A 268,823-nucleotide genomic window follows, 5' to 3' on the forward strand; every position below is an offset into this window, starting at 1 on the left:
TTTACTAACCAGTCTCTCTTTTGTATCCTACTCCTGTGCAAAAAGAGGATAAAAAGTGCAGAACCATAAAGATAGTAAAGATCTGTTTGAGTTAAAAAGCCAATGACTTGCAAGACAAATTTAGATTGCAGAATTGCTGAAATAAATACCAGGCATTTCGTATTCTCTGTGTGTGTTATACAAAAAGAGCAAGAAAGTTTATATTCATGTATTTATATTCAGATTGATAGGCCACTTTTCTGCCACATGACCCTGAAAGCAGCTTACAATGAAAATAACAAAGTCAGCATAAAAACAAGTCTGAGACACACACAAAAAGTTTCAGAAGCATCAGCATTCCTCCCCACTGCCCTATTTTTTAAAGATGCATTTCACTGATTGAAGAAGGTCTGGTGGAACAAGTACATTTTTACTGACTTCCTGAAGATCTCAGTGGAATAGGATGCCTGGACTTCTATTCTCTTAGCACTCCTTTACAAGCAAATGTGAATTCACTCACTTTGTAACTGTTGGGGCTCCTCCGTGAACAGCCCTGCGGACTCACCCGTCCTTGGGCTGGCTCTGGCAGTGGGTCCCTCCCTTTTCCAGCACTCCTTTGGGGCAGGTGGCAGCAGCAGTCACACCTTTTGAAGGTACCTGGCCTCTGTGCGGCCCTGGGGGGCAGGGCCTGGATGGTGTAGCATGGCACCCGGAATCAGGGCCAATGGAACCAGAGGTGGGACCTCCAGAAGAGGGGAGGCCATGTACTGCTTGTTTAGGGCTGCTTAGGGAGGCCAGTTTAATGAAGATGGCAGTCCTTGGTAGAGATGGGAGAAATAGTTGAGGTCCTCCAGGGAGAGGCTCAACAGAGGGACTGAACTAGCCAGAGGAGGAGTTGGATGAAGTAAACTCCCTCCCCGGCAATCTCTGAGATCTCAGGGGAGGGCAACGGAAGGCTGGAGCATGGCTTCCCGGAGGATTTTTATGGGACCGGACTAAGGAGTTGCAGAATTTATGAATCAAAATTATTATGATTATACTATTCTGAGTCTGGTGCATATGGAGGCTGTAATCCAGTATCCCAAGTCACTTTCTGTAAAGAGTATCAACATTGATAGCACTGTCTTGGTTATAGGCCAAGACTGGAAAGTTGTAGCTTTTTGCTAGAGCTGTGTGAATCTGGGGACCACTTCAGCACTTTGGAGGGGTTCCCCTATTCAATTCAGACCTGCTGGGTGGTTCTGCTTTGCTTTAGACCAAACCCTTCAGCCCTCTTAAGCTTTGCTGTCTTTGCTACAGCCTCAGAAAAGACACAGTTCTCAGAAGCACCCACATAAAAAGTGGTATATTCATCGTATTCATATCATTCCCAGGACTCTAGGAAACTGAAGAAAAAAAAGGCATTTAAAAACTTGAGTCACAGAAGATACTCCCTTGGTGCTGGAAACATTGATCCAGGAAAGCCTGTCTCCTGCCCAGTCCTGGAAGTACTTTTAGAGGTGGGGCTGTAAGGGGCCAAAGGGTTTGGTCTGGTTTGCTTCATTTTGTCCCCAAGCAGGCAGCACTTTAATTCAGGGCCATTGCTGATCCCTGAAGCTTTAAACAGCCCTACTTTTTGCATTGTGTTCCATCTCTTCCCTTGGGCTGGGGGGGGGGGGGGCGAACCCCAGGGGGAAAGTAAGAGTTGGAGGGGTAAGGAATAGGGTTGCTATATTATCCAGATGGCCAGGATTTCCCTGGATTCTGGGCATGGCATCTAGTGCCCATTTAGTCCATTTGCTAGCTCTGGATCATTAAAACAAAACAAAACAGAAAGTCCTAGCTGTTCTGGACATCAGAGCCAAACCTACTTCACAGGGTTGTTGTGAGAAGAAACTTAACCATGTTGCTCCTTGGAGGAAGAGTGGAATATAAATGTAATTAACTAAATAAAATGCATTGGCAGTATTCTACCCGATTGTACCATGAACAGGAGTCTATTCCCACTTTCTTTTCTTCTTGCCTCTGAGGGAAGATAGAGCTAAGATTGACATGTAAGTGAGGCAGTGGTGGACAGCTCATTGAAAGTGTCGACTATTAAATTAGGGTAGTTATAGTGGAATTTATGCCTAAAATTAAGTTTTAAAAATTCCTTTTTATTGACTCTTGTCAGCTGTTACTGGGGTAAGCTGTAATAATGTCATAGTAACTTTTGATATCATTATAATGGCTATATTGGTATAGTGATAACAATTCAGACACAAAATATAGAGTTTGGGTTTAGTATTCCCCAAAATAATAGCCTCTTACCAGGCTTAAAGTAGGGAAATCATTCTGAAATAGTGATAAGTATAATTCATTAAGCATAGTATTTAACTTCTGAGTCCCAAAGAAATTAATAGCCTTTTAACTATGGAGTTTAAATTAGGGACATTATTATGAAAAACTTACTCATATAAATCCCAAGAAAATAATGGCTAAGGCAAAAGGAAAGGGTTTGCCAACTGATGAAGCTGCAGCGATGAAATTTAACCCACAAGAATGGATGATCTCTTTCTCTAAATTTCAAAACTGCAGAACTCAGAACAACTTTTATCCGAATTGAAAGGAAATTGGATTTTCTGCAAACAGCATTTATACCAAGACTGTATGTCATTGAAAGGAAACCAATCGACTATGATCAACCGACTCAAAGGATTTCTGAAATTCAGATGGAATCAGCAGAAGACAAAATAGCACAAGATGTTGATCGCCAACCTAACCTGAAGATCCATTAAGCGGGAGAAGAATTGAGAATGGCAAATCTGGGAAAAGAGATACAACCCCTTTCCCTAAAGATTCCAGAATATAATCTAAAGGACTCTTTAGACATTCAAGAAGTCTACAGAATGAACCTTGATTACACCAGAGATAAGAATCTCCTAAGAGATACTAAGACAGAACTCCAAAATGGAACGACCAAAGAAGTAAGCCTTCTTGCTCAAAGATTTCCTCCTCTGGAATGCGGGAAGCGGATTGAAGGTTCACCAGATTTTCCGGCTTTGAAGAAATGCCGAGAGGCAAAGTTTTAAATTGTTATTCTCCAGGAAAGGAGAATCAAGTACAGATGGGTGATCCCTTTCTGGCTGGAAGTTCTTTTGGGAGTGTGTAGATACATAATTCTTCTGATGTAAAACGCTTCCTGGAATTTTTAAAGGCAACAGACCCCACGCTAATATTGGACAAACTCATGGATGAGGATCAATCAGCAGAATGAACTGAAGAGGAAGAACTAGATGTTACCTGTTTTCAGTACAAGATGCCGAAGCAAAATTACGGATTAGGGTTATAGCTTGAATTAGATTGGGGTTATTTCTTCTTTTCTGACCCGGGAATCTCTCACAAACTTTATAACCCACGGATGAGGATCAATCAAAACTGAAGAAGAAGAACTAGATGTTATTTGTTTTTAATACAAGATGTTGAAGCAAAATTACGGATTAGGGTTATAGCTTGAAATAGTTTAGAGTTCTTTCTTTCTTTCTTTCTTTCTTTCTTTCTTTCTTTCTGATCCAGGAATCTTTGACAAATTTTATATATTCTATAGAGTAGTTATCTATATCCAAAGCTTGGTTTATTAATGATGCTTAATATTTAGATTTCTAGGCTGAATCAAGTATAAATAGGTGATCTTTCTCTGGCTAGAAGCTCTTTTGGGGAGTGAGTAGATACACAAATCTTACTTATATCTTGATTACCGTTTATTATGCTTATTATGTTACATTATACCATTATTATGTTACATTATACCTTTCTATTATAGATTGTTCAGCTATGTTTCAATTTCTCAGTGCGATAATGGTTGGAGAAGGGATGGAAGAGGCTTTTTTTCGGATTGTTATTTTCAATATTTTACATACATATTTTGTAAGTTGGAAGTTCAAGAGATGTAACCATGCTTTTCTGTTCTTTTTCTATTTTTTCAATAAATAAATGTTCAGAAAAAGAAAAGAAAAAAGAAAGTGTTGACTCAGTGTGCAGCAGCTGTGAAATAGGCAAATTCCATGCTCGGGATCATTAGGAAAGGGATTGGAAATAAAACTGCAAATATTATAATGCCTTTATACTAATCCATGGCGTGGCCACTTTTGCAGTATTATCATTTTATTTATTTAAAATATTTCGATACCACCCAAAACTTGCATCACTGGGTGGTTTATAATGAAAATCATTTAAAACATTAAATCAATTAACAATTAAAATTATTTAAAAGATTAAAAACATTTAAAACCCAGTATTAAAATTATTTAAAACTATAAATCTAATTAAAAGGCTGGGTGAATAAATGCGTCTTCTGTGCCTTTTTAAAAGTTGCCAGAGATGGGGAGGCTCTTATTTCAACAGGGGGCACATTCCAAAGTCCAGGAGAAGGCCCGTTCCCGAGCAGCCATGAGACGAGTTGGCAGCAGCTGCAGGCGAACCTCTCCAAATGATTTTAGCAGGTGGTGGGGCTCATGGCAAAGAAGACATTCCCTTAAATACCCAGAGTCTAAGCTGTTTAGGGCTTTACAGGTAATGATCAGCACCTTGTATTTTGCCCGGAAACGTATTGGTAGCCAGGGCAATTCCTCCAACACAGGAGTAATATGGTCTCTCCTAGATGACCCAGAGACCAACCTGGCTGCCATGCTCTGAACCAGTTGCAGTTTCCAGACTATGTACAAAGGCAGCCCTACTTAGAGAGCATTGCAGTAATCCAGCCTAGAGGTTACCAACAGATGTACCAGTTTTTAGGTTGTCCATCTCTGTGTACAGTACTGTGTAGACCATATTTGCAAAGATTAAGTATCAAAACTTCAGACATATTTAGGACATTGACCACTTGGTTCTCCAGGAAGTCATCCAGACTGATCAAAACTTAGTTCCTCTCAACATATTTCAAAAAGGTCATTACAGAACTGGAAAAGGTGTACAGGAGGGCAAGCAAGATTATCAGGGGCCTGGAGCACGTTCCTTCTGAGGCAAGTCTACAGCATTTGGGGCTTTTAAGCTTAGAAATGAGACAAATAAGGGGGAGACATGATAGAGACTTAGAAAATTATGCATAGAATGGGGAGAGAGAAACATTTCTTCCTCTCACATAACACTAGACTAGAGCTGGGGGTCATTTCATGAAATTGATTGCCAGGAAATTTAGGACCAACAAAAAGAACTACCTTTTCACACAGTGCTTAATCAATCTATGGAATTCTTTGCCACAGGATGTGGTGATGGCCACCAGCCTGGATGACTTTGAGATGAAAGGTCTATAAATGAGGAAAGGTCTATCAATGCTACTAGTCAGGTTGCTATAGGCCACCTCTAGCCTCAGAGGCAAGATGCCTCTGAATACCAGATGCAACATTTATATACCGCTTTTCAACAAAAGTTTCCAAAGCAGTATACATAAAGAAATAATAAATAAATAAGATGTCTCCCTGACCCCAAAGGGCTCACAATCTAAAAACAACAACCATAAGATAGACACCAGCAACAGTCACTGGAAGTACTGTGCTGGGGGTGGATAGGACCAGTTACTCTCCCCCACTAAATAAAGAGAATCACCATGTTTTAAAAGTGCCCCTTTGCCCAGTTAGCAGGGGAGAGCAACAGCAGGGAGAGCAACAGCAGGAGCGAGGACACATTTTCATCTCTTGCCTGTGCGTTTCCCAGAGGCAACTGCTGGGCCACTGTGTGGAACAGGGTGCTGGACTAGATCGGTTTCGGTCTGATCCAGCAGGGCTGTTCTTATGTTCTAGTGATATTGTGCTTGTTCTCTATAACCCATAAAGATAGGAAAAAATGAGAGTCACAGTCTGTAGATGGACTTGCTAATTCCATTTTAAAGCTATTTTGTTTTCTCCTCTGGGATAGAAATGGGACCTGCCCATAGAAAACAACAGAGAAATCCAGGATTTTAGTTTATTTTTGCCTGGGGAGCAGTGTCTGTCCCCACTCACCCAGAAAGCAGTGAAGACAGGAGTTCATGCCCTTTCCAATTCAGAACTTATATCATTTTTCAAAAAACTAGATTTTTAAAGCACAAGGCAGCTTCATAAGTGCCTCCCATTCCAGGCAAGCTCCACTTGGAGCCTAGGTGGAATTGATTAATTGCTCCTGGCTTCTCATTGCCATATAACAATAATGTATCCAGGGTGGATAAAACAGGCATGCCTCACACCACTAGAGGACGACATTCCCGGTCCACCCCAAACCTACTAGCTTTGTGAGGCTGGTCTGGGAATTCCCCCTTTACTCTCAGTTGATGTCTCAGGGTGCTCACCAGTCTCCTATATTTCTAAACCCCTTTCCACTCACAATTAAATTAATTAACTCATTCATCATGCTAGGTAATGTCAACCTTTAAGTTCAGAATCATTTTTCCCACTTTAAAAAAATGGGGCTGGGAGGGGGGACCTGCCCAGCCCTAGTTAATCCTGGTCAAAGGAAAGTAGATGTTGAGATGAAAAACCCTGGAGGGCAAAGGGGGGCTTCTGCTGTTAAGTATCTGGTCATGCCTCCCTTCACCATTGACTATGTTGCATGGGGTTGCACAGCCCATGACTGACATTATTACCTGCCCCCTCCCACCCTACCTGCACACCTGCTGCACAGGGGAGGTGAATCAGAACCATCTTTATTATGGTCTCTAACCAGAAAAAACCCCAAAGCAAACTAAGTACAAAACAGCAAATAAATCAAGAAGTAAAGAGATAAATGTGATTACAATAGTATAAGTACCGTTTGGGTAGGAGTCTTCATTAGATAACACAGAACTATCCTAACCAGATGAAAACCCACTAGCATACATGTATCTGTACGTACTGAAGTGTGCTGACTACAAAGAGAAGAAAGAAAAAGAAAGTGTCAGCTAATTCATGATTGTGTGATCAAAAAAACCTTAGCTACATTGCTTGAAATTTCATCATTCTGATCAGATAAGAGAGAACTGGCATTTAAAAAGGTCTAGATGGCCTAGAAAACTGGTTAAAAAAAGGCAATATATATATTTACTACAGATGTCTTTATAAAAATGACAATAAAGTAAAACATGGGCTGTTGTTTCTATGCTTCCCATATTACAAAGGCAAAGTTGTTCAGCAAATGGTACTTCCCTGAATCACTCCTCCAAAACTGCCATGCGTAGTGCATTGAGGAGAGCTGCACTGTAGTGCATTGAGAGGAGAGCTGGTCTTGTGGTAGCAAGCATGACTTGTCCCCTTAGCTAAGCAGGATCTGCCCTGGTTGCATATGAATGGGAGACTTGATGTGTGAGCCCTGTAAGATACAGTATTCCCCTTAGGAGATGGAGCCACTCTTGGAAGAGCAGAAGGTTCCAAGTTCCCTCCCTGGAGGTTTTTCACACATGGCTTTATGCCTCAGGGTATCTGAAGAGTGAATCCACTCCGCAGCTGATTCCCAAGATGTTTACATTGGGGATTAAATTGACAGTTTACATAGCTGTGGGCTCCTCCTGCGATTCCTGCGATCATTCTCCTATGTGTGTCACCACTGTTGTTTCATTTTTTCCTCTCCAACCAATCACATCCCAGGAGGAGGCGTGAGACACCTCCCTTCAGTATTACTTTTTTTTAGTTTGACACCCAGCCGGATGTCTGCAAAAGTGACAGGTCGAAGCAACAGAACTTAACCCCAACCTGTAGTCTCCATTGTTAAGTTTCCAAACATCTACATATCCAAACATCTGCATATGTAAGCTGTGTTGCTGTGGTGACCAAACTTTGAAGATATACATTTTGCTTGTGCTGGCGTTTAACTCAAGAATTCCTCCCTCAACCCACTTCTGGACTCCATAGAAATGCATCAGCCACAACCCCTCCCCCCCTGCCCCCAGCACTTGAAATTGCAAATCACTCAAAGAACACACCAGACTGAGCTGTCAAACTCTTCTTTGCTGATACTTGGGTGGATTTACGGAAATCCACCCAGCAGACATTGAAAAACAAACAAACACGAAAGTGTGAGTAAGCCAGATTGTCAGCAATAGCCCCTCCGCACATCAAAGGAAAATGTCAATTTTTCTTTTAAAACTGCTGGAAATACAGGATTTTTAAAAAGCTGGATGTACTTCAGGCTAAGCCAGAATGAACAGCCTTGCTTGGGGGGGAAACAGAGTCATGTCTGTACTGGTTCATGATATGTTGGGGTAAATATAACTAATATGTGGACTGGCACACTCCAATCCAGAGTGGATTTGAATTAAAAGCCATGTGCAGGAGCGTAACTATAATAGGGCAAGAGCAGACAGTTGTCTGGGGGCCCACTGCCTTGGGGGGCCCCCAGATCCAAGTCACATGACTGACTCCCCCAGCCACACACCCGCTCGGGCTTCCTTCAGTTGTATTCATCCTCCGAAATTGATGTGAGTGTTAAGACCTGGAGCTACCAGAACAGCATGTCTTTCTCTAGTACCATTAAATGACTTGCACTGTCCACAATTTACAAAACCTTTTAAAACATAATTTAGGATGATGTTCTATTGTGGCACATTGGTGTTATATATATATATATATATATATATATATATATATATATATATATATATATATATATAACTGTGCTTTTTGTTACCACTATTCAGCCTCATTTAGCTTAGCTTCGGCGGCGGGGGGGGGGATTTTAAAATCTTGTCTCTGGGCCCACTCCAACCTTGCTATGCCCCTGGCCATGTGTGTAAAGCCTCCTGGCAACTCCAAAATAGGGCTGAGAGAGATTCCTGCCTGCAACCTTGAAGAAGCCGCTGCCAGTCTGTAAAGACAGTACTGAGCTAGATGGACCTATGGTCTGACTCAGTATTTGGCAAATTCCTATGTTCCAATAGAAACATGTCAACATCAGTGCTCTATAATACTTTGAAACCATAATCAAGCTAACTGATTTTACCCCTGCTAACTTGGCAAAGAGGCACCTTTTAATGTAGTGATTATCTTTATTTAGCAGGGGGAGAATAACTGGCCCTATCCACCCCCAGCACAGTACTTCCAATGGCTGTTGCTGGTGTCTATCTTATGTTTCTTTTTAGATTGCGAGCCCTTTGAGGACAGGGATCCATCTTATTTATTTGTTATTTCTCTGTTTGAACCGCCCTGAGCCATTTTCGGAAGGGCGGTATAGAAATCAAATGAATGAATGAATCTGGCTGGCCTAGTGTTAATAGGTGGATTACCTAAACAGACCCTCCTAGGAATGCGATTCTGAACATTTTGGCATTCCATATCATTTATTTGCTGCCTGGGGGCTGATTTGGCACTCTCATAGCCCACTGATAATAGTAAATCAGGGGTAAATCCATAGACACACAGCTTCTCCCCTAGTGATAGTTTCCATCTTGAAAAGAATCTGTCAGTAACAGCAGAGGCACTAGACCTGAAGAAGGATGGAAGTTTAGCTTTATCCATAACTCAAATATGCTAGACCATAGTTTGGCTTCTACCTTAGGTGTACCTGCTTCTAAGCGAACGACTGCACTGGGCACACAGTGAGATACTTGAAACAAGTTCCTCAAGAATTTTGATTGTAAGGATTCTAGTCTCACAAGGTTTGTTAAATGGGCTGAGCTGTGCTCCATACAGGAGTTGTGCTCGGGACTTGGACAAGTATAGCTTAATACCAGCAGAAATAAATTGGGGGGCCCTTGTGTGGTAAAAGGACTGGATGGCTGTTGTTGACCTTTGGGCATTCTGCACTGACTCTGACCATCTGATGCTTGGAAGATTATCTCAAGGTATTTAAAACATTTGATCTGTTCTAGCTTATGCTAATTCACCTTCCATTTTCGCAATTTAGGTCTCTTTGCAAAAGTTACCATCTTTGTGATAGAATAATTAATTTCCAATGACTGATCATTACAATACGAAGCAAGGAACCGCAACACTCTTTGGTGGATGGTAATCCTTAATATCTAAATGGGAAACAAGTGAGTTGATATAAAAATCGAATAGTAGTGGTGCTAAAATACAGCTCTGCTTTTCACCCCTGAAAGTTGGAATTTCATTGTGAAATGCTCCACCCCACTACACCGTACCTTTTAGGTGGGAATTATCATATATCTTATTTATTAAGAGAAGCAGGCGATGATCAATTGTTGAAGCCATAAGCTTACGCTATAATTTTTGTCTAGAAATTAAACTGAACATGAACCTAAAGTCAACAAATGCAGCATACAAGGCAGTGTTTGGCTTAGTAGAATATTTTTCCACCAGGTACTGAAATATTAAGGCCTCGTCTATTGGGGAGCAACCAGCTTCTAAAGCCAGCCTGCTCTTCTGCTAATATATTTTGAGAGTCAAACCAATCCAATAAACTGTTATACAAATGCCTAGTGTACATCTTACTTACTATACTTAGAAGGCTAATAGGGCAATCATTTACAGGTAGATCTTGTTTACCTTTTTTTCCTAAATCACATGGAAGGTGATATTGTGGAGATTACAATCCTGGGGCTTGTAAGAGAGGCTTTCATCTCCAGTCATTTTTCTGCTGAAATGTGTGTTCCCCATGTTTCCTCTGCCAAGGGAAACTATATGTTTGCAGGGTGAAAATCAGTAAATGCCCACACAGAAATTCCTCAGGTCCACAATGTCTCTTCAGTCACTTGCTGCAGATGCAACTGATGAATTTTGGTTTGATACACTATGAATCCATGGCATTCCATAAATGGGATGCTAAGAGAATATGCCATCAATAAAATGTCGTGGATCTGCATTCTCACAGCATCCAGCTGTGGCTCTCAACCTGCATTGGATACTAGAGGAACTTTCAGCTGCAGAAGGCTGCCCAGTTTGACACCAACTACCTTAACCTCAGCCAAAAGTAGTATCAGCAGTTGGAGGAATTGCAGAGAGATGGATCAAGCCTTTCATTCTTCCAAACCATTTTAAGAGGAACTTCTTTTAAACCTGAAAAACTATATATTAATAACATGTCTGCAAAATGAAAGAGACCCAACCATTTATTTTGCCAAGTAATCTGTGGAACTCAATGTTACCAGATACAATAATGACATAAATTCTGATTACATTCAAGAACAAAGCAAATTCAGGTGGTATCTCTGACTGAAAGCATAGGAACATAGGAAGTTGCCTTGTATCAGGTCAGACTGTTGGTCAGTATTGTCAACTGACCAGCAGCAGCTCTCCAAGGTTACAGGCAGGAATCTCTCCCAGCCCTACCAGGAGATGTCAGGAAGTGAACTTGGGATCTTCCCCATGCAAGCATGCAGGTGCTCTTCCACTGGGCTACGGTCCAACCTGTTGCCATCCTCTCCAAGCCAGATGCTAAGAGGGTAGAACCAACCTTGACCCCCATCCTGGATCCTGCTAGTTTAGTGGAGTGCATAGAGATGGAGCTAGTATGGACCCCCCTGCTAACTGCACCAAAAGGCACCTTTTAAAATGGTGGTTCTCTTATATTTAGCAGGGGGAGAACAACTGTTCCTATCTAGCCTCAGCACAGCAACCCTCCAGTGGTGGTTGCTAGCGTCTACCTTATGTTTCTTTTTAGATTATGCGCCCTTTTGGACAGGGAGCCATCCTTAGTTATTACTGTTTTTCTATGTAAACCTCTTTGAAAACCGTTGTCGAAAAGCAGTATATAAATATTTGTTGTTGTAGTAATAGCAGTAGAGCTGGCCAAGCTGTAGACCATGCCACTGAACCACAAGGAAACTCTGGGGCTGGAGCTATATGAACTGTATATGTTAACATTTTATAGCACTTGAGGCTGTTTCAGCCATTTCACTATATTATCTTGTTAGACATGCACAGGAATGTGTTCTACAACATAACTTTAGCAGGAGCTTGTCAAACATAAACGGAAAAGTGGGTCAATTCCACTTATCTATAAGGAAATGGAAACTAATCCTAGAGAAATTCATGAAGCAACAACTATAAGCTAAATGAAACTTCCTTGTTCAGAGACAGCATACTTCTCAATTGAATATCTGATGTTGGAGACATGCACTCAAGGCCAGTGTTCCCTCTAGGCGTGTGCATGTGCGCACGCTCACAAGGTTTTTTTTAATGTCCACTCAGTTAGTTTTAAATCCCGCTCAGATTGAATCAGGAAGGCCCCACTCTGAATGCATGTGTGTACACACTGCCTTGATATTGCTGCCCAGAACCAAATTCCTTCCGCACACAGATGAAAAAAATTAGAGAGAACATTGGTCAAGGCCCAAGTTCTAAATTAGTTTTGTGGAGCTGGCACACTGGCACTGTTCCTTAGATCCAGTACCTGGAAGTTCTCCATTGTCTTTCAACATTTTCTCATCTCTGGAGCTTAGCAGAAGAACAAACCATATAAAACTTTTAGTGGGACTTCCGTTTGGCTCAAGTCTTGTCATGGGAGCTTGGTGTCACACGATGCCTTCTACTGCCTTAAGAGCTTGTCCAAATGAGCGCCTGCCTGTGTGCTCAAACTCCTTCCCCTAAGTTGAATCACTGGATTACCAAGTCCAATTGGAACACTGTACTGTGAGGTCCAGAACCACTGAGCTGAAATCACTTTCCTTAAGTGTTCCTTGCATAAGCTTGATGTGGGGAAACCTGCACCGGACTGCCCTAGATACCCTTGGAACCCAGAGTCCTTGGGTCACTCTCTGTGTAGGCCTGTCACAGATGGATCCCTGTGCTTGACTGCCTGAGAACTATAGAATGAAATCCTTCAGCCACTGAGGCTGGGCCATTCCCTATCTGGGCTTGGCGCAAGCTAATCCTGTTACACCCGACAGCCTGGGAAACCCAGTACTCCCCTTTACTAGCTGTGGGCATGCAGAGTGCCACAGATTATGATATTCGGTGCCAATCCAACACCTCACTGCCTCTCCTTGCTCTGTGCTTTGGGAAAACATGATGACTGGGACCTTCCAGATATTCCCTGCTGGAAATAATCTCTTTTGGCATCACACGTGACGCAAGTGGTTAGAGTGTTGGGCTAGGACTGGGGAGACCCGAGTTCAAATCCCCATTCAGCCATGGAACGAACTCCCTGGGTGACTCTGGGCCAGTCACTTAACTCTCAGCCTAACCTACCTCACAGGGTTGTTGTGAGGAGAAACATGACCATGTACACCATTCTGGGCTCTTTGGAGGAAGAGCGGGATATAAATGTAATAAAATAAATAAAATCAGCAGCTGTAGGGCCAGTATTAATGAGCTCTTACTTCTCACTTTTATCTCTTTCTCCCTCTCCTGTCTCTCCCCTTCCTTCTGTCCACATTCCAAAGCCCACTAGCCATCAGGACCTTCACTCTCTCACTCCCCCTCACTCCTTTTCTTGTCCAGGGAGCTGCCTTTACTCCCTGTGCAACCATGTTGCACCAAATATCACTGCTTGCATTGTACTTCTGCAGTTTAAAAATTAACTTTATTTCTTGTTTTAAAAAGTCTTGCCTCTGAGACTTGCTCCTCTGGCATACCCTAATATTGTTTTGCCAATTCCAATCTACAGTCTGTTGCTATTCACACATGCAAATGCAGTTCTGAACAAAATTCAGAAATACAGAAATACAGAAATATAATGTGCGTGTATATGAGCAAGAATGCCAACACAGGGTTCTAAAAGGCTACTATTTACTGGTGTCTAAAAACGGTATAGAATTATTTTAAAAGCCACAAAGAATTATATTGTAAAAGCAGTATGCAGAGGGCACAACCTTTGAGAACACATAGAGCAAATTTCTCTCCTTCAAACAACAGAATTCTACTTAATGGTTACTCCATGACGTAGCAAGCTCTGAAGGGGCCTGTGTCAAAAATTGAACATGGGCCCCATCAGATAATTTCCTCATAAGGATCAATGGGAAACTGGAAAAGGTTAATAACTGGGCATAAAGCTCTGAAATTTGAGATGTTATTAAGTTAAATTAAACATTTAATGATATCACATTAAATGTGTGGACTTTCAAAGATATTGGTTCACTCACTGATTTTTAATGATTTTTTAAAAAACAGTTTCTAAAATTGTTTAAAAGTATCAAAACTGTTTTATTTCCAGGCAGAAAGTTACAGAAAGTTCTGGAACGGAATCCACCACTCTGTCATTCAAGCCTGGTTTGGAGGAAACTGCCCCTTGTCTTCATATAAAAAGAGTACCCCCATTTTTTGCACCCATGCTATCATCCCAGAATGGCTGGTCAGAAAGTTCTCAAAATTCATATGGCGGTAGAACATGATGGTAGCATCAAATGTGTGGAAGTTCAAGAAGATTTATTTCCTTCATTTATTTTAAATGAATTCTTTTCAAAGTTTTTTAAAATTAAAAATCAATAGATGAACCAAATTCCTTGAATGTCCACACATTTAATACTATAATAATGTAGGAAATCATGTGAAATTTCAGATATTTTTACCCAGCAATTCATGATTTATTTATTTATTTATTTTTGTTTCCCATTGATTCCAATGGGAAAATTATAATTTATGTATGAAATACGGGCACAGCGCCCCCTAGGAGTAGCCTGTACACACTTGCTCAATTGTAGCACCACCCCCACCCCCCACGGTTACTATCTCTTTCTTGCTATAAAGCAAGAGAGGAGGTATTTATGGCTTTATTTCTTAAAAATATACAAACAGACCCCATCCTCCATAGCAAGGATTCTCAACGTTGGGTCCCCAGATGTTATTGGACTTCAACTCCCATAATTCCCAGCCCCAGTGACCTTTGGTTGGGGATTATGGGAGTTGAAGTCCAATAACATCTGGGGACCCAACGTTGAGAATCCCTGCTCCATAGGATGCTGTCGATAATGTCAGAGTTATATGAGCCCAGTGTGTGTGCTGTATGGGGGTGGGTTTTTTAAACCTTTTTAAAGGTTTTAAATAACCTCTTTTAAATAACCTTTTAAAATAAAACCTGTAGAAGATTGCCGGTTTGAATCCCCGCTGGTACTATATCGGGCAGCAGCGATATAGGAAGATGCTGAAAGGCATCATCTCATACTGCATGGGAGGAGGCAATGGTAAACCCCTCCTGTATTCTACCAAAGAAAACCACAGGGCTCTGTGGGCACCAGAAGTTGAAATCAACTTGGCGGCACACTTTACCTTAAAATCATTTAGCAAGCTTTGTTCCATTATTCCCTCTCCCTGTCTTTAAAAAATATTTTTGCATTGTTCCCTCCCCATGTTTTAAAATACATATTTGCATATTCCTGCCATGTTTTTACAAAGAGTCTTTCCATTATTTTCTTCCTATTTTAAAGTCCACCCCCCTCAATTCTCCCCCTACAGGGATTTTTTTTTATTACTTCCTTCCAGTAGCAGTAAGACAACAACAAATGCATTCTGCTCTATGGATCTGAATTTTGGAATACATTTAAAAAGACAAGAAAAACATTAAGAAAGGTGGGTTACTCTAGGCAGAATATAAATTGCTTACTTAAAAAAAACAGATTCTTAGGAGTCCATTTTTAAACTACTATATCTTGGTAATTTTTCAATGGATCTGTACCATATTTTGATAGATGGTGGTGCTTCTCATCTAGTTGCTCTGTGCCAAATTTCAGGCACATTGGACTTGGATTGTATGACAAATAGAATGTTCAAGGTTTATTATAACACAATGCAGCTCCTACACTCCACCTTAATTATACAAAGGCACTACCATGCATAAACAATTTCAGATGACAAAAATGGCAAATCTGCCACCAACTGGAAGGCTGAAGTTTTAACAAAAGATACAAGGGAAGGATCAAAAGATACACTCTCACTCTAAAGAGTTGTGCTTCCAACCTGAATTTTCTCTTTTTCATTGAAAAGAGCCAGACTGAGCAGGGGGCCCAATTTCAATTACGATTGCAGGGGAAATTCAGTTAATTATTTCTCCTTGTGCCTTTTTCACACTTAAACTCACTCTCTCCCTTCATTATTTACTCTTGAAATGTCTATTTCACTTTAGAGGAAAATTGCCCTTTGAGGAAGATTTTCAAGAAGGGAGATTTTCAAGAAGGGAGAAAGATTTAATTTCCCCCTCCCAGGTAGAGATGTGAAGGCCTGGAATACGACTGGGGGGAAACCATCCCCCCTCCGCCAGAAAAAATGAAAACCTGGGGTTCCAGGTAGGAACCTTTTAGAACAAGTTACTTTGAATGTGTGTTTTGAACCTAATTAATGTTCTTTCAGAAAGAAAAGGTGTACAGTCTTTCTATCTTTCCTTTCCCAAAATCAGGGAATCAAAACATTAAAAACATGGGTTTGGTTTAGGTTCATCAGTTCGTTTGTTTTTTAAACTTCGGTTCTGGTTCAGTCACAGACTTTAAAAAGTGGTTTGATAACCAATTCAGACAAATTGAACTGGCTTTGAACTAGATTTGAAGCACCCAGATATTTTAGGGCTCAGTTCTAGTTCACTGAAGGAAAACACTCTTCTCTGAACCAGTTTTGGGGTTCAGCTTTAGTTCAGACTTTCTGCTCAGAATTCATCTATATGGCCATAACTTGGCAATGCTACCTAACCCTCTAAACCAGGGATGTTCAACTCTGGCCCTCCCGCAGATGTTGGCCTACAACTCCCATAATCCCTGACTACTGGCCATTGTGGCTGGGGATTTTGGGAGCTGTAGTCCAAAAACAGCTGGAGGGCCAAAGTTGAGCAGCCCTGCACTAAATGTATACACATTTTGTGGGCACTTAAGCCCCACGAAAATTAATGGAATTTCTGAGTACTTTCCCTTCAACCTTAACAACCCTAGACTGGTTTCTAATCTCCCCTTTTGGTACAAGAGTGCGTGACGGTATCTCAACTTCAGAGGGTCTTGTCTGTTACAGATTATCTTGACCCATTTCAACCTGGCTTCTACCAGGGACTAGGAATGAAACTGACTTGATAGCCCTGATAGACAATCCACACCAGGAAACAGACAGGGGGAGCACTTCCCTGTGGTTCTTTTGAACCTCTCAGCAGTATTAACACAAGAACATAAGAACAACCCTGATGGATCAGGCCGAAGGCTTATGTCCAACATCCTGTTTCACACAGTGGCCCACCAGATGCCTCTGAGAAGCTCACATGCAAAAGATTAGGGCATGCCCTCTCTCCTGCTGTTGCTCCCCTGCAACTGGTATTTAGAGGCATCTTGCCTCTGAGGCTGGAGGTGAACTATAGCCACCAGACTAACAGCAATTGAGCGATCTGTCCTCTATTAATTTGCCTAAGCCCCTATTATAGCCATCCAAACTAGTGGCCATCACCAAATCCCATGGTATAGATTAATTATGCACTGTGTGAAAAAGTACTTCCTTTTTGTTGGTTTTAAATTTCCTGGTCTTCAGTTTCATGGGATGACCCTTGGTTGTAGTTTTTTTCTGTCCTCTCTCTCTACTCCATGCATAATTGTATACATCTCTATCATGTCTCCCAATAGTTGCCTCTTCCCCAAAGTAAAGAGCCTCAGATGCTGCTGAGACTCTGCTGCTGGGAACAGCAGAGGATACAGTGGCTTGCCCTCGCACCAGTGGCAACCCAGCAGTTGGGGGGGGGGCTGGCATGACCAGAGCCATGCCAACCAGAGGCATGACAAGAGGCAACTGACCGGATGAGCATGGTGGAGGGAGCAGCAAGCGGCCATTGTGCCCAGCAGCAACCCAGCTTTCCGGTTCAGTGGAGGAGGTGGTGAGTGGTTCTTACAACCAGCAGCAACCCTACTGCATGACTCAGTGGAAGAATTAATGGTGATACTCCAATAGTAGGAGGTGCGTAGCCTCCCCCACAAGTACTGTTTATCACCACCACCACCCCGTTTTTAAAAATTGTGTGGTGGCAAAGCTGGTACAGAAGAACCAAAAATCAAGGTTGAGGGGTGAGATACTAATGCACATAAATAATTCCCCCATCTCCAAAATTTCATTTGGTGGCAAGGCCACTGCAAGAAAGTAATTGCAAAAGGGAGGTAAATTTGAAAATAAAGCAAGTACTGTGGACCAAAACACACCAGCTGTAACAAGGATGCCCTGATGAACAGGGAAAATTCTCATTCCTTTCGAGAGAATGAAAAAGGTTAATGATCAAAACAGAGGCAGTAGGGGAGCTGTGGGCCTGAGGCAAGCCTGGTGGGCCCAGGCCCTGGATCTTTTAAATAACTTCCAAGGCCTCTGCTCATGTGCACATGCTCAAGCATTACCCATGCATGATTGTAGACACTCACTGTTCACAACCTTAACATGTGGTTTTGTAGAATGTTATCTAGAAAGTCTCCAGATCTTATGTCTGGACACTTAAGTATGTGTGTGAGCAATGTCTGGGCATGTGAACAGATGAGGCAACTCAATGGAGCAATTTAATGGTGTTACTCACTAAAGTTTTATAATGGAAGATTTATTTTCTGATAATTGTGATAAATTCTGATAAAAGCATGGCACTGGCAGAAAATCTTTTAGGTTCAAGGAAATGTGTAGAACTTTGTTCTGCAGAGGGACTTACTACAAATGAGCTGCTATATTTGTTAACAGAATGTAAAGAAAGAAGGGGAGCACCAGGTTGGGGTGGGATATCCCTCTTCTAAATGCTCTTCTGATTTAGCAGATGGGCAAGGGAGGGCTGTGCAAGAGAGTCTCCCTCAGAATTTGTGAGGGGCCCAGAAATGTCAGGGACAGGGGTGGATTGTGTCAGGGAGCAGAGCTTTGGCTGTTAGGGCTGCCCACCCTTTCACTTAGATTGTTATTTGGATTTGGTTTGTTTAGAAATTGAGATACTGCTTCAATTAGCCAAAGTCAGCTGACATTACAATGTTTTTAAAAGAGTAGAGGGCCAAGAGTAGCAGCTACAACGGAACTCAAATAATTAGACTTCCACATTATAAGTTCCAAATTTGATCCAGTCCAATTATGCTACATGTCTGAAAGTTATTGCACAATAGTTAAATGCTCCTTTGAGCACCCTGTGGGTAGTGATAAAACAGAAGGATGTTATGATTTCTTTTGCAGTCCTGGCTTTGTTCTGTGTAAAAACAAAAACAAAAAAGTAAAAAAGCTAGGAATTAATTCTTAATGAATCCCAATCCATGTATCACAGATACCTAAGCCCTGCCAGCATCTGATTTGGCTTGATAAGCCTCTTCCCCCATCTCTATACTGAAGGCATGCCACAGAGGAATTTCCCTTCCCTCATCCCCACTCACATGTATCCTCCATCTCATTCCCTCCACCTCTTCCCCCCACTTGGACCTTTCTCCCCAACTCTACCTTACCCCCTCTGATGGCAACAGCAGCAGTACCACCACTGATCCTTGGTCACTCACTTGCTCTCCCTGCCGGGAACGCAGGGAACTCAGCAACAGGAAGTGTTCATTCACGCTTCCTGTTGCTCCATTCCCCAGCAGAAATAGAATTTTCATTATCACCTGACATTGCTTCAGAGGCCATGCTTTTCCATGAAGTCTATTCACACACAGAGGCCTGGTCTACACATTTAGCAGAATCAGGAGACAGAATCCATCCAGAGATGGCAGAGTGGACTGTAAGCACTTCATTCAAGTGGAGGATGCTATTTTTAAACATTCCTCCACATTTAAAAAACAAACAAACAAACCTGCCAGTAAAACAATAGCACATCAGACAGAAAGGTTCTAGTTCAACCCACTCCCTGCATGCTACTTTTTTGTTTAACTTTCAAGGAGTCTTTTGCTTGAGGATTCAAAAGGATAATCCTCACCCACAGTCTGAAGTGGTGCAGACTATTCTACCACCTTACTCTTTGCATGTGCAGACCAGGACTAAACTGTAGATTGTCATATGCTGAAGAACAGCAACAGAAAAATTCTCACAGCGATTTGTAATTCGTAAAACTGACATAAGATTCCGCGCCCCCCCCCCCGCCATTTTTCATGGTCAACTTCTCTCTTGAATGTGCCCCCTTGTGGAAAGGTGTGGTATTCCCTATTACATGGCTAAATGCCAGATATATACATCTAAATAAGCAAAGTTTTAATCCCATGTTATTCCAGGGTGGGTTACAGTTATATAATTAAGAATGCTTCACTGTTCCAACTGCTAACAATCTACTTTATACAAACCACATCCACTTAACTGGTTTGAACCAAATTTGCTACAGCTGTAGTGAGTGACACATAGGGACACCTCAGTGGTGTAGTTTGTAATGATGTCATCCACCCTGGTCCAAGATGGTGGACATGTGAATGCAAGAGCGCTAACTTGTAGACTGACTAACGGATTTGAACCAAATTTGGTACATTTGTAGTGAGTGACACACACAGAGACACTTCAACAGTGTGGTTTGTGATGTCATCTACCCCATTCAAGATGGCAGACACATGAACATTTAAAGTGCATTTTGGCTTACTTGTAGACTGAGCCTAACCAATGTGAACCAAATTTTGCTACAGGTGTAGGAACTCATACGGATGGCTCAAGGGCATAGCTTGTGGTGATGTCATCCACCTCAATACAAGATGGAGGATGCATGAACATTTGAGGTGCAAGTGGGCTAACTTGTGAACTGCCTAACTGATTTGGACCAAGTTTAGTCCAGTTGTAGGGATAGTGAAAGGAAAGTAGGCAGATTAGTTCTGTGATACTTGTTAAAATCTAGATGAGCGGACAAATAGCCATTATGGATATCTTTTTCCCCAGAGAAAAGAAAAGCAAACAATTACATTCACAAAAATGGCACGGCCTGGGTGTTGCATAGGGTTCTGCCATACCAGTACAACCATATTCCATGGCAATTGCAATATCAAGGGATGTGATATTGGGATGTATTTTCATACGTTCAATGTTGAGTGCATGTGTCATGTAAGCTGACCCCATCAAATAGTTTGTTGCAATTCACTACTTTACAGTTGGCAGGCAGCAATGAATTATTCCTCTCTCCAACTCAAGACAAACTATAAAGTTGAAAGGCAAAGGGACAACTTTGGTATAGGTCTAAAAGGGCTTCCCTGGCTGCCCCTATGGACCTCCATCACTGAGAATCAAACCTGTTCCCTTCTGCACAGCCCTGTCCTCTTCATCAGCAGTGCTCCATCCTAGGTTCTGTTTCTTGGTCTCTCTAGAGCAGGAATTCTCAATGTTGGGTCCCCAGATGTTTTTGGACTTCAGCTCCTATAATCCCCAGCCCCAGTGTCCTTTGGTTGGGGATTATGGGAGTTGAAGTCCAATAATATCTAAGGACCCAGTGTTGAGAATCCATGCTCTAGAGCATTGGTCTTCAATCAGTAGATTGGGACCTGCCCCAAAGTGGGTCCCACTGTGGCACCACCTTTGCTTTAAAAAAACAGTACTACATTACACTACACATGTATGCTCTATTGTGTATCTGTCACCTACCACCCCAAATTTTGGGGGTTGTTGTTTAGTTTGGGTGCTAAGAATTCTGTTTAGAGATCTCTACTCTTTCCTAAAAATGGAAGGAATCATTTAAATCAATTGATAATTTATTTCAGTTGGTAGACATGTCTTAAGAAAGGCAACAGAATAAAAACAGAGAATGGGAGAAGAAAAAGAAGAAAAAGCATTCAAACATTTAAAATGGGTCCTATGTAGCAGATTGGGAGGTTAAAGTGAGTCCCAGAGCTGTACATATTGAAGATTACTGTTGAGTGTAGTGGGATGTTGGAAAACTCTCTCTGTCTCTGTGTGTGTATACTATATCCCATCACATTGTAGTGTGACCAAAAAAAGAACCCAGAGGGAGGCTGGACAGATTCTTACTTCAGAGAAGAAATGGTTAAATGGTTAGGAAGAACTACATTGTTTAAGGTTCTGCTTTTGGACAACATTCAGAACCTGCTGCCACCTAGTGGACAAAATGGTTAGAAATAAATCAATTGCCTTTATTGGAATAAGCTATGTTTATTTGGATGAGTTGTTAATGCTTGCAAAGGTGATGACAAAAGTGACATGCATTAGATCAAAAGTGTGTGTCGTAAATACAGTTGTGTCAGTGCTAAAGAGGTTAAAGCAGCATCGATTTAAGCCAGCTCCTAATATCTTACTCTCTCACTGGTATCTGTGCAAGACATGCTAAATTGGGTGACATTTGTCTTGGTATCTCTGAAACATGAAAACCTTTCTCTCCCCTCATCACTCCATCCCAATCCCTCATCTGTCTCCCCAACTCACCCCATCTCTTTTGAAAAATTGACAAGAAGGACCTTCACTGACTGGAAAAAACTAGAGGATTGCTTGGTATCCTTTAGTTTCTTTTAGTTGTATCAGTTAAGCTCCTTAGATTTCTGGCTGCCTGATTTGTGTTTATAGCCAGATATGGCAGTGTGGCATGTATATACAAGGGATAATTGTCCCTTGTTCCTTGGCTCTGGGTTCTAGTGTCAGTTTTTCTATGTACTCTGGAGCTCAAAGGCCTAACCCATTTGCTCATATATGTTCTGGGGCCTGTAAATCCTATGCCACAATGTCTCCTGTAGTGGTCAGCCTCCCCTCCCTCTAAAGAGTTAACAGGGAGTGAACCCTTGTCTCGATTGACAGGCTGGTGAACTCCAGGGCAGCCAATCAGTACACCAGGTGGGTGGGACCTAGAGCACGGTTGCTGGTAATTCTGGCAACAAGAAGGGCGGTCTTTGTTGGAGAGAAGTGCATACGGAAAGGCTTTAGTAAGGGGCATGGAGTTTGTGCCCTCATGGCAGAGACCAGCAAGAAGATTTCTCTCACAGAATAAATCTGCAGACTCTTGAAAGAAGGAAAGTAGCTTGATTCTCATCAGGTGTTGGGTGAGTTCTCGAGGAAAAGGGGATTCAGCATAGGGAACAGTTTGTTAGTCAGTTTTTGTGTTAGAAACTTATATTTCTTTGTGTGTATGCTTTGCATATTCCTGATACTGTTCTATTAATGTTTACCTGCAACGTAATTAAAATAACATACACTAGCCTATGCTCAACCCACCTAAGGCACTGCAAAAGACTCTGTAAACTTTTAAGCATGCCTAAATGCCATCTGAAACTGAAGCCTAAGCCAACCTATTTTTGTAACCTACTAAGTATTTTTGAGTGTATTTAAAACCTAAAAGCCTCAGGTGGAAGCAGTCTGTAGTAACTGAATAAAAAACTGTAGTAGTTTTTTATTTTCTTTTACAAGCCTCTCAGAGTTGGCTTTTAACTCAAGAAAAAGGCAGAAAGGGGATTTCTCTGGTACAAAAGGCACTCTGCACCTATCAGTGTTCTCATCCTGTGTAGGCCTACACATGGAAGATTTTTGTACTTACCCAATAGCAAAATAGAGTTTTCCCTGGGATTCCATCCCAAGCCCAGGAAGATAAGAGGAGGGTGGGGGTGGCAGCATTTTAATTCTACCGGAAATATAGGTTAGTTTTATGAGCAGCCCAGCCAGGCAGCTCTCCAGGGATGATTCAGCATTTTTTTCACTTCATGTGAGCTGCTCTGAAACAAGGTTTTAATCTGCTACAGCTCCCAATGTCTCTGAGATCTCAGTGTCCCAAATTACTACTGTACTTGTCCCTCCCTCTTGCTTCCATAACCTGTTGCCTCCTCCTAACCCTCCACGGGAAATGCCAACAGGAACTGAGGCAGGCTGGGACTTCTAGTTCTTGGGAGAGCATGTCACAGAGGTTGGCACATTTCTCAAACTACAAATTCTAGGTTAGCACACATGTCTCTGTCTCTCAAACTGCAAGTCTTACATTATGCAAGCATGGGAATATAAAGCATGGGGAAATAACCATTCATCCCATCCATTTAAAAAATGTATTTAACTTTTCACAATTAAAATACATGTAAAAGATAATTGCAAGGAAATTTACAAAATATTAAAAAGGCATGTCCCAAGAGATGCCCATAATTTACTGCCATAATAAGTCATAATACTTCACAATATCCAGCAAATCTTTCTAAATCTTATTCCCTTTCCCTTACACACCTTATATACAAGACATTTTTCCCATCTCAGCATTCAGCATACTTTGAACAAGAATTATTTCTGTTTTTTCCTGGTACTACATATAATTTTTCACTGTCTGGCATACACAACCACTGATGCATTCCACAAATTCATTATAAATAGTCTTTCTCCTATATTTGTGTCCTGTGCTTACCCCAACAAGATTATCTTTACTTCCAGCCTCAGAGTCAAGATGCCTCTAAATACCAGTTGCACGGGAGTAACAGCAGGAGAGAGGGCATGCCCTCACCTCTTGCCTGTGGGCTTCCCAGAGGCATCTGGTGGGCCACCATGTGAAACAGGATGCTGGACTAGATAGGCCATGGGCCTGATCCAGCAGGTCTGTTGTTATGTTCTTACCTGATAAATAATTTCTGTAACCATATATATTTAATTTATAGCCTTCCTTTCTTCCATCATGGAAATCAAGATGCTATAAATAAGGTTCCCAGGCAATCACCCATCCAAGACCTAGACCTGCTTGACTTCAGCAAAGTGGATGTATCATGTGTCCTCAGACATACCCTGCTGACACCAGGATCTTACTGCTTTAGGACACCTTCACCACATATGTAGAGCTTAAATCTACATCAGCGATTGCACATCTAAGCACCCAACATGCTCACAATAAATAGAGATGATGTAATTATCAGAGATGGGGTGCTTGAAAACGTGAGTCACTTCCCCTTACTTACAGGGGCCCACATCCGAGGTAGCCACAGCTTGAGGGGGGCAGCAAGCAGGTCAGCCTTGAACTCGGGCTCATTCCCTGCCTTCCCTGCTCTTTCTTCAAGCATTGGCTTTAGACATGTTACCTTGGGGAGAGGGGGTGGGGAGAGGGGGAGAGATAGCAGGCAGTGGAGTACTTCCATCTATAACTCCCATGATCCCTGATAGAAACGATATTCTGCATGTCATTTGCACTCGCTAAGAGGCCATGTGAAGCTTCTCCTTTGTAGACAGAAGCCCTTGACTACCTGCTACCCCAACCTATAACACCCCTAGGTAAGTTTGTTTTTGGCTTGAGTAAACAGGAAGGAAGAAGTGAAATTTTCTAAAGTTCATATCAAACTCTTAGAAAGCCCTGAAAGGCTTTTTAAGTGATCGGTATGAATGCTTGAAAATATTTGTGATTTGTGATCAGGAGGGGTGAGTAACTTGTCTCTACAAATTTATTTAACTTTTGTGGCATGATATACCACCTACAGATAACTGTAACATTAAGCATTAAAATAACTTCTATCCTGTTCATAATATTGGCTTCTACTCCAATTGGCATAATGCACTGATGGTTAAAATTATCTATTCATTATGAGTTGTTTCCAATAATGCATCATACATTATTTCAACTACCTTCTTACAACCAATGTTCAATCTTAAACATTTATTTCGGGCCACTGTTTAGCTGCAAACAGCAGTGAGCCGGCATGAAAGAGGCAAGCACTGTGTCCTTAGAACTAAAAATGTCCTCTCTAAAATATTTGGCACAACCCAACTTCTAACTTCTTTATCATGTTATTTGGCAAAATGACTCTGAAGACTGTCTGTGTGGAGAGTTCTTACCCTCACATACCCTCTTTTAGGATGTTTCAGTGGAACACAATGCATTGAGGTAGGGGAGAGTTGTTCAGGAGATATGAGGAGGATATGCTTGTAGAAAATAATTGTCACAGATGTTTTTAAAAGTTCAAGAATAAAACATTTGCCAGATCACAAAGTAATTTATTTAGCACATTGCTTTGTTAAATGGAAAAGAAGGCACTGGAATGGCATTTTGCCCATATGAAGAGAGCTAAAGGATATACCACTAAAGATAAAAGAAATGTGTTACAATCTCTGGAAAATGCACAGAAACACTTGCATACATACAAAACCCAAGCAATCCTGCAAAAGTGATAAGCAATATCATATTAGGGGCAGTGTTCCCTCTAAGGTGTGCATGTATGTGTGCGCTCACATGTCTTTTGATGTCCACTCAGTTAATTTTAGATCCTGCTCAGGTTGAATCAGGAAGGCCCCACTCTGAATGCATGTGTGCACACACTGCCTTGATACTGCCGCCCAGAACAAAACTCATTCTGCACACAGATGAAAAAAATTAGAGGCAACACTGATTGGGGGTAATCGAGGCCTCAAAATCTTCCATATAATTAAATAGTAAGTCTTGGGAAGAATTAGTCTGCTGTGGATTTCCTGAATTCTACAGGCTTATTGAGACTATTTCAGTAGGAGCACAAAAGGATCAAATAGTAGCCCTATTTGGATGTTATATGAAAGAGGTTGTAGCATTGTAGAACTGCCACTACTGCTGCATCTGCATAGGCTCAGGGAGGAGCAGAAGCAGGATTGGGTGGGGAGGTCTCTAGGGTTAGGGGGCTGCTGCTTGGCCAATCAGCACCGGCAATGCTGCAGCCATGGCCAAGAGTGGTGAGGGGGATGGAGCAACAGGATAGAGGAGCAACCAAGAGAGATGAGAGGATGAGGGGGATGGAAGCACTGGGATGGAGGAGGAGGAGGAGGAGGAGTGCAGCTCAGGTGAGGGTGGAGAGAACTCTGAGGTGAGGGGGCTGTGGGGGGGAGGGGGAGGGGAACAATCAAGTATGAGTGCGCAAATGCTCTGTGCGGGTTAAGCTAGTATTTATTTATTTTTTAAATATAGGCAGCTTTCCTACAAGTTCAAAGTGCTTACAGTGGATACAATACCACCCAAATTTATTTATTTATTTAATTTATATACCACCTGACTCCAAAGGCTCTAGGTGGTTCACAAAAATAAACACAACAAAAACATAGTAAGATAAAGTGTTAAAACAATTTAAAACATTCCAAGATTACTAAAAGCCTGGCCAAAAATTGCATCCTAGGACTTCCTAGAGACAGCTCAGGACTTCCTAGAGGCCTCTAGACATGTGATAGGGGCTGCAGTCTTCTAACACAATGGTGTTCCTCCTCACCACCCTGTGCCAAGAGGAGTGTGATGTTTGGAGCAATTTCTAAAATAAAAGTGTTGCACCTTTATTGTATATTTAAAGGACATGTTGATACGTAAGGTGTGCGCATGCATATGCACAAAGCAGCTAGCAGAGAGATGGAGACATGTTTTGTTCTGTTTGTTCATTCTTCAGCGTTCTTGTTTTATATATTATTTGGTCCCCAAATCAAGTTAATCAAAGAACTCATGATGTTTATTTTGTCAAGTCTATATAGAACAAAGGACACAGGAACTGCAGCATGTTGTGCATCTTGGAGCTCATGGTATGGATTTGACCCTTCTGCTACTCATCCCCAAGGAAGTGTACTTACCAGAACTGGAGAGTGCCAGAGATGGCCTAGTCAGAGATGACTGGGAGGAGAATGGAATACAAAAAGATTTTGGATCCTCTTGATGAATACTGCAGTGTGTCAAGAGTGAATCAACACCTTAACTTCTTTTATCTGGCCTGCCTTTTAGCAGCTAGGTAAAGCCACTATAGAGAAAGTTCAGTTTACAATATGACATATGTCTGTAATGCGTTTTAGAATTATATTGGTTTCATTTGGATTTTTAAAATAATGTTGTTACTTGTGATACAGTTGAATTAGAAATCTAAATCTATAACTATTTGCAGAAATCATCTGAAGGATTCCAAAGGGTTAGCAATGTGTTATTCTGCTGTAGCAAAAGCAACCAAGAAACTACAACTATAAGAAGTAGGAGCAACCAAATTCACTGGCATCTTAGAGACCAAATGTATTATGGCAAGTGTTCCCAACCTGTGGTGCTCCAAACATTGCTGAACTACCATGCCCATCATCGCCAGCCACAATAAATTGTAGTTGGGGATAATGTGAATTGCAGTTCAACAACATCTGCAGTACCACAGATTGAGAAGCCCTGTATTATGGCATATACTTCTGTGGGCCAGAACCCACTTCCATCAGATGCATCTGAAGAATGTCAGCCTAATAGTAATAGTCTGAAATTTCTGAAAGAGTTATGATTGAACTGTTCATTCAAAATTAGAGAAAGAAAGCTATCCCAATTTTCTCTCAGTATAAAGCAAGAATTCCATTAGGCTGTTTTTATTAAAGAATTGATATAGCTCTCGATTCATCACCATTACTTACCGATCTGAGCTGAGGAAGCCACTAGGATCCAAAAAGTAATGAGGAAAGGTACATGCACAGACAGCCAATCGATGGTGATTATCTGGAAGCCTCTGTTGTTATTTGCGACATCTTTTTCAAATGTCCCGTTTGCAGTGCCATTGCTAAGGTCAACTCTTTCAGTAAGTTCTCCTGGACTGCATATAAATAATGCTAGCAAAATGAATAAACACAATACTAGTGTCCTTTCTCCCATTATTAGATGTGTATACTTTATAGGACTGTCTCCTTAGCTTTATGTTTGCTTACCTAACTAATTGCTTAACTTAGAAATCTAGGTGGGCTTCCTCCTCCTCCTCGGATGTCCTGTTAAGAACTCATTGTTTTTACAAATAATAAAAATGTCAGGTTCTTTCTTTTTTGCTGCACACTCTTCCTGCTAGCAGAAGGCACTGTCCCTCAGACAGTTTACTTGTAACAATCCTGACCCCCTTTTTGGTATATGCCGCACTGGACACAAGTACACTACCTAGTCTAAGTGGGTCTATCAACTTCTGTTTCTGATTTTGAAAGGAGTGCTTATTATATAAAGTGAGAGTAGCTAAGTGAAAGGAGGGTTCTGATAAGTTGCTTCTAGACAGGTTTATGACAACCAGTTTCTCCCTTGGTTCATACCTGTGGTAAATAAGAGCAAAAGATTAATGACATCTCTTTTGAATAATTATTTAGAGGGAGGAGTTCGAGGTCCTTTTGAAGAAAGGAAATTGCATGGACTTTGCTCTCACTTGAACAAAGTGCATCCTAAAGTGAGATTAAAATGAAGCAACAAATTCAAGCAAAGAGGAAACTTTGAAGGCAACAACATTCAGCCTTCTGGATGGGCAATCAATGGATTGAGTCCAATTCATCCCTCCAATATGTAGTTTCAGGTTTGATCCATCCCAACAGTGATATTGTCAAGCAGGGGCGTAACTACAATTAGGCAGGGGGAGGCCGTTGTCTCGGGGCCCCCCGCCTTGGGGGGGGCCCTCAGAGGCTCTCCCTCACCCAGCACCTATCCGATCTTCCTTGTGAATTCATTTTAAAAAAAATTTCTCCTCCTTGTTCTGGCGCCTGCAAGTAAGTTTATCGAACACAGTGGAGTTTACTTTTAAGTAAATCTCTGCACAGGTATTGCGTTGCCGGTTTAAGAGTGCAGCCTGAATTCGACTGTGTTTTAGAAAAAGACACGCACTGATAATCTTTGTGGATTCAAGGATAGGAAGCCGCAAAATGACGGTCTGCGGGTACTTAGCCATATACACCGGAGCGCCCACTTAAACCTGCTCCTACCACTCCTCTGCAAGCACTCTGGATTAGGTGGCGGGTTGGTTGTATTTTTCTTTAATTTTATTGCGGTGGGTTTTTCTCGTTTGCACGGGAAAACCCGGCAGCGTCTCCAGGATGCTGATCCATGGGGGAGAAGTGAGGAAGTGGGGAGCCAGAGGCATTTCCCAGTCCAAGGAGGAGAAAGAGTCTCCGGGTGTGTGATGACTCCACCCAAGTCTCAAAGTGGGGGCTCCAACTGCTGGCTTTCAGTGCCCTCCTTACAAAACAAAAGCAAAAACCCCGACGTTCGGCAGCAGCCGCAGCCGCAGTGGTGTCACAGCTAGAAACACCCCAGTCCGAGGAATGACAGAGTTGGCCGAAAGGTGGCTGGTGTAGAAAAAGGAGAGGCGTTTTGTTGCTTTGCGTGTATGACAAAAGCATTTCCGGGCCATCGGGATTTCTAGGCTTCCTGCGAGGAAAGTCCTCCTCAGAGGTCGGACACGCTTTAGTAGCTCGTTCACTCGCTGTCCACCCACCGGCTGGCCCCCATCTGCCAACAGCAACCCATGCCCGCGTGCCGCCGGGGCACCAAGTGAAAGAAACGGGGGTTGGGGCGCGATCCTCCAACAGGCAGTATCAGTCCCTCTGAGCAGCACCTTTTCGCTCTTCCTGGGAATTTCATCCTGGCCTCCCCCCCACCAACCTCATATATTTTTTTGTTTGGAAGATAAACTTAGTTAATTACATCATTTAAATTAATGCGGTTTTACCGCTTGCTTACAACTACTCCCTTCTTTCAGTTTCTAATACGAAATACTTACACACTGAAACTTTATTTAGACATCAGGCCAGAGGAAGGAGAGGTAAGCGGTGACGGTGGGGGGGAGGCCCATTTAAGAATCTTGTCTCAGGGCCCTCTCCAACCTAGTTACGCCCCTGTTGTCAAGAGTGGCCATGTTGCCTCCTCCCAACTGTTGCGCCATGTATGTCAGGATGGAGCTAGCTGGAGATCCAATAAGACATGCCCACCCCCCACGCACCATCCCCTTGCCTTGCCTTGCCCTCTCCTTTGCCCCCTCCTTCATCTTGCCTACTAGGGGCAAGAGATGAGCTGTACAATGTCCTCCGTTCCATGTAGGGAGCACTAAACCAGCCCCTTTGCCTTCTGGTGCAGCTTCCTTAAGAAAGCCTTTTCTTGGTCCTCTAAATTACTTTCTTAGGTCCTCAAGTGGCACGACTGGCTCCAGAACTCATAGTTTTGTCTGATGCTGCAGCCATGTACTGCCTCCGACAATACCCAACAGAGGACATATCAGTCTGACACATCGATCACACTGACACAGCAGCACAGCCTTATTATTTCAGACACAGGGTATCCTTGAACCATTTCTATGTCTCAGTACCGTGTGCAAACTATGTGTGTGGCCTGCAACATCTAAAAGTTGTTCTGCAAAGAAAAAGCCCATGAATTACAAGGCAATAGGATGCCATTCACAGGATTCATGAGGCATTTGCATGTAGGGTTGCTACTGTTTTTACCAACTCCTGCTCCTGCAAAGTAAAGGTAAAGTGTGCTGTCTAGTCTATTTCGATTCCTGGCACCCACAGAGCCCTGTGGTTTTCTTTGGTAGAATACAGGAGGGGTTTACCATTGCGTCCTCCCAAGCAGTATGAGATGATGGCCTTTCAGCATCAGCGGGGATTTGAACCCGGCAACCTTCTGCTTGCTAGTCAAGCATTTCCCTGCTGTGCCACTTGCCTGTTCCTATACAGGAGTTTGTAACAGAGACTTGATCTGCAGACATCAGTAGGTGGTTATTTTATGATTCCGTGGAGATTCCTGCACTGAATTCTAGAAGACTTCCAAGGTCCCTTCCAAGTTCCAACTCTGACATTCTATGATTCTATGTCCATGCCATGAAAAGCTTCACCAGCTGATTTCTACAGTTCATGCTTCTGTTAAAAAGCAGCATATGCTCATTTTTCTGGTTGGTTGGCAACCCCATTAATTAATTAATAATAATGATGATGATGATCATTGAGGATGATGAATATTTACATTCCACTTTTTAACAAAAAAGTTATTAAAATTGTTTACCTAGAAAAAGGAATAAGATAATTCCCTATCCCAAAAGGGGCTCACACACTAACAGGTAAATTACATTAAGCACTGGAAAAATGCTGTGCTGGTGTTGGAGAGGAGCAGTTCCCTCACCGCTAAAAATAATCCTATCTGTGGGAATAGCCCTGTCACATAAAGTGTGTGTCTAAACACAGGTATCATTTGCCAGAATCACCCCATAGAAACATAGGAAGTTGCCATATACTGAATCAGACTCATATAGATAAAGCTATAAAACATATATCTGTTTTTAGGGGGGCTCTTTTTGTTCACTAGCCAACATAAGCAAACCTACAGAAACACCTGGACTGCAAGGGAGATGGCTTGAGAAAATAGTGCGGAAGCTTTAAAAACCCTGCACTTTATTGTGCCATCTAGAAAAGGCCTATACCACCAGCATTCCCCTTTGCAAAACAATTCTGTCTTAATGCGTCATTCAATTGAGAAAAGGCTCTGAGCCAGCAGGATATCTGAAATCTTTCACATGGACAATACCAGGCTTAATAGAATATTTATTCTGTTAGCAGATACTGTACTTTGGAACCACATACTCAGCACCAATTTGCAGCGTGATGAATGGTTTTAAAATGACATTGAATTGCATAAAAATCAATTGTGACACGCATAACCTAACTGAAAATTAGAACATGTGATAAAAAGCAGATAGAGATGAAGAAAAGCAACATCCCGGTCAAACAGACTTGTCAGCATAAAAATAATTATTCTGCACAAGGCCATCCATATACAGTGTCAAGAAAAACTAAAGCTATGCTTAATGTAATGGCTGTCCCCGCTTCCAGATTCCTCTCCATCAATAGTGATTCAAATTGCCTGTTAACTTGTTCTCAGACCTGGTAAGTGTTACAGATGTGGTGGTGCTGTGAGTTTGACCCTTATTATCCATGATTTAATCATGAATGAGGGTATCAATCTGGGTTGTATTATCAAGACTTGAGTGGTACATACCAGCACAGGCTGGCAGTTTGGAAGTTGTGTGATTAGTGTAGTCAACAAGAATTTAATATCCTACAGATATTAGATATAAGAATTTAATATCCTGTCAAGATGGATTCCATTGTTGAGTGGAATTCTAGTGAATTTCTGACCATTTATTTCAATTGAACTTAAGTAGAAGTAACTTTCTCTGTACCAGAGGGAATAGTGTTTGTGACTAAAGTGAAATATTTTGAAATTGTAAATTAACGCCAATAGATGCTAAGACACCACCTCAATACCCAAAGGTATAGATATAGATATAGGTATAGATATTAATGTCTGAAAGCAAATATGACCCAAATGATACAGAATATTAGAGGAAAATCCAGAAGGTCATTAATTCTCCTTCTTCAGGTTAGGAAAGGAGGTTTTTGACTTTGCATAACGTGTTTCATACACTCTAGATTCTCAAATTTTTATTCCCAAATACAATTTGATAATTGTTATATTTATGTACTTCATTCACATACAAATCTGAACTGATAAATGATATCTTATAAAGACTAAAACATATTAAGAAGCCAAAGACAAGATCTGAAATATGTGCATGATTAGAAAAATATATTTTAAAAAAGGTCTTGCACTAAGTCAAACTTAGGCAAAGAACACATTCGTGAGATTGCAGCATAGAAACCCAAGAAACAGTGAGATAAGCACAGCATTTTAATGCAAATTTCCTACATAGTTGTGCTAGATAAAAGCTTGCAGGGGTACCATCTCAGTCAGCAGCATACCTTGAAGTCTTGGCTCCTCTTTCGTTGTCAATTGGACAGAAGACTTTAGGTCATGTAAGGTTATCTAGAATAACAAAGCCATTGTAGAGCTACATGAAATTTCATATCACAGTGAAGAGAACTTGGAAAAGAACCTGGGTCACAAAATTGCAAGAAACAAAAATACAGTAATAAAGCCTTAAGAGGTTATATGAGGCTCTGGAAAGCGTTATTAAGGGGAAATTATGCAAAGAGTATTATTTCTATTTTTTTTTGTTCATGTAAGAATGTGCCAACTATTGAATCACACAATAATTCTCCATCAGACTGATCAAGAGATATTGTAAGTTGTTTGCATTCTCTTATGTGGTCAAAGCTAATGAAAATAAGGCTTTAGTTATTTATATGTCCTGGGGAAAACACTACAACTATCTGTTTGTAAAAGCAGCATTTGTTTGATCAGAGTGCCAAACTGTGTACGGAAGAAATAAGATATCCCCCTTTCTCCTGTTTTTAATATGTCTGGACTTCTTATAACCTGGTCTTCTTGCTGGTTAAGCCTTTATCGGTATGAAGTGAAGGTTTAATTATCTGGCTGTAGTCAGACATCTGCTATGAAAATTTCCTACACACACACACCCTGGCTGTTACGCTGCAATCACAGGTACGACTCAAGACCCTGCTTTTCTGGAACTGGTCTAAAAGTTATCTTCCTGCTAAATTAGCTTCAGTGTGATGATCTAAAAGCTGGTTAAGATATTAACTTTATAAAAAGGATATGAGAAACCAAGAATTCCAGTGTTTCTTTCCTGTGCATGGTTCTGGAGGTTTATTTTCCTATTCTTTTTGTGATGTCCATGTTGGATTAGACCCCTGCACAACACAAGACCACATCCAGCTCGCAGGGACTTTTTTTGCTGGCCCCAGGGGTGGCCCAAAGTATTGTGGTGCCTGAGGTGAGGTGCAAAATGCCACCTTGCCCCATGGATTTGGTGGGGGTCAGCCCCCTTTCAAAACTGACCTTTGCAAGCATTGAAAGTGCATGGGGGACAGGGAAGAGGAAAGGTGTTAGGAGCCTCCTCTTACCTTCTCATGCTGTGGGTAACTAATAATTGCTTTCATTAATATTTTTAATAATTAATTTTAAAGTAATCATTAATGTGCTGAAAATTTACCTTGGCCCCTGCATACCAAGTCATGGTTGGTTCTGGCCCACCAAAGTTTTTGACTTGTGCACCCATTAGAGGGTTATTCCTGTAGTATGCTACAGGTACACAACTGCATACGAGGATCTCTGCAATGCATGCTAACTTGTGGAACATATGCCTGGTCCCAGATTCTGGGGGAGCAGAAACAAAAGTAGGTTTAAAAGGGTTTAAACTGAGAAATGTGGTCCTAGGGAGAATATATCGGGCTCCCTTAGATTATTCAAAAGTGGGTGTGATAAACTGAGCGGTGGTGCTCTTTGGACTGGACTTCCAGTCCAAAGTCTGGTCCTTGCAGGTCTGGGAGGCCTCCAAATGGGGAGTATGGGGCCTCCTCAAGACAGGCAAGGGAGGAAGGGGAGAGTAGCAGGCCTGTCCATGCAAAATTCAGTATGTGCAAGTTAGTGGGAAGTATCTTTATGCAGAATCTACTCTAAAAATACCAAAAAAAAAAAAAAAGTTTCCAGCTTTCCCTGAGCATGTTCTGGTGTAAAAAATGGTGCATTCAGCTAATATAAGTAGCACGACCGTCCATGCAAATTGTAGTGTGTGCAAGTCAGTGGGAAGTATCTTATTCAGAATTTCTTCAAAAAACTGCATCATATTGTGGTGGGGGTTGGGCAGGGCAAAAGGCCTTTAGGTCCAGGCTCGAAAATTATCTAGGTGCACCTCTGAAACCAAGATAAGAGCAATATAACTCTGAAGGAACTAATTTAATCCAAAAGTATAGGTGTCATTTCAAATTTCAGCAGGGAAAGGGGCAAAGAGATTTTGGATTGGGGCAGAAATGACAAGATTCAGAACAATCCAAAGGTCTACTCTTAGGCATCTTGTATCTCCAGAGTTAAAAGATGCTTATTTTCACAATGTAAAAGCATCTGATGGGATTTTAAAACCATATAAGAATTATATCAATCTTAATACAGCCCCTCCCCCCGTTTCTGCAGGAAAAGGGATTTGTGCTTTTGACATGCATACCTAAGCTCATTTAAAGCAACAAAATTGAGATGGCCAGGGCTATGATGCTGCTGAGGAATAATCACATCTGGTTTGGAAATATGGGGTGTGGCTTGTCCCCCCCCCCCTTCAAATTACTTCCAGGCCCGGAGGATTATCTTCTGAAAATGATGGGTAATACCTGGGAATTAAATATATACCTACAGTCATCTATGTGGTGGGAGTGAGCCCTGCCTCTTCTTCATCTTTCAAAAATATTGAAATCTAGTTTCAGAGGTGCTGTTAGGCCCGGGCTTTGGGGCACAGGTCCATGGCCTCAGCGGCCTCTCTTTCCTGGAGGGCCCCAGTACACCTGCCTCCCTGCCCCGCAGCCAGCACGGGCTCTGCAAGGCCTACTCAGCAGCAGCATGGGGCTGGCCATAATTGGGAGGCTTGTCTGGCCATTGGAAAGCTCCCAGAACTGGAGCAGACTACCTGCTACAGCTCCCCGCCACCTGACTATCAGCTGTTCAGCGAGTGAGTGGGGATTCCAGAGGCCTCTCTGTTGGCCTCCACTGAAGTTCCCCAGCACAGGCTGGCAGTCTGCCTGCAAGCAGCCCCTAGAGATAGAGGCAGAGAGGCCAGCGCTGACTGCCCACCAGAGCACTGTGTGCACCCTCTGCCCTGCCCTGCTGCTGCCTACAGGCATGCTGCCTGTGCCTGCCTCCTCCTCAGACCTAGTAATGGCAGGTATGTTTTCTTTTTGTGGTTATTCCCCAATTGGAAACTGTATGGAATGGTTTGCCATAGGGCTTAGATATCAGGCACAGATGTAGGGCAGGGTGCGAGGGCTCTGTAGATATTATTTAAAGTGGATTGGACAATTTATTGATTTTTAATATTATTTATTTATTTATTTATTTAATCAAAAAAGTCCTGTAACTGGCTTGTTTCATGAATACATGGAGTCGATTCTCACATTATGAATACGGCAAATATTTACATAGCACTTTTCAACAAAAGTTCCCAAAGTACAGAAAATTACAAAAACGTCTGCAACTGAAGCCCACCCATCCCCTTGGACCATCATTCCACCCAATGTGGAGGAATCTGCCCCTTGCCTTAATGAAAAAGGGTAAAGCACCCCCCCCTTTTGCCCCACCCTTTAGTTTTCCTGGAATGGCTTGGCATAGGGCTTTGATATTGAGCCCAGATGTAGGGCAGGGTGGGAGAGCTCTGAGTATTTAGTATGAAGCGAAATTAGAAACCAGCTCAACCCACTGATTTTTAATCATTTCCCCCTATTGCAGTAAAGCAGCCAAAAAAAGTTATCTCTCTCCACAGAGTACTTCACAACTAGTGAAAGTGGAGCTAAATGTTAACATCTGGATAAACAATTTTTAAAAAATAAATTCACTATGCTCAAGCTGGTTTGCAGTCCATAAGGTCTGAGTGAGAACTGTGAAGCAGGGGGCACATGTTGTGGTTTTAAGTTTTTTCCTTACAAATGCACTATATGTCCAAGCTGGTTTGTGATCCAGATGTGTGTTTGAACTGTGGAGCAAGGGACACAGTGCCTGCCTGCCCGCACCAATGGAAAGCTGTGTGAAACCATGGGGCTAGTGTGGGGAGGGGGGAGAGGATGTTTATTTTGCAAGACCCCCCCCCCTCACCGTAACCCCCTAGGTCCAGGCTCCAAGATTACCTAGCTGCACCTCTGTCCATTTTAACCCATATGCTAAGCCTTCTCATGACTGTACAAAATGCCAAGGATGTAAATAAAACTTAATCAAAAATTAATTGATTTAGAATTTTCTGCTTCAGACACTGTTGAAGCCCATCATTAGATAAACTAATGAACTACAAATAGTCACTCTGTTGTATATTGAGCAACAAGTGGGCTCTAGACTGAGAACAGAAGAACTCATAAACTCCAGTTCACAGGAAAAAATGTCCTTCCTTTTTTGGCAATCACATATATTAGTTCTTCTAATGTTTTAGAGCCATGTGGTGTTTATCATTCACTATGTTCTCTGGTGGAAGCTATTTTTAGGCTCCCTTAATCCTTCAGTCTTCTTACCCTTGCCCCCTTTTCAGTCTTGACTGATAACTTTGCTTCCAGGAATACTGGGTGGCACAATTCCAAATCTCAAATATGTATTATCTTTAGTGCCCCCCTGAAATTCAAGGCAGATATTTTTAGCTATTTATCTCTTTTGGACCTTGTTTTAGCTTGCTTAATGCAGCCAAATTCCTCTATCTGAACTTTCCTTCCAAGCAATCATACCTTTAATGACATCTCCGTTGTTTCCTCACAGCTCAAATGGTAGTGTGGCAATTCTGTGAAGCGGTACACAGATGTATGATTTTGCTCACCATACAAGCATTCTTTCGCTGCAGTAGTGAGGAATGATTGCTTGCTCGTGAAGCTTCTCTTCAGGGGGTGTAGCTATAATTGAGCGGATGGGTTCAAAGAACCTAGGGCCCCCCAGCTCCTCCCCTCCCTATTTTCTTCATTATCTCCATCAGTCCAAGGGGCCTCCGGGGAAAGGGGCAAACACAGGCCCCCCTCTCCCCCAGCTATGCTCCTGCTTTTATATATATATCTTTCCAATATATATTTAATATTTAAATATATTGAAGTGGCCCTATCCACCACTACATAAGCACTCTCAGGGCAGTTCGCAATGTTAAAAGTCAAGATACAGAATGGTTGTCCATCTGCATTCAGTGTGTCAGAACATTCCCATATATGCGAAAACCCTAGCCATACAGCCACTGCTCTTCCCAGGCCAAATATGTTCCTTTATCACAGGGTGAGTGCCAGGAGAATATACAACATCTCTTGCCTATGTGCAGAGTGGGAAAGGGAATTAGAAACGTGGGTACACCTGTCTCAACAGAAGGCAGCCCTGTCAGCTACTAGAGGTTTGTGATGAGCCCCTAGTAGCTCTAGACTGAGAACAAAAGAACTTATAAACTCCAGTTCACAAGAAGCAGGAAAAATGCCCTTCCTTTTTTGCAATCATATAAATTAGTGGTATCCTGCTCACCACTCTGAGTCACTGTGAAAGAGTAGGATCTGTTCCCAAAACTAGGGAGGTTAATAATTATATGACTTGGGAGACCAGTTTTATAGAGAATGGTGTCTTCTCTCTTTCTCCCTTTTAAGCTTCAGCTGCCACCACTAAGCTTTTCTTGCTTAGGTTTGTGTCCTGACAACTTCTTGACAGTATAACTGAGGGCTGCCTGGGGAGAAGCATTATTCACAGGACACTGAGTGAATTTTGAAATAAAACAAAGTTGTTTTTGTTTTGGGGTGGGTTTTTTTACATTTATATCCCGCTCTTCCCCGAGCGGTGTATTACATACTTGCGTTTCTCCTCACAACAACCCTGTGGAGTAGATTAGGCTGAGAGAGAAGTGACTGGCCCAGAGTCAACCAGCAAGTATGAGGGCTGAATGGGGATTTGAACTCGGGTCTCCCTGGTCCTAGTCTAGGTCCTAGCCCCTCCCTCAGGAATCCTACCTGGAGGGCAGTTCCTTGGACTTCAAAAGATGATTGACAGCACTGCTGCTGCTGCCAACCATCACAGGACTCCACCCTTGATCTCATATTGCAATTAATACAGGAGAAATTATTGTTTTGTACATACTGGATGGGTGCACCTTAAGTGGCGCAGTGCGGAAATGCTTGACTAACAAGCAGAAGGTTGCCAGTTCAAATCCCCACTGGTACTATATTGGGCAGCAGCAATATAGGAAGATACTGAAATGCTTCATCTCATACTGCACATATGAGAAAGCAATGGTAAACCCTCCTGTATTCTACCAAAGACAACCACAAGGCTCTGTGAGTGCCAGGAGTCAAAATCGACTTGACAACACACTTTACCTTTACTTTATATACTGGATGACCTTATAGCTATTCCAAAATTTAATAATAATAGTATTCCTTATGTTGACACTGTAATGTGCTGAGAGTCTCTGTTACCTGAAGTAGCAATGATGTGTTGCCACCTATCTTAGCTAGAGGTTGTTTCTCACATTAATCTGGTGTTAGAAATGGATCTTAAATTTTCTAACAAGACAGCTCTTTGGGCTACATACCTAAATTATGGAACATTTCTTCTGAGTAAGGGAGTGGATATATAGGACCTTAGTAGTTGCCAAACTACTAAGTAGTTGCCTAATTGTTTGGCAGATCTGGAAGAACAAATAATAATGTTTATTAATTTACCAGTTGACTAGAACACAAACTCTGGCAAAAGAAATGCAAGGTGACAATAAAGGAGGAGAAAAGAGAGTTTGAGGAACATCTAGCTAAAAACATCAAGGGGAATAACAAAAAACTTCTTTAAATACATCAGATGCAGGAAACCTGCCAGGGAGGTGATTGGACCATTAGACAATGAGGGTGTGAAAGAGATTATTAAGGAGGATATGGAGGTTGCAGAGAAGCTAAATGAGTTCTTTGCATCAGTTTTCATGGCAGAGGATACTAAGCAAATATACCTGTTCCTGAACCAGGCTTTCCGGAGATGAAGGCTAAAGAACTGAGTCACATAGAAGTGACAAGAGATGATGTTTTAAACTGTCTGGAAAAACTGAAAACTAGCAAATTGCTAGGGCCAGATGGCATCCATCAAGAGTCCTCAAAGAACTCAAATGTGGAATTGGCAACCTCCTTGAAAAAATATATAACTTATCCCTACAATCAGGCTCTGTACCAGAGGACTGGAAAGTAGCAAATGTAACACCAATTTTCAAAAAGGGATCCAGGGGTGATCCAGGAAATTACAGGCCAGTTAGCTTAACGTCCGTTCCAGGCAAATTGATGGAAAGCATCCTCAAGGATCTATATATTTAATCCTCCTGGGTGCGACTTTAGAATGTGCGTCCTGGCGCCCAGCTGATTGGCTGGGCGGCGGAGGCACCTGATAGGCTGAGCCGGCGGTGAGGCCAGGCCAGGCCAGGCCATGGCATGGCAAGAAACAAGGAACATGGTCGCAGCGAGCCCATGGGTCGCGGTGGCAATGCAGCAGTGGGCCCGGTTGCGGCGGTGAGGCCTGTGTGCGGTCATGGCGGCGGCACCACTAGCCATGCCCCCGCTTCTGATGTCAGATGCAGTGGGCATGGTCTGGCTCCCGAACGGAGCCTCAAGTTTAACTCCCGAAGGGGCCGTGCAGCTTTCGCAGTGCCAGTCTTTTAACTCCTGAAGGGGCCGCGTGGCCACTTCAGGAGCTACTTTGGGTTCGCAGCGCCAGCCTTAGTTTAACTCCCGAAGGGGCCACCCCCAACTTCAACTATATCTTGATGGGATCTGAGCTGTCGGTGACTGACCAGGAGAGGGATCTTGGGGTCATGATGTAAAGCTCGTTGAAAGTGTCTACTTAATGTTTGGCAGCTGTGAAAAAGGCCAATGCCATGCTAGGAATCATTACGAAAGGGATTGAAAATAAAACTGCTAATATTACAATACCCTTATACAAAACTATGGTGCGGCCTCACCTGGAGTACTGCGTACAATTTTGGTCACCACATCTAAAAAAGGACATTGTAGAACTGGAAAAGGTGCAGAAGAGGGCAACTAAGATGATCGGGGGCCTAGAGCACCTTTCTTATGAGGCAAGGCTACAACTGGGGCTTTTTAGTTTAGAAAAAAGACGACTGCGGGGAGACATGACAGAGGTCTATAAAATCATGTATGGAGTGGAGAAAGTGGATAGAGAGACATTCTTCTCCCTCTCCCATAACACTAGAACCAGGGGTCATCCCATGAAATTGATTGCCAGGAAATGTAGGACCAACAAACAGAGGTACTTTTTCACACAACTCATAATCAACTTGTGGAATTCTCTACCACAAGATGTGGTGACAGCCAACAATCTGGATGGCTTTAAGAGGGGTTTGGATAACTTCATGGAGGAGAGGTCTATCAACGGTTACTAGTCAGAGGGCTGTAGACCACCTCCAGCAGGGGAGTAACAGCAGGAGAGAGGGCATGCCCTCAACTCCTGCCTATAGGCTTCCAGTGGCATCTGGTTGGCCACTGTGTAAAATAGAATGCTAGACTAGATGGGCCTTGTGCCTGATCCAGCAGGGCTATTCTTATGTTCTTATGACTGATGATTTATCTTCTCTGGCACTATTTCTATTTTTTTGTATTTTTTACATTTATATCCCGCTCTTCCTCCAAGGAGCCCAGAGCGGTGTACTACATACTTGAGTTTCTCTTTCACAACAACCCTGTGAAGTAGGTTAGGCTGAGAGAGAAGTGACTGGCCCAGAGTCACCCAGCTAGTTTTATGGCTGAATGGGGATTTGAACTCAGGTCTCCCCGGTCCTAGTCCAGCACTCTAACCACTGCGAGGAGAGCAGGGCTTTCCTTAGGGCATGGCAAGCAGGGCGACCGCCCTGGACCCCAGTCTTTTAACCCTCATTAATTGGAAGGGGGTCCCACACTGGCTGATTTGTCCTGGGCCCTGCACCCGACCAGGGCTCTCTAAGGACAGCCCTGGAGGAGATCTGGTCTTGTGGTAGTAAGCATTAGGGATGTGCATTGATGATGTGCATGTATTGCTTTGGTGCACATCCAAGGGTGGCGAGGGGTTCCCTTAAGAGGAGGTCCTACTTCCCCGTCCTCTAAGCCTTCACCACCCCGCACTGCCCCTCCACAGCGCTGTACACATGGAAATACCTCCTGCAAGTGGCAGCTTGTGCCTCTTGCCCCTTTAAAATGCCATGTTGCGGTGATGGGATGCACCCCCTGTGGTGGCATGCAAATGGTGTTGATGCATGTGCTGATGCCATTTACGTGCTTCCGCCATGCGAGGGATGCTGGGGGATGCATCCCATCGCCACAGCATGGCATTTTAAAGGGGCAAGCAGCACAAACTGCTGCTTGCAGGAGGTATTTCCATGTGAACAGTGCCACAACAGGGCGGCATGGGGTGGCAGGGGCTTGGAGAGTGGGCAGGTAGGACCTGCCCACCTCCTCTTAAGGGAATCTCTCACCCTGTGCTGAAACGTTTTGGTTCCAGGGAGCCAAAGTGTTTCGGCGCCTCTCCAAAGAGAAATATATCTCGGAGAGATTGTGACCTTGGAATTTGGGCTTCTCACTCCTCACTTCTGTATCCCTGGTGAGACTGTTAAACCTGTCTATTTAGCAATAAAACTGAAACCTGAGCTACTGGCTATCGTATAATATATCTCTGGCCAGCGTCTTCTGTCAAGTGAGCTTGTGACACTACCTTCTGCTGTGTTTGAGGGTAGGATTAAAAAGTCCCTTATGCAGAGCGGTTCTGGCCTCACAAGGCAGGTGCTATCAAGACACTATCTCATGTGCTACTATACTGTAGTTTCTATGAATTAATAGTGCCCCTTCTAGCAAATTACCCTGGCCGCCCGGATGAATTCTGTATTAGTTTTCTTTTATCTGACAGCAATGACAAAATCACTTATGCAGTTGCTAAGCTTTGCCTTGTTGCCATTAACATTTGTAGTAAGAGAGAACCTATATAGTTAGATTTCATGAGGTTTATGAATACCTGTACTCATTATTGTTACTGTTTGGACTGTATGTATATATTTTTCTGGTCAGCGACCACAAATAATCTGAACTGAATAGTTCCCCTGTTCCCTGTTCCTTCTGGATGGGCAAACAGATTGCTCGCCTAGATGTTCACTGGCTGCTACTGACCCCAGAACTCCCTTAATGCACTGCATGAGTGCCGCACAGCATTGACACACGATCATTTAGGCCGCTTTCTGAGCACCCTTGCACCCCAAACCCAGGCTAAATGGTGGGCTCCCTAAGTGGGTTTGCCAATGTGCTGCCACTGGGAGCTGTGCAGCTCCCAGCAGTACACACACGCAACCAAAACTGGGCTGGGCTTCCTCAGCCCAGTTTTAGTTGCGTGTGTGAATAGTTTCACTGTCTTTTAAAAAGAAGGAAGAAAGGCAGCAGCGATATAGAAAGATGCTGAAAGGCATCATCACATACTGCGCAGGAGCTGGCAATGGTAAACCCCTCCTGTATTCTACCAAAGACAACCACAGGGCTCTGTGGGCGCCAGGAGTTGATACTGACTCAACAGCACACTTTACCTTTAGGGCTAAGTTTGGCATTTAGAAAACAGGTGGGAGCTTTTTAGAATAAGTATATAAACTGGGAAGTTGGAGTTGTTTTAACAGACAGGCAGGTTATCTATCTTTTAGCAGTTGGAGTGCCCACATGGTAAGCTTATATTTTACAAGTCATTTGGCTAAAAAAACCCACTTGTGTAATCTTTTTCACATTAGGAATCAAAGTTGTTTGTTATAGAAGAGGTGTTAGCAAGAAGCCTCCAGTTAATTAGCAGTGAGAATTTCTAAGAAAACTCTCTCCTCAAGAGGTGTAAGGTGTGGACTTAATCTATAAGGAAGGATGTATAATAAATGTGCTTTATTGACCACAGAAAAGCCTTTGATTGTGTCAACTATGGCAAGCTGTGGAATATCCTTAGGAAAATGGGCACCCCAGAACATCTCATTGTTCTCATGAGAAACCGATACACAGGACAGGAAGCCACAGTCCAGATGGAACATGGTGAAAGAGACTGGTTCCAGACTGGCAAATGAGCAAGAAAAGGCTGTCAACCTTCTCTTTCTTTATTCAATTTATATGCTAAACATATAATGAGAGAAGCTGGATTGGAAGAAGATGAGCGTGGTTTTAAAGTTGGAGGAAGAAACATTAATAACCTGCGCTACGCTGATGGCACCACCTTGATAGCTGAGAATGTGGATGATCTGCAAGCTCTAGTAATTAACATCAAGGAGCACAGTGAAAAAATGGGACTACGACTAAATGTAAAGACTAAACTAATGACAACAGGTACAGCAACTAGCCCCAGAATTGACAATGAAAACACTGAAGTGGTGGATAGCTTCTGCCTTTTAGGATCAACTGTCAACAGTAAAGGATCCAGCAGTCAAGAAATATGCCGCAGACAAGCACTTGGTAGGGTTGCAATGAAGGCCTTGGAAAGGATATTTAGATGCTGTGACATGTCTACACCTACAAAGATTAGAATAGTTCGGACAATGGTTTTTCCTGTGACACTCTATGGATGTGAAAACTGAACTTTAAAGAAGCAAAAGCTGGACTTTGAAGAAGCAAGATAGAAAAAGCATTGACGCTTTTGAATTTTGGTGCTGGAGAAGACTTTTGAGGATACCATGGACAGCCAGGAAAACAAACCAATGGATCATAGAACAAATCAATCCAGAATTTTCACTTGGGCACAAATGACCAAGCTCAAACTATCATACTTCGGACACATTATGTGAAGATCCAGCTCCCTTGAGAAGTCCATAATGCTGGGAAAAGTTGAAGTAAAGAGAAGAAGAGGACGACCAGCAGCAAGGTGTATGGACTCGATTACAACAGCAATGAATGCACCACTGAGAGACCTCAAAGGCTATGTTGAAGACAGATCATCCTGGAGAGAATCTATCTATGTAGTCGCTAAGAGTCGACACCGACTTGATGGCACTTAAATCAATCAATCAATAATAAATGTAGGGGCTATGGATCTGATTTAACAATGCATGACACACACTTTGTACCTTTAGAAAAATTGGTCCTCGCCATAATCCTTTGTATGCATGAGTAGCTAGTAACAGGAAGACAGTGATGAAGACCATGTTTTGAAATGAGTTTGGCTCTCCCTGTAAGCTTTTGAAAAACAAAGAATCTACAAGCCAGTTGAGAGAACCTGAGAGTATGGCTACATTTTGGAATTTATGCGATACTTTATTCATGCCTGCATTATGTATCGATGAATTGGACTTTTGGATTTGGTATTAATGGTATTTGGTATTAATGTGGTTGCTAAGAGTCGACACTGACTTGATGGCACTAACTCAATCAATCAATATTTTGAAGATATCTGTGAATGAACATTTAGTGGATCTGAATTTATCAGGATAGCAATATTTATAAAACAACATTATGAGTTAATTTCTAGCTACTAAGTACATTGTTTGTAAATTCCTGATCTTCCTCATTATATTTGGTCTTTGTTCAGATCAGGTATACATCCTGTGTGTTGTTTGTTTCCCCAGCTCCACCCTTAGGGGTTACAGTCCATTCTGTTTTAGGATTGCACCATTTCATTCTGCTGCATGGTCATACCAAGCCAATAATCAAGCAGTCAAGTGTTCACTCTGTGTGCGTGTAATCCAGCCCTTCGATTTCTGCATGCTGGGTTCTTCTTTCCTTCGATTTATCCACAGTTTGCTGCTTATTTTTAACACTATGGAGGGAAAAGATCGATTTTGGACTATTATCTTTAGCATTACACAATATTTCCCAACTCCTGGTACTAAGAACTTTTGCCATCATTTGAAGACAATTTATTGTCTTGATTGCAACATGCATGACTTAAGTATATTAACATTTTGTTCTAAGAGCCAAGGAAAGTTCTGACATCACAGCTCCACCCAAGAAGAATCAGTTTATAAGTAGCCTCACTCTATTCCTTTCATAGCACATGAAATTAAAATTTTGTACAGGAACAACTTAAGAATACTAATAATATAATGGATAAATGTTCTCACAGCAAAAACTGAACATCCTGCTTTCCCCAAAAGGTCTTGGCAGAGAAACAACCTATGCTCTATGAAGAAGTTGTTTCCTTGTCATTATTTTGAAAGCTTTTCTAATATGCTCCCATAAATAATCCCACTGTTAATCAACTAGGCAAGGAGTGACCAGCTCCTATATTCTGCAGACAGAATCCAACCTCACCATGGATGATCAGGCTCTAGAGTAAAGTTGGTATCTCGTAGGCTAGCAGTAAGGGCTACATATAGATGAGGACATGTTCCTGGAATATGCATGGAGATCTGCTGCTTCTTTCCCTTACAAGTGAAACTATGACAAGACTCTTCTTTTTTGGCCATACTTGGCTTAAATTTGGTAGGGCACAGAGTCAGATTAGGGTGCTTCAGAACCTGGATTTGTTCCACAGTTGGCCTAGATCCTTCAACTTTCCATCATACTTCCTATTACTGTTAGGAAGTTCAGTAAGCAATCACATACAATGTAGGCTGCAATCATTTGTACACTTGAGAGTTAGTCCCACTGAACTCGGGACCAAGTGAGTAAACTTGGATAGGATTGGACAACATGTTTTTAAAACAGGGCATCCAATTTTTTGTGTTGTGTATTGTCTCAGCTAGAACTGTTGCACCTAAATCTCAAACATTTTTACTTAGAAGACCAACTATTGTCAATAAGACATTTGTCCAGGTAAGTGGGCTCAGAATCACAGCCTTGCAGCCTGTTTCTAACCATATTTACTCAGAAGTAAGCCTTATGTATTTCATTGTTCAAGTGAGTATGTTTAAGGATAGCATCTGTGGAGCCTGATCTGATGCATATTTGGGAAGAGTCTCACTGAGTTCCATGGGATTCATTCCCAAATGTGAAAAGGACTGAAGCCTTAATAGTCCATATTTCAAATAAAGCAGAATGGAATTCTCTGCATAGTGATTAAAACGTTGGGAATAAGTCATGGTGGACACCACACTGGTCTAAAATGAGATAAGATAATTCTCTTTCTGACACTGCCCAAATGATGCTATGATAGCAGGAAAGAGGGCATGCAAAAATGTTCTATGTTTTAAGTTGCTGGATCCTGCAGTCCTAGCTGTGAGCTTCCATTTTTGTCTTGACATACAATGAAAATGTCAAAAATCTAAGCTACCAAATTACCTTTGGCCCCAAACAACATCCAAAGTGCATCATACCTAAAATATCAATCCAAGCAGAGTTCAGCATTCCCATGCACTTGGAGGCGGGGGGGGGGGGCGGGGAGAGCTGATTAACCATCTTCTTCTTGGTGTTAAGAATCCATACAGTCCAAAGTTAAAATATGCCTTTCTCAAGTCATGACTTATGATTCATCATTTTTATGAAGAGCAGATACCTTATCTTGCTATTATGTGAAGATATGCTGCATGTGAGGCTGTTACATAAATTAATGAACAAAACTTCCTACAAAAAGAAGGTAGCAAAAAGAAAAGCTTTAAAGCACCCAGAACAATATCATAGATATAGTTTCTGCATATTGGATGATGGGAATCGGAGAAGAACCTACTTGAAGATATATCATAGCAAATGTAAAGCACTATTGGTCAAATGTCTTAGCAAAACTTCCATGGTTAAGAGGGTAAATCTGATAACTTAGATGTGTGTGTCAAATTTCTATACCAAAGAAATACATATAATTATTTTATGAGATAATACAAATAATCACTTTACTATGTGGCAGGATTTTTTTACCATGTGATTGCTTGATCATATGTATCATTACCAAGATTAACAATGCAATTGTTTGCTACCACACGTTCTCTGTGGTAAAGATCTTTACTAATTGTTAAGGTGTTCCCACATAGTTGAATGGCTGTCTGAATTAGTAATCTATGATGGGTGATATAGAGTTGGGAAGTTATTCCCCTGAACTATGGAGTGTTAGTGGACAGTCTTCTACCTCGCCCCACCCCTTGACGCTTTCCTTTTGTCTGTGCTGGGAAACTATTTTTCTCTGGAAGCACAAGCAGGCATTTGATGCCACAGAGGGGTCTGGCCTTGCAATAGATCAGATGGAGGTTTTTCACACATGGCTCTATGCTGTGGGGTATCTGAAGTGTGAATCTGCTTCGCAGCAGATTAGAGACATTTTAATTCAAGTGATTAGATGGACCATTCACATAACCATCAGTACCTCCTTCACATAGCCATCAGCACCTCCATCAATGCGTTTGAAGAAAACAGAAGCCCCATAGGTTTTTTTTCCCAAACGCTGCTAGAAATAGAGGATTTTTTAAACCCTGGACATAACTCGGGCTAAGCCAGAATTCGCAGCTTCCATTCGTGGAGAATCAAAGTCCTGTCTGTCCTGATCCCTGATAGCCCACAGGGAGTTTAGATTAAATCCAGTGAATATGTGGACTGGCATACTCCAGTCAGGATTGGATTCGGGGCGGGGCGGGGGTGGAAGCCCTGTCTGTAAAACCTCATGGTGATGTTGTGCAAAGCTAGACCAGTGGAAGAGGCGCCTGGAAACGAAAAGGAATGTCTCTGCTGGTGAGTTATGTGCATCATTGAGAGAGCCTGAGTTTTGACAGACAAAATACATGATAATGTGCTAAGAAGCATGTCAGGCTGGTGTGGCCTTCAACTGGAATAAGATCAAAGTCAAGAACCTAAAGCTATGTATGTATGTATGTGTACTTATTCTTTATTTATTCTATTTATATACCGCCCTTCCAAAATTACAACAGAATAAAAACAAAACAATTAAAATCAAAACTATAAAAACAGAATAAAAACCAATTAAACATTTAAACAGTTAAAAACCCTAGAAAACCAGGGCAAACATTTAAAACAATTTAAAACAGTTTACAACAGTTTAAAAACCCTGGAAGGCCAGGACAAACAGATAGGTTTTTAAGGGCTCTCCAGAAAGAAAGTAATGAACTCAAATTATGGATTTCTGCTGGGAGTGCATTCCATAGCCCAGGAGCAGCTACAGAGAAGGCCCGCCTGTGAGTCGCCACCAGACGAACCGGTGGTAACTGGAGACGGACCTCCTCAAATGACCTTAATGTGCAGTGGGGATCATACAGAAGAAGTCGCTCTCTAAGATAACTCGGACCTAATCCGTTCAGGGCTTTAAAAGTCATAACCAGCACTTTGTATTTTGCCCAGAAACTTATTGGCAGCTAGTGTAACTGTTTCAAGACAGGCATAATATGGTGTCTCCGGGTTGCCCCAGAGACCAATCTGGCTGCCGCATTTTGAACTAACTGAAGTTTCCGAACTACGTACAAAGGCAGCCACGTAGAGCACATTGCAATAGTCAAGCCTGGAGGTTACCAGCTGATGCACCACTGTTTTGAGGTCATCATCTTCAAGGAATTGGTGCAGCTGTCGATTCAGCCATAGCTGATAGAAAACACTCTTGGCCATGACCTCCACCTGAGACACTAGGGTGAGGCTTGGGTCCAGGAGTACTCCCAAGCTGCACACCTGCTCCTTCTGGGGGAGTGTAATCCCATCCAGCACAGGAAGATCTAACTCACCCTTCAGAGTCTTAGAACCCACAATGAGCACCTCCGTCTTGCTTGGATTCAGCTTCAATTTGTTATCACTCATCCAGCCCATAACTGCCTGTAGGCAGGCTTTTAGAGAATGAGTGCCATCTCCTGAAGATGAAAAGGGGAAGTAGATTTGGGTGTCATCAGCATACTGATAACACCCAGCACCAAATCTCCTGATGACCTAACCCAGAAGTTTCAAGAAGATATTGAAAATCATTGGTGACAGAATGGAACCCTGAGGGACTCCATATAACAGCTCCTGTTTTGAGGAGCAACTGTCACCAATCGCTACAATCTCAAATCTACCAGAGAGATAGGAGCGGAACCATTGCAAAGCAGTGCCCCCTATTCCCAACTCCCCCCAGTGATCCAGAAGGATACCATGGTTGATGGTATCAAACACCGCTGAGAGATCCAGAAGAACCAGCAGAGTCACACTCTCTCTGTCAGTTGCCCCGTAAAACTCATCCATCAGGCTGACCAAGGCTGTCTCAACTCCATAGCCAGCTCTAAAGCCAGTTTGAAATGGGTCTAGATAATCAGTTTCCTCCAAAACTGCCTGGAGCTGGTTGGCCACAACCCTCTCAATCACCTTGCCCAACCAAGGGAGATTGGAGAGTGGCCTGTAACTATCCATCGCTAAGGGGTCCAGGGAAAGCTTCTTAAGGAGTGGTCCAACCATTGCCTCCTTCAGACAAGGAAGCACCCTACCCTCCCTCAGTGATGCATTTATGATATTAACTAGGCCACCTCCAGCAATCTCCCTGCTAGATAGAAGCAGCCAAGACAGACAAGGATCCATAGAACAAGTGGTAGGCTGCACCGCCCCAAGCAGCTTGCCCACATCCTCAGGAGTCATAGACTGAAACTGATCCAACCTAATACTGCAAGAAGGATTGCTGGACACCTCCTCCATAAACCTTGCAGAAATAGTGGAGTCCAAGTCGGCCCGAATATAGGAGATCTGGTTCGCAAAGAACCCATTAAAAGCAGCACAGCAGAACGACACCAGAGACTGATTTGAAGTAGAAGGAGCAGAGACTAAACTCCTCACAACCCGGGATAGCTCTGCTGAGCGCGAACCTGCAGTCGCAACGCACGCAGACCAAAATCTCTTTTTCGCTGCACGTACCGCTATCACATAAGTCTTCAAATGGGTCAAATGCTGCATCCTGTCAGATTCGAAACAAGTTCTAGTCACTTGTGTTCTAGTCACCTACCCAACCACTTCAGCCCCCTCAACTCATAGGAGGCATTTTTGAAGAAGCCCAGAAGGGACACTTAGGAGCAATCATGTCTACTGCCCTGTTCCAGGTTCCCTGTTCCAGGTTCCCACCAGGGCATCAACAGAATCACTGGCTGCATCAACATCAAAATCCTCCAAGGCCTTTTGAAATCCTACTGGATTCAGCAGCCTTTTTGGATGGACCATCCTAATAGGTCCACCACCCCTGCAGGGGTGGGTTGTGACTGTGAAACCAACCTTAACCAGGTAGTGGTCCGTCTATAACAATGAGGAAACCACCAGATCCCCCACCAATGGAACACTCCCTTGATCCAAACAAAAGACCAAATTGAGGTTGTGGCCGGCAACGTGAGTTGGTTCAGAAACTAATTGGGATAGGCCCATAGCTGTCATGCCCACTATGAACTCCTGAGCTGCACCAGACAAGCCAGCCCCAAAGTGGATGTTGAAGTCCCCCAGCACCAAAAGTCTAGGAGACTCCAACACCAACTCCGCGAACAGCTCCAACAGCTCAGTTAGAGAGTCAGTTGGGCAGCGGGGTGGATGGTACACCAACAGAATCCCCAATTTACCCCTAGTTCCCAGCTTCAAAAATATGCACTCAATATAAATCAGCTGTCTCACAGGGGCCCTGGTAAGGGAGATGGTATTTTTATGGACCACAGCCACTCCACCCAGAGGTGCACCTACGTAATTTTGGATCCTGGACCTAAAGACCTTTGGAGAGACCCCCCTGCTGCAAGTTAAGCATCATTAGGTTCTTGAGGGCACAAACCACTCCACCCAGGACAGACTAAAGAGGATTTGTGGTCCCCCAGGAGGTGTGGAGGCCCTGGACGTCAGCCCTGAAATCTAGGAGTAAAAGTGCCTCTGGCTTCCCCACGTGCCCACTTCCCCTAGCCTGCTCCATGACAGAATAACCTGGAGGGAGAAGCTGAGCCCATACTGGACCACGCATCTCCCCCAACCAGGTCTCAGTTATTTATGCTAGGTCAGCTCCCTCATCAACGATCAAATCATGGACAATTTCGGTCTTATTCTGAACTGACCTGGCATTGCAGAGGAACAAGGCCAGACTCTGTGGGTAGTTAGAGCTGCTCCCCGAGGCCTGAGAGTTGACAAAGCAGTTGGAAGTGGAAACAGTAAATTACTGATTCCCCTTCCCCTGTAACAGCCAGCTGCTCTGCCAGTGCCAATTCTTCTATTCCCCACCACTACAGTAATAGCTGCCCGTGAACTGCTGGGTGCACCCCCAGGACCATCCCACTCAAAAGAGCCCAGACACATACCTGCAAAAAGGCCTGGCACAACCCAACCCCCAGCCCTCAGTCCCACTCTCGAAGGCCCAGCCCCAAAGGCCAGTCAGCTTTGGCAGCCGCCTACAGGCAGACCAATGGCCATGCCAACAGCTACGCCTTTGGCTAGCCTCCTTGTGTTTAAGCCTGCAAGGCACGAAAGTCACTCCTCCCACAAGCAGCTCCCAGGACAAGCAGCAGGTAGTGCAGTTCAACCATCTGGGAGGCTGGCAGGCAGCCAGCTGGAACCAGGCAACAGACGAGCAGGCAAGCTGACTGTTTCCTGTCTGGGCTTGAATTTCCACAGGAGGCAGAGGGGCCAGTTGGTAAGTCCCGGAAAGGCAGGTAGAATAGCCTTGCACCCCCCCCCCACTTACCTTCCCCCTAGGTATACAGATTATAGACAACAGAACCCACTTGTTCTTGTTTTCCTCTCTAAATGGACACAGGCACACCCACACCCTTTCAAAGCACCATTACTTGACATGGAGAATTCCCCCCTCTTCAAGGCTCCCCTCTCTGCAAGGAATAATCTGTCTATTCCTAGTAGAGCTTCCCCCTCCAAGCAGTGTCAGAAAAAGTGCTTAGGAAATTGGGCAAGGCCCCTTTTAGCATCACAGCCTTCCCTAGAGAAGAGGGGGAGCCAATTCACTTTTCCTGGGCATCAACCATAAAAATTGGCAGTCTGCTACAAGCACCCACCAAAACAATATAACTCCTGTGTTGCTAGTCCCAGCTTTTAAGAACATAAGAACAGCTCTGCTGGATCAGGCCCAAGGCCCATCTAGTCCAGCATCCCATTTCGCACAGTGGCCCACCAAATGCTGCTGGAAGCCACAGGCAGGAGTTGAGGGCATGCCTCTCTCCTGCTGTTACTCCCACGCAACTGGTACCCAGAGGCACCCTGCCCCCGAGGCTAGAGGTGGTCTACAGCCCTCCGACTACTAGCCGTCAATAGACCTCTCCACCAAGAAGTTATCCAAACCCCTCTTAAAGCCATCCAGGTTGTTGGATGTCACCACATCTCATGGCAGAGAATTCCATAAGTTGATTATATGTTGTGTGAAAAAGTACCTCCGTTTGTTGGTTCTAGATTTCCCGGCAATCAATTTCATGGGATGACCCCTGGTTCTAGTGTTATGGGAGAGGGAGAAGAATCTCTCTATCCACTTTCTCCACCCCATGCATGATTTTGTAGACCTCTATCATGTATCCCCGCAGTCGTCTTTTTTCTAAACTAAGTAGCCCCAGATGTTGTAGCCTAGCCTCATAAGAAAGGTGCTCTAGGCCCTTGATCATCTTGGTTGCCCTCTTCTGCACCTTTTCCAGTTCTAAAATGTCCTTTTTTTGGATGTGATGACCAGAATTGTACGCAGTAATCCCAGTGTGGCCGCACCATAGTTTTGTATAAGGGCATTATAATATTAGCAGTTTTATTTCCAATCCCCTTTCTAATGATCCCTAGCATGGAATTGGCCTTTTTCACAGCTGCCGCATATTGAGTTGACACTTTCAATGAGCTGTCCACCACGACCCCAAGATCCCTCTCCTGGTCAGTCACCGACAGCTCAGATCCCATCAGCATATACTGGAAGTTGGGGTTCTTCGTCCCAATGTGCATCACTTTATACTTGCCAACATTGAACCGCATTTGCCACTTTGTCACCCACTCACCCAGTTTGGAGAGATCCTTTTGGAGCTCTTCACAATCAGTTATGGATTTCACTACCCAAAAGAGTTTGGTATCATCTGCACATTTGGCCACCTCGCTGCTTACCCCTGCTTCTAGATCATTTATGAATAAATTAAAAAGCACTGGTCCCAGTACAGATCCCTGGTGGACCTCACTTCTTACTTCCCTCCATTGCAAAAAATCTCCATTTATACTTACCCTCTGTTTACTGTCTTTCAACCAGTTAACAATCCACACATGTACTTGTCCCCTTATCCCACGACCGCTAAGTTTCCTCAGGAGTCGTCGATGAGGAACTTTGTCAAAAGCTTTTTGGAAGTCCAGGTATACTATGTCAACTGGATCACCTTGATCCACACACTTGTTGACACTCTCAAAGAACTCCAACAGGCTGGTCAGGCAAAATTTACCTTTATGGAACCCCTGCTGGTTCACTCCCAGCAGGGCCTGTTCTTCTATGTGCTTTACAGTTTTATCCTTGAGGATGCTTTCCATCAATTTGCCTGGAACGGATGTTAAGCTAACTGGCCCGTAATTTCCAGGATCACCCCTGGATCCCTTCTTGAAAATCAGTGTTACATTTGTTACTCTCCAGTCCTCTGGTACAGAACCTGATTGCAGGGATAAGTTATATATTTTAGCAAGGAGGTTGCCAATTCCACATTCGAGTTCTTTGAGCTCTTGGATGGATGCCATCTGGCCCTGGTGATTTGTTAGTTTTCAGTTTTTCCAGACAGTTTAGAACATCATCTCTCGTCAATTCTATCTGACTCAGTTCTTTAGCTGCCATCCCCGAAAAGCCTGGTTCAGGAACAGGTATATACTCAGTATCCTCTGCCATGAAGACGGACCCAAAGAACTCATTTAGCTTCTCTGCAACCTCCATATCCTCTTTAATAATCTCTTTCACTCTCTCATTGTCTAATGGTCCAACCACCTCCTGGCAGGTTTCCTGCTTCTGATGTATTTAAAGAAGTTTTTGTTATTCCCCTTGATGCTTTTAGCTAAATGTTCCTCAAACTCTCTTTTCGCCTCCCTTATTGTTGCCTTGCATTTCTTTTGCCAGAATTTGTGTCCCTTTCTGTTCTCTTCATTTGGGCAGGCCTTCCAATTTCGGAAGGAAGTCTTCTTCCCTTTTATGGCTTCCTTGACAGTACCCGTTAGCCATGCTGGCATCTTCCTGCACTTAGTGGTACCTTTCCTCTTCCTGGGTGCCACTCAAAATTATGTCCAATGTCACCTTCTCTCTGGTCGGTTCCAAGACCAACTCTTCTAGGGCACAGTCATTTAACGTATCTAGAAATTTGACCTCTTTGTCATGACCTGACTGTGAATTTACCCAGTCTATGTGTGGTAATTTAAGTCACCCATGATTACAGCCCTGCCTCTCCTTGACGCCTCCCTGATTTCCTGCTGCAACTCCCAGTCACTCTCAGCGTTTTGATCAGGAGGGCGATAGCACATCCCCAGTAGCACGTTCCCTTTCAGGCCTTGTATTATCACCCACAGGGTTTCTGTGGAAGACTCCAGTCCACCCAGGTTTTCTAGCTTGTTAGATTCTATGCCTTCTTTAACATACAGTGCTACTCCACCTCCAAGGCGCCCCTCCCTGTCCTTTCTATAGAGTTTATATCCAGGGATAACAGTGTCCCACTGGTTATTACTGTTCCACCATGTTTCTGTTATGCCCACTATATCTATTTCTGCATTAGCCACCAAGCACTCCAGCTCACCCATTTTGGCTCAGAGGCTTCTGGCATTGGCATATAAGCACCTATACACTGAATCTCTCACCTGATGTACGCTATCTTTCTTTTGACTCTTTGACCAGCTGGCACAGTCTCCCGACTGCTCTTTATGCGGTACTGCTCTGTCCCCTTCTGTTTTATCTGAATCCTTTGCACCCTTGCACTTTAAAGGATGGTTTTTGCTGAACGGGATACTGCCCAGCTCCCATCGGCTGTTCCCCAGGTGTCATTTTAAAAGCTGCTCTGTAACCTTTTTGATTTTAAGCACCAGCAGTCTGGTTCCATTTTGGTTCAAGTGCAGCCCGTATCCCAGTGTATGTATCATTTGTATGTACAAAATGTATCCCAGTGCCTAACAAATCTAAACCCCTCCTCCTGGCACCAACATCTCATCCACGCATTGAAACCCCTCTGCTCTGCCTGTCTCACTGTACCTGTGCGTGGAACAGGTAGCATTTCTGAGAATGCTACCTCGTGGGTCCTGGACTTCAATACACTACCTATCAGCCTAAATTTGGCTTCCAGGACCTCCCGACTACATTTCCCCACATCGTTGGTGCCGACATGCATCACGACAGCTGTCTCCTCCCAGCACTGTAAGAGCCTATCTAGATGCTGCGTGATGTCCGCAACCTTCGCACCAGGCAGGCAAGTCACCACGTGGTCAACACGCGGGTCACAAACTCATCTCTCTATACCTCTAATGATCGAATCACCCACTACAAGGAGGCCCCCACCCCTCAGAGAAATATCCCTTGTGCGAGAGGATATGGGCCCATCATCCATGGAAGGAGTCCCTTCTAAAGGAGCATTTCCCTCTTCCTCAAACCGATGTCCTCCTTGCCCAAGACCCTCATTCTCCCTGACAGCAGAGGAGCTATCAGCCCTGGAGTGGGATGTCTCTATCACATCTCTGAAAGTCTCGTCCACATGTCTCTCTGAGTTTCTCCAGATCTGCCAACTTGGTCTCAAGGGAACAAACTTGCTCTCTGAGAGCCAGGAGCTCCTTGCACCAAGCACACAACCATGACTTCTGCCCATGGGGCAAATAGCCATACATGTGGCACTCTGTGCAATACACTGGGAAGTGCCCCCTCCCCTGCTGGCCTTCTATCTTCATACTGTTTTTGTTGGCTGTTTACAGTATTTAGAGGTAGCTTATTAGAAGGATAGGTCCCAGCTCTAATGGTCAGGTATTTACTGTCCAAGCAGCCATTCCCAAGAATATGATGAAGGGATTTGTACTTATGTTCTCTTCTCCACCAGTCTCCTTGTGGTCACTGGGGCTTGTTCCAGGCTCCCCCATACACTTTCTGCTAAACTCCTGCAAAACTCCTATGTCCTGTTTGCTATCCCTGTTCACTATGCTCTGTTCGCTATGCTCTCGGCCCTACACCTCTTATGCAGAGAGTAGTCTTCCAACTGACACAGGATGTGAGTCAAAGGAATGTGGGGCCTCCCACAGCCCTATCTGACTCCACCCCCTCCAGGCAGGAGGGTGTTACAAACAACAAACACTGGTGTTAGCTAACCCTTGCAAATTCTAACCCTTGCAGGGACAAACACCAAACACCGGAGTTAGCTAACCCTTGCGAATTCTAACCCTTGCAGGGACAAACAACAAACACTGGAGTTATCTAACCCTTTCAAATTCTAACCTTTGCAATTACAAACCCACACACAAAGACTAGGACTTATTCCTTAAAGAGAAAGCAGCCCCTGAAAATCTCCCCTGTTAGTTGGTTTGAAGGGGGGGAAGGGCTAGATGCTTAGAAAAGCTTGCTCACCTCCCCAAGATGTGTCTGCTCTTCACAGAGTAGTCTTCCAACTCTTCCAACTCTTTTGGACAGAGCTAGCCAATCTCCTTCTTCTTGGAGCTGTCCATGGTTTGTGTAGCTCCCAAATGCCTGCCACAGCTAACAGAGCAAAAGGCACCTTTTAACATGGTGATTCTCTTACTTTTAGCAGGGAGAGCAACTGGCCCTATTCAACCTCAGCACGGCATCCCTCCAGTGGCTGATGCTGGTGTCTGCCTTATATTTCTGTTTAGATTGTGAGCCTTTTTGGGACAGGGAACCATCTTATTATTTTTCTGTGTGAACTGCTTTTGGAATGTATGTTGAAAAGCAGTATATAAGTAGTAGCAGCAGCAACTGCTGCTACAGCTATAGACTCAAATCCATAAATTTCACCAGCTACTATAACTTATTTTAAAAGACCCCATTGTTCACATGAACTTATGTTCTATTTGTTGTAAAAAGATCTGCTGGTTTAAGACCAAAGCTAAGGGTCAAGCTTCACAAAGCTTCACAAAGCTGGGCAAATGGAGTTAACAGATCAGTAATGATGTTGAGCAATGTCACAAATTGTGCTTGCTTACAACTTGCTTTTGCTGCAAGCACTTGGACAATGGGGGCATCTTGCCAGGCACTCCATCCTTTCTATCTTGAGTTGAGTCTCAACCAAGCAGAAGTGTGGGAAGCATTTCTGATATTGAATTCAATGGGACATGCAGCCCAATCTTATGCATGTTTTCTCAGAAGATTGTTTATGAAATGTATATGCTGCTTTTCCACACACAAAAACTGGGCATTTAAGGTAGTTTACAAGAAAATCGGGTACAACATACCTGATCACGACCAAATACAATGGATAAAAACCAGGCACAACGGTTTAAAAAAATCAAAAACATTTCCAGAAGAAAGTCACATCATAGTCAGGCAAAATGCCTGCTTGAATAAATTCTGCTTGTTAAGTTTTAAGAAGATTAAAAGTCTTCCCTTCCAGGTGCTGGCCACTCCCTCTACATTGACCTGTGTCTGATAGGCAGGCATTTGGGCAGCAGTTGGCCGGGTGTGGGCATCAGCCCATCCCTGGGCCACTGACAAGCCTCCAACACCCCTGGCTATCTATGCAACTAACAGGGCTGAACATTCCAGTCTTAAGTATGGCCACGGAAAAAGCTTTTCCTTGTTAGACCAGCAGCAGGGCGTGCAGGTGGGCCTTTTCAGTTGACTACAAGGGAAAGGCATTTTCATTTTGGGGTCGATTGTCCTTAAGATATGTTGGCCCCAAGCTGTTTAAGATACCACTGAATTCAATGGGACTTACTCCCTGATGAGTGTGCATATATAGGATGAAAAGTGCACGACTGTGGCTGAATCGAACCCTGTACTGATTTGGTTAAATACATGAGGCAATGAGGGTATATTTAATGTACAGTTGTTAATCTAAATTAGCACATGCATATTAATATTGGAGCAGTGTAATGTAATGTAATTTTATTTACAGTCATTGACCAAAGAGAGAGTAAATATTGGAGCAGTAATTTTACTCTCTGGTCCAGTTTCATTCTCGCTCTAATTTCTGGCCCTGAACGACATGGAGATCAGCTACCGAGAAGCAGACTGACTGTTTACAAGCCCTGGCCGAGCGACCTCTAAGTAGGCGGCACGCCCATTGCCTAGCAACTACAAACGCGAGTGGAGAGGCTTCCAAAACTGAGTGACAGCATTTCTTCTGGACGGCTCAGCCCCAGGAAGATTCTGATTGGCTTATCTGGGCTACTGAGAGTAGCGGGCTTCGGCGCACGCGCACTCTGTTTGTGCGAGAAAGCCGCAGCAGTAGCATTACCTTCCCCATCACAACCGTCTCCTCGACGGGTTTTTCTCAAACTTGGTGTCTAAAGTAGGGCGCCGCGCACGCGCACTATTTGAACCGATGGCTGCGGACGGGGCGCCGCTGACGGAAGAAGATGTTCGAGAGCGAGTCAACCTGCAGCACCAGAATCTCGGTGACCGACTGGCTGCTGGCGAAGGGGAAAGAAGCGGGGCGGGGCAGGGAAAGGAGGAAGGCGCGGCTGCACCTTTTAAGCCTTATTCCGAGGCCGGCTGTTCAAGCCGTTAGTCGGGCTGCAAAGACGCGCGGTTGAGTCGGGGCTTGAAACGGGAGGCGCGCGGACCAATCGGGGAGGCAGGGAGAAATTACCTGACTGGCGGGCCGCTTCCCTCTTTTTTTGCCGCCGGGACAGACGGGGTGGCGCTTGGAAGGAGCGGGGCTCCTCCGCCCACCGAGCCCAAGGAGACCGCTTGGGGGCGGGGAAGCAATTTTAGCCTCTCCGCTTGGGGACTAGCGCCGTTGTGCTCGTTTGCTAGTTGAAGATGACGCTCGCTCCCAAAAGTGAGGTAACATGCAAGTCAATTCTCGCCGGTAACTTGCCGCTAGCCTGACGTCCATCTTTCAGCTTAGTGCCATCGTGTTAACCTCTAGGAAAAGTCACGGGGTGATTTGGGGGCTTTGCTGACGATTAGGCTTAATAGTATCTCATATGGTACTGCACAGTACTTTATGCACACTATCTTGCCATCTTTGAAATAACCCTGCAAATATGTTATCTCCATACAGGGATGCACCTAGGTAATTTTGGAGTCTTATCCTAAAGGCCTTTGGAGGCTCTGGCCCCCCTCCCTTGCAGATTAAGCATAATTATGCTCCACTGGGCAACCAAAGCACCCAGGACAGACTAAAGAGGATTTGGGGGTTCCAGGGGCTGTCAGGCCCTGGACTTCGGCTCTGAAGTCCAGGGGTAAGAGCACCTTTATCCCCATATGGGGGAAGCCCCCTCAGTTGTGAGTTGAGGTTGAGAGTGGCTTACCCATGGTCCCACAGAGAGTTCATCATAGCAGAGGCAAGACTTCCTGGTTTGCAGATACATCTATATACTTGTTGTGGTGGAGTGGATATTACCCCGTGAACTTGCACACCTGTGATGAGAACTGCACTCAGCATTTTGTGAGATACATCACTTGTGCAACTACTCTGTTAAATGTGGTTGCATAAGCATTGCAGGTGTGTGGGTGATATGAATGAGTGACATAATTCCACCATCACTCTAGGTGACATAATTCCACCATCACAAAAGGGATCAGCTGGGGTGGGGTGGCTTTGAGGCCCAGCCACGGCATTCACTGGCCAGCGTAGCGTTGTACAGTATTGTGCCCCCACCCCCAAAGGCAGAAAAGTGCTACTCCGTTTGGGAACAGAGACATATGGAATACAGCAGGTTAATCTCAAAGCATCCTTTAATAGGCTATACAGAGTACAGATCTGTACACTTGTATGAGTGTTGAACATGACATGTGAATGAGCCTAGTATTTCCCAGACTTTTGATTGCTAAAGCACACTTTGTTTTTCTTCTGAATTAAAACTGGAGGCATGCTTCGTTCTTGCACCTAAAAAGCTTTTCTTTTAAGTATGTGGCAATAAGAATTGTTTGCACATATTCCTCAAAGGAGCCCATTCCCTGATTCACACGTTCTTTTTGTGTGACTTCCTATTCTGGACATGCCTTTTGACTGGAAGGAGGCAAAATCAGAGTTGTGATGCATGCAGAGACTCAGCAGGAAGCCTCCTGTGAGAATGGACAATTTTGCTGCTTCTTAGTTTTGGGAGTGCTTCAGTGTTCTGGTTTGATAATCCTTACAGAGACTGGGGAGCCTTGCCCACTCCTAGTATAGCTGACTGAAAGGAGTGGAGGCCAAAGCAGTAATTCATACAAAGATGCAGTGAGCAGCCTCCTCTCTTGATGGATACTTCAGGCTTACAGGACCTATTAATTATATTTATGGTTTATTTCTGGTGACATATTAGCTTGCTCCAGCACACAGTTTAGGTATTACCAAAGTAAGAATCTTTTATTTATCTTTTATTGAGTTTATCTGTGACTGTTGGCTAGCAATTCTAACTGCTGTGCTGACAGTCTAGAGTGCAAGTCCCACCCTGGGGCACTCTGTTGCCAGGAGGGTGGGAGGCTGTACCTGAAGGAGGCCCATAGCTCAGTGGAAGACCATCTGCTTTGCATGCAGAAGGTCCCTGGTTCAATCGCTGGCATCTCCACGTAGGGCTGGGGAAATATCCCTATCCCAGAATGGCCACTACCAGTCAGTGTAGACAATACTGAACTAGATGGACTTATCTAGCTCCGTATAAAACAGCTAATGTAACCTGTAGGTCTGATTTTTGTAGATTAAGGAGTGTGCACAGAATTATTCATCAGTTAAAATGGAAAGAGGTTGCTAACTCTTAGCTACAAAGTAAGAGAGGTTGATTTAGAGAGGAGTCACCCTTGTCCCATATTTTGCTCATGCCAAATGACCCACTGTGAGTCTTTGCCAAATATGAGCAGGTGAAGAGTTCATGATCCCATGAACTCGAGGTATCAAAAATGGAGACTGAGCCCATCGTTCCAATTGCATAGAGGGGTGCTTTTTGTGTCACTGTCTAATAGAGCTGTTCTGGCAACCCCATCAAACTCCATTTGATCTATACCACAATGGTGCCCCACTAGTTGATTGATTTTCTTCTGGCATACTAGGTGTCCTAGCACATAGTTTAGGTGAACACTTAACTTGCGTGTATGTGTAGGTTAATTTGTTGTATTAAACTTACAAATATTTTCATTCTAGCGGATGTCCGGTCATTATCTCTTCCTGGAACTTATCATGAGAAGATTACTCACTTAGGAAACTCCCTGAAACATTTTATTAATCTAAAGTCTCTTGATCTTTCACGCAATGCATTGACTGTCCTGGAGGTAAGATATCTTCAATTTTTGAATGTTTTCCAATAAACATTGGTTACATTAGGTAGTGCTTAGAAGAAGAAAAACAGTGGTCCTGGCTTGCTCTTTAGGAGTGGTTATCCTAAATGCTTTCCTTTTAAAAATTAGAATTCTCATAATAAATATCAAATCTAACAGCTGCGTCCTTTTCTTGAGATGAACGACCTCAGAACGGTGGTACATATGCTGGTAACCTCTAGGCTGGATTACTGCAGTGTGCTCTGTGTGGGGTAGGGACGTGCATGGAACTGATGGGAGGTGGTTTGAAGGTTGGGGGAAACACCGTTAAGGATGGGAGAGGGTGCACTCCCCCCCCCATGTTTTCCCCACCGGCACTCCCTTGAAAACCAGACCGGCGGGGCGGCAGAGTACCTCCCTGCCACCCTGTCCCCTCTTTGGTCCAGAAGTAGCGTGTGCATGCACATCATGCTTGCTCATGTGCAAGCACCAATGTGCGCATGCGCACACGTTACTTCCAGTCACTTCCAGACCGAAGAGGGGATGGGGCAGCAGGGAGGTATTCTGCCGCCCCTCTGGTCCGGTTTTCAAGGTAGTGCCAGTGGGGAAAACACGTCGGGGGAGGGGGTAAGTGCACCCTCCCTCTTCCTTAAATGTGTTCCTGCCCCCACGTTCAAACTGGCCTTCTAGGAACAGAACACCGAACAGGTTCATGCACATCCCTAATGTGGGGCTGCCTTTGTACGTATTTCAGAAACTGCAGTTGGTTCAAAATATGGCAGCCAGGTTGGTCTCTTGGTCATCTAAGAGAGACCATATTACTCCTGTGTTGAAGGAACTACACTGGCTGCTGATACGTTTCTGGGCAAAATACAAGGTGCTGGTTATTACCTATAAAGCCCTAAACAGTTTAGGCCTTGGGTATTTAAGAGAACATCTTCTTTGCCATGAGCCCCACTGCCTGTTAAGCCCCACTGCCTGTTAAGCCCCATGAGTCCCACCACCTATCTGCGGTTGCCGCCAGCTCGTCTGGCAGCTACTTGGGAACGGGCCTTCTCCATTGCTGCCCCTGGGCTTTGGAATGCAGTCCCTGTTGAAATAAGAGCCTCCCCATCTCTGGCAACATTTAAAAAGGCACTGAAGAAACATTTATTCACCCAGGCTTTTAATTAGATTTATAGTTTTAATATTTTTAATATTGGGTTTTTAATGTTTTCCATTTTTAAAATTATTTTAATTGTTAATTGATTTAACGTGCCCAGAGATGCATGTTTTGGTCAGTGTAGAAATGTTTTAAATAAAATAAATATTTTAAATAAATTATAATGTGTAAAAGGATAGAACCCACCCAAGACATTAAAACTCTATGTGGAATGGCCACAGTTCACTGATAAAGCATGTGCTTTGAACGTAGAAGTCTAGATTCAATCTCCAGCATCTCTAATTAAAGGATCTTGGAATACAGGACTGGGGGAAACACTGCTACAAGTTGGGCATACTGGGCAAGAGGAATCAATTATACTTATTCAGTATAAGGTAGCTTCATATGTTCTGTTATCCTTAATCCCATTGTGCCCTCAAAATCTAGTTACCAATTTATGGTAAAGCACAGAGGCTTCTCTTCCCTATGTGGCCACTAGTGTTAACTTACCTGGTAGAGGCTAAAAGATTCTGACCTGTTTACTAGCTGTCCTTGCAGGGAAAGAAATATTGAAGAAGATATGTGGATGGCACAGTTTGATTGTTTCTTATTCCTCTTCCTGAAGTCAGCTGTGAGGAGGCTTACTAAATGAAGAGCTAAAGTGAGAATTGGATCATGTGGTAGCCTTTGTGGGCTGGATATGCCTCACATGTGATCAGTTGCCGACCACTGCAATAGAGAAAGCCAGTTATGCCTGGTGTAATGGTCTTGCAGTGACCCACTTTCTCTCTCAAGGGGGCAGATTGTTGTACTCTGCCCTGAGTGACATCTCTAGAAATCTTGAAGGGCAGCCTTGCAGAATGCATTACATTGTAGTATGCCTTTGGGATCATAAGAATGTAAGTGACAGTCATTTAACCTGAATCTAAAAGGATATGTTGGTTAAACCAGAGAATTGGCAAAAAGCACTCTTAGCCACCCACCCTGTCTAAGGTTGTAGTCATGGGTCAAAGAGGTATGAACTGGAGTGTCCCAAAGAGGTTGGATCCCAATGATGATGTGTGTAATACTTACATCCCCATGCCTGACCACAGTGGCCTTAGTTGGCTTACTTGCTCACCCTACCACTGTGGTCAGGCATGCAGACGTAAGCGTTACAGTACCAGCGACAAGAGCTTGGCATCCTCAGACAGTTGGGCCCAGTCCCAACTGCCAGTCCCTGTGCTCTTGCCGCCTCTTTTCCATCCCATCCACAAATGGGAGTTTTCCCTCAGAGGTCCCTGTATTATCACAGGAACTTCTGGAGAAAGCTCTCATTTGTTGATAAGTGGGAGAAGGATGCCTGGAGGTGACAGCAAGAGAGCTGTTGCCACCCCAGAACACACCAACTCCCCCTAACCTGCAATAATACAAAGGAAAGCTTTGAAGGTTACTCAAGTCTGAAAGAGTATTTTGCTGAGGACCCTTTCAAACCTGGAGCCAGGCCTGGTAGCAGTTGTCCAATGTATCCTATTCAGATTAAACACAGCTGAATGGAGTTGTAAAGTGTGGGAGTAAGCAGACAATTCCTTTCTAACCTTTTATTTGTTTACAGGGTCTTCAGCATCTCACGTGCTTAGAAAAACTCAATCTCTACTTCAATTGCATTTCCTCACTATCGGAAGTGTTTCGACTCCACAGCTTGATGACACTCAAGGATGTAGACCTTAGACTAAATCCTGTTGTTAAAAATGAATCAGATTATCGTCTTTTTGTTGTGCACATGCTCCCTAATCTCAGACAACTGGGTAAGTAGGATAGCTGTGCAATTTTGTGGATAGGTTAAGGGAAATTATTTATTTATTATTTTATTAATTACACTTTTATACTTCCCCAACTCTTGTGTCTCTGGGTGGTTCACAATGATAAAACAGTTAAAAACACATAAAAACAATTAAAAACTAACAATTTAAAAATCAATCACAGAATTAAAAACCTATACATTATAAGAAGCTGAAAAAGCCTGAGTAAAAAGATGGTTTTTTAAATTTTTTTTTTAAATTGTCAGAGATGGGAAGGATCGTATCTCAATAGGGAGTGCATTCCATAGTCCCAGGGCAGCCAGAAATGAGGCACAAGGCCAGACTAAACTGGAACCCTGGTCTCTAGGATGGTAATCTTGTAACATGGCACAGCTGTACCAATATATAGTCCAAACATTTTGTGATCTGAAGAATTTTTTATTCAGTGACTTGGTTGGTTTACATTTGTAGTCAATCCTGTGCAAAGGGGTCAAGGCAATACATTGCTGTATGATATAAAAAAGTGATTAGGCCCCCTCATAGCTTCTTCACAGTTATTTTCTTTAAGCATGCCGCCCCCACCCGAGTGTTCAGTTCAGTTTTGTTTATTTACGGTCACTGACCAGAAATATATATACATACAGGTGGACCTTGATATTCGCAGGAATTCCATTTTCCACCGTAATCGGAGCCCATCCGTTAGCTAGGGTATTTCCTTCATGCTCTCAGAATCAACAGGAAGTTATCACAGCAGAGTTTTCCTGGAGGCTAGGTTGATCGCTAATCCCCGGTTCCTTTCCTGTTGCCTTCAGGATCGGCAGCAGAGAGAGAGCTCTCCAAACTTTACTTCTTTAGTTTCTTTGTTCTCTTTGTTTCTTTCTTTGGTCGATACCTGCTGGGTCGTTTTCAGTCTCTCTCTTTCAGTCTAAGCTCTCCCAACCATTCTGTCTTTCTTCAGCAGCTGCTAAGCTTCTTTCCCTCTCAACTTTGAATCTTCTGCTCCTCCCCAATCTTATCTTCCTAAACTCAGCAATGGAGCGCACTCATGCCGCCGCCGCTGCCATCAGACTTCAATGTTGGAAGGGGAGACAAGAACCTCAAGCGCCACCCTTACAACGGGAGCGGTTTGGAGTGCGGGGCAACAGAGCATAGCTCAAAGTGCCACCCTTTCTATGGGGGCCGCCGCCGTCATGACTTCAACGTTGGAAGGGGAGACAACGACCGCAAGCGCCACCCTTACAACGGGGGCGTTTTCCAGCGCGGGGCAACAGAGTATAGCGCAAAGTGCCACCCTTTCTACGGGGGCCGAGGCCATGCAGAGAAAAAAGACCAAAAAAGCCCCAAAGGCAAAGAAACGAGAGCGGGGGGCGGCGGAGCAGCTGAAGGCTGCTGGAAGCCGCCGGAAAATTACAAAGCCCCCGGTCGCGAAGTGAGCGAACGCCTGCATTTGCGGGCAGTCTGCAAGCAGCGGCAGCCCCGGCAGATTACTTCCCCAAGGCTACTAGACCACCAGGGAGCGGACCAGCTGGGGAAGGCGGCGGAAGCAGCGACGGGCGCCACGATACCGCCCGTGAACGCGCCTGTGGAAAACCAGGGCAAGGGAGCCATGGAAGGAACCACAACGGCTGCCGCCACAGAAGCCTCACCTGCGGATGCCCAGGGGCCCAACTCGCTGTTACGCGTGAGTAATCCCCTGTTCAGGGAGGTGCGGAACCACCCATATCAGAGGAGGTGGCCGCAGGGCTGAGGGGTTCAATAGCCAGGGAGTTTTAAAACACCTTTCCCTGCCCTGGCTTTGGAAGCGGGGACGTCCCCACCCCCAGTTGGAGTGGGGCATAGGTATGACTCCTTGAGGCCGTTCTGAAAATCAGAAAGAGGAGGCGATACCGTTCTCCCTCAACACCCTCCTCAGAGACTGAGGGTGCCTCTCCAAAGAAACCATCTAGAAAGCTCCCACCTATAGTGCCAACAATCCCAATCCCCTATCCCCAACCCCGCAGGGACCAAGGGGCCACCCTGAGGTATCCCCCACCTCCCGGGAGGCCAGACACCCCGGACCACTCCTCTTCTGGGACTGAGGAGGGAGAGTCTACTCCCTCAGGCAGGCAGCAAGTTTAACCTGCTTGGGTAGAGAACCCAACACAGCAGACTTAGTTGGGCATGCGTGTATGCTGAGAGTAAAGTAACTTGGAGCCAGTTCATAGTTTCAAATCAATATATAAGGCATTTATTAGAGAACTTCATTCTAGATAGGAAAGTGAGGAGTGGGATCTGCTGGCTGGATGCAGATGGATTCTGCATCTCTGCACACATGGTGCAGGGAAAAGAGCTTACTTCCATGTTGCAAGGTAGAGGAACAGGAAGAGAAGAGAGAGAGGAAGGAGGAAGTGTCCCTGTGATCGGCAACCTACATTCCATAGGGATAGTGTCAGAGCAGTAGAGAAGGGATCACCAATGTCTTGACCCTCTAGCCCTCTGACTCACTAGTCTGTCCTCCTATGTTACGGAGACAAGAGACAGTGCAAAGCCCTTCACTTCTAACACCCCCTCTCAATGTCTCGTGGATCAGTTCACTAGATTCTTTTTCTCTCTCAGCTTTTCGAAGCAAGGTCTTGGTAGTGGCTTAGTGAGTAGATCTGCAAGCATTTCATCTGTTGGGCAGTAGATCAGCCGGATTAGTCCATCCTTTTGCAGATTTCTCACTAAATGATACTTCACTTCAATATACGTCTGCTTGTCTGGAGAGTTGAATGCAACTTTGGTTGGCTTCAGACACTGGTATGGGCTGTGGTACACCCATAACTAGATCTCTCAGTAGTTGACACAGCCATTGTATCTCGTGATTGCCCTGTGCAGCTGATACATATTCTGCTTCATTAGTCGATGAGGCTGTTAAGTCTTGCTTGGTGCTTGACCGGCTTATGGCTCCATCTCCATAGAAAATTATGTGACCACTGGTGGATTTCCTTTCTGTTAGGTCTCCACCCCTGTCTGCATCTACATACCCTTCTAGTTTTTGGTTAAACTGTTAGCTGGTAGCTTGAGCTCAAGGTGTGCAGTACCCTTTAGGTGCCTAACAATTCTCTTAATTGCATTCCCGTCCTTGACTGTTGGTGATGCAGTTTTTTCTGAAAAGTAAGCCTACTGCTGTACTAAAATTGCATTCCAGTCCTTGACTGTTGGTTCCGCAGTTTTGTCTGAAAAGTAAGCCAACTGCTGTACTAATATCTGGCCTAGTGAGCATACTAATGTATAAAGCTTACCCAATGCTTCACGATATCAGTGGTGGTCAAGTGGCTCAGTTTGAGCTTCTTGCTTTATGTAGTTCACTTCCATTGGAGTTGGAGGGATTCACGTCTTCCAGCCATAGCAGGTTTATTAAGTCTTTAAGTTTTCTGTTCTTGGGTGATGAGGAAACTTCCATCTTTCTCTCTTTGTACTTGAATGCCCATGTGCTGTGCAACGTTGCCAGGTTGCTTGACTTCCACATCTCTGTTCAGATGATGCTTTATTCCCTTAATATCTTCTGGATTCTCATAGGCAAGAATCAAATCATCAGGATACGCCAAAAATGTAACTCCATTGCCATCTATGAATGTCGTGTACAGGTAGGGATCCGCGTCACTTCTTTTGAAGTTTGCGTGAAGTAGCATATCATTTAGTTTTATGTTCCATGCTCTGGCAGCCTGTCATAAACCGTAAATACTCCTTTGCAGTTTGCATACATAGTCCTCTTTGCCTTTCCCCAAGAAACCTGGTGGTTGTTGCATGTAAATGTCCTCTTCTTGTTTGCCAGGCAAGAATGCAGTTTTACGGCTAGGTGTTATGGCTAGGTGTTCAACAACATGCATTCCTTTGCTAGCAGCAATACTTAACAGAGTCCTTACTGTGGTATGTTTAACCACTGGTGCAAAGGTTTCATCTTAAGCTTCTCCATTTTCCCAACAAATATCTTTTTGCTACTGATCTGACTTTGTAGCACCGAATCTCACCATCAGCATCGTGTTTGAGTTTGAGGACCCATTTTCAACCTATAACTTTTCTCCCTTGAGGTAACTTAGTAAGAGTCCAGGTTTTTTATTTTTTCTCTGTAGAGCCTCAAGCTCTTCAGTTGCAGCTTGTTTCCAATTCTGGACTTCTGGTTGTGATAGCTGGAATACTTCCTCCCAGGATGAGGGTTCTGGCTGTTCCGCCGTTCTTGTGAGGTGAATGGTTGGATCTGGATCTGCTGTCTCCTCCTCCTCAATTCTGCCGAGATCAGGAAGCATAATCCAGTCGTCAGGGTTTTTTGGTCTGGCTGCTGGCTTCGCTGAAGAAAGAGCTCTTTCATTCTCATCAGAAGACACCAATCTGCCTCTGGCTATCCGGTTGGTGTCAGGAGCCAGAATTCTATAGCCTCTGGATTGTGCTGAGAGCCTACAAAAATCCCTGTTGTGGTCCTAGCCGCTAACTTAGTCCTTTTCTCCTTTGGGGTGTATGAGTGAGCCATGCTTCCAAAGACACACAAATGTATCATGGACGGCTTATGACATGGATGGCTTATGACCATGCCAAAGTTCATATGGTGTTGTGCCTATAGGCTTTGTGTGCATTCTGTTTTGTATGTATGTAGCAGTCATGATGCCTTCCCCCCAGAGTTTCCTGTGGGAAGTGTGCGTCAGCAAGCATGCATCTTATCAGGTCCAGGAGGCTTCTGTTTTTTCTTCTGAGACTCCATTTGGGACAGATTGTAAGCTACCGTGGTTTGATGCACGATTCCATGTTCTCTCAGGAACCGTGGGGTGGCGCTGGGCATAAACTCTTCTCCATTGTCTGTGCGCAGGATCTTTGGCTTCCATCCAGATTTGTTGCTTGCCATGGCACGTAGTCCTGGAGTTACTCGAGCAGTTGCTAGCAGTTTTCATGCAAGCACGACTTAGCGAGGTTCACTTCATTGGACTGGTATGCCTCAGTGTTGAACCAGGCTGGTCTTTCTTTGGCTGTCTTTGATACAGGTTGCTTCTGCACACGGTACAGGCCTTTGCATTCAGAGCCTACAAGGCAAACTTATCCATTCTGGGTAACAACGCATTGTCCATTTCTAATATACAGCTCAAAGCCTTGTTTTCTCTAGCTTGGATGTTGAAAGCAAGGAGCCTGAGAAGTCAGGGATATACAAAAAACTCATTAATTGATCCATCCTAGGAATTGCAACACAAAATTCCTTCGCCTCTCTTCCTTGCTTTAATTGTAGTATTATTGCCCAAATGGACAATCTCTTCGGGAATATCAAGCATTTCAGTATAGAAATCCAAATTTTTTGAGAGATGAACTGAGGACCCACCGTCTAATATGAATCTTCCATTTCCATGAAACAGTGAGGCACTAAAATTCTTATTGGAATTTGCACGCTTAAAGTTCTTAGTTAAATTCCTCTCAGTAAAATCGACTCTGCTTGTCTGATTCCTGGGACAGCTCGCCACCTTGGGTCCAGATTGGCTACACAGAAAACATCTAATGGGCATTTGTCCCAGTTGCCCTCATTCCAGGAGCAGTCTCCCTGGTCATGTGACCTCTCTATCTAGATTGAGTATCCTTGGCATAAAACTCTACAAGATCTCAGCCTTCCATGGGGAGCAGGCGGCCTTCGAACAAACTGTCCCTCAGCAAGTTGTCTAGCACACTTCCGCGACCCACCCAGGCATTCCTTACTGTTCATCCGGCTTAGGTATGTCCCTAGCTAAAGGATGGGCTCCGATTACGGTGGAAAAAGGAACATTGGGTCTTACCTGTGAAGGGTCCTTTTTCACCGTAATCGGAGCCCATCCGCCCCGACCTGCGGAAGCAAACTTAATATTGGATGATAATAACCATAGTTGGGGCCGACACTGAAACTATGATCACCGGGGCTAGTTCGTGTGTATATATGTGTACTATATAGAGGCGTTGGTGTGACAATGGTTAGTAAATATTAGTAGATATTACCGCTCACGTGGATGGTCAAGGGCTAATCTAATCCATTTCCAACCTTAGAAAAGATCATTCCTTTTTTGGCTAAGCTAACCTCAAAACAGAGCTCTCTCTCTCTAGTAGTTTTTCACAGCGTCCTTCAGCATGACAGTTGGAACTGGGGATTAGCGATCAACCTAGCCTCCAGGAAAACTCTGCTGTGATAACTTCCTGTCGATTCTGATAGCATGAAGGAAATACCCTAGCTAAAGGATGGGCTCTGATTACGGTGAAAAAGGACCCTTCACAGGTAAGACCCAATGTTCCTTTCTGCGGCTGGATCCCTAAGGGATTGCGGGGGTTTCGTTCCCAATCGGCCATTTTTGGCTGAAAATCAGCAGCGGTGTGAGGGGGAAGAAGCTTCTTACCTTGTTCTGCTGCTCATGCGTGTCTCCAAATTGGCAGGAAATGGCCAAAAATCGTGTGTGGGGGGGTGTTTTTACAGGAGCTATTTTGTGGCTACAGTTCCTCAAATGGTGGCTGGAAATGACCTCCACAGTCATTTCCAGCCACCCCCGACCCATGGATACGCGAGGTTGCCTCCACCCCAGCTTATGCTGAGGCCAGGTGTCATTTTCCCAGCTGCCAATATGCGAAACCACAGATAATGAATCCACAAATAAGGAGGTCCACCTGTACAACTCAAATAGTAATAATAAACTAATCCAGGTATTTGTAAACCTTATTAAATCTAACTATACAGATACACTCTTACTTCAAATTCTAATGGCAACAAGACAGAACGTAGCAACTGGATAGGTACATAAGAACAGCCCTGCTGGATAACGCCCAAGGCCCATCTAGTCCAGCATCCTGTTTCACAAAGTAGCCCACCAGATGCCACTGGGAGCCTACAGGCAGTAGTTGAGAGTATGCCGTCTCTCTTGCTGTTATTTCCCTGCAACTGGTATTCAGAAGAATCTTGCCTCTGAGGCTGGAGGTGGCCATTAATAGATCTCTCCTCCATGAAGTTATCCAAACCCCTCTTAAAGCCATCAAGGTTATTGGCTGTGACCACATCTTGTGGCAGAGAATTCCACAAGCTGATTATACGTTGTGTGAAAAAATACTTCCATTTGTTGGTCCTAAACTTCCTGGCAATCAATTTCATAGGATGACCCCTGGTTCTAGTGTTATGTGAGAGGGAGAAGAATTTCTGTCTATCCAATTTCTCCACACCATGCATGATTTTATAGACCTCTATCATGTCTCTCCGCAGTCACCTTTTTTCTAAAATAAATAGCCCCAGGTGTTGTAGGCTAGCCCCATAAGAGAGGTGCTCTAGGCCCCTGATCATCTTGGTTGCCCTCTTCTGCACCTTTTCCAGTTCTACAATATGCTTCTTTAGATGTGACCAGAATTGTACACAGTACTCCCAAGTGTGGCCGCACCATAGATTTGCATAAGGGCATTATAAGATTAGCAGTTTTATTTTCAACCCCCTTCCTAATGATCCCTAGCATGGAATTGGCCTTTTTCACAGCTGCCGCACATTGAGTCGACACTTTCAATGAGCTGTCCACCACAATCCCAAGATCCCTCTCCTGGTCAATCACCGACAGCTCAGATCCCATCAGTGTATATGTGAAGTAGGGGGTTTTCGTCCCAATGTGCATCACTTTACACTTGCCAACATTGAACCGCATTTGCCATTTTGTCGCTCACTCACCCAGTTTGGAAAAGTCCTTTTGGAGCTCCTCACAATCTGTTTTGGATTTCACTACCCGAAAGAGTTTGGTATCATCTGCAAATCTGACCACCTTGCTGCTTACCCCTACTTCTACATCATTTATGAATAAATTTAAAAGCACTGGTCAGAGTACAGATCCCTGGGGGACCCCACCTCTTACTTCCCTCCATTGTGAAAACTCTCCATTTATCCCTACCCTCTGTTTCCTGACCTTCAACCAGCTAGCAATCTGCACATGTACTTGTCCCCTTATCCCATGACTGCTAAGTTTTTGTCATCGCTGTCAGTTAAAATATCTAACATAAAATTCATCCAGGTGGCCAGGGTAATTTGCTAGGAGGGGCACTATTAATTCATAACAAGTGTCCCTGTAGAAATTACAGTATTACACATAGGACAATGTCTTGATAGCTTCTGAGTGTGAACATGGCAAGCATGTTTGAAAACCCATATATTAACACTCACCTGAGAAGGGATGTGCAAAACATTTCAACTTGAAACAGGCTGTTTCCGTTGTGTCGAGCTCGAAACAAAACAACCCTGTTCCGATGGAAATATTTCAACATTTCGAGCACCATTTTGGAGGCCTTTCTCCTCCTTGCAGATTGGTTTTCTGGTAATGTCTTCTGACTGGCTTGTGATCTCCTTGCTTCTTGGTTGGCTTGTTATCATACAAATCAACCTGTCATGGGCAACTGTCTCCCCATTGGCTGGGAGGAGAGAGGAGGGGGAACACAAAAGGATGGAGTTTCAAAACAAAAAAGGGACTGGGAGGCAGAGAGAGCCCTTATGGTGTGCCTCTTTTGAAGAGGATACATCAGGATGGAATCAAGGAAGGTTTGAATTTGTGGTTTTCTCAGCACCAAGTAAAATATGCTGTGTTATTGCTGCTATAACTATCTGGTTTTGCTGGATCTTAGATTGACAAAGGCAGAACTTGGGTGCTTATCTTCCTTGAGTCATGGTTTATTTTGTTTGTGAGATAGTGTTGTGGTGAGAAATGGACATTGGCAGGTGTGTGTGTGTGTGTGTGTGATATTTCTTGGTAATTGCTGTGTTGAGCTCTGTGTCTGACCTTGAGAATAACTCAGTACTCTGGTATGCTCTGCAATCTGTATTGCAAGGTGCTCCGTAAAAATGTGTTTGAAGTTGCTCTAATTAAACATACAGTATGCCTATGCTTGCTGCTAAGGGTGCTGCTGTGGCAATGCTAGGAATGTAAGGAGTCATAATTGTGTGAGTGTGAGTTTGAGGGAGTTTGATTTCTATACTATTTTTCATTAAAATAATCCCAAAGTGGTTTACAATATACTGTAATAAAACAGTGCACAATTAAAATACAATTAAAATACAAAAAGTGTAGATATTAAATATAAATATAATATCTATTTAAAAGTTTAAAATACTGTATAAAACAGTAACACGCAGAGCAGCAGTGGTAAAATCTGTACCTCATATAAATGCCTCGGTGAAGAGCTATGTTACTTGTTTTCTAAAAACTGATGGAGGTTGAGGAGCAGATGCCAGCTGGGAGAGCATACCAAACCCTTGGGGCAATGACTAAGCAGGCCCTATCCCGTGTGCTTGACAGCTGAGCCTTTCTCACCATTGGCACACAGAGCAAAACCCTCTCTAATGATGTTGTCAAGTGGGCAGAAACCCTTGGGAGCAGGCGGTCCTTCAGGTATCCAGGGCTCATGTGCTTTAAAGGTCAAAACTAGCACTTTGAATTGGATCCAGAAACAATCTGGTAGCCAGTGCAGCTCTAAAAATGGGTGTAATACGATCCCAACAGGCAGCTCTGGATAAAAGCTGAGTTGCCACATTTTGCACTAGCTGCAGTTTCCAAATATTCTCCAAGGGCAGCTCCATGTAGAGCACATTACCGTAATCCAATTGTGAAATTGGAGTGGGTAACAGTGGGTAACTGTGGGCAGATCTGCATTCTTGAGAAAGAGATGCAGCTGGTGCACTAGCTGAAGCTGTGCAAAAGCACCTCTGACTACCGCCTCCACCTGAGCATCCAAAAGCAGCGTCGGGTCCAGCAGTACTCCCAAGATGTGCTCTTGCTCTTTCAAGGGGAGTGCAACCCCATCCAGAACCAGTTTAATCCCTTCATCCCAATTGGCTCTCCTACTGACCAACAGCACCTCCATTTTCTCTGGATTCAATCTTGCCTTACTAGCCCTCCTCCAGCCCTTGTTTCAGGTCATCTACTGCCTCCCTAGGATCAGGTGATAAGGAGATATAAAGCTGAGTGTCATCTGCATATTGCTGACAACCCGGTCCAAGTCCCCAGATGACCTCTCCTGGTGGTTTCATGTAGATGTTAAGCAAGGGTCTAGAGCACACAAAGTTACCCGCACACTGCCCAAGATCTTGTCTACCTCCTTAGGCCGCATCAGCTTTTGCCAGTGATGCTACTGCAGCTCAGGCGCTGTGGCTGGCAGTGGATTCTGGGTCAGTGATTCTTTTTTTGCCATTTTTGGACTGTGTTTGAAATGTGTGTTCTGTGTTGGGAGGGAAAGATTCCCTTTTGCTGTGTGCTTCTGCAGTGTTTTTCAGGCAGGGTTGCAAAATGCATTGCAAATTGGAATGCAAAACTGGTGTCTGTGAGTGCAGCTTGTTCCAGCCACAGCGAACAATGGGAAAACTGGAAACAGCTCATTGTTCCCCATGGGTAGCTCATAGGAACACTAAAGTGGGTTGGGTGATACAGCATGATGGGTGCTACCTACCACCCATCCCACAAAAGAAATGGGCAAGTGGGCAATTTAAAGCAAATTTTTAATCTTTCCCCCAAACCCCCATTGGATCCTATGGGGAGACACCAGGAACAACCACTGGAGAAATGCTGTGCAGGGGTTAAGTAGGGCCAGTTGCTCTCCGACTGCTAAAAATAAGAGAATAATCCCTTTGAAAGGTGCCTCTTAAGCCTAGTTAGCAGGGGATGCTCGATCTCTCAATCCCAGTGCAACAAGCTGATAACAATTACCAATCACCCTCTGCATCATTAGCACAATGAGAGAATAACCAGCATTGGCCCAAGGCAGAGCCCTAGATAAGACCTCCCATCCAATCAGTCTGTACCATTTTTGGTTCTTTAGAGGGGTGTTCTTAAACTGTAACCAGATTTATTGATTGATTATTAAACTTGTATACTGCCTTTCATTAAAACAATCCCAAGGCAGTTCTTTTGTACAAAATTCTTTTGTGCATTCTCAAAGGGGCCATTCCTGTTTCTCAGCCTCTTATTCACTGACTTCTCTTGTCCTATCTCACAAGTGCTTCAGTGTTTTTTAACCAATCGGGCACTTTTGTCAATTGAAGGTGGATTTGGCAACCACCAACTATGAAATGGAATGGAGCTGGTTGAGAAGGAGCAATTGAACTCCAAGTGGTAAGAGACAACCTTGATGGCTGGTGACTCTTAGTGTAGAACCTGCTTCCTTTTTTCTTGCAGGCGGAACAATGTAAAAAAAAAAAAAAATTAAAGGTCAAGAATTTGAGGTTGGCTTTCTATGTTGTGAATGTGAACATTCATAAAACAACTTTGAGTTGCGGGTGGGTGGGGGGTGAGGAAGGAGGTGTATTGATTGTTGCATTCCTATCAAAGTCCCTGAGAGTTCTACCATTAACTTAAAAGAGGCTAATGTAACTTGACTGTCAGAGATTGGAAAACAAGGAGGGAAGGGAAAGACTTCAGTTGACAAAGTCTGATTGCAGATGATTAAAGAGCCAGACCTTGCCCATAAAACAACTCTGTACGATTTCACAGTAATAGTTGGTATATGAAAGGGAGCTCTGTTCTTTTTGGCAGCTGTATTTTAGTATTTTCTGCAAATGTAATTTCATTAGATCTGTAGATAACATACACACACGGCTATACGTGGTGACTATGTACATAAAATATTTTTTTAATTTTAATTGAGTTTCTCTTGACAGGATACTGTACACATACACTGACTTATTCAGTTCTTGGCAACATTGCAACTAGTTGCTCAGAAATAGTCCCCTGGCTTCCTTCTGCAATTGCTGCTTCTCTTGAGCTCAGGAAAATCACACTTCTAAGGCAAGAGATCAAGTCCTGTCCTAAAGTTTCTTCTGCAGTTGCAGATGTAGCACAGGAGTGCGTTTTTCTGAAGTTGAGCCTTTGGACCTGGCACTGTCTCTGGATACCCAGATGGTCAGGAGGGCCATTTACCAATTTCAGCTGATGTGCCAGCTGTATCCCTCTCTGCAGAAATTGATTTGGCTGGAGTTACCTGTACACTAGTTGCATCCAAATCTGACTAATGTAATGCACTGCACTGGGGTTTATCTTTGAAGATAGGTTGGAAGCTTCAGTTGATCCAGAATGTCACTACAAGGCTGCTAGTTAAGTCAACTTGGCAGAAATATATAAAATTTATTTGCTTCAGTTATATTGGCTACAATATGCTTCAGGGCCCAACAAAGTGCTGTTGTTTTAAAGCCCTTTATTACCTGGAACCAAGATTGCCTTCTCCCATATCAACCTGCCCAGCTTTTAAGCTCTGCTGTAGAGACCCTGCTCTCTGATCCACCATTAGCTCAGATTTGATTGGCAGGGACTTGGATGAGGTGTTTTGGTGGTGGCCCCATGACTGTGATATCCACCATGATATCCTTCTGGGCTGTCTAGCTGGGATGGACTTTAGGAGATACTGAAGCTATTCTGACAATCAGTGGATGAGACTCACCGGGCTCGCAGCTGAGTCCGGTTCAGTTGAAGCGGGTCACCCGCTTAAGTAGCCCTCCCCTAAGTCTGGGTTAGCAGAGCGAGCGCTCCGCTAACCCAGGCTTTCTGATAGTGAGTTGCTGCGGTGCGGCTCTGCGCTGTGGCAACTCACAAGTAGACTCCGACCAGGGAGCTGAAAAGCAGCCTCCAGGCTCGGGGGTCTAGCCAGCATGCCCTGCGCGCTTGTGCAGGGCATGCTGGAGATTCCAAGGGCCGTGCGGCCCCCGATCCTCCTAGCCCCTGCCAGCTCCGTAACGGAGCTGGCAGTTGTGTGGGCGGCCACTTCGGCCACCTGGAGCAGACTGCTCGGTCGTCTGTGAGAAGAGCGGGCTAAGCCCGCTCTCTCCGCTAACCCTTCCCAGGCGGCTCCCACTGATCGTGGCAACCGCCTCACCATGTTGTCATGGCTCGGGTCCTGTTTAGTAGGACCCAGAAAGTGATGCTTGGAGACTACTTCTCAAACCTGTGACCATTGGCTTATGAGAGACTTAATGCTTATAAAAATGGCATCTTGTCCCTGCCCCCACCCACTGTTCTCCATGAAACTACTGGGAGAGGTGATTTGGGATACTGTATAGTGTTCTCATTATGTTCCTTTTCAGCACATTCCTGGAAAGCAGGAGGGGTCTTGAACCAGTGCTTGAAATCAGATGTCAGCTAATGAGCTGAGACTTAATCTAAGCAAGAGAGAGATGCTTCTGGTCAGTAGGAAAACCAGTCTGGTATTAGAGTTATAGTCTATTTTGGAAGGGGTAGCACTCTCCTCGAAGAACCAAAGAATCAGCTTGGACATCTGTTATTTAATCCAGCTTTGCTCCTGGATGAAATAATAGTGATTGTAACCAGGGGTGTTTTTGCACAGCTGTGGTGAGTTCACCAGCTGTATTCCTTCTTGGAGAAGAACAGATCTGTCTACTCTTGCTCATACCTTGGTCCCATCCAGGTTAGATGACTTCAGTCCATTCTTAGGAGAGGAGAGCTGATCTTGTGGTAGCAAGTATGACTTGTCCCCCTAGCTAAACAGGGTCTACCCTGGCTGCATATGAATGGGAGACTTGATGTGTGAGCACTGTAAGATATTCCCCTTAGGGTATGAAGCTGCTCTGGGAAGAGCAGAAGGTTCCAAGTTCCCTCCCTGGCTTCTCCAAGATAGGGCTGAGAGAGATTCCTGCCTACAACCTTGAAGAAGCTGCTGCCAGTCTGTGAAGACAATACTGAGCTAGATAGACCAATGGTCTGATTCAGTATATGGCAGCTTCCATGTTTAAATGAGGCTGCCTTCTGAGAAGTGTTCAGAAACTTCAGCTGGTTCAAAATGACCATACAATCAATATAACAACCCACTACAATAACAACCCACTACAACAAACTACCCAGTACAATAAAACAGTTGGGTTGTTACAAATAACAATCCAATACAATAAAACAATACAAATAACAACCCAACCAACCGATGATTCCTCCCCCTACTTACTTACTTATTTAACTTATTTTTATACTGCCCAAAATTTATGTCTGAGTGGTTTACAACAAAAACAGAAAAGTAAAAACATTAGTTAAAACAGATAAATGGCGACAAAGAAATTAAAACATTGGTTAAAATAAATGACAGCAAAAACATTCCCCTATGTTTAAATCTTGGTTTGTTTGTTTTTTGTATTGTTTTATTGATTGAGTTGGGCTTACTTTAACTTTGTTTCCTGGTGTCCCTTATGGAACCAAATTAGGGTGTAAAAATAAAATATGTACAGTATTCAGGAATTTTCCAAATACTGTTTTGACACTAATTTATTGTGGAATTTTTCTTTTTAAAGATAATCGTCCTGTGAGAGACAGTGAGCGGAAAGCATCTCTTTTGCATTTCACCACAGATCATGCTTATGAATTAAAGAATTCTTCAGTTATACCAAAAGGGACTGAAACGGGAAGGTAGGAAAATAATAAGGGTTCAAAGTGTTTGAAAATACTGGCTGGAGTCCAGTGGGCTCCATGTCAGGAATTTGTGCTCCTGTCACATCCCGTGCTACTCAAAAAGCCACTCCTCAGAAAGGAGTTTGTTAACGATGCGATGAGCTGTATTTGGAAGACAAAATGGGGCTTTTGTGGTCTCATTTTCTGACTGCAGCATCGTATCCTATGTTGCATGCAGCTCTGTCTTTGGATCTCCCAGTAGTTGGCCTTGTACATTTGAAAGACTGGATCATGCCTCTCGAGTTGCCTGTATGTTTAACACTGTTCAGGGTTATGTATAGAACCATAGAGTTTTAGAGTTGGAAGGAACCTTGGAGATCTTCTAGTCCAGAGTTGTGCTCAGAGCAGGGAATTGCTCTAGCACCCAGTCTCAATTTGAAACTTGTAGCAAAGGAGAGCCCACTACTGCGTGAGACGGACCACTCCACTGAACAACTCTTACAGTTAGGAGATTCTTCCTAATGTCTAGCCTGAATCTGCTTCCTTGAAACCTCAACCCTTTGGCTCTAGTCTTGCCCTCAGGAGCAGAGAATAAGTCTGCTCCTTCTTCCAGTGTCAGCCCTTCAAGACATTTGAAGACAACATCCTATCTCTCCTTAGTCTTCTCTTCTCCTGGCTAAGCACACTTGGCTCCTTCAACTGTTTCTCATAAGACTTGGTTTCTGAATCCTTCACCATATTTGATGCCCTCCTTTGAACCTGTTTCAGTTTATTAAATTCTTTTTAAAATGTGCAGCCCAGAATTGGATGCAGTAAGGTCATTTGACCATTTTCTGAACATTTTGGGGGCTCTCTCTCTCTCTTTTACAGATTTGCGGTATTCATGAGTACCTGAGTACCACTTATGTGAATCCCTGTTTATATAAACGTTGAACAACACCAGGCCCTTGTGGCACTCCACTTGATTAATATCTTCCTGTAGGATGACGTGGAGCCATTAATGAGTATGTGTTGGGTATGGTTGTTCAACCAACTGTGACTCCATCAACCAGCATCTATCACATTTTGCCATCTTGTCAACAAAGACATTATGGGAGACTTGGTCAGATGTTTGGCTGAAATCAAAACACACTATGAGGCTGTTCTCTTGACCAGCCTAACCCTGCCTGGGGCAGCCTAGCTGGGGTTAAACCGGTCATGAGAAGCAATGGGATCCTCACGGATCCCTCCACTGCCACCCTGCCTAACCCTCTTAAGGAGCCCAGCTTGCACACTTACCATGGCTACTGGGTATAGTGTATAGAGCACCTATCTGATAGGGGAATCTCTAATGCAATGCATGTACCAGGATCCAGCCCTGGATCCCTCTGCCCTGCTCTGTGCCTCAAGGAGCTGCACAGAGCAAGGCTGCCCATGTAGGTGCATGGAAGGCATGCCAACGATGGACGGTTTGGTTGTCTAGAGGGAAGGTAGATTAAGAGCGGCCTTTCCCCTGCACCTTCCCATCCCATCCCTGGCAATCGTGAGAATCGCCTCTATATCTACAACTTTCTCATGATCTAGTGAGCTAGTAACTATTGAAATTTGAGATAAGTTTAATCTGGCATGACTTGTTCTTGACAAACCCATGCTGGCTCCTAGTAATCACTGTATTCTTTTTTTTTTTTTTAAGTGCTCACAGACTAATTGCCTAAGATAATATTTGCCATAAACTGGCTTTGCCAGGTCTCTCCTCAAAAACTGCCAAACTATGGTTTATGAAGGGCTGCCAAACCAGAAAGTCAAGCCATGGTTTGAATCTGGTTTGCAGACAACAGTTTGCAGAAACTGTGTTTTACCATTAGGTTTGAATTGACAAGCTGTAGTTATGGCCATTACTCTGCCTCCACAGTATTTTAAGTGAAGTTATGAACTTTGTTATCTGTATGCTGAACAAATGGAATAAGAAAGAAGATGAGCATCTCTGTATTGTGTTTGGAAGCTGAAACCATGACTTAGTATCATCTCTGAACTGAAGCGGCCACACTACAGTGTATCAAATTGAAGCCCTGTGTTTTGAATTTGAAAAACTCTGCTCTAGAATCCCAAGGACTCTATGGGAAGAGATATATGTGCAGTGGAACTTCTGAGATCCACTTCCTACAAGCAGCATCTCACCCCGTGCTAGCCAACAGATTGCTTCCTAATCTCAGGCAAGTGAGTAGAACCACCTCTGACATGAGCTGTAACTGGAAAGAGACTCTAGCCAAGCATTTGGAAGCATTTGCCTGTGCTCAAGGGCTCTTTGGATTCTAGCAAAGGGTTTTGGTGTTTAGCCCTCATGATAAAGAGGTTCATGAGCTTTTTAGCTAGCCTGGCTCCTACAGCAGTGCCTGACAAGGACAGGTATCCTCAGTCATTTGGTATCACTTTCCCACTATGTTAGCATTATAGTTACATTACTGAAGATGTTCCAGAATTGTGGCTTAGTCTGAATCCAGCAGCTCATAAGGCCAATTATAAACCCAACAACTCCTACAGTAAATCCCACACAATAATTCTGACACAATAGAGGCACTTTGCTGTTGTCTGATTAGATCCAACATAGGATCATGACACACAGCCCTAGCAAACCAACATTGTATCTCATCAAGTGCATTAATTAAGAATAATCAACTCTTTCCCTATATCTTTAGTTTTTTAAAGATGTTTTGCTACTACCAAACAGATTGAATTAAAACAGGTTGACTGATACAATGATTTTTTGCTACAGATGCATCCAGCCAAGGGCTGAGTATATTAACTCCATGTCAAGGAAGTGCTCAGTGATGGATGAAGATGATGAATCAGTCCTAAATCTCATTGCAAAGTGTGAATGGGACTTAAGGAATCCTCTAGGAGTAACTGGATCAACTAAAAGGGACCCTGCTGTTGAATTTCACAATTTAAGTCGTATGTTGGTTTTGAATTTTCAGCTTTCTCTCTGTTGCTGCTGCTGTTCACTATCTTCAGTTGTGGGGTTGGTTCATGCTAAAGTGGACAGCTACCGTAAACGTCTAGGCTATATAGCAGTCTTAAATGCTGACCATGTCCATAGCATATATTGGGCATATAAGATTATGACTTGTTGGATAGACAACGCTGTCTTCAGTATGCATTATGATGTCATCGTGTGATGATATTGCATTATAAGCTCAGAGGTTTAATTTGCATCTCACAAGATGCTGTGAGATGAACTGGGCATGGCATGGCAGACTGCAAAAAAAGAGGAAAGGTTTGTGTATGTGTTGCTGATCTGAAGTTGCCATTGAGAACAGAAGAATATCTTTATTGGGTCAGACCAAGGGTCCATCTAATCCATCATCCTGTTTCTAACAGTGGCTAACCAGATGCTTCCAGTAAGCCCACAATCACAGCATGAAGGCAACAGTCCTGCTTTTTGTCCCCAGCAATGGTTCAGGAGGCTGTGTTCAGTTATGGCTGATAGGTGCTGGTAGATGCAACCCTCATTTAATTTCTCGTATCCTCTAGAGTCTGAGGTTGAGGTATAAACCTTCCCTCCTTTGAGGCACATTACCGAAGCACATTATCGAAGAATGCTTGTGAATATTATCTGTGAAAGGTAGCATTTGCAAGAGGCTCAGAGGACTTCTTTAGATGATCTTTCCCTCCACATTTGTTAAAGACATGAGTAGCAAAAGAGGAAGGAGGAACTGGTCAGAAGCACACAGTGACATCATGTCAGATTGTTCAGACAAATGGAACTTGCAAAACCTTGAAGGGATCTGGGTGGGGACTTTCTGTTGCCATAGTAAGAGAGACCCCTTTTCACTCTTTAATATGTGATTCCTCCTCATGGATACCATCCCAGTTCTCCTTCCTTTAGCTATACCTGCCAATCTTCCTGAGACATGTTCTTCTTTCCCCTCTTCTGTTAATTATAATCAAGTACCTAAAACTAGTACATGATCCTGTTTTGATTTTGGTTTTAGTTTTGAGGTTAGCTGTTTCACTTTCTGGTTAGTTACCAGTAGTTTTCTGGTAACATTTGGTGACATTTGCAGAACATTCTCATCATAGTAAACTCCTCAAATTTAGCTTTTGGTTTTTCATTTGCACTAAATCAAGGCTTTTGATTGAAAACTGGAGTAATGGGGAGATTATTTTGCTTTGCTTTTCAGGACAACCATACCAGTACAGAGAACATTTAAAACAGTCCTATGTGAATTAAGAACTGGGGTTTTGTATTTTTTAAAAGAGAAAGCAGCCAAATATCGAGATGGGAAACTTGTAACACTGCTGTACTTAATGTGTCTTACAGAACAATCTTATATTTAAACCTTTTTTTCCCTGAGGTACTTGCAAAATGGAAGATAATCCTGGCAGGTGTAGAAAGCTAGAGACACAGTTTGCCGCCTTGCAGAAATTGAAACAAGAAAATTTGTCCAAGGTAAACAATATAAAGATCCTGTATTGTATGTCCTTCCCACTCTAAGGCCCCTCTCTGAGTCTTTATGTAGTTCTCAAGGGGAAAAAAAGATCATACAGCATTGGGCTTCCGGCCTCTGTAATGTTTCTTAATGTCAAAAACTCTTCTTTGACCATTCTTATCTTTTAGTTTTATAAGGTAGTGCTGGCTTAATATGGAAATTGGAAGATCTATACTTTGTATCTGACATGCATTGCACAAGCAACCAGTAATCTGTGGGTCCAATCCAGCCTGCAGGTAATCAAACTGTCCACCACTATCTTATGCCCTACTGACTAAAAGGAGCCTTTTAATCCCAGCGAACCAGCCCTCCTACAGAGAATTTCAAGAGGGAGAGAGAAAAACCATAAACCCAGACTTTCTTCCCACATCCTACTTGCACTTTCTTCCCCTATCACAAGATGGTCTGGAGTGTTATGAGAGGGGAAGGAGGTCATTCTGTGCTCATCTATAGATTAGCTCTCCATTTAATCTAGTTGCCTAACACTTAATCTAAAAAGAATCTTTTATTATTTGCATAGTGCCATGCGTGTACATGGTGTTTTACAAAAAATGACAGGTCCCGCCTTGCTATTCTAGATAGTGACATAGGGAGACAACAGAGGAAAGCAAAGAAAATGGATGGAGGGGTAAGGAGGAGAATATTTATGTGATTGTTTCAGTTACCTGTATTTAAGCTTAGTTATAGTACAGAAAGGGGCTAAGGAGTCGTGCCAAAGCCTTCATGGAAAAGGTGGCTCTTAAGAGTTTTGAAAGAAGTGAGGGAGGAGGCATTGTGCAGGTGTTCTAGGAGGCAGTTCCAGGCATAAGGGGGAGAAAGGGAGGAGTTATCTGAGGGAGCAGGAGATCTTTGGATGGTTGAGCATCTTGGCATTCGAGAAGCCAAAGTAATGGGCAGGAGAAGGGATCTGAGAGGAGGGAGGGGCAAGGCTGTACATTGCATTCATGTACAAACATATATCCTTCAGAATAAAAGATAAACATTTACATGGGCACCTTCTGCTCTTCCCAGAGTGGCTCCATCCCCTAAAGGGAATATCTTGCAGTGATCACACTTTTAGTCTCCCTTTCAAATGCAACCAGGGTAGGCCCTGCTTAGCTAAGGGGACAAGTCATGCTTGCTACCACAAGACCAATTCTCCTCTACCTTTAGGCTTTAGTCCTAACCCTGATACATTGCTTTTGATTTCAGTGGGGTAGAAATGAATTCAAGAATGTGGACTACAGTGCAGTATTTGAGCCCTCTCCCTTTACTGAACCATAAACATCTGAGGTCAGGATTCAACTACTCATTTAACTCCTAAAGGGAGAATAAGGAACCCTGTAATTATATATTTGTGAAACCTGCCTTCCACCTGCCCTTCCATCAATGAGCTCATTAGAGGCTCTGTAGTTAAGGAAAAAACACTGGTTTTCCTTAGTTCAACACTTCTCTCTCTGCCAGCTGGTTCTGATGTCATATTTGGTGGTCACAGGATGCCTTCTTGAAGTGATCACCTGTGTGTGTAGATTTAGGGGAAACTATATGGGAATTGTTCATCCAGTTTTCCAGGGATGATCCTAAAACCGGGGCCCACATTCCTGTTGGATTACATGTATGACTTCACAGGATTGCTTCAGAGATAAAACCACCTAAGCTGCCAGACAATGCAGTGCAATTGATTCTGTAACTAGGAAGTACATTATCTAATAACTTTTACTGCAAACCAGAATAGCAGCTGTAAGATCACTTAATTTTATTGTAAAAAAGAGAATCAAGCTTGCATTCCCTATATTGGTCATTATCTAGTTAGTACTCTGAAAGCTGCCTTACAAATCTGTTGTTTTCTTTTCATATTTTTTTAAAATTCAGGATGCTTGTGCAGATACATACCTGTTGTTGAAAGCCCCAGAAACTGATAAAGGTATGTTATATTAACTTTGGTGCATTTCTCTTCTAGTTTTAATGTGCAGCAAAATGCAAATAGATGATGTCCTAATTATCTGATTTCAGTCCAGTTATGTAATGCCATAGCCTTGTGGCTTTTCATAGGCTGAGGTTCACAAGTATAGAGATGTCCTGTACTAATTCTAGCTATAACTTTCTGTATTGACTGGTTTTACTGACAAACAGTGAGGTTCAAATGACTTAAATGAACATGTATCATTTGGCAAATGCACAGTTGCCACAACCTCAATTGCACTCTCTTATTTTATTATTTCCTATGTTCCTGTCTGTTCCCCACCCTCCTTTTAAAAAGGAGAGGAGAGCTGGTCTTGTGGTAGCAAGCATGATTTATCTGCTTAGCTAAGCAGGGTCTGCCCTGGTTGCATTTGAATGGGAGACTAGAAACGTGAGCACTGTAAGATATCCCGCTCAGGGGATGGAGCTGCTCTGGGAAGAGCAGAAGGTTTCAAGCCCTGGCTTCTCCAAGATAGGGCTGAGAGAGATTCCTGCCTGCAACCTTGGAGAAGCCGCTGCCAGTCTGTGTAGACAATGCTGAGCTAGATAGACCAATGGTCTGACTCAGTATATGGCAGCCTCCTATGTTCCTATGTTCATGGCTAATGGCGACAGCCTGATGCAGAGTTATGCAAAGCATGTTGGGAATTAATGGGCTTTAACTTGCCTGTCTCTGATTTGATGGCTTCATTTGTATTTGATGACCTCCCTATTCTGTCTGCTGTGTATTGTTTTGTGGAGAAATACAAGACTCTAAAACTGTGGATTTTAAATAGAAATTCAGGTCCAAGATTCTGCTATAACATATTCTGCTATGTATGTATTGATAGTTTTCAAAGAAATTGCCGGTGAAAAATGTATGTAACTTGCATCAGCTTAAGCATAAATACCAAGATTTACACTTAGGTTAACCCTTGTTTGTGCTTTGTGTGGCAAATGTGTGTTCATAGACACAATTGCATGTGCAGTGGTAAACGTCCTTAAGTGTGAAATGAATACTGTATGTGTTTGTAAGCATGCAGAGTATGTGCCATAGAGTCCCGATTGACCATAACTTTGTGGTACATGTTTAGTGCATTCTTTCAAGCATGTATCTCTACCTAATACATGGCCACTGCCACTGCCAAGGTATGTGATAGTCATGCTCAGTCAAGGCAAATAGTATGAATCTGCTGTCTTAGAGCCAGTGTGAATCTTTTTTCCCCTTGGAGTTTTTATATAATTGGTAAAAATGTGTCTTAAAGTTTATTCTATACGTTGTAAAGAAAAGTACATGTTTGAAGGATCTCCTGCAAGAAAAATCCTCGCATATAAAATTGACTGGCCAAACGCTTCTCTGTGACATGCTAGTTTATATATGTAAGGATTTTGTTGTTTGTGCTGAGCCCTGCCATTAGCTGCCCAAAGTGGTTCAATACTGGAGTAACTTTACCACATAATTCTACTTATTTATCTAAACTGGTTTCTTGACATCATTGTGACTTCAGGGACCTAAATTAATTTCACATTCACCAGTCTTTTGCCTAGTATGTTCATGATTTTTACAAACAAATAAGACTTGTTATTCCTGAGTAGTCCCATTGGTTACATTGGTTGCCCCCCAACTTTCGTAGGCCACCGAATCCACAATAATTTAACATTACACTCAAGGGGAGTGCAGCGGTGACCCCACATCCTAAGCATGGCACCCTGTGTGACTGCACGACTCACTGAGAATGTGAGTTTTCAGCTAAGAAAAATGAATACCTCAAACCCCCCATTGATGAGGATCCATACAGCAACAACTCAGTTCTCAGAATTTCAGCTGAAAAGACACGCTGTGACTGACCTAAATGTAATCTGGGAGCTGGTCAAGTGCATTCTACTGGCAAGGCACCATCAATCAATATATCTTTTGCTTGGTTTTTTGTCAGCTGTCCTGGGCACAAACCTCCTGAGTACACACAATACCAACGTCTTCTGTCCATCCAAGTCAAACACAGATGATAGTGCTTCCCTTTGTGAATGTGGTTGCATCTCTGGGAGTATGTCTGGCTTGTTGTGTTTCATAGTGCCTAAACAAGTCAATTGTATCCTCAGGATAACCTCTGCTGGCTATACACAGGGTGGGGTGGGGAGAGTTGTCCCTCACCACAATTCTCTGAGGACAGGTTCAAATGAACATTTCCCTGCACACGTGAGAATATCAGGTTTCTGACAAAAACACACCTGCCCTGATGTCAGTGGTGGATGCACCAATTGGTACAATTCTTTGTGTGAGAGAGATGTCATCTGAATCTTCATTACTCTTCAGAACGGTTTTGGAGTGCAGGTAGAGGGACGATTCACCGGAAGCAGCCCCAAGAGTTGTTCCATGGCTGTACTCATTGCTGCACAACTTGCAAGCCTATTTGGCTTTGTTGTAGTCCTCCAGCTTGCTTCCCAAGGTCAACATACCCTGTCAGTGGGTAGGATGTTTCTACATCACAGCAGCATCGTATTTTCAAACCATACTTCTTTGGCTAGCTTGGCATGTGTTGTCAGAAGGACAGTGCCTTGGAAACGTAACATCTGCTGGTCAGACCCTTTTTCATCAAACCTTAAATTACTTGTGATGTTCTCAAATAATCTCAGCTGCATTGTGACACAGAAATATGATGACCCCACATGTACTACCCACAGTCCCCGCAGCACTTCATGATTGGCATGAAACACACCAGCCAGGACTAGCAGGACTAAGATACACTTTCAGTTCAGTTAGGTCAAGGTGCTTCCATCAGAACATAGGAAGCTGCTGCTTACTGACTCAGACAGTTGGTCCATCTAGAGCAGCATTGTCTGCTCTGACTGGCAGTGGCTCTCCAGGATTTAAGGCAGTACTTTGATTCCTTCCTCAACGTTCATAATGGTGTGTTATTTCCCCCTCTCTCTGATTGTAGGGGAGGGAGTTGTTTCACTTACTGCCTTCTGCTGGACTAAACTTATCTTGGTCTGGCCTTTCAACAGAGGACCCTGACCCCACCTCACCACTGTGCAGACTAGTTTTAGACCACCTTTTGTTATTTCTGCTTGTCATGTAACACATTGTCTCGGTACCTTCACTGGCACATGAGTGAGGTTCAGCAGACTTTTCAGTGCCACACATCTCACCTTTAGATCTTCTTGCTTTCTCCACCTGGAACCAGGCTGCAACCTACCCTCACACTTCTGGGCTGTATCCCACTAGGAGAAATGGAAGAAGACCAGAGATATATTGTGGATGATTGATCCACTGATGCAAGGCTTACTGAAGCTGACATCTTGTTATGGTTACTGCTGTTGTGATCCTTTTGACTTTGTTCTGCTAGTTAAAATCCCTGCTTTTGTGAGGTCAGATGCTTCCAAATGCTTTATTTATTCCAAACACTAGGATTGGCATTATGGGAGGGATTTGTTGTATCTGCCCTACCTCAAGAGCACAGAACTATGCATTGCCTCAAACTACTTTTGAGACACTAGGGAAACAAAACTGAAGTTTCCAAAGAGAAGCATGGTCATTCCCATTCCAAATGGCTTAAAATGGGCATGAGATAGAAACCACCCCACCATAGAAAGCCCATTCATTTTGGGGGAGTTTTCTACCCTGCGTCATATTTTTATTAATAACATAAATATCACAAGTGATGAGGGACCATACTTGTGGATACATTGTGTACCAGAATGCAGGTAAGACAACAAGAGGATAGCTGGGAGTGCAGTGGTTTGCTTGTTTCCACATTTTTACGCAGCTGCAGGTGGAAATCCACCCCAAATCTGGATGAGGGTTAATGTTCTGTTTTCCTTAGCACATAACAAAGCTGAATTTCAGAATATGCTGTAGTAATTTGTTTTGGTTTCCCCCCACTCCAGAATGTAAGAACTTTCCTAAATCACCAGCTTTACTAGTCGTTCACCATGGCATTGGCCAAGGGCGTGAGAAAAGGAAGAGCGACATCAAAATTAAATTTTTAGACCCTAAAATGCAAGAACTGTCCAAGAGAGACCCTAATTTGATGTTCCATGATGAGGCTGAAGCATATGAAAAAATTGCAACCAGTGCTCATTTTACACCCCATCCAGGTAAAATGGTTTGGTAGAATTGCCATGGCCAAGTTAGATGTGAAGCTAAACATGCAGCTACCACCAAACACAACAGCCACACATCTATTGCCCCCTCTTGTCTTATAGAACTTCTGCTTTGATGTTGCAATGTTTTGCCCTCCCTATGAGGCAGCCAGTTTTTCGTGATGTCAGAACACTGATATGTTCCTCTGGATGATATGGAGAAGTTGGGTGAGCTAGATGTGTGGTTGCTATTTTTTGTGGCTGCCACCCATTTAGCATTGCATCTAGTTTAGTCTAAAGTTGATTCATATATGCAATTCTTCACTGTGCATAAATACGTACATGTGATTGTAGCAGTTCTACTATATCTATCTAAAAAGAGTTCCTTATTTTTCCTAATTAGTTACAGTGCTTGAAACTGCAATTATTTCTCCTGTTCCTTCTGCAAAGAGCTGTTGTCTTGCTTAATAGAAAGTTGAGGTGTTCTGTAATACATAGTGTAACTATATGCCCCAGAATTGCTTGAAATGTTTTATGCTGAATTTTGTTCAGAGGTTCTCTGATCAGGGTTGGGGTTTTTTTTTTTGCTGATGGTACCATCTTCTGCATTCTAATGTGCCATTTGTTGTTTATGGTACTTTATGTAACCAATTAACTCAACTTTTTTCTAGCAATTTCTGTCTCTCTTCTTCAGTAGAGAAGGCCAGGGTTGCAAACTTCAAAATGAGGCAAACAGTTGCTGCAGTGAGCAGTGGTGACAACCACCACCTCTCCCCTGACAGCCTTTCCACCACTGCTGCCTTATCTCAAACATAAGAGGAGGAGAGCAAAGTGGGAGCAACAATTAGCTAGGCTCCTTCCATGACAGGCAGGGCAGGCAATGCATGTGTGCAGAGGGTAAAGTTGGTGGGTTCCAGAGTCTCTGAGGCATTAGTGCTGTGTGCACTTGGATGCAGCAGCAGCAACGTGCATAAGGACTGGCGCAAGCTATGCTGGTGCCTGAAATGGCTTGATGAGCTGCTCTCCCCATCTCCATGCTTGTAGAACGCAGTGTTCCATGGAGGAATTTTCCTTCCCCTCCCAGTCACGAGCACCTGTTTCCCATAGCACATAAAGCATGCCAAGGAGGAATTTTCCTTTCCCCACCTAACATGGACCTTGCTCCTCCTCCTGCCTCCTCCCCCACAACTTGGACCTCCCTCCTCATCCCCTCCAACAAACAGCCCCTTCCCTCCTTCTCTTTGCCTGTATCTTTCTTCCCCACACTCCCTTTCCCTCCTTACCTTGACACTCATTGGCCGCTGGTTTCCCCATATTTCCTGTCTCTTTAAAAGAATGCTGCTCCTTTCCACACCCGCCCTTTCAGGGCAGGGAGATTAGCAGCAGCAGGGCAGGCAGGGTGAAGGGAGGTGCAGTGGGGTGCCTGTGGCCAAGGTGCTGCCCTCCATCCTGTCCAATCCACCATCTCACAGTGGCTCATTGGTGGGCTGACCCTGGCTGCTCCTGCGTTTGGGCAGCCTGGCATTGAGGTTGCATAGCAATAGCAATAGCACTTACATTTATATACCGTTCTATAAGCTCTCTAAGCGGTTTACAATGATTTAGCATATTGCCCCCAACATTCTGGGTGCTCATTTTACCAACCTCGGAAGGATGGAAGGCTGAGTCAACCTTGAGCCCCTGGTCAGGATCGAACTTGTAACCTTCTGGTTACAGGGCGGCAGTTTTACCACTGCACCACCAGGGGCTTGGCATACATTGTGCCAAGGAATGAATGTACTTCTCACAGGATCCCTTCAAGAGACCAATTGCTTTTAACTATACTTGTGTACTAAAAGATGGGCTGAATGAGGTCAAAATAAAATTGTTTCTAGTCTATAAGTTGTTGAGATAACCTTCAGGTTCTATCAAGTCCTACTGATAACACTGTCAGAAAATATTGAAATGTTATCTGACTCAAATGGCAGATGTGCCAAAGTAAAATTGTTTCAAAATCTGGAAAAGCAAATGATTGTTTTCTGAAACTATTCCAAAAACAGTGTGTTTATAACATTTCAATCTGATATGAAGAAAATCTTTCTAGTTTAGCTTACATTGAGATTATCTGATTAGTGTCAATGTTGATGTGGCCTTTTTATGAAGCTTCACAATGTGGCCTTTTTATGAAGGAGACTATGTAATAGATTCTATGATTAGAGGTTTTTCTCATCTACAATGAAGCCATTATGTTGAAGTAGTTATATATTTCTCCTTTTGTAGCCTCACCAGTGGATAAACCATTGGTGCCTTCTGTGAAGACAATGGGACATGATCAGAAGGGACATGGACCTGAAAAGCAGAGGCTAAGTAGCAAAGATGTAGGTTATCGTCCTAAATAGTGATTGTGCTACATTTGTATAGTGGATCAGTTGTATATTCAAGACTCCTATAGTTCTATATCTGCACGGATTCATTTTTACAGTCTGTCACTAATAATAGCTTAAATTGGTGCAATTCTTCCCTTATTGGCATTCCACTTCCTAATTTCTTGACATGAAAATTAGTACCTCATTAAAGAGGCACTGACTTTCCTTGCAGTATCTCTATCCTGACCCTTTCTCCACCCTTCTTCCTTTGTAATCAAATCCTTTTTTCTTAAAGAGTGTGCGTGCATGTGCGCACAAATATCTACTCTCTCAGTTCTCCTCATTTAGTGGAATCCCGTTTTTCCTAACTGCTTCTGTTCCCCAAAAAGTTATGTTTCACACTTCTCAGAACTTCCATAATGTCTCTGCCTCTCTCTGTTATACTCATTCCCTCTCTCCGAGAAGTTTCAAAAACTTTAAAATAAAAGATCAACTTTACTTCCTGCTGCCAGATGCTTTCTGCTCCCCTGCTAACTGAGCAAAGAGGCACCTTTTGAAGTGGTGATCTCTCATCTTTAGTAGGGGGAGAGCAACTGGTCCTATCCTACCCCAGCACAGCATCCCTCCAGTGGCTGCTGCTGGTGTCTGTTTCTTTTTAGATTGTGAGCCCTTTAGGGACAGGGAAACATCTTATTTATTTACTTTTTCTATATAAACCATTTTGAGAACTTTGTTGAAAAGTGGTATATAAATAGTAGTAGTTGTTTCTCACTGAATAGGAATACATAATTCTTGCTGTACAATTTCTCCTACATGCCCTTGGTATTTTATTTGATTTCTCCTCTTCACATCACAGCACTGCATCTTATTGTTTTCTTTCTTTTTCTATACCACAATCTCAAACTATTTCTCAACATTTCTGTCCAAACACTGGTCCTACATTCTCTGTTTTCCATTACCCCCTTTGCCACAACTCCTCCTCCCTCAGTGGAGAAGTGTATCCATAAGTCAGGTTGCTCCTCCTACCAGCTCCTGAGATGTGGCCAGTAGCAAAGCATCTCATGGAGGAGGGGCATACCCACTGCCTTCCAGCTTCCACCCTGTCTAGCTCCAGAGCAGGAGCCTCAGTGCCTTGTCTGTCCCTGAGTCTCTAGGAGAGAAAAGAAGGGACATGGCAGCATCTAGGGTTGCCAACATTTCATTGCCAGAATGAGGGGCACAAGTTTGTGGGGGAGAGCTGGGAGGTGTATGTAGTGGTAATCAAGAGCCTGAGTATCATTGACGTATATGTAATTGAATTATATGCTATTGAGGGACAAATGCTGTCCCCATAGGGACCAACATTTCATCCCTGAAATGAGGGACATCCTGTGTAATGAGGGACAGTTGGCAACCCTAGCTGCATCACCCAGCTGGATTTTTGCTTTCAGCCCACCAAACCTTGTTTAATTGCTGGAATGGTGGAGTGTGAGCGAAGCGGTGAGCGAGAGTCTTCCCTTTTCGATGAGTCTGTCTCTTACACACACTGTGAGCTGTGTAAACCTTAGGCAAACTCTTTAAGTCCCAACTGAAGAAGTGGTGGGACTCTTAAGGTGCAGCCATGGTCTCCCAAATGGAGAGGACCCGACTTGTCCTTTCAGCTCAGCAGCAGCCCAGTGCTGCCCAATGGTGGAGAATTGGTTGCTGAATATATAATCCCTGAATATATTGAAGTTTGACTCAAGAAGCTGGGCCTAGAAGTGGTTAAGAAGTGAGGAAATAGTCTTCTTACCAGCTCAGGAGAGTCTTCTAAAAGGCAGGAATAACCTCTATGACAGGAGCTCCCTGACTGCAGTGTTGCTCTCTACAGATAGAGGGTGACCACCACTGGAGATGCAAGAGGCCTCTGTTCACTCTAGTAAGGGCTCTGATCAGGAGTCTAGGCCACCCAGGTGATCTGGGAGTGGGTGGGGGAAGCCGGAGGCACCCATATTCCCTCTTCAAACTTCTCCAGCCCCCTCTCTTTGAACTTGGGAGTTCATTCTGCTTCTCTCAGGATTTTATTCCAGGGAGATTTTCCTGGGTTACTGCACATGGCCCACAGGAATCTCAGTCTACACTAAGATTCCTGTGGGCCATGTGCAGGCCTTATCCACCCATAGAACTGTAGGGTAACCATGAGGTCTTTTCACCTTCCCTGCCCACTGAGGATACTATCCCATGCCCACAGCTTTTTACACAAATCATCCATTCATAGTGGCCTAACCTGGACAAGGGCAGGGGCCCTTCAGGTACCATGAAATGTTTGTATCTGTCCCCTAAGGTGATCATGGACATGCTGAGGGTTATTTTGGTCTAGGTGCCTGTGGCTACCTTGGTTAAAGGCCAGGTACTGCCCTAGGAGAGGGACAAACTGTGGAAAAATTCAGACGATAAAAGGTGCAGTGCCATTTGGCCAGATCCCCTCTTGGCATTGTTAGGTATTTCTTCAGGAGAACTAGAGACATTAAAATCTAAAGATGTACTATCCTTTATGTTGATAGCAGCTAGATGGATCATAGTCTAAAATTGGAAAGAGTGATTATTATCCCTAGAAGAATAGTATAACAACCTTTGGTATATTGCAATGGCCGAAAAACTGATTTGTTCCTTAAATATCTGAAAAGGTATAATTCCATCTCAATCTTGTTATGATTTGGCAGGATTTATTATTATTATTGAATTATAAAGATTATGGTAAATTTGAGACAACCCAATTAATCCAAGTTTGGAAAGATGTTTTTATTTAAGAATGAACTCTATGTTGTGGAGTGTTATGTGTCTAATGTTTTGTAGTCACAGGTTTTGGCTTGTTTTTCTTCTTTTTTCTTTTTAAAATGATGGTTGTTATAAATGTAATGGTATCTGGTGATTAAAATTTTTTTTTTTACAAGTGCCATGCAATTTTGAGGCAAGAGGCCTCAGCCCTGGACCTGAGAGCCTCCAAGGCCTCATCCATATTTACCTACCTGGGCATCCATGTTTTGGTTAAGGAACCTTTGCAATGGGTTCTTCCAGGCCACTCCAAACTGAGGCAGGGGTTGAACAAACTGGGCCAAAAGCTACTGCCTTCACAGCAGATGCTGTGCTGGATGGCATGCAGATTTCTGCCAGAGCCCTGGCATGCGATGTGACTGTGGGGAAACACTTAAGCCTCAAGAGTTGGAAACTTGATCTGAAGTCTCATTGGCTACCATACCCTTCAATGATGGCAAGTTATTTGGTGAAAGTTTGGACATGGTTCTGCTTGAGACTAAAGTCAGAGGCCATGCCATCTCCTTTTAAAGCAGATAAGAACACCAACACAATATCCAATTCTTCCTTTCAGACACCCAGATCCCCCTTTTTCACAACCATCCCAGGCAGGAGCAAAGTCAGTGGAATGGGCCCAAACTGCCCTTCTAGGGAATCCAAAACTCTCAGCCCAATAGGGGGTTCAAGCTACAGATCTCTCAATGACTATTAAACTGTGACCCCACTGGAGGGCAGGCTTCAAAAGTTTTGCCACTGGAACCTCTCACCCTCTGACCAATGGGTGCAGCAGACAATCAGTCAGGGGTACTCCCTAGTACAGTATTCAGCCTCTAAATAGATTCCTTCTCTACCTGAGATCCCACAAGAGGGAGGGGGGAAAGGCTTCTATTTCAGGCAATTCATCATCTCCTCCTGATACAGGCAACTGTTCCCCTTACAGAGCAGTGCCAGGGAGTGTACACCATCCTGTTTATTGCCCAGAGAAGAACTGATATTAAAATCCCGTATCAAGTTCATCAGGAACAGGGATTTTTTCGGATTGAGACTCCGCTTCATCTTAGTATCTCTCCGGAAGGGGGACATTTTGGCCTCCTTTGTCTTCAAGGAGTCATATCTCCTCATTCCTATTCACCCTGCCAACAGGAGGTTTCTCAGGTTCATGTACAACAATCAGCTACCAACATTGTGCACTTCCCTTCAGTCTGAGCCCTGCACCATGGTCATGGTGGTACTTGTGGTGCATTTGTGGGCCAAGGGCCTATATTTACATCCTTAGCTATATGAGCTATTGATCCAATCACACACACCCCCAGAAAGCAAAGTCTCAAGAATGTCCAACAGACACTAGAGTGCTTGGATTTGTCGTGAACAGGCAAAAGGGTTTCCTGTCTTCAAGCACCCAATTCCAGCACCTTGGTGCTGTTATAGATAGGAGCAGCGGCCTGGCAACCCTGCGTGCCAGCTGAAGGGACAAGATCATAAAGATCTGCAAGTCTCTAAGGAGCAACCATTTCAGCCCTGTGCTCAGCTCAGAGACAGTAGTCCAGGGAGAAGAGGCAACATAGCATCGACAGGTTGGAACTCAAGGCTATTAAAAATGCCCTTCCAGAGTTCCAGCCAGTTTTGATGCATTATCATATGCTCATCAGAACTGACAACTTTACCACCAAGATTCATGTCAACTGCCTTTTGGAAGGGCGGTATAAAAGTTTTAATAATAAATAAATAAATAAACTGGTAGGGCAGCATGAGGTCCAGGTCACTGATGTTAGAAGCACAACTGATTTTTAATATAGGCAGAGGCCACTGTGGCTTTTCTCACATCCAATCTGCAGGAGAAATTGAGTGTTAAACAGTCTGGTTAAGCCATAGAGAGACTGACCAGGCGGAATGGGTTTTCAGTGATCAGGCCTTTGCATGCATAGTGCGCAGGTTCAGTCAGCTGGTAGTGGATTTATTTGCCACACTGGAGAATGCAAAGCTGCCCTGCTTCCTGTCCAGGTGTGTGCAGGAGGAGTGGAAGCAAGAGATGCCTTGACCACCAGAATCACAGCCAGCTCTACTAGGTGCACTGCCACATCTGCTGCACTCTCCACTCAGGCCCCACTTATCGATATTTGCAGGACAGCCACTTGGACATCTTTGTCTTTTGCTTGGCACTTTAAGCTGCAGTCCTTAATTTCCCCTGAGAAGAGTCTTTCAGAAGGTGGCTCCTCAGTGAGGGCCTGACCTTGGGAAAAAACAACCCCATTAATTGGGAGAGGTTTTTGCGTGTTCAGACCTATGGTTACACTCCTCCACTGAGGGAGAATGAATAGTTAGCTCTTACCTGAAAGGTCATTCTCTTCAGTGGTCAGGAGTGTATCCAGCCCGCCCAATTCAGTGTCAGGTCTGTCTAAGTCTTTTCTTTCTGCTGCTGGTCAGTTTCCCTTTCTGGGGAGGGCCTGTCATCTTTGAGGTATTGTGCTAGTCATAACCCATTTCTTGGGAGTCCTCTCTTCCTTTGGTTATATTGTTTGGGTTGCCAGTGTTTGTTATGTTGTTGCATGTTGGCACCAGAGCAATTCAGTGGCTTGTAACCTGGAAGGCAGTGGATATGCCCCTCCTACATGGGTTATGTGAGCTGCTTTGCTATTGGCCCTGTCCCAGGAGCAAGTAAGAGGAGTAGCCCAACCTATGGGTATACTCCTAACCGTTGAGGAAAATGACCTTTTAGGTAAGTGCCAACAATTCATTCTACCTCTCCCTACCAAATTTCACATACCATTGCTACTACTTATTCTCACAATTTTTCAGTTCCACTTCCTCATCCCTTTGCAATATTTATCTGAACTGTTTATACCTTGTCCACTTTTTCTTCTCATGGTACATAATATTCTTAAATTGTCATCCAGTTAGGAATATAGGAAACTGCTTTATACCGAGTCAGACCATTGGTCCATCTAGCTCAATATTGTCTAGCACAGACTGGCAACAGCTATCGAAAGTTGCAGGCAGGAGTCTCTCAGCCCTATCTTGGAGATGGGAGGGATCTTGGAACCTCAGATGCTCTTCCCAGAGTGGCCCCCTTCTCCTAAGGGGAATTTCTTGTAGTGCTCACATGTAGTCTCCCATTCAAATGCAACCAGGGCAGACCCTGCTTAACAAAGGGGACAATTCATGCTTGCTACCACAAGACCAGCTCTCCTCCCAGGGGAGTTTCTGCTTTCCAAACAGCTGCAACCTTGACCTATAAATCTGTTACTCAAATTGGTGAATGTGCCTAGAACAAAAGTCCAAGCCTTATCAGAAATAGTTTATCATGAGGCTTGCAAAGAGGTACACTGAGTTCTGCTCTGCATAAATTAAAGAGCACAGGGTGGTGGTAATGATGATCGTGTTGTTTCCACAATCATGGAAAACTGCACTTGGAATCTTCCAAATCTTTGACATCCCAGCCTTTTGAGACAACTTTTTTATTGCTTCTGGTAAGAATATACTTTTCCACAAGCATGCTTACTCTTGCCTCACCATTTGAGACACTAATTTACAATCTTCTGCTATTTCCCTTAATTTGGGGTGTCAGTGCAAGCACTCACAATTTGCTAACTGCTGGACGTTGCTTCATACTGAAGTCTAATCTTCCCATTTACCAAATACTTGCATCCTGTCTGTATTTTGGGGTGTTTTGTTGTTGTTCCTCCCATTATAGTAGCTCACATAATCTGCTTACTGCCACAGTAATTCAAAGGGCATATTTCCATTTTTAAGACTTCTTTTCAAGCATGTTTTTTTCCTAAGGGCTTCTATGGGCATAAGCCATTCTAATACTTTTCCTTCCCAAAATTGACAACACTCTGTAGGCCTAACTTATACATGCTACAAAGACAACCTGTAACCCTTCTATTTTCCTAAACTAGGTACATCTCTCAATCAATCTTAAATCCCCAAAATGATTTTTTGGGCCCATCCGTTCGCAGCATAAAATGTAGGCTGCTTCTCAGAAGGTTCCACTGAATCTATTTCTTTCCCACTCTTTACTTTTAGCTCCCTTTCAGCTCACTTCCAGGTAGCTGATTCACATCCCTGTATCTTATAATCCATTACTCACGGTTCTGAGTTTCTTCCCAGCTAAATTCAGTTTTCTTTTTCCCCTCTCCCCACACCCCACACCCATTTTCCTTTCTGCATCCATCCACTTCCCCATTACTCTTACACATTCTATTTTAGTACTTCCCCTGCATGGTGTTAGTTTAGCACAGGGCTGCACAACTTCAGTCCAAGTACAGGCGTGGTCCGTGAATGTGCCTCTGCGGCGGGCGGCTTCTTTATGTGTAAACGGAGTTGGTGCTCCGTGCCGCCCAGCAGCTCCCGCAGTGGGGAATCGCCTCTGCCACTCACCTGGCCACTGGCGGGGGCTCGCCTCCATGGGAGCCAGGTGAGTAGCAGAGGGGATTCCCCGCCGTGGGGGCTGCTGGGCAGCACGGAGCACCGACTCCGTTTACACTTAAGGAAGCCTCCCACCCCACCCCTGGAAGTGCGTTCATGGCCCGCACCTACCCAGGTGTACTGTTCAAAGAACCACAAGGCATTTAGGCTTAGTTCTTTCAGCTCCCTTGTTTGCCCAGGTTATGATCCCAACAAAAGATCATTTAGGAGGAGGTGAGAGCTGTAACCAGCCAATCACTAACAAACCACCACTCTCCCATGCCTATTGCCTTTTTTCATCATATGCCTTTTTTCATCATATGGTGTCCCTGTTGCCTGCATTCTTCACAATGTTGCTGTCAGGTGTGGTCCCCATATGATATCCCTTGCTTATTTCCCCATTTATGCTGGATCATCAGTTGGAAGTCATTGTTTACTGAATAGCATACCAAGCCAAATTAATTTGATATATCAATCAAGGGCTTCCCTAGCTTTGTATTTTTCAGTGTCTTGGTGTTTATTTTTTTTCCATGGTGGCATTTAGTGCACCAAGAAACAGACAGTTTTATTAACTTGGCATGGCTAATTGTTTCTGTTCATATATTCCTAAAAGCCCTTGTCTGTCTGTAGCAGAGGTAGGCAACATGTGGTTCTCCAGATGTTGCTTAATTACAGCTCCCTTCACCTCAACCACAATTTATTACAGCTGAGGATGATGGGAGCTGTAGTGCAGCAACATCTGGAGAGCCACACATTGAGGCGATTCTCACAACCTCCAAAAAGCAGGCTAAAGAAGCCTAGCCCTCTTTTCGGCGATCATGTGCTGCCATAGGAATCGAGTGGCTCCCGGTAGCAAACCGCCCTAACTACCCCTCCCCTTAGCCCAGGTTAGCAGAGCGAGCGCTCCGCTAACTGGGGTTAATGGATCGTGTGTTGCCATGGCAACTCGCGAGAAGACCCCCCAACCGGGAGGCGAAAAACAGCCTCCTGGCTCAGGGGTCTCTCCAGCATCTCTGTGCGCTCGCGCAGAGCATTCTGGAACTTCCAGGGGCCGCGCTGCTCCCGAACTCGCAAGCCCCGCTGGCTCTGTAACGGAGCCAACAGTCATATGGGTGGCCAATCTGGCCACCCAGGGCAGACTGCAGGATTGTCTGTGGGGAGAGTGGACTAAGCTCGCTCTCCCCGCTTAACCCCATCTGGCGGTTCCCACTGATTGTGGGAACCGCCTCATTGCCTACCCCTGGTTTGGAGATGGGCCCATTATACATTACATAGCTGTCTAAGCCCTTGAAACTTTCATGGGGAACTGATATCTGATCAGGGGCCCTGATGTGTGTTCTAATTTTTAGTCTTAATCTTGAAATGGGGGTCCGAGGTAACTGGGTACTTACTTATCCATGCCATTATACAAGCTGGAGAGCATAGGGTACCCTCTTTCCACCACCCCCGGCCATGCTAGGCAGCTGTATGCTGGGAATGAAGGTGCATCCTTTCTTTTATTGTAAAACAGCGTATTCTCTGCTGATGTAGGAGGTCACCCAAGCTTGGGATTACATCCCCCTGCATACTCCAAAAGGCAGAAAGTAGTCACACTTGAAGATCCTTAACCCAGTGCATGTGGGCAGATCTCCTACTTCCTGCCTTTGCTCCAGAAGGCTCGCATTACAGCTCACTGGTTCTGGCCTTGTTTACTAGGCCTCTTCTTCGCTTCTGCTTATATTCCTATTATTTTTGACTATTTCCAATCTCTTCTTCACCTGGTATTCTACAACTCTTATTTTCAACTAGTTACTAAAGAAAAAAAAATTAACAACAACAACAACCCCCAGTGAGGCACTACCTTGGCGTGGTTGTGGGGCTTGTGTGCTCTGATGAAGGTGAGAGCTATGCCAGAGGTCCAACCATACTGGACAGGTCTCACCAGAGGAGCCAGACAAAGAGTGCCTCTCCCATCAACACTATGGTGAGACGTAACTTTAATAAATCTATACCGGATCGGTCGTCGCCCGGGTCAACAAGGACCGCGCCAGGTGCTATAGTCCCTGGACATCTGGTGGCAAGTGGGCTGCAGGACTCAGGATCTTCGGTTGAGCAACCAGGGCTGGAGACAGCAAAGCTACTGGAAGAAACGTCGCTTAACCGAAAAAAATATACAAAAAATGCCAACAAGGAAATAATGATCTGCTATTACAAGTCTAGTCCAACTAGAAGAAGTTATTTAAAAAGAATGTACCAAATTTGGAAAGAGAAGCATCCAGAAACAGAAATAACAGAACAAAGGCTAGCAGACCAGATAAGATACATAATAAGAAATAAAATATTCACAGGAGTTGAGCTGGAAGAACTGCAAAGAGCAACACAGGCTCAAGACATGGAAGAAGAATTACCACCAACTGAAGCAGTTGCTCAGGCGCAGATGGAGGAGGTGTTGGAAATAGAAGATACCACCATTGCTGAACTGTTTCAAAATCAAAACCAGGCAACCTCCCCTTTGCCTTCACCTCAAAAACCCAAATGCCATTTAACAGAAAAGCAACAAGAACTAAAGCAAAAAATAACTGAGCACATGAACCAAACAACCACCAGGGTTCGACTTCCCGCTCTAAAAACAGTTGCCAAAAAACAACTTGCTCAGGCATTAAAAGATGTCAATGCTGCACTTGCAGAAATAACAACCAATAATTTGCAAGAAACAAACCAACTAATGTACAGTGCAGCAACAATAACAACACAAGAGCTCGGATATAAGATCAGTGGACCTGTAAAAAAAGAAAGCATTACATCACCTAAATGGAAGATTAGATTAGAAAATAAAATCTCCAGGTTTAGATCAGATGCTAGTAAACTGAAAGATATGAAAGACAAGAAGCTGAAGAATGAAAACACCAAACAGTATCTGATCCAAAAATACCACCTAGATTCAAGGAAAATTAGAGAAGCCCTGGAAATAATAAAGCAGCAAATAACAGCAGTGTCAAAGAAGATTAGCAGATATGAAGCCAGAATTACACAACACTGGCAGAATCTCCAATTCCAGTCGAATCAGAGACGTTTCTACCAAAGCATAGAAGGAGAAACTGCAAGAAATGTAGAAACTCCAAATAAAGAAGAAACAGTGCAATTCTGGGGGAAATTATGGGACAATCCAATAGATTATAATAAAAAAGCAGGCTGGATGAAAGAGGTCAAAAAGTGTAACCAACAAATGCAAGATCTAATAATAACACAAGAATTAATAAGTGAAAGAGCAAAGAAAATTAAAAATTGGACTGTGCCAGGCAACGATGAACTGCATGACTTCTGGTTTAAACACCTAACAAGCCTTCATAAACAACTATCAAAACAGTTCAATCACATTATGAAAGGCGATGATATTGAACAATGGCTAACAACTGGGAAAACTCATCTCATTATGAAAGACCCAGCAAAAGGTGCAGTTCCAAGTAATTATAGACCGATAACCTGCCTGCCAATCATGTTCAAATTATTAACTGGAATAATAGCAGATGAAGTAATGCAACACTTATTAACTAACAAACAGCTTCCAGTTGAACAGAAAGGAAATTGCCCAAACACCAGAGGCACAAAAGACCAGCTGCTGATTGACAAAATGATTTTAGAAAACTGCAAGAGAAGAAAAACAAATCTAAGTGTTGCATGGATTGACTACAAGAAAGCCTTCGATTCATTGCCTCACACATGGATACTAAAATGTTTAGAAACAACTGGTGTCAGCAAAAACATTCAGATATTTATTAAAAAAGCAATGAGCATGTGGAGTACACAGTTAACAATCAATGGCGAGGCACTTGGACAGGTTAGCATTAGAAGAGGCATTTTCCAAGGGGACTCACTATCCCCTCTATTGTTTGTAATCGCCATGACCCCACTTTCACAAATACTAAACAAAAGAGGCCTCGGATACCAAACATCTAAAACATCAAGTAAAATTAACCATCTGCTGTACATGGACGATCTGAAGTTGTATGGAAAGTCCCATTCAGAAATCGAATCACTGCTAAACACTGTCCATATATTCAGTAGCGATATAGCAATGGAGTTTGGACTAGACAAGTGTGCTGCATTACGGTAATAATGAACAGAGGGAAAATAAGAAAAACAGAAGGAATAGAACTGCCCAATGGAAGCAACATCAAGAACCTGGAAGAGAAAGAACCTTACAAATACTTGGGCATTCTCCAGGCTGATAACATCGCACACACTGAAGTTAAGAGAAAAATTGGAAGTGAATACATCAGAGTTAGAAAAATCCTCAAGTCCAAACTCAATGGTGGGAACACCATACAAGCCATAAACACCTGGGCTATACCTGTAATCAGATATACTGCAGGAATAATAGACTGGACCCAGGCAGAGCTAGAGACGCTAGATCGTAAGACCAGGAAAATCATGACCATCAATCATGCTCTGCACCCCCGCAGTGATGTAGATAGGCTCTACCTCCCTTGCAGTTCAGGTGGAAGAGGAATGCTGCAAGTCCATCAAACAGTAGAGGAGGAGAAAAGAGACCTTGAAGAATATATCAAGGACAGTGAAGAAGATGCACTTCAAATGGTCAAGAACGCGAAACTATTCAACACCAATGAAAGAAAGCAGGCCTACAAGAAAGAACAAGTCAAGAACAGAATAGAAAATGGAGAAATAAGCACCTGCATGGTCAATATGTACACAAATATAAGTGGAAAATCAGACATCACCAAAACCTGGCAATGGCTTAAGAATGGCAACTTGAAGAAAAAAACAGAGGGTTTAATACTGGCTGCAGAAGAACAGGCACTAAGAACAAATGCAATAAGAGCCAAAGTCAAAAAATCCACAACAAACAGCAAGTGCCGCCTTTGTAAAGAAGCAGATGAAACAGTGGACCACCTGATCAGCTGTTGTAAGAAGATCGCACAGACTGACTACAAACAAAGGCATGACAAGGTAGCAGGGATGATACACTGGAACAGCTGCAAAAAATACAAGCTACCTGTAGCCAAGAATTGGTGGCACCATCAAATTGAAAAAGTTGAAGAAAATGAAGATGTAAAAATATTATGGGACTTCCGACTACAAACAGACAAACATCTGCCACACAATACACCAGATATCATTGTAGTCGAGAAGAAAGAAAAAAACAAGTTAAAATAATCGACATAGCAATACCAGGGGATAGCAGAATAGAAGAAAAAGAAATAGAAAAAATCACCAAATACAAAGATCTACAAATTGAAATTGAAAGGCTGTGGCAGAAAAAGACCAAAATAATCCCAGTGGTAATTGGTGCCCTGGATGCAGTTCCAAAAGATCTTGAAGAGCACCTCAACACCATAGGGGCCACAGAAATCACCATCAGCCAATTACAAAAAGCAGCTTTACTGGGAACAGCCTATATTCTGCGACGAAATCTATAACAATTGACAATAAAATTCAGCCATCCCAGGTCCTTGGGAAGGACTCGATGTCTGGATAAAACAAACCAGTCAATAACACCTGTCTGACTCTGTAAACAAGAAATAATAATTAATTAGTTATTTCATATCTGTTCTTCCTACTGTCCATTCTGTTCTTTGTTACCTCTCCTCACCACTTGCCGAACCTTTGGCCAATATCCGCTAAGAAGACCTTTGGACTCCTGGCCGTTAGGGAGAGACCCGCCTGTCAGCTCCTGTTCCCGCCAAAAACTTGGGACTGCGCGAATCCTGTTACGAAAATGGCGGATGTATCAGAGGACCTTGCTGGCGCCAGTAGGCCACAGCGGTCCTCACTGTCACCAACAGTGAGGAGACTGGGCGCAATTCATGCCACCAGCCATCCACTGTAACAGGACACAAGCAGCGGCACAAGAAGCAGAGGCATCCAGACAAGGAGGCCCCGTTGGTGGGAGAGCTTTCGACCGGCAGCGCAGGCAAGGTAAACCCGTGAGATTTGGCCTCTTGCCCCCACTCCCACGCCTTTCTCCAGCAGTTGGGCGTGCAGGAGGAGGACTGCCCCAGCAAGTACTGGGGCTGCACCGAAAGGAACGTCAACAGGAGCGGCCACCCCAGAGCCTGTCGGAATCAGCCGTGGAGGACGTGCGGGATGATGAGGCAGGCGGTGCTGGGCCTGTGGATGGGGCATTGGAGCACCCAGAAGACCATGAACAGCTTCCCCCAGTGAGATCGAGACTTGCTCGGGGGGGGGGTGAGGAGGTGGTCGCAGATGCCCCCTATGTGGTCCCTCCTTCAGGGCTTACTCATACGGGGAATGTGGGGGTTCCCCTCAATGCTGCTACTGTAAAGGGCTGGATTCAGTAGGCCATTCAAGTCTCACTGGCAGCGGCGCTTAAAGTGTGGAAACCTGCAAGGCATTGGAAGCGGCAGGCTGTGATCCATGTGTCATCCTCAGACTCTCAAGAGGAGATGGTGCCTGCTAAGCAGCCCAGGGTGGCTATACGCCAGGACTCTGTGCCCAGGGGTAGGTGGAGGTCTTCAGACGAGTCAGGAGAGGACTCCCCAGATTTATTGTGACCCGGGGGCAGTGGGTCGGAGACACTGCTGGGCGACCCAGACAAGGGGTCCTCCTCCTCGGAAGAGGGGGAGATTATTGAGGACTCTGCAGCAAACTTACACAGTCAGAGGCTCTCTTATGGAGGATTTCCAGCCACTAATTAACCAGGCTATTGCTGCGCTTGATTTGAAGCCAGTTACAGAGGAACAGGTCTCTCCTGTGTCCAAGGGCTCCTTGGTGCTGCCTAAGGCGAAGGTACCGCAGACTAAATCAGTGATGCCTGGGGGCTTCACTAATACCATCAAGGAGGAATGGGCGGACATTGCGACTCCCAAACGTACGTCGGCATTGGCTAGCAAATTGTACAACTTTGAGGAGGAGACTCTGGACTTGCTGAAGGTGCCAATTACGGATGCTCCCTTCGGGGCCCTACATAATAGCGTAGTGGTTCCCAAGGATGGGGACTCCTCTTTTAAGGAGCCAGGAGACAGAAAAGTGGAATCTGCACTGCACAGGGCCCACGAGGCTTCAGCAATGGCCATCAGAGCTGACACCACTGCGTCCTTGGTGTTTAGAGCATCGGTCTTGTGGATCGACAAGTTACTCAATGACCCTCCTGCTGATCAATCTAAGATGCAGCGTAAGCTACTTTGTCTGCAGAGGGTGGCTGCCTTTTCAGTGGATGCTACTCTGGACAGTGTTCGATTCTCGGCATGTGCGGTCAGTGCAGGTGTCCTGGCAAGAAGCAACATATGGCTGAAATATTGGAAAGTTGATAATATGTCTAGGGCTAATTTAGCTTCTGTTCCCTATGCTGGGGGGAAGCTATTTGGGAATGAGGCCATGAAAGCGGTCCTCATTGAAACTAAGGATAAGCACAGGGTTCTGCCATAAGCCCCTAGGAAGGAGTACAAGAGTTTTAATCGTAGACCGACGCAAACCGTCAGGGCGTTTAGACCTCAGTTTCGTCAGAGGGAGCCTTTTAGGCTTTTTCGATCACAGTGGAACAGATCCAGAGGCCAAGGCAGGCAAGGGTTCAATCAGCAGAACCGTCAGTCTTTTGGAAACCAGCAGCAGGGCCCCAAACAGCAGTCCTGACTCCCACTCAGGCAAAGTGGGGGCCTGCCTTTTGGACTTTTGGCCCGTTTGGAAAGAATCCATAAACGACAGGTGGGTTCTTTCCATTATCCTACACGGGTACAAAGTGGAGTTGGCCAGCCCCTCAGGAAACAGATTCCTCCTTACCCCAAGATCCAGGAAACCGGAAAAGCACAAGGGGTTGTCCATGGCCATTCAGCATCTAGTGGTCATAGGGGCCATAGAGGAGATCCCACCTCTTCAGAGAGGCAAGGGCATCTGTTCTATGATTTTTACGGTGCCAAAAAAGGACGGATCGGCCAGGGCAGTTCTCAACCTACGCCCAGTCAACCGCTTTGTGTTAAAGAGGAGGTTCAGGATGGAAACCCTTCGTACCATCTCAGAGGCATTGCAGATGGGGGGGACTACATGGCTTCAATAGATCTCCAGGATGCCTATTTGCACATCCCCATTCATCTACTCAGTTGACACCCACTCCGCTTCTGCTACATGAGGAGGCATTATCAGTACAGAGCCCTTCCTTTCGGGCTCTCATCAGCCCCCCAAGTTTTTACGAAGGTTTTAGTCTGCTAGTGGCCATACTACACACCGAGGGGGTCCACCTGTATTGTTACCTCGATGACTTGCTCATCTGTGCGAGTTCGGAAGGGGCAGTTGGTCGGCTCTGTCCAGAACAATGTCTGTGTTACGTGCCCATGGATTTTTGATAAATGTGGGCAAGACACACCTGACTCCCACACAGAGCCTTCGTCATCTGGGCATGTTAATGGACACTTCAGTATGCAAACTGTTTCTGCCACAGGATTGAATGGAGGTCTTATCATCACTGGTTCATGTGATTGCTTCGAGACCGTGGGCCAGCCTTCTCAATCTAGCAAGGTTGTTGGGTCTCATGGTGGCGGCTATGGACTCGGTGCCTTGGGCAAGGTTTCATCTACGGCAGTTACAGTGGACTTTCCTCCCTTACCAGCACAGGATTGCTCTCAAGCGCGACAAGAACATTCCTCTCTCGGTGTCTCTTCATGAGTCGATTCGTTGGTGGATGGCCCGGGGAACCTAGACAAGGGCAAGCGGTTCATAGAACCCGAGAGAGTGATGGTCATGATGGTCACCAGCTTGTCGGGCTGGGGGGCTCACTGTCAGAACAGGTCTGCCCAGGGGCTTTGGTCGGTGGAGGAGTCGCTCTACAGCATAAACTGGCTCAAGCTGCAGGCTGTCTTTCTGGCCCTAAAAGCCTTCACACCCTTGGTGAAGGGAAGGAACATCTTAGTGTGTACCGACAACATCTCAACCAAGGCACACATAAACAGGCAAGGGGGGACAAGGTCAAGATTTCTTTTCCTTCAGTCTGTGGAGTTGTTGGATTGGGTGGAGAACAACCTATCCATTCTGGCCCATCACATAAGCGGAATTTCCAACGTTCGGGCAGATTGGCTAAGTCGGCAGGAGATCCAGCTGGCAGAATGGGGCCTGCACCCTCAAGTATTTTGGTGGCTGACGGAGCGGCTGAGGTGTCCCCAGATAGACTTGCTCGTATATCCACAGAATGCCAAGATTCAGAGGTTTTACTCACATTTTCTGATGCTGGGGGCGGAAGAGACGGATGCCCTATCGTTGCCATGGCCTCCGTGTCTGCTGTATGTATTTCCTCCAGTGCTGCTGCTCTCCCGTTGCCTCAGGAAGCTGCGGGGATCACCGGCATCCCGGATATTGATTGCGCCTTTTCGGCCCAGAGGGCCTTGGTTTTCTGAGATTGTCGACTTGGCCATAGGTCATCCACTCAGATTGCCAGACCGTCCAGATCTGCTGTGCCAAGGTCCGATTTGCCATCCTTGCGTCTAGAAAATGTTCAACCAGCAAGATTTACCAGTCGACTTGGCGTAGCTTTCTGCGTTGGACAGCAAAGCGCTCCCTGCAGCCGGACAAGTGCAGGTTGACAGAATTACTGGATTTTCTTCAGGACGGCCTTGCACTTGGTCTGAAACCCAACACGCTTAAACATCAGGCGGCGTGCTTGATCCAGATGTGGTTTCCTCATCAACGTTCGTTTCAGGCACGACACCCTCTTCTACGCAAGTTCTTGAGGGGGGCAGCTTTGTTGTCTCCACTGGTCTACCATCGTTTTCCATCATGGGATTTGCATATTGTTTTGCGGGATCTGCGGTTTCCGCCATTTGAACCACTTTGATCTGTGTCATTGCAGATTTTGTCCTGGAAGGTGGCCTTTTTAGTAGCTGTAACATCGGCCAGGAGGGTTTCTGAACAGCAGGCTCTGTCAATTAAGAGTAATTTGGGTATTTTCTCTAAGGACTCTGTGAGACTTGTCCCGGATCCTTCATTTATCCCTAAGGTAAACTCTCAGTTTCATCGTGAGGCGGACAGGTCAGATTACGGCACACTCAATAGATCTGCAGCCACTTCCGCTGCGTTATCTTCACTGGCGTCCCTTGAAGAGATTTGCAAGGCAGCTACTTGGTTGTCGCCTTTTACGTTTTCAAGGCATTACAAGTTGGATGAACATGAAGCTACCAGAGTGGCATTTGGTCGGAGGGTCCAGCAACAGGTCCTTCTGGATCAGTAGCTCCAGCTTGGGTATTTTCCCTCCCATGATTGGTGCTGTGGTATGTCCCAAGCTTGGGTGACCTCCTACACCAGCCGAGAAAGGTACATTGGTACTCACCGTGAAGGTGTATTCTGGATGGTGTAGAAGAGGTCGCCCAAGGCCCGCCCGGGTTGTGTTAGGCTGGAGCTGATGATCTGGTTGTTAGGAGGACAGTGTTTCTGTCTTTCTCTGCATTATTGTTTGTATATTTTTGTATTTTCTCTGTTATGTTCTGTGTTCTGTGGTTTTCATTCTGTAGCTTGAGCTGTTTTACACACTGAGGAGATCTGCCCACATGCACTGGGTTAAGGATCTTCAAGTGTGACTACTTCCTGCCTTTTGGAGCATGTGGGGGGATGTAATGCCAAGCTTGGGTGACCTCTTCTACACCAGCCAGAAGACACCTTCATGGTGAGTACCAATGTACCTTTTTCTCAATTCTTTCACTTTCAAGGCAGCCTTGACAAGGTAAGGGTGGCTCTGTTTGACTACTTCCCACTTCCTAACAACTAGTAAAAATTATTTTAAAAGCAACAAAGTAGAGGCATTTTCCTAATGCTAAATATTTCCTAACTGGTTGCGTTTCTAATGATAAAGCATTAAAAAGGCATAGAAGACACAGAAGAAGATAATAACAATAGACAGAAGACAATTAATAAAACGGTGTGTCTTGCCACCTTTAAAGGTACTTTTGGCTCTCTTTACAGAGTAGCTTGTGAGAGAGAGAGAGAGAGAGAGAGAGAGAGAGAGAGAGAGAGAGAGAGAGAGATCAGCCCTTCCAAAAGAGGTCTAGTTAGGCCTTGAACCACTGAGTCTTTATATACTGAACAATTTGTTTACATTTTACTGTCAGTTTTCATTGTCATGAGGAGATAAGATGAGCATCAACAAATGTCCTATTTCTTTAGGGTTAAACTTAATTTTCTCTGTAGCCCTGGGAATGTTTTGGATTTATCAACCTCTTGCTAGGATATTTGGATGAGATGGTCTTATCATTCTGGAACATCTGGCTATGTGTTCATTGCTTCTCTTATCTTACTAGCTAATGGGTTTTTTTTCCTTCTCAGTTTCCTTCCCCCCATGTCTAGGTGCCTCAAACTTTCCCTGTTAACCACTTTCTTCATCCTTCAGCTGTCCATAGTGTGCTTCTTTTGCAATGAACATTTGTTTTTTCAGCTAGTCTGTGGTGTTACTTTCATTTTATTGTCTTCTTCCCCTGCATGGAACATAGGAAGCTGCCATATACTGAGTCAGATCATTGGTCTGTCTAGCTCAGTATTGTCTTCACAGACTGGCAGCGGCTTCTCCGAAGTTGCAGGCAGGAATCTCTCTCAGCCCCATCTTGGAGAAGCCAGGGAGGCAACTTGGAACCTTCTGCTCTTCCCAGAGCGGCTCCATCCCCTGAGGGGAATATCTTACAGTGCTCACATATCAAGTCTCCCTTTCATATGCAACCAGGGTGGACCCTGCTTAGCTAAAGGGACAAGTCATGCTTGCTACCACAAGACCAGTTCTCCTCTCATGGTTTCTCATGCAGTTTTATTTTGATAAGAGATCTTTTGGAGTAGATTAATGCCCTGTAATCTTAAAATCTTGGCTGGTAAGAATAAACAGACAGGGCTTTTTCTTGCTACTTGCTTTCTTGTGGGATGATTCTGGGATATAGATGCAAAATCCCTAAAATCTCTCAAAATGAAATTATGTATATAAAACTGTACAGCATATTAAGTCATTTTGTACAATGTGCATAAGTTATGCAATTATACTGCATAACTTTAAAAGAAAACAGTGAGCCCATAATCTGCAAAGAAGGAAAAACTGGGAGCATGGCAATACACAACAATTAGGATAACCTTGCAAATTATTCCCACAAGCATGGATTTGTTGTACCACCAAGAAGGAATGGATGAAAGGAGACATGACAGGGGACATTGGCACAGAGGGATGATGCTCCTTCAACCAATCCATCCTAAACAAGTGGAGGAGGAGTGTAGGCATACATGTCTTACCCCACCTGGCACGCAGATGCCTAATCGTGTGATGTGCAGTTTGGACAAGAGGGTTGTAGTGACCAGGCTCCTCTCCCCTCTAAAGAGTGAACAGGGTGTGAACCTTTGTCTTGACTGACAGGCTGATGAACTCCAGGGCTCAGCCAATCAGCACACCAGGTGTGTGGGACCTAGAGAGCTGATGCCAGGGGAAAGAGAGCTCTTTGTTAGAATAAGCTGGGGTGGAGGGGCTGAGGAGGACATGTGACCATGGAAGTTGGCTGCAGGAGAAGGACTCTTCAGATCCTTGAAATACAGGAGGGCAGGAAGCTTGAATTATCATCCAGTGTTTGGTGAGTTCAAGGCAAGGCACCTGGGCTTATAGCTTTGGAAAGTTTAGTGTAGGGAACAGTTTATTTAGTCAGACTGGGTGTTAGAAACTTAGATTTCTTTGGTGTGTGTGCTTTTGCATATCCCTGATAGTGTTCTATTGTTGTTTACCTGTAACGTAATTAAAATAAGAAAACACTAGCCTACGCCCACCCTACCTAGGGCATTGCAAAAGATTCTATAAACACTTAAGCATGCATTAAGACAACCTATTTTTGTAATCCTACTAAGTATTCTTAACTGTATTTAAAGCTGAGAAAGCCTCAGACAGAAGCAGTCTGTAATAATTGAATAAGACTAGTTTTTTAGTTCTTTTCTTTTTACAAGCCTCTCCAAGTTGGGTTTTAACTCAGGAAAAAGTGGGGGATGAAGGGGGATTCTCTGAGGCAAACACGTCCTCAAATGTACAGAAGCTATCAGTTTTCTCACCATGTGTAGGCTTGCACATGGAAGATTTTTGTACTTATCCAACAGCAAAATAAAGAGAGTTTCCCCTGGGATTCCAGGGACGCCTTGGAATTCCAGGAAGCCCAGGGAGGTTCAAGCTCTGTTGATAAGAGGGGTGGTGACAGCAGCATTTTGAACCTACCGATAATACAGAATAGTTTTGGGAGAAGCCTAGCCAGGCAGCTCAGCAGGGATGATTCAGCATTTCTTTCCCTCACGTGAGCTTACTCTGAGACAAAGGCTTTAATCCGCTACAAGGGTTTTAAAATATATATTCAGATTTTAGATTACAGACCCATTTGGACATAGTGTGACACCTCGGATAGACTAAGCTGAGGTTAATCTGTGATTCTGAGAATCATGCCGGAGACAATCGATCAACCGTGGTTTGGTAAGTTCTGGGTTCTGGCCAGAGGGACACCTCCCTCTTTCTGGTACACTGAAGCTGCATCCCAGCAAGCTCTGTACCACTCATGTCGCCAGACTGTGGACAAGGTGTTGGGATGCCAGTAAAGTGGCAACAATTGGCCATGATCTTTGAGGGGGCATGCTCAGTGCAATCATGCCTTTTCTTCATTGATTACCTGCCCTCAGCAGGGAAAATACATTCTAACCATTTCCTCACACCACTGCCTTTGCAAAAGCTCTGCAGCTATACAGTCTTGTACAAGCACAACTATTGATACTGAGGGATGATGAGGGGAACTTGCAGATAGTGATGGGTTTTGCCGGGAGAGAATGACAACAGCAATTGAGAAATTGTTGTGCGGGGGCGGTGGTTTGCATTGTTTGCAATGGAGTTTATATTGTGATATAGTTCTTATTCTGTGGTGTAAATCTACATAGAGGTGGAGGGACCAGACCTAGGAATGTGCCAACAAATCCCGGGGGAGGACCCCGGGTGCTGGACCAGAGGAAGGTCTGAGGCTAGTTATCTGTTACTCTGGGAAGGGGTCTTACTGACTTCCTAGGAGTGGATATGAATATGAAGGCGGGCAAAGGATCCAGGTGTCTGGTCCACTGTGACAAAGGATGCGCTTGGATTCACAGACCTGGGCCAAGCACTCCAGGAAACCTCACTTGTCCCTGTGCCAGCTTGCCGGCTAAGGAATAGCCCTCATGAGAGGGCCAGTCGATCAAAGAAAAACACAGGCACCATGTGCTTCAGCTCTCTGTTTGCTTGCACTCTCATGAGGTAGGTCTTCCAGCTATAGGAGGCCCCATTGATGTGGGGCTCCTGATATGTTTGGTTAATAGTAGAACTCATACTTGGTACTTTCCCCTCAACCCTTCCAGACTTCCAAGGAGTCTGGTACGCTTAATGTGTCTGATTAGTTTTGGGTGGGCAGATTTAGGAAATACCGGGGATGGATCCTACATTCAGAGCTAAACAGACTGGGCTGTGACCAGCATTGATGTGTATTTAGATTGGCCATCCCAGGGCAGGGCATCTGCAGATTAGAGCAATCCCTGGCTAGCCAGGTGACCATGCAAGGGGTGGGGGGAAGCATGGATACATGTTTCAGGGAGACCAGACTGTCAGAGGGAGCACTTACGCTCTTTGTTTGCAACAGTCGCTGGGACCGGGAAAGGTGTTGCTGAGGGATTTCCCCCCATGGCTTGCATGGGACTAGCAACTGGGCTGGGTGGCAGCATCCCTCCAGCCTGCATGTGTGTCTCCATTGCCAGTCACGCTCGTGAGAGTGTGGTCTTTGGGGGAAGGGCATAAGCATCTATTGCACATTTTGTTGTCACACAGAACTTCCAAGCCCAATCCCTTTGTCCCATCGGATGGCTCCGCTCATAAAGTATGGCTGAGATTGCATGTTTTCATCCCTGGGGAAGTGGGTGGGCCTCCCTTCCCCTACAAAAATTAGAACAGAATCACTGAAAAAAACAAAGGCTTTTCATTCAAACTTCGGGTTATCCTGTTCATGGTAGATTTTCCTTTGCTGGAACACATACTACTGTACTAGTCTGGGGTACCTCCAGATTGTGGGGCCAAGGCTGAACATCTAAATACCTATATCTGTATATACAGATGCATAGACATCCTTCTCTGCAGTTGGAGGGAGCAGTACTGTCCACGAGAACTTTAGCAATATTCAGGCATGCAAGGCAACCAATGTCCTGCTGCCCAACCAGGCAACACACACAACACCTTTAAAAGGATGCCTTGCTGATCTGCCACGCTAGATCAGATGTCTTTTGAATGAAAGGGTTCCTTGCACACATGCCTCTTCTCTTTCCGCAGATGGAAGCTGTCACAACATTTTCTCTGGTAATTTTAAGTAAAGATCCTGCATGCCAGGCAACGCGCCAAGGTGTGCATTGCAGGTTGCTCAAGAAATCCAATCCTCAACTGTCTTGGTGCCAAGCACACAATAATCCAACTATCCCCTTCCTTGGAGTAAGTCAGGCTTTGCCTGTCAAAACCTTAGAACCCTTGCCTTCCAAATTTCAGCACAGGAGAAGTGCCACAGAAAACTTGACTTGCTGGCCTTCTAGCACACAAGTCTCACTTTTGATGAGTGGATGCAATGGACAGAGACAGACACCAGATTTGTGGGGCGACTTGTCTCTTTAATTGACTGGGCCACAGTTTGCCATGGCTGAGGTTTCCACATGTGTATTCCGGAAGTAGCATTGATAGGAACCCTGCTTGGACAGAGTCAGCACATTGATATTTCTGATAAGCACCATGGTATCACTCCTCCAATGACCTGGCATATGTGCCCTTTGTGGGAAAACAACCTAGAGTTACCAAGGCTTCATGTGTTTGTGCACCAGTCCTGAATTGCTGGAGACCTCTCGTTGTCCTGTCTTTTCAGCCGAATCTTCTGTTGTGGGTGGGCGGGGGGGCATAAGATGTGGGTGGGCGGGGGGCATAAGATAAAATGTGCTTTTTCCATGTGGTTCTTTCCCTTTAAATAAATGAACTCTGGGGACTCAGCACCCCTGTTGCCAAGCACTGGCAGGAGGAGTAAGAAGATGGCATAGGGTGGGGCACTAGTTCAGAAAGGCAGCCAGCAAGAAATGTGGCAGCATAGAACTGACCCATTTCTGGGCTGCTCTGAGCCTCTATGGTTTCAGGAGGGGCTAGAGCACAATACCCAGGTTACGGTGACAGTAGAATTTGGACGAAACAATGACCCTCTGGAACCTGAGGTTTCAGCAGCAAAACTCGCTGCACAAAACTGAATGTGTTTTGAACTGAACTGAAGGTTCAAATTCAGGTTGGAGAGTACAAAGTTCTTTATTTGTGACCCAAGGCCAGCATAACATAACATAAACAAAACATCTTAGAATATAGAAAGATACAATTGGGGGGGGGGATATGTAAATATATAGATAAATATCCACAAATAAAATAATCAGTAAAATTTTAAAATTAATCAAATACAAGCTTGCTGCCGTAATAATATTGCAATAGAACAGAATTTGGCCACCTTAAAGGTGACATCTAAAGTTCTATCCATAAGAAGATAGGAAACATAAAAATCTCCTGAGCAACCTGGGAAGGGTGTCAGAAGAGGAGTTAATAAGGAACATCTTGCATCTCTATATAATGGACAGCACAACAAAACATGTTGGATGGATTCGACTTCCCCCCATACCACATGGGCATAATCTTTCCTCCCTAGGAATCCCCAGAAACCTCCCCGAGAGCACCGCTGAAGGTAACATATCATGTCTTGCTCTGAAACAGGCCCTCTGGTGGCACGTCATGCTCAAGGCATTCAAATAAGCAGCAGGGCCCCAACAAGAACCGCTCAACCCCAGCCTCCTTTTAATGCAATCAGGGATTTGGGAGAATTCTTGTTGGATTTCAAAGTCCAAGAGTCTTTGTTTCAGGATCTGCCTAGCCTGGTTGTGACTTAACAGGACCAGGTAGTCCATAGACAGACCCAAGGACACCATTTTGCCCTGAATAGCCTGGGCCCAAATGGGCTGGAGTACATCAGCCAAGAAAAGAGAAATCCATCCTCAGGGGTGGGGGGCGGGTGGGGGGGGGATCTGACTTTAAGCCAAAAGGACAAAATAGTCAACCAGCCCCAGACCTTGATCTTCAGAACACCCAACTCAAACCTTAATAATACATAGGTACTCAAGTAGAGCCCTAAGGAAGTCATTTTGAACCACATCCATAGACTTGTATGAAGGAAAAGGACCAAGTTGTGCCCCGGTTGGAGAGTGAAAACGGAGGTGACTAAACCACAGGGTTTAGGGTGACTAAACCACAGTTTCACACATTTGGATGACCACAAACGAACCTCTGGCACATTTACCTTTGGTTTGGCCTTATATCCAAATGTGACCTACACTTCAAAAAAAATTGTCACATTTATAATACCAACTTAATATAAACATTAAAATCCATATCACATTTTATCTTCCAAAAATCCAAAAGTGGACTCCACTGAGTACAGAAAAATGATCCTGTTTTCCTCCCTTCTTTCAGTCTTATAAATTCTATTAATTTCATCATTTTGACCACCTCCCAAATCTTTTTCCACTATTTAGTGAGAGAATCGGGGTCCTTCCAATGACTTGCAATTGTCATTTTAGCAGCAGTCAAAAGACCCTATATATTAGAGTTCTTAATCTAAAGAGTCACTTTATTGTTACGGTCACAGACCAGTACAATATAAACAGTACATTAAGTAAAAAATTAAAAGAGCTTAAAATACATTTATATCTAAAATTGAAAAAGTTAAGACAACAGTAATTCCTTATTAACCAATTGCCAACGAGTACTAATAGCAGCAGCACAGTATCTAGCAACAATATTAGGCAATCTCTTTAGTTATTTAGTTTTTTAAAAAAATTAAAAAATTAAAATTTAACTTTAAAAATTATTGTGTTTTTGGGTGTCCTATACCATGATATAAAACTCTTATAGACACTTTTATTTCATGTTAATACCAATAGCATTTAGTGCTTGGCCACTGAAAATGTTGTTGTTCCACTCTTGACACTGAGCCCATTCTCACAATTTGGGCTCAGACGGGGTGACCTCCCCCTCAGACGATCCTGTCCATGTTGCTGGGTGGCCAAATCGGCCACCCAGATGATTGCTGGCTTCTGCCGGGAGCAGGGAGTTTTGGGGGCTGGGAGGCCTATAGAACTTCCATAAAGCTCTGTACAAATGCATTATGGGGATGTATTATGGGGAGCCTCTCAATGCTGGTTGACGATGCCAGTCGATGCCGGGCTACTTCTATGTTGGTGCTGCTCAAAGCCTCATGGCACCGACACATGAGCATTTAGCCCACTTTTTGGGCACCCTCACACCCCAAGCCCAGGCTGAGCGGTGGACTCCCTAAGTGGGCTTGCCATCCTGCTGCTACCGGGAGCCATGCGGCTCCCAGTGGTACACACATGCACACCGAAAACTGGGCTGGGCTTCCTTAGCCCGGTTTTTGGTGCACGTGTGAATAGCTTCACTATGTTGTATTTCATGGTGTAGTGATAAAGCTTAGTCAACATTCTTCTAGTTGATGTAGAAGTTTATAGTCTCAAAAACTGTGTATTCAGTTGTCTGTTACTGATTTTATTGTCTACATAACTTCTTAATCTGGTATACTAGAACCCATCTACTGTCTCCCCATTCATTTTTTGAGATAACTGGTTAAAACGTAAGCATTTTTTTATTCTGAAAGATGTCCTCAGATCTGATTATCTACCTGCAGTATCCTTATTTTCAAGGATTCATTGAAAATAAAGGAAACTAAAAAAGAGATCTGTAGACTTTTACATTTCCCCCAGTTTTGCATTAACTCATTTAGTATCTAGTTGTCATAATTCACCATACTTGACCTGTAAGGATGTTCACTTGCCCATAGTAAGTAATTGAATGGTACTTTACATGCATCTTGTTCAATAACAAGATGTCCCTCACAGTCTTCCATTAAGAGTCAGTTTCAGTCTCATTGCTCTATAATAGTGTTATGTTTGATGCTTCAATCCCTTGTTTGGTTGCCTCTGCAAATGGTAACTGATACCCATGGTCTCTTATTATTCCATATAAAACCAGTTACTAATTTCTGCCACTCTTTTCACTTCTTAGCTGGAATTCCCCCTGGAAAATTCTCCAATATGTATAAATATTTAGGTATTAGATTCATCTTCACTGTGGCAATCCGTATCCTGGAGAAATGTATCTTAGGCCAGCATTCTAGCTACTTTCGTAGTTCTTTCCATAGGAAACAATAATTAGCCTCAAACAATCATTTTTCTTCACTGTTGGATATATGGCCAGATATCTTACAGATTTCCCTGACCACTTTAAGTTATAACATTTAGCTTTCTTTTCTTTATTGATAACATGTAAGCTTACTGATAGCAATTCTTTTAGACTCGTTTAGTTTGTATCCTAAATCTTGTTAACTTTTGTAGTTGCTTTGGAAAAGTATCCTCCGCATATATTCATCAGAGATAACCTAATATCAACTGCAGAGAGATTTTATACTCTTGCCCTTGCACTTTAACTCCTTTAAATTCTGTAGCTTTCCATATCACTTCAACAAGCGTATACGTTAATTGTATTCTTTGTTTTTATCACATAAAATAGTTTGTGTGTTTACTACATGGTAGAGTAATCTAATTTATTTGCTTATTTAAGGAGCCTCACAGGGCAACACAGGTGACAAAAAAAGTACTATATGAAGCAACACCTATAGATCATCTTCTGGACTTGGTTGACAAATACTGGAATGGCTACAGATCGCTTCATTGCAACAAAGCATTTCTATGTAAGTAAGGGTGCATGTAAGGGATGCATCTTTCCCTATGGTTTGGCCTAGTTTCCCCTTCTCAGTGGCCATGATGGTCTTCTAGGCCAGAAGTGGCCCAACTCTCCCACCACTTTTTTTCAAGTCTCACATTCAACTGGACACACAAGGTGCTACTCCCACCCCACCCCCAGGACATTCCCAGTGGGAAACGAGAGGCATGCTGTTGTCTCTTGCTCAGAATGTCTGATGAAAGTGCCCCTTTCGCGTGCAGCTTTAGGTCTTGTAGCACTACCCCTTTGATGGGTATCTTTAAGAAGCATTGCCGGCCAGTTCAAAAGCAGTGCTCGGGAGGCCTTGGCTTTATGGAATGGGTGCTGGCTGGTCACATCCTGGAAGGTGATGCTTCACACACAGCTGACTGGCATCTGTTCTTGCTGCCACTCCCAACTGGGAGATCATCAGAGAGGCTTCTGCAGCAGTTTCCCTATGGGAAGACATCTGCCGAAAGAGAAACTGCTTGTCAGTGGCTTCATTTTAGGGGATGCAAACCAGTGTGCTTTCTCCAGCCCAACTGGTGGTGGTGTGGTTTCTCTTGTGGTCTGCATATCTGCATGCTTCTTTAACAGGGCAGGGGAGGGAATGGGTGAGCTTAAGTCCCAGTATCTCACCCTGGAGATAATCCCAGGGGGAAATCTCGTCCAAACCCCTCTTTTTGTTAGCAGTCTGACCCCATGTCCCAGTAGATAAAATGGGTCTTAGGGATTCAGAAATGGGGGCTTCTATTGGAACCAGTGCTGCAGTCTGCCTGTGATTACATGATGTCACACAAGGGTAGCAGTTCACAATTCTGAAGACTAATTTTCTAGTATAAGACTTCGAGGCGATTCTCATGATCGCCATAAAGCCGGCTAAGGGAGCCTAGCCTGCTTTCTGGTGAGTGTGAGAACCACCAAGCAAGCCCGGTGTCCTCAAAGCGGGTAACCCGCTTATGGAGCCCCGCCTTAGACGAAGTTAGCAGAGTGAGCGCTCCGCTAACCTCATCTATTTGATTGTGTGTTGCTGCAACTCTGCGCCACAGCAACACATGGAGAGACCCCTGCCGGGAGGCTGAAACAAGCCTCCTGGCCCTGGGGGTCTCTCCAGGATGCTCCGCGCACTTGCTCAGGGCATCCTGGAACTTCTGGGGACTGCGCGGCCCCCCATCACTGCAGCCCCTGCCGGCTCTGTGACGGAGCCAGTAGTCGTGTGGGCAGCCGATCTGGCTGCCCAGGGCTTCCTGCCTGATCGTCTCTCTCCACTAACCCGCTCTTGGCGAGTCTCACTGATCATGAGACTCGGCTCTTTCTCTATAACCTTAGCTATTCGAAGAAGCTATAATTCTGAGGTTGCCTCCTTGCTTGCAATAAGTCAGTTTTACTTACTGAGCTAAGCTGTGAAATAAATGGTGTTCCAGATGAAAATCAGTAGTATTGTAAAGACCAAACAGGTAGTTTGGTGGTCAATTGTGTTTTTTCTTCTGATGTCACTAAATATGGATTTAGATGAATCTTTTTTAATTCCCAGCTCAGGCAGAAGCTGTTTTGTCTGCAATTCAGAAATCTGTGCCAACAGATCAACAGAAAGATTCCCCTTTGCATCAAGAACTGAATAACCTTCTCTTGGAGAAAAAGGTTTTACAGGCGCAACTATCTGAGCAAGCTGAGAAGTACAGTGCCAAGATTAACAGTCTGGTGTCAGAACTGGATAGTACTAAGAAAGATATGGTAAGCAGAGTGCGGTATTTTCTTTCAGCAGTTTTACTGTATGCGTGCCTGTGTGCACATACACACACAACATTGGAAGCTGTTATATACCAAGTCAGACCATTGGTCCATCTACACCAGGGCTGCTGAACTTCGGCTCTCCTGCAGATATTGGCCTACAGTTTTCATAATCCTTGGCTGTTGGCCACGGTGGCTGGGGATTATGGGAGTTGTAATCCAAAAACAGCTGTGGGGGGCCTAAGTTGAGCAGGCCTGATCTACACAGACTGGCAGCTGTTTCTCTGAGGTTTCAGGCAGGAGTCGTTCCTACCTGGAGATACCAGGGATTGAACCTGGGACCTTCTGCATGCAAAGCAGATGCTCTACTACTGAGCTACAGCCCCATCCCTAAAGGGAGGCATACAAGGATGTCTTATCCAGGCACTGACCACACTAAGACCAGCTTAGCTTCAGCAAGGTGTCTTTATTGTGTGCCCTTAGACTACAGTTCACAACCCAGTTCTATTCCAAGATAGTAAAACAGAATAGAAAGCATTTCTGGTCAATCAGACTTCTATTGGGCGGGAAGATTGTGTGTGTGTGTGTGTGTGAGATTCTTAAAACCAACCAACCAACCAACATGTGCCAAGCTATTGCATGCCATGTATAATTCTGCAACCAGTCAAAAAAGCATTGCCTATGTTCTTTCAGGCACAGGGACTTGAAAGTTGTTTTCATGTTTCAAATGAAAATGCAGATACTCTGGTTTTTTTGTACTTATGTGGAAATGCAGCCTATACATAGCTCTTGCTATAGGGCATGAAAAACAGATATTGTCAGTGTATCTCTAAGTAGCATTGGTCTAGTTTTTATGGTGAAACCTTTCCAAATTAGTTTGTAAATCGCTGCTACTGCAACTGCACGACTTTTAAACAAAAGTTCACAGTTCACTGAAATCAGTTTTGTTGTTTTTTGGCAGAGAAGTCTATCAATTAGTCTTAGGGCTATAGTAAATAAATAAATAAATAAATAAATAAATTACACACACACACACACATATTCATTCATTCATTCATTCATTCATTCATTCATTCATTTATTATTTCTCTTTGTTAACTGCCCTGAGCCATATTTGGAAAGGCATTATAGAAATGAAATGAAAAAATAGATAGATAGATAATTAATACCAGTTGCAGGGGAGTAATGGCTGGAGAGAGAGCATGCCCTCAACTCCTGCTGTAGGCTTCCAGCGGCATCTGGTGGGCCACTATGTGAAACAGGATGCTGGACTAAATGGGCCTTGGGCCTGATCCAGCAGGGCTGTTCTTATGTTCTTACGTAGTTGTTTTTAATGTCCAACCATTTACAGTTCCTTACAAACTTAAAGCCAAAACCAAAGTGAAAATACAGATGATTCTGGTTGTTTCAAGTCTTTACATTGTGTCTGCTGCTACTTCTGCAACAGCTGTTGCTTGATCTCCAGGGCCTTTTCTGATTGCTGCCAACTCTTATCGCTCTGATCACACAGTAGTTGCAGCAGCTGTTGGGGAGATCTTGAAGGCAGGAATGCTTGACGCTCATGCTCTCACTGGGCAGCTGGAGGCCAGACGATTACCAGATGTTAACTTTTAGAGGTATCCTGGTTCCTTGAGTTTTGTGGCAGGGAATACTCGGAGTCTTCTAACCTGCAGCTGAAATTGTAGGGGTACCTGCACTGTATTCCAAGCTGCTTCTCCTGGGTTGTACATGAACAAAATCCTTTTTCTTATTGAAATATAGTTTAGTGGTCAATAGCTGGCAAATCTTAGGCCAGATATGACCTTGCCTAGCCTGCCAGTTAACCACAAATCCTCCTTTCCTCTGATTATTGAACTGCATTGTCTCATCCATTCATGGTCCCCTTTTATTTCCTCTACAGCCTTGCCACTTCCTTCTCCTCATGGGCTTTGTCCAGTGAACTTGTCTCCTCCCTTCTAAAACAGTCCCTTGTGATACACAATTTTGTGGAAGCAGAGTAGGACTGCAGTGCCAACGGGTGCTATAATAGATCTGTGCTTGGATTGGTATGGTTCCCCGAACCAGGAGGGAATAAGCTGTTCTCCACTAGTGTTGGAGGGTACCCATTATGTATTATCTCCTCCCACAACAAGAGCCAGCGTGGTGTAGTGGTTAGAGTGCTGGACTAGGACCGGGGAGACCCAAGTTCAAATCCCCATTCAGCCATAAAACTAGCTGGGTGACTCTGGGCCAGTCACTTCTCTCTCAGCCTAACCTACTTCACAGGGTTGTTGTGAAAGGGAAACTCAGGTATGTAGTACACCGCTCTGGGCTCCTTGGAGGAAGAGCGGGATAGAAATGTAATAATAATGATGATGATAATAATGATAATGATAATGCTACAGAGGCAGCACTGTGCTAATGAAGAGAGCCTTTAACAGCCCGTGGGAAAGATCCCCCAATCTAATCCTGCCTATGCTCCAGAGAGCCACTTCTTCAGCTTCCTGCTGACTTCTGGCTTTCTCATCTGTTCCTCCCTTAAATCCATTCTACTTCTTTAATTCCTAGTCTGTCTTCTGTCATTCTCCTTACCTCTTTAGTGTCTCGTAGTTTTGCAATTCCTTTCCTTTCTCTGTTTACAAAATAAATACATCTTCAATCTTATTCTCTGCTCTCCTTTACTGGTTCATCTTCCCCTTCCTTTTAATCCACCCCCTTCTTTGGGGCATAGTGTCAGAGCATAGAATCCATAATGTGCTAGTTTTTAGAAGCCAGCACAAAGAAGAGCAAGGCACTCTTGGTGTTCCAAACAGCGGCCACCATTTTAGTAGCTTCAGCTACTATTTCAGCCACCAGAGAGAGTTCACCAAGCACCTTTAGGACCTCGCTGACTCTTTACTCTTCAGCTGACCTGGTGGAGGGCACTACAGCTTCCGTAGACTCTGGATGCACCTCTCACCGCCACAGGCCACCAAACGACTCTAGCACTGGGCAAACTTAGCCTCCAGAAAAGAAAGCCCATCTCCACAATAAAAAGATGCACAAGGGCATAACCAGCTGAAAGAGAAGACTTCCTTCATAAATCCCAGCTGCACAGGGATGTTCCCTCGGGCCTCTCTCAGCTGCTTGGAGCAGACATGCCACCACTTTCAGTGGTGCCCATTCAGCAGCAACAGCAGGAGGTGGAGGAGGAGAATGAAGAAATGCCTCCAAGCCCAGTGAGATCTGAGCTGCTCCCCCAGACTCCTTCTGCTTCTTCATGCCCCTCTGCCTGTTTCTGTAGAGCAGCCTGTTCCCCAGAACTGGCATTCATGGCTCCAGGATATAGTGCAGCAGTCCATTAGAGAAGGGAGAAAATTAGAGAGCGCTAGGCAATCTGGCATGGGCAGCCCATGGCATGATGCTGATTCGCCAAAAGGACCAACAGAGTCCCACTCAGTCTGTCAATTCCTAATTGGAGATCGTCCATCAGGCCGACCAAGGCAGTCTCCACCCCATAGCCTACCCGAAAGCCTGTTTGAAATGGGTCTGTATAATTACTTTCCACCAAGACTGCCTGGAGCTGGGAGGCTACCATTCTCTCAGTTACCTTGCCCAACCACAGAAGGTTGGAGAAAGCGACTGGGTCTGAACGGACCCTCTCCCGGGCACTAGCCAGGCCCCCTGCATCTGATGTCAGATGAGTCTCTGCACAGAGGCGGGGAAAGGAGCGCCCAGTCAGCAATGCAACTAACCTCTGATTGGGGGGAAACTCTGCAGGGGCTGACTGGTCCCGTCCCTTGTAGTGGCCACACCTGCTGCATTAGATGCAGGGGGCATGGCTTGGAGTGCACGATTAAAAATAGAAAGGGTTGGGAAAGCCGCCAGCAGGACTTCATCCTCCAGCTGCAGGCAAGCTCTCTAGACCTCTGCAAGGAGGCATCTTGCCCTCCCTCAGAGAAGTATTTATAATATCTATCAGGGCCTCTACGACAAACCACTTGCCGTGTCAGACAAGGGTCAAGAGAACAGGTGGTAGGCCACACCGTTCTAAGCACCTTGTCCACATCTTCAGGAGCCACAAACTGAAACTGATCCAGCCTAACCACATAAGGGGAGTTGCTGGACACCTGCACATCATACACTGCAGTAATTGTGGGGTCTGAGACTGTTGGCCCAAACGCCAGAGTTGTTATCCACAAAAGAACTCATTAGAAATGTCACAGTGGGTAATCAGTTGTTCCAAATTCTGATTCAAGGGAGGAGGGGCACAAACTAGCCCTCTCACAACGCTGAACAACTACTCTGGACGTGAACTTGCAGATGCAATACAAACAGAAAGCGAACTGATGCTTTACCACACGTATTGCTAGAGCATAGATCTTCAAATGTGCTCTATGTTGTAATCTGTTGGATTTGAGTCGGGTCTTTCTCCACTTGCGCTCCAGTTGTCTACCTTGCCACTTCAGCCCCTGTAGTTCTTCTGTATACCAAGAGACCAGTTTTGAAGTGGATTGGAAATGAAATCCTTTCAAGATATCTTGGAATCTTATTGGATCTAATAACCTTCTTGGGTGGACCATCCTAATCGGCCTCTCACCCCTGCAGAGGTGGGATGTGGTTGTAGGCCCAACCTTAACCAGATGGTGGTCCATCCATCCATGACAATGGGCAAATCACAGGAATCCCCACCCACGTAACACCACCCTGATCAGAGTAAATGACCAGATCAAGTGTGTGACCAGCAACATGCTTCTGTCCTGAGACCGCTTGGGATAGGCCCATAGTTGTCATGGCCACTATTAACTGCTGAGCTGTCCCAGACAAATTGGTCCTGACGTGAACATTGTAGTCCCCCACCATCACAAGCCTGTGGGACTCCAGTGCCAAGCCTGAGACCAAGTCCAACATCTCATTTAGGGACTTCACTGGGATATGGGGTGTTCAGTACACCAACAGAAGTCCCAGACTATTCCTGGTCCCCAAACTTAAGTACACACATTCGATATAGTCAGACACTTGGACAAGGATCCTGGTAAGGGAGATGTTCTTATAGACCACAACTACTCCACCTCCCCGCCCATGTCCCCTCACCTGTTCCTCAACAGAGTAAACTGGAGGGAGAACCTGGGACCAGATTGGGCCACCATCCTCCCTCAGCCAAATCTCTGTGATACATACCTGGTCAGCCCCTTCATCCAATTTAAAATTTATATTGATTTTTACAATACCTTAACAATCAAGTTACACTTAATTAAGTAAATATTGACTTCCTGCTTACCAGTCTGTGCGGTTCTTGTTAACTATACATATAAGCCATTGGTATAATAATACAAAACATATATACTTCATCTTACAATTCGATTTTACCCCTACCCAAGCTGCTGTAATTACTAAATTTCAAACCCTGCTGAAAGGTCCATGTTAGAAAAATAGTTCTTTAAGTAAAGCAAGAAAGGTTCCCAATCTTCTTTGAAACATTCCAAGTTTTCATCCCTATAGTGTTGTAAGTTTTGCCATCTCCGCATATTCCAAAATTTTTATCAACCAGTCTTCTTTTGAAGGCATCAGCCCCTTCATCCATAATCAGATCATGGATGACTTTGGATTTATTGTGGACTGACCTGGAGTCACAAAGGAGCAAGGTGGGGCTCTGTGGGTAGTTGGCACTGCTCCCCAGGGTCAAAGAGCTGGAAGGACATCCAGAAGGGGAAACAGTAGATTTTTGTCCCCCTGTAGCAGCCTGGTGACTTGCCAATATTACTTCTTCTATTCCCCACCACCACTGGAATCAGTGGATTTGTGCCCTGTTCCCCATTTCCAAACAAACCTAGACACATTATAAACCAATCTCACCCAAGACTTTAAAAAGAAGCTAAAATATAAAATAGCCACCCACCACTACCATACAATCAGCACACACACACACATACACACACACACACACACACACACACACACACACACACACACCCCTGGGCTAGGGGGACTGTCCCTTGCCCTCGTCCCCCAGAGTGGCTCTCCCAAAGGGGCAATCCCAGTCTGTGCAGATGGTACATAGGAATTGCTGACTCACCCTGGGCCCCAGTCCTGCACAAACTCCCCACAAAGAAACAACAGCCACAGGTCATTCCTGAGAGAGGCAGCAGACAGATGACAATCAAGGCTCTCATCCTGAGCCATCTGGGAAGCAGATGGTCTCTTCCTCTTCTGCAGGGCCTTTCCTTTGGCAAGCTGAGGCCACAGGCAACATTCCTATATAGAGTAGGCTAGTCAGGGCAGGTGGTACACAGGAACGGCTGACTCACCCCGGACCTCAGTCCTGTGCAAATACCCCCACAAAGCAACAGCAAAAATGTGGCTATACAGTCACCAGTAACATTTTAAATGCTTGTAAGAAATTTATGGATATTTTGGTGAGTTCAGAAATGAAAAATGGAAGAAAGGAGAATTGATAGACCAGGTAACTCAAAACTTATAAATCTCAGGATAAATTTGGTTGAGGAAATTTTGGAATGAGATTCTGAAGAAGTGGGCAAGTGATGTGCACATTGGAGCATATGGCAATGCCAATATAAAATGTTTGGTTTATAGGATGGAAAGCCATTCTCATTGCACCCTACTGGCCTCAAAGACCATGGTTTTCAGACATACCACAACTCACCCTGTTGGATGCCCTCTTCCTGCCACTGAGACAACCTGCTCATTCAGGGGCCAGTAAGTCACCACAACCCCGCCTGGTTGTGGCTTGCTGCATGGTGGCTGAACACAACTTAATGACAAAAGATGCCGACTCACTCAAGGTCTTTGATACCCTGTCAGCTTCTAGGCAACCCTCTACTAACTGTGTTTATCAGTACACATGGCAATCTTTATTAAAATGGGTGACATCCCATTCTACTCATCCACTCTTGTGTGGCATCAAGGAACTATTAGCCTTCCTGCAAGAGGGTCTGGTCAAGGGCCTCAGGCCAAACACACTCAGGAGGCAGGCTTCTTTCCTGCCTGCTTTAATCTCTGAGGCATTTTTACCTTTCGTCACATCCTCACCTGACACATTTTCTTACAGGAGCTTCCCTTCTGTCTCCACCTGTGCCATACCGTTTTCCTTCCTGGAAACTACTAGAGATGTGCATGAAACCAGTTCAGAGGCCCTTTATGGGCCTCCAAACCGGTTTGAACGGCGGGTGGTTCTGCTAGTTCAATGGTGGGGTGTGTGTGTGTGCGCGCGCACTTACCCCTCCCACCACATTTCCCCCACCGGCACTCCATTTTGGTAAAGCCCCTTCAGTGGGTGGTATATCTCCCTGATGCCCCATTGTTGCCTCTCCCGGAAGTATCAGACACACCTGCACAAGGGGACCGGCATGTTGCAGGCACGTGACAGGCCCGTGCCCAGTGCACCCCCCCTACACACACACACCATCCCTGCCCGGTTCCATGCACATCTCTAGAAACTACACACAGCTCTCAAAGTTCTACATGTGCTTCCATTCGAGCCTATGTGTTTGGCTCCTTTAAGAATCTTGTTCAAGTTAATTTTTCTCATCGCCATTACCTCAGCTAGAAGAATTTCAGAGCTGTGCACTCTCTCAAGGACAACTTTTGCCTTTTTTCCTCCAGAAACCATCCGCCTGATCCACATTCATTCCTAAGGTCAATTCAGCATTCCACAGAGCACAAGTCATTTACTTACCCTCTCTGTGTTCTTGCCCTACTCATCCAAAAGAAAACCAGTGACACAAATTGGATGTTGCGTGCTTCAGATCTACATCACTCAAATGGCCTCATTCCGTAAATCAGAATCACTGTTTATATCATTCCTTCTGTCCAATATGGGGCTGCCGGTATTCTCTTCTACTAGTGGATTATGGCATGTATTTTTCTTGCTTACAGACTGCAACATCTGTTTCCACCATCCCACTTTATGGAACATTTGTCTAGGGCAGGAGCAGCCTCAGTGGATTTTCCCACCGACACGCCTCTAGAGGAGATTTGTAAAGCTGCCACTTGGGAAACACCCTCTACGTGTACTCGTCATTACAGTCTGGATTCCTACGCATCGGCCAGGGCTGCCTTTGGGGGTAGGGTTCTTCAGAAAATGCTGCCCAGATGTTGGAGTTGTGGCATTTCTCACAAAGGGTGCCCTCCCGCACCAGCGGAGAATGGAACATTGGTACTCACATTGGCTGATCTATTGGGATGCTGCACATTGGCCTCACCTTTACTTCACTATTTCACGGTTCTCAGTCTCTCTCTATGTATACAATTCTTGACAGCCTCAACACTCTGCCAGCTTTTAAGAGCCTGTGGGAGAGATCTCCCACTCAGTTCTGTTGAAAAGAACTGAGTGGGGAATCTCTCCCACAGGCTCTTAAAGGCTCTCTTCATTAGCACAGTTCTGTCTCTGGAGCATGTGAGAGGAGATAACCCACAATTGGTGCCCTCCATTACACCAGCAAGAAGAAACCTTCATGGTGAGTACCAGTGTTCCAATCCCTTGTGTTGATTCTGAGGTCTCTAAATGCCTGACTATGAGCTACTGCCTTGGCACACAGGCTCATAGAAGCAGGCCCCAATTAACAGAATTGAAATTCTACTTTAATCTAAAGATGTCTTTACATCTGTGTCTGCATCTTCCTTCCTGCCCCCTTGAATCTTACTAGGATGTACTGAGGCAGCATTTAGATAGATTATTGGAAGAAAATGCAGTTCTGAAAGCTTATCATTCTAAGGCGGAACAAAATGGCCAGAATGCAGCACAGCCAAAAATCATTGGTGAGTTTTGAAAAATGTATCTCAAAATTAATCTACAAATGTTTGACTATGTACAGATAGATATATGTAACCCAGTAAATGACTCCTTTATACTGCAACAACAGTGAAGCAAGTGTAGCAAATGTGTTTGTTATTCTCTTCCTCCTTTTTGGTCTTAATTCAGCCGAAGGGCAGACTAAGAGAACCACACACATATCACTCACACACTTGCAGAATTCCTTGGGGGGGAAATGTAACAAATTTGAAACTGCGCAGTTTGTGTGATAGTATCTTGGTATTCATTTATTATTGTAGCATTGTTTCATTACATTGATTAGTATTTTTAGGAACAATTTCCCCCCCACAGAAAAATATAGCAATGGATAATACTCGGCCCCACATCACAGTTTCAGATTAAGGGAGGTGTTTGAAAATAAGATAATATGCTAATGTTTCTGTAATTGCCCAGTTGACTACTAGAGATATTTAGAAGTTGGAGGTGCAGGTGCAGAATCCCATTGGTGTGGATGGACAGAGCTCCATTTGGGACCTTCTAGAGTTGTGCCTTAGATTTTTGGCAGGAGCCCTTCCTCCTCCTAGTACAGGGCAACATACGTAGGTGTGGCTTTTGCTTCCTTGCTCTCAGTTCTTCTTTGGCTGCTGCAACAACTGCTTTGTGAAGAACTTTCCTTTTGGTATTCTGGGCATTTTATAACCTTGCCAAGTGAGTGTTTCCCCCCTCTTTATCTTGTTTGTATTCCTTTCTATTGTTATTTTTAATAATCTTTATACCTTTAGTGTGTATATTTTTAGCTTCTCCTTGACTCCCTGCTGCTGCCACCATGCTCATGGTCTTGGCTGTCGTTGGTGATGTCAAAATGACGCATCATAAATAACTTCCCATTTTACAGGAACATCCAACATTCCAGCGGACTTCCTCTGCAGGACCGTAATCACACTAATACTCCATGAGTGTAACCTCACTCCCATTTCTCTGTGCCATATATTTCATCACTGCAGTCAACAAAATGTAGGCTTGATTACAACTTATTGTAACAAAGATACAAATCATTTTGCAGCAGGACAGCTCAGAAAAGAGCCATTTCTCTCAAATTGTATCTTTGCTGTTCCTATGTGGTTTAGTCTTTTGCCTAAACTTCCCAGAATTATTCCATTCTCCTTCCAATGCACTATTACTGACCATTTCAAAAGTTACATATTACCGGCGATTCAAGATTCAAACTATTCATCCTATTTTTTAAAAAATAACTTGTAATACAACCTTCATCCCCCACAAGCATTAGTATACTACTTCCTTCCATATAGACTCCTTCTAAACTTTGCAAAACGGTTGAGATCTTCCTTGAGACAGTCGCAGAAGGCTTCCATGTGTTGATGTTATGCAGCCAAATGGAAGTGTTTCACAAATATTGTCTGGGATATTTCCCCTGTTCATGCTCCACTGAAGCTCATCTTATCCTGCTTACTTGCCATGGAAAGTTTGGGACTGGAGGACTCTTCCCTCAGAATTTGTTTACCTGCCCTTTTGTCATATCATTTCCTCCTTCCATTGGTTCACTTTTCTCCTCTACGTTCAAGAAGAGATTTCTTAAAGAATCAGCTAATTTCTACCCTCCCAGTACCTACTGTACTTCCTCTTTGAGATCTCTCTCTAGTCCTTGCACAACTAATTTTGAAACCATTCCCAGGGCTGCTCAACTTCATCCCTTCTGCAGATGTTGGCCTACAAGTCCCATAATCCCTGGCTGTTGGCCACTGTAGCTGGGGATTATGGGATTTGTAGTCCAAAAACAACTGGGGGGCCAAGTTGAGCAGGCGTGATTCAGACTTATGGCTTGCTGTGATCTCTTTTAAAGTAGCCTTCCTGCTCATTATTACATTCTGTGACATGGGTGAGACATGGGTGAGACTAGAATTCAGACTCTTCATTCTTGAAATAATAATAACTAGCTGACCTGGCGCAGAACATCTGCGCCCCTAGTCCTCCCTGTCTTTCCTTCCTCCCTTCAGCCCCAGTCCGTTCTCCCCCTCCCAGTCTGCTTTCCCTTCCCTCCCCATCCACTGGCCCGGCCGGCCTGGTGGGCGCTTTCCCTCGCCGCCCATCGGTGGCTCCTTCCCTAGCTGGTGGCAGCATACCCATGGCTATCTGGCAGCTGCTTGCAAACTCTCACGAGAGCTGCCACACATGGGATTAACCACTGGTATGCCTTAGAGAATTAAATATGTAGATAATATAATTAATGAGAAGGCAGTACACTGACCAGACCTCACCTGCCTTTGAAATTTAGAATCTAGGTTTAGCTCATCTCAAGATATTTGTCTACCTGTCTTTTTCTCTTCAACATCTGCAGAAGATCTCTCCTATGATTAACCTTGTATGCCATGTGGCTACGAAACCAATACCAGTGTAACCCACTTGCATTCTGCCCAGCCTATAGACATGTATGCAGCCTTTCATAGAGGTGTCTCAATTCCTGAACGCCATCTGCTTCCTGGGCAAGATCATCCACCTTCATTGGACACTATGCCCTTGGTATCTGATCATGTTTGTTCTGTTGTACTTTCCTTCTAGGTAACTTAGCATGCTACTTAAGCATAGGTGTTGAATGCACAGAGACCATGAAGAAGAAGAGCAGGTTTCTTGATTGAAGACCATCCATTACAACTGGTCATCTTTGTATTGATATAGCCCTCCATCTGCCCCAGTGCAGTGACTCTTTGGTTCCCTTGTGGGGTTTGCTACAGTGGTCTATTGGAACTGAGAGGAAGAGGGCAAGAGCCACACCTATTTCGGCTGGCCCTTCAGTAGCAGGGGGAGAGATGCCTGCCAAAAATCTGAGGCAGTTGTCTAGGAGACTTTGAATGGAGCTCTGTACAGGCCCAAATTCCATAAGTGTGAATGCCCAGAAGACCACTTGAAGAACATCCATTACAAAATGTATGGAGCACATAGTAATCCCCTCGGGGAGGGACCTGTCCTCTCATAGTTTGCAAAGTGCTATGAATGTGAATGGTGCTGTATAAAAACCGACAGATTCAATAGGGGTAGCCATGTTGTTCCTCTGCAGTGAAAACAGAGTCTTGTGACATTTTAAAGGCAATATTCTGTTTCTTCAAGGTGACACAAACTAAAGTATATATTTTACAGGGGAAGGTAATAAGTAAAATTTAGCCACACAGTGTTGAAGTTTATTTATGAGTTATGAAATCCAGATACTTGAAATCTGCTGCCCCCATAGGCCAAGTATGGCACTTCTCTCTCTCTCTCTCTCTCTCTCTCTCTCTCTCTCTCTCTCTCACACACTCACACACACTCACACTCACACACACTCACACACACACACACACACACACTCTCTCTCTCTCTCTCTGCCATTTTCCCTTTCTACTCTTTCAAAGTGGCTTGAAATGATTCTGAGAAGGGTTAGAGGGAAGTGAAGACAGGAATGCATGAACAAACTCTCTTCCTTTTTCTCACATAAGCTTATCTCCTCTATAATTTTACCCTCCGTTCTGTACATGGCAGTTACCTGTTTGTAGGCTCACTATATTCTTTCTCTCTTTAGAGCTTCAAAATCAGAACCAGCTGTTAACCAACACAAACCTTAATTTGGAACAGCGTCTCCAGCACTTTGACAAGATGCAAGAGCTCACAGCAATGCTACAGGAAAGCCATAGGTAGACGTTATTTCTTAGATGAGGATGTTATTGTTTAAATAGCTGGTATTGAACTTCCATTTTTATCTACACGGTGTTCAGAGAGCTGAAGACAGACTGAAACAGACTTTACTATTTCATGATAGTTTGTTTATTGATTTGATTTGTACATTTCCAAACATAGGCAGCTTCTTTCACATGCTGCAGAAGATGTAGGAATCTGAAACAGACAAGAGGAGCTGAGAGATGTACATGCCTTCTGTATACAGAAATTGTAATTTCCTAATACAGCAGATGTTAAACATTTAGTTAACGTAGTTAAACATTTAGAAAGTTAAACAGTATTTTATAACTCTGTCTTAAGAAACATTTTATTCATCATTCCAAAAAAGAAAATATTTCAAAAGAATTTTTATCTATCATTTTCAAAATCCCTAATTTGTTCTCTAGATAAACTGGGGGGAAATGTTGGGGGGTGGGGTGGGGTGGGGGGTGTAGAATGAGACAACTCTCCCCCTGCCCAGTTCCCCCTCCTCCAGTCTTCACATCTCTAAACCATGATGCATTTGTTGAACACATCCTTGCCCTGTGTGCCCCAAAGCAGGGAAAGGGGTAGGGTAGGGTGGGTCTACTTCTTATACCAAAGGGGTGCACAAGGAACGAGAACTAAAACTGCCCCCTCTCCCAGCTTATCCTCCATGCTCTTGCTTTTAAGCAGTTTTTCCAAGCCCAGTTCAGATATCCAAAATTAACTGGGCAGGGAGAACATGGCTTAACAGCTTAGCATGATTACCTAACCACACAGTATTCTCAAGTGCCTAGTTTGACCCTAAATCTATCTGTGCCAAATATTCCCACAAATCCATGCATTCCACAACCTCCTACATAGGCAGAAAGCAAGACCTGAAGGAGCTCCATGAAAGTGAGAACTGGGTAAGGCAAGAGGCTGAGTCTTCTGCTTCATTGAGCATCCTGCCAGAAGAGGGCAAAATGAAGGGTCATGGGGGTGGGGGCTGCCTGGCACTGCTCTTGCTTCTCTAGGGCCTTCACAGGAGACCCTTCAAATGTCTCATAAGCTAGGAATTAGGGACATTGCTAGGCATGGATCTGGGGGCCCAGGTTTGTGTGCCCACTTCTTCCTAGAGGCGCCTCATGATGTTCCCTGAGGGAAAGGATGGCCCCCCTTATATTTCTGAAATGGCTTGGCCAGGACAGGTTAGCAGGACACTGTGTGTTGATCTTTAAGAAGATTGGTCAATCTGTTGATTTTTAATTTTTTTGTATGTAAAAAAAACCAAAAACCCTTCAAAAAAAAAGTCTTATAAGTGACTTGTTTCACTGTAGAAAGTTACAAAAACCTCTGGAACGGAAGCCCCTCCTTGGACCATTATTCCACCCCCATGTGAAGGATTCTGTCCTTTGCCTTCATAAAAAAGTGCAACATGCCCCCCTCCCCCCTGTTTTTGCCCAATTCTTCACATTTCTAGAATGGCTGGGCTTAAAGGGCTACACACATGTAGCCCAAGATGGCAAGACTTTGTTTATTTTTATTTCAAGGAAATTGGTCAGTCCTGTGATTTTTAATGAATTCTTTCCCTACTGCAGTAAAGCTGTCAGAAAGGCTTATCTCTATCCATAGAGTACCTCATACCTAATGAAAGTGGAACAAACTGTTACTTCTGAATAAACCTTTATTTTACAAGTACACTATGCTTAAGTTGGTTTGTGATCAAAAAAGTCTGCATGAAAACTGTGAAGAAAGGGGCATAACTTGTGGTTTTAATTTATTTTCCTTACAAGTGCACTATATGTCCAAATTGTTTGATCTGTTGGGGGAGACACATGTTATGTTCTAGTTAGTTTGTGAATGGTCAAGAAGCAGTGTGTGTCCATTGGTGCTTGCATAGAGTCTTTCTTTCTCTCTGTCTTCAAATGCACTTTGGCCCAGATCCATAGTGAGATATGAATATACAGAGAGGATGCTTATTTTTGAGGGGTAAGGGGCCGGGGGCTGTAAGCTCCTTAGGTCCAGGGTCCAAAATTATCTAGCTGCACCTCTGCTAGGCATGAAGATAATAGTGACCCTCTTTTCTTTATCCCTACATCTGGTAATTGAAGGCTTACTACCACTGAATATGGAGACCTGGCTGCCACTCTGTTTCTAGGTACAATTCAAGGTGCTGGTTATTACCTTTTTAAAGCCCTAAATGGCTTGGGCCCTGAGTACCTTAGAGACTGCCTGCTCCCCGCTGAATCTACCAATCTGACTAGATTGGCTGGGAGGGCTCTGCTCCACGTGCTAACACCTGCTGAGGTCTGTTTGTCAAGTATGCAGAACAGGGCCTTCTCAGCTATTGCCCCCAGGCTGTGGAACTTACTCACAGATGAGATCCTCATGGCTCCTTCTCTCCCAGCCTACAGGACGAGTGTGAAGGCTGCTCTTTTTATTCAGGCTTTTGGACAATGAGCTGTCCCTGCTCTTTAAAAATTTTTAGCTACGTTTTGTTCTGGTTTTAAGGTTTTTTGAATTCTATTATTTTATTGTGTGTTCATATTTTATTGAATTTTATTGTCTTGACTTGTTAACTGCCCTGGGGTCTTAGAGTGAAGGGTGATATAACAATATAAATAAATAGCATCTAGTTTTAAGAGAGTGAACATTTCTGCAGTGAACAGCCAAATATAACCAATCCCTACAGGAATTTATACCTACATTTTGATACTCTCCATAGAAATGTTCTTTTGTCTAAAACTAGATTCTCAGAACTGGTTCCAGTGTTATGCTGAGACCCAAGTTGTAAAAATGCTGCTCATCTAAGCAGATTATTCATAAACAATGTGCAAACTGATTCAGGTACAAATCTATTTGTACCCAAATCTAGGTGATTCAGGTGATTTGGAGACCAGAAAAATCACCCCTGTGGTCCATTGGCTAGATTCGGGTAGAAATCGAAGCACACCTGATTCAATTCGAATCAATTCAAGATTTGGATCCCTCCTATTAATTCCCCCAGATTTCCAGATTTCATAAGCTCTAGCCCTTGTAGAAATGGAGTTATGGAGCAAAATGTGTGGTCACTATTTTTCAAGTGTTGGATTCTTTGGTGTATAATAACTCCCTCAATGAATCCCTATGAGGATTCAATACACACGTTCATTTCTTCTGTTCATTTTGACTGTCTTTTTGACAGTGCCAACTCAACTGCCATGTGCCAACTACACCCTACTCCTACCCGTAAGGCAGTGGGGTACTACTCAGTTTATGTTCTAGGATTTTTTCCAAGTGTTTAAGTTATTTGATGTCTAATAACCTTTCATCATAATGAATCCCTATGAGGATTCATTACACACCAAAGAGTCTAAACACCTCAAAAATTCCTAAAATATAAACTGAGTACCCAGTGGCTTGTGGGTTGCGGGGTGGTTGTAACATGGGATGCCATTAATTCCCCACCCCCACCTGCAAAGCAGTGAGGTCAAAATGAACAGAAGAAATGAAGGTGTGTAATGAAAACACCAAATAATCGAAACACTTCAAAAAATAACTAAAAAATAAACTGAGTACCCCTGTGTGGGGTGTGTGTGTGTGTGTGTGTGTAGTTGACACATGGCAGTTGACAGTTGACACTGTCCAATGATAGTCAAAATGAAGAAACGAAGGTGTATAATGAATTCTCAGGGATTCATTATGAGGAAAAGTTATTGGACACCAAAGTATCTAAACATTTCAATACTCCTAAAAATTAAAATGAGTACCCCACTGCCTTGCAGGTGGGGGCAGGGTGTAGTTGGCACATGGCAGTTGACAGCTGGCACTGTCTAGTGACAGTCAAAATGATCAGAAAAAATGAAAAGGGTATTCAATGAATCCTTATAGGGATTCATTATGAGCAAATATTATACACCAAGGAATCCAAACACTTGAAAAATAATGACTGCACATTTTGCTAGGAATGTGCATGAACCGGTCCGGAGGCCATTCTAGAGGCCTCCGAACCAGTTCGAAAGTGGTGCTGGCTCGAAGGTTTAATGCTGGGGAGGGCTGGTTCTTTAAGTGTGGGAGAGAATGCACTTACCCCCCCCCCACCTGCCACCCCCGCCGGCACTCCGTTTTCAGGGTAATGCATGGGGCGGCAGCGTACCTCCCTGCCGCCTCTTCCCCCGTTCTTGGCTGGAAGTAGCGCCTGTGTGTCATGCATCATTCCCCCATCATGCGTGCGCACAGTGGGCACCTGCACATCATTCCCCGTAACACCTGTGCTGTGAGTCAGTCCCCCGTCATGCGGGCACACGTGTGGCGGGCACACGCGCAGGTGCTACTTCCAGCCAATTACGGGAAGGGGCAGCAGGTAAGATACCCTAAAAATGGAGCGCTGGCGGGGGGAAAGCAGCGGGAGGGGTAAATGCATTCTCCCCCACCCTTAAAGAACCACCACCCCGGCCTCAAACTACACCTTCACTACATTTTGTTTCATAACTCCACGTCTACAAGGGCTCCACGTCTACAAGGGCTAGAGCTTAGCTTTTTTGCTTTTTTTTTTTTTTAAGCTGGGGATTCATTTTAGGGTTACGATATGGCAACTTTGAATCCCCATTGTTTCCTATGGCGGAAACGTTCAAAATAAGTAAAAACTTAAAAAATCATTAAAAACCAACCGAGTTTCTACCCACTACCCAAATCTGGTGCCCCTATGACCTTGTTAAGCGGTCCAAATCGAATCTAAGGAAATACAAATCGAATATGGGGTGATCTGTGGGGGGTAGATTTGGATACAAACCAAATCAGGGGTGATTTGTTTTGGGAACAAATCAAATCCAAAAAAATTGTGCACATTCCTACAATGTACTGCAGAAGTGACGAACTGCTTTCTAATATCCTGTTCCCTTCCATTAACTAGATTACTAGAACTTGTAATTTTTCAGTTCACTGAGAGAAGGAACATCCTCATGTGAAGTACACCGTTTCCATATGTAGCTGCTTTCTTGAGCAGAGATTTTGCACATGATCACCTCTGCCATCTCATCAGAATGAACTCTGTTTTACACTGCAGCAGTTTAGCTCTGCTTTCATGTGTGTGAAACAAAGGGCATCAATTTCTCCTGGCATGATCACAGCTGCATATATGGGGGAGATTGTCACGGGACCCAATCAACCTTCTCTCCCCACTACCCCCACCTTGGTGTGTGCACATTGCAGCTTGTCTGCCAATCATTTCTTAGGACTGAGGGTGAAATGTGCTCCAAGGACAGGAATGGTTCTGTGTGAAGAGGGTCCAAGCCCTTCGCTTATTTCTTAATGGAAGAAGATTCCATTTCAAAAAATCTGTGGTGTTTTCTTGGCAGGACGTTGGTTTCTACCAATCAGCATCTTTTACAAGAACTGGATGAGACACATTCCCGACATAAGGCTGAGGTAGAGCAGCTACACTGGAACTACGCTCAATTAAAGAAGATAACTGACACACTTCCTTCCTCCTAGCAACAAGGACAACAACAGGTGTTCATAACAGTGAAAAAATCTCACTGTCAATAACTGATAAGGGGTGATTAACCTCTGAGGTTCTTCACCAACATGAACAAATCAACTTTTAATACTGTGGATGTCTTTTGTTGTATACTTCTTCCCTCCCCTAGGTTTATGAATATGGTTTAAGTGATTTTTAATACTGTGTGGAATGATGGCAACTGATAAGGAGAGCTGAAAGTTAAACAAGCACAAAATGATCTTTTCTACTGTGATTTTTACTAGGGATGTGCAGAACATTCAGCGCTTGGAACGGGCCATTTCAAGTGCTCCAAGCTCAGATCGTTCTGAGCACCATTTTGGATTGCAAAATGGCACTCTTTTAGCCGCTGCGTACATGCAACAGCCATTTGCATGGTCAGCACCACCATACAAATAGGTGCCATCTGTGCACAGAGACCAGAAGAGCGCCATTTGCAATCCAAAATGGCATTCTGAACATTCAAAGTCTGAATAGGGTCGTTCCCTCGGAATCTTCTGGGGATTTTGCATTCTGAGCTTGGAATGGAACGCTAAATCCGTTTCATGCACATCCCTAATTTTGACCCTCATTTTAATTTAAAAACTACTTTTTCGAATCTAGACCATGGTGGTCACTGACCAAATTGCACTTACAAAGCTCTGTAGCTCTTAGGAATAACTGACTGAATTATGGCACGCAGACATGCCACTACAACCCGTGTTACAAAATTTAACAATAAATGTGACTTAAGAGCAATGAGAGGTTTTAATACATTTTCAGGTGCTTAAAGTTATTTTTGCTTGTTTCTTCACTTTTCCTGTTCCTGAGCATGTGAAAAGCAACAAGTATTGACAATGCATTTATCTTTGGCATATGTGCATAGGAACTGCTATTTTCATATTCCATGAAATGGGATGCAATTGAGTGTTGTTTCAGCAATATGTTCTCCATATTTTAATTGGTACTAGTTGAATTGTACTCATTTTGACTGCTTGCTTAATTACAATTCCTCTGACTGTTCTAGCAGTGCCCATGTTCTGTTGGTGGGAAATATTATGGGGTGGGGGTGTCGTCTTTTCTTTAACATTCTGGACAATTCCGGATTTCAAAACCATTGATTTCTTTGTTCAAACAGAGTGAATATTCATGACAATGTTTAATGAAGTACTGGAAACATAAATATTTCCACTGCGATCAAAACCTTTTATATGCTGATTGTAAATAGCAAATAATACTGCTATTTACATGAGCACCTAAACGAAGCTAGGGCAGCCCTACTTCTTGCCCTGGCTTTTAACCAGGTTAAGGGCACAAGTGTTGTGAGCGTATTCTGTGCCAGGATTATGAGCATATGCACAGCCTCCTGGAGGATTTCCCCAATGTACCACATTTGCCGCGCAGTGCATTGTGGGATATCCAGAGGCTAGGGTGCGTTGTCCCTGCCTCTGGAGATATGCACTGCTCCAAGCAGTGGATCATGTGGGAGCACAATCCACACTTCCCACCAGTGAGGACAGTGCGTCTGGGGGGAAGGTAAATGTGTCTCAGCCTCCCCACCACCACCACCCCCAACATAGCAGTCATATGCATAGCCTTATTAGGTTCATCAGCCACTGAGTCTGGCAAAGTCCCATTAAACCTGTTGGGACTACTGATCACTACCTTGCCTTAAAAAAAACCCCTATGGTAATATGTTTACTCTTGGAAGAATACAATGCCTTCAGAAGTGTAACTCTGCACAAACAAGAGTGAGAAAAGAATCAGGAAAGGCAAGATGATATGCCTTCCTTAATTAACAAATGTAAGTGGATAAGGTAAAGCCTCACTATTATTTTGTTGTTGTTTACACAGTCAGACAGGTGTTATTAACTGGTTTGTTTTATCCAGACATCGAGTCCTTCCCAAGGACCTGGGGTGGTTGAATTTTATTATCAATGTTGTTGCTGTTATGATAGATATCATCGCAGAATATAGGCTATTTCCAATAATGTTGCTTTTTGTAATTGGCCGATGGTGATTTCTGTGGCCTCTGGTGTTGAGATGCTCTTCAAGTTGTTTTGGAATTGCACCTAGGGCACCAATTACCACTGGGATTATTTTGGTCTTCTTCTGCCACAGCCTTTCAATTTCAATTTGTAGATCTTTATATTTTGTGATTTTTTTCTATTTCTTTTTCTTCTATTCTGCTATCCCCTGGTATTGCTATGTCGATTATTTTGACTTGTTTTTCTTTCTTCTCGACTACAGTTGTATCTGGTGTATTGTGTGGCAGATTTGTTTGTAGTTGGAACTCCCATAATATTTTTGCATCTTCATTTTCTACAACTATTTCAGTTTTATGGTGCCACCAATTTTATGGTTTTTGGCTACAGGCAGCTTGTATTTTTTGCAGATGTTCCAGTGTACCATCCCTGCTACCTTGTCATGCCTTTGTTTGTAGTCAGTCTGTGTGATCTTTTTACAACAGCTGATTAGGTGGTCCACTGTTTCATCTGCTTCTTTACAAAGGCGGCACTTGCTGTTTGTTGTGGATTTTTCTACTTTTGCTCTTATTGCATTTGTTCTTAGTGCCTGTTCTTGTGCAGCCAGTATTAAACACTCTGTTTCTTTCTTCAAGTTGCCATTCTTAAGCCATTTCCAGGTCTTGGTGATGTCTGATTTTCCACTTATATTGTGCAAATATTGACCATGCAGTGGCTCATTTTTCCATTTTTCTGCTCAGTTCTTGACTTGTTCTTTCTTGTAGGCCTGCTTTGTTTCATTGGTGTTTAACAGTTTCTCGTTCTTGACCATTTGAAGTGCATCTTCTTCACTGTCCTTGATATATTCTTCAAGGCCTCTTTTCTCCTCCTCTACTGTTTGATGGACTTGCAGCATTCCTCTTCCACATGAGCTGCGAGGGAGTTATAGCCTATCTACATCACTGCGGGGGTGTAGAGCATGATCGATGGTCATGATTTTCCTGGTCTTACGATCTAGCGTCTCTAGCTCTGCCTGGGTCCAGTCTATTATTCCTGCAGTGTATCTGATAACAGGTATAGCCCATGTATTTATGGCGTGTATGGTGTTCCCACCATTGAGTTTGGACTTGAGGATTTTTCTCACTCTCCAATTTTTATTCACTTCCAATTTTTCTTTTAACTTTGGTGTGTGCGATGTTATCCACCTGGAGAATGCCCAAGTATTTGTATTATTTATTAATTGTTGTTGTTGTTGTTATTATTAACATTTATATCCTGCTCTTCCTCCAAAGAGCCCAGAATGATGTATTATATACTTGAGTTTCACTTTCATAACAACCCTGTGAAGTAGGTTAGGCTGAGAGAGAAGTGACTGGCCCAGAGTCACACAGCTAGTTTCATGGCTGAATGGGGATTTGAACTCAGGTCTTCCCGGTCCTAGTCCAGCACTCTAACCACTACACCACACTGGCTCTATATATGTTCCTATTTTAAAATGTTTAAATATTTTCTTCATCATTTTCCCGATGAGACACTTTATAATGAACTATAATGGAAAATTTATTCTTGCAATCAAGCAATCATTTAAAAATTATATCCTGTGATGATTTTAAAATTAAAGCTTTCTCTACTAGGCCTGCTAAAGAACATTTCTATGCTCAAGGTTGGTTTCTATAGCACTAGCTTGCTTGAGTCTTCCTTGTAGGTCTTTGGATAATAAATAATATGAAGTAGTCTGAAAACCTTCTAATGGACAGATACCAGGATTGGATCAACTCCTTTCAAGAGCTGAATATGTAGATAAGATGATGTTTAATATTCTTCTGTGTCAGTGATTTGAAAACACTTACACTTGACAGTTTCACTTACATATGCTATTGTGTAAGAATATTCTGAACAAACAGGGTCACCCCTTACTGCTGCTCATCCCCAAGAATACCAATTTGTTGTTGTTCCTCCCCCAATGTGTAAATTTTCCTTCAGTGGAGGAAGAATAGGTTATTCCTCACACTTGTCCAGTAGTCAGAGCTAATAGTAACTGGGTTCTACCTGGTCTTTTCCTGTAAGAGTTCTGGTCCTTCTTGTTCCAAGGCAATAGGGAGAGCAGAGCTCTGTTCCTATTTCTCTCTTTTTGAAGAGGTTTGTTCTCCCATGCATACAATGGACTAGATAGCTAGGACGAAAAGGAAGTTGGAGTGTTGTCATTCCTGACTACTGGCCACTGTGGCTAGGAGCAACATGGCTTCCTGTCAATGTGACAAAGCGATTGCTAAACCTCTGCAGCACCTGGAAGGCACTCTAAATGCTTGACAGGCAAGATGTTTCTTCCATAGCAGAGAAGAAGAAAGATAGATAAGATAAAATAAATCCCCAGCACAATTAGGTGTGTTCTGTCAGCACCTTCCTTTGAGATTACAGTGGTGTCCCTTTTATTATGAGAAACAAGGTTGGAGGTGATAAAAGCTGTACAAGAGCACTGAGGCTACCAGTTCTGAGGTAAAATGAAGCAGCCAGAGTTAAGCAGCAAAGCCTATGTGGAAGCTTCCAAGATAGTCTTCCGAAGTTGCAGCAGCTCCTGAAAACATTCAGTTTCCAAGATGCCCTGTGGCTTCCCCAAAACTTCAGGAAGAAAATAATTTTAAAAATGAATACTTTGGGTGCCATTTTAAAAGTGAAACTACAGCAGCAGCTGCTTTCTCATCACTGTGAGCAAATTAAAGGGAAACCAGTCTGTCTCCTGTTCATGTTAATTAAAAGCGTTGGGAGAGTGGTGAAGATGGTCCAAAGCTTTGGCCCAGTTGGAGGGGTTGGGGAAGACTTCAAATCAGCCTGAAACAGTTGGACTTCCCTCTCATAGCATGAATTGGAGGGAATTGAAGCAATGCTGCTTTGAAGAGCCCCAATGAATAGTACAGGTTGAGTATCCCTCATCCGAAATCCGGAAACCACCATAGTGTGTGCCCTAGCAAAACAAAACTTATTTATTACCTTGGTGAGCTGGGCAATCTTCTTACACATTTTCATATGCATTTCGTGATCGCCTTCCTCCGATGAACTACAATGACTAGTAGCTTTAGAAGACCCATTGCAAGTCCTGATGACAGAAGCCATCAGGCAGTGAGCTACAAATGTTTGTTTATTTATTTTTAAATGTTTGTTGTAATAATTGCTCTCACACACACAGAGCTCACTAGCAAAAGGAAAACACTTCAGTTTGCAAACCGAGCTGGCTGAAGGCTCAGCTGCCTTCCCCTCTTCTCCTCGTATGTGCCCAGTCCACAAGCAGAACACGTGGGCGAGCAAAAGCAAACCACCTTTGCAATTGCAAGCCCACCCCCTCCTCCTCCTCCTCCCACCCAGGTCCCTTCCCCCTCTCAGCTTCCGCCACGAGGAGACACTGCTGGCTGGATGCTACACATTCCCTTGGGGAGACGCTGAGCCTGTCGGCCCGGCTAAAATTGTTGAGATCACTGAAGATGATTTAAAACATTAAAAAAGCAGAAGAGGAGAGGAGAGCCCCTCTCACTTGCTCGCAGATTCCCAATTTTGCTGCTTTTAAACATGCTGTAATTTGTCTGTAATTCTCTCTAGTTGCAGCTCTGTTTTTATTGTGAAGCTTCTTAATGTTTTTTCATGTTCTCACTTTGGTGCTAGAGAGAAAATACAGTAACCTTTCGTGTTTAGACTTGGATCCCATGCCCAAGATATCTCATTATGAAAATATTCCAAAATCCAGAAAAATCCGGAACACTTCTGGTCCCAAGTAGTCCAGATAAGGGTTACTCAACCTGTAGAAAGCTGAGCTGAACAATGTGGGAATGGGAGTAACTGTCAGGCAATGTTTTTAAACCACGTTACAGGGAAAGTAGGGCAAGACATCCTTTAATGTAAGGTAAGGCAGCATAAATACATCTGCAACAGCCGGCCACCTAAACTTCAGAATTCCAAGGTGTGCTAAGCTGACTAAAAATACACCAGAGAATGAGATCAGAAGGTGAATGGGATCTAGCAAAAGAGCTAGTTTGCTAAATCAGCTTTCAGATTATGCATTCAGCGTTTTTTCCTCAAGGTACAGATGAAAGCATACACCTTAAGTGGCACGGTGGGAAATGCTTGACTAACGAGCAGATGGATGCCATTTTGAATCCCTGCTGGTATGTTTCCCAGACTATGGGAAACACCTATATTGGGCAGCAGTGATATAGAAAGATGCTGAAAGGCATCATCTCATCCTGCGCAGGAGGAGGGAATGGTAAACCCCTCCTGTATTCTACCAAAGAAAACCACAGGGCTCTGTGGGTGCCAGGAGTCGAAATAGACTTGACGGCACTCTTTACCTTTACAGATTAAAGCAAACACGCTGACACAGCGAACAATCACTGTGCTGTCACTCTGGACACGTTAACTTCTATGGTCCCAGAGTACAGGGGGAAAAATTAAGGTCTTCACATTGCTTTACACCAGGAGAGCACAACTCAAATGCCCCAGTGGGCCAGAACCGACCACACCTTGGCATACAAGAGCTGTAGTCAATTTTCACTGCACACTATTACATTAAAATTAATTATTGAAATCATTAATGAAAGAAATTATTAGTTACTTATGGATGTTTTTCCCCTACCAAGAGACCCACAATTTTAACCAAGGAGCATGGTCATAAAATAGTCCCCCCTCCCTCCTCAGTGGGGATGCTGGAGTGCATGCCAGCCCCAAACAAATGTTCCATATGCCATTCCCAAATGAATTCCTCGCCTTTCATCACAGTTGCTTTCAGACTGCAATCCTTGGCATGCAATCCTAGTAATGACCTGCTGCAGGGCAGTCCTACCTGGGGCCAGAAAAAAAGTCCCTGCACGCCAGATCTGGCCCCTGGGCCATATGTTGTGCAGACTTGTTTTACACAATGTGAAATTGAGGTAAAATGCGTTCTATTGGCAGGAAACTTGTTCGTTTTTCTAAATCACCAAATAGAACAGGTTAATCAGTCTGGAAACATTTCTACAGATGTCTGCCTTGCTCCTCCTTTAAATACCTGGGATGACAGAAGACTCTCCCAACCTTCCACTCCTACAACAGACTTCCTTGAGGGTAATTTTGAGCAGTGGGGAAGAACCATGCTGCTTGGCTCTCAAGCACACTGCAGGCCCTAGGCCAATGCCGTTGCTGTATTAAGACAAGAATCCCTTGAACAGAGGCCCGTGAATGGAGACGGGATCTGCATGTGTGATTTCAAAGCCAGCAGGAGAAGAGCATGCAGAGTGACAGCCGGCCTCCCCCACTGCCTGACAGGAGTGGCTCCGAAGGGGTCAGAGCCAAGGAAGTGACTCATGCATACCTCCAGAACCTGCTGCCCCGTCGCCAGCCTGGTCTGGGCAATCGGCCTGCCTCCATTGCTGCCGCTTCCTTTTCGGGATGGGCTCAGATGGCGGAGGCCAAGGGAGGCAACATTTCTGCCCCTCCCTCCGATTACAAATGTCTTGCAGGTGGAAGACATCTTTTAGAAAAGAGCAACAGACCCCAACATTAAGGATTTACAATCCAGCTAGAAAGCACTGTGTAGTCTGGGGCAACTTATACATTTATAGGAGTTGAATGTGGTGACGAGTGTGCACCTGTGTGGGCTGCACTTTTCTTTCCCGCACCAACTCTGCTGCTGCATCCTGCTGGCTGCACCTGCCTGTTGTCTGGGCGTTAAGGGTGCTGCTGCAGTGGCAGGGCTGCAAAGGGAGTGGGGGTGGCCCACCTGGAGCTCTCTCGCTGCGCTGCCGCCGCACTGCTTTTCTCTTCTTGGCCAGCCGAGCAGCCACGGGAGGATCATTCATAAAAAGGGTCTCCAGCCTGAGCCCAATTAGCATCCAGGAGAGATGGCCACCAATGGGGAGCAGACCCAGGCAGCTGGGCGGGGCTGTGCTGTGCAGCGCTACACGGAGTGAGGCCTCCCTGCTTGCAAGGGGTAGCATCAACGGCTAGGTGGGTCACTGGCTGTGGGGCAGAGGGGAAAGGGGGGGTGGGGGGAGCTTGAGCTGAGTAGGATCCCAGCAAGCAAGGAGCTGCCCTAGGACCACTGTGTGCGCTGTAGGCTGGGGTGGTAGTGCTGCTGGCCGGTGGGGCAGCTGTCCGATTCATGCCTTGACACGCCATCAAGAATTCGATTCATGCCTTGACATGCCGCAAGCCTTCCACCCGCCAGCACTTGCACTTGCAAATCACTCAGAGCAGATCATACCCAGCTATCAAACTCCCTTTCATTGAGTTTTGAAAAACGCTGATACTGCCAGTGGCCACTCCACACATCAAAGGAGAAGCTCTGCGGCATTCCAGAAAGCTAGTTTCCCCCGCCAAAAGAGCTGCCGCAAATAGAGTGCCTCTTTGCCAAGTTAGCAAGTGTTACCTTAAATCAGTGCTACCTTAAATTGACAGCTAAATTATAGTTGGTCTGATCTCATAAGACTTCCTTTGCATGTATGTACATGTATCTTACTTGGCACAAGAAAATAAGACATTTATATTAACACATTTATTGATCAATTAACTAACTTAAAATGCAATTGTATACAGTCAACAGCAGTAATATACATTACAGAAAGCTTGAGGCTAAGGAACAATGGTATAGACATTATGAAAACTGATGAAACCTTTTAAGGTGAGCTTTTACAGCACTATTTGAACAACTGCTGAACTTGAAACGCTTAACTAATGAAGAACTTTGATGCAACAAAAGCTGCCCGTAATGGTTAATGTGCTTTTTAGAAATTAGCAAGACCTGTTTTAGCATAAGATTTCACCATCCAGACCACTGTCACTGCTTTTAACATCCACACAAATAAAGTGATAACACATTTAATACGTTTCTTCCATTAATAGTGTAAAAATATATTGCATATACACACTTTTCATTTTCCTGAAAAAAGCCTGTTACAAACTAGTAGTACACAATCCTCTTTCAAGTTTCTTTTAAAGATTTAATACTAGAAGTTTACAATTAACAAAAAACCAAAGACAAGGTCAGACTAAGCCCCAGTGACACATGAAGAGTCAAGCGTGGCGTTTGCTGTGCCTTTTCACCATTACGTTGGCCAGTGTATTTGCAGCAACCAGGTGCTTGACTCCCTTTCATCAAGAGCTTAAGCCACTGTTAGGCCTCTCTTCTGCCATTTAGTTAACAAGTATTGGATTCTTTGTAATTATGCAAATTAGACATCCTTGGCAACTGAGCCAAGGGTGTCTGTGATCATGGTTAAGACCACAAGTGGGGTTTTCACAATGTTATAGCCTCAGTGAGTGCAGTGGACACAAACTAGCAAAAGTTACTTGCAAGTCAGTCCCATTCAAAGCAGCATAATTAATTTAAGTTGCATTGATTTCAGTGTGGCATGTAGCCCCACTCTACGCATGATTACTCAAAAGTAAGTCTTGGATCTCATGCCTAAGTATGCATAGAACTACAGTTTTAGCCGTGACTAACTTGTTCTGGATTGGGTCCACTGTACTCTGAGCCGCTGAATATTATGACATATAGGACTTGTGAATACACAGTAATTGTCGTCACTTTACATTTCTGATTTGATTCTTAGGGCAAGTGGAAGACTTGTCAAAATGAGAAGAAACAGGTAGTACCCATGTCCACTTCTATTCAATATATCCAGTGTTCCAAGGCGGATAAGAGCAAGGCCCCCCTCTCCACCACTAGTCACCATATGACAACTACATCTCTAGGTAGCCAAAGGCAAGCAATCAGAAAGCAGACGAGATTCTCACGATCAGCAAGAAGCGGGCTAAGGGAGCCTAGCCCGCTTTTTGCTGATCGTCTGCTGCCACGGGAGCCACCTGGCTCCCAGCAGCAAACTCCTAAACCTCCCTCCCCTTAGCTGAGGTTAGCGGAGTGAGCGCTCCACTAACCCCGTCTTTTTGATCATGTGCCGCACCACAGCAACACACAAGGAGACCGCTGGTGGGAGGCTGAAACAAGTGACGGCGCCAGCAGTCATGTGAGCGGTCAATCTGGCCACCCTGGGCTGTCTGGGGATTGTCTGCGGGGAGAGCGAGTTCTCCATGCAAACCCTCTGAAGGCGGGTCTCACCGATCATGAGACACGCCTCAAGGTCTTGGCATATGCTAAAATGTATCTGTACAAGGAAAAAAAGGGGGAAACCAAATCTGATGACTTTCCTCAAACGTCACAAGAGAAAGAGTAGGATGGACAAACATCATCTCAAAGAATACTAGTCAAAAATAGTCTTCTATGTAAATATAGAAAAAAATTTTGTGCTTAAAATCTGTGGCAACATTTAAATTTCCAGCAAGGATAAACTCATTTGCCCATTTCTCTCACAGTACAGCAGCAATTTTCAAAACTTCTACCTTCAGAGAAGCCTTTCCGCATCAACTCATCTGCCAGGAAAAGACCCAGGGGCATTTTCTAAGGTACACAGAAGATTTGTACAGGCCCCTGGCTAAGCTAGGCTATTTGTGCTCCACCCTAGCTTAACAGGGCCTAGAACATGAAAGAAAAGAAAAGAAACAACCAACAGACTGGATCTGTTGGCTTGGTTTTTTTCCTATCATAGTTCAGTTCCCTTACATTATATTTTTGGTGACGTAGTAGAGCACACCTGGTACCCTTGCTGCATATTGCAGGGAATGGATGGGCACTGCTAACAATCTGCCTTCCAGAGCAGCTTGTCTGCCATTACTGATCTCTCTGAAAGACTCCAGGATTCCCTAGGAGTCTAGAAAACAGTGCAGTAGAACATACAGCGACAGCCTCCGATCCAAAAGGTAAAAGTGATGTGCTTTTACATCGAGACCCAGTGAAATGACTTGCATACATCAGCCACATGAAATTCAATAGCATTTGTGCAATGTCTTGTCTTAACCATGAATATTTAGCAGGAGTAACTTTACCATGGTGGGGAAGCCACATTTTGTGGTTTGCATTTACACTAATCAACTGAGCCCAGAGTATAATTCCATTTTTAGACTCCTCTGAAATGCATAGATAGACTCACTTGAACTTGGCCTTTAAATAGTCCATTCTAAAATGAATTATTTACACACACAAAGGAAGAATAGCTGCTTGTTTGGGATTATGAGCCATGCAAGTCTCTGGCCTCCCAACTACTGTTGGTTCATGCTAAACTCAGTTGTATTCTAATAATTTCTGACTTGCACTGAAGATGGCAAACCTAATCATGCAACGAGAGCGGTATTTTTAAACCCTTTAAGAACACTGCTGTACAAAAAATGCAGAGCGTGCAGTAAGAACCAGTTCTTCCAAGTCCCAGACACTTCATAGTGATTGGGATTTAGAGATAGTGGCATGATCTAATAATCCTGTTGCAAGGAGCGGCAATTTCTAGACTAGGCCTTTTGCCCTTTGCCTTTACCAAGATGCTCTCTGCTTATTGATCATGCTTACACACTGACATAAATGGGGATTTAGTCAGATATCAGTCGTCGACTTGATGTGCTGCTGCAGACTCCTAAGTAATCCACGCTAGTGCTCTGAACAAGTGGTTGCACTAGCAGCACTTCCACCGTTTCCCCCATTCGCAACAATGGGGAAAATAGCACAACCACTTGTTCAGAGCAGCAGTGGGACTTGTTTAGGAGTCTGCAGCAGCACCGGGCACAGTGTTATGGAGCTGTAACTGTGTGCAGTACAGTATTACAGAATAGAGTATATCAACTGTTGAAAGCAAGGAGGTAGAAAGTTCAAACTAACTTCTAGTACATCCAACCGTTTACTAGAAAGCTTCCCACAGCAGGCTAACCCTTGGCAGGAAAATGGTGCATGTGCAATTTTCAAGCACTGTTATGCACCTCACCAATCGTGTGAATCTGCCCTCTGGAAAATGCAGATCAAAACAAGTGCAGGCAATGTTAGAGGAGAGAGGAAGTCAAGAAGGAGAAGTTAAAAGGGGGATACTATGATTCTGTTTCCATGTGATCAACTGCTGTGTTGAGAAAACTGGTCGAGAGGATCCGCGCAAAAGAGTGGAATGTTTTAGCACACTACTGTGCACCTCAACACTAGACTTGTGAAAAGAATATCCCCTTGCATTATTTAGCATGGGAGATAATATTTTGGATCATTATTCTACCTATTCTATTAAATGTATTGGAGAATATTCTTTTACAGGTCTACTTAACACACATTACATCATCCCAGATATATGGTGAAACAATAAGATGACCGCTTGACCACATACATCCCTATCTGCAACAAATCACATAGGTTTTGTGGACTGGCTCTCTTAAGAACAGAAAACAACATGATGCTCACCATAGCTGCAACAACGTGATCCATGCTGGAGCGGTTGCAGGCTCATAAGTAGCCCCAATGCTGTGGAGACCAAGTAATTAGACAAGCTATGCTACTACAGTTATTCCCATTTGCCACAATAGCTTGAATAACTGCCTGGTCTCAAGAGCATCCAAGTTTCTGAGTCTACAGCAACTCCAGCTCCAGTGTGGATTGCATGGTTGCCAGTACAGTGCACACCATGTCAGTCAGAATTGCTAGTTAATTTCCCCTCTTGCAACATTTTCGCTATTATCGCCTGTTCCTTACTATAATGGATATTTTCTCAATGAGCAAGTCCTTTCCCTTTTAGCAGAGTCTATCCTGCTTCCTTTTGGGGCTCTTACTTTTTTAACTGTGGCAGTTAAAGCAATGGACAGCAAGAGAAACCAAATATACTTTGCCATGTGATCTTGTAATAAATGTTGTACATTCACTGCTAGGATGATGGGATTTCCCTAAAACAAGGATACCAGATGGAAATAAGCTGTAGGCAAAGCGTGTCTAAATCCCATTAGCTGTAATGGGGTTAGAGGTAACCCTCCATTTTAATAGGGATTCTTTGGATAGCCATCGCTTCCTATTCCTGTTGTAAATGCCACATATTGACAGTTGCAGAGTAATGTTCCAAACATACAGCAGGTACCACATCAAAAATACAAGGGACTGACTGCAGAAGCTAATGTGTAGCTAAGCCAGTTGGAGATGACAACAAGAAGGCAGTAATGATTCAGGTCTACATTATAAGTAGTATAATGTAGACCTAAATAATTACTGCCTTTTTGTTGTCAGAAAAATGCCTATGCCTGCAAATGGGGTGGGGGTGTGTTGCCCAATTAAGCCATTTGCACATACAATGCACAACATGGATTTAGATTTCAGTTGCAAAGACGCACACATATGCCAGCAGCTGTTTGTGAATAAGTGCCCCAAATCTCCACTAGATCTTTTCAAAGAGAGGCTAGATGGCCACCTGCAGGGATGCCACAGCCGATTCCTGCACTGCGCAGGAGGTTGGACTAGAAGACCTCCCAGGCACCTTCCAGCTGTAGCATTCTAGGAGTCTATATGGAGTACCAGCATGTGGAGAGCAGTGTTCCCTGTAATAGGGATCCCCAAATGTTGTTGACTACAACTCTCAGAATCCTCAGCTGCAGTAGTCTTTGGCTGGGAATTCTGGGAGCTGTAGTCCATAGCATCTGGGAATCCCTGTTAGAGAGAACACTGGTGGGAAGGTAGAAGTATCTGCAAAGATTAGGTTGTGTGTATCACTCATTTATAAAGTAAAAGTAAAGTGTGCCGTCAAGTCGATTTCGACTTCTGGCGCCCACAGAGCCCTGTGGTTGTCTTTGGTAGAATACAGGAGGGGTTTACCATTCCCCCCTCCTGCGCAGTATGAGATGATGCCTTTCAGCATCTTCCTATATCACTACTGCTCAATATAGTACCAGCGGGGATTCGAACCAGCAACCTTTCAAATAAATAACACCGCTTGGGTATTTTTGCAAGGCTAACCAAATTTTATGCTGAACTTTGGCTCCATTGAGCCAAACAGCCACCAGGATCTGGATAGAAAGTAGATGTTTACATGAGCTGGAAAGTCAACTGTTTCTAGCAAATGCTGGCACAGACCATGGAATAGAATGGTTGAATTAGAGAAAACAAACAAACCTATACACAGTAGTTTGCTATCCAGCTAGTAAGAAGGGATATAGAAGGAGTCAGAGTTTGGATCCAACAAGATCTTAGCACAAATTGAAGGCACTTCTGATCAGGTGGGAGGGGGCCTCCAATGTCCTCCACTTTCCTTCCTGCTGCAGCCAGCTTCTGGCCCCAACACTGCATACTGTTCTGAAAGATTGTCTGACCCTCAGATGCAGCTGTACAGCAGGAACCAGATGCTGCAGTCAGTGACAGCCCATGGCATTTGGCTGCTGGAAGCAGAGCAGCTTTCCCTCTTAAAACCACCTACCTAACTCCTTGCTTCTTTCACATCACTCCCCATTAATTTGTTTTCTGTTAGAATGGAAAGAGGAGAAGTGGGTGGTGCCATTTTGCCTTCCTTCCTCTGCAGGCCACGCATGGGATGGGAGCAAGGTGGGCTCTTCTGCCACCCGAGCACTGGCTCATACTCTGCTGAAGGCCCAGCCATGGCTGCAGTGGGAAGGGGAGAGCAAGAAAAGCCGGTTGTACGAGTGGAATGCCACTTGTCACTCTTTGGACACAAGTCACAGATTCCAGAAATTAATGACTTGCCCTTCCCCCCTCAAAATGTGATTTGGTTTGCGGCAGAAGTTCCAAGTCCACAGCATTCTAGGCCCATATTTCTTTCCTAGTTGTAGATAAGAGTGTGCATGAACAACAGTTCGAGCACTGGTTCAGCACCGAATCAGTTCAGATGAGGTTGGAACCGGTTCAGCACTGCAGGGAGAGTTATGGGGAGCAGAAGCTTTAAGAAAGAGGAGAGCAGGACCTTACCTGCTCTCCGCCACCCCATGCAGCTTACTGCTGGAGTGGCACCCAAGTACCCCTGTGCGGCACAAAACCACACATGATATCTGCGCATGCATGGGTGCCATGTGCATGCTGGAGTCACCCAGGGTTACTTGGGATGAGCGCCACCCCAGCAGGAAGCTGCATGAGGCGGTGGAGAGCAGGTAAGGTCCTCCTGCTCTTCTCTTTCTTAAAGCTCCCACTCCCCGCCCCACCGAACCAGTGCTTGAACCATGGTTCATGCACACCCTTAGTTGTAGCTCCAATCCTACCTTCTAAGCTGTTGCATGTAATAAAACAAGAGAGGCAGAGACAGCTGTTCAGGTCTTTTTGGCCTGCAGTGAACTGGAGACAGACAATGGACAGATCAAAATTGCCATCCTTAAATCAAATGGTAATTGAAGGAAAGTCAGAGTCCATGGCAAACCACTTCAGAGTGACAGTGGTCTGTTTTAGGCAATCTAACTCTGGTTTTGGATTAACACCCATATGCAGGTAACAGTAGTTGCATCCATTTGCATTTGCATGCACACACTCACAGGCAAACTACTCTTGGCTATCACTAACTGGTAGCAAGCAATGAGTGCATTAAAAGTGAAGCTGAACATGCAACAAGGAAAGGAATGGCTCTTTGACACTCAGCCAATGATTACTCATTCTGGCAAGCATGCCTGACCAAAACTACAGATTACATGTTTCCCCCTTTATTGTGAAGTTCAAGTCAGTTGCTTCTTTATCAAGAGAGTCAGAACATGCTTATATGTGTTATAAATATCAGACACACATACACACCTCTTTCATAGCTGCACATATATCACTGTAAGGCATAGGTAGGTTTGAAACAAGACACAAGATATCATACACTCAGGCACAAAGAGTCAGAAGTTTATTCCATAATGATACCCTGCAGAATAAACTGAAATGTAACATTTTCAGTTTTAAGGTGTGCTAGGGTTTTTAGACCGTATAAAATGTTCATCTGTAGGGAAGTACAGAAGCACCACACAACACTGGAAATTAAGACAGGAAGAATAATTGTATGCCTTGAAGCTTTTGAAGTCATTTGTGAAATAATATCATTTGGTAGGCTTAAATAATAAGCTATATATAAAGCAGTGCTCAAAAAACTATTTTCATGTAGGAAACCATCACTTATTGGGGAGAACACATACTTTGCAGGTAGGGGCTCAGGTTCATTTCTCAGCATATTCAGTTAAAAGGATCTCTGGCAGCAAGAGCCCTATCTGCCCAAGACCCTGGAAAGCAGATGCCAATCAACAGCAGACAATACTGAGCTGGACTGACCAATGGCCTGATTCGCTATAAAACTGCTTCAGATGTCTATGCCTAAGCCAGGGCTACACAAGGGAAGGTTCTTAGGCATAACCAATCAGTCAAGCCCTTTGCTTTCAAATTGTTTTTGCTGCTCTTTCCTGAAATTTCTGGTTAGGTTGCTATGTAGTTGTTGAGCAGACTGGATGCAGCCCGACCCGTTGACTTTAAGTTGTCCATTCTTTTCTAGACTTCTTAAAAGACAAATCCATTTTAGGTTACTCAAACATAACTCGAAGTGCTTTTTAATGGAATAACAGTTATGTATTCATTCCCTCAATCCCAATACATACTGTCATCTGCTGGAACTCTTACTACTACTACAACAAATATATTCGACACAAGTTCTCCATGCAGTTTACACAGAGGAAGAATAAGAATAAGATGGTTTCCTCTCCCCAAAGGGCTCTTTGGAATGCCACAAGATGTGACAGCCAACAGCCTGGATGCCTCCAGCCTCCGAAACAAGATGCCCCTCAATACCAGTTGCAGGGGAATAGCAGTAGGAGAGAGGGCAGGCCCTCAGTTCTTGCCTGTGGGCTTCCCAGAGGCATCTGGTGGGCCACTGTGTGAAACAGGATTCTGGACCGGATATGCCTTGGGCCTGATCCAGCAGAACTTTTATTCTTCTAGTCTATGAAAAAATACAAAGGAAATACCAGCAACAGCCACTGGAGAAGTGCGGTGGTAGCGTTGAATAGGGCCAATTGCCCTTCCCCTGCTAAATATAAGAAAATCACCACTTTGAAAGGTGTCTCTTTGTCTACTTAACAATTAGCAGGGGCCTAGAATGTACTGTGCTCCATAAAACTGTGTGGCTATAAATTAAAAAGGTATCAACAGGCCACAATCCAAAACTCAATATACATATGCATATTGGAACTCCAATATACATATGCAGCTCTGTTCACACAAGGACTGCCCATTTTTTTCTAGGCTGGAAAATGTGCTGCATTCCTGGCACAAAGAGTCTATTCCAGATCCCAGAAGATAATAGGGCTGTGTGTGTGTGTGTGTGTGTGTGTGTGTGTGTGTGTGGCACTGCAAGGATACAAAATGAAACATGCTTGTTTGCAAAAAAGCAAATACCCTGGAGTGAGTTATATTTCATACACAATAAAGTACATTGGGTGCTTAGAATGATTTATTTAAGTAAGTTGTAAACATATTACTGTCGTAAAATAGCTTTTTAAAAAATCTACAGATACTGATCTCTACTGTATTCACATTTGAAGAGCTGTTTCACATCCCCCCCCCCGACTATGAGTTTCAAAGGGGTCACTGACAATAAGAATTTTTAACAGAAAAGAGAGATGACAAAGGCAGGCAAAGCTGCATATTTACCATATGTTCTGTGCTTGGGGGAAAAATTAAAAAGGGATGGAAGTTACTGAGAAGTATACAGGAATGGGAGAAGAGGAAGATGAAATATTCCATGTACAAAGTTGGTATTCAAATTGAGACTTGGATAAATTGCCCTCTCCCACTAGTTATACCTTGATGCACCTACACCCAGGTCCCTCCTCCTCCAATGACATAGTGGTCTTCTAGGATGTAGAATACTGAGTTCTAGGGACAGGGAAGTTCAAGAATAAGATTTCAGAATGTGTTGTGGGAGATGGAACTGGGATATCAGAAGAGCATGTGCTTCTCACCTGTGGTACTCGCTGGCAAAAGTGCTTTTCAGTTACTAATTCATCTCTTCAGGTTGCCTCTGTCTCTTTACAGTAATCCATTGTAAAATAATCCATTAAAAGAATATGGAATGCTCATTTCAAACGGAAGTAATAGTAAAATTCTTCTACTCTAGACTACCTAGCGTACAGATTAGTATTAAATCCATTGGTGAGAGTTATGAGGCTATCAAAAACTTCCTCTCTGGATACCAGGAAAACTCAGGCATGAGCAGAATATGGTAACAATACCAGGACTGTTGTTATATTAAGCTCCTCCCCGCAATCAAACAGTGTTCATGGACAATTCACTTCAGCAAGTAGCAGCTAGATTCTCAAACCAAAAAATGATCCTGGGCATCAAAAACACAACTGTACACAAGTGGATCACCAAATGAAGGCTGCTCTAAATATATCTTTGTGATGTGCTTATTTTCCTACACAAAGCCTAGGGGATCTCTTTATATTCACAGTATTAGAAAGGGGCAGGTATCACAGTTGGAGTGTTTGCTGTTTGGAAGATTCTGTTCAGTGTAACAAAATAAAATGCCTTGTTAAGTCTTTGTATATATAAGCATTGTACACAACTTCTAGAGAGGACTGACAACTACACAATGCCCATCATTCCATCACACACACACACACACACACACACACACACGCTATTGCTGATCCTTGACATGCAGCAGGCAGACTAGCTGTGGCAAAAATACCTGCCTCTCTGGAAGTGGGGTTTGTGTCAACAAAGTGGCAACTAGGCAGACTGTGGCAGCATAAATATTTCAAACAGCAACGGTCCTTTACAGCTCAAACACCATTTCAGGTAACCACTAAAGCCACAGACCTGCAAACTTCCCATTCCTTAAATCTAAGGTTTCAAAAACAGCTCCTAGACCTACAAAGTCAGTATTTAACAAAATTATTTTTAGATTCACTTTCATAATGCAGACTGAAAGATTATGGATCTTTCCATAACTTTTCAGTCTGCACTGTAAAAAACTTTCATTAACAATCAGGGTATAGGAACCATAAATGATAGATGGCTCACTGATGAAGCATTAAGGCCAGTTTCTGGACACAGGCCAACATCAAAGTGTGAAGAAACAGTTAATGTTACTATTGGTACAGTCAGCTCTTTTGTGTATATTCGGCCTGTCAAAGAGAGCACTAAAAAAAGTGGCAAGAAGTTAATCTGGTTAATCTCGAGATATCTAAAGGGGAGCTAGCAAAGTGAATGAGTGCACTGCTGAGCAAGTTTCCATGAGAAGAAGGCTGAACACTCAACTGCAGGCAAATATCCACATAAAGATCACAGCCATCATTTTTCCAGCTTATATACTTGATGCAGTGTGGCACTGACTCAATAAGAAACAGACAACAAAAATCACCTAATTCAATGAAGCAACAATTCAGAACCACTTTGATTTTTAATTCATTGCAGCATGATAGTTGGTTATAAAAATAATGGCTGACATGATAAGGAAAATTATTCAAAGCAGTCCCATTTAAATTAAAAGGAAATTAGGCATGGCTTAACTTGTCCTTTTAATTTCAACAGGACTACTCTGAGTAATTTTCCTCATCATGAAGTCCAGACCAATGAATCTAAATGTCATCTTCTCTACCTTTGTTCTCTCCTAGTATAATCAGACTATGAAATTATGCCAGGTTTACATTGCAGTGAATGACAGAACAATAATGTTCCTGTATTTTGCAACTGGAAGACTAAAAAACTATGTAACCAATATTATTAATCAAAATGTTTTTTGTTTTTTTTAAGGGTATGGTTCAAACTGAGTAGGTCATTTCCAAGGGCACTATTTCGGACTGATAATTTGTGAGAGACTGAATTTCTATAGTTGATTGAATCTTCTAGAGGTGTTCATTTGTACAACTGTACACCCTAGTAGAAGAACAATTTGTGGTATTTGTTGTAAAACATAAGAATATTTAAGAAAACATCAAAATAAAGTAAAAGCTCTTTTGACTTCCAGTTTGAGGCAGTGCAAAGTTTTAGGTCTTGCAAACAACAGAGCCATTTCCAACAAGCCTTCCATAGCCCCTTTCTCTCTGTTAGTCCTCCATTAGTAACATCTTTGATGGCAGATGGTTTGCAAGAAACAAGAGATTATTGGGGAGATTTCTGAGATAGGATGGAGGGAGTGCAATCTTCCTTCACTTTTGGAGAAACAAGATCAATTGGGACCTCAATTCTCCAATAATGAAGAACAGAGGGGGTTTTTTAAAATGTAATAGTTGTTGCTCTTGTTCACAAATGGATAGAATAATTTGTTTTTCCATAATAGCACCTTTAAAAATTACAACCACTATTTAATTGCCTTTAGTAGAAAGCTAATGTTTTATCTTTGAGGGCAGCACTTGTTTCCTATAAAGATACTGTTCAACAATAAATAAATCTGGTGAATGGATGCCTCTTGGAAAAGCTACTGACGCATGTGGCTTTCGCTATATTATCTAGAGGGGGAAAGGTTTGCAACTACAGCTGAAAGAGCAAGACAGAGAACTAGGCATATAGGAATGTTTGCAATCTGCTACCAGTATGGGTGAGGTGTGGTGTGAGAGCCCTTGGATATGGTTTCTTGCTCAAAAGTTCAAAGATGTTGCTGTTTTCTTTTCACTGTCATAAGCAGGAGGAATGTAATGAAGTGGTGTGTCACTGCAAGAGTCTCAGTAGATGTCAAAATTGGTTCTAGTCCCACAAAAGCCACTTGCTGACATAGTCTCTCAGGCATTCACAGCAACTGAAATAGGTGGGTCACCATCACAGGTACACCCTCTCTTTTTCAAATATCAGCTTACTTGCTTCCTTGCACTTTCTGATCATAAGTTCCAGCATGCTTATATCCAGACACATAGCCAGAAGTGTCAACCAGATCTTCGCGCCCTGCTTTGCCTCTGCCTTTCCCAGTTGGATCAAACCTCTCTTTGTGGGAACCAGTGAAACGCGTTGTGTCTGTAAGTCGTGAGACAGTCGGAGATGAAATGGCTTTCTATAAATGTGAGGGGTGGTGGGAGAAGGAGAAGAGGAAGAAGAAAGGAAAACATTACATTGCAAAGAACATGTAAGTAAATCAACAGAGTGGTTCTAAAATGTTACAGCACTGAGGACCCCTAGTTTGGTTTGCTTGTTCCTTTCAGATTACTAAGTAGGACTGGCTGAAGGGTTTTGAATGCCGTAAGAAAGGCAGGATGGAGGCATCTCCATGAGAACAGAGAGGCTGAGTTCAGACATATAGGATAACCACAGTTATGGCTGGCCGAGGTTGTAACTGCAATATGCCCAATCATGCAAAACCACGGTTATGGGCCGAATGCTAACTCCAGTTTGCCTCACCAAACTCCAATTGGAACCTTCGGTTATCTTAAGTTTCACCACCAGCAACTAAGGTTTGCCGCCTAAATATTACTCCTGAATGCTGACTCAGCTATAACTGCAGTTTCATGCCTATTCCAATCACAGAAACAGCTAGGATGTGCCTCGTCGGCTGGGCAGTAGGGAGGGGCTCCCCTCTCCACCTGGAGTTTGGCTGACCATGGTTTGGTGACCATCTGTGGCGCAATTTGGAGTTAAGAATTGAAATCTCAGCCATGCCTAACTCCAGTTAACTCGTACATCTGAACTGGAGCAGAGTGTGCCTCAAAACATTCTATCTCATAGTAGAGGATGTGGCAAATTCAGTTCACAGAAAGAGCTAGCCATGACAAAAATAGTGCGAGTGCTTGGACAGGCACACTAATTCCAGTCTGTTGAGTGCCCTTTTAATCATCTTGTCCCCAGTGACTGCCTAGCCTGCCTGTGTGATACAGCCAGCTTTCTTACACCATTGTCTTACTTTATACCACATGTGGGTGACCTGAAATTGCTGCATTTGTCCTCTGTGGCTGCAACCCAATGAAGCTACATGCACTTACAACAGTGCATACACACAGCCAAGGTTTCTTTACAGTTTCCACAGCAATTTTCGCTGCTGACGAGGCAAGCCATCTTTTCAGTTTTACTTTGAAAATTTAAACTGAAAAATGAGTTGTCTCTTCAGCATGTGATAGAAAGTTAGAAACCTCAAAAGGTTTCCAGCTCTTTAGCATTTCCCTCTTATTTATTCTGTGTCTCAGAGATCATCTCAAAGTACATCAGGGCCATTAAGTGTTTCAGCCAGTGCTGTCATGTTCAAAAGATTTTGCAACTCTCTCTAATGCCATATATTCCATACCACTAAATGTTATCTGAAGTTCTAAATTTCCTAGAGTTAGTAGGTTTTTGCCTTATCTGTTCTCTAATTTTATTTTTTATTTTTACATTTATACCCCGCTCTTCCTCCAAGGAGCCCAGAGTGGTGTACTACATACTTGGGTTTCTCCTCACAACAACCCTGTGAGTAGGTTAGGCTGAGAGAGACGTGACTGGCCCAGAGTCACCCAACAAGTATCATGGCTGAATGGGGATTTGAACTCGGGTCTCCCCGGTCCTAGTCCAGCACTCTAGCCACTATACCACGCTGGCTCTTATGATTTATGATGGCACTATGGGGCTAAAAAAACCAGAGAGAAATAGTATAGCCCATTTGGTTCTATTTTCTTAAGAATACTTTTTTACTTTGTTGGAGTTTGTGTAACTCATGTCTTCCTCAGGAAGGCCAGACTATTTTTATAATCTAGTTACCAAAGTCCTTGCTCATACTGTCCTGCTCCATGGCTCTAAGGATAAGATTCTTCTGCCTAGGCCTTAACATTTTGCATTTTGCAGTGTTGTACTGGACATCTAAGCCTCATGAAGTTCTGATATTTACTCCAAGGTCTAGTTGGTCCAGTGTCCATACAAACACTCCATAATAGTGGCAGGATTTCAGAACAGGGCTAGTGGTCAGCCCTCCCATCTATGTACAGTGCCAGTACAACCTGAGGTTATGTATTATGGGTTTTGCCAGTGCCAAGCAAATAGTAAGGGGTGCTTAGCAAGATAAAAGCAGCCTCCTTAAAGGCAGATGGGGTTTCCCTCCAAATTATTCCCAGCTGAGTAATCACTAGACATATTCCCAAGGAATAGCACCACACCCTTCTTCAAAGCTGGTGACTGCAAGCCTTTCTAGCCACCTTTTAGCACAAATAATCTTGCAGGCCAGGATGATTAAACATTCTGCCCCCGGAGGCAAAAACATCAAAAGAAAGAAGGAATTCCAGCTAGGCAAATCCATGGCTCTCTTGGATGTGCTCAAAAGACCTTGGAGATAACAATCCACATGGTGTACAAGTTTCCATTCCTTTGTTTTCTACCGCTCATTGTGGGGGTTGTGAAATTTATAGAGTTGGATAGATGGAAGACCTAAACTGCCAGCTGTTCTAGACTTGATTAACATTCTCCATGAGCTATGTATATAAAGCAAAGCGCGAAAGAAACAGCAAAGGTCACTGATACATCAGTGGGGCAATCTTTGGAAGCCACAGAATTGGTTTCTTACAGTTTCATATCTTCCTTATTCTGCAACAATTAACTATGGGCATGTTATATCTTAGCCTGCCTGTAGCTAACATGTAATGCTTAACTGTATGCTTCAGAGGCTACTGAGTATAAACCACAGCCCCAAATGGAGCAGCTGGTCACAGAAGAAATCACAGGATTATATTTTCTTGGTGCACCTTCATATATTTATTTATTTAGCATATTTTTCTTCTGCCCACAACCTGCGACCCTGGGCAGTTTACAGTTAAAAACATGTAAACATTAAATCAATTAAACAATTAAAACCATTTAAACATTAAAAAATCAATAGACAACATCTGGTAGTTGCACTCTTTACCGAGAGTAAAGCCTCATTAGCACATCACTTCTGCAAGCCATACATTCTGCTAGGCATAGACTACATTATTGGAGATATAAAAGTCCAAGCACGGAGCCAGGTTGCCATTCTCCATTTAGAAAGGCCCTAAATGATGATGTTCTCTCTTTTGAGAAGAACATTTGAGTAACTTCCAGGGACTGTGGTAGACACCCCACTGTGGTAAGTTCTAGTGAGCCTGGAAGAAGTGTGATCCCTAGCTTAAGATACACACTCACTGAGTAAATCCGGAAATTAATTTTCTCTCAGCTTCAGAAAAGAGTCATGTGTCTGGAGCCAGAGCCTCTGACAGCTTACTGCCCACACCACCATTTTGTAGGTGGCCTCTCTGGAAGCCCTGTCTGTTGTCCAGTGCTCTTGGGTGCTGCTAATGTAGCTGGCTGGAAAGAGGTCCTACAGCTTAGAACTCAGCAATATAAAGGGGCACAAGGGTCAAGTGGTGCTTCAGCTTACCCTCTTAATCCTCAGAATCTGCCCTGGCTCTTCAGCCAAGAACAGGGCTGCTCAACTTTGGCCCTCCTGCAGATATTGGCCTACAACTCTGATAATCTCTGGCTATTGGTCACCACGGTTGGAGATTATGGGAACTGTAGTCCAAAAACAGCTAGGGGGCCAAAGTTGAACAGGTCTGGCCTAGAAACAACTCATTTCCACAACTAGAACTGCTGGACCATCCTTCTGACCTACCAGCCTGCCTTCACACTACAGACTGTTCACTCTGTTCTTACCCAATTGCCTGCTTTCAGCTTGCAAGCCCTGACAGTCTCCCATGCATAAACATTGAGTACAATACTCTGTTATGGAAATGGATAAGCTATGGCCACAAAGTACATTTTCTGCACTGATAGTGCTATTCAAATTAATAACCAGCACTTGTGTTCTTTTAGGTGATCAAGCAAAGATTACCCTGTGATGGCTCCTGTAAGCTTCCGAACTTCCCTACTCACCTGAGTCTTGAAAAGCAGCCATTTGGTTACATCTTGGAAAGAGACTCTTATTTCAAAGCTGTCACTATCCACTTAGCTGAGTATTTATTAATGCTGAGTGGAAGATTAAAAATTCCCTATACACATTCTTTTTTTCACGCAATGCATAGTTAACTTAAAGAATTAGCTGCCACTGGATGCGGTGATGGCCACTAGCTTGGATGGCTTTAAAAGGGGCTTAGACAGAGTCATGGAGGACAGGTCTATCTGGAGGTATCTGGTGGGCCACTGTGTGGAACAGGATGCTGGATTAGATGGGCCTTGAGCCTGATCCAGCAAGGCTGTTCTTATGTTCTTACATATGGCAAAGGGAAACTAAATAGTTGCAACTGAATGGAAACTAAATGTTTGCAATCTCATGCAAACAGAGATGACAGACTGTTTAAGCTTTGGAGGCAAGATCCCTCTGAGCTCAACTACCCAAAGGCTTGCCCACCCTCACTTTTGACAGGCTTAAGTCTTTGAGTCAAAGGAGAGGGACCTTCGTTCAGAAGCATCACACTGCAAGCCAAGTACTGAGCCGACAGTCCCTGTTCTGATATATTCAGTTGCCCATATACAGTATGTGCAACATGTTATGAAAAAATATGTATCAAGTTTTATGACCAGAACAGTCTATTCTTTGAAGACCTATTCAGAAAAGTCTGGTTTTGCTTGTTTAACTAAGATGCAAAGGAGCAGGAATGGGAGGCACTTGGCTTCTTCCTGTCTCTTTTACATCATTGAATTTGAAATGTTTGCCATCAGGCTATCTATCTATATATTTAATTCTCTTGGGACATGCGTGCCCAGGATTTGGCGGCGGAACTCTCGCAACACGCGAGGGTTCCGAAGTGAGGACTGAGGAGGAGAGGGGGAAGAAAGTGCTGGCAGTGGCCGGCCAGCCGGCGGGCGGAGGGGAGGGGGGGGAGAAAAGTGGAGGTGGGCAATGGGTGGGGGGAGAGAAATGCGGTGGCGGGAGGGCGGAGGGGGGGAGAAAAGCCACGACAGCGGCAGGTGGGCGGGAGGGAGAAAAAAATGGAGGTGGTGGGGCCCTTCTTGGCCGCCCACCATGGCTCTGTGTGTGGGGAGGAAATGGAGGGGAGGAGGGTTGGAGAGCGCAGCTGAAGGGAAGGGGGAGAGAAGGGGCAGCAGGAAGAGGGAGGGGAAAACAGCCGGCCCTAAAGCGCCGCACAGATGCTCTGTGCGGGGTAGGCTAGTCTTATGAAATGGCCTTGCCTAGAAAAAAGCTGCCCTCTCACAGAAGATAGTAAAAGTGGGACTGGATCAGCATCCACTTGTGTTGATTGAAGTCTCAGAGCTCCTGCTCTGTGAGAGAGAATGTCTAGGATTCTAAAAGAGGCCTTGAGAAGGAGAGCAAGATTTACCATATGTCAGGCTACCATACCGTGACTCCAGATATGACTGGTCCTCTCCCTTCAATTAGTTTGTGCATTTCTTGCACTGCTTCCTCGTTGCTCTTATCTTTAAACCGTTTCTTAGAGAGTTCCTGAAGTGCTTCCTTAAACTGATCATATGTAATTGTCCTGGATTTCCCCCTGGAACATTAAAAAAAAGGCAGAAATTACAAAACTGTCTGTATGCAACATTTATAGGACAGGGAATACCTGGCATAGCAGTGCCAGGAATGCCTATGAAAAAGATCTTAGGACTGAACATGTGTCAACTGCAAAAAAAGCTAATATGATTTTAGGCTGCATTAACAGAAGCAGAATTTCTAAGTGAGAAGAAGGATTAGCTCCACTTTATTCTGCATTAGTTGGACCTCATCTGGAGTATTGTGTCCAGCTCTAGGTGCTATATCTAGAGAAGGTTGTAGACAAGCTTGAATGGGTTCAGAGGAGAGTAACAAAGCTTGTCAGCAGTTTGTAAAACAAGCCCCACGAGGAAAGGTTGTCAGAACTGGAAAAGAAAAAGAACAGAGGGGAACACAATAGCACCCCTCAAATTCCTGAAGGGCTCACAAACAGGAGGGGCTCTCTGCTGCCCCAGAGAATTAGACAGTACTGACTATGCACATGTATAGGGATAGGAAATACATGCCAAGCACATGGTTACAATCTCAAGATCCATCACAAGCTACAGGAGGGTAGATATGGGTTGAACATTAGAAGAAGCTTCTCAGTGGAAGAGCAGTCTGACAATGGAACCAACTACCAGAGGGCACAGGCTCACACGCACTGAAGACATTCGTGCAGAACCTGGATAGCTCTCCGTTTAATGTTTCTAGCCCTAGATTCCCTGCATCAAATAGGGGGCTGGACTAGATAGCCTACAAACCCCCTGCCAAATCGGTGATTTAAAGCATAAGGAAGAATGAACTATAAAACTTTCAATGGAAGTTGAACAATGAACTATGACAATAGACAATGAACTATGAAACAATTTCATTGGGTAGACAATGAACTATGAAACTTTCAATGTTATATAAAAATATGAAACCATCTACACAAACAATACACACGTTGATTTCTTTACTTTCCATAGTGTGACTCTTTGAGTATTTTATAATAAATGGGTGTGGGTGTAAGGCCTCCCCTTGATCTTCTCAGGGAAAAGTCATAGCTAGCGTTGCTTTATACTCCAGAAGCTAACTCAAAGAGTTTTTAAAAGAATTTGGTACCAGTCCTACCAAAATTAGTCATAAGGAAGTCCTATTGAAAGCAATGAGATTTGAATTGGTTGGAGCCAACTTGTTCCATTGACTTCCTGAGTTGCGTCAGGTTCTTGATGTATAATAGTCATCCCAGTGGAACATCTTAGCATTTTGATTTGAAATTTTCTTTACAAAGTTTCTACTTATATTAAGCTTTTGAATGTTATGTAAATATTTCAGGTGCTTTTTGGTTAATTCTTCTGTCTTCATTACATCAAAGAATATTGGTCCTGATCTAGCTAAGTTAAACTGTTAGTTTGAGTACAACCAATGGAATAAATTATTCGTAACTAGCTTAAGCCTCATAATATTCAAACTTACTCATGGCTAACTAACTGGATTGGGACCAATGGCTTTGTAAGAATGTGAAAAAGCAAAATGGCTACCCTAAAAGGGGAGAGGGTTCCCAGGGTGTAATTTTGGGAGACTTTTGATATGCACGAAAACATATCCTCCTGAGCAATCCATTGACAAAATGTACTGCAACCATATATTGGAGACAACACCCAGTATTAACCATTAGACTTAAGGGAACACAGCAAAAAAGGGAAAGGTGTGATTTGTATGTTCTTAATAAGAGAACATATGCCATAAGAGAGATTTATTAATATTAGAAAGATTTATTAATGATTAGAAACACATAGCCATTTCTTAGCTAATAGGAAAGAAATACTAGTGGCTTATGCTCTCACATTAAGAAAATGCAAACCACACCTTTCCCATTTTGCTGTGTTCCCTTAAAATACAATGTATGTTCATGGATTCTTGTTGCATCACCATGTGCAAAAGCCACAAGTAAATAAACATATGGTGGGGGGGGGAAATACATGGCTGTATTGTCCTTCCTGATATGAACATCCTACCCTTCCTCACTTCCCTTTGCCTCAAGGAATTGCAGTCAGAGACTTGGACTGGCCACAAAAAGTTAATTATTTCACTGGAATTCTGCCATGGGACTAATCGGGTCTCAATCCTATTCTTGTAAAAATGCCAAGAGATCTGCAAGGGGCAGGTAGGTCATGACCTTGATCCAGGAGCAATGACTCCAGCAGGGAGGAGTCATGTTTTAATTCTATGCCACAAATCCATACACTTCCAACATTTCACAGATGAAAAGGATACAATAAAATACAATACAATGCAAAAGAATAAAAGTATATAACTTCTATATACTAGTAACATCCTAGTTCTCACACCATGGATTACTAACAGGTTTATCAGAGTCCCTTAGTCCACTTCAACAAATCCCAAACTTTCAGAGACTTAGGGGAAAAGATCTATCCCCTTATTGCAAAAGACCATGATCTAGACTGCATCCAGTAAGGAGCACTAGGCTGAACAGCTCTGTTGTCAAGCTGTCCAAAGTAGCTGCTCCCTTCATTGTATATTATGTTGTCATGATTGCACACAGTCTAGCTTTAGCCAATTGGAGAGAAGAGAAGAGACAGAAATAACAGCTGCATTTAACAATGCTGGACAACACAACAATCATAGCATTCATATCAGCATTGCCCCCAGGTCCCTTCCTCTTGCTGGCCTGCAATAACCCAATAAGGAATTATCTTCAGGAAATTTCAACAATTGAGGTAGGTTCTTTTTTTAATGGCTACAGTGTTTGGGCTAAGACTACCCCCTAGGTGGAAGAAGGGTGTATGTGTGGAAATGGAGGAGCAGAGGCAGTGCAGCGGACAAATTCTGTCTCACAGGCAGAACCCAAGTCTTATTCATTCTTTCACACCTCCTTCTTTACAATGGGCAGAATTCAGCCAAAGTAAAGCTATTGCCTTGAATGGAAGAGAACACATGCTTAACAATTCCACAGACACCAAAGAGACTAAACATGGCAATTTTAGCTGGCTTGTCCCAATACAACTGAACTTATCAGCAAGGCAGTAAATATATGCCCCCCAACCCCCCGGACAGTACATCACTTCTTTTTCCTTGCTGTGAGGTAGAGTAGGCTGAGAGAGAAGTGACTGGGCCAGAGTCACCCAGTGAGTTTCATGGCTGAAAGAGGATCTGAACCTGGGCCTCCCTGGTTTTAGTCCAACATTACACCACGCTGGCTCTCACATACAGTATTCCATATCGTTTTTACCTGTTGAATTTAGGATGAAGGCAGATGAAACATTTAAAGGGAAGCCACAGTGCCATTCTTTGCCTGGGATGCAAACCCAGTTTCTATCTGGTTTAACAGTTTGTATGTGAGACGTACATATAAGCAAACTGAATACAGCCATTGGTCTTGCCCCTCAGCCCTATGATTCAGGTTGGATTCTTGCTCTTTAATGCTTCCTTTTATTTTATTTTTAAATGAAAACCTGAAACATTTGAACACACTTAGAACTGTTCTGTGGTGCCACAAAAATGCCTTTGCCTCATCCTCACCATCCACAGTCACCCTTCCGAACCTGCAGAACAATGTTTTCTCTCCAGAGCTTAACCCTGGAGCAGAAAGTATATTTGGAAACACCCTCAATCAGATTTAATCCAAACTGGCTCCACAGATAACAAATATTAGATCTTTACTATCTGGTCATGGACCCATAATAAACTATGAAATATTAGATCTGTCTTCACTCTTACTAGGAAGATTCCATGTAGCAAAGCCCCTACCCTAGATATCCATAAACTGCTTTCCATGCTGCAGCCCATTCAACTCTCATAAAGCACGTGCAACTGGAAGGTCAACTGAGGACAGGCAAAGGCTGCATATTCTGTTCTAGCTGAAATTCCTGAAACTAAAGAACGAGGCGGGATTTGCTTGCGGCTCACATTTATCCATCAATAAATGCTACTACATTGAAACACTAACATAAGCTAGCTAGCCAATGCCCACCTGACCTAATTAACAGTTTCAAACCAAAATCCTAACGGATGTTGAGAACTGCTTGAGCTCCACTCATAGTGACCCTGTGGATATAACCCTGCTGATATCCAAGGCCAAGCTGTCCAGAAGAACGTTACAGGACCCCTCAAGGAGGAGAGCTGGTCTTGTGGCAGCAAATATGAATTGTCCCCTTTGCTAAGCAGGACCTGCCCTGGTTGCATTTGAATGGGAGACTACATATGTGAGCACTGTAAGGTATTCCAGTATTCTCAGGGGACGGGGCCGCACTGGGAAGAGCACCTGCATGCTTGCATTCAGAGGCTCCCAAGTTCCCACCCTGCCATCTCCAAGATAGGGCTGAGAGAGACTCCTGCCTGTAACCCTGGAGAAGCCGCTGCCAGTCTGTGTAGACAATACTGAGCTAGATGGACCAATGGTCTGACTCGGTATATAGCAGCTTCCCATGTTCCTCAGGATGGGGGTAGGATAGACGATGAGAAAGGAAACTATCTTATTTATTTATGAAAGCTGCTTTGAGCACTTTTGTGGAAAAGCGGTATATACAAATATACACATTTTTGTAGCTGTAGAAAGAGGGAAGAGTACACCACTGACGGATGGAGTGAGTGGCTGTTGCTTCTCCTCTTTCTTAGGGGTTGGGAGCAGTGGTCCTGCCGGGACTTTGGCACTGCCCAACAATGCCGGCCCTTAATGCCAGCCCTGCTGCTCAGAGGACAGAAACCTTGGTTGGCAAAAATAACCGTGTGTGTGTGCGTGCGTGCACACGCCTGCTATTCATAACTCAAAACAGGTTCTCTTTAGGCTACAAAATAAGCTCTCTGTGTAAACTATAATTTATGAAAGCAACAGAGAAATAAATTTTCTCTCCATACAATTTGTACAAATGAGAGCCAGAGGAGCCCTATTCAGGTGTTATGTTGTACATTCATACAGGTGTCTGTTCATATGTACTTGTTTTTGTGTAAAGGACTGTACATTTGTAGCTTAAAAGAGAAACTATTTTGAGGTTCATTTTTAAAAATGCACATGGTAAGAGCTGCAGGGCACAGATAGGAAGTGTACTACTACATGTGAATAACTGTGCAGAGAAGCTGAATGAGTTATTTGCATTTCCTTTCATGTTAGAGGATACGGAGCATCTACTCAAGCCTGAACTGAGCTTCTCAGGGACAGAGGCTGAAGAATTGAGTCAAACAGAGGTGACGAGAGATGATGTTCTAAACTGTTTTGAAAAGTTAAAAATTAACAAATCACCAAGGCCAAAGAGCATCTGCCCAAGAGTTCTTAAATAACTCAAATGTGACATTACTGATATCCTAGCAAAAATATGTAACTTGTCCCTACAATCTATACCAGAGGACTGGAAAGTAGCCAATGCAATGCCGATTTTCAAGGATCCAGGGGGATCCAGGAAATTACAGGCTAGTTAGCTTTATGTCTGGGCCTGGTAAATTAATGGAAAAGCATACTTAAGGATAAAATTGTTATACAATGTTATAGAAGAACAGGCTTTGCTGAAGGAGAATCAGCATGGCTTCTGCAATGGTAAGTCTTGCCTTACCAACTTTTTGGAGTTCTTTGAGAATGTCAACGAGCATGTGGATAAAGGTGATCCAGTTGACATTGTATACGTGGACTCTCAAAAGTCTTTTCACAAAGTTCCTCATCAACATCTCTTGAGTAAACTTAGCAGTCATGGGAGAAGGAGACAGGTTCAGTTATGGATTGGTAACTGGTTAAAGGACAGGAAACGGGGTAGGAATCAATGGACAATACTGAGCTAGATAGACCAATGGCCTGATTCCATTTTCACGGTGGAGGGAAGTAAGAAGTGGGGTTCCCCAGGGATCTGTACTAGAACCAGTGCTTTTCAATTTGGTCTTGTGGTAGCAAGCATGACTTGTCCCCTTAGCTAAGCAAGGTCTGCCCTGGTTGCATATGAATAGGAAACTAGAAGTGTAAGAGATTCCCCTCAGGGGATGGAGCCGCTCTGGGAAGAGCAGAAGGTTTCAAGTTCCCTCCCTGGCTTCTCCAAGATAGGGCTGAGAGAAATTCCTGCCTGCAACCTTGGAGAAGCCGCTGCCAGTCTGTGAAGACATTACTGAGCTAGATAGACCACTGGCCTGACTCAGTATATGGCAGCTTCCTATGTTCCTAAGTTGAGATAAGCAGCAGGGTGGCCAAATTTTCAGATGACACTAAACTATTTAGAGTAGGGAAATCCAAAACAGATTGTGAGGAGCTCCAAAAAGATGTCTCCAAACTATGTGAGTGGGTGTCAAAATGGCAAATGTAAGCAAGTATATAATGAGGCAACCCCCTCTAACTTCACATATACGCAGATGGGGTCTCAGCTGTTAGTGACTGAACAAATGAGGGATCTTGAGTTTGTGGTGGGCAGCTCATTGGAAGTGTGAACTAAAAGTGCGGCATCTGTGAAAAAAGGCAAATTCCACCCTAGGGAAGAAAACTGAAAATAAAACTACGAATATTATAATGCCCTTATACAAATTCATGGTGTGACTTTAGGAAGGCTTTTTGGGTGGAGATTGCCTTGGTTGGCCTGTTGGAGATCTCCAATTAGGAACTGACAGGGGGAGTGTGACTGTTTCTGCTCATGAATCTCTAAGTAGCTCTCAATACCATCGACCACGGTATCCTTCTGGACTGCCTGAAGAGGCTGGGAATGGGAGACACTGCTTTGCAGTGCTTCTGCTCCTACCACTCAGGTAGATTCCAGATGGTGTCACTTGGAGACTACTGCTCTTCAAAATGAGCACTATTGGTCGAGTCCCACAGAGCTCCATTTTGTCTCCTATGCTTTTTAACAACTACATGAAACTGCTGGGAGATATCATCAGGAGATTTTGTGCAGAATGTCATCACTATGTCGATGACACCCAAATCTATTCCGCCATATCAGCTTCCTCAAGAAATGGTTTAACCTTCCTAAATGCCTACCTGGAGTCAGTAATGGGCTGGATGAGAGACAACAAATGGAAGCTGCATCCAAACAAGATGGGAGGTGCTTATTGTGGGAAGTCAGAACTTAGGAAATTGTTAAGATTTGCCTGTTTTGGGTGGGGTTACACTCCCCCTGAAGGAAAAGGTTTCATAGTCAATGATTTCACAGTAGCAGGAAATGTGATTTATCAACCACTGAAGCATTAGCTTCACAGAAAGACTTCACTGCAGTTCTCAAGGCCAACTGTTTCACAGCCTAGAAAGGCACTGATGCTCTTTTCACGATCAGTGAGAAGAGCTTCGAATGGGTCTGTGGGGAGAGTGGGTCAACTTACTCCTCCCTGCAGACAATCACCAATCTGTCCCTGGGTGGCTCTGTTACGGAGCCCGTTGGGGCAGCAGGGATCAGGGGCCGCCTGGTCCATAGAAGTTCGAGAATGCCCTGAGCAAGTGTGCAGGGCATTCTAGGGAGGCCCCCCCCCCATGTCAGGAGGCTTATTGTAGCCTCCTGGTTGGGGGTCTCCTCGTGAGTCGCAGAGACTCGTGATAAAAAAACCAGGAGTTAGTGGAGCGCTCTTTTAGCCCAGTTTTCCTCCACCATGTAAATAGCCTCATTGACTTCTATTTATTGATCAAAACTGCCACTCTCAGATATTTTCTGGCCTAGCAGGGGCAAGGTCAGGTACAGATGCCCAAGATGCATTAATACTTGCATTTGGTGCCAGGTATTCTGGTCTGGTTGGCACCAAGAAAAATACAGAAAACCTCTTGTTATGTAATGCACCAGCTCTGTTGCCCAAGATTAATCTGTCTGGACAACAGAGAAGACATTTGTCTACCTATTTTGTTTCCCTGCAAACTTCTAGCTCATTGTGCAGCACAAACACCATTACGACATAGCATTTAGGCTTCATAAAGTCACCCATGCTTTTTCAGTTGTAGCCAGGCCCTCAGTTAAAATTAATGGAAGTTCAAAAACACCATTGCCTTTAGAAAGCAGTATTTTTATATCCCAGTTTTTAGTAAATGTCTGGTAGCCAAGACACACATTTTCTGAATTAAAATTGGAAAGAAGCTTTACCCTTACATTCTAAACTGCCTTACTTTTAGAACTGAAGAAGAAGAAGAAACCACCTGCTGTCATTGTTCTGAACATGCCTGGGCGCTTTCCAGATTACATCCTGCAATGGGGTCACAACAAATCTCAAGTATGCTTCCACACTTCCTGCGTTGTGACATCGCAGTCCCTACACTGACAGCAGGGTGCCGTTCAGATTTCCAATACCTTGTTTCGAATCTAATCACTGCAATATAATGCTATGACGTTGTATATCCGGCATAAAGAAGTTGCTGTTTTTTCGGGTTGTTAGTTTTTGCGAGACTGCTCCCCCTGCTGGGTGCTTTGCTATTTACACTTTGAATGTGATTTGCCTGAACGGAAGAATTTGCTGCTGTTGAGCGGCTAATCTGGAAAGCGCCCTGCTGACTAGAAGCCCAGAGTAGTGACTCATACAGGGACACAATAGGTAGTGCAGATAATTCTGCTGCACAATGGGCTGAACTGGAAATACACACATACAGATCCTAGCAGCTGCTGCCATAATCATGACTGAGGTGGTCTTATTCTCACCAACAACCTCTGTATGATTTGGGGCACTTGTAAAGAGGCAAAGAAAAGCTCACAGTTCTTAAACACCTGATCATCCTTGTGGAGCAGAACAAGGGCAACTTTACATGAGATTTATTTCCTACCCAAAGCCACTTCTACTTAGCAAATATGCAAGAATCCATTGTGTAATTCATCATGTCTGAGGAATACACACATCTGGTGTTGCAGAATGTGAGCTGTCTGCGTAGTTTCAGAAAAAACACCAGAGAAAGGCTTAAGATAGCTTTGCTTGTGAAACAATCAAAAGAGGCACTTAGTATAGTTCTATTAGTATAGAACTTGCAGACACACACAGGAACAGGAACAAGAAGGAGAATAGAAACTCCTAGCTAGCCTAACCAGTACTGAGGAAGCTACAGTGCCCCCTCTGGCTTCACAGCAGATTACATACAAGCTCTACACAGTAAGTTAGGCTGCAGCTGTTGCATATTCCAGCAATTAGCAGTTGGCTCCCTCATAAGGTGGAACAGTGATGTCTTGAACAGCATGCAGGATTGAGACAATTTCCTCAATTTCCTAAATTGAAGCGACTTCTGTGAAGCAAAATCTACTACCTAACAACGAGGATGAATCTATACTACCAGCGTAAACAGTATAGTCTCTCCCTACAGGGAATCTGGGAACTATAGTCCTGTTTAAAAAGTAAATATATTTAACCAGGAATTTTCCACACCCACACCAAATGACAAGAAAGGCACAGTGTGAGACAGACAGCTTTTCTTTGAGTCTGAAGAAAACACTTAAAACAGTCTGAAGAAGCAGTTTTATATAGACTCACACAAGCCAAGCTAAAGAAACCTAGTTTTCTTCTTCTCTGAAGCCCTAATGAGACGTTATCTAAAAGCCTAAAACGGGGCTGGAAATCCCAGCACCGTCATTCACCCCAATTGCTGTGATGCTCATAGATATGCCAGCGTTTCCATGATGAGGAAGCTCATTCTTCAGATGAATACCAGCCTATCTGTGAGAACTGTGGAGATGGGAGTGAATGGCAGGGCAGGGCAGGACTTCTAGTCTGCTGCTGTGCTATGAGTGCAAAACCTGGCCTGGATTGCCTTAATACACTTCACTAACTTGACGACTACAACAGAACATGAACTGGACTTCTAAACACTATGCATGGCAGTTGCATATACATTTGAAGAGAAGATACACCCTGAGGGTGTGAAGTGGAGTGCTTGTATCACCTCGCTAAGAGAACAGATTATCTCAGATAACATCTCCCATACAAGCCTCCCTTTAGACCAGGCCTGCTCAACTTGGGCCCTCCTGCAGATGTTGGCCTACAATTCCCATAATTCCTGGCTATTGGCTGCTGTGGCTGAGAATTATGGGAGTTGTAGTCCAAAAACAGCTGGGGGGCCTAAGTTGAGCAGGCCTGCTTTAGACCAAGATTGTCTAGTAAGGCCCTGCTTCATTTCCCTTCATTGACGGATGTCAGATGATTGGGGATCATGAACAATGGGCCTTTTCAGCTGTGGCACCACCCTCTCTTCCTTTGGAACTCCCTTCTCCAAGGGCTCCTTCTTTGATGATGTTTCAGTAGCAAGTTAAAACTTTTATTCTGCCAAGCTCTTGATGGAAGATAAGAGACAACTGCTTTAGTCTTTCATGTTGCTGAATTGGTTTAGGTCAGGCACTGCTTCTAGAATTTTGTTTTAAGGACTTACTTTATACACTGTAGATTATAATGACTGTTGCTTACTGTAAGTCACTTTGAGAACCCATGTGGCCATAAATCAAAACAGACTTTTAAGAAATAAAACTAGAATCTAAAAATCCAGACACTGCCATCTGTAGCTGAATCGTACTGCCTTTCTCAATTGTCTTCAGCTGTCAATCCTGACAACAAGAAACTCCTGGCCTTGGGGAGAACGGTTAGGCCCATTTGGCAGGCAATAAAGGAAGCCAGTTGTACCACATAATTGTGCCCCCAGCTTTATAGGTATGGAAGCTGCTATAAAAACATCTGCCAGACTAACATCTGGCAGATGTTTTCCCTTTTCCACCCATCCCAAACACTCTAGAGCAAGAGCTCTAGAACAACTGTTTTTGAGTTCCACAAAACAACACCTGATTAACCTGTGCGGTGTTAGTGTAAAGAGAATTGAAAAACAACTGTATATATCTTTCATTATGCTAGATTTAGAGCTGGAGCTCACAGTAGCCATGGCTTCAGTGTTAAATGAAGTCAGTCTGTATGAACAAGCAATCTGAAGCTTTTTTAGGTATGGAGAAACAAGTATTTTTACTTTGTATAAAGCTTATATTAGTTGTGTATATGTTAAGTTCTGGTTTATATATAAAGGCCTGGGAAGTATAGAGTGGTCAGTAAATTGTTAACGGAATATGAGGTGCACAGTAGTGATGTGCACAAAACCAGTTTGCTCCGTTTGGTTCAAATTCGAACTGGGTTCGAACCAGAAGGGGGTGGTTCGGTTTTGGTTTTGCTCAACCGCCCCGGTTTGAATTTGAACTGGTTTGAACCTCCAAAAGTGGGTGGGGTGGTAGCTGGCACTCATGGGTACCTACCACCCAAACCCCAAAGCAATCGGACACTCGTACTTTTTAAATGAGTTTTTGAAATTTATTTCTATTTTTTTCTCATAGGGTATAATGGCACTTGAACCAGCCCATTATTCCCTATTCTGGAGCACCCATGGGTGCCAACAACCACCCAAACTCCAAAGCAATCGTACACCCCTACAATTGTTTATGAATATTTGAAATATTTTTTATTATTTTTCTCATAGGGTATAATGGGACCCGAACCAGCCCATTACCCCCTATTGTGGAGCACCTAAGGGCAGAAAAGTGGGGTGGGTGGTAGGCACCCAGTGGAGGCACCCACAAAACCCAAAGGCAATCGGACACTCCTCCGATTATTGGTGAATTTTTAAAGTATTTTTGAATTCCTCATGGGGAATAATGAGGATTGCAGCAAATGTATAGCTTCACGTCGGGGGGAAAGGGGTGTCCTAGAGTGGAGTGTGGTGGGTGGTAGTTCCCACGGTGGGCAAGGAAGCTATCCGAATTATTTGTTTCTGAGGTGTTCTGAGTGAAGATTCTTTGGTAGCATATAAGATTTTCAATTACAAACCATGAATCCACTCTCATTTGCTAACCTTAAAGACACATAAACTTCAAAAATCACTTAAAAGTCAGACCTTCGTCCAATTCCTTTCAAATAATTCGAACCAGTTCAAATCAAACCACCCCCAGTTTGGTTTGAATTCGAACCTGCAGCTCGAACCTGATGGCTGGTTTGGTTCGAATTTGAACCATTGAACCACCCTGGTTTGAATTCGAACCGGTTCACACATCCCTAGTGCACAGTCAAGGCTTTTTAGTAGAGCAGCCCCTGCACTGCCTAGGAAACCCTGTATGGAATCTTGGGAGAAGGAGATGAGAATTTGTCATGAGAGAAGTTAGTTTTGGTGTCTGACTCTCAAGAGGAGAAGTTGGTACAAGACGGCACCCTCCTCTTTGAGGAAAGAAGAACTGGTTTAGAGTTAGGCTCTTGTTACAAAGAGGAACAGCCACCTAATGGCGCAGCTCGGAAGTAACTTGCCTTGGGAGCAAGAGGTTGCTGGTTCAATTCCCCACTGGTATGTTTCCCAGACTATGGGAAATAGGTGTTTCCCATAGCAGCAATATAGGAAGATGCTGAAAGGCATCATCTCACACTGCGCAGGAGATGGCAATGGTAAACCCCTCCTGTATTCTACTATAGACAACCACAGGGCTCTGTGGTCGCCAAGAGTCGACACTGACTTGACGGCACAACTTTATCCTTGCTCTACAGAGAAGAACAGGTTTAGTCTAGCTCAATAAGGAGTGGCACAGCTAGTTATCTCTCGGTTGAATCATAAACAAAATAAGTCAGTTAAGAATGGAAGACCTTTAAGCTCACATACACAAGTAGGAAGTGGTATCTTCACCTTAGCACTTCAAGGAGAAGTGTAGTAAAAAGGAATTTGGTCTCTTAAATTTAAAGTAAAGAAAGAACTTAAAACTAGCAAAGAGGAACAAAGAGAGCAACATCGCTGTTAAAGCCATCATCCTGAAACATCAAGTGAAAAATAATCCAGTAATATGCAAGTGCATTATCTATAAGAAATACTTAAGGAATACTGTAATCAGCCACTGTCGAGTTGTCAAATACCAGCTTTAAAGTTATTTCTGTAACCAAGTTAAGCATAAATACTCTGAAACTTTGAATCACACTTGTAAATAAAAACATTAGTATTGTTATTTTTTTACATAGAGGGTGGTTAAGTCTATACCATCTATACCAACGCACTTGGGCCTCATCATTAGTGAGGGGGGCGGGTACCCGGATGGCAGCAGCTGGGGCTGCCTCCCCGAGCCCGGCGGCCATTGGCATCCTCCACCCCAGCCCAGCCCAGCCTCGCCTGCCCTGACTGGCAGCGTGGCTCGGGTCAGCTTGCCAGTCGGAGATGGCCGGGTTATTGCTCTGCGACCCGGAATAGAGAAGACCAACCTTTGCATTACTTTTAATATCAACGTTTAATGTTGGTGGTGTTTCTAAGCGTCTTAATGTATGTGTATTGCTCCAAAGATACTGTAAACTGCCTTGGGATTGTTTTAATTAAGGGTGGTATCCAAATCGGACAGTAATACTAACATTTTAAATTGTTCATTTTTATTGTAAGTTTTTTAACTTTTGTAAACCGCCTTGGGATTGTTTTTAATGAAAGGCAGTATATAAATTTAAAATAAAATAAAATAAAGTTGTCAAAAACAACATCTGGTGAACCTGTGTGGTGGCAATGTAAACAGAAGTGCAAAACAGCCTTATATATCTTATGCTATATTGGGGGGAAAGGCTTAAAGAAGGGCATTGGAGTCACAGAGGATCCAAGTAACAACACAGTAGGCAATTCACTTCTACATGACCAAGAGGACCAGAAAAGTTGAACTTTATAAATACGACGTTTTTGATGCTGGCATCAATAAAGAGTAAATGAATTGTGATTAATTGGTTCCTGATTTGTGGCAACCCATGTTTTGCCATTACATCCAAACCACCCAACTATACTTTGCACTTGCTATGGTTTGAAGCTGGCTTGCAATCCAGGCTTAGAGAGCAAATGCACACCACAGTTTGCCAATTCAGATATAATGGCAAATTATGGTTTGCCACAAACCAGGAAGTAATTAAGCAGAGCAAATTAGGAGAGAAGTGAGGATAGAACTGAACAGAACATGCACCCTTGTGATCCATTCTTCACATTATATGTGAACTAATCCTCCTATCATGAAATAATTAAATCAAAAGCCTCCTTCCAGTCTTATTTAGATGATTTACAGAGATCACATTCTAGATACAATTTTAGACTTGAAAAATGCCAGCATGAAAGACTTAGGAGTGCAGCCTACAACCACTCAAATCAACAGGAATTTTTGTCTATGATTTTCAATGTGATCAGGATTGCAATGCAAGCCCAAAATGAACAAAAAGTCTTGGAAAACCTAAACTAGCTCATCCAAGTATCATCAAGCTCTGGTAGACACTAATTGTGGAAAATATGTGTTGTTCTTAAGTTCTTTCCACAGTAAATGGGGAAAAATGCAAAGCTCTGTTTGTTCAAAGAAACTCCGATAAACTAAAAGTTTATTTCTCTCTCCCCCTCTACTCCACTTCTGGAGATGCTTTCCTTTATACTTAATCCACATGGAACATTCTTTTAACTTCCAAAAAGAACTGAAAAATAAACCATGGAATGCCTTCAAAGGAGAAAGGAAAATGGGGTTCACAGATACAATTAGCAATGTGATCTATATTAAACAGCTCTCCAGGACAATATTTTTCATTTCAGTGGGACGTTTACTCACCCAACTGAGTGTGACCATCAACTGAGGAGACATCACGTGATGAACTTGCATGTATGAAACCAGAGAGAACTCAAGGCACTTTAGTGCTGGGGGTGGGGTGGGGCAGAAAACCCCACGGGCCGTCTCCATAGTGGTTAAAAAAACCTATTAAATAATTTTTGCCCTTTCATAGTTCCTCAAAATCTGCCACTAGAGGGCTGTCTAGAGCTAGGTCTGAATAAATCAATCCTTAGTGGCATGAAAGTCACAATTCTGTGCCTCTGAGGCCTGATAACATGTGTGTTCATCACAAATGTATCACCAGCTGATGACTTGGCACTCATCTGAATGTGTGAATTGCCACTTTTGAAAACTATATTGTATTTGGGTTGCTACTCAAAGAGAACAGTACCTTTTTGCTTCTTAGTAGTGAGATTTGTTTGGTCCCAGTTGTCTCAACTGCTTTCTTTGCCTGCACAGCTCATGACAAATGACACTGAAAGAATGTACTCCTTCTGCATTAGAGGAAATCCCTGTCTCAAATGACAGCCAAGAAACAACACCTGCATATTGTCTGCCAATCAAGCTGAACAGTCCAATTCTGAACCCACAAGTGAGGCAAGCAAAAGTTCACATGAAGGGAGGCATTCTCATAGCTCCACTCATGCTTAGTCAACTTAGTCCGGTTGGGAAGTCACCATTCTTATAAAAGAAAAGTAGAAGGAACTGCGATAGTAGTTTGTCTCACTCTCAGAAGTGGGTTTTTAATTTTTCTTTTTAAGGGAACGCTGCTGACACACCACCAGCATGCTCAGCATGAAGAATACGGCAAGGAATCTATCTGGAATATTAGCCTCAACCAAGAAAGGCCAATTTAGAATTACCAAGCAAAGCACGCCAACTACCCAGGAATGCATTGTCACCCCAAGCAACAGGGAGCTGTGATATAAACAGACCACAGAAACATCCCAAAAAGTAAACAAAAAAGGAGAAAATACTTAGAACTAAAAACCATTAACAGCAGCTGCTTCCAATACTTTCTGCTGCTTTATTAACTTATGTATTTTACACATACATGAGAATGAAAGATGGCATTAGCCAGTGGCTCCAAACCATTCCCAATGCAGTGGCTGTCAGATTCTACAAACCAGCCGAGCACCAGCTTCTGGCACCGCACACTGCTGCTCATGTCTTAGGCAACTGAACTTGCCTTTGCAGACCTTGCAGTTGAGATGGGACTGGCGCTACAACAAAAATGCTTTCAACAAATGAGGTATAAATAGTATATCTAAGGTAAAGGTAAAGTGTGCTGTCAAGTCGATTTCGACTCCTGGCACCCTCAGAGCCCGGTGGTTGTCTTTGGTAGAATACAGGAGAGGTTTACCATTGCCTCCTCCCATGCAGTATGAGATGATGGCCTTTCAGCACCTTCCTATATCGCTGCTGCCCAATATAGCACCAGCGGGGATTCAAACTGGCAACCTTCTGCTTTTTAGTCAAGACGCAAGTTTTGGGCAGTATAGAAATGTGTTTTTAAAATAAATAAGTTTTCCCGTTGCGCCACTTAAGTATATCTAGATGAACCTTATTTTTCTCTCCACTTGTGACAATCTGTTGTTGGAGTTATATAGTCTTGAATGCACTGGCAGAAAAGCAGTACTGTGTGTAAATTAGTGACCAAACAAACAAACAAAGCTAGATAGGTTTCCTCATATCTGTGCTTTAAATAGCTGTGTGAAAGGAAAGATGGTTGGCAAGAGTGAAATATGGATAATCCTATTGGATTTCTCACTATGTAGCTTTTGAAGTCCCATAACTAACCTTCAAAGTTGTCATCACTGCCAAAGCTCAAACTCTTATGCTCACTGAACAAGAAGCTGAAAGATGGTGAGTTTAGCAGTGTTCCATGGCGTTCTCTTAAAACTGAATTCTTTCCCTGCAGAATTCAAATGGCTATTGAAGTCATAGACTGCAACTTCGTCAAATTGTTTATCCTTTTATAGATGTTTTCCATAACAAATCAAAGAAGACAGATTAAGGGACCAGTTTATCAGCCTTTACTCAGAAGAGTAAAGCGCCTTCTACTAGCCATTACTTCAGGTTGCAGGTGATAGGAGCTGCAAATCTGAACATCCCCTAGCTTCCTGCACATAGAAAACGAGGGAGAATGGCAGGGTGAAAGGTTCAGCCCTGACTATTATTTTTCTGTATGCCGGAAGTGGGTTTTGTTTGGGTGGTAGTGATGGAGGTATTCTATAACCCTTCCCCTCACAGCCAGAAGTGGTACAGTCCAGGAAAAGGTTTACCACTTCATTCTGCTAGCTGTCATAATTTTAAGGGCCCAGTTTATATCAAATTAGTACATGAACAAATTTGATTGCAATTTGCAAATGTTATTGTCTGGGATCAAAAGAGTAAAAAGCTAAACTTGTTCCCATGGGGAAAAATATTTAGAACACATAGCTTCAAAAAGGAAACTGACACAGATTCAGTCCCCTCTCCCGCCCACTTAGACCCATCAGAAGCCACACTGTTAGTGTGAAGAAAATGAGAAATCATTTGCTGAATGAACATAAAAAGGAGTGGAGTGGGGGTGCAGAGAAGGGAGGCTGACATCAGACGTAGTCCATTTGCTGCTTTTAAGGCATCACATCTGTTTATCAATAAACATCTGCCAAAATGCACCTACTCCTATTTCATGCTTATAAATGTTAGATTACACTAGCACAGTTGGTATAGAGGGTATTTTTTCAAAGTGCAAGCACGTTCTCAAGAAATAACCAAGATATAAAAAGGAAAACCACTTTTCAAAATGCTAATTTTTCAAAAAGGTCCATTGTTGGTTCAAGACTCTTACAACTAAAAAATAAGTCCTTTTAATCATAATAACCATTGTTACTGCTCAACAACATGACTGCCATGCTTTTCAGCATGGAGCCTGGGCTCAAGTCATCCCCTTATTTCAGTCTTGCATAATGCCAAGAACTTTCTCTCAAGTCAACAAGTTCAAGTTCAGGTTCTCAGTTTATTTGTGGTCTTCTTGTTTCTCATGTTGCTCCATTTGTTTTTGCCTTGAACTCGCTCACCTTGACTTCTTTTGCTTGATGTTGTGACAATACAGTATTACCCCTCTTGATCCTCCCCTCTTTGGGACTTTTCTTCTATCTTAAAGCTTTTGCTGCTTCTTTCTTACAAAGTTCCTCATGACCATGCCCCACCTTTCTTTTCTTCATTGCTTTCTCTAGATTCTTCTCATCCTCTTTGTTCTGCTAATACTAACATATTTGTTTTGTTTTCCTCTCTCATATTTATCTTTTCCCCTTTTCTTTTTCATCCTTTTTCCTACTTGTCTCAATTATTTTAGTTAGCCCACCAATGACGCAAACTGTCCCATCTTGCTCCCTGTACCCTCCTGCATCTGCCTAACCTAGGATGTATGAGGGGGTAGTTCTCTTTTAGGAGAATGCCTTCAGCATTTTTGAAATCATGAAGATGATCAACCAATCATGCTGGAAACACAGATATACTGTGGTTTACCTGTTTCACAGGGCAGAAATGGCACATTAAACAGCTTAAAAGCAGGTTGAGTTATCTTAGCCTGCTTTGTAATGTGCATGAATTTTACCCATGTTGTAATGTCACAATACTGTGTATTTCCACAGCCTTGCCAGACAATGATGTGGAATGGGGGTGGGGACATGCACAGCTTCTTGACTTGACACAACCAAGTAATGGTTTTGCTACACATCACGAGCAGAGACACTTTGACACAAAGATGCCATTTTCATTTCATGATTCCACACATTTTGGGGGAGAAGAGGACAACTCAACAGAGGGCAGCTGTTTTTAGCAGCAACACTGTGTCTCCTATAACACACCCAGTATCCGTAGGAAATTCTTCTAGTTGGCTAGCATTTGTACTGATGGTAACAAAGCAGGTTAAGAAAGCTGTCTATTAAACTCAAAACTCAAGTGCAAAATACCCGGAGCTACAAGACAAATAATGTATCTTAAACAGGCAAATGTTTAAGGGGTATATTTTTGACTAAGGTATGGATCGTATGTTTCACTACTGCTTTGTGGTTTAAAAGTTTATCTTGTAGGAATCTATTTATGTAAAGCTTATGGATTTTGTGTTATGTTTTGAATGAATTGCTTTATTCATTCATTGCTTTAAATGAAGTGCTTTTACTGTCAGATCTTTTTAAATATTGGTTCAATCATGTTATCTTGACACTACTACTACTAAAACAAATATTTATATACCACTTTCCAACAAAAATCCCCAAAGATTTTTTACATAGAGAAATACAAATAAATAAAGATGGCTCCCTGTCCCCAAAGGGCTCACCAATCTAAAAAGAAACATAAGATAGAAACTAGCAACAGCCACGGGAGGGATGCTGTGCTGAGGTTGGACAGAACCAGTTGCTCAGTAAAGAACATCACCACTTTAAAAAGGTGCCTCTTTGCTCAGTTACAGTAATAATATTATTTGTTTTGTAGCTTTAGGCTTCCTTTTGGAAGAAAAACAGGATACAAACCTTAACAGGAATGTATCAGTGAATTGTGGGCTACATCTAGCTTGGTACATATAGCAGAAGAGCCGGAACGCCTCTACTAACCACTTTCCCATTGCTTACTATAGCCCTATTGGACACTTGTGTGCGCCAGCAGAGATGCTTCCACAGCAGTTGCCAGTTACAGACGCTGGCTGACATTCAGACTAACCCTGTGGAAATGTGCTGCACATGGAAATGTGCTCCTCTGCTGCACAACAGAGCAGATGTGATTTTTGCCCCTTTCCCCCTCCTTCTGCAGCACATGGTGCCTCCTGAAAGTCTGTTACTGAGGATGGCAGGACCCACGTAGAGTCTTTTCAGGAGGCACCAAAGGGGAGAGGAAACTTGGCAAAAATAGCTTCTCTTTGTTGCATATGGGCAGTGTTTTTCCATGCACACACACACTAGTCCAAATGTCAGCCATTTTTACTAGCTCACTTTCAACCATACCTATGCTAGCTATTTGCCACCAATGGCAGCCCCCCCAAGACTGTCAAAGCCCCCACTAAGGTCGGGGATTCCCTGGAGCAGGATCTCAGTATGGTGCAAATGGTTGCGTCTGAAAAGATAAATCAAAACATACACACACCACTCCTTAGATCCCAGTGAAAGTGAAAGTGTTCAAAGAACTTCATCTATATTCTTCCTCAGCAATCGTTACTGAGCCCTGTAAGTAATGTTCAGTAATATTCGCCGGTGATTAAGAGTTGGGTGCAAGAGAACCTGGCCTAAGGCTGCCCAATGAGCTCATGGAAGAGGCAATATTGTAAACTGACTCCAGAGTTTATACTTTTAACAGAACCTCACTACCTACTACCCACAGGCAAGTAGCAATTTACAGGCCTGCTCCATGGTGCAGAGAGAAAGAGGGAGTATGCTTCTGTGATACTGTATTCCTGATTCCTTCCCTTCAGCCCTTCCAATGCCATACCCTGTCCCCTCACATTTCTGTGTTGCACTCTTTTGCACAATACACCACAGCACATGCCATCAAAGTGTCCTGAAATTAGGGCTGGGCTATTTCCAGACACCAGCTCACCATGATGCCTAGAAATTCAAGCATGGCATCTGAGCCAGACAATGGACAGATGTAACCAGGGGGAGGTTGCCTCAGCCAGATAGACTGAAACCTGGAGGAGGATGGAGCAACCTGACCCTGTCTTGCTTGCTCACTCCTGTTCCTAGTCAGGTTGGCCCATCACCCACCTGAATCAGAAAGGTGTTGACAGGAGAAGGATGGGGATAGCAAGGTGGGGAACCACCCTCACCCGGAGCAGAGGGTATTGCTGAGGCAACCAATAAGTCCAGACTCCCTTTTGGACAAAGGGCATTTCTGAGGGTGAGCGGTGAGTTCAACTCCCCCATGTATTATTATAATTATAAACACATTTATATATTATTTATTTATTTATTAGATTTCTATACTGCCCTTCCAAAAATTGCTCAGGGCAGTTTACACAGAGAAATAACAAATAAATAAGATAGATCCCTGTCCCCAAAGGGCTCACAATCTAAAAAGAAACATAAGGTAGACACCAGCAACAGTCACTGGAGGTACTGTGCTGGGACTGGATAGGGCCAGTTACTCTCCCCCTGCTAAATAAAGAGAATCAGCACGTTAAAAGGTGCCTCTTTGACAAGTTAGCAGGGGTTATTTATATACCGCCCAAAATGCAAGTTTCTGTAGAAAAGCAAGTGTAGCAGAAGACATTGTTGGGACCAGCAGTGAGTCCATCCCTGCCCCTGAACAGAGGTTAGTCTGGCTCTTAAATGTTTTGACTAGTTCCTAGAGCAAAAAGAAAAGAAAATTCACCAAGACCTGTCTGAAATGATCTTGCAGACCCAGTGGAGAGGTGCCAACTACAATTTCCATCACAACCACTGTCCTGTGACCTCTTGTGTTTATTGAAAGTATAGACAAACAGCTAAGCATTTCTTTAAACAAGATAGTTTCCCACTATTGTTAAGCATAGAGCAAGTCAGTGACTGAACAAGTTTTAGAGCAGCACAATAAGCTACTGTTCTTTTACTAGACCACCCATTTGTTTCATGCCTGAATTTTATGAATCTTAACCATTAAAGATTCATAATAAATAAGAGAAAAAGAAAAAGGCTGCCTTTCATTGCAAAACACAATTCACTTACTGGTTTCCATAATTTGATAAACTCATAATCTTTGCAGCTGCAAAGTATTAGAATTGAGAACAGCTGGGTGGTACCACAAATCACTGCAATGTATATCCCTTCACTCTCATCCTAACAATCTACTCAGTACAAGCTGGTAACCTCCATAAGTGGTACTGGCATTTGTGCAAAGAGCATATTGCCCTCTGGAGCAGGGGCATCTCAAGCTTGGCTGCAAAGATCTGTACATAATTTAGAGCTGCTATGGAAGCATGCACCCCACTTTTTGTGCAAAATGGGTTCTGTATGTGTTCTGTATGTAGCAGAGCAGCTCCCTCACTGTGTTCTCTCCAGGAACAAGTTTAGAGAGGACCAGAACTGCATAGTTGCAGCAGACGCCAGCTGTGCACATCACAGACTTTCTGGAACTATGACACCATGAACAAACCTCCTCTACAAGAAGCAGTTTTTCCAGCTTTTAAAAAATTCGTTATGCTTTTTAAAAAAGGGGGTGAATTAATATACATTTAATTAGATACGTGTATATGCAGTGCTTTATAATTTTTTTATTTTGTAAAGGCAGACAGCTGGGCTGAAACTTGGGGAAGACACAAGACAGATGGCCCCACTAATGCTTGAAGACAGTTTTCAGACACAGTGGAAGTCAGCTTTTAAAGAAAAGCTCACCTCTTGTGGCTTTTCCCCTGAAGTATTGCAATTCATGAGCAAGCAAAAAAGGCTGTTAAAGAATATTGGACATGGAATGGCAACAGGAGTTAACCAAGCCCCAAAATGACTTAAACTATGGAGACATGCTTTTAGGACCAAGCCAGCTGATTACTGTCAAGTCCTAATAGTTCCCAAATATCACAGAGCATTTGCGTTGGGCTGCTTTGATGTGTTGCCCTCGGCAGTGCTATATATAGTGGGACTCCCTACTCTGAATATGCCCCTGTAGTACACAAAGGCCATAGAGGATGTGGGTCATGTTTTATTATACAGGTGAAACTCGAAAAATTAGAATATCGTGCAAAAGTTCATTAATTTCAGTAATGTCAATTAAAAGGTGAAACTGATATATGAGATAGACGCATTACATGCAAAGCGAGATAAGTCAAGCCTTAATTTGTTATAATTGTGATGATCATGGCGTACAGCTCATGAGAACCCCAAATCCACAATCCCAGAAAATTAGAATATTACATGAAACCAATAAAAAAGGCTTGTAAATAGAACAATATCGGACCTCTGAAAAGTATAAGCATGCACATGTATTCAGTACTTGGTTTGGGCCCCTTTTGCAGCAATTACTGCCTCAATGCGGTGTGGCATGGATGCTATCAGCCTGTGGCACTGCTGAGGTGTTATGGAAGACCAGGATGCTTCAATAGCGGCCTTCGGCAATTCTGCATTGTTTGGTCTCATGTCACTCATCCTTCTATTGGCAATGCCCCATAGATTCTCTATGGGGTTCAGGTCAGGCGAGTTTGCTGGCCAATCAAGCACAGTAATCCATTGGTCACTGAACCAGGTTTTGGTACTTTTGGCAGTGTGGGCAGGTGCCAAGTCCTGCTGGAAAATGAAGTCAGCATCCCCATACAGCTCGTCTGCGGAAGGAAGCATGAAGTGCTCCAAAATCTCCTGATAGACGGCTGTGTTGACCCTGGACTTAATGAAGCACAGTGGACCAACACCAGCAGATGACATGGCTCCCCAAATCAACACAGACTGTGGAAACTTCACACTGGACTTCAAGCATCTTGCATTGTGTGCCTCTCCATTCTTCCTCCAGACTCTGGATCCTTGGTTTCCAAATGAGATGCAAAAGTTGCTCTCATCAGAAAAGAGGACTTTGGACCACTGAGCAACAGACCAGTTCTTTTTTTCTTGAGCCCAGGTAAGACGCTTCTGACGTTGTTTGTTGTTCAGGAGCGGCTTGACAAGAGGAATACGACATTTGAAGCCCATGTCCAGGATCCGTCTGTGTGTGGTGGCTCTTGATGCACTAATTCCAGCCTCAGTCCACTCCTTGTGAAAGTCCCCAACACTTTTGAATGGCCTTTTCCTGACAATCCTCTCCAGGCTGCGGTCATCCCTGCTGCTTGTGCACCTTTTTCTTCCACACTTTCCCCTTCCACATACCTTTCTATTAATGTGCTTTGATACAGCACTTTGGGAACATCCAACTTCTTTTGCAATTACCTTTTGAGGCTTTCCCTCCTTATGGAGGGTGTCAATGATGGTTTTCTGCACAACTGTCAAGTCAGCAGTCTTTCCCATGATTATGATTCCTAATGAACCAGACTGAGAGACCATTTAAAGGCTCAGGAACCCTTTGCAGGTGTTATGGATTGATTAGCTGATTGGAGTGGGACACCTGGAGCCTAGACTGTTGAACCTTTTCACAATATTCTAATTTTCTGGGATTGTGGATTTGGGGTTCTCATGAGCTGTACGCCATGATCATCACAATTATAACAAATTAAGGCTTGACTTATCTCGCTTTGCATGTAATGCGTCTATCTCATATATCAGTTTCACCTTTTAATTTGCATTACTGAAATTAATGAACTTTTGCACGATATTCTAATTTTTTGAGTTTCACCTGTACTGTAACTTTTACAGGGATTCGCGTGAATCATTAATTTTATCCTTGATTAAGGATCTACCAGGCAGAGGAAATGAAGTACACGTTTTATTTCTTTTATCAAATCATCAAGCCCATGTTACCCATAACATGGCTAAATTTTGTTTAATAGCAATGAATATATGAAAACAACTAATGACCACTGTAGTGGAATAATGTATCATGCCACTGTATATTCATAAAGCTGTGCTGTTGTTATAATGTATGTGTATGACATTGTGTTTTTTCTTCATGTTTCTGTACTGGTTAAAGACCGCAATAAAGTCTGTCTGTCTGTCTCAAACCAGATGACTGAAAACAGTGATTGAATCTGTGTTTTTAATTGTGTTTTAAATTTCTTGCTTTTAAATTTTTAATTTTTTTTGTTTTTAATTAATGTTTTACATTTTAATCTTGTTGTAAACCGCCCAGAGACATAAGTTTTGGGCGGTGTAAAAATATGATAAATAAATAAATAAATAAATAAATCACTGGTAAGTGCATCTGTCAAATGCACTGCAAAGACAGGGGAAAGCTGGGCTTACCTTACCTCATAGGATTAAAAGAAAAACAACAGCAAGTCTCAGTTCTAAGGTATGCTTTGTATTCACCCTTGGTATTATCTGAATGTCAAATTTGAGCCTTGATTATCCATACTATTCACATTAACAACTGCATCCAACTATCTGCTGTACCCAGGTGAGAGCCAGCTGGGAAGACATCATCTCCTGACTCCCAGACTCAAGAGTTCCTTTCCAATGAGCAAAAACTGATGGAAAGTTTCTGATCATAATATAAACTGAAATTTATACTTTCTTTGTCCCTCTCTTAAGCCCTGCTTCTTACGTTGTGAACACTTTTTGCAACCCAAAGAAGCCAATCTCCTGTTCTTCAGGCAGTACGTCAGAACGTACCTTACCTTTTCATAATATTTGTTCATTCATTCACTTCATTGTGAAACTTTGTCTGAAACCCTATTCCACAGACTTTTTACCTTTTTTGCTAGACTACTTAATGAGACCATTCACGTGATCGGGCAGGCGGTGTGGTGGGTGGAGGGAAGGATGCACTCCTCTTACCTTCCCCCCAGATGATCATTTTTGGAGCTGCACACTCCGATGATCCACACTGCTCTGCAGCAGTGCAGAGCTCCAGAGGCTGGGACTGTGAGCCCAAAATGATTTTACATTTAGAGGCAGGTGTATTAAAAGAGTGGAAACCAGGGCCTGGCTAGCAGTACACACTCTATGGTTAAAGCTCATCTTCTTTGCTCATCTGGCACCAGTGGGTCTAGTACCATTGATACTGAGAGATGGTTTTCAATCACAATGGAAATTGTTAATAGTGAGAAAATTACATTTACTTGGGTTTCCTCCTGAGCTATTGATACTGTGGACTGGTGAGTGAGCCAAGTTAGCCCTCAAACAAATCGTGGTGGCTGCCTGTAGGGCTCTCTCTATAAAGTCCCCATGCCTCTTCTTCCCCACAGTAGTTCCATTCCTTCTATCAGCATTGCCTTCATTTCTCCCAGGGCCATCCTGGGGAGGGGGGCAAATCAGCATGTGTAGGGCCTCCATAACATTTCATACTAACAGATGACATCCTGTGTAAATCGTTTGAGTAAGTTTGTTTGCACATGTCCAACCAGCTTGGACACATATAGTGCATTCGTAAGGGGGAAAGTTAAAACCATAACACATGCCCCTTGCTTCACAGTTCTCACTCAGACCTTCTGGATTTATCTGGATGTTTACAGTTAGCTCCACTTTTACTAGGTGTGAAGAACTCTACGGATAGTGATAACTCTTTCTGGAAGCTTTACTGTAGTAGGGAAAAATATTAAAAATCAAACAGATCGAACAATCTGCTCCAAATTAAATACACAGACCAAGATAAAGTTTGATTGATTAATTGAGCTGAAGGAGTCTCTCTCTGGAGTGATTCCCACAATCGTCGAAAGTGAGTGGGGAGGCCACGGGAGGAGGCTGCTTTTAACTCACTTCCCCCCAGATTGCTAAGCTGTCCATTTCTGGTGCACCTCCTGCGTGCCCACAAGTTCCATACTCCAGAAGGAGTGTGGTGGGATCGCCACCCAGAACTAGTTGTTTCAGCCACCACACATTTCACAATGCACTGCGCAAGGTGCACAGTGCATTTGGGGATTCCCCCATCATATGGGCACTCTAGGCACCTGTCTCTGTGTCTCCTCAGTCTGCATGCAGCTTGAGGAGACACGCGATACCCGGCAACAAGGTTAAGGGGGTGCTTGCATCCTTAACCGTGGCTAACAACTGGGTTGCTTAAGAGGGCTAGACTGTGTGGTGGCATCTGGAACCGTGGGGATCCCAGTGCTCCACACAACCATTCTGGGTTAGGCTGGGGTCATGAGGAGAGCTTCTCTGTCTGACAGTTTACTGATGAAGAGAAGATTGGGTGAAGAGTGGAGAAAAAGGATGCCCCCATCCTGCCCTTATGAAAAGAGAGGGACTTGAGCTAATACATCCTGTATCTTTGTATTTGTACACTTCTACACAGTTAGCTTTATACATGTGTTCATGTTTGTACCTGCCTTTGCACTGTATGCAATGCTTGTAAGTTTGTGTGTGCATCTGTGTCTTTGTGCGCACACACCTGTGTTTGTGTCTCTGTGTGTGCATGTGTTTCTGTGTGTGTTGTATGAACATCTTCCTAAACAAGCCTGAATGGAACACATTGGTTATTTTCACCAAATTTTAAATAAGTGAAATGTATGGATTAAATTTGGGCAAAAAGGGGTCTGTCTCAATTTCCAGCACTTTTTAACTTGCTGAACCTGTGGCAATTGTCAGATCACTTTGAAATTAAGCACACTGTCGACCTTGTCTAGTAGATCACTCATGCCAAGTTTCAAAGTATTACCTCAACAAATGACATATTTATAAGCAATACAATTTCGAGGTGTATAATGGCAGAACCTGTTTTTTGATACTTGCCTTAACTAAAGGGGCACTCCTGTGCTTCTTTAATTAGTCATGAATAGTCCTGTTGAAATTAACGGGAGAAGTTAGTCATGACTAACTTGTCCCATTAATTTCTTGTTGAGCCTGGCAGCAGCTGCTCCTAACTTACCCTGCTGATCATTGCCCATTTTGGTAGGCCAGTGTTTGAGCGAACAAACAATTGGCCAGGGCAGAAGAAACCTCTGCTCTCCAAGAGAGCAAATGGGAGTGGTTTCATTGGTGGAGGCCCAATTCTTCCTGGATTTGCCAACTGAAAGAGGGCGGGCAACAGTGGTTGCTCCTCCCCCTCAGGAATGGGCTCTACTGTAATTTTGGTAGCTGTCCATCAATGCTGACCCCTTGATGCTGACCTTGCAGTTTATTACAAAAGGCACCACAAGTCAATAACTCTCTCCTCACAAGAAACCTGAGCCTATACAAGGCTTCCCCCAAACCGCCTACTCAAAAAAGTAGTGAATGTGAAATTTTTGTTTTAAAGCCCTTCACATAGTTTTTCTGGAAACAATCTTGAACTGCAACACTCAGAGTTCTAAATTCAAAATGCTCCCAAACACTATGATAAGCACACTCTCACATATTATTAGTATAGCATGATGTAAGGGACAATAGTTATTCAGAGTGTCACACTCCCCTGCCCCCAAGTGAATACAGTGGTGGAAACAGGGATGTTAAGTTACCTCAGCTGTCCTGGCTAAATTCATGGTCTGCCATTGTTATGTCCAGCCTCCCTATTTTTCTATTGAGGAAAAGTTCAGCCATGCTTCCTTTATACTTCCTATCTTAGTCTCCTGTTTAGCAACCTAAAAATGTAAACAGATGCTATAATTCATCCCGGCACTGGTTGCCATGGAGATTCTCCTACAGTTGTGCTGTTTTGGGGAGTGTTTTTCAAGAGATATGATTGAAGTTCTAAAAAGGTTATGTCCCTGTGAGTGTCTCTTCACCCCACCACCCACCCCACCCAGTCAGTCTATGGGAAGCCCAAACAAACACAGCCAAAAACAAAGAGGGCTGGGCAGCATTCACTGTTGTCCATAACTAGAGGTCAGAAAAAGGAAATTTAAAAGAATCACTGGTAACTACACAGGCTGTCAGGACTGAAGCCTGAAGTAGGCCTGGAACACATGGCCTAGGGGATCTGAGCCAGGATTGCACGACTTGTGTACCAGCTCTGGCCCAATGGGAACTCAAGGGAGGCTAGCCAAAGCAGGCTCCTTAAAGCAATAGACAAAACAGATCAAATTATACCCTCGACACTTCCTGACCGCTATAAAAGCCTGCTAAAGGTCAGACGCCCTAAGTGGTCTAAGCAACTAGGAGACCTGATTCTTCTGGCTACAGAGAACCTTTGCCTCCACATGAGCTGGACCTAGCACAAGTCCCCAAACGCATCTCTAGTATCTCACAGGCTGACAATTTTAGATGCTGCGGATGATGTAGGATTTCGCAAGACTGCTTTGTGGCTGGTGGGAGGAGAGGGTTTAGCCTCAGTCGTAGGAAACCCTGGTCACTGCATAATAAATGCAAGCAAATCACAACACAGAACACCACTGTATACTAGCAAAATGCCTGCCATTCCAAATGGGTGGGGCACATGTGGAGGGAAGATAAATTCACGTGGACAAAGAATAAATGCTGTGTGGAGGGAGGAATTCCATACTGCAGGAAAGCGAGGGGTGACATGCAGTAGATTTCTATGCACCTGGCACACACACACATTATTCCCCACATATTGTGGGAGCCCCATCAGTGTGGAATGAGTCATCTAATGTTACGGCAGAGGATAGGTTTTGCCTTCAACAGCAGGATCCCAGCTACAGTGTTCCATTTTGCCTCACACAAATGAGTGGCTGCCATTCATTTCTATGTGGAAAAGTAAAGGGCCACATTCAGAAACACCAATGGGATGGAAACTACATCCACTTCCTTACAGCTGGTGGCCCAGTCACTGAGAATTTAGGTTATTGTTCTTTGCACAGTCTTATACCTTCATCTATATAGCCTCATCCTGGGATTTTGTATCTTAGACATTTTATAATGTGACATCATTGAATTGTATACATTATAGGCTATGAAATAACATAACAGAATAAAGGCTAAATGTACTACATACAGCATAACACAAGTCCAATTCAAGGGGAATTCCCAAGCAGTGATCCCTCTAAGGTATCCACTCAGTTAATTTTAGATCCCACTCAGGTTGAATTAGGAACACTTCACTCTGAATGCACATGTGTACACATTGCCTTGATACTGCCACCCAGAACAAAACTCATTCCACACACAGTTGGAAAAAATTAGAGAGAACACTTCCCAAGTATAACATATGTAATCAAGCACCAACTTAAGAGTCAAATCAAGATGTCAGTCTTGATCTGGATATCTATATTCCTACACAATTCATGATCCAGGAGGCTGTAGGTCATTTCCCATAGTACTTGCTCATCAATGTACTAATAAGGGTCTGAACGTCACAGGAAAACTGCAAAACAAAATGATTGGGCAAAAATAGGGCAGAACTATAGAGATATCCCATTTAACTGGGTTCAGCATGAGGGTTCTGCTTTCTAATAGAAGACGCTAAAGCCAGATTTCTGTGCTACATGCATTAAACATTAACACACTACTCCACTACTGGAAAATAGTATAATAAATACCAAGAGATTAAGAGGGCCAACCAGTACACATGCATTTCCCCCCAAAACTGGCATCTGGGTTTTTCCACCTCTTCCTCAGTTCAAAAACAAGATGCCTAGATATTTTCCACCTCATTGAAGTCAATGTGAAAACTCGAAGAGGAATTGTTTCATGAAACATTGACTCAGGTTCTTTCAGCAACAAAACTCTCCCTCATCTATATATAGTACTTAAACTTCTCACCAATTAGTGGCTGAGCCAAAGCATGCAAAGGCTGTTTTCGTGATGGCATCCTATCTCATAACAAGATGCAGTTAATAAGCTACACTGTACTTTTTTGGCCCAGGACCCTCACTACCCTCTTGTGATCATATCCCATACAGCTCCAAGGTCTCAGTTCATCTGTTGCTTGGTTAGCATTTAACAAGCAAACGTTTCCATTCTTGTGCTGTGACTCTACCCCCAGGATTTCTGCTTGCAGGCAACTACACGACAAGCAATCTAGTACTGTGATTAATGGAGTCTCTCTACAGTTGAAAGGCTTCTTCTGCGAACCCATATCCACAATACAGCATTGCATTTGCCAAGTAAGACTTACAAGAGCAGGAGCTATTCCAACATACAGGCTCATATAAATTGCACTTCTTTCCCTTGCTTTGAGTCTAAAATGTATTTGAAAAGAAAGAGTTCACTGCCTCAGTTTGCATTTTTGCTGGCTTAACCACATGACAACTAGCGTAAAACTGCTGAAGCAGAGAACAATATGTAACCTCCACCAGATCAGTTCCCCAGTTTCTTACTGCCCACAATTTATTCCAAGTAGATAGTCTACCCACATACACCTGTGTTAGTCAACTGTGGCCTAAAACTGTGTCTCCAATGCATCTACATCAAACTGCTAGGAGAGATCATCAGGGGATTTGGTGCAGGGCGTTATCAGTACAGCGATGACACCCAAATCTATTTCTCCATGTCAGCTTCATCAGGCAATGGCATAACTTCCCTAAATGCCTGCCTCAAGGCAGTAATGGGTTGGATGAGGGGCAACAAACAGAGACTGAATCCAAACAAGACAGTGGTGCTCACTTTAGGAAGCCACATTTCAGGAGTAGATCTGCTGGTTCTGGATGAGGTTATACTCCCCCAGAAGGAACAGGTCCACAGTTTGGGAGTATTTCTGGACCCAACCTTCTCTCTGATACCTCAGGAGGAGGCGGTGGCCAGGAGTGCTTTCTATCAGTTTTGGCTGCTTTGCCAACTGCGCCGTTTCCTGGAAGTGAGTGACCTTAAGACAGTGGTGCATATGCTGGTCACCTCCAGGCTTGACTACTGCAATGCACTCCACCTGGGGCTGCCTTTGTACATAGTCCAGAAACTACAAATCGTGCAGAATGCTGCTACCAGTTTGGTCTCCAGGACATCCTGAAAAGAGCATATTACTCCATATTCAATTGAGTATAGCAAAAAGAACTATACTGGCTACCATTTTCAGACAAAATACAAAGTGCTGGTTATTACCTTTAAAGCCCTTAACGGCTTGAGCCCAGGGTATTTAAGAGAATGCCTTCTTCTTTATGAACCCTGCCACATATTAAGATCTTCAAGGGAGGTTCATCTGAGGGATCTCAGATTGACAAAGGCAGAATTTGGGGTGCCTGCCTGCCTTGAGTTGTGGTTTGTTTTGTTTGTGAGATAGTGTTGTGGTAAGAAGTTGATAGAGGCAGGTGTGTGTGTGCACGTGCGTAGGCATAAAATATTTATTGGCGATTGCTGTGATGAGCTTCCATGTCTGACTTTAAGACTAACTTGTGCTTCACTCACTGTTCTGGTCTGCTCTTCAATCCTGCATTGCAAGGTATACTCAGTCAAAACGTGATGTTGCTCTAGTTGAGCTTATGGCTATGCTTGCTGCTAAGAGTGCTGATGTGGCATCTGTTGCAATGCTAGCAAGTAATGTATTAAGAGTCATAACTGTGTGTGAGAGAGCAGCTTGTGCCAATGATGTTACTGCAGCACAGGCACTGTGGCTGGCAGTGGATGCTGGGTCAGTGATTCTTTTTTTGGCCATTTTTTGACTGTGTTTGAAACGTATATTCTGTGTTGGGAGGGATAGATTTCAATTTACAGTGTGCTTCTGCAGTGTTTTTCAAGGCAGATTCTCTTGAGAGATGCTTCCTCTGCACCTAGAGGTTCCATGTATCTATTATGTCCAATGGCTTTTGATAGACCCATTACCCATGAATCTGTCTAACTCTTTTAAAGCTATCAAAGCTAGCAGCTAGGGGCCACCACAACCACATCTTGTGGCAACGAATCCCCTAGTAAATTAAGCATTGTGTGAAGTACTGCCTTTTGTCTGCTCTGAACCTATGACCAATCAGCTTCATTAGCTGATCCTTAAGGTCTAGTATCATGAGAGAGGAAGAAGAAAAAATGTCTATTCCACTTTCTCTACACTTCTTATTTTATAAACCTTTTTCATACTTCCCTTAGTTATCTTTATTCTGACATAAAAGTCCTCAGATGTTTCAGCTTTTCCTCATAAGCAAGGTGCTCAAATCCCTTGATAATTTTAGCTGGCCTCTTCTGTACTCTTATCAGTTCAACAATATCTTTTTAAACATGCAGTGGCCAGAACGCTATGATTTTCCAAATTTGTAATGATTAATATTTATTTATTTATTTATTTATTTATATACCACCTAGTATGAAAATCTCTAGGCAGTGTACAACATTATGATACTTGCCATTATTTTCAGCCCTTTTCATTCTGATGCTGAGTAGTAGCTTTTATTAAACTGTTAGCTCTCACAATTCCTCCAAATGGCATTTTTATTTTGATGGCATGCAAATTAATTTAGATGTAATAAATCCACTAACTGGTTTTAATCGGCTAATTTTTAACAAATTTCTCTAAAAAGATCCAAGAGTGTGCATCACCATGAAAAGATCTCATTCCATTACATAAAAGGTATTTATACAACTGTAGAGACCATATATAATTTCAGCAAACACAACACACTTCAGACTAATATCAGAAAGGATTTGTTTTAACCAAAGAACAACCCTGAAGTGCTAACTTCTTACAAGTGTTTGAAGTTTAAAACAATAATATTCAACATGCATGAAGAGAGAGGGGGAGTCTGTGTTTTCTCCCCTTGCCAAAGTTGTTAGGGACAATGTCCACATCTGGTTTTCTGTTCTGTTGATTTACTGTAGCTACCGCTCAATTCAAACTTTGGCCTCAGGTAGCAGGTTTTTCAAGAGACCTGTGAGTCTTGTATAACGAGAACTAGATTGCAACAGCTGCCTGACAATTTGAATTTATGCTGTTTCCAACATGGGTGGAACTTTTCAGAAGTCAAGGTACAGCATATTACAAGACCTCTCTGTAAGAACAACAATAGCTCCTCTTTTTCATACAAAACATAGTTATTCTTTTGATTGATTCTTTCCCCCAATTATTTAATTTTGGGTGTGGAGAGGCCTAGGTTTATTTATAGTGTCTCCTAATGTTAGCAGTTGTTTTTGATAGCAATCTGCTACAGAAACCCACATTTAAAATGTAACACTTGGTAACATCAGAAAAAAGAAACAAACAAATGTTTCTATGGAGACATCTATCTAAATAAATGCTCACAACAGATCCAAAGCATGATGTCATTCAGGCCTCCCTGCGGCCATAGCAACATGCCAGTATGAGCAGCAATATTTGGATTTTTCAGTCAAGTAATGACATAGAATTAGCAACTTTATGGCCTTATTTTTCAGTGGTTTCTACTGTGTCTGTGCTCTGAAAATAAAAGACCAAACATGAGACGACATAGATTATGGCATATCTTTAGCACTGAATCCCCCCAAGAGTTGCTGACCTTGATAAACAAGAAACATTTATGTGCTCAAGAGCAATATGTCAGAATTCTGGTCTGAGGTCTCTTGCATCTCTTCTTACAAGACTTTGGTCCCTCCCTCCCAATATTAAGATCACGTGCCTGCGCGCACATGCACAGAATTACCAGAAATACACAGCTGCATTTTGAAACAGGGTTATTTCCACTCCATCCCTTTTAATTGCAGTCAGTCTGCCTTCTTTAGACAGAGGGCACAAGATTTAATAAATTTTGCTTTTGCGTCACTTACTCCTTACAAAATCATCAAAGCACTGTGAAGTGATGGGTTGAAAGAAAACAATGACCCCCCCACCCCCACCACAATGAGAGTGAGAGCGAGATCTCCAGTGAAAACACATTTGAAAGCAGATGCAACTTCCCCAGATGCTGAAAGCATCCCTGAACACTCTACACCACAAACAAGACAGGATTCTTCAGTCAAATATTCATGTGATGTTTATTTAAACCATGCTTAGAATTAAACAATGGGGAGAAACACTAACTGTGTGCTTTGATAGAGGGCTGCATATATTTAATGCTGCACATGCGCACGCACACACACTCACTCACTCGTGTGTGTACTCTTCACCATTCACCAAGATGATGTATTTCTGGGCTGAATTCTGCAATCTATGCAAGTTATGCAAATCAAACATGCACGTATATGAGTACTTTGCATTATTATTATTCTAGTCTTGCTAATCATTGCCATGACTAATCCTGAGCAGTGGTGAAGAGTCAGACTTTGAAGAACGGGGAGCAGTTGGGCCAGAGAAGCCGGCCCCAAGCCCTAACACCAGGTTAGAGCCTGAGCCTACCAGTTGGGAGCCCCAGAAAGGGAGGCAGCCCTCAACCAGCACTCACTGACTTTGAGCACAAGTCCCCCAATGAACCAGCCTCTTCTACACCAAATAACTTTGTGCTCCCCACAGCCTGCATACCAGTGCAGGCAACAAGCTAGGAGGGACGTGAAGGAGTGGAGGGAAAGTGCTAGATTTCCAGGTCAGATAATTTAATTTGTACATCTCTCTGCTCACCAGGCAGGAAGGTGGAAGGTTAGTCTAAGCCTAGAGGTATTTAAAACTGTATTCTACCTCTGGTCCTTGTCAGAGAACTTTGCTCCCTTAGCGCTATCCAGCATTAGGAACATAGACAGCTGTCTTATACCAAGTCAAACCATTGGTCCATCTAGCTCTGATTTGTCTACGCAAACTGGCAGTGGCTTCTCCAAGGCTGCAGGCAGGGGCCTCTCTCAGCCCTCTATGGATGCCAGGGAGGGAAACTGGAACCTTCTGCATGCAAGCATGCAGATGCTCTCCCCAGAGTGACCCCATCCCTTAAGGGGAATATCTTACAATGATCACACATGTCCCCCATTCAAATGCAAGCAGAGCAGACCCTGCTTAGCAAAGGGGGCTATTCATGCTTGCTACCAAAGACCAGCTCTCCTCCCATTCTGTTCTCCCACCTTGACAGGACAGTCATGGAGTGCAGCAGAGAGTCATGAAGCCCAACCACTGGAAATGCCGAGTCACTCCCCTGGCTTCTGAGACTTCATCCAATTCTGTATCCAATAGCCCATTCCATGACTATCTAGCTTTATGGACTAGAACCTTTTTTTGTTTTTAATGAATACTTAAGATTCTCAGAATGCTGAACTGGTACAAAATTTTGTGCTTGAACAAAATAATGAAATGGCAGAACACACAGCCTTCCTCTATGCTAGTCAATATATAACTATGGCTGAAATCCTATGTGAATAAGCTCAACTGAACTCATTGAGACTTACTTCTGAGTAAACATGCATAGGATTGTTTATAACATGAATAAAATAAAAGCTCTTGGGTTAGAATAATTTTGGCTGGCTTCCAATCCTCCTTAACAAGTGCTTATTGTTGTGGGTCGTTGATCCTTGCTATGCCCTGAGATCCTTTCATGCTCCTACAACAGCATGCACAAGGATTCAATTTCCTTGATGTTTTAACCTAGGAGGAAAACACCTTGGTTTAGCTGACTTTTATATGTCTTAGCCCTTTCAGTAGCTCTGGATCCAAGCTCCAGGCAGCAGGATTGGTGGCAGTTCCCTTGTCCCTCCTGACTGTTCTGCCATTCTCCATTTCTACGGTTGCCCCTCCAGGATAGGCTAGTCATTTATCAAATTATCACAGGTGCCCATTTCACTCTCTCTTGCACCATCTGACATAAGGGTTAGTTTCTGCCTCAACAAAAAAGGGGGGTGGGGAGAGAAAAGAAAACCAGGAAACCCATTTCAGAGTTTTAGTTATGTTTTTTCTTAAGAGAGAGGAAGTGATAAAAACATCTACTGTATTTTTTGATAATAGATGAAGGAAGTTAGTTAATGGGGGGTTAATGATATAGTGGTATTTCTACGGTGCATTATTTTAACACTTTTGAGAGACTGCTTAAATGAGGCTGCTGACATCTGCAAAAATAAACCCCATAGCACAATCCAGCTATTTACTACACAATGGGTAACAGAGGAAGGGTATGGAAAAGATTGAGGAGAGAGTTGAGAACACAGCCAGGAAAATGATACAGTACAGCTCTTACCGCAGGGCTCTATAATGTCAGCCTTCCAGCTGTTGTTGGACTACAACTCCCATCATCCCCCACCACAGTAGCTAATAGGGATTATGGGAGTTGTACCAATATCTACAGGAGGGCCAAAGTTGTGTAGTCCTAGATTATACCACTTCATGCTGAGGGTGACATCTTTGAATGTCTCATTATCACTGTACGAATATTCCTTTACTAATACAATGAAAGCCTTGTCTTAACAAAGACCACCTTTTAAAAAGGTGGCAGTGGCTTATTCATACAAAAGGTTCCTGCACATAGAAAATGAGCCTGTCAGGCTGGAGACTTATTATACTGTTCTCTGTATGGGGAATGATTCTAATAGTAAAACACATTTGTTGGTAGGCAATGGCGTCTTGTGAATCTATAATTCCCAACATGTAGCAATATCTATCATGTTACAGCAAAAAAAAGTCCAGAGCCTTGAAAGGAAACATATTTGGTATAAAGTAGCTTATTTTTCTCCTTCAAAAAAGTGGCAAGAAAAACTAATGGACAAGGTTGCAGAAGCAGAAATAATGAAGACATTTGAACTACTAAAAAATGTCCCGCAAATTATTTACATTATACTGGACAACAACCTAGATGGACTAAGAGTATTTTTTGTTCACATTTACCATCGGTGAATACCAGAGATGTGGGGTGGAAAATTTCCCCTTACTCAATTTTTCTGTGGAAAATGTTCCATTTCTAAAATTTCATTGGCTGACATCTAGGCTGGAACTCATAATGCTGCACATGTACATTGCAAGACTACTGCTGCGCTGCTGCTTGAGTGGGAGAAGGGCAACTTTATCTAGTCTTCCCTTCCCTCTGAAGCCCATTGTGCATCACCAAAATATATACCTGAGCATCATGTGACCCCCAGAGACCTATTTTGTCAATGCACAATGGGCTTCAGAGGGAAGGAAAGACTGGCGAAAACTGCCCCTTCCGCCACTCAAGCAACAGTGCAGCAGTAGTCTAGAAGTTGCACTACTGCACATGTGTAATGCTAGTTCAAATGTCCAGCATTGTTTCATAAAATTAATGAATGAATGCTAATGCATTATTAGGCAAATTCAACAATTTCAAAGTCAGAGTTAATGTCTTTCGGGTGATTATCCCTGGGAAATGTGTGAAAGGGCACATTTGTTTTACTGAGCACAGTGTTCCAATAATTCTTTTTTACATAAAGCTTTGCATTTGTTTTAGTATAATCAACTACTTGGCTTATTGAAAAATATTTGAGAAACAGAGGTGATTCCCACGATCGCCCAAAAGTGGGCTAAGGGAGCCTAGCCTGCTTTGGAGCGATCGTGTGCTGCAATGGGAGCCGGGTGTCTGCCAGCAGATAGCCGCCCTAAATACTCCCAGCTTAGCCGAGGCTAATGGAGCGACCGCTCCGTTAACCTCCTCTTTTTCCTTGTGTGTTGCCATGGCGCGTGGCGACACATGAGTAGGCCCCCGACCGGCGGGCTCGGGGGTCTCTCCAGGATAGATGAGGTCTATTTGGTGCTGCAAATATTGGCTTGCATAGCCCAATGCATGGGACTGTGTGACCTCATGAGATCCAGTTATAGCAAGAACAGAGGAGTGGGGAATGGGAATGTGGGGGCAGAACTTAATATGCTTGTAAGGCCAGTGGCTAGGTTGGCATGAAGTGACCGACCCCAAGAGAAGAAGTGGGCAAGACAGCCAATAGAAACACAGAGCGACAGCTGAGAGCCTCCCCTTTCCCATGCCTGGGCCGCCGAGAGCCCGGGCGAACTCTTCACCAATTATTTCAGGCGGCTCCGACTGCCCGATAGAACGTTTTCCCCTTCCTCTCCCTCTCCGGGCAGTTAGGGTTAAATGACGAGCTGAGAGCTCGTTCAGGCTCTCAGCAGCCCGGGCCACACACCCTTGTCAAAGGGGGCATGGCCTGGGCTGCCAAGAGCCTGAACGAGTTCTCAGCTCGTCATTTCAGGCAGCATTGGCTGCCTGATAGGACGTTTTCCCCTTTCTCTCCCCCCAGAGAGGGAGAGGAAGGGGAAAACGTTCTATCGGGCAGTCGGAGCCGCCTGAAATAATTGGCGAAGAGTTCGCCCGGGCTCTCGGCAGCCTGGGGGGGTGGGGAGTTCGCTCTGGGCTCCTCCATGATATCACGCACATGGGCATATTGGAGGGGGCCGCCGAGCAGGGCTGGATGCAGGCCACCACTTGGCTGGCTCCACACCTGCTGCCAAAAAAAATTTGCAGTCTGTACATTTTGTTCTGCCTTCTCACTCTGTACCCTGCCGTCAGAAGTGGTACAGTCCATTCTAACTCCTCATTCTGCTTCATGGCCTTACTTCCAAGTAAAGCATTTAGAACAGAAGGGCTGGCACCCCTTAAGCAAGGGATGCACCACTTTGGCCCTCCTACAGATGCTGGACTACAACTCCCGTCATCCCTGACTATTGGCCACTCTGGCTGGGGATCATAGGAGTTGCAGTCCAAAAAAAAAGCTGGAGATCCAAAATTGTGCTGCCCTACTTTAAGCCTTCCTTGATCTTGCATCAGGAAGGATCTTGCATCAGGTAGCAAAGCTGTTCTCTTGAATTCCTTTTATTTTTCAGAACAGTCCAAACTACTCAGCAAAATACAGACTGAGAGACATTTATACGAGTGTACAGCTACCAGGGGACTCATACCTATGTGCCCTGAAGCAAAGCAGTTTTCTCCCACAAACATCCACTACTTAATTATCTTCCCACAGGAAAAAGGTGAGAGATCACTTTCACAAGTGAGGCTAATAGTGCCAACATGTTGCACACTCCAGCATCAGCATTTCAGACTTTTGCGACTCCACATGCCGTGCATGTGGAAGGCAGTCTCAGGGGTGTTGCAGAGGCGGGCAGTTACACAACCACTTAAAACAGCATGCAGGCACTTGTGTTGCGCTATGGAAGAAGCACTGCAGAAGTACCGTGCACACTGTTTTTAGTAGTTGTGCAACTGAGAAGCTCCACAATACTTGTGGGGCTGCCTTTAATATGCACAGCAGCCCCAGTAGGCCAAAAACACCAACATCTGAGCACATGTGTTGGCCAGTGTATATTATTCTGGAATGTGTCACTTGTGACTGTTTTTTTAAATGGTATAGATGAGAACTATTTCCCATACAGCTTATTATGATGTGATCAGGGGAAAAATACTGATGATAGATAAACGTTAGGGTTTCTGATGTAGAATGCTGAGCTATGTCTTTGCAGATGCGATTCCATATATCAGTTGACAAGTTGCCACCTTTGCTATGCTTTCTTTTAAACTCAGAAATAAATTTATATGTTTTAAAATGTAGCTTTGGTTTTAGTTCAATCTAACGGATGTAACTTTTCAGTACATTGTATTTTTTCTTCTCTGTTGTGCTATGTTATGACCTCTGGTCACAACAACAAACTTATTACTTACTAACATACAGTCTAGCCCAGCAGTTTTCAACATTTTCATATCTGGGAACAACTATTAACTCATAATCTGTAATATGTAGCCCACTTTTAATCTGTTCTTATATATGTCAGCCTTCTCTTCCTCCCTCCATCCCTCTCTCTCAAAATAGTGTAAAAATGGAGATGCTGCAACTGGTGCAAGCCACCTTAGAGCAGGACATAACCTGGGTGCAAATCACAAGCCTTCAGTTTAAGACAAGTGGTCTGTTCTAGCCAATGCAAGGTTACTAGGACTGCAACATTTCATCAGTTAAATCAGTTTGATTAAACAACAACAACAACAACACCCTTTTGAAACAAAAAGGCGCAACAATTAACCCAGAGGCAGATTTTAAAATACATATATTATTGTTAATACAAGTATTAACTTTCTACACCGCCTAGAGAAATCTATAGCAGGCAGTATAGAAATATAATAAATAATAAGTACTTCTAACAGATGATGGTGTCACCTTAAAAAGAGGCAATCCTTGTTTTCTAGACAGCAGGAAGAACTGTCTCTTCTAACACAATGCCTGCTAAGACATATGTATGCATCATCTAAATCAAAGAAAGAATGCTTCTTATTTCAAAACCATTATTTTACTTTCTGAAAATTCATGCAACATGCAGCTCTTTGCTATGCTTGCATACTCAAAAGTAAATTCTGTTATATTCAACAAAGCTTACTTTTGGGTAAATGTGCATAGAATTGCAGCATTAAATAATTAAGATATTTAAAATTATTACTCTCACACACATTCCCAGCAATATAAGACATCAGAGGGGAAAACGTAAACCAAGACTGAAGGGGCAGGGAGGAGAATTTACTTGATTTTGCTGAAGACGATGTCAACATCTGTGAGAGTCACATTCTTGCCATCAATCACGTGACAGTCCTTACACAACTTGGACCAGTTTTTCCCATGCATTTCTTTTCCTGTGGCTCTTGTGTCCCCATGGATGGCAAACTTCTTGAAAGCCTCTTCAAGTGCACTCAGCTCTGGTGCAGTAGCCCCCTCGTGGGAGCTGTTTGACCCACAGGACAACCTTTTGGCCGCTCTTTCTTTTGCAGGATCTGCAGGAGACTTTGGAGGTGTTTTGTTCGCATGTCTGGTGTGCTTACTTGTGTTGTCAGCCATTGTGCTAAAAAGAAGATGAAGAAGAGGTAATAATACCACTACTTACTGTTTTATTAGCCGGACTATTTTTATAAATACAAACCGTCCCACTTAGCCTAAGAAAATAAGAAACCTATATACATGTGCCATTTTGCTGGACTAGGACCGGGGATACCCGAGTCCAAATCCCCATTCAGCCATGAGACTTGCTGGGTCACTCTGGGCCAGTCACTTCTCTCTCAGCCTAACCTACTTCACAGGGTTGTTGTGAGGAGAAACTTAAATATGTAGAACACCGCTCTGGGCTCCTTGGAAGAAGAGCGGGATATAAAATGTGTAAAAAAACCCCAAACCACTGAAAAGTATTCATTATTTATTCATAAAAACAGCGTGCTCTCTGTTGCTCTATTTTCCTTCTTGCAAGTAGGGTTTTAAGATATTGAGGAGATACATGCTCCACCTCCAGTCTGAAGTGGTACAGCCCATTCTGCCACTACATTTCCACCTCATTCTGCAATCTTCCACCTCATACATAGGCCAGGCCTCAGAAATCCCAAGTCTAACATGACAGGTATTACTTTCATATTGCCTCAGTCAGCAAGTATCAAGTAATAAAGCAACAAGAAATCAATCAGTCTACATGTATGAGCCTATCAGGCCTAAGGATGCCTTCTGGGGTTAATTCTGAACTTCATGTAGTAGGTTAGAAAAAATTTTTAAAAACACTTTTAAAATTTTGAATTGTATCTGGAAATTGCAGTTATTCTACTTCTGTAAGCATAAGCAAAGCATAGTCTTAAGTAGGTGCCTGCATTAAGTTAACAAGAGGCAAGACAGTCTGAGCAGCAGCATGTGGGAAAGGGTGGGAGAGATGCCTGTGTAGAGTCAGCCAAAGTAGGCGTAAGGAGTGGAAGGGGAAGTCCGGTTTCACCTCCCAGTTTGTTCACCCTATGCGCTCTCTCTCTCTCTCTCTCACACACACACACACACCCTAATCCAGCGTGGGGTGGAAGGCACAAGCGATGGAGTAACCTCACACACATTCGACCGAATTATTCACAAGTATCTGAGCAATGCTACAATTATTATCTGTGAGCTTGATACAATTCATGTTTATGACAAATAGATTTGCAAATAAATTTACAAAAGTCACTATATCATGAAAATGCCACTAGCTCATCTACCTATGGGTCCCTGTAGGAGGCGACGGGAAACAAGACTGATGAACCAGGTTTTGTAAAGCTTCCATTACAGGTTTTGTAAAGCTTCCACTTATGAGACAGCATCACTTGGTTTTGGAACTTCGCCTTAAACCAGAACAAAACTGGTGCAGAGACAAATGCTTGGTGCCATGAGGAAGACAAGCCTTCATTAAGACCAAAATCGCCTAGCAGTCATCCAACTGGAACTGGTGCAAAGAGCCTGGGAAGGCAGAGTAGAGACCCTAGTTCAGAGTAGAGACCCTAGTGCTAACTGAACCAAGAGGCACCTTTTTAAAGTGGTGATTTTCTTTACTCATCACGGGGAGAGCAACTGGCCAGCAACAGGACAGCATCCCTCTTGTGGCTGTTGCTGGAGTCTAATGTTCCTTTTTAGATTGTGAGCCCTTTGGGACAGGGAGCCCCCTTTATTTTATTTATTTATATATTTATTATTTCTCTATGGAAACGACTTTGGGAACTTTTGTTAAAAAGTGGTATATAAATATTTGTAGTAGTAGGTGGTGGTGGTGGTGGTCCTTGAATTGGAAGGCTGTGTAACGGAGGAGCACCTCATGCAGATGAATCTCCCATGGGGATAGCGCTGGGAGGTATGACAGCTCCCAGATGCCCACTGCCTCCCCAGCTGGACCCACAGACTCCCCTGCAGCAGAAATGTGAGGACCTGGGCAAAGAGAGTCATAGTGTGAGCAGCCACTTCCATGCAACAGCAGGGGCGTGCTGCAGCTTCATCAGCACCAATGCAGAGCCATACTGAATTCTTTAGAAGGCTAAATGTCCATTTTGGAACAAAGGGATCCTGGGACAAAGGAATGTCCCAGCAGACCTCCTAACCACACCCGCAAATGCAATCAAAATAACTCTGGAGTCACTTAATTAGATTTGGCACACTAGAGTCCTTTTCATACTGGCATTTCCACTTGCATAGCAACCTCCCAACCCTCTCAATAAATCTTCAACAAATGTTTATTTTCAAGTCCCAGTCCCTACTAGGAAACCCCAGAAGGAAAAACCTGCTGTTAAACACATGTGTGACTCCAGATGTGGAATCATGGTGGATTCACTTCTCTCTCAGCCTAACCTACTTCACAAGGTTGTTGTGAGGAGAAACTTAACTATGTACACTGCTCTGGGCTCCTTCGAGGATGAGCGGAATAGAAATGTAAACAATTTTTTAAAAATTTAAAAGTGTGCCCTTCACTGGGCTGAAATTCTGCCTGGCCAAGTGCTTGTGCCTGCACTCAAACCCTTGCCCCTCTCAAAGACTAATGTGAGTCCAGAAGCTGCATCTTCTCCCCTGAGTGAACCCTCTGAAGCCCTAAGCTGAATCACTATCTTTGACAGTGTTTCTTCTAAGATGTGCACGTGTCTACACACACAAGTTGTGTTTTTTTTAAAACATCTGCTCAGTTAATTTTAGATCCCGCTCAAGCTGAATCAGGAAGGCCCCATTCTGAATGCATGTGTGTGCACACTGCCTTGATACTGCCAGTGCACCCAAAAACAGAACTCATTCTGCAATAGATGGGGGGGCGGAATAGAGAGAACACAGATCCTTGGATACCTCCTGTGTGGGGCACCCTGTATAAAATTGCCTTGGATCTTGCTTGACCCTAAGCTGTATCACTGTGCTGGTGCCTCTTCCCCACTGTTGCAACTAGGCTTGCACACAGTTTGCATAATAAATAAATAGATAAACAACATTTTATTTGTTAACCACCCCATAATAAGTTGTTTTCTAGGCAGCTCACAACACTAAAAGACTTCCCATAAAAACACATACTGTAAAACAAGGCATACAAATTGTCATATAAAACAGGATATGCATTCAGCCCAAATGGAACAAGGAGCACGGTGCTGCTTCCACCACTTTGCTTCTTAATCTTGGTAGTGAGTCTATGCAATCCCGTAGCCTCTTGGAACCTGCTACCAGGTTGGCCACTCTGCTCTGGCAGTACCCTTTGCAGTGAGGATCCTTTGGACCTCCCTGATGAGATCCACCCCCTTGGCATCACTCACAAATTAGCAGACTTTGGGGGAAGTATCAAGTCTCTCCTAACTCTCTCTCCCCACTCTTCTTCCCTCCCTCCTGAGGAGCCTTCCACTTTCTCAGCCAGCTCCAAGGCCCCACAAGTCGCAAACTTCCCTCACCTCTCTTTCTTCCTCTTCTCCCTAGGAGTTGCCTTCTCCTCCATTAGTAGACAGACAGACTTCATTACAGTCTTTGACTAGTACAGAAGCATGAATGAGCATAATACCTATTACAATAACAACAGTATAATTTTCAGTACAATGACATAGCAGATTATTCTGTTACATTAATCATTAGATATTGCCAAATATTCCTTGCTATTAGACAAAACTTAGGCACGTTATAAGTAACGTTGACTTTATAATCTGACAAAAGTAATGAGATTAGTACAATCATTGCCAAAACACCTAGTTTTGGCATTGTGCCTGTACAACATATTTATTTATTTTCAAGAAGTCCTTGTTTCTTACTCTGTTTGCTCATTTGGGATACTCTAAGGAGACGCGGCACTGTCTGGATCTGATCCAGAGTTATTCACATTGAATGTCTTAGTGCTAATGATTCTGACCTCACCTTACTGGAAGGACAGCTGGCTACAGTAGGGAAAAGGTTCCCCCTGGTATTCTGAGTAATCCCAACCCCTAAATCCAAACATTGTGACCCACATGGGACACACTTGCCATAGATGGGGACTTGCTTGCTTAAGAGTCCAAACAAGCGTGGTAACACACCAGTTGCCTGGAGGCAACGCTTCACTTGCCACAAGTGATGAGGCAGGTGGCTATTTGCATGCTTGTTTCAAGAACTGCAACATTCTTTGATAATCAGGGAGATCTCAGCCATACTAGAACAGATGCAAGTGTTTACAGCAATCTCAAATTCACATGCTAGACATTCATCATTAGAGGGCTGCTTTTAATTCTATTTTAGACCAGCTGTGATGGTTTCCTCTAACGGGCAGTAGCTCTCCAGTGTCTTGGTCAGAAAGCTTTTCTAGCCCTGCCAAATGAAATTTTAACTGGAGATTGCAGAGGCTGAATATAGAGCCTTTCACTTGTAAAGCAGCTGAGCTTTGACCTATATTCAAGACAGCTAATATAGGAATGTGATATTCTGTACTACTTCAAAACACTCAAACAAGATGGGCGATGCTGGGGAAGAACCCAAATATTCTTCGAAGGGTCTGCTGTGGCTGTGCTAGATAAGGCAATGATTTTCTCACCTGAATAAGTTCAGAACTTCTGGATCTTGACTTGCTCTTGGAAAATCAAGTACCAGGAGCAGAAGTGGCACCTTTTAATCAGCTGTACTTGGGGCATAATCTCTGCCCTTTTTCAAAAGCAGGGGGGTCTCACCACACTTATTCATGCTTTTGTAGCCCCTAAGATCTGGGCCTGATCCAGCAGGGCTGTTCTTATGTTCTTAAGATGGATTAGTGTAGATGTGCTTCACATGTGCTTGCTCTGGAAGAGGCATCTAAAGCTGCAGCTGGTATAGAATACTGCAAGTTATGCAAATAAATGAAGTCACATCAATATTGTTTGACTATAAAATATCCCCAATGCTCTTAAAGACAACATATATTAAAAAATGCAGTTGCAAATAATTTTAGAACAAAACATAACAAAAACAGAGAATCTTAAACAATGTCACACTTGTATTGAAAATCATATGGCAACATTAAGTAGATTTATAGACTCCTATATTAACATGGGTTTCCCATGGCTATTACAGTTCTCATAATATATTGTTTTTATTTGAACAGCTGTGCAACTAGTTTATCTGTCTGAATTCTCAGTACAATTCAGAGGAGTAACAAAAAGGGCCATTATAGTTTTTTAAAAGTCCCTTATCCACCATAATAAATACCTTTGCAATGCAAGCAGCAGTTTGTTATGCTTTTAGTGGAAATGACAGTGAACCTTGCTAAAAGCAGTGGCATAACAAGCCCTGAAGGGGCCCATGAGCAAGAATTGAACATAGGCCCCCTATCTGGGGGAGCAGCACCTATGGAGATGCTGTTTTTTCTGAGGTGAGTTGTCCTCCAACTCCCTCCTACTCCAGGGGTGGTAGACAGCAAACCAGGACTCTTGAGTGGCTCACCAAGTGGGAAATATCATGTGAGGCTTAGGCATGTCTTTGCTGCAAAGAACATGCTGAAAATCAGGTCCTTTATTTGCCCCAGTGGGTTGAAAACCCAAAACAAAACTTTATGAGACAAGAGGACAAGGATTCTCAAACTACCCAGAACAGTATCCAAAAGATTTATTATAAATCTAGGCTCTAGGTCACTAACAGGAATCAAAGAGATGATAGCAACACTCGCTACAGAAACACCACTAAACAAAATTATGAGCTAAATCACTTGTTTTAAAACTGCCCTAATTTAAAAAAATAAAAGCCAAAGAGAAGCAACACTTTTCTCTCCTCTTTTAAAAATAGGAAGGGGGAAAGCATAGCTTGAATTAATCAGCCAAATTGTGATTTTGTAGTTTTTTCCTACTAAAGTCATTGTGCTACTATTGCAACGTGGAAGGATGTCACCTTAGGAATTCCAGAAAACAAAGAGGGCAGCATCAATTTCCAAATCAAACCAATGAGGTGAGGCAAACCTCTACAGGTGTTTTTCAAAGGCTGTAGACCTAGACACCCTTCCTGGCTCCAAGCCCTGTTGTACAGAGTAGTGGGTCTTACTTCAGAGTAAGCAGGCAGCAGAGGATCATACTTTAAAATATATTTATGCACTCCAGAAAGCATGTTATGCCCAGTGCAGCATTTAGAGTAACAGTGAGTATCCCTCCCCAAAAGGTGAAAACTTCTTATGCAAGAGACATGAAGTGACCAGTGCTTCTGGGAGCTCATCTGATACCTCAAACACTCTTTCCAGGATAAACAACCTAAATATATCAATAAATAGGGATTTGGCAGGGGTGGTGGTGGAGGAATTTTTAAAAGTCTATTTTTTCTTTAAAATCTATTCCAGTTCTCTTCTAATGCTTGTGTTGAATCAGTCCCCAGCCCATATACATCAGTGGGATGCATACCTTTGCTTTCCCGTGAAAGAAACGGCTGCTGGTAGGTTTGGGGGCCTGAGAGCTAAGACAGTTTATTTGATCAGAAGAGAGAGAGAGAGAAAGTAAGAGGGAAAGGATGGGGCAGGAGGATTGGCGGCGGCGGGCCTGGCAGCAGCAGGCTAGCTAGAGGCACAGATGCTCTGTGCCCGGGCCCACTAGTAAGAGAGAAAAGCAGAGGTTTGCCGTGACAGGGTGGCTCCTCCCATAAAGCCTGTACCCTCTCCCTCTCCCAAGCCAATCCTCCTGCCCCATCCTTTCCCTCTTACTTTCTCTCTCTCCCTTCTGATCAAATAATCTTCTCATCCAATATTATGAGAAAAACTTCTCTAATTTTTTCCTTATAAGTGCTCCATGTTAAATGTGATGATTTGGCAGAGTTGGAAAGGAAGAACAATGCATTTTATTATGTATTTTGTACAGATGGTATTGTATTTATTTTATTAGAATGAATTTTAATTCAATTTATTTTATATTAATTTAAATTAATCTTGGCCTGCCAGAACTTCAAAAGTTGAATTTTGATTAAATTCATTTTAATTAATTTCACGTTAATATGATTTAATTATTAATTGATTGATATTAAGTGTTTTTAATAATCAGCACCCTAAAAATTGACCTTGGCCCCCATGAGCCAGGTCACGGTCGGTTTCAGCGCACCAGGTCATTTGAGTTGTGCACGTCTGCTTTAAATGGATAGTTTCTCCTTCAGATGGGAAAATGAGGTGGAGAAGAAACTTCAGTATTATGAAAATGGCCTCCCATTTTCAGATTTGGCTCGTATAGACCCTTTTAAGGGCAAGGAATCAATCTGCCAGCATCTTTGGGAGACTGCACAAATTACACAGTGCATGGTTGTAGGGAATTCTAGACAGGGTGGATTTGATTTAAATCAAACTGATTTAAATCACGATTTAAATCACTAGCAGGGTGGATAAAAATCAAAAAAATCCGATTTAAATAAAAAAAATCTGATTTAAATAAAAAAAATCCATTTTTTTATTTAAATTGGATTTTTTAAAATTTAAATCGGATTTTTTTAATTTAAATTGGATTTTTTTGATTTTTATCCACCCTGCTAGTGATTTAAATCGTGATTTAAATCAGTTTGATTTAAATCAAATCCACCCTGATTCTAGATCAAGCTTATACCCGGCTAATTACTTATATAAACTTACTCTCCCTGAGTTCTGCCATGCCTTTACTTTGGTCTGTTTAAATGTGTTACCTTCAGCTGTTTTGGAGGGAAGATTTCACAGTATTCTGTATTCCCAATGGCTCTCCCCTGCTGTTCTGGCATGATTGAGTCAGTGGAGCATGCATTACTTTATTGAGTATTTTATTAGAGATATATGATCTCTTTTTATTGGTCCAATTTGTTACACTATCCAGGCAGGCCAGGCGACTTTTATGTAAATCTCCTCCTTTCTGATGTGGATGCTGAGATTACCTACTGTGGGCTAAATTTTGCGCCACTGCTTGTAAATAATATCAGGAAACAAATGGTTAATCCTTATGTTATATAAAGGTGTATGTATTATTCTGGTGGTGGGTTGGAATAATATTATTCAGTATTATTCATTATTATTTAGTACCGGAGTATTTTAAGTTATACTGCCTGTAACTGTTGATTACTGTGATTGCTGGCTGGCTATCGACCTTAATAAATGATGTTGATGACTGAACTGATAAAACTACTAATCAACAGAACTGAAGACTGACTCCACCCCAAGGACCTAATATAGACACATACATACAGAGGTAAGTATGCCTTAGGAAAAAATGCTTAGGTTACACAATAAAATTCCAGCATGCAGGTGGGTCAGTGTGAGTTTTGGGGACTTGCATTCTGAACTACCTAGGACCCTCAACCACTTCCATAACTCTCAGTAAAGACTATTTGTCTCCTTCTGCCTCCAGAAAAACAACCTCTGAAATCTGCATGCTCTACCTATGCAGAATTTAGAACAGATATTCCACCTAATGGTGCAGCAGAGAAGCAGGAGGTTGTTGGTTCAAATCCCTACTGCTATGTTTCCCAGAATATGGGAAACTCCTATATCGGGCAGCAGCGATATAGTAAAGTGCTGAAAGGCATCATCTCATACTGCGTGGGAGATGGCAATGGTAAACCCCTCTTGAATTCTACTAAGAAAACCACATGGTTCTGTGGTCACCAGGAGTCGACACTGATTCAACGGCACAACTTTCCCTTCCTTTATGCATACTGTAACTATCTTTCTTCACTTTAACTGTCACCTGCCTCTCTTCCCCCCTTCCCCTCTATGTTAGGATCCTCTCAAGTTTGCATTCAATAGAACCCAATGCTATGCTTAAAGACCAGCATCTTGTTGTTAGCTGCTTCTGACTGGCTCCCTGAAAGGCTGCCAACTACTGCTTTAATCTTGTGTGCCTCTGCTTTTTAATACACTTAATCTTTGTTTTCAAGAAACTTGTCTTGACTCCTTGACTTCCTTTTGAGTACATTAACTCTGCAACTGCCTTTACAGCTTTCCAACTACCTTATAAAAGATCATTACTGTATGTGTGTGTTTGCACCAATTTGAGCTAATTCTCTCACACAGACCCCAAAGCATAGTCACAGAGCACGATAACAGCCACGCAGCGGAGCAAATATGGCAACAGAGGTGAGGGACTTACGTCCCCAAAGTGTAAGAAATACTGACATATGGGGGACGGGGCAGAGCAGTTTTCTTCCAGTTAACAGCTTCTCCTGTCTGGTCACTTTGACACAATCCACACTCACTACAGGCAATCAGAGGAGTGGTAACTTACTTTCAAGCTTCAGCCAGCCACAGCTCCTGGTGTTCAGCTGCAGCCAAATAGGACATCAAAAGCTGGGCATTTAAGTGACATAAGAAACAGAACAAGGAGACAGAGTCTCCCTGCTGCTACACTTCCCCGTGACATCAACCCCTCTCGTAGAATTACAGATCACCATGTAATCTTGAGGGGAACTACTGACATACATTTAGCCATTATGCTAAGCAGGGATCAGCTTTATAAGGGTGAGCAATGCAACATCCTCAACAGCTTAAACACACACACACACGAAATCCCTAGCCTCTTTGAACCAAGAACTATCATCACTGCTAATCTTCCCTCCTTTATTTCTGCCAAGCATGCATGCAGACCTTATATGTGTGCCCACTGTCCATAAAGGGCTGTTTCATTATTATTATTATTATTATTATTATTATTTGCTTATTAGTTCTAATCTATATATTTTTCTAATAGGGCTTAGTTTCTCTCATTTATTTCATTGGTGCTTAGTCATTACTAACTAGTCAGGATGCTGCCCCTTGATTATGATCTAAAGGAAGTCAGGATCAAATAAACTAACCCGAGCATTGTGCTTTGTTCACAGTTTCCAATTCCCTGATGTCTTTACAGTTAATCCATTATCTCTTCTCTCTCAACCCCAACCCCCACAGAGTCCTAGAAGTTGTTCCTCCTATCTATCCCTCTGCATTTATCATGTATAGTGCATTCATGGTTTACAACAGGCATGATTTCCATCAGAAGACTTTACATGGCCAAGTACCACAAAAGTTATTAGCAGCAGAAATTCCTGCCCATTACCAAGGGTTCAGGACTGGAATCTAGTCTCATGAATTATCTAGTTCTCAGTGTGCTTAATCCAAGACTTGACAAGTCCCAGGTGCCAGCTTGCCATGGCACCTGGAAATTTAAGCATGGCACCTGAGCCAGGCGATGAATGGATGCAACCAGGAGGAGGAGTGAGCAGGCAAAGTGGGAGTGGAATGGGCTGCCCCCATCCGGCTCCTGGTCATACTAGTCCATCACATACCTGATCTAGATGGATACAACCAGGGAGAGGAGGGAGCAGGCTGCCCCTGCTTTGCTTGCTCACTCCTCCTCCTGGTTGTGTCCATTCCTTGCCTGCCTGACACACATGACCAGAAGAAAATTGAGAAGGCAAAGTACAGGCAAACAAAGCAGGGCATCTACCTGCTCCCCCAATGGGGCATTGTTGGGAGCAAGCAGTGAGCCTACCCCACCCATGGAGTAGAGGACAGTCTGTCTTAAACTTTGGGGCTCACTCCTAGAGCCAAATAAAATTTGCTGAGGCCTGGCTTAAGCCCCTAAACCCTCATCAGGTGCAGAAGTGGACAACAGCAGCCCCTGTGACTGGCATGTAGTATGAAGCCTTTGGATGGGTCAGGCATAAACAATAGGAGCCAGGCCTTCTACCATCACCTTGTCAACATAGCTGTGGATTCTGCTTGTTTCAGCTTTCATCTCAGGCTTCTAACCTCAGGACCCCTGAGAGGAACATATATCCTCTAGGTTTGGATTTGGGGCAGGTTGCTCACAACTCTAGCCTGGCTCAGATAACAGGTGGTGAGGGAACAATTTCATTGGCTAACACTGAAATAGGTAACAAAGCTCCCTGAATGTTTAAGCCTTACATTTATGTGAAGATTACCACTTCCTGATGTTGACAGCCTCTACACATGTTATTCAACAGCAGACCCCAAACTGCCACTGAAAGTACAGTAAGCAGCAAGTGAGAGCCAATCCTGGCTTCCTAATTAGCAACGTGTTGTTAATGGTTCTGGCTCACTCTGGCGAAGGAAAACATGTAGCCAGCCACTACTTGTTGATGGAGAGGGCTGCTGTAAGAAGACTCCTCCTTCACTCCCTCCTAGGGTTGCCAACATTCCACTTCCCGAATAAGGGACACGAGGGGGATTATGAAAGGGTAATCAGGAGCCCGAATAGCAGTGCTATATGGTATGTGAACTACTTTCAGCATTAAGTAGTTACAATGTAGATTGATTCTCCTCTGCTTAATGATATAACCATGGTTAGCCGAACTGGGTGTGATGTAATTTTGCCTTCTAGAAAGAGAAGCTTTGTTAGCCAGTAATGATAGGTTTCATATACCAGCACTATTTAGTAGTCATCACTTCATGATTGTCATGATCCCAATACCTGGAGAATGGTAAGTTAGCCAATCACTGATGGCTGTTAATGTTTTTGTAAATGTACCCAGTATGGGACTGTTGGCAACCTTAGCCTGTAGCCAACCAGAACCACAGAGTACTCTGGTAGGGAGGGAGAAGAGTAAAGAGCTGAAGCTCATGGACTTTATTTAACCCTTTATTTCATTATTAGTGAAAATAACTAATTTGATGTAAGCCAGGGCTGCTCAACTTCGGCCCCCCTGCAGACGTTGGCCTACAACTCCCATAATCCCTGGCTATTGGCCACTATGGCTAAAGATTATGGGAGCTGTAGTCCAAAAACAGCTGGAGGGGGGCTAAATTAAGCAGGCCTGATCTAAGCCATAGGTTCTTCTCATTCACTGAAAATAATGGATAAATGGCATCTCGTAAGGGACAGACAATTTTGGGCTGAAATAAGGGACTTATCTGCTAATAAGAGGCTGTTGGTAACCCTACTCTCTCCAGATCTATCTGTGTAAATAAACAGAAGATGCTGTATGAGAGAGGCAGATTGTGTTTAAGGTTGGAATGTTTAAGTTCCAAAAAAGCTGCTAGGGGCAAGGCTTGGCTCTCTGCAAATGGATGTAATCTGTTGTTGGCTTGCAGGAGTGCTCTGCTGCTCTCCCAACTGCATGTAATACTTAAACTTCTATATCTGTAAATAAGCAAAATATTCTAAGGACACCACAAGTTTTCAGTGGTCTCTTCTTCAAGGAAACCCAGAACCTAAAGTAATGCTGCACCCCCAGAAGTTCTCATCACATGGAGAAGTGGGAGGAGGTTTGTAACAATACGTATATTCAGGAGCATCCTCTGGGCCTCCCGGCTCATCAATCAGTGATTAGCCTAATAAAGAAATGTCCAGCTAATTTATGGCCACAAACTCACCACAATATGATACATACATTTGCAAACACGTGTTGTTTACCCTTCACACATTAACGTGTACACCTAAAACATCGGCTAGCTTTTTAAAAAAAAGGTAACATATATATTGTTGCCGAGTGTTTAGAAACAATATGAAAACAGAAAAAGGCAATGATTCATTTCTAAATTAAGTGGCAGGGGGGCTATCTGGAAGACCTTACCCACTTCCTCAATTGCAGACAGATGCATAGGATTGTGGCTACTTAGTGGCACAAGAAGGGCCTTCTGCATGTGCTCAAGTGTCTCTTCTTTATAATTAATTCAGAACTACCCTGAAAAGAAGGTTTAAGTTGGAGATTCCTTACAAAGCCAGCAGGAGCCAGTCACGTACATAGGCCTTCAGCACACAAAATTATAAATCCAAGTTTAAAAAGTATAAATCCATGCAGATCTTGGGGCACTGGAAGCGCTCCCTCTGGTTTCTCCATCACTTCCTCATGAGGTGGAGCCCCACCAGCAGACGCAAATTGTCCCATTTGGGATTGGGCACCATTGGCACAGCCAGCCAGTTCCCCCTCCACAACAATAATCAAGCCGGTTCTGAGCCTCCAGACACACCCAATGCATGGTAGTTGGTGGGAACGGCAGGAAGGCAGCACAGTTTTTTGTGCTGACAAATCGCCTGAATCAAAATGCACTCGCTGAGCCTAACAAATGAGGTTGGTTTCTTGCGCTTTTTCTTTTTGGAGGCTTTGCATGGCTCAGAACAATATTTTGTTTTCTTCATCTTTTGAGGGGCCATGGAGGAGGCTTCTGCCGCTGTGGAAGGAGTGGGAAGGGGTTGCATCAGGGAGGCTGACCTCGCCTGTTTTAGGGAGGTGGGAGGTTCCCACTCCAGGCTTCTGCCCCTAGATTTTGGCTGCATGCCCTCTTAGAGAGAGCCAAGCAGCAAATTGCCAGCCTGAGATTGCTCCATGTGGAGCAAATCAAATTGGGGGAGACGGACAAATTAGTCAAATTAGAAATAAAAAAAGGCAATTTGGGAATGTAACAGATAACTATAAACAGTTCCCTTTCCACCCTTGCACAATCTGTGGGTGGGAGGGAAGATAGAAGGAAAATATTAATTCATTCATTCAATTTCTATACTGCCCTTCCAAAAATGGCCAAAAAATACCAAGTCAAGAAATAGAAACTAGCTGGCAAAAATCTCAAATGCTGAAGAACTCTTTCCAAGACCTGTGAAATCTAGCAAGACAGGACCAGAACTGGGGCTATGACACCTCCCGGCGACAGGATACTAGTATCATGTGATCCAGCCCCATCCCGAGTGTGCTCAGTCCACAACCCATTCTGATGAGCTCCAGTACAGGGGAGAAATAGAAATACCAGCACACATTCTGCTCTGACTTCAGGCACTGAAGAGTGTATTCCTACACCACTGTAGCTACCAGGGAATTTCCTGGCTCATGGGACTTTTATTGTTTTAATTATGTGTTTTTTATTTTAGTGTAAACCGCACTGAGCCACTTTAGAAAGGGCGGTATATAAATTGATAAATAATACACATATGTAAATACACTACCAGCAAAACACTCTGAAGATAGATGCTTAGAGGGGATGAATTTCCCATTTTCCTCTCTCACCTAAAGCCTTCCAAAAACATTCTGTCAAAGCATCCAATGACACTTCTCAGGTGAATGACTTCCATTTTCAACAGTGCAGACAGAGCACAGTCATGATTACAAAGGAAGTCTGTTTCAACATCAACCAGCACAGAGGACAATCACTCTGTCAATAGTTCAAGTATGGAGATCATGTCAGGACAGACAAGGGTGGAAGTGGTTAAGGGGCACAAGCTTCTTATTCTATCAGCTGTACAACAGATACTTGTTACAGCCAGGGTTCATCAAGCACAGCGTAATAGGCTGAAGGAGCAGGGGGTCTTACTGTAAAGTCATTTTCTTCCCACTATTCAGCAACTGAGAAACACAGCACCAACATAACCCCTAAAAATGCCTTTAAAAGAACTTTTAAACTGATTATTAATTGACATTCTATTTGTTTTAAATTTCAATTCTGTTTCTCCAACAAATGATGTGCTCAAAGTCCTTCACAGCATTGTACAAAGAGAGATACAATAGAATCCAAATACAAACCATTAGAATGGAACAACACAATTAAAAAAACACAGTAAAAACAATGCACATTCTAAAAGCAGGAAGCAAGATGCAACCTTAGTTTTACATAACAACTAAAACCTTAGACCTCAAGGCCTTGGTGGGAAAAGAAATTATTCCACAGCCCTTCCAAAAGCACCAACTCAGTGAGCCTGGGAGAAAGAATTCCACAGAAGAAGAGGAGGCACCACCCGCTAAGCCCTGATTCGACTATAGGCCCAAAGTGGTGGGACATTCTCTGGGGCTGTGCACGCGAGCAGCCCAACCCAGGCTAGGGCAGCCCAAGCTGGGTTGGGCTACTTGTGTGCAGCATTGGGATCGAGGCCAATACCTGGTGCTGCCTCGAATTCTAACGTGGCTTAGAGTGCATGAGCCAGGTCTAGGATCATGTCTCTAACCCAGGTCTGGGATCATGTGTATGCTTGGGCTGCCCGACTCGGTGCCTGACTCACAGGGGAATCCCCCAATGTGCTGTGCTGATCCTGCAGTGCATTTTGGGATTTCCAGAGGACTTGTTTTCCCAGCCTCCAGTGATCTGCACTGCTGGGAGCAGCACAGATTGTGTGGGTGTGCAACAGTGTGCCAAAAAGGAGCTCATTGGTTGTCTGGGGCGGGGGGTAGGTTCATCCCTCCTCCCCACCCACCCTCCCCACAACCTTTCTTCTGTGTAGCTTGTTCCAGATGAAAGCTGTGCTGCCACATTTCATTGCCAGCTGAAGTTTCTGAACTGTCCTCAACATCACCCTCACAAAAAACACAGTACAGTAGTCAAGCTGGGAAGTAACCAGGGCACGCAAGACTGAGGAGAACTCCTTAACAGACATCCCTGCCAAGTCAAGAGCCACACCCTACTTTGTGCCAGTTTTTCAATATGTGCAAAGACAAAAAAGCTAGACCCCCAGTGTTCTCTCTAAGGCATGCGCATGTGTGCATGCTCACATGCTTTTTGATGTCCGCCGGTCAGTCATTTTAGATCCCGCTCAGGTTAAATCAGGAAGGCCCCACTCTGAATGCATGTGCACGCACACTGCCTTGATACTGCCACCCAGAACAAAACTCATTCTGCATACAGATGAAATGCATTAGAGAGAACACTGTAGGAGACCCTGTCAAATGTGGGATTTGCTCAACTGGTCTTTTTGCCACAAAGCTGTGATCCATTAAACAGGCAGTCTAGAAATCTACACCACAGAATACAGATTCTAGTAAAGATTCTCACCATGGCTGTGGTTGCTGAGAACACACAGGAAGAAAAACGAACAGACTGTTTCTGCTACATGCTTAGAAAGTGGAGGGTTGTGCTTTATTGTGTGCAGTCAGTGGTTCTAAATGGGGATGCACAATCCCACCCACATCTGATGAGGTCATCAAGTTCAGTGGGCAGAAGATAAATATTGCAATACATATTCATATCAGGATACACAACATCATCAGCTACACACATGGATCTCCTTTGGCTGACTTGAGGCAAATATGCACAAAAATAGGTTTGCACACCATGTGAAGAACACACACACAATTTATTTATTTATACATTCATTCAAACATTAATATATCCATATTTATAAATTAAAACCCCACCTTTCCAGAAGCCCATTTGAAAATTAAGAATCCTGATCAAAATACAAAAATGTCATTAGTGAAGTCTACATAGGACAGTGAGACAGATCTAATAAACCTGACCCTGAAATTCATGCACAAAAATCAAGCTTCCACATTTCTGCTGCCTGGGGTCAGTGAGAACTGCCTTCAGCGTGCCCTTAAGTAGTTCCCCTTCATTTCAAGCAGGTCTTGTCCAGGTAAACTCCCAGTAGATAATTCTCTAAACTGGTATCTTCATTTCACTTTTTGATCAAGTGCAATGAGAATGAGTAAGATGAGTGCGGGAGGGAAAGCAATGAAAGGAGTGTTGCCTTCTCTTTATTCATAGGAAATTTTGCTTTAAGCCATCATGATGAATGCTTCTCTGGCCCAATTTTCATAAGCATGAGTAAGAATCAGTGCTAATGCAGCCTGTTCCTTCGTTCTGCTCAGGGCTGACTTAAGGGGCTTGTTCCTACATTACGCAGACAGTCAATTTTACTGTCAAATGCTGTGATTCTTCTCAAAATATGGGCTATTGCTTTAGACAAGGGAAACCTAAAGAGTATTTACTGATTTCTCTGCATTTGTGGGAGGGAAGGGACTAGCCAAGCAGCTGATATATTCCTTGGCTTGAGCAAAGGTCTCACTGTTAAGCATTCTTCCTTTGACATTTTACCTGTCTTTACTAGCACTCTGGACAGGGAAACACAAGCCCAACTATGCAGCTGCACAGAGTTCACTGCTAGTGTTTCCACTACAGGGCAGTCATACAAAACTGAACAAACAAAATGACATACATGCCTTTATTTTGCAAAGAAAACACTGACGACGCCATGCGAGAGATGTCACTTGCCCACTACACAGCTAAACATGCCATCCAAAAGCACTCTAAGTGAGATATGTAGCTGAGCTCTCAGGGGTAGGGATGTGCATGAAGCATTCCATGCATGCCTGAGGAGGCGGAAGGTGGTAGCTTTTAAAGGAGACATGCAGGTCCCTACCTTCTCTTCTGCTGCCCCCCACCGTCCCACAGGTGCACTGTCTGTCCCATCTGTTCTAAAAAGCCCTACACCACATGGCTGCTTCCCTGTTCCAGGCAGCATGCGGGAGCATCAGCACACACATGGTGTCTGCGCAGGCACGGATGCTATGTGCTAATGCCCATGCATGCGCTGCTGGGAACAAGGAAGGAGTGGCACGGTGCATGGCTTTTTAGAATGGATGGGACAGACAGTGCCGCGGTGGGGCAGCAGAGGTGCAGGTGGGGACCTGTGTGCCTCCTTTTAAAGCTACCACTCACTGCCCACCGAAACATTTTGGCCGTGGCAGCCCGAACCATTTTGGTGCCTCTCTCTTGAGGTGCCAAAACGATTCAGGCACATCTCTACACAGAGGTGTCTCCTACAACATACCCTGCATTTCTGCAAGGCAAATTACTGCCCACTCCAGCTGGCTTTCAACATTCTCTTCCCTTGTGCACTGGAGCAAATAGCACTAACTAAAACATGGCGGAGGCTGAGTGATTGAACCAAGTATCTATATGGCAAAAATCGGATGCTTACTCTGATTTGCTTAAGGAACTTTGCAGGAAACAACCTGACTGATCTCTGGTCAATGACCACAACAAAGGAATCTATCTATCTAACTTGACTGATCTAAATTAGAGAGCTGGGAAGCAACCATGGACCAATGAAGCACGAGTCAAGATAGTGTCTAGCAGATATGGTTATGGGCAGGAAGCCTGGATTCAAATCTCTGCTCGGCCATGAAACTAGAAACCCAAGTCCTAGTACCCTTGGGCTAGTCACTTCCTCCCAGCCAAACCAACCTCCCAGGACTGCCATGAGGAAAAAAGTGGGATAAACCCCTACTTAGAGAAGGAGCAGGATACAATGGAAACATCAAGGGTAAGCAACTTTGGCTTTCCAGCTATGGTTGAACTACAACTCCCATCATCCTCAGAAAAAATAAATTGTGATTAGGGTTGATGGGAGTTGTAGGCCACAACAGCCAGAGAGCCAAAGGTTGCCTACCCATGGAATACACAATAAACCCTGCACTATGAAGAGAGGAGACTGATGGAACACTGAGCAAAATGAGTGCTTTGCAAGCTGAGGCCCCAAGAGACCTAGCAAAGAAAGGCATTCCACCTTGGGGAGGATCCCAGGCCATCTGTTTTGGTGTGTGTGTTTTTTTCAGTCCGATGACAAAGAGGGCAGTTTATTAAGAAGGCACCACCATAGGAAAGCTTAATGCAAAAAGCCTGCAGGGTCTATTTTTATTTCAGCTATACTATGCTAGTGAACAGCGGCCATTGCAGCCAAACAGTGTCAGGAAGAATCAGTATTTGCATGGATAACCTAAAAGCCACTCTTGCAGAAAACGTTACCACTGATTGAGAAAAGGCTTTTTCTTTTTGCAAGCTCTGAACAGCTGCTGGGGTACAGTTCTGGGGTTCTGCTCAGCTGGTACTTTCTCACTGAGGGTCAGAGGCAAACTGAGGAGGTTGTGACCACTTGAAGACATGAGAGAAAACGCTCTGGGTGTCAGTTTCACTTTGGCCCAATGACCCAAAGGGCATTTGACTATTTAATCCCCTCACCCGCCCATACAAATTCAGTCCTATGGAATATTGTTACATGTTTTAGTGGGTAGCTAGGGGTTAACAGGGCCTAGAAATCCACAGGAGCCCTGTGATTGGTAGCCAGGCCCAGCCTGAAACCAATCAAATTCAAAAGGGGATTTTCCCTCTCTTTTAGGGAGGAGGGGCCAAAAGCTCAGTTTGGATTAGAGCTATTTTCTGTTTTGGTGGTTCCATTTGTGGGAAGCTGAAGAGAGTGTGGCCTGAAAAGGCTGGGGTCACACTCTCTCCCCCAAGTGCTCAGTGGGAGGCCTGGACTGAAGGAAAAGCTACAGAAAAACAAACCCTTTAAGGAAGAAGTGCCATCTGAGAAAAAACAGTAGCCAGAAAAGTCTTTAGACAGACATTGCAATAAGTTGGGGTTTGTTTGTTTTTTGTTTTAGTGTGCCTGTGAATCCTACAAACTGATTTGTTTTTCCTATTACCAACCCTTATATTTTCTCAACAATCAAGTGTTTGATTTTTTAAAAAACAATCTCTTCTATATAAGATAGATTTATTTATTTATTTATTTATTTATTTATACATTTTATATCCTGCTCTTCCTCCAAGGAGCCCAGAGCGGTATACTACTGTACATACTTAAGTTTCTCCTCACAACAAACCTGTGAAGTAGGTTAGGCTAAGAGAGAAGTGACTGGCCCAGAGTCACCCAGCAAGTATAATGGCTGAACTCTAACCACTGTTACCTAGCATCACATTAATGAGCCTTGAAGCCTAGGGGGTCACCAATTGCACCTGTCCTGTAAGGGTTCTTTATTGATTCCAGTCGGACAGTGGGTGGTCATGGTCTCCTACTCTACCCAGTCCAGGATACCCAAGAGGAAGGGGAGTAAAGACCCTACCCTAAAGGAGAGTAGCTAGTGGCAGCAAACATTATCAGCCTAGAGGACCAGTCCCTTTAGTGGGAATCAATCCTTTGGTCACCCTGTAACCAGGGAGGAATCTACCCAGTGGGTCTGGAGAGGGCAACTTGCTACAATGTTAATTAAATTCTATACTATTTCAGCACTTGGGAGGCAAGGTTGAAGTCTATCTGCTTGCTCTAACCAACCCAAAGAACGGTTGAAGCTAAATAGAATGCACTTAAGGCAGCTTTGCCAAAAAAAAAAAAAAAGTCCCCAGATGTAACTTGCCCACAAAAGCTTCTGTTAGACAAGCTGGCCACACATTTGTCATTTGTTAGCCTAAAAACAAACACACAAGCAAACCCCGCAACATTTGCAATGTTTCCCTGCCTAGTCACCTAGAGGAGATTCTTACTTGCCACAAGTGGCTATTTACAAGCTTCTTATATAGGAAGTGGCCTTAGTCATTGGTCCATCTAAATCAGTATTGTCTTCTACACTGACTGGCAGTGGCACTCCATGGCAGGAGATGCAGGCAGGAGTCTTTCCCACTTCTACTTGGAGATGCCAGGAATTGAATCTAAGGCAAATGCTCCACGACTGAGCTACAGCCACATCCCTGAAGCAAGGTGTTTGTGCACCTGGAAATGCCAATACTGAAATTCAAACATTTGGTACAGTATAACAAGATTGGACGAAGAGTGCCTTGGGGCAAATTCACAGGGCCAGATTTTCAAGTATGAAGTCAATTTAGCAGAACCATCATGTGGTGGGACAATACCAAATTATGAAACTTTGGCAACAGCTTGATGGCCTATGAGCTAATGGGATGATTCAACCTCTTCTACCAATCCAAGGCTGATCTAGGTGGGTCTCATCTTTTGGGCTGGGCACCTAGTTTCAGCCATCTTGACCCCTGCAGTGCAAACAAAAAGGAGTACTATCAGTTCACACTAGTCCCAGCATGTCCATAGGACTGTCAAGGTCTGGCATATGTTGCAAGTACAGATGTGTGTGCTCAGAACATATTCACCCTGCCCCCCAGCACCATTTTGTGGATCTGGAGGTATTGGTAAAAATAAGAAAGGAAAGCAAGACTTTCACAAAAATCAGTTGGTTCAAAACTGCCTTGTTATACCAGACTCTCCAAGTGACTCCCCTCACACAAGAGAAAAGAAGCCTTAAACATTCAGTCATCTCCCATGCTCCATAAACCAACAGGTCTAAAATAATGCATACATTAACATGCAAAATGAATAACAACACATATACATTCTGTGAGTAGGGCTCATCATGAAAACTTTACTTGAAGAATGTTCTTTAACTGAAGAAAGCAGAAAACCTAATTAGGAAGAATGGGTATGAATTGCCTGTTTCAAGGAGTTGGAGAAGAGCTAGATTCATTAAGGGTTTGCCAGTATTTAAAATACCATTCATCACTGACAGGTTTACATGGTAAACCCAGAGAATCCTGGAAAGACAAGGAATTAAAATGAACGTAGCTTGCACAGCAGCCACCGCACAGCGGGAAAGTAACTTGCCTAGGGAGCAAGAGGTTGCTGGTTCAAACCCCTACTGCTATGTTTCCCAGACTATGGGAAACACCTATATCGGGCAGCAGCAATATAGGAAGATGCTGAAAGGCATCATCTCATACTGCACGGGAGATGGCAATGGTAAACCCCTCCTGTATTCTACCAAAGACAACCACAGGGCTCTGGGGGTGCCAGGAGCCGACACTGACTCGACGACACAACTTTACTTTAGTTTGCACAGCACAAATGACACTATAACAACTGTTAGTTAACTCCAGGTTGTATGACAGGAGATGTAATGTACAAGACTGTGAGATCTGTGGACAGGGGGAAGGAAATGGTGGGAAGAAAGGTTTAATATGTAAAATTCAATGCTCAGGTTGTATTTCATTCTATATTGGATAATTTGGTAGGCCACTGAAAGATAGATATAAAGAACATCCAGCAGATATGAGGCATTGTACACAGAGAACAAAACTTTGGTCAATGCATATGAGAAAAAAGCACGGAAGCAAAATAATGCCTACTAAAATATCTATTTTGGGGATTGAAAGGAATTTACAAAAATGGAAAATAAAGGAAGCATTATTTATAGAGAAACTGAGACCAGATATTAATGCTTGGGAGGCACTAGCTGATGCTATTAGGTTCATTAGCCTTTGAGAAAAATCAGGTGATTCCCTTCCTGCCCCCTTCCCTCATTATCTCTCCTCCAGTCACAGAACAAAACGTTATCAGGTCTATGGAATTTAACAGCTGGGGAATGGAGGAGGGTTTTTATCTGTGAACGTCTGTTTAACCAATGATGTTGTGTTACACCAAAATGTCTTTTATTTTATTTTTTATATACCATCTTTAATTTCTTTTTGTGCAATAAAGGCCTTTTGTTGAGAGTTGAAGAATGTAATTTTCTGATGGAAATGCTTTCAAATCTTACATGCTCATTGTGACAAAATGGGAATTATCTTATTCTAGAATTTCAATGAGAAAATATTTATGTTTGTGGTAAGGTCTAAAGTTATACTGCTGAAGTCAGAATTCATTAGAGGCAGCAAAAGCAGCGTAGTGCTTGGGCAGTGTGGATTCCGTATGCAGATTGGGGGAGAGAATCTGTGACAGCTGAGGTCAGTTGGAGAAACTGTTCCTGGTTGGAAGATGTGCTTTATGGAGCACTGTGTAAATGAGAGTATTTCAAAGTATTGGAGATGGAGTTCCAGAGATGCACCAACCTTTTGCAACAACTATCCTAATGACCACTAGGGGCGTTGGGAGCAGAAGTAGCTAGTGAGGGTCTCCTTTACCTGTCCTTGCTTTCCTCTACTCTATGACCCCTGCTTTGACTCCTCAGGTACTTCCTGTAGTGAGTCAGTCCTCTTCCTTTCCTCCTAGAGAGAAGATGGAAACATCTCTCTCTCTCCCTACCTATGCATTACGTAGCTGATAGGATAGGTCTTTCCTATCTCAAATGTACTTCACCAAAATATCAATTTAGTTTAGACTCTACAGTGATCTCCATGCGTGTTACTTAAATAGCTGCAACAACTAAACTTTGCACTCTGTAACTGGAGTGGTAACTTCCTTGTGGCTTTGCTAAATAATCACAAACCCCAACACAAACAAGGTTTAAACCAAGGTCCTTGGTGGTTGTTTATCCTAAGTGGCATCTTTTACTGTCAATTCCTATGTGAAGCCAGAAGGATTATCATGTCAAGACAACACAGCTACCCTGAGATGCTTGTGGGCTCAGGGCGAGGGCTGAAAGTTTCCTCCAGTGGTGGCAGTGGCTGATTATCCAGCTAAACACACCTTAAAACCTCATGGTGAAGTGCCTTGTTGCATAGCCAAATGTATTTTCACCTTCTTCCCTCCTACACAGCCATATCTCAGGTCAGCTGCATATCTTTCCAAGGCCGAGATAAACACTTGAACATATAGACAAGATCTCTTCAGGTACAGAGCTTCTGTCTGTCTGCTTGACCCTAAGTAGTGCTTGAACTCAACTAATCATACGGCAGATTCACACAATGGCTGCCCAGTCTGGAAGTGGGGAAAATGTTGGTAAAATGACCACAGGTGAAAGAGAGTGCTCCCAGCTGGTGTGACCTCTAAACCGGCCCAAGTCTGGTTCCCACATCCTGTTACTGAGATTCTACCATCTTTGTTGAGCCAACTTCAAATCTTGGTGACAGAAGTCAGTAGAATTGCAGAAGTGGGGCTTTATCCTATCACTCTTCAGTTCTCTGAAAGAACTATTGTCTCCAGACACAATCAACAATGCATGTTTGAATTACTGCACTTGGGTGCTCTTTGGAAGAGTGGGAAAATGCCTTTGTCCATGCAAACAAATAGGGATGTGCCTGAACAGCGGTTCGACGCACAGTTCGAGTACTTTTAGGGCAATTAGAAAGGCAACTTTAAGGAAAACGAGAGCAGGTGCTCTCTGCTGCCCCTTCCAGCTTCCTGCTGGGATGGCACGCATCCCCAAAAGCCCTGTGTGCTGTCAGCACCACATGGCATCCACACATGCACAAGCACCATATATGTGTGCTTGCACATGTGCAGATCCATGTGTGTGCTGATGGCATGCAGAGCTTCTGGGGATGTGCACAGCCCCAGCATGAAGCTGGGTGGTAGAGAGCAGGTAAGCATCTGCTTTCCTTTTCCTTAAGTTATCTTTCTAATTGCCCTAAAAGTGCTCGAACCACACTTCAAACTGTGGTTTGGGCATATCCCTACAAACAAGCACCAACATGCATGAAAAATCATATGATCAATCACAACACATTATCACATTTTTCAGTTTAACAAAACACTATGAACAAAGCATGAAGGTAGTTATATGGTGGCACTCAAAATACTGAAGTGCTTATAAGGTGGTATTCAAAATACCATGCATGAAGGTAGACCAAATATTTACCAAAGTGGTAAACCTGCACCTGGGCTGAGCTCCTCCATACACAGCACAGAAAATTGGTATGGCAAGGAGAAAACGGTTCTAGCCTAGCTTTCTATGTGCAAGGAATATCTGCACAAGGAAGGAGCATTCAGTCACGCAAGCCCTCACCTGCAGTCTGAAGTGGTTCAGTTCAGAAGATGCAGGTGGATCACCTCAATGAGAACTAAGTCAGAACTGTAAGAAGAAGAGCAGTTTGAGGAGGTGTTTTTGAGCCAGTCTGTAACTGCAGAATGTGTTTCCAGTGGTGTCACTCAACCTGGAGACATGAATTAGCCTGAAAACAGTGTGCTGAAGCAGGAGAGTGGCTTTCTCTAAACAACTACTACAAAAAGCCATCACACGTCTTACTTGAGGGAAGGTTTCCCAAGACTATAGGAAAGGTCAGCCTATAAACAGAAATATTATGTCTGTGGGGTGGTTCTAAGAGAAAGTAGACAATGACCAATAAGTCAGTGTGAAACAGCAAAAACCAAAGTACAGTTATCTAGTGGGTTTGATGTTATAAAAGATCATCAAGCAGACACAATTGTAATTTATTTTTTAAAAGCCATACATGCCAGGTGCCTACATACTTGTCAGTACCTTTGCACTCACTGGCCAAAATGCTGGAAAGCAGGAGCAGACTCCCACTCCTGCTGAGCAACTGAGTAGAATATGACTACCTGCATCCTTTCTCTTATAGCGGAGTCAATTAAAAAGTTAGAGGTTTTTGTTTTTAGTAAAAGCTAAAAATGCATGCATGCTTCAGTTCTCAAGCTATTTCACAGTGGCCTTTCTGTGAGTTCAATGAGTGAAGCTATAGACTTGTTCTGGAATAAATGGGTTGAAGATTGCAACCTACTAGATCACGTGCACAATGCAGACAGTGGGAATCATGTAAACATTGTTCTCTTCCTGGCTGGAACGAAATCAGCGACTGAAACTGAAGTAATCCACAGAAGATCCATCACAAATAAGCTCCAAAGGGCACTTGCTGTAATGTTTATTCTAAATAGGGAAATGTGGTGGGGCAGGGGGAAGAGAAGAGGGAATCCCACTAAAAGATCAAGCTGTCAGTTGCTCGCTTAGTCATCTTGCAAAATACAGCTGCAGAAAGACACTCAGCTGCTGCTGCTGCCCAAGCATAGGCTGACAGCCACTGAAGAATACAAACAGCTTCTCAGGGTCCCTCTTTTCGAGATGCCCAAGAAGAAAGGGCATCCACCACCACCAAAGGAGGACAAGAACAAAATCCTAAGTGATATCTGCACACACAGAGAATGACTTCCAGTTTTCAAGAGATATTATATAATGCAGAAACACCTAGAGGCAGAGTACCAGAATCTTAGCAACAGAAAGAGCTAGAAACCCTAAAGCCAGCCCTCCATAACATTTGGCTCACCCCAATTCCACTACTGAAATACAGATAATACTCATTTTGCCCTGTACATCCAACACCTGCTAATGCAACAAGAGGTAAAAAAACAACAACCCAAGAGTGGGCATTTCGCAAATGCAAGTGAATTGTGTGTGTGGAATCCACACATACATTTGGGAAATGCCTACTGTAGATGCCTTTTGACAAAAGAATATGCCACATTTCTGAGCAGGTAGCAGATGATTTAGAAATTAAGTTGGTAGAAAAAAACCATTTGAGAAGAAGACTGCTTAAACCACCAAAAAAGCAGGGGAGGGGAAGGAGGTGGGAACAGAATTGGTACCCCTAACTCCATCCAATGTAAATGCCATCTATACTCACAATATCTCCATTTTTAGTTGGTTTGCTTTTTAAATGTGAAGTTACTGGTTTTGTGATGTTATGCTATTACAGAATATATTTCAGATTCTTGATAGTAAGCTACCTTGAGAGTCTTGTATGAGAGGCCAAGTGTTTGGAGGTAGAAATGAGTAAAAACAACAGCTCTGATGTCTCCTAGAAGACTGGAAATGAAGACAAGTAGTAGTTAAGTCTGAGATGCCAACAAGGTGTAGCATCTGGACTGCTGGGTTTGGACATGGGAAACTCAGGTTCAAATCGCTGCTCAAATAGGAAGCTTGCCATCTCTCAGCCTAGCCTTGTGAAGCTAATAAATAAATGCCCCATCTCCCGCGCCGTGCATCCCTTTTGCAACCGACAGCGGATAAACCAGCCCCCTCTGACAGAAGCTTTCATCATAATCGCCATTCCTGAACGTTGCAAATAGGATGATGATGATGCCATGACAGAAGCAAACACAAACACGCGCGCTCCTGGCAGCTCCGCTGCGCCACTAGCCCTCCAGGCACTGCTTTCGCTTGCACCAATTAATCAGACTCCAGCTGGCAGCCTAGAGGCGCAAGATTATCGGTCCTACTAGGCTAGCTGACTCCCAGCAGCGCTCACAGAAGCAGCAGCCAGAAACTTGCAGTTTCGATCCTGTTACTCTCCTCATGCTAGGAGCCACTTTAGAGCACAGAGATCTACCGCGCAGAATTGCTGCGCGCACCCCGAATTTCTGGGCTTACCTCCAGACTCCCAAAGTGGAAGAAGGGGGGTGCAGTTTGGATAGGATCAATCCCGTCCTCTCCTCCCAGCCCAGGCTGCCAACTCCCACAACCGGGAAGAGCGATCGAGCTCAGCAAGGGAAACACCAAGCGCAGCAGCGGCCGCTGCTGCTGCTAAAACAAGCAACTAGCCCAGCCGCTCAAAGCCAACAAGCCCGCCCTGCCCGCCTGGCAATTGGTGAAAGGGCCACATTGGTGCCCGCCCACCGCGCGCTGCCCACCTCCCAAGGCGCCTGGGCCGGCGGCTCCTCCCCTGCGATTCCGGAGAGGCGCGCAATCACAGTGAGCCGATCGCTGCTGCCTTACATGGCCGGCTGTTTGTCCGGAGCTTCCTCCTGTCCTCCCCCGGAAAAAGAGCATCGGGGGAAGCAGGTGCCCCAGCAGGTAAGGCGAGGGGAAAGACTCAGCGCATCCTCTCTGCTTCAAGGCGACAGGCCAATCACGAATCGTAAGAGAGCACCCTCTTCGTATTTGAAAATACTTGATATTTTATTTCTTTTGAAACCTACCTTTCTTATTTTATGTCTCCAGCAATTATAAAAACTCCATGAAACGTGTTATACAAGTATAACAAAATAGTTTCTAAATTAGTGAAACCTGAATAAAGTAAAGTGTGCCATCGAGTCAGTGTCGACTCCTGGGACCACAGAGCCCTGCGTGTGGTTGTCTTTGGTAGAATGCAGGAGGAGTTTACCATTGCCATCTCCCAGTGCAGTTTGCGATGATGCCTTTCAGCATCTTCCTATATATCGCTGCTGCCCGATACAGGTGTTCCCCATAGTCTGATGCACTAGTTTCAATTAGACTTTTCCCCAAGTTAGTTTGCAAATGGCAGTCAACATTTGCATTTGTTAATCAGAACTAATTTGTACTGAATCCCATGTGGCTTACTCCCAAGTAAATTAGGATAAGATTGGACTGAGAATTAAATAGGGCAGAGGTTGGGATTTGTGAACGTCCAAATGTGTGCAACTGCGGTTTTGCAGCAAAAGCAACCTCCAGTTTGCCTCCTCAAACTCCAGTTTGAACCTTCGGTTTTTATTGAGTTTTGTCACCCCAAACGGAAGTTTTGTGTTGGCAGTGTTATGCCTGAATGCGGACACCTCCATAACTGTGGTTTTGTGCTGTTTCTGGAACTGTAATCATAGAGAGGGTGGCCCAGAACTGCTTGGGATCACGCCCGCTCCATGCCTGTGGTGCTTCTTGCTGGCCACCTCTCCAAGCACTTGACCCGCCCCTGCCTCTCATCTAAGAAAGCAGTTGCCCAGGACGTCCCATCCTAAGCTTCCAAACCTGTCAAACAGACAAGTCACATGGGGATGCCCACTTCCCACTCTGTCCCTTCTTCTCCTCTCCTGGCAGTCAGAGAGAAAGAGGATGGGGTGGCAAGATGGGCACTAGGTGCTTAACTATGAAAGTGAAGTGATCAAGAAGTATGTTCACAAGCACATGCAGTCACAGTGGCAACATAAACAGCAACCCCTTTAGATCGCTGGGACAGCGTCATATGGCAGGGCGGTGATACCCCTGTTCGGGTTTAAAAGGCAACCCCACCTAGGAATTATTGAATGGTTGAGGTCTATTTTTTGCACAGTGATGTTGGGGAAGTGGGGTCCCAGTCACTTCCACTTGGGTGAATGCATACGGTCCCTTAGCTTACTCTTTAGAAGGGCCAGGCAGCAGGATCTGCATTGCCAACAGTGACAGGGGAGATTCCTTCTCTCTGATGAGGATGGATGGTATCTCCATGAACTGCTTTGCCAGGGTGAGCCATCACAAGAACATCCTTGGTCACAAAGGGTCAGACCCCAGGATCCTCCCTTATATACATATACATATCCCTTCCTGTCATGTTACCTTCTCTTTCTTGAGTAACAGAAAAATAGTGCCCCTCAGCCCCCCCCCCCCACTGCAGAAATTGTGCTTGTGCGAGACTGTTTGTTACTGTGGGAGGAAATGTGATAAATGCAAATCAAATCCCTATGTACCATCCACACAGACTCTCCCTTTGTGCTTTCCCCCACTTTGTTCCTTCCACAGAAGAGGCTTTCATATTGAAAGATTGCAGGTTTCATCTCCCTGCCTTCCTCTTCCCTCACCTATCACTAACTGTGCTGTCTTGAATCTCCCACATATTTCCCCTCCCATTGCCTACACATCACTCCTTCTTTCCCACCCCTCAATAACACTTTGTGTGTACATGTGTGGTACCCACAGATCACCTGTACATATTTATTTATTTTATGGTTAGATTTATATCCCTATCTTTCTAACAAGCTAAAGGGCAATTTACAGCATTAAAAAAAGAAAATAATAATCATGTCCTGAGAAGGCTCGCAAACTTTTTAAACAAACAAAATGGGTTGGAGGGGTTGTTAGAGGGCAGGATCCCTAAGGTACTGGTCCTTTTCAGGCACCGTTCTGCTTTGCCTTGTCCTCTGCTGCAGCCTCGCTGTAGAGGATTTGGTTCTTCGCAGAGCGGAGGGACTGTTTTGAGCATCATATGCTTCATCCAGGTGAACCCTGTTATCCATGGGGGTTCTGTTCTCTGCTGGAACCATGGATATCGGAATTGTGGATAGCGAGGAATTGTGGCAATAGGAATGGGGGAGGGGCTTAGGTTCCTGGAGGCTGAAAAAATAGGCAAAAAATTGGGAAATAGCGAAAGAAAGTGCCCTACAGTGCACCAGCTTTCCAAGTCTCCAGCTTTCCAGGAATGCACCCCCCAGTCCAAAAGCAGTAATTTGTCCATGAAAAATCACAGGAGATTTTTTTCTGAGCCAAAAATGGGCTCCTCCTCCCAAAAAGGCAGCTGGAAATGACCTTGGAGGTAATTTCCGACCACCCCAACACCGTGGATACATGGAACTTAACCCGTTGTGTTCCATATATGCTGAGGTCAGGTGTCTATTTTAGGACTGTGGATATGCTGAACCGTGAATAGGAATAGCAGTACTGCATATAGCGAGGTCCACCTGTCCAACGAGGCTTTATTCATTCATTCATTCATTTGACTTCTATACCACCCTTCCAAAATGGCTCAGGGTGGTTTACATTAAAACAAAACTATTAAAATCAATTAGCAGTTAAAAACATTCTTTGGAGTATTTGCACACTTTCTGTGGTACTTCCAAGCACCCCATAGCTTCTGGCAGTATTCTCTAATACACTGACATGCTGCATTTTATGTGAAGGGAGAATTCAAACAGACAACCCCCTTCCACCCACAGGCAGCCAGCATGAGTGGGACTGGGCAGAGTGGAGAACAAGCCACAGGTGCAGCTCATTCTCACTCTTCCTGCCATGACCCGACTGCCTCTTCCTCTCGCCTCACCCCACTGCGGTGTTAACTCTGGGTGTGTGGGAGCTGGTCCCATCTCTGTGTGTGACAAGCCCCAGTGTGTAGACTGGTCATCATCAACTTGGGGAGAGAGACAGGTTGAGAGGTGAGAGGTGTGAGGGGGAGAGAGGCAGCCAAGACGTGGTAAGAAGAGTCTGAATGAGCCGCGGCTGCGACCCGTGATTAGTTCTTCACTCCACCCCAGTTCTACTCCTGTTGGCTACCACTAGCTGCCTCTGGGGGGTGGTTGGGGGTTGTCTGAATGTTCCCTTCACATAAAATGCAGCATGTCAGGGAGTAGGATGGGCTGAACCTTTTTAGAAAATTTCCTACTACTATATGTTTTCATTTAAAATTTTCCATTTCTAAAAATGCAGTGTTTTATCAAATGAATTTGTAACATAATTAATGGGTACAATAACAGACAAACTTTCTCTCTCTCTATGGCTATGGCTATATAATTTTCAGATGGCTATTCCTTGGGATGGGAGGAAATGTGTAGTTAGTTTCACTGACTTCATTTTCTCTCTCCATAAAATCTTGTAAGGGAAATGTATGCTGCTAAATAGCCATGTCTTAAAATATTTACAAGTATGCCTATCAAAATAATTTCTGAGTAAATTTTTGTCTGAACATAACTATATTGAGTACATTTTACTGAGCTTCCCTCCCCCTCCAATCAAATATTTCAGTTTAACTACTTTTGGCTGTTAGAAAAACATTTGAAATACATCATTTAAAATTAATATTGTGTACTTTTTTTAGTTTTATTTGCTAAATATATCAGATTACACCTACATAAATCAAAATACTAAATGTAAGTCAAACCAGATCCTAATTAATGTAGGACACCAGAAAATGTTATTGCAAACTTACATCACTATTTTAATAGGGCTGGGTGAAGCTTTGACAGTTAAATTGGGACTGCTTCCGTTTGGTCCCAGTTGACCCTCAGAGCTTTGCTCCAGCCCTCCATCTTTCTTCTACCTTGTTGCTCCCCGACTGCTGTACTAATTTACTGGACAGGACACAGAACAGGCTGACAGATTCATCTTGCTCTCAATGGGAAGGGAGCATGGCTGGTGATGCAACTTCATTTAAAAAAAATACTTTCTTGGTACTATATTTCCTGAGTCCATGGAAATGGCACAGGGTTTCTTGGGAACTGTAGTCTTTTCTGGGGCTGCTGCCACTACACTGTCCCCCAGGCCTGTAGTGGAATACACTCCTCAAACAAACAGTACTATCTGGTCCTGTGGGAAATGGGGACAACAAGCACATCAGCCTGGTGGTGGGGCTTGCCTTTACGTTTTGCTTGAACAGTTCCGCATAATTTAAATAATTGCTGTTTTTTTAAAAAACCCAAAGTGAACAAATTTTTCACTTCTTGCTCTGTGAAGGCAGTTTGAAGTGCAGGTACTATCAAAAGTCATAGTACTACCCTCTTTGGAAGAAAGAAGAATGTGAGTCATGAACAAGAGACTGCTGGGGCACCTGAGGGCAGATACGTTCTGCCAGTCATGCCAACTAACTTTTGTTCCACCTTGAGCTAAGCAGCCATACAAATATGCCTTAAAGTATATTTACCTGGGCAGATGAACTTAATGGAAGAAAAATGCAGACTGGAAAGTAGCAGAGCTCCATTTGCTGATTTCAGTCAGTTTGCTAATGTGCACCTATGTTTTCTCTCCCCTGACAACAACCCTATAAGAGACTCTTGCTAATTAAAATGCACAGATGTTGCTCACAATATGATAAAATAGATTTGAGGTCTGCCCAGAAGAGACAGTATCAGTTTCCTTTTTTAAAAACAGAGTAAAATATAATACATTAAGCTAGAAACATCCCTTCATTTGCTTAGCTGTAGCCACAAAATCCACCCATAAAGAAAAGCTTTCATAATTTCCAGAATGTATTTGCATTTTGGTGAGCCTCACCGAGAAGAAATACCATGAAACAGCCATTAGCAAATTTTGTAATGTCTTATGAGAAATCTAGATCTGGTTTGCTAGTCTCAGTATTATAGCTAGGATGGGGAGTTGGAGGCACCCTACTGTGGCCACGAGGGGTGCACAGTAGGCATGGAAGGTCATGTAATATATTGACAGTATTTCAAGTATCTTTAAATTATGTAATTTCTTTTCTCGGTGGAATCATCCTATATAATAAAAGGCTAAGTGAGTGGCCGTGGCTTTGGAACGTTGGGGATCTGCGTCCCTGCCTCCCTGGGCTGTTCTGGGCCTGCGCGAAGCGCAGGCCCAGAAGAGCCCAAGGGACACAGGACCTCAGACACCAGTGTCCCACAGCCACGGGTGGCCATTAGCCGGTGTGTGGCGGCGGGGGAAAGTGGCCAAGGCGGCGGCGGAGCCGACGCCTCGGCCATGAGCTGCGGTACGGCGAGAGGAGGCCGAGGCAACCAGAAGCGGCCGCCCTCAAAAAGGCAAGGGCAATGGTGACGGGGGAAGACCAAGATGGGGGACAGGGAAGCTGGGCGAGGTGGCGGCGAAGCCGCCAACGAGGCCCCCGCCCGCTCACAGCTGTCGCCCCCGCCTGCTCACCCGCCCTCCCAGCTGCCCAAAATGAAGCTGGGCGAGGTGGCGGCGAAGCCGCCAACGAGGCCCCCGCCCGCTCACAGCCGCCGCCGCCTGCTCACCCGCCCTCCCAGCTGCCCAAAATCACCTTCCCCGCTCCCCCCCAAAAAAGATTAAGGGCCAAAATGGCCCATGAGAAGGTTGCCGCCCCCGCCTATCGCCCTCCCAGCTGTCGAAGACCACCTTACCCGCTCCAGCCCGAGGGAAAAGAGAGGAGCTCACGAGCAGAGCTCCTCTCTGTGCTAAGTCACTGCTCAAACTGCCGCTATGGACGCAAAGACGCCTATTGCGTCCATTGCGACAGTATGGGCAGCAGCTTAACACAGAGAGTAGCTCTGTTCCCGAGTTCCTCTCTTCTCCTTCAGGCTGGAGCGGGTAAGGTGGGCTCCGGCAGCTGGGTGCGCGAGAGGGCGATAGGCGGGGGCGGCCACCTTCTCATGGGCCATTTTGGCCGTTATTCATCCACCCCCCCACCCAAAAAAAAGTAAAAGCAAAATAAGGAAGAACAAAAACAGAGACAACAACAAAACAAAAAACAAAAAAAGAGAGGGGACAAGGGGGGAAAAAGAGACAGAGAGAGAGAGAGAGAGAGAGAGAGAGAGAGAGAGAGACAGAAAAGACGGGATAGAAAGCTAGCGCCCGTTATCATAACGGGCTTAAAAATACTAGTTAAGCATATTGATGGTAGATGGAAAACCTGATGTCAGCTTTCTCAGAGGCTTAGTAAAGGCAACAAGTTACATGACATCAGCACTGTTGCAGTTTCTCATGGACCCAGTGCCTGCAGCCTCACAGTAAACTCAAATGCAGTCATTCAGTGTGGCTTGTGGGAAGAAGAAAATCAGAGGCATGTGACACTGGACGGACAGCAACAAACAGATGTTTTTCACACAACCTCTGAATAGGAGCATTTAGTCTTAGTAAAGTCTTCAAATTTCAGCAATGTCCTTTAAATTTCATCGCCATGCTTAATTTGCCCCAGGGCCGGTTCCAGAGCTGGCATGTGGAAAGATGTAGTTAGAGTTTGCCCCAGGCATAGAAATGACAAGTTAAGGGCAAGGAGTGTGCACTGAGAGAGGCCTCAGTGCCTAGTGATCAAGAGTAATCAAGAGTAATTTGAGTTCCACATTATGTCTGATACACATTTCTTGATATAGATATTCATAGAAGGGATTTGAGAAATTGCTGCACCAAGCCTGCAGGTTCTAGAAGAGCTGGTTGTCTTAGTACATTGATCACAACCCACCACACCTCTCAGTCATCACCTGGACTCCACAATTATATCAGAGTACACAGAGTATACAGTAGAGGTGTCCAGCAATTCCTCTTATTTGGTGGGGATGGTTCAGTTTCAGTCTGTGACTCCTGAGGATGTAGACAAGCTGCTTGGAGCATTGCAATCTACCATGTGTCCTCTTGACTCTTGTCTGACATGCCTTATACTATCTGTCAGAGAGGTTATTGGGGGGACCTAATAGACATCATAAATGCTTCTTTGAAGAAGGGCAGAATGCCTTCCTGTTTTAAGGAGGCAGTTATTAGACCTCTTTTGAAGAAGCCTGCATTAAACCCCTCAGAGTTAAGCAATTATAGGCCCATCTCCAACCTTCCATGATTGGACAAGGTAACTGAGATGGCGGTGGCCTCTCAAATCCAGAAAGTTTTGGATGAAACAGATTATCTAGATCCATTCCAAACTGACTTTTGGGTGGGCTTTTGGGTGGAGACTGCTCTAGTTGGCCTGATTGATGATCGGTGACTGACCAGGAGAGGGATCTTGGGGTCGTGGCAGACAGCTCATTGAAAGTGTCGACTCAGTGTGTGGCAGCTGTGAAAAAGGGCAATGCCATGCTAGGGATCATTAGGAAGGGGATTGAAAATAAAACTGCTAATATTTGCCCCTGCTAACTGGTCAAAGAGGCACCTTTTACCATGGTGATTCTCTTTATTTAGCAGGGGGAGAGTAACTGGCCCCATCCACCCCCAGCACAGTACTTCCAGTGACTGTTGCTGGTGTGTGTCTTATGTTTCTTTTTAGAATGTGAGCTCTTTGGGGACAGGGAGTCATCTTATTTGTTTGTTATTTCTTTTTGTAAACCGCCCTGAGCCATTTTTGGAAGGGCGGTATAGAAATAGAATTATTATTATTATTATTATTCCCTTAAACAAAACTATGGTGTGGCCACAGCTGGAGTACTGCATACAATTCTGGCTACCACATCTAAAAAAGGGCATTGTAGAACTGGAAAAGATGTAGAAGAGGGCAACCCAGATGATCGGGGGCCTAGAGAACCTTTCTTATGAGGCAAGGCTACAACACCTGGGGCTATTTAATTTAGAAAAGAGATGACTGCGGGGAGACATGATAGAGGTCTATAAAATCATGCATGGTGTGGAGAAAGTGGATAGAGAGAAATTCTTCTCCCTCTCACATAACACTAGAACCAGGGGTCATCCCATGAAACTGATTGCCAGGAAATTTAGGACCAGCAAACGGAGGTACTTTTTCACACAACACATAATTAACTTGTGGAATTCTCTGCCACAAGATATGGTGACAGCCAACAATAAGAGGGGTTTGGATAACCATGGAGGAGAGGTCTATCAAGGGCTACTAGTTGGAGGGCTATAGGCCACTTCCAGCCTCAAAGGCAGGATGCCTCTGAGTACCAGTTGCAAGGGAGTAACAACAGGGGAGAGGGCATGCCCTCAACTTCTTCCTGTAGGCTTCCAGCAGCATCTGGTGGGCCACTCTGTGAAACAGGATGCTGGACTAGATGGGCCTTGGGCCTAATCCAGCAGGGCTGTTCTTCTTATCTCCTATTAGGAATTGACAGAGGGAGTGTGACTTTTCGTTCTTTTAGCTTTCTCAGCGACTTTCGATACAATTGACCATGGTATCCTTCTGGAGCATCTGAGGGGCTTGGGAGTTGGAGGGATTGCTTTGCAGTGGTTCCACTTTTACTTCTCAGGTAGATTCCGGATGGTGTAATTTAGAGACTATTGCTCTTCAAAAGAGGAGCTATTGCATGGAGTCCTTCAATATCCTTTCTAAGCCTCAAATTCTATTATTCATGTGAAGTTTTTTGCGGTTTATTGAGATCAGAAAATAAGTGTTCTAGGTATTATGGACAAAGCTTAAGAAATGTGAATAATCTTTGAACTATCCTGAATTAATTACAATTTGCCCTCTTGGCATCTAGGCATAGACTAGAGACAATAATCACACAAAAATTGTACTCCGTTGGTACAAACTGAATGTACTTCTGTTAGTACAAAATTCAGTAGCCAGGAGGGTTTCCGAGATAACTCCAGAGAGACCATATTACTTCATTTTTAAAATTATTACATTGACTGCCAATAGATTTCTGGGCAAAATACAAAATTACCTTTTTAAAGCTCTAAAATGACTTGAGCCCAGGTAACCCAAGAGAATGCCTTCTGCTGCATAATCTCCACCGCTCACTGAGGTTATCTGTGGAGGTCCACTTCCAGTTGCTGCTGGCTCTTACAGTAGCAACATGGAATTGGGCCTTCTCTGTAGTCATCTCTAAGGACTGGAGTTTGCTACCTCCTCCTTGATATCTAAGTTTCAACATCTTTGGTGGCCTTCAAGAAGGCCTTGAAAATGTATTGGCTTTTAGTTAGAGTTATTAAATGTTTTATTGTAAACTGCTGGTACAGTTTTGCACAGAAATAATAAAGCAAACCTCCAACATGTGGAGCTGAAAATCAATTGCTCATTCAACAAGAGGAGGCATCTGACAGAAAAATCAATGTCACTTTTCCCTCCAATGTGTGTGCTCAATGACCACAGATTAAGATAGCCTGGACTCTGTGCCTTCCTTCCAATGAGAAGCATTGGTGACCTGCCAGTTTTAATTGGTCTAATCAGTGGATAATACACTAAAGCTTTAGCTGATTTAGAAGGCCAATTTTAATCAGAGCACTGGCAGTTAAGGACACACTTCGTTTTGGCTGTAATAAAGATTTTTTTTAAAAAAGAACACTAAGAATTACCTTTCCTTTGAATGATGTGGTAGTTGATGAATAGTAGTTTCTATTTATTAAATTGTAAGTTTTCTTATTCATCCTTCCACATCTCAGGAACAGGAAGGCACCTATATTAAATACATAGAAATTTATTTAACATTAATTGGCTAATAAGTAAGTGATTAACTAAACCTGTTTAATCAATTGACAGTCCTTAACTCCTTGTGGCTGGCTGTCACTAGCCAGGAGTGAATGAAGTTATAATGACTAGATTTCCTGCAACAAGTATAGCCTTTAAACATTTCTGAAATAATCTTAATTGACCATCTCTGCACTTTAAATTTGCATCAACCTACTATGCAGGGTTGTTGTGAGGATAAAAATAACCATGTACACCACTCTGAACTCCTCGGAGGAAGAGTGGAATATAAATGTAAAAATAAACAAAGAAATAAATAAAATTGCAGGCCTTGAAAATAAGGCAATGAAAATTATTACCCAAAACACTTTTCTGGCCTGCCTGCCTCCAATGTACCTGTGTTAGTAAGCAAGTGACTGCTTACATGCCTGGTCATTACCAGGGAGGTGAAAGCTGGAGAAAACCTCAGGGCCAAATTATGTTTGAGAGCTCAGGAGAGGAGATTTCTTTATCTGCCCCAACTACAGTGGAAGTGCACAGGTAAAGTTCTAATTAATATTGTCTGGAAACATGGAGTTAGAGTTCCAAATAAAGTAGTTTATTCGGGAAATCCATCAGGGAGATAGATTGAGAACTACAAGCCTCATTGCTAGCTACATACAGGAAAGGGGAAGAGAGAAGAAGGAAGTCTCACAGGTGAGAGAATGAAACCTGAGACTATCAGTCTAACAAAGGGGAATCAGAGTAGCAGAGAGAGCATAGTCAGAGGGGAAAGGCCCTTACTGGCTATTTCTACTCCTAATGCCCCTAGTGGTCAATAGGGTTGCTGGTGCGAAGAGTCGATGCCCTCAGGAGCGGCATCTACAACAGACAGCACATCATTGGCCTTGACATGCTTGACTTCTGTTTGGTAAATGGCTTGCTGTGGCTACTATTTACCAGCGGGGAGGGAAAAAAATACATCAGGGCAGACGACACTATTAAAGGCCCCTTAGTTTCTGCAATGAAAATGGGGCGGGGGGTGGTGGTTCCCAAAGGTGTTGGCAAATTTATTTGTTCATTCATTCATTCAGTTTCTATACCGCCCTTCCAAAAATGGCTCAGGGCAGTTTACACAGATTAAATAAGATGGATGCCTGTCCCCAAAGGGCTCACAATCTAAATAAGATATATACCAGCAACAGTCATGGGAGGTACTGTGCTGGGGGGTGGGGGGATAGGGCCAGTTACTCTCCCCCTGCTAAATAAAGAGAATCACCACGTTAAAAGGTGCCTTTTCAATGAATTTATGTAATATATCTTTTTACTGATGCATGTCATATGAATAAATTTAGTATATAAGTTCCCATGTAAAATGTAAATTTTGGATATATCTTTACCTTTACATGATTTTTACAATTTAGAATTGGTTTTTATTCTTTTTATATTAAGACATAAGGATATGAGTTTTTAAGGCCCAATAACATTGATTGATTATTTAACATTTGGATAGAATATATATTATTACGATTAGTTTGATCCTTACACTATCATGTTTATATTTTGATACTTTTAATTTTATAATCATCATGCTATGTATGTATAAACTATTTGTAATATTCTGTATATTGCTTTTTAGAATTAACTCTGAAGAAGAGCATTTCAGCTTGAAAGGCATTAGGCAGTGCTGAACTTATTCATATGAAATGCATCAGTAAAAGTTATATTAAATAAATTCATAGAAATCTACCAGCACCTATGGGAGTCTCCTCTTCCCCCTTTTTCATTTCTGATTGCTGGCCATTTTTCTCCCCCTTCCCTCTTTGCCCTTAGTTTCTTACCCTGCCCCCAGATTTCTCCCACAAGCATTTGCATAGCATGGTTGGTCTTGGCAAGTCTTCAAAACCACAAGTCAATATGTAAAAATAAATTCTGCTAACAATCTCCTACTGAGCTGTTTATTTTAGGGTTTTTCTTTCAGCACTCATCACTGAGGCATGATCCAGTACACCTACATCTCTTGACAGATTCATATCAAGTCCCTTCCACATATTTACAATTAATTTCGGAGCCTACATAAGGCTCATATAAGCTATACAATTTCAATTGAAATCAAAGTATTTGGTGCCACTTTGAGAGCAGTTTCAAATGCATCAAACCCCTCAATGGAAATTCGATGTTTCTGTGATCCGATACGTGCATATATTGCTATATCTGTGCACTCTGGGATGCTATAGTTGCTGCTTCTTCTTCTTCTTGTTTACAGAGTCAGACAGGTATTATTGACTGGTTTGTTTTATCCAGACATCGAGTCCTTCCCAAGGACCTGGGATGGCTGGATTTTATTGTCAATGTTGTTGCTGTTGTTATAGATATTGTCGCAGAATATAGGCTGTTCCCAGTAAAGTTGTTTTTTGTAATTGGCTGGTGGTGATTTCTGTGGTCCCTATGGTGTTGGGGTGCTCTTCAAGTTGTTTTGGAATTGCACCTCGGGCGCCAATTACCACTGGGATTATTTTGGTCTTCTTCTGCAACAGCCTTTCAATTTCAATTTGTAGATCTTTGTATTTTGTGATTTTTTTCTATTTCTTTTTCTTCTGTTCTGCTATCCCCTGGTATTGCTATGTCGATTATTTTAACTTGTTTTTCTTTCTTCTCGACTATAGTTATATCTGGTGTATTGTGTGGCAGATGTTTGTCTGTTTGTAGTCGGAAGTCCCATAATATTTTTGCATCTTCATTTTGTACAACTTTTTCAATTGTATGGTCCCACCAATTTTTGGCTACAGGTAGCTTGTATTTTTTGCAGATGTCCCTGCTACCTTGTCATGCCTTTGTTTGTAGTCAGTCTGTGCAATCTTTTTACAACAGCTGATTAGGTGGTCCACTGTTTCATCTGCTTCTTTACAAAGGCAGCACTTGCTGTTTTATTATTATTATTATTATTAATAATAATAATAATTAGTGTGACCCTGCATTTCCACCACAGGTGAAGCATGTTCTCTTATTTGACACTGGGAGGTTGCTGCATGTCTAAAAGTCAATAAGAGCAAAAGAATAGTTGTTACCACACATCCTTGCGCCCTTGTGTGCACCTGTGCTTTGAAAACAAAATGGGAGAAATTACTCCGTGATGTTTCCCAGTCCATATATGCGCCTTTGGTCTGCGAAAGACCCTCTCACTAGGTGAACAACTCCAGCCACAGTATATTTCAAAAATAAAATAAAAACCATTCACTGTACTTTAAATGGTCTAATCCACTGCCACCACTTCTTGAGGCCTATTCACTTCCTTCCCTCGTGTGTTTGAATAGCAGGTATGGCTGTCGTCATGAGGGATACTACTAGTAGGCTTACTAGCTATGGTGGTAAAATTGAGCTAAAAATTTTATTTTACTACAAATTTTCCAAAAGGTTTAAGTAAAGATAAGAAACAACTATTTATGTGTTTATAAATTTTGTTGTAGTTTCTTAAAATGTTATACCAAAGGCTAGTGGTTTCACCCTGAATCAGTTACTTCCCCTAGCAGAAACAGTAGACTGAAGTTAAACTTTCCTTATTCCTTGGATCAAGGTTTCTCATGGAGGCTGTGTATACAAAAATAGTAATAGTCCCTTCCTTTGACTGGTTACTTTCTCAGATCCTACTATGAAAAACTCAGAAACAGAAGCTTCCTCACTTAATAGAAGGAGGCAGAATAGAAGCGGCTCATTTCCACCAGAAACCTTCCCTCCACTGACATCACTTCCAACCGAGATTACAGATCTAAGATAAAAATTTTTGCCTATATCTCCTCTTATTTATGGATCAATTCACAGCAGCCTATCAAACTTTTAACATCACACAATCTCCCCTTTCTTTGCCAACCACACCAGCTCTCACCTTTAACTGTCCAATTGTCCTTTTAGCTCCTAGCAACCACACTAGAGATTAAGGCCGCACCATCTACAATAGAACCTTTAACTCAAACTTCTGTAGGATCATAGAAAGTGCATTAATTCTTTAGTTCTTGTTCAGGCTCAGACTGGCCCACAGGGCAACAGGGCATATTCCCGGTGCGCCCTACCCGTGCAGCGCCCCTGCACCCCAACTCCCACCCTTAAGTACCCATTCTGCTCAAAACTCGGCGCCCTCCCCACATACATTCCACCGCCCTCTCAGTGCCCCCAGTCCGGCCCTGTTCCTGTTTCTCCACATACTCGAAACCAAATGTGAAAGCGTGAATAACAAATTGATTGCACTCCAGACAATGGCAAGAGACAGAGGCACAAACAGAGTCAGAGGCGAGACTTTTAGTAAAGAAATAAAGCTTAATTTTGTAGCAGGCAGACGCACAATGTGAAAGTATATTGTTTGCAGAGATGTGAGATGGACATTTCCCCACAGAAATCCCACAATTTTCCAGGTTTTTTTCTTGAAAAAATTTCCCATATTTTATTTTTCTGTAGAAAATTCACCATTTCTAAAAATTTCTCCTTGGCTTCTTGAATTAAAATGGTGAAGGTGGGCTTTAAAAACAAAACAAAACTGTATAACTAGATCAAATAACCTGCCAAATCAGATCACAGTCTATTTAAGGCATCAGGAAAATCTGTATACTAACTTTTTTCAAGGAAAAAAAAATGATGCGAATTTTTATGCAAATGGGAATTTTTTCCAATTTAACCCCCACCCCCAGAAAAATCCACATCTCTCGAGCATTTGGCAAACTTGGTAATATTGGGAATGAAGGCAGCAACCCAGGCAAAAGGGAGGGGGAGAGGCTTAAATTGTCTTTTGATTGGCAGATATTGGGGCATCAGAGGAAAGGGGGGAAAGCAACCCCTGGGCAAAGTCATGGCAATGACTCTTATCAGGGGGACTCAAGGGTCCAATCCATAGAGGTTCTGCCAGAGCAGAATGTACTTCCAATATAAGTAGTGTTGCACAACTACTTAAAATTGTGTATCTGCAGTTGTGCAACTACCCACCTGTGCAAGACCAATCATGCCTAGTACTGCCGATCATGCGCATAGAATCATCAGATGATATCAGCACTGCATTGCACATCTGGTCAACCACTTTTTAGTTAGGCAGTTGTATTCTTTGTTTTGGGCTTTGCCCAGCTCCAACCTTTTCTCAAAAGGCTTTCTCTTGCATATGTCTGCCATGCTGACTCCAAAAACGTTGGACTTGTTGGGAAAAAAATAGTATCCAGACGCTTAGCGAAGCAGATTTTTGGGGGAGGGGGCAACATCTGCTTATTCCCCCAAACCAGACTATGAAGGCAAATGACCTAGAAATTCCTTTCCTCCTATAGGAATTTCTATATTGTTGCCACAAAAATAATTTCTGCATTTTACTTAGTCAAGCCAGAAGCCTAAGAGGGTAGGCGTGAATCTAGATTCCCCTTGTTCAGAGGTCAAGCACCCACTGGGCTAGAAAAACAAATTAAATTGAAAGGGGGGAGGACCCTCAACCCCTTTATAAGGCATTGATATGCAAATAAACACGCCAAGCTTCCCACAGAAGTTACCATGGTTGAGTCATTCAGTCCCCCTTGTTTTGCTGGTGGTGACCTATATCTCTCAGGTCTCACACAAAGATGGGGAGGGTAATATTCTTAGCCAAACAGCACAGTGTTTCTCAGAAGGAACTGCCACTCCACCCAATACCTAGCAGAAATACAATATATTTTGAAATACAAGATATTTTGATTGGCACTGTCACACTTAATTTAATATTGTGGCGGAGTTCCTAAAGGACAGCTGTGAACTCTACATTAGGAATATATGTTCTTAGGGTCAGCCATACCATTAAGCCTGACAGCGTGAGATCCCAAATTGTCAGATGTTTAGTTTATTGATGTGCTTCTCAGACTGTGTGCCGTGCAAGGGGCTAAAATGTGCCTTCTTAAAATGAAATCATCACGCTGAATGCATCCACTGATCTATGCCCAAAAAGAAAGGCAGCATCTCAGCATAAGCCACTTCAGATTTATTAGGGGAAACCCCTTAGTCCTCTTCTCCCTGCTATGTCAGGCCATGTGTAAACTTTAAAGAAAATGGGCACATTCTTGAGTGGAGGAATGAAGAGTGCCTCCAAGTTCAATCAAGTAAAAACCCCCTATGTATCAAAAGTTTGGAAAACACTGGTTTCTTGCTTACCATTGGGAGGGGCATCTGGGTTTTCTGTCAAAGGTGCAAAAGCATTTTGAGCCATCATTGTATGGATGATGGGGCTTTTTGTGATTTTAAAAAATCTTTTCTTTTCCCATTTTTACCTTTGCTGGTTCAACAGAACCTCTCTTTAATTTTTTTGGACCAATATTTATTTATTTGTTTGTTTACTTATTTTTATTTATTTATTTATTTTTGCATTTATATACCGCCTTTCGTTAAAAAAAATAACCCCAAGGTGGTTTACAAAAGTTAAAAACATACAATAAAAAGACAATAAAAACATCATGTTAAAAATATAAAAACATATAAAAACAGGCATAAAAACAATACAACAAATACAACAAATAAAAACACAGAGAAGCTGCAGTAGAAAACGATCATGTAAAAGCCTGGGTAAAAAGCCAAGTCTTTAAAAGCTTTCTAAAAGCCGTGATGGAGTCCGAGGAATGAATGGCCACTGGGAGAGCATTCCAGAGTCTGGGGGCAGCAACAGAGAAGGCCCTGTCCCAAGTGCACGACAGCCGGGCCTCCCTCATTGTTGGCACCCGGAGCAGGGCCCCCTCAGATGTCCTTGTCAAGCGGGCAGCAACCCTTGGGAGCAGGCGGTCCCTCAAATACCCTGGGCCCAAACCGTTTAGGGCTTTAAAGGTCAAAACCAGCACCTTGAATTGGACCCGGAAACGAACTGGCAGCCAGTGCAGCTCTTTCAAAATGGGGGTGATATGTTCCCAACGGGCAGCTCCGGATAAAACCCTCGCTGCCGCGTTTTGCACTAGCTGCAGTTTCCGGATATTCTTCAAGGGCAGCCCCACGTAGAGCGCGTTACAGTAATCCAGCCGCGACGTGACTAAGGCGTGGGTAACCGTGGCCAGATCTGCCTTCTCGAGAAAGGGACGCAGCTGGCGCACCAGCCGAAGCCATGCAAAGGCACCCCTGGCCACTGCCTCCACCTGAGCTTCCAAAAGCAGAGCCGGGTCCAGTAGTACCCCCAAGCTGCGTACTTGCTCCTTCAAGGGGAGTGCAACCCCATCCAGAACCGGTAAAATCTCCTCATCCCGATTGGCTCTCCTACTGACCAACAGTACCTCCATCTTATCCGGATTCAATTTCAGTTTGTTAGCCCACATCCAACCCATCACGGCCTCCAGCCCCCGATTCAGGACATCCACTGCCTCCCTAGGATCAGATGACAAGGAGAGATAGAGCTGAGTGTCATCCGCATATTGCTGACAACTCAGTCCAAATCTCCGGATGACCTCTCCCAGCGGCTTCATGTAGATGTTAAACAGCATGGGGGACAAGACTGATCCCTGCGGGACCCCACAGGCCAACGGCCACAGGGCCGAGCAGTAGTCCCCCAGCACCACCTTCTGAACCCTCCCCTCAAGAAAGGACCGAAACCACTGCAACGCAGTGCCTCCGATTCCCATACTCGAGAGGCGGCCCAGAAGGATACCATGGTCGATGGTATCGAACGCCGCCGAGAGGTCCAGCAGAACCAACAGGGACGCACTCCCCCTGTCTAGTTCCCGGCGTAGGTCATCCACTAGGGCGACCAAGGCAGTCTCAGTCCCATACCCGGGGCGGAAGCCAGATTGAAAAGGGTCCAGATAATCCGTATCATCCAAGACCCTCTGCAGCTGGGACGCCACCACACGCTCCATCACCTTGCCCAAAAAGGGGAGGTTAGACACAGGTCTATAGTTGTCCAGGTTGGAGGGATCAAGGGAGGGCTTTTTTAATAGAGGTCTTACCACCGCCTACTTAAGGCACGATGGCATCCTGCCCTCCCTTAATGAAGCATTAACGATCACCTCCAGCCATCTACCTGTCCCCTCCCTGGCAGCTTTTATTAGCCATGAAGGGCAAGGGTCAAGAGCGCACGAAGTCGCCTGCACACTGCCCAGGATCTTGTCCACATCCTCAGGCCGCACCAACCGAAAAGAATCCAACACAAGGGGACCAGATGGTACCAAAGGCACGTCTGCCGGAACTGCCAAAACTCTGGAGTCCAGGTCAGCACGGATGCAAGCGACTTTATCTGCAAAGCGACAGGCAAACCAATCACAAAGAGCTGTAGATGGCTCCTCCCCCATTGTCTGGGGGGATGTGTGGAGCAAGGTTTTCACCACACGAAACAGCTCTGTTTGTCTGCACTGAGCAGACGCAATGGAGGCGGAGAAAAAGCATTTCTTCGCCGCCCCCACCGCCACGGCGTAGTCCCTAAAATGGGCTCTAGCCCGTGTTCGGTTGGATTCGTGACGACTCTTCCTCCAGCGTCGCTCCAGCCGTCGCCCGAGTTGCTTCATCGCCCTAAGCTCCGAGGAAAACCAAGGAGCTGAACGGGCTCCACCAAGCCGGAGAGGGCGCTTGGGGGCAACCGTGTCAACAGCCCGGGCCATCTCTCCATTCCAGAGATCAACCAAGGCCTCGACAGGGTCACCAGCTCTGGACACTGGAAACTCCCCGAGGGCCGTCTGAAATCCAAGCGGATCCATAAATCCAAGCGGATCCTTACTTACTTTTTAATTTAATTTTATTTCTTTTTCATTTCATTTCTATACCACTCATCCCAGAACAGCTCAGGGTAGTTCACATCCAGAAATTAACATAAAACATAAAATACAAACAGTTAAAATATTAACACAAAACTCATTTTAAAGACCAATTAAGTATTCTTAAAAGCCAGGCTGAAAGGATGAGTCTTTAGGGATCTCTTGAAGGCCTCCTCCAAAGACAGTAAGCCGCTTGTACCCCTGGGAAGTGTGTTCTACAACCTAGAGGCGACAAATGAGAAAACCTGATCCCAGGTTGCCACCAGATGAACTGGTGGCACCTGAAGATGGACCTCTCAGGATGACCTTAATGAGCAATGGGGATTTTGCATTCTTTCAGGTAATTAAGCCAGACTCCCGGGCAGGGGCATAGCAAGGTTGGAGTGGGCCCAGAGATGAGATTTAAAATGCCCCCCCCTCAAAGTCCAGGGCCTCCGAACACCCCAGGCCCCCAAGGATTTAAGTCTGATATTTCAAAATAAGTCTGCTGCCTAGAAATACATTTCACTGAATACACACATGCACACTTCACAGTATATAGTGATATACATCAAGTACTATATATTTGTGCTACTTTTAATGCCTAGAACACACTAGCAACGCTAATTATTAAAATGGCCCCCTTGCTGCAGATTAGCAAAGGAGACTTTCAACCATGCAGGGTGAGCCTATGTATGTTTTCTCAGAATTTTGAACAAATTCAGTAAAGTTTGATTGTAGGAGGTTTTTCACAGGAGGCTTTTAAAGCCCTTTAACACACATCTCCTCTGGAATAGAGGTGCTGCATTCACATGTTGGCCAGATTGACCCTGAAGTCCCTGCAAGTTACTGGGGAGGAGTTCACACACAAGAAAAGTAAAATAAAATAAAAGCACCACACATGCTTCACAGTTCTCACTCAGACCTTCTGGGTTGCAAAACAACTTGAGAATACGTGCATTTATGAATGAATGAATAAATATAATATTGTTTGTTCCAGAAGTTTTTATAATTTTCTGCCATGGAACAAGCCACTTATAGGACTTTTTAGATAGTTTTTTTTTTTAAGCCAGCAAATTTTCCAAGCTGTTTTAAATTAAATATTCAGAGACTTCTCAGTCTCCCCTCCCTCCATATCAAAGCCCTATGGCAAGCAGATCCCTATATATGGACAGGGTGTTTTTTTAAGCCAGCAAATCAAAGCCCTATGGCACGCAGATCCCTATATATCCTGGGGAGAGGGGTGACCACAAAAAGGAGTTCACATGCTACCTAGCAAATGCTGGGCTGGGCAGAGGGTCTGCTGCAGAGAGCTGTGGGGGCCACTCTGCCTGCCTGCCTGCCTCCTTCTTTCCTTGCTTGGGGCCTCCCTGCAATCCTACTCCAGTTCAGGCTTCACTGGGGCCTACACGGAGGCCTCCCTGGAAGCTCCGCCCATCCGCCGATCAGCTGAGAGGCGGGGAGAAAAGGAGCTCTTTGCAGGCAGTTCGCCTGCTGCTTAGATTGCCGGCCAGGAGGACAAGCAGGAGAGAGGGCAAACAGGGCAAGTGGCTGAGGGGCCTTGGGGCTGGGCAGGGGGCAATGAGGAGTCATGTGAGGTGTCTCTGGGGGGCCCCCCAAGACAGTGGGGCCCCCAGGCAACCGCCTCCCCTTGCCTAATAGTAGTTACCCCCCTGCTCCCGGGCCTAAGAGATTCAGGCCTTTAAAGGAAGTTAAAGGAAGTACCTGGTGTGCCTGCACACCCCGCCCTCGCGTACGTACAGGTCAGGCCCATGCATGAGCGAGCGTGACAGGTGTGTGCATGTGCCCGGCATGTGCACGTGCACTGGGTACTTTCTTTACCTTCTGGCCAAGGAGGACAGCAGGGCGGCAGGGAGGTATGCTGCCAACCCGATGGGGACTTATTCAATGGAGCGCCGGCAGGAGGAATGCAGCGGGAGGGGTAAGGGCACCCTTCCCTGCCCTTAAAAGTATGTCTCCCCCCACCTTCGATCCACCCCTCGCCGGTCCTGTGCACATCCCTACCATTTACAACTTCACCCATCCCTTTTTTCTTTCTTCTACAGCCTCTGGTTCCATGTTCCTTCATTTTTAGTGTATTGCATTTTTGTACTAATTTTCTGCCTTGACAGAGGAACCAAAAGCCGTTTACAATATTAAAAAAGCAAACCAACAAGTTACATAAGATTTACAAGGTATTGTTATCGCAGGCCATTCATTGATGGTCTTTTAAAGAGTTGAGGACAAGAGCTCCTCGGCCTGAGCACCTCCTTTCTTGTCTCCCTCTCAGGGCACACTGGTCTTTCCTGGAAAAGGGGGGGGGGGCTGCACCAACAGTCCTCACAGGCCAGTGCTGCTCTCTGTGGGAGTAGGGTTGCCATGCTCCCCGGAATTCTGGGTATGACCCGGATTTTAAGGATCTCATCCAGATTGTTTAGCCCTTCCGGATCCGCCTAGATTTTACCTTTTTAAAATTATTTTTAAAGCTAAGATCTAGTCATTGTAGAAGCGGAGTTATGGTGCAAAGTGTGCAGTCATTATTCTGCCTAACAACTGGACTTGGATTGGGAGAGGAAGAGCACAGGAGGCTAGCAGGGAAGGTTTCACTTTCACAAGTACAGTAATTCCCTGAGGAATGTTGCCTTGTTTGTTATCAGCAGGAGATCTCTATCGGGCAGTTGAGATGATAGCCTGCTTTTGATGTGAATCACTACCTGCCTTCCAGGCTGTGTACTGTAATGCTAAAGGACTTTCTTGGTTTTATGTTCAGTGCATGCCTACTTAGAAGTAAGCACCGTTGTTTTCAATCAGATCTTCTCTCAAATAAGTATGGACAGAATTGCAGCCTTCGTTAGAGTTAATTAAATTAAGAGCCTTAATTTAATTAAGTTAATTTAATTAAGTTAATTTAATTAAGAGTCTTAATTTTAAAAAGAGCCAGCGTGGTGTAGTGGTTAGAGTGCTGGACTAGGACCAGGGAGACCTGAGTTCAAATCCCCATTCAGCCATGATACTAGCTGGGTGTCACTGGGCCAGTCACTTCTCTCTCAGCCTAACCTACTTCACAGGGTTGTTGTGAGGAGAAACTCAAGTATGTAGTACACCGCTCTGGGCTCCTTGCAGGAAGAGCGGGATATAAATGTAATAATAATAATAATAATAATAATAAAATAATAATTAAAAAGCTGTGCATTTTTTGTCATTGTTCTATTGCTGCTGTTAATATGTCAAGGAAACTGGTCAGGCAAAGTTATCTTCCCCAACTATTGTTGGTAGATATCCAGAGCAAATACATATGCAAATTATCTGCAAGCCAATTTACATAATATGCAAATTAGGCACCCAGATTTGGAAAGCCGGGATATGGCAACCCTATGCGGGAGCCAATGTTATGCTTTCCCCTGCATGAAAAAGCAGGAATTAACTGAAGAGTCCAAGCTCCCAGAAGACAAACATGCATGTTGTTAATTCCCTCAAGAAGCATACTGGGGGGTTCCCCCCAACAATCAGGCCCTTACCAGGTCTTAACTGGGATGCAGGATTGCCAGCTGCCAACCCAAATATGGTCTCTCCCTTTAAAAACTTTGTAGCACAGAGAGGATGCAGCCTGCATTTCCCACCCACTTTCCTTGTGGTGAGAGAGGTTAGGCAAAGGAGATGAGGTGGGGATGTGTCAGTGGTTCTGTCTCCTAGTGCCTCTAACCAGCACCTCCAGATTGATGACTGGCAACTCTATATTCTCAGTTGTTCCTTACCAGCTTCCAATGGACAGAGAGATTATGAGCATGCAAAGGGCTCAGTTGTGCTGAAAAGGAAGGGAGGCAGAACTGGACGTTGCAGGCCAACTTCTTCAGGAGTTAACCACATTTCTTTTTCTTTCCAGGGCAACATCTCTGGGTTGATACTGACAGCTAGTACCCCATGGGATTAAGATGGATCTTGGGATGTGCTTTTCAGTGGCTTACTTTTGGGTCTTCCGTTCTGTTTTTCTCAGTAGCTGTATTGCACGTTCTCCGACAGTTTTATGTTGTTTGGAACTGGACTCTTAATGATGAGGGAGACTGTTTACTACAACAAACAAAAATGCTTCACCATCAGTGCAACAAGTGGCTCTTTGCCTGAGGCAACAAGAGGCCTTGTGAGGATCTGGCTGTCAAGAAACAATTTGTTTCCTTATTTAGTACATATGGAAGGGTGCACGTTCCGTGCTGTCTCACGGAATGCAAAGCCGGTGAGGGAACTTGGATAGGGATGTGATGCCTTCCCCACCACTGGTTGCGGGGAGCCAACTTTGCATTGACTGAAATCGGGACAAGGACTCCGGGGGGGGGGCGGGCAGAGGCATGACAGGGGCGGGGTTTGTCTTTTATTTTATTTTTTAACTTTTAAAGCCACCGCTGAGTGTTGGCGGAGCAGGACGGTGGCTAGAGCTCACCTGGGTAGCTTTTCCTCCTACCTTGCTTCCACACAATGGAAAATTGGCAGCACACTCAGCTCCCAAACCCGGGTAGAATACAGTCTTTGATTGTGTGCATGACCTCATAATCTAGACCAGGAGTGCACAACTCAAATGACCTGGTGGGCCAAAACCGACCATGACCTGGCTCATGGGGGCCAAGGTCAATTTTTAGGGTTCTGATTATTAAGGTAACACTTAATACCAATCAGTTAATTAAATCAAATAAAAGTGAAATTAATTAAAATGAATTTAATCAAAATTTAACTTTTGAAGTTCTGGCAGGCCAAGATTAATTTAAATTAATATAAAATAAATTGAATTAAGATTCATTCTAATAAAATAAATACAATACAATCTGTACAAAATACATAATAAAATGCATTGTTCTTCCTTTTCACCTCTGCCAAATCATCACATTTAACATGGAGCACTTGTAAGGAAAAAAATTAGAGAAGTTTTTCTCGTAATTTTGGATAAAAAGATTACACTTTGATTAGAAGGGAAAGGGTGAAAGCAAGAGGGAAAGGATGGGGCAGGAGGCATGGCTTGAGAGAGAGAAGGAGAGAATGGAGATGAAAGAAAGAGGGAAAGGAGGCTTGGCTTGAGAGGGAAACAGAATGGGGAGGGGGGAAGAAAGGGAAAGGATGGGGCAGCAGGCTTGGCTTGAGAGAAAATGGAGGGAGGGAAAGAAAGAGGGAAAGGAGGGGGCAGGAGGCTTGGCTTAAGGGAGAGAGAGAGAGGGTGCATGCTTCATGAGAGGAGCCAATGAATCCCGCCAAATCTCTGTGCTTTTTCTTTTAAATTTCTGCCGCTACCAAGGGATGGCTGCTGGGGGGTGAGCCAGGAGTAGTCCTTCTCCCACCCCTCGGCAACAGCGGAGGACCCAAGAGCGATGCAGGGCCTGCTGTTTGGTCCTGCGTCTCTTCCCAGTTGTGAGGCACACCTGCACATTGGAAAGATCATCGCAAGCTCAGGAGGAACCATCAGAAGGTTCAGGGTGTTATCAGTATGCTGATGACACCCAAATCTATTTTTCCATGTCAGCATCATCATGTGAAGGCATAACCTCCTTAAATGCCTACCTGGAGGCATTGAAGGGCTGAATGACGGATAACTAACTGAGACTGAATTCAAATAAGATGGAGGCAGGTGCGGCATCAGAACTCAGGTGACAATTTGATCTGCTGGTTCTGGATGAGGTCACACTTCCCCAGAAGGAACAGGTACACAGCCTGGGAGTGCTTCTGGATCCAAACCTCTCTCTGGTGTCTCAGACTGGAGCAGTAGCCAGAGGTGCTTTCTCTCAGCTTTGGCTGATATGCCAGCTGCGTCTGTTTCTTGGGATAACCTCAGACAAACTGGTAACCTCCAGACTTGGTAACCTCCAGTCTTGACTACTGCAGTGTGCTGTATATGGTGCTGCCTTTGGATGTAATCCGGAAACTGCAGTAGGTACAGAATGTGGCAGCCAGGTTGGTCTCTAGGTCATCTCAGATAGACCATATTATTCCTATACTAAAAGAACTACACTGGCTACCATAGGCCTTGAGTATTTAAGATAATGAAGCTCTTCTCATGCTCACTGAGAAGAGCTTCTGAGTTAATTGCGGGTTTACCTTCCCTTCCCCACAGACAATCGGTGTTTGTCATCTTCATCTTGCCTGCCCAGATGAGTAGCAGCTCTCCCGCAGGCTGCCCACGCCTTGCTGCGGTTTGCCCGGCAGCTCCAGGGGTCAGGCGCAGAGAAGCGCCAATGCGCAGCGCCCTGTCCCCTGGAGCCCCAGTAATGCACCACACAAGTGTGCAGTGCATTACTGGGAGACCCCGACCGCGACCCCTGAGTGTGTCCACCGTGGCTGCAGACACACAGTCGCGAAGCTCGACCTCGGTTAAGTGGCAGACTACCACTTAAACGAGGTCGGGCTTCGCAAAACGGGGCTAGGCTCCCTTAGCCCTCAGTGTCTTCTTCCCCATGAGCCCCATCACCAATTGAGATCATCCAGAGAGGTTCGTCTGCAGTTGCCACCTGCTCGTCTGGTGGCCGCACAGGGATGTACTTTCTCTGCTCCTGCCCAGAGACTCTGTAATGCACTCCCGGCTGAAATAAGAGCCTCCCCATTTCTGACAACTTTTTAGAAGTTCTTAAAGACTTATCTCTTCTCCAAAGCTGTTTAATTTAACTGTGGTTTAAATTGTTTTAAGGCTTTTATTCTGTGTTTTAACTTGTTTTATATTGTTGCAACCCACTCAGAGACGGAAGTTTGGGGCAGTGAACAAATTTGTTAAATAAATTAAATAAATATTGCTAAAACTTCGGAACAGATGACCTTCTGAGATACTGAAGGATCTGTCTTGTTTCCATTTCACTGAGTTCTACTTTTCTTAGTTTATACCAGCTTTCAGATATGTCCCCTGCCCCCAGTCTCTTCTAAAATTGAGAGAGGAATTACAGGAGGTTGCCATCACAGTGTATCACCAGTGATCCTGGTATAAGGCTAAAATGATGTAACCCCCACCCTAACTCCACTAGTGGAGGGTCTGAAGATGACTATAATCTTTATTTAACCCTCATCTGGAGTCATAATTTTTTACACATGAGAAGGACTTACTAACCCTAAGTAGTCCCATGGGATACTCCCACACACAACTTTTTTAGGCCATGAAACCCACAATCTAACACTTCAGTAAATTTCAGTAACAATAAATTTCGCCTCAGTGGAGAGCAGCAGTGACCCCCCACATCTCAAGCATGGCACCTTGTGTGACTGCATGGCTTACTGAGAATGTGAATTCTCAGCTAAGAGAAATGAACACTTCAAACCCCACACTAATATAGATCCATACTCAGTTCTCAGGATTTAATCTGCAAGGACACTCTGTGACTGACGTAAAGGAAATCCTCATATCTCTGGGAGCTGGTCAAGTGCCTTCTGCAGGCCAGTTTCCCACCATCTTCACATCTTTTGCTTGGTTTCTTGTCAGCTGTCCTTAGGCATAAACTTCTTGGGTACACACAAGACCATGACCTGCCCATCCAAGCTAAACACAGATGACAGTGCTCCCCTTTGTGAATGTGGTTGCATCCACGGAGCCAGCATGATTTAGTGGTTGGAGTGCTGGACTAGGACCGGGGAGACCCAGGTTCAAATCCCCATTCAGCCAAATACTTGCTGGGTGACTCTGGGCCAGTCACTTCTCTCTCAACCTAACCTACTTCGCAGGGTTGTTGTGAGGAGAAACTTAAGTATGTAGTACTTAAGGGCTCCTGGGAGGAAGAGCGGAATATAAAATGTAAATTTTTTAAAATATATATCTGGGGATATGTCTGGCTTGTTGTGTCTCATTATGGCTAAATAGGTCAACCCCTTGCTCAAAAGATCCTCTGCCAGCTGTACACTGGGCAAAATGTTATCTCCCACCAGAATTCTCTGAGGGCCCAGGTTCAGATTAACACAGCCATGCACTTGCGATAACTTCAGGGCTGTGGCAAGAAGACATCTGCCCTGATGTCACTGGTGGATGTCCTGATGCACTCTTGGCACATCCTTCAATTGCATGAGAGGGATGCTAATCTGAATCACCCCTCTATACATGCTCCAGTAGAGGTTTGGAGTGCAGGTAGAAGGGTGATTCACCTGAAGCAGCCTCATGTGTTATTCCATGAATGTCCACATTGCTGCACAACTTGTGGCCCCACATGTCTTTGCTGCAATCCTCCACCAGCTTGCTTCCCAAGGTAAACACTGCCTGTTAGTGGGTAGGATATCAACTGTTAGGTCAGAATTTAGGAAGAGCTGGTCTTGTAGTAGCAAGCATGAATTGTCCCCTTTGCTAAGCAGGGCCTACCCTGGTTTGCATTTGAATGGGAGACTACATGTGTGAGCACTGTAAGACATTCCCCTCAGGGGATGGGGCCTCTCTGGGAAGAGTATCTGCATGCTTGCATGCAGAAGGTTCAAGACCCCTCCCTGGCATCTCCAAAATAGGGCTGAGAGAGAGATTCCTGCCTGCAACCTTGGAGAAGCCACTGCCAGTCTTTGTAGACAATATTGAGCTAGACAGACCAATGGATGAACTCAGTAGAAGGCAGCTTCCTATGTCACACCCAGGAATATTGTACTGCTGCAGGCTGCTGCACAAAGAAGGTCCAGAAACCTCTAATGGTGCCAACTTGGCAGTCTTATCTCCTGGCATGTGGCTTTGTCATAGAACCTTAAATTACTTTTGATGGCCTCACGTCAAACTATCTCAGCTGCATTGTGGCACAGAAGTAGGAAGGCCCTAAATGTATTGCCCACAGTCCCTGTAGTTCTTCATAGTTGGCATGAAACACACCAGCCGAGATGAGCAGCAGGCCAGGATATGCTTTCAGTTCTTTTAGGACACCAGATGTTCACCAGAACATACGAAGCTGCTGCCTAATGAGCCAGTTGGTTCATTTACATCAGTGGCTCTCCAGGAGTTCAGGTAGCATTTTGATTCCTCCCAGTCTCAAATTGCAAGGGAGGGAGTTGCTTTACTCACTGCCTCCTCCTGCTGGACTAAACTCTTAGTCTGGCCTCTCAGTGGAGGACCCAGAACCCACCTCAGCACTGATCACCTCATCACTGATCTAAGCATCCTTATATATTTCTATTTCACCCACACATCCCTTCAAAGACCTCTCACCGTCCTCCATTTCCTGTCTCCTCCCCCATCCTTTCCCGATGAACTCCTTGCCCACTGTCCTTTTGCTGTTTCCCAAGCCTAGTTCCACATATCCTGGGCCATCTCAGGTGAGCGAGGTTCAGCAGACTGCTCAGTGCCACACATCCCACCTCTACATTTTTTCACACTCTCTACCTGGAATCAAGCTCCAACTCCCTCCTCCCTTCTTGGCTGTATCCCACTAGAAGAAATGGGGAAAGACCAGAGATGTACTGTTGATGGTTGATCCACTGGTGCCAGGCTTACTGAAGCTGTCATGTTGTTGTGGTTGCTGCTGCTGTGATTCTTTTGGCTTCGTTCTGCCGGCTAAAATCCCTGCTTCTGTGAGGTCAGATGCTTCTGAATGTTTTATTTGTTCCAAACACTAGGTCTGACATTATGGGAGGGATTGGTTTCATTTGCCCTAATTCAAGAGCCCAGAACTATGAAGTACTAGTTTTGAGACACTATCACCATCAAGGGAAACAAAACTAAAGTTTCCAAAGAGAAAATGGGGTGTACTCCCCCATCCCAAATGGCTTAACTAATTTGGGATAATTTCTATTTATAATTTCTATCCCAAATGGCATGGGATAGAAACCACCCCACCATAAGGATTCCATTCATTTCTGGGGTGGTGTTTCTCCCAATTGACTTATAATGGAAATGGGATAGAAATCACCCCACCATAGACTTCATTTTGGGATAGTTTTCTACTCTGTGTCATATTTTTATTAATAACATAAATATCATAACTGGTGAGAGGCCACACTTGTGGATACATCGTGTACCAGAGTGCAGGTAAGAGTTTGACCAAAAAAAGCATAGCTGGGAGTGCAGTGATTTGCTTTTTTACGCACCTTTATGCAGCTGGGGGTGGAAATCCACCCCAAAATCCAGATGAGGTTAAAAGCTGAAAGAATGAAGACAGCATTGTAATAAATGTATCCAAATTGGAACTCCTTTATTGTATACCCGCAAAACAAAGCTAGTTGTTGATGTCTACCTTGTGTTTCTTTTTAGACTGTGAGCAACACTTTGAGGACAGGGATCCATCTTTTTTCTGTGTAAACCGCTTTGAGAACCTTTTTTGTGGAACAGCAATATATAAATATTCTTAATATTTAATATACATTAACAATAAAGCTATCCTGAAAGCATTAACTACAAATAAGTAAATAATATTCAGCATTTGTATAGCAATTTCAAATGCCCCAAGCGATTAATATACTTTATCTTGTTTATAATCCTTACAAACACCATGTAACATATGTGAACTGTGACAGATTGGGGGTGTTAATTACATTTTTCTGGGATCTACCCTCAATAGAGAGATTGCTCTGGTCCTACTTTGGGAGCAGGCAGCTGCTCTGAGGTAGCCAGGCTGCCACCAGCTGAATGAAGACTGATCTAGAGTCACTGACCAGACAGATACAGCTCCAGCAATCTCTAGTCTGAATTCAGGCCAATCTTTGGCCAATTTTTCACAATATCAAGCCATTCAAATACCCAGGATTTCTTTCAAGAGCCACCTAGAAATTGATGCCAATTCCCTATTATGTAAGGCCGCCTCTGGGCAAAGGTGTGATTCAAAGCCATGATGCCCCAGCACCTCCAGAGTAGAAGCAGGGGAAAGCTGCCAAAGGGTACCAGCATTAGGGTAGAAATAAAAACATCCTTTCATGAAACATTTATATAATATTAATGTATCCTATTTCCATTGTCAATTGCAATTCAGTTTTTTCTCTGGCCAAACCAACGGACACAGCCAGCCTACTAATGGGATTGGGTGATACAGCCACCTCCACCAGCCTGCCAGATGCATGCCCTCACCTCGCCTGTGGGCTTCCCAGAGGCATCTGGTGGGCCACTGTGTGAAATGGGATGCCGGACTAGATAAGCCTTGGGCCTGACTCAACAAGGCTGTTCTTATGTTCTTACTCTAGTAAGGTAAGGGGGGAAGAATTGCAGGGGTGGGGTGGAGGAAAGTGGGCATGGCAGGGATGGGAGGAGGAAAGGGAGGCACTGCTGGGGTTGTGGGGAGGAAAGAGCAGCATACCATTGGGGAGCTAGGGGTGTAAGACTGGGGTAGGGGGTCAGCTTGCCACATAGTTTCAGGTGCCAGGGGGCTTGGGTCAGCTCTACAATTGATTCCAAAACGGGGAAACAAAACATGACTGAAGGCCTTAGCTCTTTCCCTCTCCTCAAATGTTTCCCTGTTCAGTTATGCAATTGTTTGGGTTATGTTTACTGGTTATTATAGACCTCTTTGTTAAATACAGCTACTGTTGAGATCATTCCTTATCCTGAGAAGATAAAGCTCTGTGTTTTCTCTCAACATCTGCACAGGGCACATCTCCAAGATCAAGTTCCCTGTTCATATCTGAAAATGTTTGTTTTATAAGCTTTCGAGCAAGGCTTGTTTACATTTATAAAAAAAACCCAAACCACCTACATGTAAAATGAGTGCTGGGTTCTGTGCTTTAAAAACAAATAAACAATGTGTTAAAATTATGAAAGTGATGTGTATTCCAGCTGCTGTTTGTAAGTTTCTGTTGCTAGGCTGCTGCTATCAAAGTTATAACCAAGTTGCATAGTTACGCTCCACATAGTCTTCCTGTTCCTGACAACAGGGTTAAGGACTCTGCCCCATCAGATTAGAACAAATTGAGAGCAAGAAATAGTGCTAGGCTGGCTTCTTAATTATGAAACAAACCCAAAGCTCCCAACTTAGTCATTTAAAAAAAACATTTGGTAGATTGAAGCTGGTGAGTTTGATGAGCAGAGGATGGGATCGTGAGGTCCCCCTTCCACACAATCCTGGAACTCCTTTCAGAAGTAATGGGGGTGCATTCAAGGACACCACTGGGGTGGGAATGAAACTGCTCCCTGTTCTTGGTGACCCCGTAAGAATCCAGAGCGTGGACGCTGGGGACAACAAGTGAGCCAGCGTGGTGTAGCGGTTAAAGTGCTGGACTAGGACCGGAAAGACCCGAGTTCAAATCCCCATTCAGCCATGATACTAGCTGGGTGACTCTGGGCTAGTCACTTCTCTCTCAGCCTAACCTACTTCAGAGGGTTGTTGTGAGGAGAAACTCAAGTATGTAGTACACTGCTCTGGGTTCCTTGAAGGAAGAGAAGGATATAAATGTAAAAATAAATAAATAATAAACAAGCAGACAATGTTGGGAACTGGCTTTTTAAACAATCTATCCAGAGACTTAGATTTAAACAATCTATCCAGTTTCCAACATTCTGTCACACTCTATTGTGATCAAGAAGCAGGGTGGAGATTATACAGATGAAGGGGTGGAGCTATGAGATATGTAGTTGCAGTTGTTTGTGGCTGCCATTGAGTCCCATAGGGGGAAGTAAAGGAGTTGTAATCTGGGACAGCCCTGCTTACTCTCAAAACTGATCAGAAGGGCATGAGGCCCTGCAATATGCAGCTTTGCAACATGGAGGGTCCTCCTGGATCTGGCACTGCTCCAAGAGAATCAGTGCTGGTGGTAGCTAGGAATGCCTTTACACAACCTTGGCTGGTGCACCAGCTGCACCCCTTCCATCCTCGGGAAGGCTGCTCTGCCCTCTTCCACTCATGCCTTAGTCACATCGCATTTGGTTTATTTCAATATGTTCTACATGAAGCTGGCCTTGAAACGTATTTGTTAACTACAGATGGTGCAGAATGCAGCAGCCAGATTTGATATCTGAATAACCTGCAGTGTGTGAATAATACTGATTTTGAAGACCCTGCAGAGGCTGCCCATCTGCTTCTAGGTAAAATTAAAGGTGTTAAGTATTTCCTTCAAAGCCCTAAACAGTAAACTGGTAAGCCTCAGCTACCTTAGGGACTACCTGCTCCCAACTGAATCTGTCCTGATTAGGTGAGCAAAGAGGGCTCTGCTCCACTTGCCAACTCCTGTTTGTTGGAGATAAGTCATATTTGAAGATGAGTCTCAGGCACCCAAACCTGTAAGGGTTTATGGGCAGGCTACTTGGATATACATAGCAGAGTATTTCAGGAGCTAACTCACGCTCATTACACAGAAGCTAAAGGGTCTCAGGTAGGGTTGCCAGCTGTCCTGCATTGTGTCCCTCATTCCTGGGGGGAAATTCTCATCCCATTTGGGACTCAGTTTCTCCTAATTTTTTGCCTTTTTTAAACCATTTTTTAAAAAACCCTTTTGATGCTGCTACGCAGCGGCAGTGCACACAGCAGGGATGGCAGCGAGAGCTCCAGTCTGCTCCGTGTCCACCTGTCAAACCATGAGTGCAGGTTAGGGTTGCAGGGGGCTGTGGGCGCACCGGGAGCAGGGCGTGCACAGGCCGAGCAGACAGACTAAGACAGCGATGAGGGAGTTCCTCCCTTGGTCCGGTCTTCCTTCCAAATGAGGCAGAGCGGCCCCTGTGCAGGCTCGGCTCGCTCTGCCTCGTCATTGGGAGAAAGTTCCGGGAGGTTCTCCACCCTGGGGTCACAGGATGAAGTGTGGCATATATGTGCAGTAACTATTTCTTCACCCATATGCCACCTGTCACACAATGATGGGCATTTTGCTTGTCTCCATGTAATATTTATACGCCATTCAGTCAGAATCCCTTGCATGTGGTTCCAAGACAGTCTCCTACCCAGGCAGCTTACAGAGCTTGGCCAGGTGAAATGGTCATCCCAGGCAGCAAGCATGTGAAGTCAGCAAATAATGCTGCCCTGCCTTTTGCTACTGCAGGTGCCACCTCAGCTGCTTTCTGGCCTCTCCACCACTCCCACCTCGCCACCTGTCCCCCTCTCTCACCCCCACCCCACCACCACTGGCCACCACTCTTCCAACTTGGCTAATCACTAATGAGGAGGTTGCAGCTCTGATTTGGGTGGGATATTGCTAGGGCTGGGGAACCAAAGAATTCTCCTTTTCTCTGATACTGCAGGCCTTTTGTGTATGAGTCGGGGTGTGCAAAATTGGATTGGTAAAATACTTGCACAGCCCCACTGGGATTGGACTTTTCTGACGCAGTTTGCGGGGGTGGGAATTTGAACTTTCCAAAGCTCCAAATGACGGCAAGTCTACCTTAACAACAAAACAAAACACCAATCACAGCCGGGTGGGGTGTGTTCTACCTGCCCACCTGTCTGCCTGCTCGTACATATCTCCTTTTAAAAAGTTGTAACTTTTTTGGCCTGTTTTTGACACAAGTGGGCAATTTCCAGGTTTCTCCTGTAATACTCTGGTGTGATATAACTTCCTCTTAGATTTTCTGATGTAACATCACTTCCCTTGCAATTCTTTGGTTTTCAGTCACTTTTTTTCCAGGTTCACAGTGAGTATCCCAGGTACTCTTAAAAATTGTTTTAAGGTTGGTCCGATTCCAACCCTGATTCTGATCCTGACACTTAGAAGGTTCCAAAGGACCCCGAACAGACATTTGTGGGGCCAAATTAGATTGGGTCAGACCTGATCCTGACACATGCATTTGTGCACAGGCCTAGTATGAGGCAGTTGCAGCTGATTTAGGGGGATACGGGGGGGTGAGGAGCTCTTTCTCTACCACAGTCTCTAGTGATCCTGGGAGTGGGGCTGGAGTGTGGAGGAGCAGAAGGCAAGCTTGGAAGCTGTGTTTCCTGAGTCTCTCCCATGTTCCTAAAGGGAGACGACACTGAGCTGTGAGGGTCAAGAAGATGAAGATAGGAGCAGAGCAAGAGGGGGCTGGCTAAGAAGTGAGGGGAGAGTAAAGTGCCTTTCACTTGTTTGCGAGGGTGTTGGGGACCCTGATCTTATGGTACTTCAGCTCAAGAGGTATCAGACAGATCTATGGTATCACATAAATTAAGGCAGGGATACCACCCCACAACTACTACTACCCACCATGCCTTGGAAGATCCCTGCTCTTTAATCCTGGGTATATGGTAGGAGGACACTCTGAAGTTAGCAGTAATGCAAGAAGCACAGTTCTATAGTTAATAGTGGAAGAAAGAGACAGACACTCTGTACATGTGTTTGCACCATTATTAGTTATTCTTTGACAGGGAAAGGATGATTGCATACATAAATATTATGTATCTAAACATTGTACAAACTTAAGTATTGTACTGGATTACAAGGAGTTTGAATCTTTCTGATTAATGCCTCTGATGAAGCCTACGTCATAGTCAAAACTCATCTGGTACGTTAAAGGATGACAAAGAATCTGCTTGGACTATATGATATCACTTTGAACTGTTGGGAATTCTCTCTGGTAAGAGAAACCTTTTTCATTATAGCAGAGTGCACAGAGGCACAACACAGCGGAATTTAGTTAGGCATGCGTGTATGCTGAGAGTAAAGTAACTTGGAGCCAGTTCATAGTTTCAAATCAGTATAAATGATATTTATTAGAGAACTCCATTCTGGATAGGAAAGTGAGGAGTTAGGGTCTCTAGCTAGCTAGCTGGATGCAGATGTTGCAAGGTAGAAGGAAAAGGAAGAGAAGGGGGAGAGGAAGGAAGTGGCTGGAAGGAAAGAAGTGTCCCTGAGAGTAGCAATCTACATTCCAATGGGATATTGTCAGAGCAGTAGAGAAGGGATGACCAGTGTCTTGACCCTCTAGCCCTCTGACTCACTAGTCTGTCCTCCACTGTCTTTGAGTCAAGAGACAGCGCAAAGTCTTTCACTTCCAGCACAAACTTCATGAGGAACCACCATTTGCTTGTTTATGCTAAAAGATTCTGAAGAATTCTCTCAGAACAAATTGCATTCTCCAGAGTTCTATAAGAAACATCCTTCAGGACTCTTCTTGGATTTTGCAGCATAACTTTCATTTACTCATATACTCCAGTGTATCACTTTGATATTCATGACTGTGACCAGATCTTATAAGTTGGTCTTATATGCTAACTTGGCACCTTTTGACGTGGTGATTCTCTTTATTTAGCATGGGGAGAGTAACTGGCCCTATCCACCCCCAGCACAGTACTTTCAGTGACTGTTGCTGGTGTCTATCTTATGTTTCTTTTTAGATTGTGAGCCCTTTGGGGACAGAGAGCCATCTTATTTATTTATTATTTCTCTGTGTAAACCTCCCTGAGCCATTTTTGGAAGGGCAGTATAGAGATCGAATGAATGAATAAAAATATGGAATATTTGTGTTGTATTTATGATAGTATGTGATACATTTCTTTGCTTAGTGTAGTCAAAGATTGCTGATCAATATTGATCTATTAACTCCTTTATCAAATCAAATCAAATCACCTTTATTACGGTCCAAGACCAGCATAAGACCAGGAGGGCATAAATAATGATAATAAAAGCAAGTTATGGTGCTATAAAACTGTTACGCCTTAGAGAAGAAAAACTGTGAAATCATTAAAACCTATTAAAATATGAATCAACTGATATAATGGTGATGAAATACACATGGTGACAAACCTACAACAATACTCCTTTGAAGACCTTCTTTATTGTGTATATATAAAAGGAGATTATTCCAAAAGGTTTCTATAAAAGCAAATCTTAAAATATGGTTATAAACAGCTATATTAAAAAAGTTAAGAGCATAAAATATGTAAAATATGTGAAATGTAAAATATAAAATGTAGTAGCTAAAATGTAATGAAATATGTAAAATGTATTGGCTAAATGAGAAAACTAGAAGGAAAAGATACAATAAATGTAAAAGCTATACAGGGTTGTTGCAAGGTTATGGACTGGCAGTCAGGGCCCGGCCAATCCTACACGCTGCCACACAGAACTTGGCAGTGTTATATGTGGGGGCTGGGTCTTCATCTGAGAGCAACATCCAGGTGTAGGCTTGGCTTGGGTGTCCAGAGTATTTGAGAAGTAGCGGATATATATATATATATCTACTTTATATTGCTTATTAAATAAGGTATTTGATTATTATGCAGATTAAAGAGTAGATTGTATATTATATTATTAATTATTTAATAAAATTATTATTATTATTTGGTGTAAATAATAATTTGGTATAAATAATAATGTTTGGTGTTTTCATGAAAGACAAGAAGCTGAAGAATGAAAACACCCAACAGTATCTGATCCAAAAATACCACCTAGATTCAAGGAAAATTAGAGAAGTCCTGGAAATAATAAAGCAGCAGATAACAGCAGTGTCAAAGGAGATTGGCAGATACGAAGCCAGAATTACACAACACAGGCAGAATCTCCAATTCCAGTCGAATCAGAGATGTTTCTACCAAAGCATAGAAGGAGAAACTGCAAGAAACCTAGAAACACCAAATAAAGAAGAAACAGTGCAATTCTGGGGGAAATTATGAGACAATCCTATAGATTATAATAAAAAAGCAGGCTGGATGAAAGAGGTCGAAAAATGTAACCAACAAATGCAAGATCTAATAATAACACAAGAATTAATAAGTGAAAGAGCAAAGAAAATTAAAAATTGGACTGCACCAGGTGACGATGAACTGCATGGCTTTTGGCTTAAACACCTAATAAGCCTTCATAAACAACTATCAAAACAGTTCAATCACATTTTGCAAGGAGGCGATATTGAACAATGGCTAACAACTGGGAACACTCATCTCATAATGAAAGACCCAGCAAAAGGTGCAGTTCTAAGTAATTATAGACCGATAACCTGTCTGCCAACCATGTTCAAATTATTAACTGGAATAATAGCAGATGAAGTAATACAGCACTTATTAACTAATGAACAGCTTCCAGTTGAACAGAAAGGAAATTGCCCGAACACCAGAGGCACAAAAGACCAGCTGCTGATTGACAAAATGATTTTAGAAAATTGCAAGAGAAGAAAAACAAATCTAAGTGTTGCATAGATTGACTACAAGAAAGCCTTCAACTCATTGCCTCACACATGGATACTAAAATGTTTAGAAACAACTGGTGTCAGCAAAAACATTCATATATTTATTTAAAAAGCAATGAGCATGTGGACTACACAGTTAACAATCAACGGCGATCACTAACAATCACTTGGACAGGTTAGCATTAGAAAAGGTATTTTCCAAGGGGACTCACTATCCCCTCTGTTGTTTGTAATCGCCATGACCCCACTTTCACAAATACTAAACAAAACAGGCCTCGGATACAAAAAATCTAAAACATTAAGTAAAATCAACCATCTGCTGTACATGGACGATCTGAAGCTGTATGGAAAGTCCCAGTCAGAAATCGAATCACTGCTAAATACTGTCCAGATATTCAGTAGCAATATAGCAATGGAGTTTGGACTAGACAAGTGTGCTGCATTAATAATGAACAGAGGGAAAATAAAAACAGAAGGAATAGAACTGCCCAATGGAAACAACATCAAGAACCTGGAAGAGAAAGAACATTACA

General features: G+C 43.7%; 2 protein-coding genes across 16 annotated transcripts; one reads left to right on the forward strand and one right to left on the reverse strand.

Moving 5' to 3' along the window:
- Positions 1-58,981: 58,981 nt before the first annotated feature.
- On the forward strand, positions 58,982-139,626 carry CEP72 (centrosomal protein 72). 7 transcript variants are annotated; one of them, XM_053261381.1, is made up of 14 exons: positions 58,982-59,162; positions 61,835-61,962; positions 64,683-64,875; positions 79,121-79,235; positions 81,970-82,148; positions 83,552-83,646; positions 85,538-85,589; positions 89,495-89,704; positions 91,949-92,046; positions 118,856-118,985; positions 120,531-120,730; positions 129,352-129,463; positions 133,030-133,141; positions 138,464-139,626. In XM_053261381.1, the coding sequence occupies exons 1-14, from the start codon at positions 59,090-59,092 to the stop codon at positions 138,597-138,599; spliced, it is 1,833 nt and encodes a 610-aa protein (XP_053117356.1). In that variant the 5' UTR covers positions 58,982-59,089; the 3' UTR covers positions 138,600-139,626. The 7 variants fall into 7 exon arrangements, with proteins under 7 accessions (XP_053117356.1, XP_053117358.1, XP_053117360.1 ...); XM_053261382.1 differs by lacking the exon at positions 58,982-59,162 and adding an exon at positions 59,179-59,548; XM_053261384.1 differs by lacking the exon at positions 58,982-59,162 and adding an exon at positions 59,180-59,553.
- Positions 139,627-147,069: 7,443 nt separating this feature from the next.
- TPPP (tubulin polymerization promoting protein) lies at positions 147,070-231,871 on the reverse strand. 9 transcript variants are annotated; one of them, XM_053260985.1, is made up of 5 exons: positions 209,650-209,914; positions 208,547-208,653; positions 204,886-205,200; positions 164,597-164,747; positions 147,070-159,379 (listed from the first exon to the last, which is right to left on the reverse strand). In XM_053260985.1, exons 2-5 carry the CDS (start codon positions 208,609-208,611, stop codon positions 159,185-159,187), a joined length of 726 nt encoding a protein of 241 aa, XP_053116960.1. In that variant the 5' UTR covers positions 208,612-208,653; positions 209,650-209,914; the 3' UTR covers positions 147,070-159,184. The 9 variants fall into 9 exon arrangements, with proteins under 9 accessions (XP_053116960.1, XP_053116961.1, XP_053116962.1 ...); XM_053260986.1 differs by lacking the exon at positions 209,650-209,914 and adding an exon at positions 209,108-209,208; XM_053260987.1 differs by lacking the exon at positions 209,650-209,914 and adding an exon at positions 209,001-209,116.
- Positions 231,872-268,823: the final 36,952 nt, after the last annotated feature.

This window comes from Hemicordylus capensis, chromosome 6 (genome assembly GCF_027244095.1).
Source record: "Hemicordylus capensis ecotype Gifberg chromosome 6, rHemCap1.1.pri, whole genome shotgun sequence".
Lineage (NCBI taxonomy): Eukaryota > Metazoa > Chordata > Lepidosauria > Squamata > Cordylidae > Hemicordylus > Hemicordylus capensis.

What these genes read in the sequence shown, in the direction of transcription:
- CEP72 (XM_053261381.1), top strand. Translation starts at nt 59,090, where the DNA reads ATGGCTGCGGACGGGGCGCCGCTGACGGAAGAAGATGTTCGAGAGCGA. An exon ending in CCTGCAGCACCAGAATCTCG is followed by an intron (nt 59,163 to 61,834) that starts GTGACCGACTGG and finishes TTTTCATTCTAG; the next exon opens with CGGATGTCCGGTCATTATCT. An exon ending in AGAGGCTAAGTAGCAAAGAT is followed by an intron (nt 92,047 to 118,855) that starts GTAGGTTATCGT and finishes TGCTTATTTAAG; the next exon opens with GAGCCTCACAGGGCAACACA.
- TPPP (XM_053260985.1), bottom strand. Translation starts at nt 208,611, where the DNA reads ATGAAGTCTGTCTGTCTACTAATGGAGGAGAAGGCAACTCCTAGGGAG. An exon ending in GAGAAGAGGAAGAAAGAGAG is followed by an intron (nt 205,201 to 208,546) that starts GTGAGGGAAGTT and finishes TCTTCTTTTTAG; the next exon opens with CACAATGGCTGACAACACAA. An exon ending in ATCGTCTTCAGCAAAATCAA is followed by an intron (nt 164,748 to 204,885) that starts GTAAATTCTCCT and finishes TTAATGTTCCAG; the next exon opens with GGGGAAATCCAGGACAATTA.